The 288358-nt window shown below is 39.6% G+C and overlaps 1 long non-coding RNA gene and 3 pseudogenes across 1 annotated transcript; 3 read left to right on the top strand and 1 right to left on the bottom strand.

Annotated features, from left to right (window-relative positions):
• Positions 1–54237: 54237 nt before the first annotated feature.
• Positions 54238–56071, top strand: LOC149119437 (heterogeneous nuclear ribonucleoprotein Q pseudogene; annotated as a pseudogene).
• Positions 56072–65360: 9289 nt separating this feature from the next.
• On the top strand, positions 65361–279773 carry LOC149119434 (uncharacterized; annotated as a pseudogene).
• On the bottom strand, positions 71271–92875 carry LOC149119436 (uncharacterized). Its single transcript, XR_016228574.1, has 5 exons — positions 92738–92875; positions 90385–90446; positions 77543–77643; positions 74468–74532; positions 71271–74067 (listed from the first exon to the last, which is right to left on the bottom strand). It is a non-coding gene; the product is annotated as an uncharacterized LOC149119436 (long non-coding RNA).
• LOC149119435 (vesicle transport protein GOT1B pseudogene) lies at positions 95288–95698 on the top strand (annotated as a pseudogene).
• Positions 279774–288358: the final 8585 nt, after the last annotated feature.

Raw genomic sequence — 288358 nt, 5'->3', positions numbered from 1 at the left:
GGCCTCATAGATGTAGTTTGGCAGGATTGCTTCCCTTTCAAATGTTTTGAATGGTTTGAGAATTGGAGTTAGTTCCTCTTTAAAAATTTGATAGAATTCAGCAGTAAAGCCATCTGGCACTAGGCTTTCCTTTGTTAGGAGGTTGTTTAATACTGAATTAAACTCCCTCTTGGTTATTGGTCTGTTTAGGAGTTCTAGACCTTTAGGAACCAATTATGCAAATTAAAACAACAGTTGGAGCGACTATTCTCAGGCCATAAGTAAATGCTCATGAGGATGTATAGAAAAAGGAGCCCTTATAAATTGTTAATGAGAATGAACTTTAGTACAGCTATTTTGGAGACCAGTGTGGATGTTCCCCCCAAAATTAAAAAAAAAATCTGACTAATGATGCAACTATTCCATATCTAGTCATATGTTTGAATTAAGTGAAATTAATACATCAAAGAGAACTTGTGCTCTCATGCCTGGCCTTATTCACAGTAATGAGGTATGGAATCAATGTAGGTGTCAATTGATTCATAAACAGGTGAAGAAAATTCAATACATAGAGGCAACAGAATATAAAAAGAATAAAAAGAATGAAATTCTACCATCACCCAAAAAATGGATCCAACTGGAGGCTATTATATTAGGTGAAATCAGCCAATATTTCACAACAGAAAGTTGAATACAACATTTTATCATTCTTATGTGAAAGTTTAGTAAAAGTATATCTGAAATTGGAATAATAAGTACTGAAGCCTTGGCACTATGGTGTCAGGGTAGAGAAAGGTTCGTTAAGGTGTCAAAACATAGAATTAATAAATTTTAATGTTCCACAGTACACTGGGATGACTACAGCTTATAATAATAAAGTTGATGTTTACTTTTTTGAAAACAAATCAATTATATCACAGAATAGATTTATTGCAATAATCATAACGTGGGAAAATGTGGTATATTCCCATATGGGAATATGGCTTAATTCTGTAAAGAACTATTTATATCTATATAAAAATAATGTATTCATGCAATTTTTATACTCTTTCTATATTAATGTCCACAAATAACAGAAGCATAATAATCTCCAGTTGCATCCATTTTGATGCAAATGCCAGGAATTCATTGTTTTGTGCCTGTCATATTCCATCATGTATATGCATATATATATAAAATATTTTATTCTTTTTACATTTTAAGCTTTGATTCAGTACAAAGAATGCATAGGAAAGTGAGGTCTTTATCTATAGGAGGGAGATAGATCTGGGTTCATACCAGCTACCAGGAACCATCCACGTGGAGGAGCATCCAAGTCAGGAAGCATAGGATGGGTGGCACAAAGCCACGTGCCCTGAAGGCACAGGCCTACAACCAGCCCCCTACTGGCAAGAGGCCAGGGTGAAGAGAAAGTAGGAAAGGGCCAGACATACCCTGTCCCAGGCTTTTGATCCACTTTCAAAGGGGAGTGGTTCATTAACCTGATTGGCCAGTGGGCACTCAGGTGTGGCAAGGTAGGGATATGAGGTCACAAAGGGGCATGGTAAAGGCATGATGTTCCAGCTCTCAAACCTAATAAATTTTTAAAATTTATTTATTTGACAGATAGAGTTAGACAGTGAGGGAGGGAAACAGAAAGGTCTTCTGTCGATTGGTTCATCCCCCAAATGGCTGCTAGGATTGGAGCTACACCAATCCGAAGCCAGGAGCCAGGTGCTTCTTCCTGGTCTCCCATGCAGGTTCAGGGGCCCAAGCACTTGGGCCATCCTCTACCGCATTCCCGAGCCACAGCAGAGATCTGGACTGGAAGAGGAACAACCAGGACTAGAGCCTGGTGCCCATATGGGATGCTGGTGCTGCAGGCGGAGGATTAACCAAGTGAGCCATGGCGCTGGCCCCTCAAACCTAATCAATTTTAATCTGTATGTCTGTCTACTTCATTCCCCCCTTCAGAGACTCCATCCCTTAATCCTAAGGGAAGTTGAAGGATGTAGAATCATCTCTTTTGTAACTGCTTCCTGCTTATGAGGGGTGTAGTGCAAGCCTTGCCTATCCAGGGTCTGGAAGTCTGTGTCTATCTAGCAAATTTGTCTCGTGAGCTAGAGCAGTCTCGGTCATTGCCAACATCTGTGTCCCCTGCATGGTCAGTTACTTCCTGAAGTCAAGTTCTGAAACATTTAAGTTTGTTAATTACTATAAGTAAAATTGGAACAAATCCAATTATAAGTGGGGTGCCCCTTAAGATGAAAACAACCTATCTTATACATTTCCAGATAGTGGTTAGTGATAGGCTACCCTTATGTAGATTATAAACCCTTTTAGCTTGAGTATGGAGAATTATATAGAACTCATTAGGTAGCTTTATCCTCAATAACAGTTCCCAGATATAATCAAGAAAGGCAGGTAAAGCATGTTTGCCTTAAGGTGCAGTAGTCTGGATGTGACAAAGGCAAAACTTTACATATCCTTTTTGCTTTGAAGAGGTACTAAGGTTTCTGATTGGCTAATAGGAATAATTAGGCATGTCTTTCACATTCACCTGTGAAGACTTAAGAGGTAGAAGTTAATCCTAATTTCATAGAGGTAGTCATGCTCAGTAGCACCTGGTAAGGTCCCTTTAATTTAAGCTGTTTCTGATCTGAAGAGGTCTTCCTGTGAATGGCTTGCTCAGGAATTTCTAATGTTGGAGTTTTTGTCAAAAACTCCTTGATTCTTTGGAACACCTTCTGTAGCTCCCCTGTCCAGCAGTGCGTCTGTGTCAGGGGCTTTAAGGAAACACAAGGCTTAGAATCCAAATACGGGAATCAATAACTTTTGTAGTTACCCTTTTCCATACAGAGTCTGCATCAGGGCCTCTTTAAAGCTATATACAAAAGCTTGGAAACCAAATTGTATAGAATCCTGTCATCTGCAATTCTCAATACAGGAGCTTTAGTTAGAACCTCCTTAGTTCCCTGGAACAACTTTGGCAGCTACCTTTCAGTACAGAGTCTGCATCAGGATGTCTTTAGAACTATATAGAGGCCGGTGCCATGGCTCATTAGGCTAATCCTCTGCCTGTGGCACCGGTACACCAGGTTCTAATCCCAGTTGGGGTACCGGATTCTGTCCCAGTTGCTCCTCTTCCAGTCCAGCTCTCTGCTGTGGCCCAGGAAGGCAGTGGAGGATGGCCTAGGTGCTTGGGCCCTGTACCTGCATGGGAGACCAGGAGGGGACACCTAGCTCTTGGCTTCGGATTGGCCCTGCTCGCTGGCCGCAACGGCCATTTGGGGGGTGAACCAATGGAAGGAAGACCTTCCTCTCTGTCTCTTTCACTGTATAACTCTACCTGTCAAAAATAAATAAATAAAGCTATATACAAAAACTTGGAATCCAAATTCCACAGAATTTTGTTATTCCCAGAAATCTCCTTGGCTGCCTTTAAATATCTGACCCTATGTTTAAACATACAAGATAGGAATTTCAGAGAGATATGTGTCCAAGATTTTACATTTGAAGCACTTAATAAACTTTGAAGAAATACCTAAGAATACAGGCAATGGAGTTTGACATTTAGAAATAACTAGAACTTAACACATGCAAATAAAGTAAATCTTAGGGATCAAATTTTACCATTGATGTTAATACTGTAGCTCTTTGAGAACAGAGGTCCTGCATGGGAAGTTAGTACACAGTGACTCTTGTTAATTTAACAATTAACACTCTCATGTGTGATGTCAGTGATCACCTGAGGCTCTTGACATGAACTGCCTAGGCCATGGAAGCCTTTTGAGTTCCACAAACTCCATCAATATTCAGGAAAAGCCATAAGCAAAGTGGAAGTTCTCTCCTCCCTCCAGAGAAAAGTACATTCTTCTTTAATGGCCGTTAGTTTCCACTGGGGTCTCACCCAGGGAGGTTCTCCATGTAGGGACACTTTTTGCACAAGGGACCTGGCTTTCTATGCCTGAAATGCTCTTGTGGGCCTTTTTAGCCAGACCAGAATGCCTTTAGAGCTGATTTTGAGGTCACTGAGTGCTACTTAAGGCGTTTGCCACTCTGTACAGTCTGCTGTACAGATCCTTCCCATGTTGGAGTATTTACTTTTTTTAAAATTTTATTATTATTATTAGTTAACACAAAATATTATTGACATGATCACTTTTAATAATCAATGTCACCTATATAATCACTTTAAAATTTAAGATGTTACCATTACCATCTAGTCCGAGGGTATTTGAGATCCCATAGCAAGTTTTAAACTATACCCTTAGAAGTAAGTCCAGGCTGGCACCGCGGCTCACTAGGCTAATCCTCCGCCTTGCGGCACCAGCACACCAGGTTCTAGTCCCGGTCGGGGCGCCGGCTGCAGCGTGCCGGCCACGGTGGCCATTGGAGGGTGAACCAATGGCAAAGGAAGACCTTTTTCTCTCTCGCGCTCTCTCTCACTATCCACTCTGCCTGTCAAAAAAAAAAAAAAAAAAAGAAGTAAGTCCATAGGAATGCATGCAGAGCTACACAGTTTTTACAGGCTCTTTTTAGGTCCAAGTACCAGGAACTAGCCACATGGAAGAGCATCCAGGCCAGGAAGCATAGCACTGGTTGGCCCGAAGGCCATGTGCCCAGAAGGCCCAGGGCTACAGCCAGCACCCTACTGGCAAGAGACCAGGGTGAAGAGAAAGGAGGAAAGGCTATATAATATTTTCTTGTCCAACCTTCAGTTTATGGACAACTAATCTCACTCCATATTATTTCTATTGTGCATTTTGCTGCCATAAACAGTTTTTATATGTTGATTTTATTTCTTTGGATATATCCCCCTGCATCAGACAATTGAATCATAAAGTAAATCCACCTTGAGTTTTTATTTATCTCTATACTGTTTTCCATAACAGTTATTCATTTTCCCACCAATAGTATATTAAGGTATTCTTTTCTCAACAATATTGTCAGTTTTTACATTTTGATTTTGGCATTATAGCCATTCTAACTGGGGTAGGTTGATATCTAATTGTGGTTTTTATTTGCATTTCCCTGAAGGCTAGTGACACTAAGTATTTTTGCATATGTCTGTTGGTCATTTGTATTTCTTTTGTAAAATAACCGTGGATATCCTTTGTTTCTTATGCATATTGTCTTGTTGATTTCTTGAGCTCCTTATATGTTCTGGATATGAATCATTTATCAGATGCATAGTTTGCTAATATTTTTTTCTATTCTGTCATTTTTCTCTTCATTTTTTTTCCTTTGGAGTACAGAAGCATTTTAAGCTTGGTATAATCCCATTTCTCTATTTTTTTCTTTATTCCCTGTGCTTCTGGGATGCAATACAAAAAAAAAAAATCTTTGCTTAGGCCAATGTTGTAACATTTTTGCTATGCTTTCCTCTAATAGTTTGATGGTTTTGGATCTTAAGGTTAGATCCTTGATTCATTTAAAGGAATTTTTTGTATATATTATAATTTACTGGCTTCATTTCAAACTTCTGCATGCATAGATTCAATTTTCCCAATACCTGAAAAATTTTAGCACATTTGTCTAGTATTAATTGATTGTAGATGTGCAGCTATTTCTGCCTTGTATAGTCTGTCCCTTTAGGTTACATGTCTATTTTCACACAGTGCCATACTTTTTAAATAACAATTGTCCTGCAGTGTGTTGAAATCTGATATTTGATGCCTATAGCTTTATTTTTATTGTTTAAACAGCTTTGGCCACTTACTGTCATTTACATTTCTGTATAAATTTCAAGATTTTTTTTTTTCTGTAAGGAATGTCCTTGAAATTTTGATGGGCATTGTACTGAATCTGTAAATTCAGGGAATAATGTGGCCATTTTGGAATAATATCAATTGCTACAATACTTGAACCATTGATTTTTTCATTGTTATACCTTCTGTTTCTTTCATTAATGTTTTACAATTTTCATTGTAGAGTTCTTTCACATCTTTTGTTAAATTTATTTCATTATTTAATATTTCGTAGCTTTTGTGAATGGAAGAGTTCTTATATGTCCTTCAGCCAGATAATTGTTGATATGTATGAGTGATACAGATTTTTGTGTGTTCACTTTGCATCTGCATCCTGAAACTGCTGAATTCTCATATAAGTTTTAATAGTCTGGTTGGGGGGGGGGTGTCTTTTTGTTTCCCAATATACAGAATCATATCAACCATAGTGATACTTTAATTTCCACCTTTCCAATTTTTATCCTTTTTGTTTCTTTTTTCTTGCCTTATGGCTCTAAGTAAAACTTCCAGAATTATATTGTATAAAAGTGGTGACAGTGGAGAGCCTTGTCTAGTTGCAGATCTTTGTCCAAATTGTTCCAGTTTTTCCCCATTCTATATGATATTGGCTGTGGGCTTGACATATATTTCCTTTATTGTGTTGAGGTACATTCCTTCTAAACCCAATTTTTATGACTTTTATCATAAAAGGATATTGTATTTTATCAAATGCTTTTTTGGCATTTACTGAAGAACTTGTATGGATTTAATCCTTATATTATTGATGTTATGTATCACATTTATTGATCTGGGTATGCTATAACAGCCCTGAATCCCTGGTATAAATTCTATTTGGTCAGTGTGGATGTGTCATTGAATTCTGTTTGCTTGCATTTTCTTAAATGTTTTTGCAGCTACATTCATCAGGGATAATGGTTCCTAGTTCTCTTTCATATTGTATCCTTGTTTTGTTTTATCTTTAAGGTAAGTTCAGCCTCATAGAGTAAGTTTTGAATGGTTTTCTCCCTATCCATTCTTTTGAATAGTTTAAGAAGAATTGATGTTAGTTTACCCTTGAAAGTTTGAGAGAATGCATGAATGAAGCCACCAATTTCTGAGCTTAGTATTGTAGCAAGGCTTTACTACTCAATCTCAACCTTTTTTATTGGTCTATCCAAATTTTCTATATCTTCATGCATAAATTTTGGTGTGTGTTTCATAAGGAACTGAAGGGAGGACTAGGGTACTAAATGAAAGTGGTGGAGCGGTAGAGAGGTTGATTACTTTCTTTGATCAGTTCTCACTGTGTTTGTGCATTGAAATATTGCATTGTGACATATAAAAGTGTATAATTCAATAAAATTTTACAAGAAATAGTTTTTATTGTGCTTTTAATGAGAATCAATGAGAATGCCAAGGGTAAGTAGGGTAAAGAGGCTTAGGATTAGCTTCTTTGACTTAGTTCCATGTAAGTCTAGAGTGTAGTAGCTGGGTATCTCTGATTTTCTGTCACTTGGCTTTGGAGTGATTTAGCAGAGGAATGCCAGACTAAAATGTGAAAACCTTATACAGAAGGCAGTTGGTGCTGTGCGATGAATTGTGAAGTTTGCCTAGAAAGCTGCATTCACAAGCCAGTCTTTTACCATCACAAAGAATCAACTAATCAGAACCATTTGTCCCTGGGCAGCCTTCAGTTTATCTATCTCTTGTAAATTCTCATTTTTTGCAGAAATGTGTTATCATATTACCTTATATTATTAATCTACCCATTATATGGATGTTATCTCTTTCACTTCCTGATACTGTTAAATTATGTCAATTATCTATTCTCCTCACAAGTGTTGCTGTACTGTGATGCAATTTACTGATCATCTTTAAAGCATATTTTCATATCATTCATTTTTCTATGCCATGCTTCTGTTTTCTGTTTCATTGGTTTATATGATTCATATTTTTTCCTTCTATTTACATTGTGCTTCATTCATTTTACTCTGTATAGTTTAAGATTGAAAGACACAATTCCATTTTTAAAGACATTTATTTCTTTGAAAGGCAGAGTTACAGAAATGCAAAGGCAGAGAGAGAGTGAAGGGGGAAAATGGAGGGGAGAGAGAGAGAGAGAAAGAGATAGAAAGAGAGAGAGAGAGAGAGAGGTGTTTTCCACTTTTAGGTTCACATTCAAAATGGCCACAGTGGTTGGAGCTGGGCCAATCTGAAACAAGAGCCTGGAGCTTCTTCCAGGTTTCCCACATGGCTGCAGTGGCCCAAATACTTGGGCTATCTGTTGCTGCTTTCCCAGGCACACCATCAGTGAGCCAGGAAGTAGAACAGCTGAGGTTCAAATTGGTACCCACATGGGATGCCAGCACCGCAGGCCATGGCTTTAACTGCTGTGCCACGGAGCCAGCACCATATTTTCAATTTTAAAACATTCATTTTTTTGCAGATGATTGAATTGAAAATTTGATCTTCAATAAAAATCCTTTCATTGATAGTAAAGTATCACATGCTCAGAGATTTAATTTTACAATACGGAATTCCTCAGAATTAAGTTTAGTTATTTTCGATAGCATTCTTGTTGTTAGTGGCAAAGATCCAATGATGCCAGTCTGGTAATTTAATTATGGCAGTGTTTTTCTTGTTCTCTTTCAGATTTTTAAGGAATCTTTTTATCACAGCCACCAAATGGTCAAGTTTTACTTAAGAAAATAAATACAATATTTTTGAAAACATCATTCTCTTCTTTGCATATTAAAAGTTGCATCAATTTTTTATTATGGAAATGTTCTTGTGCTTTAGGAAATATAATGTGCCTTATAGTAAGGCCGTTTTAATACATTTGTTTTTGGTTCTGAAGACTACATGTCATTTTAGGTGAGTATAGATGTCTTTAATTTCTGTTTGTATTGTGCTTTCATTCCCTTCATTCCCAGTACCATTTTCCAAGGTACTCTCTGCATTTTTCAGCATGGCACCTGACCTCAGTCAAAGGAATCAACTTGTGATACTTTAGATCCAAGTATGAACAGCAACTATTTGGAGGAGGATGTATATTCATATTTGAAAAATGTGATTAGTATCCTTCTTAACTCTTTTCTGTGGTATCTTTTATCTTCAACCTGTGCCTCTGTGGCTGAGTGGAATGATTGCTCCCTCACTGAATACAGAGGTGCTTGATAAGGCAAGTCAGCTCTGGTCAGGGCTCAAGTGTGGGACAAGAATCCAAGGTGACACCCATGTTGGGCCTGGTGAATATGTATTGTCAGTAGGATTGAGGGTAGGATCATGCCTGTTGCCATAATCACAACCTCACTCCTCTCTTCCATGTTGATCAATGCTCAGGATTAGCCCATGATGGGTATAAACCTCACCCATGCTGAAGCATGAACTGCAAAACAGGATCTGTGCAGTCCTCAGAGTGAGCATGGGACCCTCTGTAGTGACCTATCTCAGGTAGTTAGGGTGATCTGAGATTCTGATGCCTGACACAGTGATTGCCCAGAAACCCAGTTAGGCCCCGTGCCCTATCTTGCAGTCACAGATTTCCAACAGTCATGGGGTGAAGAGGATATCCTCTGCCCCATGAGCCTGCCTCATCCATGTAGAAAGCAGAGTCGTTTCCAGAGCCAGCTGCTTAGGGGTGATCTGCCTTGGCAATTTGAGCCCCAGAGTCTGTGATATGTTGAGAGGTTGGGGGCACCTCTAAATCCTAAATAGGAGCACAGCTCCCTCTCAACCCTTCCAACCAGACTCAAAGTCAGAGGAGAACACAGCATTTTTCTTCTAGGAATCTCCCCCAGTCATGCACAGGAGAGCCACCGCAGCTTCTGCTGGTGTTGAGATGGTACCTTCTCCCTGTTGTGAGCACCCTTGTGTGGGGATGAGGAGAAAGAAATGTGCTTTTCCTTCACTGGATGATGTGCTTATCCTCCCTCTCCCTCAGGCTCCAGATGGATTCAAACTCAGTGTAGTCTGAGAGGTTCTCCCTCATGCCATATCATCAGTGGTACAGGCTGCCACAGTGTGCCCTCACCTTGATATTAGAACCTTTTGTCTGCTTGAGGATTGTGGGATTCACGTGTAGTGTGACACTTGCTGCTGTGTATCTGCACTCTCCTTGCTGCTCCACAGCATTCCTATTCTTTCTGTAGAATTTCCACTGCAAACTTCTCTCCAACTCTCCCCTGAGAATTTACTTTCTATTTTTTTCTCGTACTTCCTCTTCTCAGAATCAGCACGTGTCTTCCCTATTCAACCATCTTTGAATCCCCTCCAACCTGCACTTTTATAAATAATTTTTGTCAAGAGAAATTCTGCATAAAGCAATTTTAGGTGGCCTTGTCCATTCACAACTTGCATTCTTACATGTGTTGAAGAAACTTTATATGACAGAATGATCAGAGATATTAAAATATATATTAAGGAATGCATAATACAGTAGTGAGAAAGAAAATTGTGAAGTACATGGAAATATCCAAAATAAATTCAGTGAGTAGTTGTAAGAAATGCCTTGGAAAATTTATGAAAGTAAGAAAGAAAATTGGAGCAAAGACAGAGCCCACTATGTCACAATAATACTGAGCTCTATAGCAGAGCAACCTACGAAAGATAGCTCGGTTTTTCTCTCCATAATTTTGATTGAAAATATACAACTTCTTTTCTGAACAAAAACTACAATTTCTACAAGCTTAAGCTACTAATATAGCCCTTATAGAAATTATGTAGTTCATTTTTATTTCCTTAAGAATACCTACACCACTAAATCATCAATCTGGAATATATATTATAAGCACAAAGCTGGTGATTTAACCAAAATCAAAAGAAAAAAAAAAAAAAACAAAGGAAGCATCCTATCTCGGTAGGGCCTTAAGGAAGAGAGCTACTGTAGATTATGTCTATATTGGTATGGAATGTCACAGCTCCTTATTCCAAACCCAGACAATGAGTAGCCCTTGCTGATGCTTCTGTCAGCATAAACTCCAATGCAGGAAGTTACACCCTTATCAGAACAGAATTTGGTGTCATCTGGTTTATCAAGGATATATTCTGTATTTTCTAAGACATTAATCATCCCCATTCCATCCATGTGCACATCTTTATATGGATACCTCCTCTTCTTTTTTAAGAGTTATATTTACTTGGGTGTCAAAATTACAGAGAGTGAGGGAGGCAGAGAGAATTGTTTTCTATCTACTTGTTCACTCTTGAAATGCCTGCAACAGCCAGAGCTGGGCCAGTCAAAATTCAGGAGCATGGACTTTTTTCTAGGTCTCCGACATGGGTGCAAGTGGTACTTGGGCCATCTTACACTGGTTTCCCAGGCCATTAGCAGAGAGCTGGATTGGAAATGGGGCAGGCAGTCCTCTAACCGGAACCCATATGTGATGCCCACACCACAGGCAGAGACTTAGCATACTAAACCACAATTCCAGCCCATACACCTCCTTTTCTTGAGTTTGATCCTTTAGGTCCAATTAACTTCATGACGGAAGAATTCCTAAATCAACAATTCAGATATCAGATCTTAGAGACTGACCATTCCTCCCACCATGGGGCCAATCAGCCCAATGTTGGCTAGCAGAGAAACTCCACCTGATGGTGACATGGACCATAATCTTAATCATTCCTTCCATAAATTGTATCCTTAGTATCTGATGGGTCCCTGGGGCCCATTAAGAGGATCTCAAGGCATGCAGATCCTTGAGCACCATCTCCCAGATATGCCCCACTTGTAGAGCAAGTCCAGGGGATTGGTCTCACACACCTAACTTTGAAGACTGCCTATGAAGATTCCAATTTCTTCTATGCCACCACACTCCTCCACCCAGAACAATGTCCACACTGCCAGGTGATATGTCTCTTCACAGCCCATGAGGATATCACCACTACTCTGCCCAGGTCTTTCTATACCATCCACATAGGCTCCAAAGCACTCTGCACACTCCAATGCACATGTTAATCACTTCTAACTTTCAGCTTCTATAGTAATTGGATGATTATTGAAGAATTTCAAGTTATCTGTGTTATAATTCAGATTAATAAACAGGAATGCTTCTCGATAAAAATATATGTTCTCATGCATATATAGATAAAGATATCTTCCTTCTCAGTTTGAATGTGTTTTCATTCTTGCCTAATTAGTCTCATTAAGTCTCCTAGGGCCATGTAGATTACAAATGGTGAAAGTGTACATTTTACCTTGTACCTGTTCATTGAGAAAGTTAATGGTAACTTTGTTTTTTCTTTCATTATTTATTATGTTGAGATAGTTTTCTAGTACTAATTTTTTGAATCTCTTTATCATGAAAAGGTGTTGTGACTTTTTTTTCTGTATCAGTTTAAATGGTCATATTTTTCCCTTCATTATGATAATGTGACATTATGACAATGATTCATTTTCATAAGTTGAACTAACCTTGCTTTCTAAGAATAAATCCTTTCTGTAAAATCTTTTAAACAAGCAGTTGCATTTATTTTGGTATTATTTTGTACAGATTTATTGTATCAAAATGCATAATAGGAATGAATTTTTGGGATCCCTCTTTTTGTTTTTCTTTTTTTTTTTTTTTTTTTTTGACAGGCAGAGTGGACAGTGAGAGAGAGACAGAGAGAAAGGTCTTCCTTTTCCATTGGTTCACTGCCCAATGGCTGCTGTGGCCGGCACACTGCGGCTGGTGCACCACGCCAATCTGAAGCCAGGAGTCAGGTGCTTCTCCTGGTCTCCCATGTGGGTGCACGGCCCAAGGACTTGGGCCATCCTCCACTGCACTGCTGGGCCACAACAGAGAGCTGGACTGGAAGAGGAGCAACCAGGACAGAATCTGTCGCCTCGACCAGGACTAGAACCTGGGGTGCCTGTGCCGCAGGCCGAGGATTAGCCTATTGAGCTGCATCACAGGCTTGGGCTCCCTCTTTTTCTAGCAGCTTTGCCTGCCATTCTTATTAGAGTATTGTTTTCCTCATATAATAAATTAGAAATGTTTCCTTCCTTAATTTTCTATGTTTGGAAAGAATTGTTATTATTTATTTTGTATTTTTAAAAATTCACCCATGAATGCATTCGTCCTCAGCTTTATCTCCATTCTGGGGTCTCATTATTAATTCATGTCTATCTCATTAATTTTCTCATTAATTATAATTTGATTTAAAATTTTTATAACTTTTTTAAATCTCAAGATATCTATTTCACTCCATTACATTATATTTCAGATACTATGTTAGTTATCCCAGATCTGGGAACACATATGGCATCTGTCATCTCAGGATTGTCTTATTTCACTCAGGATAATGGTTTTCAGTTGTGACCCTCTCGTTACAAAAGACAGGATTTCATCTTTTTCTCAGCTGAGTAGAATTGCATAGTGTAACTATAACAAAATTTCTTGGCCGGCGCCGCGGCTCACTAGGCTAATCCTCTGCCTAGCGGCGCCGGCACACCGGGTTCTAGTCCCGGTCAGGGCACCGGATTCTGTCCCAGTTGCCCCTCTTCCAGGCCAGCCCTCTGCTGTGGCCAGGGAGTGCAGTGGAGGATGGCCCAGGTGCTTGGGCCCTGCACCCCATGGGAGACCAGGAAAAGCACCTGGCTCCTGGCTCCTGCCATCGGATCAGCGCGGTGCGCCGGCCACAGCGCACCGGCCGCGGCGGCCATTGGAGGGTGAACCAACGGCAAAGGAAGACCTTTCTCTCTGTCTCTCTCTCTCACTGTCCACTCTGCCTGTCAAAAAAAAATAAAAAATAAATAAATAAAAAATAAATAAATAAAAAAAAAATTTCTTTAGCCAGTCATCAGTTGATGGGCATCAGCATTGATTCTGTCTTAGCTATTGTCAATTGTGTTGTAATAAACATGGAGGTTCAGGTAACTCATCTACTGTTTTTTTTTGTGTAAATTCCCAGGAGCATGATGGTCTGATGGATAAATTGTATGGTAGGTCTATATTCAGATCTCTGAGATCTCTGTCTTCCATGGTGGTTGCACCAGTTTACATTTCCACCAACAATGTACCAGGGTACCATTTTACCTACATGCTCTTCAGAATTTGTTGTTTGTTGATTTCTGTATGTGGACTGTTCTAACTGGAGTGAGGCAAAACCTCATTGTGGTTTTGATTTGCATTTCCCTAATAGTTAGTGACCCTGAACATTTTCTAAGTGTCTGTTGACCACTTGAATTTACTTTCTTGAAAAATGCCTGTTCAACTACTTTTTCCATTTCTTAACTTAGTTTGTTGTTATTGTCACTGTTGTTGTTGAGTTTCTTGAACTCTTTATAGATTCTGGATGTTAACCCTGTATCAGTTTTGTAGTTTGCAAATAATTTCTTCCATTCTGTCCATGACCTCTTATTTATTTGAACTGGTTCTTTTACAGTGAAGAAGATTCTCAGCTCTATGTAATCCCATTTGTCTTATTTTGATTTAATTGCCTGTGCTTCTGGAGTCTTTTCCAAGAACCCTTTTCCTATGCCAAAATCTTGCCTAGTTTCCCCATTGTTCTTTGAAGATTTCATGGTATCAGCTCATAGAATTTTGTCTTTGATACATTTTTGAGTGGATTTTTGTGTGAAGTGTGAGTAGGGGTCTAATCTCATACTTCTGCACTTGCAGATCTAGTTTCCCCAGAGCCGTTTGTTAAAGAGACTCAGTTCTCCAGTGGTAGATTTTAGCTTCATGATCAAAGATAAATTGGTTGTATGCATGGATTCACTTCTGGAATTTCTATTCTGTTTCATTGGTCTACCAGTCTATTTTTCAGCCAGTACCAGGCTGTTTATATTGTAACTTCCTTGTAGTATGTCTTTTTTTTAACTTTTATTTAATGAATATAAATTTCCAAAGTACAGCTTATGGATTACAATGGCTTCCCCCCATAACGTCCCTCCCACCCGCAACCCTCCCCTTTCCCCTTCCCTCTCCCCTTCCATTCACATGAGGATTCATTTTCAATTCTCTTTATATACAGAAGATCAGCTTAGCATACATTAAGTAAAGATTTCAACAGTTTGCTCCCACACAGAAACATAACGTGAAAAATAATAGATGATTTTTTTAAATGATGATGAAATCAGATCAGACCAATTGTCATGTTTAATCCCAACGAGAGTCAAGTTGGGAATTGCTAATTTCTTCTTTTTTTTTTAACAGAAGATCAGTTTAGTATACATTAAGTAAAGATTTCAACAGTTTGCACCCCCATAGAAACACAAAGCGAAATATACTGTTTGAGTATGCGTTATATCATTAAGCCTCAATGTACAGCACATTAAGGACAGAGATTCTACATGAGGAGTAAGTGCACAGTGACTCCTGTTGTTGACTTTAGAAATTGACTCTCCTGTTTATGGCATCAGTAATCTCCCTATGCACCAGTCATGAGTTTCCAAGGCTATGGAAGCCCCTTGAGTTCTTCAACTCTTATCTTGTTTAGACAAGGTCATAGTAAGAAACAACGAAATCCAGTCATTTGCAACAAAATGGAGGAATCTGGAACACATCATGCTGAGTGAAATAAGCCAGTCCCAAAGGGACAAATAACATATGTTCTCCCTGATCAGTGACAACTGACTGAACACCAAAAAGGAAACCTGTTGAAGTGAAATCGACACTATGAGAAACGGTGACTTGATCAGCATAGCCCTGACTGTCGCTCCCCGTCTTCATGGAGGAATGACACAGGACCCTGTGCTGTTCTTTTGTCTGCTCGGCCCTCCCCAGGTTTGCTGCTGGTTCTTCCCGGGTTGGCTACCGTCCCTTCCACCTCCATGGAACGGCAGTTCCCCCTAGCCACTTTCCCCACTTCCGCGGGGGAGCGGCACACCGCCGGCCGGCTCTCTCGGGGGCTGCACAGGTGTTCCCTTTAGATGTTCCTCTTAGATGTTCCTGGTGCATGTTGTCTCTCTCCTCCTTTATAGTCCTCTTCCACCAATCCCAACTCTGCTACCCACACGCTGAGTACGCTGCTCTCCTCCAATCAGGAGCAGGTCCTACAGTTTATTGGTTGAACTGGAGGCAGCTGTGTAGAAGCTGTTTCTCCCTTCTCAGCGCCATATTGTGGGAGAGCAGATGCATAGAATAAGTCTTAATTCCAGTAACTTAGTCTAGTCCGAGTTGCTCCCAGTTGCTCCCCACACTGACTGTTAATGAACAACTTAATACATTATCCCTCTTAGTAGTTTTTTGTCTGTTCTACTTAATATGACTGGTTTAATTCTGTAATTAATACACAGTTATTCTTAAGTGTTGAAATTTAACTGAAATGTGATCCCTGTTAAACATAAGAGTGGGGATAAGAGAGGGAAGAGATGTGCAATTCGGGACATGCTCAAGCTGACTTGCCCCAAATGGTAGAGTTAGAAGCATACCAGGGGACTCCAATTTAATCCCATCAAGGTGGCATGTACCAATGCCATCTCACTAGTCCAAGTGATCAATTTCAGTTCACAATGGATCATAATGAAAGTTCTAAGAGTCAAAGGGAGCACATAAACAAGTCTAGTACCTGCTAATACTAACCGATGGAATAAATAAAGGGGAGAGTGATCCAACATGGGAAGCGAGATACTCAGCAGACTCATAGAATGGCGGATGTCCTAAACAGCACTCTGGCCTCAGAATCAGCCCTAAAGGCATTCCGATCTGGCTGAAAAGCCCATGAGAGTATTTCAGGCATGGAAAGCCAAGACACTCTGGCACAAAAAAAAAAAAAAAAAAAAAAAAAAACCTAAATGAAAGATCTCTGTGAGTGAGATCCCAGTGGAAAGAACAGGTCTTGAAAGAAGGAGGTACCTTTCTCTGAAGGGAGGAGAGAACTTCCACTTTGACTATGACCTTGTAGTATGTCTTCAAATCAGGTATTGTGATGCCTCTGCCTTTGTTCTTATTACATAAGATTGTTTTAGGTATTCAGGGTCTCTTTTGTTTCCATATGAATTTTAGCATCATTTTTTTCTGGATAGGTGAGGAATGTCTTTAATATTTTCACTAGAAATACATTGAATCTTCAAATTACTTTTTCTAATATGGGCATTTTGATTATATTGATTCTTTCAATCCATAAACATGGATAATTTTTCCATTTATGTGTTTTTCTATTTCTTTGGCATTTTGTTATTTTCATCTTAGATATCTTTGACATCCTTGGTTAAATTTACTCCAAGATACTTGATTATTTTGGAACTATTGTGAATGGAACTGATCTTTCTCAGCCATTACCTTGTCTGTGTTGATCAAAGATTTTGGTTTATAGTTCTCTTTCTCTGTTGGATTTTTTTTCTGGCTTCAGAATTAAGGTGATGCAGGCTTCACAGAAGTAGTTTGGGAGGTTTCAGTCACTTTCAATTGTTTTGAATAGCTTGAGAAGAAATGGAATTAGTTCTTTAAATATCTGGTAGAATTCAGCAGAGACACCCTCTGGTCCTAGGCTTCTCTTTTTTGGGAGTGTCTTTATTACTGATTCAATTTCTGTCTTGGTTATTGGTCTTTTTTGTTTTCTATGTCTTCATGATTCAATTTTGGAGGAGATTGTATGTATCTAGGAATCTATCCATTTCTCCCAGGTTTCCCATTTTGTTGACATACAGTTCTTTGCATTAAATCCTGTTGATTCTTTTTCCATGGCATTGTTACATTTATTTTTCATCTCTAATTCCATTGATTTAGGTCTTTTCCCCCTTTTCTTGGTTTGTTGTGCTAATAGTGTATCAACGTTTATTTTTTCAAAAAGCAGCTCTTCATTTCATGGATTTTCTTTATATTTTTCTGTTTAAATTTTATTTCTTCTCTAATTTTAATTATTTATTTACTCCTAATCATATTGAGTTTGGTTTGTTTTTGTTTTTCTAGGTCCTTAAATGCGTTTATAGCTCAATTATTTGGTATCTCTCCAAATTCTTCATGTAGGCGCCAGTTGCTATAACCTTCTCTCAGTACTGCTTTTGCTGTGCCCTATATGTTTTGGTATGACATATTGTCATCTTCATTTGTTTCCACAATTTTTTTAATTTATCTTTTAATTTCTTCTATGACCCACAGTGCTTTCTGGTGCATGTTGTTAAGCCTTCATGTGTTTGCATATATTCTAGAGATTTTTGAGTTGATTTCCAACTTCATTTCATTGTGGTCCAAGAAGATGTGTGGTACTATTTTGAATTTTTTGAATTTGCTGAAACTGTGGCACAGCACATAAATGCCCTGGCCTGCAGTGCCAGCATCCCATCTGAGCGCTGGTTCAAGGCCCAGCTGCTCCAATTCCAATCAAGCTCTCTGCTGTGGCCTGGGGAAGCAGTTATAAGATTGCCCAAATCCTAGGGGCCCTGTACCCATGTGGGAGACCCAGAAGAAGCTCCTGGCTTCTTCCAGGCTTCAGATCAGTGCAGCTCTGGCTGTTGAATCCATTTGGGAAGTGAACCATCAGATGGATGACCTCTCTGTCTGTCTCTCCTCTCTCTGTGTAACTCTGACTTTCAAATAAATAAATAAATCTTTTAAAAAAAGAAAGAAACAAGGCAGGGAGAAAAATAAAAGAAACACTTTTGAAAATTTAGAAAGAGACTTGCTTTATGTCCTAGCATATGGTCTATCCTAGAGAAAGTTCCATGCACTAATGAGAATAATATGTGTTCTGCCACTGTAGAGTGAAAAGTTCTGTAGATATGGTAATTCATTTGTCTATAATGTTTATTAACTCTGTTTTTTCCTTGCTGATTTTCTTGCTGGTTGATCTGTCCATTGCTGAAAGTGGGGTATTGAAGTCTCCCATTACAATTGTACTGGAATCTATATCTCTATATAAATCCAATAATATTTCTTTTAAGTAGCCAGGCACCCTGTAATTAGTAATTAGGTGCATATGCATTTCTTGTACTCATAGCTTCCTGTTGAGTTGATCCCTTAATCATTACATAGTGCCCTTCTTTGTCTCTTTTAACAGTTTTTATGATAAAGTCTATTTTATCTGATATTAGGATAGCAACAAAAACTCTTTTTTTAGATTCTGTTAGTATGGAATGTTTTCCCATACTTTCACTTTCAGTATGCCTGTTTATTCATTGGGGAGATGTGTTTCTTGTAAGCAGAAAATAGAGGGGTCTTGTTTAATCCATTCAGCCAGTCTATATGATTTAACTGGAGAGTTGAGGTCATTTACATTCAAGATGGCTATTGATAAGTAACAACTTGGCATTGACATTTTTCTGTAAATATTACTGTTTTACTTTGGTTCTTTTGTACACCTGGAGGATTTTCTGCCTTCTCATTCTTTCATAATGATGGCTATTTTTCTGTGTTTCTGTGTGTAGCACCTCCTTAAGTATCTTTTTAAGGCTGGAGACATGGTGACAAATTCTTTCAATTTCTGTTTGTTATGGAAAGAATTTATTTCACCTTCATTTATAAATGATAGTTTTGCATGGTACAGTATTCTGGGTTGACAGTTTTCTTCTTTTAAGACTGATAGTATATCTCACCATTCCCTTCTAGCCTATAAGATTTCTTATGAGAAGTCAGCCATGAGTGTAATTAGAGCTCCTCTGCAAGTAACCTGGTATTTCTGTTGCACAAGTTTTATGATCTTTTCTTTATGTTTTACTGTGGAGTGTTTGCAGTGTGTCTTGGTGAAGATCTTTTCTGGTCATGTCTGTTAAGAGTTCTATGTGCTTCCACTATTGGGTGTCCTTTTCTTTCTCCTAATTGGGAAAGTTTTCTTTAATTTCACTAAATAGGCCTTTGAGTCCATCATCCTTTTCCACAGCTTCTTGAACTCCTGAGATCCATATGTTGGGTCATTCAATGGCATTCCATAAATCTCTGACATTGGTTTTAAGTTTTCTATATTCTTCTTGTGTTTTTTTTGTTGTTGTTCTGACTGTAGGTTTTCCCAAGATTCATCTTCTAATTTGGATATTCTTTCTTCTTCCTCACTGAGTCTGCTTTTGAGGATTCTCATTGCATTTTTATTTGACCTATTGAGTTCTTAGTTTCTAGTATTTCATTTTCTTCATATCTCAATTTCATGGGAAAATTTTTTATTGATGTCATGTATTGTTTTCTTTTTTAATTTGTCAATTTGCTTCTAACTGCTTTTGAGTAATCCTAGGATTAATTTTTTTGAATTCCATTTCAGGCATTCCATCAATCTCTTCATCTTCACATTTAAATGTTGGTGTGTTCCTTTGGGGGGATCATATTCTTTTTTTTAAATTTCTCCCTTTATTTTTAGGCATTTGTGGAGTTAATTGTTTATTTTTTCCCTCTGATGACTTTTATGTTAGAGCTGTACCTCTATGGCTTAACAGAATGTCTATGCTTTCAGTGAATACTGAGAAATGTATGGTTGGTGTGTCCTAAGAGCTTTAGTCAGTCCTCCAGGGTGGAGCAAGTATGCAGGGTAACACCCAAGTTGGAGGTAACAGTTCTCCTCTGATTAACAGAAGTGGGGGGTGGTCACATCTGTTGGTGTGATCACTCCATCACCTCCTCTTCTTCAAGCTGAACAATGTCCTGGTGTTAGTCCTGAGTGTGTTGAACACTCATCTTTGTGAATGATCTGTGTGGCCCTCCCTGTGGGCATGGTTCTAGCTGCAATGTACTATCTTGGCAAGCAAGGAGTTCTGAGAGTTTGGTTCTGCAATCAGAGCTCATCCAGAACCCCAGCTACACCCTGCCCCCACTCAACACCTTCACCATGTTTTCACAGTATCAGCATCCAGGGCTCCTACAGTCAAGTGATGCAAGACAGTCCACTCTGCCCCACTAATCTGTTCTGTCCACAGAGAGAATGAGTGGCTCCCAGAGCTGCTACTCGTTTGTGTTTTGTCCAGTCAGATCAAATTCAGTTCCCCCAGCTAGACTCAGAGTCAGTGCCAAATGCAAATTTTCCCCCTGGTAAAAATCCATATATCACAAGAGTTCACATTACCCACCAGCCAAAGCCCTACTCTTCACAATTGTACTGGGCAGGTACAAGAGTTCCCTTGGGTGGCACTTCTTCTGTGGTGCTGTCTCCTATTCCATGCCCATTGCAGGGTGAGCAGAGTGGATGGTTGTTGTTGTCCCAGTGACTATATGGGGGCAGACCTCAGCAGTGCTCTCAAACTGCTCTATTTGCCCCTGCTGACAGTTCCTTCTAGCTTCTGTATGTGCACATAAGAGCTGGAGCAGCTGATACTGTTTATGTCTGAAATGGCACAACCTTTTCACAGTTAGCCACAGGGCATTGGTGTGGAGGAGAAAGAAATGGAGACAGAGATGCGCTGCTGCCCCCACTCCCCATTTGAGCAGTAATCTATCTAGATCTCCTGAGGGTTCTGGGCCAGACTCAAACATGGTGCTGTCTACTAGGCTGCCCTCCAGCCATATCAACAGTGGAACAGGCCAGTGCAGTCTTACCTCAACTTGCTAGCCAGTGTGGGCTGCTGGGTTCTTTGTTGTGTTCATGTTGTGTGCTCCATGCTGCATGCCTGCATCTTCCACTCAAGTCCAGACCATTTCCAGTACTTTCACATCACCTCCCACTGCAGTTGTCCCTGCAACTTTTTTTTTCACCAATTTCATGGAACCTAGAGCAGACCTACCTGCTACTATTCCATCATCTTGCCTCCCCCATAACATACTGTTGATAGACCGTGCTTTTAGAAATTTTTAGGCATGGAAATATTTGTGAATGTGCCTTATAATAGTTATAGTTATTTAAGGAGTCACTATTTTGTCACATTTTACCTTTCTTTGTGTCTTGTAGTATTTTTGTCATAATTCTATTTATTTATAGTGATACAGCCTCTTCTCTCTTTTGATTACCATTTTCTTTATGAAATAACTTTTCTCCATCCTTTCAGTTTCAAAATAAGAATCTGTTTATATCTGATTTGAATCTCTTATAGACACTAAATAGTTTAACCTCTGTTGGTTTTTATCCATTCAAGCTATCTCTGATTTTCATTGGGAAATATTATCCATATTCTATGTTCTCATTGGGAAATATTAATTATGGACTAGATTACTTAGTTTTGCTATGATGTTCTGTGTTGCCTCTAGGTCTTATATTTTCTTTTTCTGTGACTCCCACTTTTGTTGACTTCTTTTTTTTTTTTTTTGGCAGGCAGAGTTAGACAGTGAGAGAGAGACAGAGAGAAAAGTCTCCTTCCATTGGTTCACCCCCCAAAATGGCCACCATGGCCGGTGTGCTGCACCTATCCGAAGCCAGGAGCCAGCTGCTTCCTCCTGGTCTCCCATGCAGGTGCAGGGCCCAGGACTTGGGCCATCCACTGCCTTCCCGGGCCACAGCAGAGAGCTGGGCTGGAAGAGGAGCAACTGGGACAGAACCAGACACCCCAAATGGGACAGAACCTGGGGTGCTGGTGCCACAGGCAGAGGATTAGCCAAGTGAGCCACAGCACTGGCCTTTGTTGGTTTCCTTTATGGTTACTTTTTGACACATTCTGAACACCTTCTCAAATGTCTTTGTGGGATTATATTATCATTTTGTCTATGGGGATTATAAACGTTGTTCTAAAGTTGTAATGATTCATATCAAGTTGATTCTGACTTAAGTGTATATGCATAAATAATTTTTCCCTGATCCGTGGTAACTAATAAAGTACTGAAATGTAATGTATTGGAGTGAAATTGACATTTTGGGATTCAATGATTGTTTATTGCCCTTGTCTTTTCTGTTGAGGAACAGTGTTTTTTTATTCATGCTATTTGTTGAACTGCTTTCTTAGTGTAGGGTTAATGTAATTAGTATAAAGTAAGCTGAAAATAGATCTTTGTAAAAATTAAGAGTGAGAATAGGGGAGAAAGGAGAAAAAAATGTGGGAGCATGGGCCATAGGGAGGATAAGGTGGGAAGTATCACCATATTACTAAATCTGCGTATATGAAATATATAGCTTAAATAAAATTTTAAAATATATTTCTCATTGGGAAATTTTATTCATGGGCTGATGAATTAATTTTGGCAACAAAGTACATAGTTTTGCCATGTTCGGTGTTGTCTTTAGGTCTTATATTTTCTTTTTTTCTTTTTATTTATTTATTTATTTATTTTTTTCCACAGGAAGAGTGGACAGTGAGAGAGAGACAGAGAGAAAGGTCTTCCTTTTGCCATTGGTTCACCCTCCAATGGCCACCACAGCCTGGCCAGTGCACTGTGGCCGGCACACTGTGCTGATCGGATGGCAGGAGCCAGGTGCTTATCCTGTTCTCCCATGGGGTGTAGGGCCCAAGCACTTGGGCCATCCTCCACTGCACTCCCTGGCCACAGCAGAGAGCTGGCCTGGAAGAAGGGCAACTGGGACAGAATCCAGTACCCCTACTGGGACTAGAACCTGGTGTGCTGGCACCACTAGGCAGAGGATTAGCCTAGTGAGCCGCGGCGCCGGCTAGGTCTTATATTTTCTTTTTTAATGTTTCCTACATCATTGGCTTCCTTTATGTTTAACTGATTTTTTTGTAGTGACTCATCCTGATTACTTTTGCATTTCCTCTTATATATAAAAATGGCTCTGTGGTTATTATGGGGATCATGCATATTGTTCTAAAGTTACAATGACTCATGTTAAATTGATACTACATTAAATGTATATGCATACAAAAATTTTATTCTTTGTAGAATTCATTTATAATAATTAATATTAAGTCTTTAAAGTTTATATTATTGATGACACAAATTATATCTTTCTATACTACAAACCATCAGAAGTGATTCATTTGGAAAATTATTTTATGATTCATTCATTTATTTGAAAACCAGAGTTACAGAGAGAGAGGGAGACACGGAGGGATGCCTTCCATCCATTATTAACTCCCCAGATGGCCACAACATCCAAGGCTGGGCCAAGACAAAGCCAGGAGGAAGGAACTTCATGTGGTCTCCCACGTGAATAGCAGGGACTCAAACTCTTGGTCCATCCCCCACTCCTTTGCCCAAGACATTAGCAGAAACCTGGCCTAGAAGTGGAGCAGTTGAGACATGAACCAGTGCCCCTGTGACATGCTGGCATCACAGGCAGAGGCTTTACACACTACACCACAATACCAGCCACTGGAAAACATTTTAACTATAAAACATTATCATCCTATCCTTTTCCCCAAAAAAAGTCATTGTTATATTTATTACATTTCATTGGATTTGAGGGTTTTTAAGGTAGGTATATTTTAAATATCTTACAGTTAGTCATAAAACTTGTAAAGAAACTTTTCCATTCACTGATGTGGGCTATTGCAATTTTAGGATAAGTATCTGAAAACCTATTTCCACCCATTTGTAAGTGCTGAAAATTAAATTTGCAGCCAGAAAAATAGCCTCATAGTCAAATAATTTAATTATCTCTGCATCTAACAGACACCACAAATAATCCATTAAGAGTTTTTGGAACTTCATTTCCACATATTTTATGTCATAAGGTACATCCTATTTGTTACACTGATAACCAGTTCTGTAAGTCCTGCAATCATCCAGGTCTGTATTAATGCCAGTTTCACAGTAGATCCAGTGAATAGTTTAGTGGAAGCTTTTACTAAGAGCTAACACTTGTTTTCAATTATATTCAATTTGCTAATGCAGTTTTTGAGATGAGAACATCTCTCTCTCTCTCTCTCTCTCTCTCTCTCTCTTTCTCTCTCTTTAAATAAAGGCCTACACATTGTGGTGTAGTAGGTTAAGCCTCTGTCTGAAATGCTGACATCACATACACGTGCCGGTTCAAAACCTGGTGGCTGCACTTCCGATCCACCTCTCTGCTGGTAAAGCAGAGGAAGAAGACCAATGAGCTTGAGCCCCTGGAACAATGAGGAAGACCAGGAGGAAGCTCCTGGCAACTGGATTTGGGCTGGTCCACCCTGGCTTTTGTGGCCATTTGGGGAATGAATCAGCAGATGGAAGATTCTCTTTCTCTCGATCTCTTCCTCTGTGTACCTCTGACTTTGAAATAAATAATTCTTAAAAACAAAGAATTCTGAGCCTGGAGGCTAATTGTTCCTGTTGAGTATCTGATGCATTAGCTTAGAGGTATGAATTCATGTGGCTCAGAAAATGATTATGAAGGCTTTCAGAAGTTTGAGAAGATTATATAGCTTGCATATTAACTCATCAACATCACCAATAACTAACATACATACATCTGTCCAGAAAAAATAATTTGAGACATATTTGACAGTAAGTCATAGAGGGAGGAACATTGAAATTTCCTGTAATAAGAAATTTCTTCATGAGAATCACTGTAAAGAGCACACCAATAGATATTCTAAATACTATCTATAGCAATTACTATTTGAAGCCAATGACATCAGAATGTCACAGCCCCTCTCTGATGTTTTAAAATGGCAGTTTGCTTACCATTAACATTTTCAGTGTCTTGTCACTAATAGTTATATATGATCAACTAGCCTTAACCATCTGTCACTTGCAGCTGCTCCCTTCAGACAAGAAACATTTTAATTGAATTTGTTGTAAAGCAGTTTATATTAATATTACATTTCTAAACATACACTAAAATTTAAGACTCATTCATATGAAAAATGCAGAAACACACTTGATAAAATCTGACATTCATAAAAGCTTTGCATGGAAGTGAACTGTCTCAATGTGATACAGAACACACATGAATACACTGTAGCCAACACCATACTTGGTGTTGTGAACATTTTACCAGGTGGGACACTTTCTCAGCATCAGAAACAAGACCATGAATTCTACCCTTGTTGTTGCTATACAGTATTATACTAGGGGCTCTTTGCTGTGGCATCAGGGACAATTGCACAGTGCTGTCAAGAGCTTTGGGTCTAAAGTGTAGTCTCTGCATCAATGGGACAGGATGCCTGGAGTTCTGGAGGCTGGCCCAGCTCTCACTCCACAGGTTACAGGAGACAGAGGGAAGATATGTCTCAGTGTTGGACTGGGGTGCACAGATTCCAGAGTTTAACACTGAAATGATCCAGTCTCCCAACAGCTAGTTCTAGAAAATCCACCAGCACCACCTACCCCTTCTCAGGACACTTGGCTTCCTGTACTCACCATTTCTGAGTTTCCAAGGCTTCTGACTTCCTGTTCACAGACTGGCAGAGCCTGGCCCAACCGCAGCTTCTCAGCAGCAGATGCTGGATACGACTGTTACATACTGCCCCTGGCATGCCTAATTAGACAGTTTGAAAAGCTCTTGGGCACCTATGATGTCACAAAGCTGTAGCCAATCAGCATCTTCCATAGCACAGCATGTTTGGGCAGTGTAGGATGGGCAAGGACTTGGGGTTTTTGAGATGTGGGCATTGTGAAGGGAGAATCCTGGACTCAGCTCTGTAGCATGGTCTTCTGGCCCCCTGACATTCCAGGCAGATGCAAATGCTTCAACTCTATGTTCCTACAGGGAGCCTCTGTGAGCGGGATTGTACAATAATCTGCTTCAGGCTAGTTACCATTTATTCACTGTTTATTAATTCCTGTAATTCATTTTTCTTCATATTCTCAGATCATTTTTTGTCTAGTCATTCATTTTTATATATTGATTTTGATGATTGCTTAAATATGTTACATAATTTAAATTATTTTTATTCATTGATAAATGTTTCCTAATCTTCCTGTCATATACAACATTTTCTCTTTGTTTCTTGCTGGTATTTAGTAATCAATTTAATTTTTAAATATTTATTTATTTATTTGAAAGACAGAGTTACAGAGAAGCAGAGAGAGAGAGAGAGAGAGGAAGAGGGAGAGAGGTTTTCCATCCTTTGGTTCACTCACCAGATAGCCACAAATGTCATAGCTGCAACAATCTGAAGCCAGGAGCCAGGAGCTTCTTCCAGGTCTCCCACATGGGTGCAGAGGCCCCACTGCTAAATAGTTGATTCTTATACCTTATATTTCTTTTTTGTTATTTTAGTTCTCTGAATGCAGCCCCAGTGTAGTATCAAAGAGATAATGAGAGGAGGCAGCCTTGTCTTTGTGGACCCCCAAGGAAAAAGCCTTCAATAATATTGTATTTAGTTCTTTGTTGTACATTCCTTTAAGACAATCTTGATCTGATTAAGCATATCTCTGTTTTTTTAACTATCTTGCTAACATTTTAGTTTATTTATTACTAGATACTGATGTTGAATTTTATTACATGCTTTGTAATCTAAATGATAATGTAACTCCTTGTATTCTTCACCTACAAGGGTGTTTGAGAATGTTAAATATTCTTGCACTTTTTAGTGTATCATTTTTGTTTGTTATTGATCCATTAGATTTTCATATATGACTTAATTTATATAATAATATTTTGATTAAGATATTTGTATCTCCTTATGAAACAGGTGCTATTTAATTTCATTTTTATTTTATATCCTGCACCAAACTGAATCATATGTGGCTTCACAAAAGAAATTTTAAAATGTTTCATTTATGTTCACTTGGGGCAAGTGTGGGAAATGTGTTTTTTTAATTCCTTGAAAATATGAAATATTCCTTAAGTCTGGGTCTTCAACTTTGTTGCAAAGATTTTTTTCAAATTTTTCAAAACTTGGTTCAACTTTTATAGATTATATAGTATGGTTTCTTCTTAAAAATTTATGATATTTTAGTGTATTGGGAAGTTAGCTTTCAAAATGTACTGAATTTTAGTCTCTGTAGTTCAATTTTCACTCCTAAGGGTGTCATAAAATCCTGTTAGTATCTTTGTAAGTTCTATGAGCTCATAAAGAATGATTCTGTTTTAAATCCTGAAAATGGTTATTAACTGATTAATTTTAATATTTAAGATGTTTTGTCCTTATTTGCCTGTTCCTTTGGTACTTTTGTATTGTCAGCATTTCATTGGTATCTTCTATTTTTTCCAAATTTATGTTATTTTTTTTTCTTTTTATTTCTTGGGAACTGAAAGCACTGATTTTCAGTATTCTGACATTCACTTGAAAATAAAATTTTCTCTAAACACTGATTTATCTGCCTGTCCTTTATTTCCTGATGTATTTCAAATCCTGTCTTGCAGGCTCTGCCTGTACCAGTGGATCCAACCCTGTGTGGCTGCAGCCATGCCAGGCTCCATATGTCTCCATTCTGGTGCCGGAAACTCATTTGTTCTCCACAGTGTCACCATCTCAAACAATTGTAACCCACCTTTGCTCTTACATGTTGTCATTTGTTACGTCTCTGTCATCCATGACAGCTCTCAAAAGTCTCTGGTGTCTGCAGTTCCATCATTTTGTCTACAGCACATCTTTCTTTGAGTATTTCTCCCATGCCTGCATCTTGTGTCAGTCTTCCTGTTCTTCAGCCTATCTTCATGTAGCTGTGACTCTCCTCATATGTCTACATCACTAGTCCAGAGTGACTTTATTCTCTGTGCTTGCAGCTCATGGCTCTCTTTGGATAACTCTCTGACCTTGTCATTCACTTGTCATTCACTTGTCATTCACATGTCATTCATTATCTCCCCTGTGTCTCTAAAACCCCTATGACTGAAACCCATGGTTTTCTCTTGTATCTCCATGACCAGGGCCTGTACTCTAAGTTTCTCATTTGTCTTCATTTCTTCTGCTACTACTGAATGGCAACTGGGTCTCACTCATACAAGGTTTAGTTGTGAATAAAGCTACTTTGTATATTTTTATGTTATATTGTATGTCAGTATAAGATTCATACCAGCTGGGAAAACACATAGAAACCTATGTGCTGCATGGTGTGGTGATGCTATGATCGTCTTCCTAGGAACATGTCATGATGTCTGTTAAGTGTATATTCTACTAATCATTCTCACCAGTAGTGAATGAGATTTCCTGCTATTCTGTATTCTGGGAAAGCATTTGTATTATTTGTATTCTCATGTTTATTTTTTGTTTAAGGGTAATTATCAAAATACATGATGCAATCTATCTTGTTGCTGTTTAAGTGTATTTTTCTTTAATGTTCAATGTGCTACTTTTTTCTATTAATTTCTAATATTAAAGATGTTCTATGTGCTTATTTATTATCTATATTTTATACGTTAATGTGTTTATGCATGCATTTTTAAATTAGAGAATTTGCTTTATGATTGAGTTTTAAGACTTCTTGCTAAATTTGCTTGCAATTCCTTAATTTTTAAAGGATTCATTCATTAATTTGGAAGACATGGTGAAACACACACACACCTACAGAGAGAGAGAGAAAGAGAGAGAGAGAGAGATTTCCCTTCTGCTGAATCACACCTTCAAATGGTTGCAACAACCAGCCTTGTGTCAACCCAAAGCTAGGAGGCAGGAACTCCATCCTAGTTTCTCACATGCGTGGCACAGCCCAAAGTGCTTGGGCCGTTATCTACTACTTTCCCATGTGCATTATCAGGGGGCTGGTTTGGAAGCTGAGAACTCAGGACTGAAACTGTCAATTTGATAAGGAATTCCAGCATTGCAAATGATGACCTAACCTGCTGTGTCACAATTCTAGCCCTCTACAATTCCTTTAAATATGTATTTTTATAATGTAGAAGTGGTTATAGTTGTATGTTATGAATATATTTATTTATATCTTTATAATAAATCAAAACTTATTTAAAAGGCAGAATAACAGAGAGAGAAGAGGGTCCAAGGAAATTCATCTTCCATCTACTTATTTACTCCTAAAATTGACAAAATGTTTGGGAATGGTTCAGACCCAAGCTAGGAGCCTGGAACTGCTTCTTGGTTTCACACACAAGAGAAGGGGCCCAAGCACTTGGGTCATCTACTCTTTTTCCAGGAGAATTACCAGGGAGCTGAATCTGGAGCAGAGCAACTGAGACCCAAACTGTGCTTTTAGGGGATGCCAGTAATGACGGGACAGTTTAACATCCTTTGCCACAAAGCTAGCCCCTATTAGTGTATTTTTAACCCATGAAATGTGCAAGTAAAATTGGATAGTATAGTAACTTTTATGTTACATATATTTTATTGCAATATAAATGGAATAATTAAATAACCTGCTTTCATTCCCAAAAAGTCACATTTTAACCAAACCATATTTTCAGACAAGATCTTATGAACAAGTTTTGTTAATCTTAGAAGTGAATGATTTCTATTTTGTTACCTATTTAAATATGTTATTATAATATCAATATATATGCAATCATGCAATACATTTTCTTGATGGTTGTCAGTAATATTCTTTTCCTAGAAGTTTTTTCCCAGTAGTCATAAGTCATTATTGAAGCAGCTGTTTTTTCTAAGTATTTGTTGAAAAAACATGATACTAGATCTCTTTAGTGCTTCTATTTAACAAAATGATTAAATGTTTGTACTGTTCAATAGCTATATTTTAATATAAGAAATATGAAATAATCTTAGTTGATTACTGATATGGCAATTCTCTTTCACTACAAGAATGCTGTTGTGAGATCCCTTGTCCAAGAAGAAATACCCTTGGATAATCTGGCACAAATCCCCATGGTTCCCCTCATCTGTTACTCACAAACAAGCACTGATTAGTGAAAGAAAAGATAAAGGAAATCTCAATGGATTCTGTCCCACATCATTATACTTGGGCTTCCAGAATTGTGATTTTTTTTAAACTTTTATTTAATGAATATAAATTTCCAAAGTACAGCTTATGGATTACAATGACTTCCCCCCCATAACGTCCCTCCCACCCACAACCTTCCCCTTTCCCACTCCCTCTCCCCTTCCATTCACATCAAGATTCATTTTCCTTTCTCTTTATATACAGAAGATCAGTTTAGCATATGTTAAGTAAATATTTCAACAGTTTGCTCCCACACAGAAACATAAAGTGAAAAATACTGTTTGAGTACTAGTTATAGCATTAAATCTCAATGTACAGCACACTAAGGACAAAGATCCTACATGAGGAGTAAGTGCACAGTGACTCCAGTTGTTTACTTAACAAGTTGACACTCCTGTTTTTGGCATCAGTAATCACCCTAGGCTCTTGTCATGAGCTGCCAAGGCTATGTATGGAAGCCTTTTGAGTTCACCGACTCTTATCTTATTCAGACAAGGTCATAGTCAAAGTGGAAATTCTCTCCTCCCTTCAGAGAAAGGTACCTCCTTCTTTGATGACCCGTTCTTTCCACTGGGATCTCACTCACAGAGATCTTTCATTTAGTTTTTTTTTTTTTTTTTTTTTTTTGCAAGGGTGTCTTGGCTTTCCATGCCTGAAATACTCTCATGGGCTTTTCAGCAAGATCCGCATGTCTTAAGGGCTGATTCTGAGGCCAGAGTACTGTTTAGGACATCTGCCATTCTATGGGTCTGCTGTGTATCTCACTTCCCATGTTGGATCATTCTCTCCCTTTTTCATTCTATCAGCTAGTATTTGCAGACACTAGTCTTGTTTATGTGATCCCTTTGGTTCTTAGTCCATTATGATCAATTGTGAACAGAAATTGATCACTTGGACTAGTGAGATGGCATTGGTACATGCCACCTTGATGGGATGGAATTGGAATCCCCTGGTATGTTTCTAACTCTACCATTTGAGGTAAGTCAGCTTGAGCATGTCCTGAATTGCACATCTCTTCCCTCTCTTATTCCCACTCTTATATTTAACAGTGATCACTTTTCAGTTAAGTTTCAGCACTTAAGAAGAATTGTGTATTGATTACAGTATTCAACCGAAAGTATTAAGTAGAACAAACAAAAAAATACTAAGAGGGATAACATATCAAGTTGCTCATCAACAGTCAGGGTGAGGGCTGATCAAGTCACCGTTTCTCATAGTGTTCCTTTCACTTTAACAGTTTTCCTTTTTGGTGCTCCGTTAGTTGTCAACCATCAAGGAGAACAAGTGGTATTTGTCCCTTTGGGATTGGCTTATTTCACCCAGCATAATGTTTTCCAAATTCCTAACAGGGATCACATTTCAGTTAAAATTTAAACACCTAAGAATAATTGTGTGTTAATTACAGAGTTCAACCAATGGCACTAGAACAAAAAAAATACTAAAATGGATAAAGTATTACATTGTACATCAACCGTCAGGACAAGAGCTGATCAAGTCACTGTTTCTCATAGTGTCCATTTCATTTCAACAAGTTTCCCCTTTGGTGCTCAGTTAGTTGTTGCCGATCAGGGAGAACATATGATATTTGTCCCTTTGGGACTGGCTTAATTCACTCAGCATGATGTTTTCCAAATTCCTCCATCTTGTTGCAGAATTGTGTTTTTTAACATATGTTGTATTATAATGAGCATAAAGTGAAGATTATGTCAAAAACTTGTTCTTCTAATTTAGGCAGTGAACACACTGGGAGTAGTCATGGTGGAAGAAAAGCTGCAAGTGAATACTGTATTTCTATTAATACTTACTAATTTCTTTGAAAATTGGAGTTACAGAGAGAGAGAAGGAAAAGTAGAGATATAAAATTCCATTCACTTATTCACTATTCATCCATTTCCCTAAATGGCTGCAACAGTCAGAGCTGTGACAGACTGAAGACAGGAGCCTGGATTCAGCTCCTTGTTAATGCAGATCCTCATAGGCAACAGTGATGGCTCAAGTAATGGGGTCATGCTTTTGTTTATTTATTTATTTATTTATTTATTTTTTTTGACAGGCAGAGTGGACAGTGAGAGAGAGAGACAGAGAGAAAGGTCTTCCTTTGCCGTTGGTTCACCCTCCAATGGCCGCCGCGGTCGGCGCGCTGCAGCCGGCGCACCGCGCTGATCCGATGGCAGGAGCCAGGAGTCAGGTGCTTTTCCTGGTCTCCCATGGGGTGCAGGGCCCAAGCACCTGGGCCATCCTCCACTGCACTCCCTGACCACAGCAGAGGGCTGGCCTGGAAGAGGGGCAACCGGGACAGAATCCGGTGCCCCGACTGGGACTAGAACCCGGTGTGCCGGCGCCGCTAGGCGGAGGATTAGCCTAGTGAGCCGCGGCGCCGGCCCGGGGTCATGCTTTTGTAATACCTGGATTGAATTTTTGGCTCCCAGCTTTTCACATATTTGGGGAGTAAACAAGTAAGTGAGAGTGCTTGCTGTCACACAAATGATCAATTGATAGATCTATCTATCTATCTATTTATATCTATCTATCTACCTATCTATCTATGCATGAGATTATAAATCCTGAACAGGGCACTAGAGACAATAAGCACCCTGTGGATTTACCTCACTATGTTAATTTTTCTACATTCTCTGTCCTATGACATCACAGATTTGCAAATCAGCCTTGGTTGGAGTAATTATATTGTCATATGTTAAAAGTATCCCGCTCCTTTGGAGAGTTGATTTACCACTTTAAATTGCAAGTTACAACACATTATATGTGTTATCATGAAGCTCTGAAGAGTTTAAAGAAAAAAGTCAGGCAGGTGAACAAGTAGAGCCCAAAGAATCTCTTTCTGTTGTAGCAATATCATGGGTGTTTTGGTAGTTTCACATTTTTTTAATTTTTGTTTTTCAGATTGATTTATGTATTTGAAAGAATTACAGAAGGAAAGAGGAGTGTGGAGAGACAGAGATAGAAAAGGAGGGAGAGAGAGAGAGAGAGAATCCCATCTGCTGCTCCTCTCCCCCAGATAGCCTCGATGACCAGCACTGGGTCAAGAGAAAGCCAGGAGCTGGGAACTGCTTTCAGGTCTATCATATGGGTGGTAGAAGCACAAACACTTGGGCCATCTGCTGCTTTCCCCAGGCCATTAGCAGGAAGTTAGATTGAAAGTCAAACAGCCAGGATTCTAATAGACATCTCTATAGGATACTGGTGTTCCAGAGAGAAGCTTTATCCACTATGCCTCAAGGCATACAGTTTTTTACTGTTTTGAAATTTTAAATAATCTCATTTGCAGATTCCAGACAAATGTTGCATCTCTCAACTTATACATACTGCCTGAATGAGGTGAAGTAATTGATATAATCTCTAAATGCCCGAACCTCCAAATCCATAAAATCATTTCATGGCACAATATACCATCCATTGACTTCATTTTCATGCACCAATTATTAAAATTCTGGAATTTTACAGGAAAACATGGAAATAATGTAGTTCTTTATTTTCATAAACATAATGGGGGAAAACACTGGGGCATAGACCTAGGACATAATGTGTTTTTGTTTAGAGAGAGAATATTAGTGTCAAAATAGTACAATAAAAAATAGTGGTGAGCTGGTGCCTGCTGGCATCCCATACGAATACAAATTAAATTCAAGATGCATTGATTGCAATCTAATTCCTTCCTTATGTGCTTTGTAAAGCAGAAAAAGATGGCCCAAGTATTTGGGCCCTTACCACCCAAATGAGAGACCTGGATGGAGTTCCAGGCTCCTGGCTCCAGAGCCATTTGGGGAGTGAACCTGGGAATGAAAGATCTATTTCTATTTCTTTCTCTGTATCACCCTGTTTTTCAAATTAACTGATTTGAAAATTTTAAATTTTAAATCTTAAAAGAAATGATGGGTAGGGTGGGTGCTGTGGCTTAAAGCCACTGCCTACAGTGCCGGCATCCTATATGGGCAGCTTCATTTCCAATGCAGCTCTCTGGTATGGTCTGGGAAAGGAATAGAAGATGGCCTGAGTCTTTGGACCCCTGCAACTGCGTAGGATACTTTGAAGAAGTTCCTGGCTTCAGATTGGCACAGCTCAGCCATTGTTGCCAATTGAGGAGTGAACCAGCAGATGGAAGATCTCCCCCTCTCTCCCTTTCTTCCTCTCCTTCTCTCTCTGTGTAACTCTTTCAAATAAATAAATCTTTTAAAAAAAGAAAAAAAAGAAATTATGGGCAAGTCAAATAAAAACCATGGATGTCTTTGGGTGCTGATGTGGAGAATTAGTGTATCAAATTCTCTCCAGATTTTTTAGATTGCTTTTTGTGCTTTGTGTGTTAATGTAGAAACATTTTTAAGTCATTCCCTTTATTCTTTGAAAGGAACCTTCCCTTCAAAACCCTGGTGGATTATTGTATGAGCTCCTCAAAGCCTTAGCATGGGAGATTTTTTCCTCACCATTACGCTATTTTCCTTACATTGATTATTCTCTACTTTTTCATTCCAAATAATTGATAAGTTTTCACATACCTAAGAGTTTTCAAAATATTTTAATGAAGCATTTTTACTGGGCTATAGTGTCCTAATTTTTATAGTGTTTTTTTTCCATAAAATTGCCAAAGTTTTCATTATTTTTGATACATTTAGGCAGAAGAAATTCTATTTTGAAATCGTTTTGTAGAATTCTAAATATAAATGTATAATAGATAACTGTTTTAAAATTGAAGAGAACCAACAATGTATTCTTAGGCAAATCAACTACCAACCAAACTCTGTATTTCATTCTCCTCAGGATTGATATTTGAAAAAAAATATTATTATTAGCTAAACGTAAATTTAGTAGTAAAGGAAAACCTAAGACAGAAGTCAAAGTTTCCATTGTATTTATTTGTCATTATATTATTAATTAATTAATATTTGCTTCAACTCTAATCTCGCCAACATATTAATCTCATCGATGTTATTTGAAATATATTTACTAACATATATTTTTAATCATTTTATTGCAATAAAAATTTAGATCAGTTTTTACCATGCCAATGAATGATAGATTAAAGTGGGGTCGGCACCATGGCACAGTAGGTTAATCCTCTGCCTGTGGTGCCGGCATCCCATATGGGCACCAGTTTTAGTCCCGGCAGTTCCACTTCCAATCCAGCTCTCTGCTATGGCCAGGGAAAGCAGTAGAAGATGGCCCAAGTTCTTGGACCCTGCACCCATGTGGGAGACCAGCAAGAAGCACCTGGCTCCTGGCTTCAGATTGGTGCAGCTTTGGCCATTGCAGCCATTTTGGGAGTGAACCAACAGAAGGAAGAACTTTCCATCTCTCTCCCTGTCTGTAACTCTACCTCTCAAATATAAAAATATAATAAAATCTTTAAAAAAGATAGATTAAAGAACTTAGCTTAATCATCCATGAATAACAGCAGCTAATAAATGAAATATCTCACACATCTCATAATGCATGATTTCAAATTTAGTTTAATGGCATTTATTTAATCAATTTAGTAACATTATGAATTTCTATTCATAGGAGTATGAACATTTCATTTAAATGTCTGAATGACATATTACTGAACAGGAAGCATAATATTCATTGAAAAATGGCCAAGATTTGGATAAATATGTGTGCATGTATATATAATACAGTGATCTTAAAAAAATGGAAAATTCATATAATTAACTGTGAATGGACTTAAAATGTATTTTGCATAAAAATAAACTTTTAGAAAAAGTTTTATTCATTTTCAACTACTTGTAAAGAAAAGAGAGGAAGAAAGAGATCTTTCATCATCTAGTTCTTTCACAATTATCTTCAACAACCAGGGGTTGTCCAGGCCAGAGAAGCCATGAACATTATCTTGTCCTCCAACTAGGGACACAAGAGCACAGATACTTGGCATTATTTTCAGCATCCTAGGATTCATTAACAGGGAGATGATCAGAAGTGAAGCAGTCAGGACATGAGCCAGCACTCTAATATGGGTTGCAGGTGTCCTTTGTGGTGAGCTGCAAGATCTGCCCCCAACTTCTTTTAATTCTATTTTTCTATTTTTGCATAGATATTTTGAAGTATCCCCAGATATGTATGTGTGTTTATATGTATACATATATATATGTATATGTTTATATGTATACATATATGTGTATATGTTTATATGTATATATATATGATGGCAAAAGACAGTAAAGCATATAAACAGCATATATTAAAATGGATAATACAAAAACAAGTTATTTCAATGTACAACTTTCAAATTAGGAGGTAGAAAACAACTTTATCCACACTGGGGTAAATAATGTTAAACCTTTCTCGTTACCATATAAACCACATATTCCTTTCTGAAGAGTCATGAGATTTTATTCAAATAATTTTATGAGGAATTTAAATGTAATTCCTTTGATATTATCCACCAGGACTGAAAAAAACTGAGACTTTGAACAGATGCAACAATTTCTTAGGGATATTTTAAGCGACTAATTTAATTTTGAAAATGAGGGTGGCATGAACAGTTAGGGGTCAGGTTGAATGAGGCTTCTCTGATGAACTTACAGGATTATAACTCCTTAACTCCACTCCTCTTCATCTCTATATGTGTGAAATAAAAATTCAAATTTAGCCCTCCAAGCACACCCAGCATAAAATGATAGGAAACGCATGGTAAACTTCTACATGAATCTTGGGTCTGTTCTCTCTCCCACACCCACAATGGAATTAACCTTTTTCATTAACACTGTCAAATATGTACTTTCAACAGAATCTCACAGAGAGAGAATAACTTAATATTTTAATGGTTTCAAATTCCAAATTATGATGTTTCTTTTTCACATTTAAAGATAGGTTGATGCACTTGAGTCAAAGCAGCTCTGTGCAAGCATCTAATAAGGGACTGTCACTCCTTGAATATGTTGACAATATAGAGGTATGACTAAAAAGTTATTGTAATCTAAATTACACATAGAGAAATTAGTAATTTTATAAAAAGTATGCAATATAAATATTGTGTGATCACACTTGAAGATTGAGATTTTATGATTCTGAAGCACACACAGTATTTACCCCTATCTTTATTGAAAAATTTGTAATATGGTGACTAAATATGCTGTAGCTCATTTGGAGTGAACATCACTTTGAGCAAGGATTTCTTTAAAAAAAAATTTCCCTATTTATTTGAAATTCAGAATTTCAGAGAGAGAGAGAGAGATCTTCCATCAGCAGGTGCACTCTTCAAATGGTCACATCAGCCAGGGCTAGGCCAGCCTGAAACCAGGAGCCTGGAGTTTCTTCTGAGTGTTCCAAATGGATGCAGGGGCCCGAGGACTGGGGCCATCCTCTGCTACTCTCCCATACATATTACCAGAGAGTTTGAGTAGAAGTAGGGGAGCCAGGACTCTAAAATAAAAGCACATACATGATGCCTATATCACAGGAGGTGACTTAACCCACTGCACAACAAATCCAGCCATCTCTGCAGCAAGGATTTAAAAATAAAAAAAACTTTGATGTTAAGCTTTTAACTTTCTGCAGTACAATTACATTCACTTAACAACATTATCAGAATTGTATATAAATTTAACAAATGAATTATTACAAAATAAAAATGGCCATACATTATTCATTTTTCTATTATAATTCCCAGTATTTTCAGTCTTTTGTGACTGTGCATTCTCTTCTTCAGTTCCTTCTGATAACTGAGCTACAAAAGAATGCGGCTATGCCTTGCAGACTGAGCTGGGTCATTCTCACTTCTAGTACAGCTCCACATTTCAGCTATGCCACCCCAATGCAGGGGTACAAGCTGTTTCCCTGGTGCTTTAAGAAGAGTACGATTTAGCAGTTTGTCTTCACCACTAGTAGTTTTTAAACTGGTATTTTAAGCCATAAGCAGTAGGAAGAAGCTGGGCATGCAGAATGGCAACAGAAGCAGGCCCTTGCTCACCTGTGTCAGCCAGGCCACCCTGCCCTATGTGGACTTGTAGTTCTGGAAGGTGAATCAGAACCTGATCTCCAGCATGAAGATGTACAGAAACCACAGCATCACGGCATAGCCATGCTTGGCTCTGTGCATCGTGGTGCCCTCATGGCCCCCTAGCTCAGTGCCAGGAGGAAGCTCAAGTCACCCACCCAGCACAGGGTTGCACTTGCTGATCTTGACTGCCTCTGGTTCTGTTCCACCAGGTGTGTGTCCATGACAGCCATGCTGCCTATCATCATCAGTGAGGTCAGACCACTTGTGATGGTGGTTCCAGGGAGACAGTACCATGCTCAGCCTAGGCACACATGATTCCCATGCAAGGCTAGACAAGGCCCTAAGTGGATGGGAGAACTACAGTGCTTAGCAGCTCTCTACCTACAGGGGTGACTTGGTATAGTCAGGCACCCTGTGTCCAGCTGCCTTTAGGGTGTGGCTATTCTGGCCTGGTATGTTTGGAACATGGGGAAGACCAGAAGAGACCAGGTCAGCTTGCAGGCCAGGCAGCCAAACCCATCCCCACATGGTGTCTCCTGCTGCATGAAGCATTTTTCCAAGCTCACCACCTGAGCCCCCTGTCACATGCTGGCACCAGTGCAGGAGAAGAGGGCTGGAGCCATTGGGGCAGAGCCTCCAGGGGGAGCTGCAGGCCCACCTGAGATACTGAGACTTTCCACTCCCCACAACGAAGGAAATGGAACTCACACAGGTGGTTCTACAGGGTTTCATGCATCCCTGAATTCCCAACATTTGTTCCTGCTGCACCTGTACAACTGTCCACCCTGAACTCCCAGCAGAGATCAAATCCTCTGGTTCTGCAGGTGCCATCTGTCCCCACCAGAACAGGTTGGCTCACTTCACTGAACCAGGAGGCCCAGCAGATCTTGTCCAGCATCCTGCATGGGGCTCTGGCTCTAGATTTGAGAGGACCCTTATATCACCACCTCTGCCTTGCAACCCCAGCCACCTCCTCCCTGAAAACACTTCCATTCCCTGCTGTCTGCCTTAGAACAACCTGCTTGGAATACATGTTAGGAGGCTACTGACATTGCCCATGTCAAATATAGTACTAATAGTTTTCTGGTATTCAGTTTAGGCTCCTAGTTTTGTGGTGAAGGTGTTGTCATCCATGCTGTGTAACAAAGTTGCAGCCAGAAGAGGGGGAACTCTGCAAAGCAAGAAGTCAATGACTAAACTGAAGCCATTCTCTGCTGTGTTTAATAGTCTGAATGATGTAGTTATTGGGTTTGGGTGTGGGGATCATGAATATCAATGCTAAGCAAAATTGTTTCTTGTAAAAAAATGAATACAGGAGGTGACTGGAGAAATGAGAGGGGAATGTCCTAAAAACTGTATAGAGAAAAATGTTATTAGGAAAATGTATAATGAGTTTTATGAGAAAATAGAAAGAGCATGCAGGTGCTTGTTCTCACAGACCCTCCCTTGCCTTACACAGGAGTGTATGATGAAACTGGTAAGTACATAGTTAATACTACGGCAAGTGGACTGATGTACAAGCACTGACATTCTTACAAAGGTTAGATGTTATGCCCCTGCTTGGAAATATAGAACAAAGGAACAAGGAACTTTTAACATTAGGCAATGCAATAGGTCCTGTAAGAAACATTTTAAAATAAATCCATTAACCTTAAAAATCTTAGACTTTGAGCCGGCGCCGTGGCTCAATAAGCTAATCCTCCACCTTGCGGCGCCGGCACACCGGGTTCTAGTCCTGGTCGGGGCGCCGGATTCTGTCCCGGTTGCCCCTCTTCCAGGCCAGCTCTCTGCTATGGCCAGGGAGTGCAGTGGAGGATGGCCCAGGTGCTTGGGCCCTGCACCCCATGGGAGACCAGGAAAAGCACCTGGCTCCTGGCTCCTGCCATCGGATCAGCGCGGTGCGCCGGCTGCAGCGGCGGCCATTGGAGGGTGAACCAACGGCAAAGGAAGACCTTTCTCTCTGTCTCTCTCTCACTGTCCACTCTGCCTGTCAAAAAAAAAAAAAAATCTTAGACTTTTTGTCTAGCAACTTTAGATAAGATAAGCAAGTTTCATATAGCTGAGGCATTCACTATGCATAGAGGAAAGATTAATGGGAAGGTTATGATGAGGCCATGAAAGGAAAATGAAACAAAACATGATTAATAGAGAAAGGTTATGCATAGACAATCACTTGTGATGTGCTCTTTCTCTGAAAGAATAGAGGCTTAGAAGGAAGAAGGCTTAATGAAAAATATGTGTAAAAAGAGTATAAGGTAAAGCTGTGAGAAGGAACAGCAGAATGATGCCTCCCCTTGCTAATTAAATCTCATCTCCTTATATTGTCTCTTCACTGGCACCCCCCCTCCTTCGGGAGCCCTTGGACCTGCCACGGCTGGACCATGGCAGTTTTGTCATGGCTGTGTCACAGTTGTTGCTGGTATTTGGGGAAATGAATGCGAAAATAGAAGAGCCCTCACTGTCAACTTTCTGTCTCTCTCTCTAATACTTTTTTAAAAATGTTTAAATATTCAGTGTTCTAATACCTCTTACAGTAACACAGTACCTTCTTGTCATTCTTCATATTCAGGATTCCTTTGGAAGTATTCAATTATTTGAAATGAATTTTGAATACCTATTTAAATTTAAGAAAAAGGTATAGTTAGTTTCAAATAGTAACTGAGAAAACTTTTAACCAAAAAACACGATCCCAAGTTAATCTATCCAGGTACATTTGGGGACTGAGCCAGCAGCTGAAAGATTTCCTCTCTCTCTCTCTTTCTCCTCCCTCCATTCCTATCTGTATGTAGCTCTGCATTTAAAATAAATAAATCATACAAAAATTATTTTCAAGACAAATGCAAAACAGAAACAGTTTGAGACATAATACAAACCTAAATAACTAATCTCCATCAGAGCTGCACTTCAGGAAATGTTCAAAAGTTTCTTCCAGAGGAGGAAAATGATGCCAGATGGAAATACTTGACTACATGGGGTATGTACTCTTTAGAATACTATACCGCAGTAAGAAACAATGAAATCCAGTCAGTTGCAACAAAATGGAGGAATCTGGAACACATCATGCTGAGTGAAATAAGCCAGTCCCAAAGGGACAAATACCATACGTTCTCCCTGATCGGTGACAACTGACTGAACACCAAAAAGAAAACCTGTTGAAGTGAAATCGACACTATGAGAAACAGTGACTTGATCAGCATAGCCCAGACTGTTAATGAACAACTTAATACATTATCCCTCTTAGTAGTTTTTTTTTGTCTGTTCTACTTAATATGACTGGTTTAATTCTGTAATTAATACACAGTTATTCTTAAGTGTTGAAATTTAACTGAAATGTGATCCCTGTTAAACATAAGAGTGGGGATAAGAGAGGGAAGAGATGTACAATTTCGGACATGCTCAAGCTGACTTGCCCCAAATGGTAGAGTTAGAAGCATACCAGGGGACTCCAATTTAATCCCATCAAGGTGGCATGTACCAATGCCATCTCACTAGTCCAAGTGATCAATTTCTGTTCACAATTGATCATAATGAAAGGGCTAATAGTCAAAGGGAGCTCATAAACAATGTAGTACCTGCTAATATTAACTGATAGAATAAATAAAGGGGAGAGTGATCCAACATGGGAAGTGAGATACTCAGCAGACTCATAGAATGGCAGATGTCCTGGGCCGGCGCCACGGCTCACTAGGCTAATCCTGCGCCTAGCGGCGCCGGCACACCGGGTTCTAGTCCCGGTCAGGGCGCCGGATTCTGTCCCGGTTGCCCCTCTTCCAGGCCAGCTCTCTGCTGTGGCCAGGGAGTGCAGTGGAGGATGGCCCAGGTGCTTGGGCCCTGCACCCCATGGGAGACCAGGAAAAGCACCTGGCTCCTGGCTCCTGCCATCGGATCAGAGCGGTGCGCCAGCTGCAGCGCGCCAGCCGTGGCGGCCATTGGAGGGTGAACCAACGGCAAAGGAAGACCTTTCTTTCTCTCTTTCACTGTCCACTCTGCCTGTCAAAAAAAAAAAAAAAAAAAAAAAGAATGGCAGATGTCCTAAACAGCACTCTGGCCTCAGAATCAGCCCTAAAGGCATTCCGATCTGGCTGAAAAGCCCATGAGAGTATTTCAGGCATGGAAAGCCAAGACACGCTTGCAAAAAAAAAAAAAAAAAAAAAAAAACCACCTAAATGAAAGATCTCTGTGAGTGAGATCCCAGTGGAAAGAACAGGTCTTCAAAGAAGGAGGTACCTTTCTCTGAAGGGAGGAGAGAACCTCCACTTTGAATATGACCTTGTCTAAACAAGATAAGAGTCAGAGAACTCAAGGGGCTTCCATAGCCGTGGAAACTCATGACTGGTGCATAGGGAGATTACTGATGCCATAAACAGGAGTGTCAATTTGTAAAGTCAACAACAGGAGTCACTGTGCACTTACTCCTCATGTAGGATCTCTGTCCTTAATGTGCTGTACATTGAGAATTAATGCTATAGTGATTACTCAAACAGTATATTTCGCTTTGTGTTTCTATGGGGGTGCAAACTGTTGAAATCTTTACTTAATGTATACTAAACTGATCTTCTGTAAAAAAAAAAAAAAAAAACAAGAAATTATTAATTCCCAGCTTGACTCTTGCTGGGATTAAACATGAGAATAGGTCTGATCTGATTTCATCATCATTTAAAAAATCATCTATTATTTTTCACTTTATGTTTGTGTGGGAGCTAACTGTTGAAATCTTTACTTAATGTATGCTAAACTGATCTTCTGTATATAAAGAGAATTGAAAATGAATCCTCATGTGAATGGAAGGGGAGAGGGAGTGGGAAAGTGGAGGGATGCGGGTGGGAGAGATGTTATGGGGGAAAAGCCATTGTAATCCATAAGCCGTACTTTGGAAATTTATATTCATTAAATAAAAGTTTAAAAAAAAAACCTAAATGAAATATCTCTGTGAGTGAGATCCCAGTGGAAAGAACAGGTCTTCAAAGAAGGAGGTACCTTTCTCTGAAGGGAGGAGAGAGCCTCCACTTTGAATATGACCTTGTCTAAACAAGATAAGAGTCGGAGAACTCAAGGGGCTTCCATAGCCATGGAAACTCATGACTGGTGCATAGGGAGATTACTGATGCCATAAACAGGAGTGTCAATTTGTAAAGTCAACAACAGGAGTCACTGTGCACTTACTCCTCATGTAGGATCTCTGTCCTTAATGTGCTGTACATTGAGATTTAATGCTCTAACGAGTACTCAAACAGTATATTTCACTTTGTGTTTCTATGGGGGTGCAAACTGTTGAAATCTTTACCTAATGTATACTAAATAAAAATTATTGATCCTGATCCCTGTTGTCTGGAAGCCCAGTCATGATTCTTAATTGACTTATTGATTCGTGTCTCACATTAACCACTCATGAAGTGGTGAAACCCAGGTAATGTGCCAGGTGGGTTAGTAAGAAGGGTAAGTCAGGGCTCTTCAGAGAAGTGATTTTCATTATTAACTAATAGTTTCATGCTTACCCCACTGCTTTGTAATACATACAGTGACATAACTATAGAACAGGTAGACAAATCAGCAGCCATTCTTCTACAGGAAAATTAAATTAGGTCATTTATCAACTGCTGGGTGATTTCAGATAGTTACTTATCTCAAAATGAAGCCTCCACTGCATGTGTCAAATCTGTAGCTCAGCCCCTAAAGTCCCCTCAAGTTTGGGAGCATAACTAGTCAGTTTTGTTTCTCCTGTCTTCCTGATATGCTATTTTAATTTTCAGAAATTTCCAACAAACCGAGAAAATGGCCTTTAGTCAGGTATGGCTCAATAAAATTATTTATTTTTCTTCCTTGGAATAAAGTAGTCACTTGTTCAAAGCAATTAACTTTGATCTTCTGTACATATAGTTAATTGAAAATGAATCTTGATATGAATGGAATTGGAGAGGGAGCAGGAGATGGGAGGGTTGTGGGTGGGAGGGAAGTTTTTTGGGGGTGAGCCACTGTAATCCAAAAACTGTACTTTGGAAATTTATATTTATTAAATAAAATTTAAAAAAAGAAAGCAATTAACTTGACAGAACAGGCTCTAAAACTAATAAAATAAATGTTCTCTAGATTAGTGTGTATATGATCATGGTTCTATAATAATAATAACCAGCAACCATATGTGATTATATGGATAAAGAAAAAAGCACATAAGGACCCACAATAGATGCTAACATTGGTTAACATTGGAGTGAGCATTCAGATGAGTGAAGAGTGCACAAATTTTCATAAGATCTAATACATTATTTATGTAATGCATATAACATTTCAAAAATTACTTTAGCTGTTTTGTAAATATTCACTTGTTTAATCGCAAAATAACTATTTGACATTGGTTCCATTGTTATCTCCACTCTACAGATGAGCAAAATAAGACCTGGGAATTCTATTATCACTTGGGCAATCTGAGTATGTGGCAGTGCTGAAATTTAACACCATTGACTGGGCTCACTTGTGTTATGCTCTGCAGTCAGTATTAAAGGAGATACCAACAAATAAGAGTTTCTCATGGTAGTGAGATTCCAGATAATTTTTTACTCTTTCAGGTATTATTCTGATATCTTATGAAGAACATGAATAATTAATACAATGGGAAAAAATAAAAATACTAGTTTGGTACATCAGATCAGTACAAGGTCTAATTTATTCATTTAGAAAGAATTTGTTGAGTTATTGCTATATTCTAATAAGTATGTTAAGAACTTTACATATATGTGTGTGTGTATATATATATATGACTTTAATTTTTGGTGACAATTTACATGATAATTAGGTATTTCAGTGGGAAGCAAGAGACTTGAATATCTGTGAAAATCTTCTGAAACAGTTATTTTCAATTTTCATTTCCATTTCCATTTATAAGACCCCTTCTGTCCAGATTTTTCCAAAAATTTGTACCACTTCATAAGCATTCCTGGAGTCTATGTAAACATCCCCTCTTGGCCCTCAAGAAGCTTTAGAGTGTGATTGAGGATATACAACTCAGAGGTCTGAGCAGATAGGTTTATAGGTAATCTGTCATTTTCACATATTGAATGACTATTACCATCCATAATTGCATAATCATTATATTTCCCCTCCATGACTCAAATTTAACCATCACAGAGAGCCACATCCCCTCATGTAAAGGACCATCTCTCATATCTGCTTTCATACTCTACAATACCTTAACAGTTATGGTCAGGTATTGTTTTACAGGCTCCCACCTTTTATAAAATTCAGCTAGGTTTGTACAGCATTGATTGTTAAATTAATCTTTTCCAAAAGAATGACCTCCTATTTTAAATTCTGGAATTAGTCAATTATATTTATCTCTTTGGTTTAGATTTTTTTTTTTGAAAGATAGAGTTACAGAGAGAGGTAAAAACAGAGAGAGGTCTTCCATCCGCTGGTTAAATCCCTAGATGGCTGCAACAGCCAGAGCTGCACCAATCCGAAGTCAGGAGCCGGGAGCTTCATCTGAGTCTCCATGTGGGTGCAGGGGCCAAAGCACTTGGGCCATCTTCTACCACTTTCCCAGGCCATAGTAGAGAGCTGGATTAGAAGAGGAGCAGCTGGGACTAGAACCAGCGCTCATATGGGACATTGGCTCTTCAGGCCAGGGCTTTGACCAAATAATTTGGGTGTTTCAGTCAATCATTGAAGCAATGCAGACCACCTATTTTGTTTTCTTCCCCCGTTCGGATTTTCCACTGATAGGCAAAGTGGTTTCTGCTTTCTGTGTCTAGTGCGCAGATCTAGAAATCACATTTTAAGTCAGCATCACTAAAACTTGTGTGGTCATGGGGAATTTTACTGAGAATGGTATAAGAATTGTAAACCACAGTGTGACAAGCCTGTGCAATTTAGTAGATAGCTCTTAATTCCTGTAATAATCTATAAAACACATCAGATTTCTTTACTAGTAAAGCTGTTTCAGCTTAATTTTTAGAGGCATAATTTTAACCTTCCTCTACTTCCCTCTTTTGCCCATACTGAAGAGTCAATATGATGTTGTTGTTGTTCTCTCTGGAAATTTTAGGACTCATAGCTGCCCATTATTTACTGTATCTGTCCTAATTTTAATAATTAGATTTGCTGAAGTGATTGGTTCCCACCTCTGGAATACATAGGAAGGAACTTCACATTTCTCCTGTACCTAATTTAACTTTTTCTTTCAAAAGCAACATTTTTTCTTACATTTGTTGAATATTTAGTGGAGGGTTAAGCTTATGATTTTAAAATAAATGGAATGCATGTCATAGTAAAAATTAAAAAAAGAATAAGAAAGAATGTAGGAGAGAGAGTGGGAGCTTGGGTAGGGTGGATATTATGGTGGGAATTATCAGTATGCTCCTGAATCTGTGCATAAGATTACATGAAATTTGTTCACTATTATAAAAATTATTAAAACTAAAAAAAAATAGGACCTGAAAGTCATCCTTATTTACCCCAGACATTTTTAATTTTTCTTTGTATAATTTTATATCCTATGTTTGGAAAGCAAGGAGAACTAGGCTGACCTGGAATCCACAAGGAATATTTAATCCTCCTCTTTTGGTTCCAACTCTAGATATATTAAGTGCTCCAGGAAGGACCTCTCAAAAAGGAATCACTGACCACCACCACCCCAGTCCTCATCAAAGATCAAGAGGTGAATTATCTTCATTTTTCTAACTCTGAACATTTTTTGGAAATGCCCTGGCTTTCCACAGTGGTAAAATGCCGTGGCTCTAATAGCTTTCACTGACTTTAGAGTCACTCCTTCCCTCTTTGTAGTTTGCTGGCCCCAGTGAGCTTTCATGTCTCTTTGAAGAGGCCTTGTTTTTAACATTTTGTGTATTATTTTTTCCACTGTGGATATGAATTTTTCCATATGCTATTTTTTAATCTTCCTTCCTTCACACAAAGATTTTTTGAGCTTCTGTGTGTCTCTATGTGGCTAACTTTAATTTTGACATATCTAATTTAAAAAACATTGTCTCAGCTGACTCTCAGGGCTGAGCCCAGCATATTTTCTTATTTGATCTCTAAGCCTTTGTAAGAATGCAGAGGGATTTTTCTCTTTCTTTTGATGTTGAAGTTCAAATGTCTTTGATGCATTTTGTGATCTCAAGCTTGATTTTTTAAAATTTTTTTCATCATTACCTCCCTTACGCCTTACAATTTTACTCTGGGGAATTATCACATTAATGATCTTTGGGATGTTGTCCTTAGGTGAGGAGATTCCCAGTCCAGCAATGTCTTCTCTTTCCCAAATTTTCATAGCCTCCCTCCCGATCATCCCATTTTTCTCTCTTGCAGATAATATGTTCATTAAAGGCATCACTGCAACCCAGGTATAGTAGCTGAGTTGCAAGAATTGATCTAAATGTTTTGTCAGACTAAGTGGGTTTTTTGAAATTGGCTTCATTTCTTTCTTGAAGTTTCTGACTTCAATACTTATAAAGGAAGCTTACTAAGACAACATCTCCCTGAAACATTGGGACTTCCTGAGGTAGATGCATAATATATGTCATCTGTTTAAGCAGAATAAGAACGTTTTCTACATTATTTTTTTTTTTACATTTTTGCTTTTTTCAACTTTGTTCATAAATCAGGATGTGCGGTACGTTCAGCCTTTCCATATTTTTTTTTTTTGACAGGCAGAGTGGACAGTGAGAGAGAGAGACAGAGAGAAAGGTCTTCCTTTGCCGTTGGTTCACCCTCCAATGGCCGCCGCGGCCAGCACGCTGCGGCCGGCGCACCGCGCTGATCCGATGGCAGGAGCCAGGAGCCAGGTGCTTTTCCTGGTCTCCCATGGGGTGCAGGGCCCAAGCACCTGGGCCATCCTCCACTGCACTCCCTGGCCACAGCAGAGGGCTGGCCTGGAAGAGGGGCAACTGGGACAGAATCCAGCGCCCTGACCAGGACTAGAACCCGGTGTGCCGGCGCCGCTAGGCGGAGGATTAGCCTAGTGAGCCGCGGCGCCGGCCCTCCATATTTTTAAACCCCTCTTTCCTTGGCTCCTCTTCCCATGATGCTCATTCTGGGCCCCATTTTAAGCTGTGTAAGGAGACAGATATGATAACGGATCCCAGAATTTAGCCCCAGAACCTTTTCCCTCTTCTATTAGAGGAAATATGGGAGTAGGAATTAAAACAACAGGACTTAGAGTTTTCATTACAGCAAAGAGTATAATCTCTCTCCTGGGGAGACAAAGCTTTATCATGTACAGACAAAATGAGACCCTGACATATCTAGACTTCTTGTGAACCAAGTTTAGGACAGAAAAATGAGAGCATTACAATTTTCTTTATTTATTTTTTTGCAAACAAAACACAGATTTCACAAATATAAACATGCATATAGCATGCATAATTGAAAATGCATCCAGAGAGAAATGATTCAAGTTCTGTTATTTAGGACTTACAATTTATGGCCCAAGACTTCAATTTTTGGATAAAGTTTCTTTTTTTGATAAAGTTTCAAGAGGGATGAGACAAAAATAGAAATTTGAGAAGTTCAACCTAACCAAAACTATCTCTTACAAAGATTCTCTGCATCTGTAAGTTGTTTCTTCTATTGATAAAAATTAAACATATTTTAAATAGAAGAATTTTATACAATGGGGAATAAGCTCCAAACAGAAATAATAACATTACGGGACAAAATAATTTATAACAATACAACACACAATCAAATTTAGACCAAGCTTTACAATAGTCATAGCCAAAGGAAAAACAGGATACATGTAGAGTTTGATACAAAGTAAGGAGCCAAGTATAACTTTTTAGTTTTTTGTAGTTGAAAGTTTGTTTATTTGTAGTTGAAAACCAGAGAGACATACAGAGAGATCTACATCTTCTGCCCACTTATTTACTCTCCAGATGCCCACAACAGACAGGGATGATCCAAGTTGAAGCCAGAAGGCAGGAACTCATTCAAGGTTCCCACCATGAATGGCAGGAATTCAAGTCTTTGGACCACAATATGTCTTTCACTGTACATGTTAGCATGAAACTGGACTTGGAAGCAGACCTAGGAATTGAATCCAGACACTCCAGCATTAGGTGCAAATGTCCTAAGTAGTATCTTAGCCACTATACCAAATGCGCAACCTTGAATATGTTTAATGTATTCAATTAGAACAAGTTTTTTTTTATAGATTTATTTTATTTATTTGAAAGGCAGAGTTAGAGGAGAGAGAGGTAGAGCCAGAGAAAGAGAGAGAGAGGTTTTCAATCCATTGGTTCACTCCACAAATGACCACAATGGCCAGAGCTGCGCTGATCTGAAGCCAGCAGCCAGGAGCTTCTTCTGGGTCCCCAACATGGGTGCAGGGGCCCAAGGACTTGGGTCATCTTCTACTGCTTTCCCAGGCCATAGCAGAGAGCTGGATTGGAAGTGGAGCAGCCAGGACTAGAATTGGTGCCCGTATGGGATGCTGGAACTTCAGGCCAGGGCTTTAACCCACCATGCCACAGCGCCAGCCTGAGAACAAGTTTTATGGGTACTTAAATCTATTTGGAAAATAATTCTTATGTGTTTCTCTGCATAAGATCCTAGCGATCTATGGTTTTGTCTTTTTTCATGATTTACTACACAAGCAATACGTGTGATGTGTTAAAATAATTTTAATCCACACAACAAAATTAGGTGAGGTAATATATTATGCATTTATAAAATAAGGCCAATTACTTCCCTAAGCCCAAAATGTTAAAAAGGTAAAATGGTACATTGCGGGGAATATAAGCCAGGGGTAAGTTTCACACAGTGGTGTAAGACACTAGTACTCAAACAGTATTTTTCACTTTGTGTTTCTATGTGGGTGCAAACTGTTGAAATCTTTACTTAATATATGCTAAACTGATCTTCTGTATATAAAGAGAATTGAAAATGAATCTTGATGTGAATGGAAGGGGGGAGGGAGAGGGAAAGAGGAGGGTTGCGGGTGGGAAGGAAGTTATGGGGGGGGAGCCATTGTAATCCATAAGCTGTACTTTGGAAATTTATATTCATTAAATAAACGTTAAAAAAAAAAAAAGACACCATTTAAAATGCACACATTGGTATTGGAGTGCTGCTGATTGCAGTCCTGGCACCTCCACCCCAACCCAGCTCCCTGGTTAAACAATACATTAAAGCTCAAGATGATGCCTCAACAGTTTGTGCTACTGCCACCCACAAGGAGACATATCTGAGCCCTGGATCTTGGATCCTTGCTCCTGGCTATGGCTTTTTCCAACCCTGACAGTTGTGGTAATTTGAGGAGTGAACTAGCAGATGGAAGATCTCTGTTCCTTTCTTTTAGTTCTGTTTTTGTTCTGCCTTTCAATTAGATAAAGTAAATAAATAGCTGTTTTTTTAAAAAGTACAGATAAAAAAATCATGAAAGGTACAGTGGAAAATAACCTTGTCATCAAAGATAATAGCTTTGAAAATTTCATAAAGAAAGTATCATTTTACAATAAATCATTCTTTGAAGAAATTTATATGGCTTTGCTCATATAAAATAATTATCATTTAAGTATATGGTATAACTATTGTTAAAGGACAACAACAAAATGATTGTTACAAATGGCCATGGTGACCTCACTGTCATCTGAAACACCCCAGACTATTATGAGTGGTCTTACTTTAAATTTCTCTGTTGATGCCTGAACCACTTGAAATGCTTTGTGAAGGTAAGAATACTGAATGAATATAAGGCCACTTTTTATATATGCTAGAGTTATAAAATATCTACGCACATTGCTTAGCACTGCACATGGAACACTGATACATTAGTGCTGGCCATTTCAGAAATTTGCTTTATATTAAAATTGAATGAAAATTGTGTATTATAACTCTCATACAAGGAGTTAAGATACTTACCAGTGTATTCTGTGTTCTTCTCAGTGTGAATGTCATTCTCGGCCATTTTTGTTGATTCTGCTTCTCCTGTGTCTTTATCCAAGGTCAAATGTATGCTATATATCACCAGGAATACTGAGGTAACCTTTGAAATGTGTTCTTTGCCACTCTGCCTCCCAAATCCTTGCCCAGACTTGTAGCTGTTCATATATGTTTTTAAAATGTATACCCCATTGCTTAAAAAAACACAACTGTCAGGACCAACATTGTAATACAGCAGAGTAAACCATGATTACGATCCTGACATTCCATTCATAGTGTCAGTTCAAATCTGGGTTGCTGTACTTCCAATCCAACCCCCTGCTAATTCACCTGGAAGAGAAGTGGATGATGGCTCAAGTACTTGGGCCCCGTCACCCATGTGGGAGAACTGGATTGAGTTACAGGCTTCTGTTTTTGTCACTGCTCAACCATCAGCCACCAGAGTTATTTGTAGAGTAAAACAGCAGGTGGAAGATCTTTTTATCTTCCTCACTCTTTAACTCCACCTTTCAAGTCAATTGTTTAAAATCTTTAAAAATCACCATATCATTTGTGAATGAAATACAGTTAAACATTTCAATTTATATCATCATTTTGTAGTATTTTTCTATGTCTAAACCACTGCTTTAGATATTTGTGCAGTAGAATTTTTGTTTTCAGTTAAGAACGTCGTTCCCTTTTTGTGTCTTTCATTTATATTTTATAATTTTTATTGTAGTGATCTTTCACTTTTTTGGGTAAAATTCATTACAAAATATCTGAATGTAGCTGTTATGAATGGCGATTATTCATGATTTTGCTTTCACAGAGTTCATTACTAGTACATGAAAAAACAACTGCCTTTTTCATGTTGTTTTTGTAAAATGCACCTTTACTGAACTGAATTATCAGTTCCAAGAACATTTTTGTGCAGGGTTTAGATTTTTCCATATACAATAACATCATCTGTTAACAAGAATATTTTGAGTTTCTCCATTCCAATTTTGTGGCCTTTCTTTCTCTTCCCTATTTGATCCTCTTTATATTTCTAATATCATACAGAATAACAGTGTTGAAACTAATAACAGTGTTGAAACTAATAATGTTTTGTTCCAGACCTGAGAGGAAATGATTTCAGCATTTCCCCATTCAGTATGATTTTGACAAGATGCCAAAAGGTAGCCTTTATAATTTTGAGGTCAGCTCTTATATTAAATTTTTGATGGGCCATTAGCTTGAAGCGTTCTTGAATTTTGCGAAGTGCTTTTCCTCATATATTTAGATGCTTATATTTCTTGTACATTCTATTGACATGGTTTATGGTGATTTTTATTTGTGAAGGTTGACTCACCTCTGCATCTCTTAGATAAATCACACTTGATCTGATAAACTATCTTGTAGATGTGTTGGATTTGGGTTGCTAGGCTTTGGTTGATAACATCTGCATCTATTTTCACCAAGGACATTGATTTGTAGCTTTGCTTTTATATTGTGTCCTGTTCTGTTTTGGTATCAGAGTGATCTGTAAGAGGTTTGGCAGATTCACATCCTATTCATATTTTTGCATATGATTTAAAAGGTGTTTGAGTTAGTTCTTCTTAAATATTTTGTAGAATTCAGTAGTAAAGGGTACCTGGATATTAAATTATTATTATTAATGAATCTAAAGGGAGACAATCAATTTATTTTTTGACAGGCAGAGTGGACAGTGAGAGAGACAGAGAGAAAGGTCTTCCTTTTGCCATTGGTTCACCCTCCAATGGCTGCTGTGGCCAGCGCACTGTGGCCAGCACACCATGTTGATCCGAAGCCAGGAGCCAGGTGCTTCTCCTGGTGTCCCATGGGGTGCAGGGCCCAAGCACTTGGGCCATCCTCCACTGCACTCCCGGGCCACAGCAGACAGGTGGCCTGGCAGAGGGGCAACTGGGACAGAATCTGGTGCCCTGACTCAGACTAGAACCCAGTGTGCTGGCACTGCAAGGCAGAGGATTAGCCTAGTGAGCCACAGTGCCGGCCAGAGACAATCAATTTAACACAATAGTAAGGGAGGACATCAACAACACCCCACTTTCTTCAATGGACATATCAACTAGACAAAAAATCAGTAAAGAAACAAGAGCTAATCAAAACTCTGGACCAAATGTACCTAGCTGGTATCTACAGAACTTATTTTTTTTAAAGATTTATTTTATTTGGGGTAAGTCCAATAGAGCATGTGCCAAACTGTACAGTTAGAAATGTGCCAGGGGATTCCAATTCAATCCCTTCAAGGTGGCATGTACCAATGCCAACTCACTAGTCAAACTGATCAGTTTCAGTTCATAATTGATCATAATGAGAGAATTAAGTGTCAAAGGGATCACATAAACAAGACTAGTGTCTGCTAATATTAACTGATAGAATTAAAATGAGAAAATTATACAACATGGGAAGTTGGATACACAGCAGACTCATAGAATTTTAGATGTCCTAAACAGCACTCTGGCCTCAGAATCAGCCCTTAAGGCATTCAGATCTGTCTAATAAGCCAATGAGAGTGTTTCAAGCATGGAAAGCCAAGACACTCTGGCAAACAAAAAAAATAGCCTAAATGAAAGATTTCTGTCAGTGAGATCCCAGAGGAAAGAATGGGCCATCAAAGAAGGAGGTACCTTTCTCTGAAGGGAGGAGAGAGCTTCCACTTTGGCTGTGGCCTTGTGTAAATAAGATCAGAGTTGGTGAACTCAAGCGGCATCCATAGCCTTGGCAGCTCATGAGAAGAGCCTCCAGTGTCAACTGGGGGAGAGAGAAAGGAGCAGACTTGGCAGGGACTGGAGGACAGGGTTGAGAGAGCAAGAGAGGGAGGGAGTGAGCAGTGAGCAAGCATGCCAGGAGTCAGCAAGAAGGGGCAAAGCTGCCACTCCTGCCTGAGGCACCACAGATGGGAGTGGGGGCAGCAGGGAAGGAACACAGAGGGAAGAAGAAAGGCCAAGAGGAGAAGGCGGCCGGAGGCAGTGGCGGCTGCTGCTGCTGCTGCTGGTGGTGATAGGGGAGAAGGAGGAGCAGGTGGGGGGCAGGGGTTGAGGGAGTGAATGAGAGAAGCAAATGCTCGAGGGAGGGGAGGGAAGGAGGGGTCATGCGGGGGCACGCATGCGCACAGGAAGCACTCTCAGAGGCGAGTGTAACTGGATCGGGTTTGCTGCCAGCGGTATGAGCTTTGGCCACCATTTTATAACAGCTCCACTTGCAGGGATACAAGGAGCAGGGAGCATGCAACCCGATCCCCTGGGACAGGATTCCTTGGCCATAGCACAAAGGGGAGGGCTAGTTGCACATAGTGATTTAGATGAAAGAGCTATTGAAGCTTTGAAAGAATTCAATGAAGATGGTGCATTGGCAATTTTTCAGCAGTTTAATGACAGTGATCTCTCTCATGTTCAGAACAAAAGTGCCTTTTTATGTGGAGTCATGAAGACTTACAGGCAGAGAGAAAAACAGGGGACCAAAGTAGCGTACTCTAGTAAAGGACCAGATGAGGCAAAAATTAAAGCACTCTTGGGAAGAACAGGCTACACACTTGATGTGACCACTGGACAGAGGAAGTATGGGGGACCGCCTCCAGATTCTGTTTATTCAGGTCAGCAGCCTTCTGTTGGCATTGAGATATTTGTGGGGAAGATCCCAAGCGATCTATTTGAGGATGTGCTTGTTCCTTTATTTGAGAAAGCTGGACCTATTTGGGATCTTCGTCTTATGATGGATCCACTCACTGGTCTCAATAGAGGTTATGCATTTGTCACTTTTTGTACAAAAAAAAAAAGCAGCTCAGGAGGCTTTTAAACTGTATAATAATCATGAAATTCGTTCTGGAAAACATATTGGTGTCTGCATCTCGGTTGCCAACAGTAGGCATTTTGTGGGCTCTATTCCTAAGAGTAAAACCAAGGAACAGATTCTTGAAGAATTTAGCAAAGTAACAGAGGGTCTTACAGACGTCATTTTATACCACCAACCAGATGACAAGAAAAAAAAACAAAACAGAGGCTTTTGCTTTCTTGAATATGAAGATCACAAAACAGCTGCCCAGGCAAGGTGTAGGCTAATGAGTGGTAAAGTCAAGGTCTGGAAAAATGTTGGAACTGTTGAATGGGCTGATCCTATAGAAGATCCTGATCCTGAGGTTATGGCAAAGGTGAAGGTACTTTTTGTATGTAACCTTGCCAATACTGTAACAGAAGAGATTTTAGAAAAGGCATTTAGTCAGTTTTGAAAACTGGAACGAATAAGGAAACTGAGAGATTATGCATTCATTCATTTTGATGAATGAGATGGTGCTGTTAAGGCTATGGAAGAAATGAATGTCAAAGACTTGGAGGGAGAAAACATTGAAATTGTTTTTGCTAAGCCACCAGATCAGAAAAGGAAAGAAAGAAAAGCTCAGAGGCAAGCAACAATCAGATGTATGATGATTACTACTATTACGGTCCAACTCATATGCCCCCTCCAACAAGAGGTCGAGGGCATGGAGGTAGAAGTGGTTATGGATATCCTCCAGATTATTATGGATATGAAGATTTTTATGATTATTTTGGCTATGATTACCATAACTATCATGGTGGATATGAAGATCCATACTATGGTTATGAAGATTTTCAAGTTGGAGCTAGAGGAAGGGGTGGTAGAGGAGTAAGGGGTGCTGCTCCATCCAGAGGTCATGGGGCTGCTCCTCCCTGTGGTAGAGCCGGTTATTCACAGAGAGGAGGTCCTGGATCAGCAAGAGGCATTGGTGGTGTGAGAGGAGGTGTCCAACAACAAAGAGGCCACGGGCAGCGAAAAGGGGTTGAGGCCTGTCCTGACCTGTTACAATGAAGACTGACTTGCTATGTGGGATTACACCAGAAGCTTGCAGTGGAGTAATGGTAAGGAAATCAAGCAACCTTAAATATCTTGGCTGTATAGGAGCATATTCTATTGCAGAAGACCTTCCTATGAAGATCATGGAATCAAATACGGGACATTGAACTAATACTTGGACTTTGATATGAATTTCTTTAACAATTTTCTATGCAGTGCAAGTTATTAAACTAAAGCTACTCTATTTTCCAAATGTGTTCCAACAGAATTCCTTTATAACTTCTAGCATGATCGCTTGATAAAGAATAAAGTTCTTCTCTTTAAAAAATCTGCTCTAAGTAGATTTTTCCCCTGTTTTTTTTTTTTTTTTTTAAATTAAGGATCCCAGCAGTGGTATTCTGAAATATTATCTTGAATTTGTGCATTTAAATTTTATTGCCATGGTATAGATGAATTCCACTATTGGTATCCTTAAATTTTATTTCTACTCACCAAGGTTAATCATGATTGTCTGTATCTTTTTATAGTAATAATCACTTTTGAATTGTGTTCAGATATGCAGTTTCAGGTATAATCATCAGGGCTGGTTAGTCAGGCATTCCAGATAGTGGTTCTTTTCAGAATCTTTTTTAAAGGGTTGGTTAACTATCACAGTAGCAGAAGATTGAACTATACCCTGGCTGTACTGTACATAGAAAAATCTTTGTAGATAAAAGCAAGGCTTGCTAAATATGATATGAGGGTAAGATTTTAATATACCAAATGTAGCATTCTTAGTTGCCTTTAGTTTCAGAGGCTTGTAAGACTTCCTCATGACCATGATAACAGGCCTTGCTTTTGTCATATTTTGTGGCTGAAAAAGCAGCCTTGCTTCTTCATACATTGTAGTTATTTGGATGTATAATAGTTTAGCAATATGTTACTTTTTTAAGACATCAGATGTTCAAAAAAAGTCCATCCAAACTTGTACTAAATACTGCAGTGTCCCTTTATAAAAAGTCAGACTAAAACTGACAATTGTACAGCAAAGCCTGACATTTGGATATTTTGAAGTTTTTTCATAAATCATAGAAATTAGTATATGGCTGTAGTTTAGCTTTTTAGGTAAAAGGTATGTTTCATTAGTGCATTTCTTACTGCTGATCACTGTAAAAATGTGAATCAGCTTTCCATTTCCTATGCAGGTCATGGTAACTTGTAGAGTAGAATACAATCATTTGTGCTATGTTTTTTTAATTTTCTAAAGCACCTTGATGACAGTGAGTATTCAGTGGTGAAGCATCCTCTATTGAATCACCCTCAAAAATTTTTTTGCCAAGTCCTAAGTTGATAGCTTAAAGTCAAAAGTAAAATTATAGTTTAATTAGGACTTTGTGTAAATAAATCCCTTCTCCCCTTCCCGAAAGGGATACTGCAGTTATATCACATAAACCCAATAGGCACCATGATGAAGATCAGAGCTTATACTTAATTAAGGTTTTATACACACCAGTTCCCCAGTAAATGCAAATTTAACAAGAAAATTAGACATGTCATATGTTCAAAATGCTCATGGCAAACAATCATTTTGCATTCCTGCAAATAAAATTGTTTTATACTGTAAGCTGGAGGCGAGTGTAACTTATTTTTGTAATAAAGTTTTTATTTTTATGTGTATTAATATAAATGTGTGTTAGTGTAGAAATCTTCTGGTTTAAAAATTTAGAATTGCACACATTTCAGTATGTTTATTTGTACTTACACAATTTTAGAATAGTGGTTGCCAATAGCCTGTATGTTTTACATTAATTGTTTTTTTGTTATCTTAATAAACCATTTTGGTATGTTGTATGTCAGTTACTGGGATAGCTGGGACATAGAGTGTAATTTAAAAATTTGTCAATAAGTATTCATTGGAACATATGTAAATGTGCTTTGCCGGTTGTTGAAACTTACCTACAAAATGAGTATGGGGTGACAAAATTAGTTCTTGGTGCTTAATGAAACTTTCTGCCACTGATTTTATATATTATTACCCCATGCTTTTTAAAAGTACATCTCTCTCAAATCTTAGTGTGAGATTGAGGGCTACACAAAACATTTACATTTCATTCTACCATAATGAATATGCTAGGTTGTGGAAAGTGGGTAAACTAAATGTAGCCTTCAGTAAAATTGAATCTCAGTGTAATCCTTGGTACTGGTATTTTCCAGTTCCAAGGAGTTAAATGATCCCATCCAAGAGGTCATTGCCATGCCTATGGGCACTTTACTGTCATACCATTTTTAAGGGACACTGTCAAGGTGTTTAAGTTAATTCTCAGATTTATTTGTTGGGATTTTAGAACAGGATTGTTTGACAAACTAAAAACTGCATTTTCAAAGTTGAAAGATGAACACTTTTGTGAGTTCACAAATGTGTTCTTAAGAAAACATTAAAATATGAAGCTATGGACTTCCAAGACTATTTGGCATTCTCAGTTTGGGGACTTGGGAAAGAAAACTGATGTAAAGAAATTGTGAAGAATTGATGGTTATACGTAAAGAAGGGTAATGTAAACACTGATGATGAAATATGTATACACTCAAGTGAAATTACTTGACAGTATTCATTTGAATAACTTTGAATTCAAGCCATTATAATTACTTTTAAATTAAATATCATTTGCACTGTTCTGATAATGGGTGCAGTTTTTGAGCAATATAATCAGGGCTAACTATGCTTGTAGTGATTAGTGATGTGAACAATTAAGTTCTGACAAGAAATACTAACAGGTATTTTCAACCTTAAATTTGTGTAGTAAAATGAGTATCAAACTGTTAACAGACATCAAGGAAAATAGGCAATGCATATAAACATAATTTTGAATGTAGTGTGGCCTATAAAGCAATAATGCAATTTTTATGGAATGTCATGGGATATAAGAAATGGAAATGCAAAAAAATCCTTTAGTAAAAATGTCAACATGTTAAAGGGGGGATGTTAATTAATGTAGGTTATTGTTATTTGTGATTTGTTTATGGGTTCTAGGCTTTGACAGCTTCAAAGAATGGACACATGGCAAGTTAAAGAAATTTTGTACATATTGTCAAGGAAAGGGTCCTAAATCCAAGAGTCAGGTCCCTTTCGTGGGATCTAAAATGTTTCCTTAAAACATTCTGATTGTTAAAAAGAAAACTTGAGTTACCTAACCCAAACATACACAAGATTTTGTTTCTGCAGACTACTTGCAATCAAAAGTGTTCATAAATTTAGTTTTATCAGTTTTCAGAAAGTTACTTTGTGAGAAAACTGTGTTGTCTCTATTCTTCCAAGCATGCTTTTTGTGGAAGATTTTCAGCCTTTGCAACTTAATCAGATGTTTAAAAAGAAGGGAGAATTCACAAACAAGAGCTGTTGCACTCTCATGGTAACATGTGTAACATGACAAACTTTTCTACTGATAACAAATCTTAACAAAAAATGTAAAACATCTTCCTCATAAAATAGGAACAACATAGAAATGGATTAATGGGGTAATCTGGGGCATTCCATTGTATAAGATATTTGAAAAGAATTAGGTTGAACTTCAAGCTAGATGAGCAAAATTGACAAATTCATTACAAGTTTTTTCACGTAGCCAAAAGTTAATCAAAAATGTGGCAAAAGATCACCATGATATGTAGCCTTTATTTTAAGGGGAGAAACAGAAAAGTAGAACGGCTTCATGCATTTAGGAGAGGGAGCGAATCCTACAATAAATGATTGTTCCAGTCTCTAGAACTTTGAACAGTACCCACCATGACAGTTTTTTGTGCATACCATAAAATTTTTACCTGGCCATAGGAACTCAGTGGTGGGTATGAAGTTAATGAATAAGTAGCAATACATAAAAGAAACAGACTGGGATGGTGTTTAAGGTGTAGTTATTACTTACTAACCATACCACTCAATAGGGCATGCCACTAAATATGCTAGTTATAACCAATTCTTGCATTTTTTACCTGGGCAAATTAGTAGACTGACTTTAGAGTCTGTCACTTTTTAAAAAAAAGTACTTGAGACTTAAATTCTGTTAGCACCACAGTCTGCCTTCAGTAATATTAAAATACCTTTGAGGACCAGAAGCATTCAGTTGGAAAAACAATCTTTTTGCAAATGCAAATCAGTATTACTAACACTCTGGGTCAAAGATTAGGTTTTTAATGATATTAACAGTAGTCTGGTAAACATTTAGAGTCTGACATTGAGAAACAAAAGCTTGTTACCTGACTAGTATTTTTGTTTAAAAATATTAGTTCCGTTAGCTTATTTAAATTGTCTGACATTTATTTATCCATAGAATTTATATTTATTTCATTCCTTTCATCTCACTGAAAACTGTCTGCAGGCTCTTTGATTTGGATTAGATGTGTGAAGTACTGTCTTTTGCCAAAAACCTCAAATTAACTGTTCTTTTAAATGTAGTGGATTTGTGTTTGTTTGGAGATCAGTTCAAAACTATCTGTACTATCTGTACTGCCTCTGATGTTAAGATTTTATGTATAGCATAAGAAAGCTAGCTCTGACTATTTTCCTAAGAATAAATACCTATTTTTGTAGCATGTCTTAGGATCTCCAGGAGTCCAAGAATTATTGTGAGTGTCCTCAATTTCATTTTTCACTTAATAGCTTTTAAATAGACATTTGGGAGTCATTAGAGACCTGTCTTGCTTTTGGATTATCTTATACATTCAAAGAATCTAGTCATTGGTAAAAAAAAAAAAATCCCCAAGATATCCTCAATTGCAAGCACATGAATGGGAGGTGTATAGAATAAATATTGGTCTGGTCTTCACTTAATTTGAATTGTTGATGGAAATATCCTGTGGTCATGTACATGTCTTTGGATTTGAAGTTAATGGTAATTTAATTCTGGTTTTCTGGGAACATGGCCCACTGTGCAGTGTTCTTTTCTACCACTGGCAAATGAAATTTCTCTGAAGATTTGGAAAGAAACAAAAAAAAAGAGTGTCAATTGTTAAATAAACAACAGCAGTCACCGTGCACTTACTCCCCATGTAGGATCTCTGTCCTTCATGTGTTGTATTATGTGAAATAATGGTATAACTAGTACTCAAGCAGTACTTTATACTTTGTGTTTCTGTGTGGGTGCAAACTGTTGAAATCTTTACTTAGTATCTACTAAACTCATCTTTGTATATAAAGATAATTGAAAATGAATCTTGATGATGGGAGAGGGAGTGGGAGATGGGATGGTTACAGGAGGAAGGGTGGTTATGGGAGAAAAACCGCTACAATCCAAAAGTTGTACTTTGGAAATTTATATTCATTAAATAAAAGTTAAAAAAATTATTTAATAGCATGTGACCAGTGCAGAAGCAAATACAGCTATAATTAGACTTTAGAGGTTGACTTTTATGTTTTTGTAAGTGCAATGAATTTTAGTAACTAATACTGTGAAAACAAACAGTAAATAAAATTTTTTTCTGGTTATGCTCACCAAAACATATAGTTAATTTTCTAATGATGCAGATAAATGCATGCTTTCTTGATATTTTTATCTCATTTTAAAGTATCTCTTTCTTGAAATCTAAGATATTTTATCAACAATACATTATTGTCTTGATGGCTTATTTTAGTCTACTTATTAATTTTAGTAGTAATGTCTGCTCTTATATTACTGATTGCATAAAGTCATTTAAAATGTTGTTATGGAACATCATTTGAAAAAAGAGTTTGATACAATGTCAAAAAAGTTTTATTTTATTTGAAAGACAGAGAGAGGTAGAGATATATATAGAGAGGTCTTCCATGCCCTAGTTCACTCCTCAGATTGCCACAACAGCTGGATTTATGCCTATCTGAAGCCAGGACCCAGGAACTTCTGGCTCCCCCACATGGTTGTAGGGGCCCAAGGACTTGGGCCATCTTCCACTGCTTTCCCAGGCCATAATAGAGAGCTGGATAAAAAGAGGAGCAGCCATGGTAGAACCAGCTCCCATATGGGATGCCAGTGCTTCAGGCCAGGGCTTTTACATGCTGCACCACAGCACCAGCCCCAACAGAACTTTTTACTTCACAGCAGCAGAATACATATTCTTCTCATCAGTACATGGAACTTTATCTAGGATAGACCATATTCTAGGCCATAAAGCAAGTCTCAGCAAATTAAAAAAAAAAAAATGAAATCATACCATGTACCTTCTGTGACCAGAATGGAATGAAGCTGAAAAACCCCAACTCAGGAATCTCCAGATCATATGGAAACACATGGAGACTGAGCAACATGCTCCTGAATGAACAATGTATCATAGCAGAAATCAACAGGGAAATAAAAAAAATTTCTATAAATGAATGAAGATGATAATTATCCTATCAAAACTTATAGAATACAGCAAAATAAGTATTATGATAGAAGTTTATAGAAATTGTTGTCTGCATAAAAAAATTGGAAAGGTACCAAATAAATGCTCTATCCATGTATATTAAGAACCTAGAACAAAGAAATAATTAAAATTAGAGAAGAAAAATTGAAACAAAAATTCCAAAAGATCAGTAAATGAACAGCTAATTTTTTGGGAAAACAAACAGAATCGACATACCATTGGCTAATGTAGCAAAAAAAGAAGGAGAAGGCCCATATCAATAAAATCAGAGGTGTAAAAGGAAAAGTAACAACAGAAATAAAAATAATCATCAGAAATTACTACATAGAGATGTATGACAGCAAATCAGGAAACCTGGGAGAAATGGAAAAAAGTCCTGAACACATACAAGCTACCAAAATTGAGTCAAGAAGACAGAGAAAACCTAAACAAAGCAACATCCTAGACAAGGATTGAATCAGTGATAAAGACCCTCCCAAAAATGTAAAGCCCTGGACCACAGATTCTCACTGTGGAATTCTTTCAGCTATTTCAAGAAAAGCTAATTCCAGTTTTTCAAACAAGTGAAAGGCCAGGAATCATCCCAAACTCCCTCTATGAAGCCTATATTACCTTAATTCCTAAGGCAGAAAAAAATACACTAGAGAAAGAGAATTATAGATAAATATTCCAGATGGACATAGATACAAAAATCCCCATCCAAATATTAGCCAATCTAATCCAAAACACATCAGAAAGATCACTCACCTAGACAAATTGGGATTTATCCCTGGTATGCAAGGATGAATCAACATTCTCAAGTAAAGAAATGTGATATATCACATTAACAAACTGATGAACAAAATAAACAAAGATGATCTTAATAGATGCAGAGAAAGCATTTTATAAAATACATTATTTTATGAAGAAAGCCGTATGCAAATTGCGTATAGAAAGAATATTCCTATATAAGAATGTTGTTCATATATTGATTGTGATCACATTGAATCTCTAGAATTATTTTGGTTGTATAGAATTTTGATAATATTGAATCTTCTAATCTTGAAAGATTTTCCCATTTTGTATATTCTTACTCTTTGTTTAGCATTTTGTAATTTTCTTAGAGATTTTTGGAATCCTTAGTTAAATTCAATCCAAGAATTTATTTTTGAGTCTATCATGCATGAGATTAATCTTATGAGTAGTTTCTCATCCCTGGTATTGTGTTTATATTTTTAAGAAATGTTATCTTACTGACCACAAACATTATTTTTTAAGATTTATTTATTTTGCTTGAAAGTCACAGTTGCAGAGAGAGGAGAGGCAGGGAGAGAGAGAGAGAGAGATCTTGCATCCACTGGTTCACTCCCCAGATGGCCACAATGGCCAGAGTTGCCTTGATCCAAAGGAAGGAGCCAGGAGCTTCTTCCAGGTATCCCACGTGGGTGCAGGTCCCAAGGACTTGGACCATCTTCTACTGCTTTTTCAGGCCATAGCAGAGAGCTGCATCATAAATGGAACAGCAGGGTCTCAACTGGTGCCAATATGAGATGCCGGCACTGCAGAAAGTGGCTTTACCCGCTTTGCCACAGTACTGGCCCTAGTATTGTGGTTGAATGCAAAGGTTATTGAATTTTGTGTGTTGATTTTATATCCTGCCACTCTACCAAAGTCTCAGTGAAGTCTTTTGGATCCTCTATATATAGAACCATGTCATCAAATAGGGGTAGTTTGGATTCCTCTTTTCTAATTTGTATCAATTTGGTTTCTTTTTATTGCCTAGTGGCTGTGGCTAAAACTAGCAGGACTATGTTAAATAGCAATGGTGAGAGAGGGGATCCACTGTATGGAGGAGAAAAAAGAAACATTATTCTCCTCAAATCAGCTAATTTGGCCCCTTCTAAACAAGAACTAAAAGGTCAAGAACATGCAAGTCTTCTGGAATTAAATCATTTCAATTTAAATTTAGATAATTTAGATGATCGTACAAAGACCCAAGGAACCGCATTGTTTGGAAATATCATGAACATTAGCTATCACTTCGATGGAGCAAAACCAGAACATTTTCCTGAAGCCATATGGTTGTGGTTCAGTATGTTTTTTGAATGACCCAGTTATCTTATTATTAAGGGTCAAACTGATAGTTTTGAGACACAAACACAAAAGCTCTTGTAATTAAAGTGTGACAGTGAGAGAACACTCAATTATTAAGAAGGATTGGATAGGATAAGGTTGTATTTTTGAAAGTTTAACATTGATATCAAGAAACCAGAGTACTGATCTTTTTGAGGGTGGCCAATCCATTTGATGTAAACATGAAGAACTTCTAAAGTAAAACTTCTTGCACCTTTCATTAAGTGCATAAATTGGAAATAAGTCTGGGAAAGCTCTCCAGAAATACATAGGAGTCCCCTATCAGGAGGATGAGTGCCCTGCCAATAGTGTAAGAAAAATTCTGCCCTCATTAAGAAATTTTCTGATACTATATGTAACTTTATTGTTTTTAGTAGAATTAGTGTAAAACAGTGGCATGACTTTGTAGTACTAAGTAATTTTTGGGTTTGGCATTTGTAAAATTCAGGCTTTTTATGTATGATGTATCATAATAGAGCTAATTTATCCACTTGCTGATCTTTGCATGATCAAAATACCAGCTTTTTGCTGCTTTGAAATTAGAAGATTTTTTTAAATGTAACTGTTGATATTTGCATTTGTGTATGAAAAGACTCCTTAATAGATCTTGTTTCTAAAAATTCAAATACAACTACAATAAATTCTAGTTAGTCAAGTGTTACTGCATAAATATTCTGTAATATGTGTATAAAAGTGATGCTTTTGACTTCATATGAAACACTCCATTTGACTTATTCATTGATGACTACTTAAATTAATAAACATCACATTAAATTTTCATAAAGGGTGAAGCTCTTTGGGAAACATTTGAGTGAACTTATAAGAGTACTAGAGACTCAACCAATTTTCTAGTTAACCATTATTATACATTGCATGCTCACTATCCAGACATTCAGGTAAGTGCCAGCTATATGGTGATTAATAATAATTATTATTAATAATAGCTCAAAACTACATTAAATGTACTGGTGGCAGTTATATGACAATTGAATGTAAGATATTTATATAGGCAATAACAATAAGAAAATAATTATTATTCAGCTTTTGTATATTTTAAGAGAAGGTATGGAATGTAATTCAAGCATCATTTCCAAGTAGTTCTACATTGAATTATTGTTTTTATTTATCATACTTAGATTAAAGGTGCACTGAATAAGCAGAATTCTGAGTCAGGTAATCATCTCATTCATACATTTCTTGACTTTTATATTCTCATGGATATTTCATTTCTCCATGTAGCATTTGAAGTAATTAAAAACACATGAAAAATCTTACGGACATTTCATTTTAAAGATGTTTATGTTGAGTGGCCCATGAGAGCGGGAGGAGGTGGCAGTGGCGGGAAGATGCTGCTCTTTGGCATAAATTGCAATCAATTAGGGATAGTTTCTCAGAATTGAGTTAGAAGTGGAAGTTCAGAAAAGCGAGGCCACCATTGCTGCTTTGAGCACCTCAGAAGGGCAGAATGGATTTATCAGGAATGAAAAAGAAGAGCTTGCTAGGAGTCAAAGGAAATAATAAAAAGACTGCTCTGATGAGAAGTCTAAGGACTGCTCTAAAGATAAAAGGGCCACCAAGGAGTCCAGTGAGAAGGACCCCAGCCAGGACCAGGCGCGAAAGCGGCGCAGCGCTTCCAGCGGTAGCAACAGCACCAGGTCTCCTTCCAGCTGCAGCTCCAGCTTGGGCTCCAGCACCAGCAAGGGCTCCAGCTCCTCCTCCTCAGCTTCAAGCCGCTCCTCAGCTCCAGCTCCAGCAGTTCCTCTGGCTCCTGGAGTGCCTCCTGGTGCAGGCACAACAGAAGGCACTTGGGCTCCAAATCCAAACCACCTTAAAGAGATGGAAAGCAAAGGAAAAGACGGAACCCATCCCCTAAACCCACCAAAGTGCACATTGGGAGGCTCACCAGGAACATGACCAAGGACCACATCATGGAGATATTTTCCACCTATGGGAAGATTAAAATGATTGACATGCCTGTCATATATGTGATAACAAAGCGGTGGATGCAGAGAGTGTTCAAGTGACACAAAAGCAGTTGTAGATGGCCCATGTTCTTGAACCCCTGTGCACACGAGAGACCTGGAAGAAGCTCCTGGCTCCTGGCTTCGGATCAGTGCAGCTCCTATCCGTTATAGCCAATTGGGGAATGGATCAGTGGATGGAAGACCTCGCTCTCCCTCTGTGCCTCCCCTCTCCTTGTATCTCTGATTTTCAAATAAATAAATAAGTCTTTTAAAAAAGATGTCACAATGATGTAGCTCCAATAGAACACTGTATTGTTTTCCTTTCAGATTATTTCAGTCATTCCATCAGCAAAACTAATAGCTACTCTGAAAATTCTAGAATCTGAGGAGAAAAGGAGAAATCTAAGTGGGATTACATAGCGGAGTCATTACTTGTTAATATATTATCAAAATAACATTTTTAAATGAAAAAATATCCTTTGTGATGCTTCAGATTAATCCCTGCTAAGGATACTTTGGGAAATAGATGTTGACAGTGTAAGTGAAGAGAACTTAGTTCCCACTGTTGTAAGTGTGCCTGGCAGAACCACAATGTCTGCCACCTAGCAAGAGGGCAGGATAAAAGGCCATCATCACGGTATAGCAGGTTAAACCACCATCCATAATGCCAACATCATGAGTGCCAGTTTGACTTCTAGCTGCCTCGGCAGCATTTCCTTAAAGGGCCAGGTGTCTGTGCCCCGGCTGAGGCTGAGCAGAGCCGGCTGTGGGACTGTGTTCATGGGGGGCCGCCATCCAGAGTGTCCTGAGCCAGGGAGAGAGAGGCCAGCTGCTGGGCCCTGGCCACATCAGCTCCAGCCCCACGCCCTCCTGAGTGCCAAGGAAGCCAATCCCTGCACAACACCACTGGCGCTGCCCTCCCCCGAGAAGCCCTCAGCCGGAGGCGGGGTGGGGAGGAACCCCCTGCCCCCGCTCACTGCCCACCTGTCCCCACCCCGCCCCTGCCCAGTCCTGTCCAGCCGTGGTCACCCCCGACCTCCCTTCGGGCTCCCGGTCTGGGTGGGGCCCTGGTTGGGAGGGAGCTGGGGTCCCGGGACAGCCCCCTCCCCCCACTAAGTGCCACCCACGGCCTCTCCACTTCCCCCAGAAGTTTCTCTCCGGCCTCCGCTGTCCGCATTTCCACAGCTTATGGGGTCTGTGGCTGGGAATTGTTGGCATGATCTGACATTTTAAAGAGTTTTTTTATATTTATTTATTTATTTATTTATTTATTTATTTATTTATTTATTTGACAGGCAGAGTGGACAGTGAGAGAGAGAGACAGAAAGGTCTTCCTTTGCCATTGGTTCACCCTCCAATGGCCGCCGCGGCCGGTGCGCTGCGGCCGGCACACTGCGCTGACATGATCTGACTTTTTAAAGAGTGATTGATTTGAAAGTGGGAATTGAGAGAAAGAGAGAAACAGAGAGACAGAGAGAGAGGTCTTCCACCCTCTGGGTCACTCCCCAGATGGCCGCGCAGATCAGGAGCAAGGAACTCCATCTGGTCTCCCACGCAGGCATAGGGGCCCAAGGACCCGTGCCATCCTACACTACTCTCCCAGGCCACAGCAGAGCTGGATCGGAAATGGAGCGGCCGGGACTCGAACCCGCAACCACTTGGGATGCGGCCCAGCAGGCGTCCCAAGCCATTGCCTCTTTAATCAAACCTCCGCTTGCCCTGCGCTCTGCTCTGGGCCCGCGTTAGGTCAGGGCGCTGTTCAAACCCCAGGACCTGAGTGAGACCCGGAGGCTCCGCCCCCAGTTCGTGGATTCCGCTCCTTGAGGGCTTCAGGCAGCTGAGTCGGGGGCCGCCCGCCTCCCCCGCCAGGGACGCTCCCGGTCTCCCCCCTGCCACTGTGCAGCGCAGCGCAGGCGAGGCCTTGGGCCGGGGTCCTCGCCCTGCCCGGCCCTGCCGCTGGGCCGCGGCCTCCACAGGAGGAAAACGTGCTGAGGGGGAGGTGGGCCGTGGCCTCCGCCTTTCTCCCCTTCCTCTCCCACCCACCGCGTCCGCTTCTCGCCCAGGCCCTGCCTCCCCTGTCCCGCAAAGCCCTGGGGTCATCATGCAGGGACCATGAGGCTCAGAGGCAAATGACGGCTGGGGGCCGGGCCTCCTCAATGGGTCCCGCACGCGCCGCGTCCTGCTGCCACCAGCGCCACGCCCACAGCTTTACTTCGGGGGCCGGGTACGGGGCCAGGTGCGGGGCTAGGTGCTGGCCGGGCGCCTCCTCCCTCTCCAGCCTCCGCTGCCTGCTGGGCCCCCGGGCGGGCTCTGGAGTCCCTGGCCCGAGAGGGAGGAGGTGCCTGTCCTGGGGGAGACGCGTCGCGGGGTGGGCATTGGAGCAGGGGGCGCCCTCCGGCCCCTAGCCCCACCCCAAGCCCCGTGGTCACCCCAGAGCCTCCGGGGTCCCCCGAGGTCCTGCCCTGCAGGCCGGGAGCACCCTTGGCGCCCCATGCATGCACAACCATCCCAGCGCCCGCAGCCTGGGACCCTGGACCCTCCTCCCTGCACGGAGGGCGCCCCCTCCCCCGGCCGCGGCCCCAGCCCTGGGGCTCCAGGAAGGGGCCGCGGGAGGTGGTGGGAGGGGTCCCGCTGCTCCGTGGGCCCTGCGCGCCAGGCCGGGCACAGGAGCTGTGGAGTGGGCGGCGGGGCTGGGAGCAGCTGCTCCTCCCAGGGGCGGGCGCGGGGGGCTGCTCCCAATCGGAGCTGCGGCCGCCCCTGCAGCACAGTGCCATGGGTGGCCACTCGCCTGAGCTCCCATCGCAGCTGCCCTTTCCATCTCTCTTCCTCTCCCCCTCCAGCTCCAATGGTCCCAGGCCATGGGAGTCGCGTGCGCCGAGCCCGTGGTGGGGTGGGGTAGGGTCAGCGGCGCCCCGCGCCAGCATGGAGGTGCCAGGCGCCAAGGTGCCCAGCAGGGCCGGCGAGGACGCGGGCTCCGAAGCTTCCGGAGTGGCAGCTGGGCTAGGACAAGACAGCCAAGATGTGGTGGATGGTGAGTGGGTGCCGGGCCCACGTGGGCCAGCGTCGTGGCCCCGGGGCTGTGTGGCCGGCTCCGCCAGGCCCCTGTGGCATGGGGGGGGGCTGTGGGCAGGTGGCCCCGGGGGCTCCAGGCAGGGCCAGGGGTGGCCGCGTAGGGCAGGGCTGGGGCAGCTCCGCTAAGCTTGGGCGCCCTTCTGGAAGTTTCTAGGGGGCCAGGACGCGGCCCTCGGGGCTGTGATCCCTGCCTTGGGGGAGGGAGAGATTCCAGGCCTGACTTGGGGCCAGAAAAAGCCTGGGCCTCTACCTGGGGATTCAGAGCCTGCGGCCCAGGGCCAGGTCTCCTCCCACTCTGGGAAGTGGCCTGGGTCTCATGGCCGTGGCACCAGGGCCCTGTCCCCTGCAGCTGCCGGGCGGGGGTGGTGGTCCCCAGTCCCTGGTGCCGAGTTCATGGTCAGCTTCAGCTCTCAGTCTCCCCTTGGCCAGCATTTATCATACACCTACTGTATCCCGGCCTGTCTCAGGTGCTCAAGAGAAGGGCAGGTGGTGGTGGCCTGGGGCAGGTGCCTGCGTGGGCCTGCGTAGCCTCAGAGTTGAGACCCGACAGTTGACAAAATGGGCAAAGAGAAAAGCGGGCTGAGGACAGGGCCTGGGTAAAGGCCCTGGGCCAGCACGGAGCCAGGAGGCCGGTGTGGCTGGAGCAGGGGGGTGGGGTGGTGCCCACAGCAGAGGCCCAGGCCTCCCATTCAGGGGGTTATGCCTCCCCCAGGGAGCCCAGGATGCACATTGTCAGCGGGGGGCATTTCCTGCAGAGGTGTGGCCTGGGGGCACCTGTGTGCCTGCCCCTCCCCAGCCCTCAGCAGGAGCCTGGAGCTGCATCACCCTGCCACCAGACCCCCAGCATAGTGTGGTCACATGGCCACCCTGGCACCTGGGAAGGGCCCACATGCCCACCAGGGCCGCGCTGGCCTCGCTGTGCAGGGCTGAGGTCCCTGTCTCTGGAAGCTTCAGAGCCCAGTGGGGCTGAGGTGTCTACAGGAGCAGTGTCTACACTGGGCTGGATGGGTCCAGGCGGGAAAACTGGAACTGCAGGCGGTGTGGCCGTGAGAACCGCTTCCGTGAAGGAAAAAGCGAGGATGTGCGGGGCCAGGACAGGCGCCGGCCACCGCCAGCCTCGGTCTCCCCTGCCCGCTGTCAGGCCACTGCCCAGGCCGGAACTGTGGGCCGGGCACACAGGCAGCCATGTTCGGACCCCAGGAGGCTCTGCTGTGAACTGGCAGTCAGGTGGGGGGGCTTGTGGGCACCGGGCTGGCGCTGAGGAGGGGGTGCTGGCTGAGGGTCTGGGGTCTGGGGGACGAGGTCACGGCTGTGCAAAGGCCCTGGGGCAGGATGGAGCTGTGGGTGGGTGGGTGGGGCCCTAGGGAGCCATGGTGGGGTTTAGGCAGGCAGTCACCCCCCCATGCCCATCTGAGTGCCACCCACCACCTCCCCTGCTGTGTCCTGGCGCTGGGGTGGGGGTCAGGGCACTCCATCTCCTGGCTCTCGGGCACTGCACACTGTGCCCACATCTGAGGCTCCAAGGAGCCGACCAGTCTGCTGCAAACTACAGAATGTGTCCTGAGGCCAGGCCGGACAGGGGCCACGGGGCCATGGGCACCTCCTCACCCCCGCCCCTTACACTGCGCAGATGGGGGCTGGGCCCCTGGGGTGGGTGAGTGAGTGAGTGAATGAATGAATGAGTGGCCCGCCCAAGTAAGGCCCCTCCATCTCCCAGGTCAGTGGCCCAGTATCTGGCCGTCCCCCAGTGCTCAGAGAGGGGCAGGGGCTCCCGGGGGGTCTGAGCTCAGCTGGGCAGGCTTGGCCACCTGCGCAGGGTGGATGTGGCTTGGGGCCAGGTGAGGCTGTGGTGGGGCTGTGACCGGGTGTGAGGAAGTAAGGGAGCCGCGCGAGGCCGCAGACGCTGCACTAGGGGACTTAAAAATGAACACGAAAACACAAATTTTTACAAGAATATGGAATAGCAGTATATCTTATTCATTACTGGAGAGAATGCATAGTGGGACAGAAATTTTACCAGACATCTTGATGTGTTATTAGAAATCCAACCACAGTATAACCATATCATACAGCACACTGGTTCCAATATATTTAAAACAAGAGTAGATAAAAACTGATGTGAAATATATATAGCAATATATATTGGATATATTGGATATATATAGATATAGATATAGATATAGATATAGATATAGATATAGATATAGATATGGCTATATCTATATATGGATAGACCACGGGAGGAAAACAGGAGATGCAGAAACAGGAGGTGCATAGGGTATGGGTATTGGGCATGGGGACATAGAGAAACACCTGGCTGCAGTCAGAGGCATTCTAGAAACCTAAGTATGACAGTGGGTTCAAGCAAAGAGCAGAGAGGTATATAAAGGTTGCCATGAGCTGGAAGCACAGGCAGTGAAGTTACTGCAGGGTAGTAGAAAGATCACTCTGGAGAAGGGAAGCAGACAGTTGAGGGAAGATCTTGGCTTCATGTAAGAGGGGCTGGAGGACATGATGATTGACATGGTGCAGGGAGACACTCAGGAAAATGTGCTGGAGACACAGGGGATGGAGACTCATGCAGCTGGCACGTGCTGCAGGCACAAGGAATAGGGAATGTTGAAAGCTGACATGAATGTCAGAGATGTTATGAATGACAACAAACCAAGGGTGAACAGGCGTCACAGTTAAATGAGAGATAGACACTGGAGAAAATACATGGGTTTCAGACATAGGAATGGAGAGACATGAAGCCTGATATGGCTGCAGGCACATGAGGATGGAGATACTGGGGCAGACAGGACCTGCACACACAGGGTTTGCAAACATATAAGAAAATTAAGGGATTGCAGAAAAATCAGTGCTGAGAGAAAATCTGCATCCTTAAGTGAATACATTAGGACAGCACAAACCAATCATCCCAGCTTCCTTCTTAAGAATTAAAAAAGAAAATGCATGAAGAGTATTTAAATAAAGTCAGGAAAAGGGTAATAACAAGCATCAATAAAATGCTGGTTTCACAAAAGTACTACAGATACATATAAGCAAGGAAGAACATTTTTTAAAATATTAGCAAAATTTATAAGCCAGTAGCCAAGTTTAAGAAATGAAAACAGTGCTATTCTTTACAGGGCTCATAGAACTCACCAAGATATTAAGGTTTTGTGAAATTCTTATGAGTGAAAGTTTGACTCCAAAGAGGCAACTAACAGAATGGGAGAAAATATTTCCAAGCTATGTAACTGATAAAGAAATGCAACAACAACAAAATAAGCAATCCACTTAAGAAATGGTTCAAGGCTGGCACCGTGGCTCAATAGGCTAATCCTCAACCTGCGGCACCGGCACACCGGGTTCTAGTCCTGGTCAGGGTGCCGGATTCTGTCCCTGTCGCTTCTCTTCCAGGCCAGCTCTCTGCTGTGGCTGGGGTGGAACAGTGGAGGACCCAAGTCCTTGGGCCCTGCACTCACATGGGAGACCAGGAAAAGCACCTGGCTCCTGGCCTCAGATCAGCGCAGTGCGCCGGCCACAGTGGCCATTGGGGGATGAACCAACGGTAAAGGGAGACCTTTCTCTCTGTCTCCCTCTCTCTCACTGTCCACTCTGCCTGTCAAATAAATAAATAAATAAATAAATAGAAATGGTTCAAAGGACTCAAACAGATTTTTTATCAAAAGATGAAATTCAAATTGCCAACAGACACATTCAAAAAAGGTTTATGTTCCCTAGCCATCAGGGAACTGAAAATGGAAACCACACTAAGGTTTTTACCTCACCCCAGTTAGAACAGCTTCATAGAGCAACCAAAAAACAATAAATGCTGGTGGAGATTGTGGGGGGAGTACCCTAATACACTGTTGGTGGGAATGTAAACTAGGACAGCTGTTGTGGAAAACAGTATGGAGATTCCTCATACAACAGGAAGCAGGAGGGAGGATGGCAGCATGAGTGGGAGGGAGGGTAGGGTGGGAAGTAGCACTATGCTCCTAAATCTGTATTTATGAAATACATGAAATTATTTACCTTATATAACTAGAAAATTATTTAAAAATTGACTCCAGAGTTAAAAATCTGCTATATTTTTTGAAGTCCAATTTTCAAAAACACAAATATAAGATGAAATAGGAAAATTCCTATATAATTTAATAAGTTGAACAAATTTTTGGAAATCCAAACCAACCAATCAAGAAAAATGTTCCACAAGGAAAAATCTGGGTCCAGACTTATGGAACAATATACACTTCTAAGAGAAAGATAAATAAATAGATAGATAGAAAACCACTGAATTTCCTTGACTTGTTCCAAGTGGACATACACAGAATGTTTTTGAATCTGTTTTGGGAAGCTAGTGTTACACATATGATGCAAATGAGACCAGGGTAAACAATGAAAATGAAATCAAAAAGCATGTCTTTCATAAACTGTGGTACATATATCTGAGCAAAATATGATTATATGAGTTCAATCATCTAGGAAAGCATACCAGATCAAGAACAAATGAGCTACACTAAAAATTGAAGATTTTTAGCATTCTAAAACAAACCCTATCAATCATCCAGAAAGGTGAAAAATAGGAGAAATTACATGACCACTTAAATACTAAAAAGCATTTAATAAAATTCAATATCTGACCAGAAAATAAATCTACTTGTAGCAGAACAGGAAAACACAGACTTCCTTCATGTGATCAAGATAGTCTAAAACGGACACAGCACACTACTTAATACAGGGCCAGTGAAAGCTTTATCCTGGGAAGAGACACGGATGTGACTGTCTTCTCTCCCCATCCCTTCAACTCTGTACTGGAGGAGTGGTCATGAAATCAACAAAAAGAAACATAAACTTTAAATATCAACTTTTAAGCAACTCAATATACATGGATGACACCATTATATGGAGAGAGAATGCACTCTAACCCCAAGCCAAATACAACCGGTAAGTGAATTTAGCAAGACTACCAGGTAGACAATCATTATAAGTCACAGCAAGAAACAGAAAACATTAAAGGACAAAAGGCAAACTAGCAAACACGTATCTACAAGAGGAATTTAAATTATGTAATATCTTCAACATTATTCAAATGCATATTAAACACACATGCACGCACACAAAGGACACAACAGAGAAATGACTCCACAACATGGAGAAAGCAAAGACCCAGACGTCAATGAAGTGCCAGTAGGTCAGGAAATTCTCTCTCACCTGAGTATGGCTTCAGATCACCAGGGCTGTGCAGGAACATGGAGGTGACCCCGCCACTGGGGAATCTGGCAGTAGAGGAGGTGGCTTCAGACCCCAGCCCAGCTCCTCACTCCCCTCACCTGGCAACAGTCCAGCCACACCCACTGTGCCAGGGAGCCTACTGATTGGCTACTGCTTTATGACATCATCCATGCCCACCCGCTTTGCAAACTGTCCAACCAGGCACCCCTTGGGGGAGAGGCAACCAGGTACTCCTGGGAGATTCTCATGTCACAGTCTCTTCTGGGCTGCACTGGGCAAAGTGTCCCTGTGGTGGCTCAGCTTTCTCCCCTCTGCAAAGAGGGAGCTGGAGACTTGAGAAGCAGGAAATGCGGAGAGCTTAGGGCCCGGTGTCTGAGAAGGGGGAGGTGGAATGGGTGGATCCTGCTAGGACTGACTGTCCTGGTCCCTCAACTTGGACTCGCCCATGGGGAGCTCCTGAATTCTGCAGACTCCACCAGGTGAGGGCTGGGCTGGCTCTGGAATATGGGTGACATACCCTGTCCCTACACAGTGACTTAATCCACCAGGGAGGCAACAGGTGATGGCCTAAGTATGTGGGTTCCTACCACTCATGTGGGAGACCAGCATGGAGTTCCTACCCTCAGCTTGGCTGAGCCCCAGCTTTGCAGACATTTGGGGAATGACCCAGTAAATGGATGATCTCTCCTTGTTCTCTGTCACTCTGCCTTTCAAATAAATAAATCTTTAAAAAGTCAAGGAAGAATTTTCTCACCAACCATCTCTTGTTCAATAGCAATGGCTAGAAATATATTCTGAATGAGACATTAACAGACAAATGGGCATTAAGACCATGGGTACATGGCAGGGCTGCTTGGGGCAGACAGTTCTATAACATTTTAGGAGGAATGCTCCCTCTGGACTAAACACTCAGAGATATGCTCTGCCCCTTTCCCTCCCTGCCCTTGCAGTAGCCTTCAGTAATGACTAAATGCCCCTGCCCCAGGATACTGCTTTCAAAACTGTCTGTGGCCACAGAGAAGAGGTGGCCTGGACAGTGGTCACTGAGGAGAGAGAAAAGGCTGGGAACCTTGGGGACTCCTTTCCCTGGCCTGGAGTCCCTGCTTCTATGTCACAAGTCTGCAGCAGAGCATGCCTGTCACCTCCCTCAGCCTGCAACACCTCTATTAACATTGCCCATGACTATGTTAGACTTGGGGAGCACAATGTACTGTCCACTATCTCAAGTCAAACTGCTAGGTTTGCTACAAAGTCATCTTCTCAGTGCATCCCTCCCAGGTCATGAGGTTGGGAAGAAATCTCCCAGCTGGTCAGAGGCTTCTGACATGACCTGTGTTGGGTGGGGGGTGGCCTGTACCCATCTGTGAGTGGGACCTGTTCTCTCAGCTGCAGCTCTACCGGCTCAATCCTTGGTGTCTGGAAGGATTCACCAATGAAGCCTTGGCAGTGTGTGTGTGTGGGGGGGTGTGGGGGTGTGTGTGGGGGTGTGTGTGTGGTGGGGGAGGGTAGTCAGGTGGCTGCTGTCCCCATTAAAATGCAGTAGTGGAAACACTGTCCCTAGGCACTTCTGGGTAAGCTCTGTGCTTGCTCTGCCCTCTTCTCCAAGGACTCATCCAGGATGTACCACTTCTCCATGGGCCCCTCTGACTTTTTCTTTTTTAAAAGATTTTATTCACTTTTTGAGAGGTAGAGCCACAGACAGAGAGAGGGAGAGACAGAGAAGGAGATCTTCCATCTGCTGTTCACTCCCCAAATGGCTGCAATGGCTGGAGCTGTGCCCATCCATAGCCAGGAACCAGGAGCTTCACTCAGACCTCTCATGTGGGTGCTGGGGCCCAAGCACTTGGGCCATCTTCCACTGTTTTCCCAGGCTATAGCAGAGAGCCACATAGGAAGAGGAGCAGCTGGGACTTGCACTGGCACCCATATGCAATGCTAGTGCCACAGATGGAGAGTTAGCCTGCTATGCCACAGTGCCAGCCCCCTGACTTTTTCTTTAAGGGGGGTGAGGGTATGGGTAGAATAAGGCTTCAGGCTCTGCCTGTGTGCTAAGGGAAGGTAATCATAGAGGGCCAAAGAGGCTATACCCTAGAATCCCCAGGTTCTGTGCCTGTTCCTATCTGCTTCTTCTCAGGTAGTTTTCTTTTCTTTCTTTTCTTGCATCTGTCATCTAAAGATTGTGAGTCTTGCATTAGCTGCACACACACTTTTATCTAGGGCTGGCTGGTTCAGGTGTTTTGCATTCTTCTCCTGCAGTCTCCATGCTGCCTCAGGGAGTGCTGGCTTGTGGTCATTACAACTTTTGACTATTGGGGTCTCACCCACAGTATTAGATAAGTACATCTCTAAAGCGATTTAAAATAATTTCTGTGTTTGGAAATGAAGTGGTTGCCATTACTGATTTGACTACATGTCTGTTTAAATGACTAACTCTGGGGCCAGCACTGTGCTGCAGTGGATTAAAGCCCCAGCCTGCAGTGCTGGCATCCCACATGGGTGCCAGTTCCAGTCTCAGCTGCTCCTCTTCTGATCCAGTTCTCTGCTATGTCCTGAGAAAGCAGTAGAAGATGGTCCAACTCCTTGGTCCCCTGCACCCACATGGGAGACCCAGAAGAAGCTCCTGGCTCCTGACTTCAGATGAGCTGGTTGTCGCAGTCATTTGGGGAGTGAACCAGCAGAATGGAAGACCTCTCTCTCTCTCTCTCCCTCTCTCTGTAACTGTCTTTCAACTAAGTAAAATAAATCCTTTAAAAAATGACTAACTCCACCTTGACTTAATTATTGATTTCCCAGTTGGAAGTTAATAGATTTTTTTAGAAAGCTTTTAATAAATAAATTTCATAGGTACTTCTATAATTTAACAATTCTTAACCCCAATCCCACCTTCCCACTCCCAAACTGCCCACCTCCTACTCCCTCTCCCATCGCATTCTTCATTAAGATTCATTTTTAATTATCTTTATATAGAAAAGGTCAACTCTATACTAAGATTTCAACTGTTTGCACCTACATAAACACACAAAGTATAAAGTACTGTTTGAAGACAAGTTTTACCATTAATTGCAGTAGGTTAAGTATGTGATGTTGGCATTCCACATCAGAGTACGGTTGGAGTCCCAGCGCTCCACTTCTAGTCCAGTTTCCTGTTAGTGTACCTGAGAAGACAGAGGAAGTTTCAACTGCTAGAGCTCCTACCACTCACGTGGGATACTCAGATGGAATTCTGATCCCCAGCTTCATCCTGACCAGACCTGGCTATTCTGGCCATTTTGGGAGTGAAACATTAAATGGAATATCTGTATCTTCTCCCTCCCAACCCTCAGTATAATCGCCATTCAAATAGACTAAATTTTTTTTGATATTCATGTACCATTTTTGCATAATATGCATTTTCCATGAAGTTTTTGAAGACTGTTACATGTATGGATTTCAAAGTTGGTTGCACAAAGAAAAGGTCCTTTAATTCAACTCTGCACAAGTTTTTGAAAACCTCTCATTTTTTTCTATTTTCTGTAAATAATATATATTTGCATTTCTTGCAAAATATTGATTGTATTTCCTTCCTCATTTTGTCCCCAATGATATCATTCTAGTTTGATTTTCACTTTTTATCTGCACAACTGTATTCTGTCTTGGAATTTCTTCTCATTTCAGTCTATCCTATGTGAAGTGATTAGATAAAACTTCTTGGAGAACAGTTTTTGTGTTGTTACTCTCCTGTACAAAAGTGGTTAAGAAAACAAAAAGGAATATTCATATTTCATTAAGAATAAAATACAAAATCTTTAGTCAGATGATTACGGATATCATAAATCCAATGGCCTGTTAACTTCTTTTTTAAAAAAAAAAGGCTTATTTATTTGAAAGGCAGAGTGACAGGGAGGGAGATAAAGGGAAGGAAGGAGGGAGGAAAGGAAGGGGAGGGGGAGAGGGAAAAGGGAGAGAGAGAGAGTGAGCATGCAACCAGGGTTTGGGGGGATTAATCTGATGATTCACTCACCAAATGCCCAGAACAGGTGGGATTGGGTCAGGCTGAAGCAAGGAGCCAGGAATTCCATTCAGATCTCCCACATGGGTGTTAGAGACCTAAGTACTTGGACCATCATCTGGTGCCACCCATGCACATTAATAGGAAGCTGGGTGAGAAGCAGAAGCAGGGTTCAGTCCCAGGCATTCTGATATGTGTTGTAGACATCCCAAGTGGGAGTTTAACCCACTGCACCATAATGCCATCACTTGAAGTTTATTTGACATTTCTTTGATATTTTATGCTTCTCTGGCATTTTGAATTGCTTTACCTACTGGTACTATGATACAGCAGGTTACTCTCTCACCAGTGATGCTGGCATCCCATATGAGCACCCTCTTGAGTCTCGGGTGCTACATTTCCCATCCAGCTTCTGGCTAATGCATCTGGAAAGAAGCAGATGATCCACGTCATTGAGTCCCTTCCATCCACATGGGAAACCTGGATGGAGTTCCAGCTCCTGGGTTTGGCCTGACCCAGCCCCAGCCAATGTGACCATTTGGGGAGTAAGCCAGCAGAAGGGAGATGGATCTCTCTCCCTCACTCTGCATTTCAAATAAGTAAGTAAATCTTTAAGAAATAAATTTATTTTTCAATATGTTTCTCCTTAGCTTCTAGAATAGCATTTTCCCTTGGTGCTACTGCTATCTGTTGACTTGTCTTTCTCAGTCTCTTAATGGAGCACAACGCATCTCCCAAATGTTGATATCCTGTCACAGATGTTTGGCCTCTTCTGTTCTCTAAGTTACAGACTCTTGAGCACCTAAATAACTCTCATGCATAACCTTGCCTATACATGCCTGAAGACTCCAAAATCTCAGATTTCAGGTCTGACTTAACTTTCATTTTCAAATGACCGATGAAAAAACATGTCTGGAAGATATCATTTAGCCCTGTGGTTAAGATGCTGGTGTCACACACTGGAGTTAATGGGTGTGATTCCCAGTTCCTGCCTCTGGGAGGCAGCAGTGTGATGACTCAAATGATTGGGTTCCCTGCTCCTTGACCACCTCTGGACATTGTGGGTATTTGAGCAGTGAACCAGAGGGTGAATACCCCTTCTCTTCCTGTCTTTTTGCCTCTCAAATTAAAACACAAAACAAAACAAAAAACCCATGTCTATGTCTTCCAATAAAATGACTTAATGGCTAAAAGCAGTTTCATTGTTAAATTCAGCAAAAATAATTCTTGGTTGTAAATGATATTTGAATAATGAATAATTGTAAATCAAACTTACATAATGGATCGGGAAGAGAGAAAGATGTTGACAATGATTTTTACATTTCACTTTGATACTTCTTTGTCATGTAACCTTAAAAAATCCATGTGAATTCATTGTGCCTAAGTTTGATGTTCTTAAAATTATGGGCTCATCTAGTTGAGGCAGTAGTTTAAAGGGAAGTGGTCAGAATCTTAGAAATCATCTTATTTCTGCCCAAAACAGTTAAGAGACATCGGCAAGTCATTTTATCTCTGTAGTTCTTTCTCCCTTGTAACATAAGAAGACATCTTTCTATTTAAAGGATTTATTCTACACATTCCTATCTTAAGGTAAGGTTCACATGACTGTGAAACATTTTGTGTCTGCCAGGTCTTCAATTCTACTGCATTGTTAGCAGTGTAATATCAAGCTGGCACTGAAGATGAAGTGCTAAACAACATAGGACTGCCAGGGCTTATTAGGAGCTACAAATAATTGAGTTCATGAAAATGTTTAAATTTAAAAATAGAATCACTCTATTATTGTTCAGAATCAGTATAGTTACCAATTTTTTTGTTTATAATAATTGAGTATCAGTAGCTTCATTTCTGATAGTATATCCCTGGTATTATATATTGTAATATTGTACAAAAGTATATATTATATATTGTAGTTATACAATATTTATAGACTAACTAAAATTATAGGTATCAATATTTATTGCTTTTTTCTTTTATTGGATTTTATCATAGCATATGTCAATAAACCTTTCTATTTTAAATTAATGACTAATGAGATTATCCACTGTTCAGCCTCCTGGCTTTGCCTGACCCACTCTGCAATGCTGTAGATATTTGAGAAGTAAACCAGAGGATGAAAGATCTCTTCCTTCTCACTCTCTCTTGCTGTAACTCTGCCTTCGAATAAATAACTAAATTTGTAAAACAAAAATATTATCCACTGCAAATTGAATATAATCAGAAGGAGAAATTCAAATTGGAAAGTATAACAATTTGGTAAAAGATAAAGGCATTTGTTATATAGTAAAGAGATTATTATGCAACCCAGTATTCTCCTAAATTGTATGGAGGAAAAGGAGCACTGGTCATTGACTCTCACCCTTAGAGGTTTACTTGGCATCTCTATCTATTTTTTGGGTTTTTAAGGCACCAATATATTTATAAATCCAAGTTTATATATTTAGTTATTTAGAAGGTGGTTAATCACCTTGCCACCCACCTCCAGTCACACACACACACACACACACACACACACACACACACAATCTGGTTAGGAATGCAATCAATCCATTGAGAAGTTTAATCTCTCTGGGCAACTTAATTTAATACTACAGCTATCAATTTTATGTAGCTTTGCTAATGCTACAGCAAAGCAGGACTGTTTTAAAATTTTATCAGTTACAAAAGGAAACAGTCATGGTTTGTACACATTACATTTATAATTTATCTAAATATTTTTGTATTTTCAATCTTTGTATTTAAAAGTTGTTTTATTTTCATTGAGCTCACAAATACTTTTATTTAAGCACTGATATTAATCTATCTGTCTTTAAACATTCTCTTTCCTTGTCTGTCTGGGTTGTGCAGACAGTATCCCCTCTGAGACCTCAATCTCTTAGTTCCTCAGTGGTTCCTGAATCTTTGATGATGCATTACAGCGGGTTACTCATTCATTATTGTCATCAGCAGCCTCACTGACAGAATCAGCTATCTGATTCACTGTGGACCTTCTTTGCCACAGGCTGGAGGAAGACAAGTGCAGTTTTATCTTATATGACTGTCTATAGGCTATCCTGCAAGCCCTGCACTGAGAGGAGATATGGAATGTCTTTGTTCCAAGCTGGCATACCTGGTGCTATGAACTATTTCCCAATTCTTAGTTATTTCATTTCAATCTCTGGGTAATACTCATTTCATTATTTTAATTCTAATTAGTAACTAGTGAACTCATAGGTAATTTTTTTTAAGTACTTTTAATTGTTTTTCAGGAAGAGTTTGCTGTTGATGAGGGTTACATGGGTTAAGGATTGATGTGACTGATTAAGATTTCTGTCTTTTTTCTGTTTCTAAAATCAGTCATTGCAGGATCACTAAATCAATCTTGTTTTAGTATGCTACTATGCACACTGTTCCAGGATGTACTTCCTCGACTCAGGGTTGAGCTGAGAAGTGGAGCAGGGGAGTAGCATTGTTATTATTTGACTTGGAAGCCTCATGTCATTCATTAGAGCAGTAGGGAGGTAGCAGCATGCATGTCATCTTTGCCAGCTAATGTGTGAAATGGGAAAAGTGTGCATATGTTTTGTTGCCTAAGCTTAGGTTAGTATTCATGGATAAATTAGAAAAGCTTAGTAATGAAAGCCAGGAAGTGATTAATAGTGTTTTAGTAATCCAAGAATATTTTCTCTCTTCTCTCTCTCTCCTATCTCTCTCTGTCTCCTTTTGTCTCTGTACTTATGCCTTCCAAATGAATAAATGAATCTTTATAAAAAGCCACCACCCTATCTCTGGTTATAGTTTCTCCAAGTTGCCTTGCTGAGGTTGGAAGTTAGAAGAGCTAATGTGTGCTCTAAAGAAAGGGCTGAACCAATCATTTACTCTTGGATATAATTATGTGTTGCTCCCTTTGGATCTTCTTTAAATTTTTTTTTCTCTTAGATAGTAGTCCTGAGCCATAGGCTACTATGACTATCTGATGATTCAGATATGCTGAAACGCATAAACAAAAATGCAGGATTGAAAAAGAAACCAATTTGTTGAAATATGGTAATCAAAATATTAAAAAGAAAAAAATGGTAGAGAAGATGTTCACTTCCTGGGAGATGGAATACACACACTTTTCCCTATTTCTTCCCTTTGAATATAACTAAAACATTTGTACATTATGGAGGAAACAAACATAAAAAGTCTGAAATGTAGGAGCCAGCATTGTGTTATAGTGGGTTAAGCTGCTGCCTGCAATGCCAGCATCCCATCTGGAAACAAGTTGGTGTTCCAGCTGCTTCTTCTTTTTTTTTTTTTTGACAGGCAGAGTGGACAGTGAGAGAGAGAGACAGAGAGAAAGGTCTTCCTTTGCCGTTGGTTCACCCTCCAATGGCCGCCGTGGCCGGCGCACTGCGGCCGGCGCACTGCGCTGATCCGATGGCGGGAGCCAGGAGCCAGGTGCTTTTCCTGGTCTCCCATGGGGTGCAGGGCCCAAGCACCTGGGCCATCCTCCACTGCACTCCCTGGCCATAGCAGAGAGCTGGCCTGGAAGAGGGGCAACCGGGACAGAATCCGGTGCCCCGACCGGGACTAGAACCCGGTGTGCCGGCGCCGCTAGGCGGAGGATTAGCCTAGTGAGCCACGGCGCCAGCCATCCAGCTGCTTCTTATCCAGTTCCCTACCAATGTGCCTGGGAGAGCAGCAGAGGATGGTTAAAATGCTTGGTTCCCCACCACATACAAGGGAGACCTTGAAGATGCTTCCATCTCCTGGCTTCAGTCTGGCCCATCCCTGAGTGTTGTGGCCATTTGGAGAGTGACCCAATGGATGGAAGATCTCTCTCTTCCTCTTTCTGTAACCATTTTTCAAATTAAAAAATAAATCTTTAAAAAAAAAGATGAAATGTAGAGAGATGTAGGACAAACAACCAGAGACTAGACCCAAGGAATGAGATGAGATGGTGGAAAGTTCTCTAGCTTGTCCTTTTGCCTAATATATGTCACACTTGGGCCCCAACAACTGGTAACCCAGAAATGCCAGGAGAAAGACAAAAAATGCCCCAACTAAAGCTCTATTTCCTAAGGCAAATGATCAGGAAAGGAGCAGCCTCACAAGACAGATCTGTTTGGGGTTGTCTCTCCTTGTTGGGTGTCAACATAAGCCAGCACAGAACCTGGACTTAGCTCCAATCTGAGAACACAGCAGGACTGCTTCTATAGGAAAAGCACATCCCAAACCAGCTGCAGCATGTTTGGCTAAATAGGATGTAGGTTCTCATCATAATTACTCACTCAGACTCAGAAAAGCACTTGTCATACCAAGAACCAGACAAATCTCAACTTGCATAAACCCAATAAGTAGATACCAACAATGAGAAAGCAGAGATGTTAGAATTATCTGACAGGGCTTAAGGCAACAATTATACATTTGACTGCCTATATTTGCAAAAGAAATGATTGTCTTTATAAAGCAAAACAAATTCAAGAATCAGCAAAAAATCCTGAAACCAATAAATCCAATGAGGTCTTAGAGTTCAAGATAAACAAGCAAATTCAGTAGTATTTGTATAAAATAGCAATGAATTACAGGCAACAAAATGAAAACTCTAATGCAACTGTAACCACTCAAATGAAGGAAAGGGGTCAGCATTATGGCACAGTGGGTTAAGTTGCTGTGCGTGGTACTGACATCTCATATGGTCAACGGTTTGGGTCCCAGCTGCTCTACTTCCAATCTAGCTCCCTAATATGTCTTGGAAAGCAGCAGAAGATGGCCCAAGTCCCTGGGTCCTTGCACCCATGTGGGAGACCCAGATGAAGCTATTGTCTCCTAGTGTTCTTCAACCCAGCTCAGCCCTGGCAGATGTGACCATTTGGAATAAGGAAGAAGGAGATAGGGAAGAAAGGGAGGATGAGATGTATCACTAAGTTCTTAAGATTGTGTATATGAAATACATCAAATATGTTCCTGTTACATATATAAATTCTAAAAAGTAAATAAACCAATGACTCCTAATTTTAAAATATCACATATTATATTTTGGTTAGACTGTTTTTATAGGCAAAAATTGTTTTGGAACTAGAGAGAGAAAGTTGTGACCTAGCTAAAATAACTTTCACATTTATCCTATTCAAAGAGGATTTGTTATTAAAAGGCAGAGCCTGTAGTTTATTCAGTCAATACAAATTCATGGAGCATATAGAATGTGCCTTCCCAGGCAATCAAGTCTCCCATTTGCCTCATCACTTAGTTTGTTTTTCTTGCAAGCATTTGTCATAATCTAGAACTACCTTGTTGCTTTATTAGGTAACTTGTTCTTGACATTTGAACCCACAAGATTGTACATTCCACATGGGTAGGAATTTCTTTTATTCCTCTGGGTGTCAGTAGGGCCTTGTTTGAGTAGGCAGTCGATGAGTATATTTTGAATGCAAGCTTGGGCCAGAGATTAATGAACTATTGTGCCTTAAGAAGATGAGCTGGATCTTGAAGAATGGATCAGATAAGGGAAGATTAAGGGAAAGGGGAACAATCCAGACAGAAGGTCATCAAGAGTAAAATCCTAATGGCTTTTATAGCAGTATTTGCTGCCCTCCCAATTAGAATAAACAGCAAAAACATTGAAGCTATGATTTTACATTAGATACTTTTGGGGAAAAAATAAAGTTGTCAGGGTAGGGACAGACTGTAAGGAACATCCAAAGCCAGACAGGATTTTGGAGCTGGAAGTGTTTTTAGGGATCCAGTCAACTCCCTTAGAGTGAAGTAACTGAGGAACTAAGGGGTGATGGGCACCTGGTTAACCAGAAACTTAATTCTGTACGATCAGAATCTTATTCATTAACTTAAATCCAGTGCTCTAAGGTAATTTGGAAATATTTTAATAGAGAACAATATATGGTAAAATGGTGTTTATGGAAAGAAATCTGGGGCTGGTGCTGTGGTGTAGTGGGGAAAGCTACCACCTGCAGTGCTGGAATCCCATGTAGGCACCAGTTTGAGTTCTAGTTGCTCCACTTCCAATACAGCTTTTTTCTATGGCCTGGGAAAGCAGTAGGAGATGGCTCAAGGGCTTGGGCCCTTGCACCTGTGTGTGAGACCTGGAAGAAGCTTCTGGCTCCTGGCTTCAGATAGGCTCAGCTCCAGCCATTGCAGCCAACTGGGGAGTGAACCAGCAGATGGAAGACCTCTCTCTCTCTCCCTTTTTCTGCCTTTCTTTCTCTGTGAACTCTGACCTTCAAATAAATAAATAAATCTTAAAAAAAGAAATCTTACTCCATATTTAAGGCATATTGGAAGAAAATCTAATTCAAGGGAACACACAAATACTAGGAAGTAAAACTGGCATGACACAAATGAAGCCTTGATGAGGTGGTGAATATATGAAGGGGAAAGAACAAATTCACACTGGAGTGTAAACAAACAGAACAAAATCAATGCTACTGTTTCAATGGCTCTTCTGGAGAAAATAGCTCTTGGCCTGAGGATATTTTTGTTCAGTCCCACCTAGAATATTTACATGATTTGTTTTCAGTTACATGTTTTTTAAAATATTCATTTTGTTATATGAAAGGCAGAGTTACTGAGAGGCAGATTCAGAGAGAGAACAATTGAGGACTTCTATCCACTGGTTCACTCCCAAAAATGGCCACAATGGCCAGAACTGGGCTGATCCAAATCCAGGAGCCAGGAGCTTCTTCCAGGTCTCCTTCCTTTGGAGCAGGGGCCCAAGGACTTGGGCCATCTTCTACTGATTTCTCAGGCCATAGCAGAGAGCTGGATCAGAAGCAGAGCAGCTGGGTCTCAAACTGGTGCCCATATGGGATGCCAGCACTGCAGGTGGCTTTTCTTGCTATGCCACAGCACCGGCCCCTTCAGTTACATTTTGAGAATACATTTTTGATTGGATTATATATTTGAAATGCAGAAATACAGAAAGAGGAGAAAGAGAGACAGAAAGGGAGAGGGAGAGAGAGGTGTTCTACCTGCTGGTTCACTTCTTCAAATGACCACACTGGCTGGGATTGGGCCAAGCCAAAGCCAGGAGCCAGAAGCTTCTTCAAGGTTTCCTATGTGGGTGCAGGGTCCCAAGCACTTGGGCCATCCTCTACTGTTTTACCAGGGATATTGGCAGGAAGCTAGATTGGAAGTGGGGTAGCTAGGACATGAACTTGTGCTCATATGGGATGCTGGTGCTGCAGATGGTGGCTTAACCAGCTACTGCACAGTACTGGCCCCAAGGGCATGCAGTTTTAGTTAAGAGTTTTTGGGGGTTGGCACTGTGGCATAGCATGTAAAGCTGCCACCTGCAGTTCCAGCATCCAATATGGGCTCCGACTCCAGTCCCAGATGTCCACTTCCAATACATCTCTCTACTACAGTTACCTGGAAGAAACTCTAGGCTCTTGGTTTCAGATTGAGCCCAGCTCCAGCCATTGAGTGCACCAGCAGATGGAGGATCTCTCTCTGCCCCACCTCTGTATAACTCTTTCTTTCAAATAAATCTTAAAGAGTCCATGCATCATTCAGCCAATCAATAAATTAATGATATCATCAGTGAGCAATGGGTCCTGACTATCTTGCAAGACATAATAATTATAACTGAATATTATATAATTATATAATATTATAAAAATAATTCCATGAATTATTTTTGTAAACTTTCATTGAGATGGGTTATCTCCAAATATTGTATGGTCTGGTCATGATGGATTATGAGCCAAAAATCAGACCTTTGCTTAATGCCATTTCCTCAGATTACAGTGCATTTCTTAACTCCAGGTGATTCCTCTTTTTATCTGTAAGGCCAAGAAGAGGCTCTTTTGAGTTGTTACAGTCACCTTGAATGACTGCAAACTTCACCTTAACTAAGATGTTAAAAATCAGGTTAAATTTGTGTGGTTGGGCCAGCACTGTTGCACAGTGGATTAATTCTCTGCCTGTGGTGCCAGCATCCCATGTGGACACAAGTTCTAGTCCTGGATGCTCCTCTTCCAATCCAGCTCACTGCTATGGCGTGAGAGAGCAGTGTTAGATGGCTCAAGTGCTTGGGCCCTGTGAGACCCAGAAGACGCTCCTGGTTTCTGGCTTCTGGCTTCAGATCAGCTCAGCTCTGGCTGTTGTGGCCATTTGGAGAGTGAACCAGCAGATGGAGGACCTTTCTCTCTGGCTCTCCCTCTCACTGTCTGTAACTCTACCTCTTAAATAAATGGATAAAATCTTTTAAAAAAAGGAAAAAAATTGTAGTCACCATGTAGTAAATTAATTTCTTATGCTGTCAAAAAGCATCTAAGCCAGAATTGAGGAATCTGTACATGTCAAAGCTTACCAATTCAATGGCAGGGATGCTCTATAAGATCAGGCTAACTCTTTTAGCTGTGATTTTGGGCTTACATAGGAAAACAAAGTTAGAAATACTGTGACACCTGGCACAGGGTAGGCACCTCCCTGTCCCACACCACCCAAATATACATTGTACACTTCCATCTATGATACCTGTCATGTCCCAGAAATTCACTACTGTTTCTCTTCTCTCCAACACAATGATAGAAATTTGAACCATGAATGGTAAAATATTGTGGTTGAATAACAGCACCTGTACAAGAGACATGCTCCAGTGAAAATTTTGGGGATTGTTTCAAGTGATGTCATGATAGATAACACAAACTGTTCTATTTGTTTTTTCAGAGTGCCTGTATGAAATTACTCTATGTTAAAACATTTCTGTTTCAAACAGAGTGACAAAACATTATCAAAATGAAGAAATTGATAGGAACATTATGTAGTGTATACTTGCAGGGTTATGTGATTTCTCATATTAAATCAGTCTCTTAAAAATGTGCTGGATAAACTGGATCTCCACATGTAGAAGCATAAAACTAGACCCCTGCCTTACACCTTACCCAAAAATCCACTCAAAATGGGTCAAACACCTGAAGCTATGACCCAATACTGTCAAATTCTTAGAGAATATTGGGGAAACTCTGCTTGACATTGACATAGATAAAGATCCTTGGAAAGACCCCAGAAACACAGGCAATCAAATCAATATTGACAAATGAGATTACATTAATCTGAGAATCTTCTGCACTGCAAAAGAAACACTCAGCAGTAGCCGGCGCCGTGGCTCAATAGGCTAATCCTCCACCTTGCGGTGCCGGCACACCGGGTTCTAGTCCTGGTCGGGGCGCCGGATTCTGTCCCGGTTGCCCCTCTTCCAGGCCAGCTCTCTGCTGTGGCCAGGGAGTGCAGTGGAGGATGGCCCAGGTGCTTGGGTCCTGCACCCCATGGGAGACCAGGAAAAGCACCTGGCTCCTGGCTCCTGCCATCGGATCAGCACGGTGCACCGGCTGCAGCGGCGGCCATTGGAGGGTGAACCAACGGCAAAGGAAGACCTTTCTCTCTGTCTCTCTCTCTCACTGTCCACTCTGCCTGTCAAAAAAAAAAAAAAAAAAAAAAAAAGAAACAGCAAAGTGAAGGGGGCAACTGACAGAATGGGAAGAAATATTTGCAAACTATGCAACTAATAAAGGGTTAATATCCAGAATCTATAAAGTGCTCAAGAAATTCAATAACAACAAAAAAATCCAGTTAAGAAATGAGCAAAGGACTTTTCAGGCATTTGTCAAGAGAGGAAATTCAAATGGCCAACAGATATTTGAAAACATGCTCAGGATCACTAACCATCAGGGAAATGTAAATCAAAACCACAATATTTCACCTCAACAGGCTCTCATACAGAAATTAAACAACAAATGTTGGGAAGGATGTGGTGAGAAAGGTGCCCTAATCCACAGCTGGTGAAAATGTAAGCTGGTACAACCACTATGGAAGACAATATGGAGAGACCTCAGAAATCTGAATATATACCAATCCTATGATACACCATCCCACTTCTAGAATTTACCCAAACAAAAAGAAATCAGCATATGAAAAACTTATCTGTTCCACCATGTTCACTGCAGCACAATTCACAAGAGCTAAGATATGGAATCAATCAAGTTCTCCATCAACTGGTGACTGGATAAAGAAATTATGGTGTGTGCGTGTGTGTATATGTACACACACCATAATTTCTTTATCCAGTCACCAGTTGATGGATTACTAATAACCTGTAAAAAAATATGTCTTTTGCAACAAAATGGATGCAACCGGAAACCCTTATACTTAGTCAATTAAATCAGTCTTAAAAACACAGATACTATGTTTTCCCTGATCTGAGGTAACTTATAGAGTACCTGAAATGTAATGCATTGGAGTGAAGTGAACATTTTGAGAATCAATAATTACTTACAGCCTGTCTCTTTCATTGAGGAACTGTTTTTTTTTTTTTCATACTATTTGTTGAACTCCTTTACTTAGTGTAGGATTAACTGAATGATCATTAAATACACTGAAATTAGCTTTTTGTAAAAAATTAAGAGAGGGAATGGCAAAGGGAGAAGGAAGAAGAATTGGAGAATGGGTGGGAGGGAGGATAGAGTGGGAAGTATCATGATGTTCCAAAACCTATACATATGAAATACATGAAAGTTACATAACTTACATAAAATTTTAACAAATCTTAAAGACAAAGATGCCAGTAGGCAAAATGCTTAAGTACAAAGACAAATACTTATGTTTGCTGTTGATGCAAAAAAAAAAAAAAAAAAAAAAGTCCACAGGGGAATGACAGATTCTCTCAGAACTAAGCATCTTGTAAACATATGCAATGGAAAAGCAGACTCAAGCTCAACCAAGAACACAGCCACTGTGCTGTTTAAGGCTAATTTGTCTTTCCCACTTGGTGTCAATATACTAAAAAGTAAGGGATTAAAAAGATGTTCTAGGCTTCTGTGACTGTTGAGTCTATTTCTCCTCTTGTGAGCTGCTCATTTGTTGGGGGGACACAACCTTTCTAGACTCTTGCAATATTTGCAGTAGGTCAAATTCAAGGTTAACTCACATTTGCTGGCCCACAGCTCCTCGAATCCTTCTGACCACAGCAGTGCTTCCTCTGGGGGAGGCCTGCAAGAGAAGTTCTGCAATTAAGAGGGCACATATCAGGTCCCCTTTCCAGCTCAGCTGTTCAGGTTTGTGAGCACAGGATTCTCAATTTAAGTAATGAAAGTTTGTTGTTTGCTTTTCTTGCTGGTTTTGGGCTTCCCAGGAGTGGAAGAATTTTTGCAAGAAATAACTCAATCATGTCTTCCAATCTTTTAATCTTAAAAAAAAAATCACTAAGAAGACAGGTTTGAAAGCACAACTACAGCTGAATATATTTTTATCCAATAAAGCTGTCTAGTAGCTACAGACAAACCAAATGAGACAAAAACAAGTAGCAATCTTATCGACCTAATATTTAAACTTAGCATCGAATTACTGAAGTTTCCTCAGTTCCTCAGACTGTAACTACTAATGTTAAGAGTAAAGGTCAGAACTACCTTAAAATCACAAAGATATGATTTTTTTAAAGTTTTATTTGTTTATTTCAAAGTCAGAAGTACACAGGAGAGGAAGAGAAAGAGAGAGAGTGATCTTCCATCCACTGGTTCACTCCCCAATTGGCTGCAATAGATGGAGCTGTGCTGATCCGAAGCAAGGAGCTTCTTCCAGGTTTCCTACATGGGTACAGGGACCCAAGGACTTGGGCCATCTACTACTGCTTTCCCAGGCCATAGCAGAGAGCTGGATTGGAAGAGGAGCAGCCAGGACTTGAACCCACACCCATATGGGAATGTACCACTGCAGGCAGTGGCTTTACCTGTTACACCACAGCACCAGCCCCATCACAAAGATATCTTAATATATTGTACATTCCAAACAGCAGATGATGGGACCTGGCACCATGAATTAAGGCACCCACCCCATATTGGCAATGGTTTGAATCCAGGCTGCTCCACTTTCAATTCAGTTCCCTGCTAATGCAGCTGGGAAAGCAGTGGTGGATGCCCCAAGTCCTTGGACCCCTAAGCCCTAGTCCAAGACCCAGAAGAAACTCCTGTCTCAGCCTCACCCAGCCCCTGGTCCTTGTGGCCATTTAGGGGAGTGAACCAGAGGTTGGAAGACTTCCCTTGTTCTGCCTCTCCCTCTTTGTAACTCTGACTTTCAAATAAACCTAAAAAAAAAAAAAAGATGCTATTTCTGGCCCAGAAATGGTGGCAGTTTATTTGCAAGGTTAATTGCTTTCCACCTTCAGTCCTGGATGCACCAGAGACCATGCATAGGGAGTGATGAGTGACGACTGGCCCACAGCCTCACACCCCTCTGACCCACAACACTCCTTTGAGGAAGACACTGCAGAACTATGATTTGTTCCACAGTCATGACTGTGTGAGAACGGCTTTATCATGAAAAAGTGAGAAAGGACTCAAAAGGAAGTCTTCAGCCAGCAAAAACACGTCCCCTGATATGAGCAGGCATACAAGATTAAGTTAATCAGATTCATGAGCTGGAAAACTATGCCCCCAACCCCTATGTATTCCACCTGTATTCCCAACTTGCCAAGCAGACAACTAATCACGCCCCTTTGGGGAGTGCATAAAAAGCATGGAGCCCTCTGGGCCTGCCCTTGCCCTCCCAAGCCTCCAGGCACACAGCTTTTTAGCAGCCCCTCCGGTGTCTGCCCACACCACATGGTTTTGTGGTCATTCCCACCTGCACGGTTTTTCCTCTCCCCATGGCTCTGGCCTGTGAAGGCTTGTACATGGCCCTTGTTCACCCCACGTCTCTTAGTGTGGGGCCTTCTGGCTGCCTCGGGAGCCTGCTGGCTTGCCCCGCCACTGCTCTTCTGCCCACGTGCTCTCTCTCCCTTGCAGCCTCTGGTCTACTCCCTGGAAAAGCCTGGTGTGCCACAGCCGCTTTCAATTTCTCACCCCCTTCCTCTTGGTAAATCCCTCACCTTCCTGTGTATTTCTCTCACACTCAATGCTAGACTGTACCATGTTTTCTCATTTACAGAAACTCGATATTTAGAATTCTTGTCTAAATAGACAAGGACCCTCAATATATCAATCTTGATTTTAAAATAAAGGTAAACGATGTCCCACCCACCCCCTCCCCCCAGCAGCAGCACAGGATGATCAAGAGCACAGCGTGGCCAGGGTTCCTGGGACGAAACTGTTCTCAGCCACACACAAGGCCGCTCCACCTGCCTCCTTGCAAGCCCTCCCCGAGTGTCCACACTCAGAAAGTGAGCACAGCCCTCGTAGATACAATTTCCCCGGGTAAATTCGTATTGTGCACTTGGCTTTTCTGCAGACGTTCAGGTTACAGGGTATCCCAAAGTGCCGCGTGTGTAGCAAGCCACATGTACTCACGAGGACCAGTTCATCTTCTCCAGCTTTTCCACACTCTTGGTGTCATGCCGTACCAGTCCCCGCACACACAGACTACTAAGCCGCAGCCCTCAGCGGGCCGCAGCCTTTACAGCCGGCCGGCGTGGAGGCGGGTCTCTGGGGGCCAGCCCCGCTCTTCTAGAGCAATGATTGGCTGAAGGCCTACGGCAAGGGCAGAGCCTGAGCCTGCGCTGGGCACTGAAGCCCACTAACTGGCTGGAAGCTGTTGACGTCTGAGCTACCGCTTAGAGCTCCATCTGGCGAGATGCCACAACCTGCAGGCCTGCAGAAGGCGATGAATTTTTCCAGGTCACACAGCTATGGCACAGGCTGGCTCAGGCCCTCCTTTCCCCCAGCCTGGGGAATCTCTGCCCCCTAGCTGAGCAGATTTCTGGAAAGCACAACTGTGCCTCTGCTTCCCTCCTTAGTGGGCAGGAGAACCAGGAACTCCGCCATACGGGGCCGGGTAATCTCCAGCAGCAGGAGACAGTGACTGTCTGAAGGTGACACCTGAGGTGGGCCTGCTTTTGGGTGGGCTCTGGGTGGGCGTCTGTGCTCCTGGGCCTGTGGGGCTACTCATCGCCTCCTGGCAGCACTGGGAGCTGGCGTCCTGGTGGCGAGGAAGGGTGAGTGAGGCGCAGTGAGCTCCGAACTTGGGTGTACTGAGGTCTTTGGAGTCTAGCAGTGCAAAGAGACAAGCTTGCCTCCTGAGTCACTGCTGGCCAGCTTAGAACTCACCAGAACCTTTAATTAACAAAAACAACGTATATAGTGGTGCGGTGGGGTGGGAGCACTTTACTTGAATGAGCTGCATTTGTGAATTCTTCAGAAACCACCACCCCCTCCCTACTCCTGCAGCCTTAAAATGATTGGTAAGTGGGGCATCCCTGTGTCCTAGCGAGTAAAGCCGCTGCTTGCAGTGCTGACATCCCATGTGGGCACTGGTTCAAGTCCCGGTTGCTCCGCTTCCAATCCAGCACTCTGCTACAGCCTGGGGAAGCGGTAGAAGATAGCCCAAGTCCTTGAGCCCCTGCACCCGCATGGGAGGCCCAGAAGAAGATCCTGGATCCTGGTTTCATATGGACACAGCTCCAGCCCTTGCAGCCATTTGGGAGTGAACCAATGGCTAGACCTTTCTGTCTGTCCCTCTCTCTATGTGTAACATTACCTCTCAAAATAAATAAATAAATCTTTTTTTAAAAAATTGTATCTAATGTTGTGAACTAACTGTGCATACACAATTAGTTAAGCAAGAAGAATAACAAAAAATAATAAGGAAGAGGAGAATGAGGAGGGGAATGCTGAGATAATGTGGTACAATAAGAGAATGAAAATGTTTCAGGGCTGGCGCCATGGGATATTGGCTAAAGCCACCTCCTGCAGTGCCAGCATCCCATATGGGCATCAGTTCTAGTCCCGGCTGCTCTTCTTTCAATCAAGCTCCCTGTCATGTCCTGGGAAAGCAGTAGAAGGTGGCCCAGCTCCTTGGTCCCCTGCACCTGTGTGTGAGACCCAGAAGAAGCTCCTGGCTCCTGGCTTCAGATTTGCATAGCTCTGGGTGTTGTGGCCATTTGGGAAGTAAATCAGTGGATGGAAGATTTTCTCTCTCTCTCTCTCTCTCTCTCTCTCAGCCACTGCCTCTGCCTCTGCCTCTCTGTAACTCTGCCTTTCAGGTAAATAAAAAAAATCTTAAAAAAAAGAAAAAGAAAGAAAATGATCCAAGGAGAAGGAAGTAGCAAAACAGCTGAATGCTGTTGCGAGTTTAAGATAAAGGCAGGGAAGTGACATTGACTTAGACAAGATTGAAGTTGTTGGCGATATTGCTTAGCACAGCTTCTATGAAATGATGAGGATAAAGTCCAATTAGAGTAGACTGATGAGATGAGAGGATAAAAAGTGAGGGAATGAAAGAATGACTGTAGAAAGCACTTTAGGGAAAGAAAGGAGAGAATTGAAGTTGTAACTCTAAAGGAGGTGTGATCAAGGAAACATCTTTTTCTCTTCCCTCCCTCCTCCCCCTCTCCTTTTTCCTCCCTCCATTCCTCCCTTTTTTCCTTCTTTCCTTCCTTCTTTTCTGCATAAATACTTAATAGAGAGGGGAATTTTTTGCAGAAGTAGTTGAGGGTGTCATCAAAAACCCAAAGTGAGAAGCCTATAGAATCAGGAACACATCATCTGTTGAAAGAGGAGAGAGAAGGTAGAATTTATATGTGGGGAAGGTGTCTTGCAAGGTAGGAATATTAGAATTCCCAACTCATTCATTATACTTGCTCAATGAAGTATGATCCAGGTCATCAGTAGACAGTAAGGGACAGTCAGGGGTGATACAAATTTCAGGAGGAAAAGGGTTTGGAAAAGTAACATGGATAGTGGAGAAACCAATGTCCTTGGGAAGTATAGTGTAATACTCACCAGTGTTGAGTTCCCATTTGAATCTGAGATTACAAATAAAAATGGGTTCATTTCTCCTGACTCAGCTTCCCACCATTGGCATTCTGAGCTGCTGCCACTGCTGCTCTTACCACCACAGCCATGATCTCCTTAACAGACACCCAGAAAATTGGAATGGGATTACAGGATTTGGAGTGTTTTTCCTATTCTTTGGAATGGTTCTTTTTTGACAAAGTGTTACTTCCTATTGAAATGTTTTGTTTGTGGCTGGCTTGGCTTTTGTAATTGGTTTAGAAAGAACATTCAGATTCTTCTTTCAAACACATAAAATGAAAGCCACTGGATTTTTCCTGGGTGGTGTATTTGTAGTCCTCATCAGTTGGCCTTTGGTAGGTGTGTTTTTCAAAACTTATGGATTCTTTCTCTTGTTCAGGGGCTTTTCCTGTGGTGGTTGACTTTATTAGAAGAGTGCCAGTGCTTGGATATCTCTGAAATTTACCTGGAACTAGATCATTTGTGAATAAAGTTGGAGAAAGCAACAATATGATATAACAAAAAGTGAATTTGAAGAATCATTTAAAATATTATTTATAAAGTTCTTTGAAGAATATTCAGCACAAAATTAAATTTCATGAAGTAGCTTTTAATGTTCTTTACAGAAGTTTAAAATGTATAGCCTACAAAGTACCAACAGCAGTTAGCAAAGAAGCAATGAAAAAACAGGCCTTCTAATCAAGTGACCGGAAGTCAGTAAGCAAACTGAGGGAGAGGAAATCATGTTGCAATGTGTATTGAGACTCCTGAAGGCTGTCTTCATTGTTTCCACCAAGTATGATTTTTTTTTTGCAAGTTCAGAAGCACCCATAGGCATTTGCTTTGTAGAAATGTCCACTACAATGGGAAATATATTTCCAATGCATTGTACCTTTGAAAGTGTTGCATGAGTTAGATTAGATTATATCCTTTTGATGTATTAAAACCAAGGGAAACCCAGTTTTCATGTACGAATTGCTTTTTTTTTTTTTGTAAATATGTGGTTAAAATAAAACTTTTATGGTCTTTCTGAATCTTAATTTTTTACAGCCAGATGTAAATCTGAACTTTGTAATAGTCTTTTTTTCTGGAATAGGCAGAGGTCTATTAGTTCTCTTACTTCCTAAATTACAGCTGACTAAGCACTTTTCTGGTCAACCACACACTCTGGAAGTGTGGATGCTTCTTTGGACTCTGACCTCCTGAGTTTCTGTATCCTTCATTACATGTTAATATTTAATAGAAAGCATTTTTGACCATGAAGAGGTCTGTTATGAAACTTGTCTCATTAAATATTCTTCTACTTAATGATACCAAATGATGCAAACCAAGTAGATTTTTCTACATCATGATGTGGTTTTTCTTCATTCTTTTATTTTTTTAATTTTAGCTGTGGTTTTACTATTTTGTTTTTAATTAATTAAAATTTACTTTTAATAATGTTTACTTTAAGACATATAACATATTAAAATGTTAAACTTATAACTTATTAAAAGCAGTTCATTTAATCTGAATCTTCATTTATTTTCACCTTTTTCATAATATACAAAAATGAGTATATATGATGTATGCTTCATATGATCATTCTTTGGGTTAAGGAAATGGAAAAAAATATTTTAAGTTCACATCCTAAGGTTATTTTATTAGAATTAAACTGGCCATGGTTACCTAAAAATATGACACACAAAAAAAAAGGTGAGAAGTTGCTGATTGACAGCAAGAAACACAGTTGTTTCTTTTATAATAGATGTGGAAACACATTTCAACAGGCACAGTACTATTTGTTTTATCATGAATGTTTGTGCTATTTATTTTTAAACACTTTCAAAGCTTTTTAACACATAAAATCCTAATTGAAATTTGTGGTATTATTTACAAACATGTCTACAAACTATATTACAACTTGTATTATCTTTAGTAAATCTTTTGATGCACGTAGAATTCCTAACCTTGTTCATCTAAAGAAAGAAAGACTTGGTACATAGTCTGATGGTTCAGTTTTGGAGATTTCTGTCTTTTTGGAAACTTTCATTTGACTTAAGATGTATCTGTGAAAATGGCGATGTATGGAGACTCCTACCTCAATCATTCATGGAATAAAAGACCTCAAGTTGTGTTTAATATTCTTCAAAAATTAATATCCTCACTTGGGCAATGTCAAATGTATATACATTGAGTGTTGTCTTATATAGGTGCCCTGTAGGACTCTGTTAAACATATTTTTGACTGATTCATATCATTGACAGTGGGTCAATTATTTTCAGAGTAAGAAGAGTATCTGTTGATGTAAGGCACATCTATATTGTTTCACTTCTTTGTAGACATGTATTTCTTATAAAATGTTGCACTGTAACAGAGATACAAAAAAATAAGAATAGAAATAGTAGAGGGAGGAAGAAGGGTGGGAGTATGGGCAGGAGGGAGGATAGGGTGAAGGGAATCACTGTGCTCCCAAATTTGTATATATGAAATGTATGAAGTTTGTACACCCTAAATTTTTTGAAGTAAGGAAAACACAATGAGCACCCATGCACCTTCACTAAGTTCAACACTTGCTACAGTTTTGTGGGTTTTGCTTCATCTATTTATGTGTGCATTTTCTGTGAACCACTTCAGAGTTGCAGACATCATGACAGTGCATACTCAGAATGCCTGCCTCAGAAATAAAAGCCAACATTTATAGTCTCAATGATCACCATTTAGCCTCCTTGAAATGTGCCTGAGAAGTCAGCAGAAATTGCCCCAAATTCTTGGGTTGCTGCTACCCACATAGGAGACCAGAATAAAGTTCTTGGCTCCTGGCTTATGCTTGGCCCAGACCTGGTTATTGTGGGCATTTGGGTAGTGAACCAGCAGATGAAAGATATTTCCCTATCTCTCCTCTTTCCTCTTTTCTCTCTCTCTCTTGTGCTCTCACTCTCACTTTCTCTCCATGTGTGTTGCTATCCCTTTCAAATGAATGAATGAATAAATGAATGAATGAATATTTGAAAAGATACAGTTCAAAGAGTGGAAGACAAGTGCCATGTGAGGAAACAGTAGAGGAATTGTATTTAAAATTTATCAAAAACTTAATCAACAATAAGAAAATAAACTCTTCAATTTAAACAGTTGAAAAAATGTGAAAAGTCACTTTCTTTTAAACATTTTATTTATTTATTTGAAAGGTAGAGTTACAGACAGTGAGAGGGAGAGTCAGAGAGAAAGGTCTTCCTTCCGTTGGTTCACTCCCAAATGGCCACAATGGCTGGAGCTGTGCCAATCTGAAGCCAGGATCCAGGTGCTTCTTCCTGGTCTCCCATGTGGGTGCAGGGGCCCAAGGACTTGGGTCATGTTCTGCTATCCCAGGCCATAGCAGAGAGCTGGATTGGTCACTCTCACATTAAATATTAGAAATAAGTGAAAGGCTTTCCAATCTGGCTGAAAAGCCCATGAGAGTATTTCAGGCATGGAAAGCCAAGACACTCTGGCAAAAAAAAAAAAAAAAAAAAAAAAAAAAAAAAAACACAAACCCTAAATGAAAGATCTCTGTGAGTGAGATCCCAGTGGAAAGAACAGGTCTTCAAAGAAGGAGGTACCTTTCTCTGAAGGGAGGAGAGAACCTCCACTTTGACTATGACCTTGTGTAAACAAGATAAGAGTCGGAGAACTCAAGGGGCTTCCATAGCCGTGGAAACTCATGACTGGTGCATAGGGAGATTACTGATGCCATAAACAGGAGTGTCAATTTGTAAAGTCAACAACAGGAGTCACTGTGCACTTACTCCTCATGTAGGATCTCTGTCCTTAATGTGCTGTACATTGAGACTTAATGCTATAATGAGTACTCAAACAGTATATTTCACTTTGTGTTTCTTTGGGGGTGCAAACTGCTGAAAGCTTTACTTAATGTATACTAACCTGATCTTCTGAAAAAAAAAAAAAGAAGAAGAAATTATCAATTCCCAACTTGACTCTCACTGGGATTAAACATGACAATAGGTCTGATCTGATTTCATCATCATTAAAAAAAATCATCTATTATTTTTCCCTTTATGTTTCTGTGTGTTAGCAAACTGTTGAAATCTTTACTTAATGTATGCTAAACTGATCTGTATATAAAGAGAATCGAAAATGAATCCTCATGTGAATGGAAGGGGAGAGGGAGTGGGAAAGGGGAGGGTTGCGGGTGGGAGGGGCGTTATGGGGGGGAAGCCATTGTAATCCATAAGCCATACTTTGGAAATTTATATTCATTAAATAAAAGTTAAAAAAAAAGAAATAAGTGAATAGATGCAGTGAACTGGAGCCACTCTTGAGCACTGATTTCCAGCTTTTTTTTTTTTTTTTTTGACAGGCAGAGTGGACAGTGAGAGAGAGAGACAGAGAGAGAAAGGTCTTTCTTTGCCATCGGTTCACCCTCCAATGGCCGCTGCAGCTGGTGCACTGCAGCCGGCACACCACGCTGATCCAATGGCAGGATCCAGGTACTTATCCTGGTCTCCAATGGGGTGCAGGGCCCAAGCACTTGGGCTATCCTCCACTGCACTCCCTGGCCACAGCAGAGAGCTGGCCTGGAAGAGGGGCAACAGGGACAGAATCCGGCACCCCGACTAGGACTAGAACCTGGTGTGCCGGTGCTGCAAGGCAGAGGATTAGCCTAGTGAGCCACGGTGCTGGCCCTCCAGCTTTCTTATAGATTGTCCTCTAAGCATCTCATGAAGACAAAAGAAGTGGACAGTCTCATTTGTCTCTGCTTTGAACAAGGCTTATTCATACTTGCAGACCCTGGGAGGCAGTGGAAATGTCTCAAGTAAGTCTTATGCCTAAGTGTGAGACATGGATTGCATTCTTCACTTCTGGCTTCAGCCTGGTACAGTTCTGGAAATGCACATTTGACAGCAATCTCCTATTAGACAAGATCCCCTCTGATAAATCTTGTCTAGCAGAATACCACCTAGCACTCCCAGAATACTAGCTTTTTTTTTTTTATAAAAAATCTTCAGCAAATGTCCCAGAGAATATTCTGTTGAGACTGATTTATATCACATGCTATAAGTCCATTGTAAAATAATTGCTAAAGAAGTAAATGTTAATCATAACACATTTCAATCTTAAGCATAATGCTCTTTTTAAAAATAATCTTTTCACTCTCATGTCCAGCTGTAGATTAGCTTTTTCCAAAGTCTCATGTTATATGAAGTCAATTTTTTTTAAATGAAAGTTGAAAATTGTTTCTTTTTCAAATTGCTATCATTTTTTTCTATGAGACTCAGGAGTTTAAAATTCTGCCTATGGGGTCCATTGATGTGTTGCAGTAAACTAAATCTCTGCCTGTGGTGCTGGTATCCTATATTGGTGTAGGTTCATGTCCTGCCCCTCTTTTGATCCAGCTCTTTGCTATGGCAAAGAAAAGCAGTGGAAAGTGGCCCAAGCACTTGGACCTCTGCACTTGTATGGGAAACCCCAAAAAAACTCCTGGCTCCTGGATTCAGATCAGCCCAGCTCCAGCCATAGTGGCTGTTTGAGGAATGAATGAATGGATGGAAAATCTTTATCCCTGTGTCTTCCTATCTCTGTCTGTAACTCTACCTCTCAAATAAATAAATAACATCTTTAAAAATTCTTCATTTTGAAATATTGTGATATCATAAGGAAGCCTTTTTATTCTATGATAATAAATTCCAAGAAATTAAACAGCTCTGCCCCTTGAACACAAATAAAAGACTTGAAATTCAACATATTTTAGGGTTAATTCCTAAATGTGACTCTTAATAATAGCACAAAATACAGACTGCATATCATAAGAGGCAGTCAAAATTTGTTTATCAAGTCACATTTAATACTGACTGTAGTTTGAATACTACAAATGTAAAAAATTGTGTATAACTTATAACCACAAAGAAAAGTTACTCTGTTGTGATATAATCCATGTATTACCAAATTTATAAATGATCCAAACTTCAGAACAAATATTGACAGGTAGATTAATTGTAGTGATAGAGCATAGGAGGACATGTCTATTGAAAAGGGAAGTTTCAGTACAAAGAGACTGCTGATGATCAGTGAGATGGTGAAGAAAGAACCAGGAAGATCAGCATGGCTTGGGACAATTACATAAGGAAATGAAGATCTTGAACTAAAAGATTAAAAAGCTAGGGCTGGCACTGTGGTTTAGCAGGCAAAGCTGATGCTTGCAATGCCAGCATCCCATATGGGTGCTGGTTCAAATCCAGCTGCCCATTTCTGATCCAGCTCTCTGATGTGGTCTGGGAAAGCAGTAGAAGATGGCCCAAGTCCTTGGGCCCCTGCACCTGTGTGGGAGACCTGGAAGAAGTTCCTGGCTCCTGGCTTCAGATCCATGCAGCTCCAGGTGTTGTGGCCAATTAGGGAGTGAATCAGCAGATGGAAGACCTTTCTCTCTCTAGCTCACTCTCTCTCTCTCTCTCTCTCTCTGCCTCTCCTTATCTCTCTGTGTGTAACTCTGACTTTCAAATAAATAAGTAAATCCTTTTTAAAAAAAAGAGATTTAAAAGTCTATTTCAGAAGACTATCAAAGACCTGGTGACAGAGAGGGAGTGCTACAAAGAGCAAATTGCTAGAGGAGATCACAGAAGTCAGCTCTACCCTCTTGGAATGAAAGGGCTGAAATTTTGTTGCATCATTCAAAAATGCTTTATATAAATCTCTGAAAGTCTTCTTCACAGGAGACTAGCAGCTCAAAGTCCTTCCACTGAAAGAGGGAGAAGAGAGCAATTGCTATGTAATCTGCTATGCTAGCATTGGGAAACTTTGAAAGTATTGAAATGTCTGTTGTGCACATTACAGGGTAAAAGGGCACACAGGAACACATCCTATGTGAATAAACCCAATGCTAATCAAAATGGGGAAAAACTGTTCTGAGGTACAATCTCAAGGATGGATATTATCTGGTATAGAAAACTCTTGACATGGCAGATTTAGTACAAGAATTTAGCTGAATTTTGAAAGATTATATATAATATACAGTAACTTGTAATTTTGCTTTTCATGAGGTTGCGTGACCCTCAGTGTGAGGTTATAGCATAGATATGAGTCTACTACAGCTATTGAGTGAGGTGATCCCTGAGTATTTATTTGCATGTCACTGCAGTTTTGTATTCTCTTCTCACATTCACAGTTTATAGAACTCCAGTAAAATGCTACAATACCATATTTCTCCATGAAAAATGAGTCTGTGAAGATTCATGATTCATTTGTCAGTGAAGATCCACTCAAAGTGTTAGTAGTTTTATCCATAAATTTACACTTGATAAATTAAAAATGGATTATCAAATTATACAGAGGCATGGAAATTTGAAGTTATCAAGTTCTATATGGAAACAATAAAAAGTGATTTGGGAACCCAACTTAACAAATGTTCTAAATCACCTGAAATTTGCTCTTATTGTGAAAGATAAAACTTTAGTAAAATCTGAATAAAAGAAACAAATACAATATGCTGACCATTAGGGAATTATAATGAGAAAGCATCAACTATACATTAAGTGAATGCAAATTCACATATCAATAAAACAGAGGAAGTACACACCTATAAGGGTGTTAACAATATAAAACATCAATGACAATGACTATGCTTTACAAGTATACAAAACACCAGAAAGTCTTATTCATGGCAGGTGAGAATATATAGTGGTGCTTTACAAGATATCTTGACATGCTCTCATAAAACTACAATAGTATCAACATACAATGCAGCAACCATCTCCCTATTTATTTATCCAATTCCCATGAAAACAAACTTATGCCCACATATAACTCATTGGCTTTATTTACCATGACCTAACTTTTAAGACATAAAGATTCTTTCAGTAGGTTAACAGATAATCAAATTGTCACACTAGGTAAAGACTTGTGAGGCAGAAGATCCTTAATGTGCAGCCGCTTGGCATGGGGACCAACAGAAAAGGAAGAAACATAAAGTGGACACAGATAAATGGCACAGAGCCACCTGAAGGAATGCATGCCCTCTCAGACTAAGGACAGATGTCACCAAATGCTCATATGAGCTGAGACACAGGAATGAAGAGACTGCAGGACAAAAACAAAGTCACCCTGCAGGTCAGAAAGGTTAGAGACACTGAAGTCCTGAAGTGGGCTATATGGACAAGGGAATCAGTCATTCTTGTAAGTGGTAGATTCATTCAGCCAGCACATGCTGCAGGCACAATTGACAGAGTCTTCTAAGAGCTGGGCTGGATGACAGACAAAGATTCTTCAATGACAAGAGCTAAAGGACTGACAGGGTTCACAGTCACATAAAATGGTATACTTCAGAGAATACACTGGTTTCAGGATCATGATTAGAGACACACAGAGTCTGGCATAGTTACAGGCACATGGGGTTGGGGCCATTGGGAGGCAGATGGGGTCTGCAGGTATAGGATGTAGAAGCAAAGGTAGGAGTACCTGGTATTCCATATAAATCAGTTCTTGGAGAAAATTTATATGCTTCAGTGAATATGTTGGAATCAAAGGCAAAATCAATCATTTTGGGTTCATTCTTATAATTAAAATAAGAAACATAGAAAGAAACAGAGGGTAGACTGTGGCATAGCAGGTAAAGCCACTGCCTATAGTGTCAGGATCCCATATGGGTGCCGGTTCAAGTCCTGGCTACTCCACTTCTGATCTAGATCTCTGCTATGGCCTGGGAAAACAGTAGAAGATGGCTGAAGTGCTTGGGCCCCTGCACCCACATGGGAGACCTGGAGGAAGCTCCTGGCTCCTGGTTTCAGATCAGATCAGCACAGCCCTGGCTGTTACTGCCATTTGGGGAGTGAACAAGCTGATGGAAGACCTCTCTCTCTGTCTTTCTCTCTCTCTCTTCTCTCTCTCTGCATCTGCCTCTTTCTCTTTGTAACTCTGCCTTTCAAATAAATAAATAAATAAATCTTTAAAAAAAGACTGTCTTGGGGCTGGCTCCGTGGCACAGTAGGTTAATCCTCTGTGGTGCCAGCATCCCATATGTGCACCAGTTCTAGTCCTGGCTACTCCTCTTCCAATCCAGCTCTCTGTTGTGGCCTAGAAAAGCAGTAAAAGATGGCCCAATTGCTTTCCCCTGCACCCACATGGGAGACCAGGAAGAAGCACTTGGCTCCTGGCTTCAGATCAGTACAGTTCTGGCCATTGCAGCCACCTGGGGAATGAACCAGTGGAAGGAAAGCCTTTCTCTCTCTCTCTCTAACTCTACCTGTAAAATAAATAAATAAAATCTTCTTTAAAACAAAAAACTAACAGCACAATAAACAAAGAACATTGAAACCTTTTCCATGGGCTAGAGATCCTCTCACAGTCTCTCCTCAACAAATGTAGTGGAGATGTGGTCAGGAAAATAAAACATAAAGAAAATGTTAGATATAAGGAAAAATTTTTAAGAAGCTAAATTGTCAATATATGAAGATGACACTATTATCTACAAAGATAATCCAAAATAGTTCAAAAGTAAATCCAAACTGATAAATGAATTAAGCAAAATTACTGGATTAGCAAGCAATATATGCAATCAAGTGGGTCATTATGTGCCAGCAAGAAACAAACAGGAAGCAATTGTAAGTGACCAAATACAGGCCAGGAAAGAAATTCTTAAGGGAAATGAAACAAATGTAATATCTTTAAATATTCTTAATATATATTCAAGTGACCTAAGGGCAGAATAGAACAAGACTATGAAGACAAAGAAAGGCCCTGGATCCAATAGACATTTGTAAGTTGCAACTCATGAGCACTTTGTTGTTGCAGTTTACAGGACCCCAGTGCGTGGGGTCACCAGGGAGGTGACCCAACCCCCTGCTGTCTGCAGAGTAAGGCCATAGGAGGGTGAGATGGCTTCAAACTCTAGTCCAGGCTTCATCCTTCACTGTCCTCACTCTGCATGACCCCCAGTGACTGCCCCCATGCCAAGGACGATTCTGATTGGTTGCATCTCCTCTGATGTCATGTGCGCTTACTGGCTGTGAGAACTGTCTATTCAGCGCACCGGGACAACACTGCATAACCATGGTGATCTTCTTTGCTGGCTCCGCTATACTGGGCTTTCCAACTCTGCTGCTGAGAAAGGCCCCAGGTGGGTGAGGCTTGTCATTCTGTGAACATCTTGCACAACTGCAGTCTTCCGAAATGCAGAGGGAGGCCTTGGAAGCCGGGAAAGGGTAAGTGTGTGGGGCCATTCCACTTGGCCTGCAGGCTGGGAGCTCAGCCTACAGCCGGGACACCGGCCATTTTGTCTCACTCGGCACTCAGAGACTTCCGCTCAGACCTAGAGCTCCTTCCGTGCTGCTTGGGGTCCCCTCAACTTGTGTGGGGAGGATGGAACTGTCCTCAGGGAGAATTCAGAATGCATGTGTGGTGTTCCTGTGAGGAGAAACCATGATCTCTGGGGTCCTCTGTCCCTCCTTTCTGAGGGACAGATTTGAGGGAATCAGGATCTCAAGCCTACAACCTGGTCCTCCGGCATAGCTCTTCTAGGGATCTGGGCCCACTTTCTGTTGCTAGTAACACAGTATCACAGACTGTGAAAGTTACAGAAAACAGTTTTATTTGTCTTACGGTTTTTGTCAAATTTGGAGGGGCAGCATCTGATGATGGCCTTCTTATTGACAGAGCCCTGAGGTGGCTCAGAGACCATGTGGCCAGTAGGGGAGAGGCCAAATGTAAAAAGGCTTCTATAGCAGACACCCTGTTGAAAACCCATTAAACACTTTTTATAAAGTGCCACCTGGTACCACTCATTGATAGCTCATAATTGGATTTATTTTTCTGTGGGTTTCAGATGGGATAAACCATGTTAAGCCATACTATAAAGCCTGGCAGTAAATCCCTAAATGTTCATCTCTCTTCCCCACCTTGCCAAATGCCAAGTTCCTTACTGAAATTTCAACACTACAAAATATTTTCCCCTTGATATATTTAATTAAGCTTAAGCTTCTGTATTTTAATTTATTTTTTCTATAGAATGATCAATAAGTCTTTGAAATGTTTATTTTCTGTTTGTATTTACTAGGAGAGAAAGTAGAAACTCCAGTGTAATATATATATATATATATATATATAATGTGTATGTGTATATTATACACATACATTATATTATGTATAATATGTATAATGTGTATATATAATGTGTACATTATATATATGTGTGTGTGTATATATGTGTATATATATATGAAGTCCTGGAGTGGACATTTGAGCAGATGTTTGATTAAGAGGCTGCTTGGGATAGCCACATCCCATATCAGAGTGTCTGAGGTATTCCCATGGTTCAAATCCAGTTTCCTGCTAATTCATTCTCTAACTGTAGGTGATGATGGCTCAAGTCTTTGGATCTTTGCTGCTCACAGGCAAACTGTAGATTTGGTTTCGGTCCCCTGTCTTCACTCTGGTCTAGTCTGGCCATTTCAGGCATTTGGAGGAGTGAACCAGTAGATGGAAAATCTGTCTTTCTCTGCAATTCAAATTAAAATAAATAAATTTTAAAAAAATCTGGGCACCTCTCCATGTCTCTGTCTACGTGCTGATGTCTTATCAGCATGACATAGAGTTGAGGCTTTTCTTGGAAAATTTAAAGTGATGTCTTCTCAATAAACCCTCTACTCTGCCATTGTCTGGGTTTTAAAACCATCTGTTGGTAATGACCCGAGATGCCCCCAGTGATCAAAGCCCCTAGGAGTGTGGTGTGCATAGCAGCTTCTGTGTCAGTCTACTTGGAGAACAGCAGGAGGAAGAACTTGTCATGGGAGTAGCTGGGTCCCTGAGACTGGGGCCTCTGCTGTATACCCTCCACCTAGATAGCTTACACCTTGGGAAAGTAAAACTTTTTCCTCCTTACTGTGGTTCCTATTCCTCAGAGACACTGTCAGCTAATTTAAAGGCTCATATTCAAGAGACAATGTTACAGTCGAATTTGAGTTGAATTGCTCTTGCCACCCCAAAAACGCTCCAAGAGACCTTCTCTCATGTAATTAACAAAGGGTAAAGTTTATTGATGTTCCGACATGTCGGGGCCCCCGTCCCAGTACAGGTGAGCGGCCTCAAATAGTCTTGGGTTGGGGTTTTTATACACATTGAAACAAAGAAAATCAATCATTGCATAGAGCAGACAGTGGTATAGAGTAAACAATTGATACAAGTTAAGTGATTTTACAACCAGTTGATTTATGAATACAGGGAGTGATACCTAGGAATGCAGCCGAATGGCGACAAGGGACACATGGTGGAGTCAGGGGTCCAGGAGGCAGAGATATATGGTGACTTCTTCTATCTCACTTAGGTGAAACTGAGGTTACTGCTCACATTGGGGTAATTTACTGACTAATGGCTATGCAGAGCAAGTCTAACAAGGTCAGGAAAGTTCACCAGAGGAGGTTGGGGGGGAGCAGCTTTTAACTTTTTAACCCTTCAACAAGATAGAAGTAATTCATGCACTCTGTATTCTCTCAGCTTTGTGAAGGGAAAAAATAAAAATTTGACAAAAGCAGAAGAAAACCATCATAGCTAAGTGATGTGAAACCTAGAAAGCAAATGTGCTTTGGATGCACAGCAGTTTGATTTTACATTTACAGAGTTGATCTTATCAGAGCATGGTTTGTGTAAATGGAGAATAGGAAGATCAGATTCTGTTGGATGAGAAAAATTTGTGAATTTAAAGAGTTTATTTCAGTTCCTGGTATAATAAAATATTTGTTTGGACTTGCCTTAACTTTCTGGCACAGAGATCCAGATCCAGAGACACTGGAAATTTCCTGAGTGATAGAGGTGGCTTTTTTTAAAAAAATTTATTTACTTATTTGAAAGTCAGAGTTACACAAAGAGAGAAGGAATGGCAGAGAAATATAGAGAGAGGTCTTCCATCCACTAATTCACCCCTTGGATGACCACAACAGCAGGTGGAGCTGTGCTCTGATCTGAAGGGGGTGGTTTTGATTCTGCATGACACATACTTTTAAGATAGTAGCTAAGTTTATGCTAATGAGGTGACTGGGCAGGATCCCTAGATAACATCACAATGGAGACCAGTAAACAGAAAAAGCAAACACTGGCTTTTCCACTGGCATATGCGGGAGGACTGTTGTGGCACTGAGCACTTAGCCTTTGAGGCCTCTGCTGACTCTAGATGGTGGTACAACTGAATTGTTTGGCAATTAATAGGTATTGGAGAATTGGTTAGTGTTCAACAAACATCTCATGTTTGATGTTAAAACTAATGTCAAAGACACCCTGGGTCAGAACCTTAAACTCATTTTGGGTGAGTGTTGAGCTGCTACTCTAGTTTTGGATAATTCCGCATTACTGAAAGTGTGCAGCCTCCAGAGTTACATTTTCTGGTTGTTAATGTTTCATTCATTCTCCAGCTGGCATAAGCTTCACATCTCCACAGTCAGAGTGATTGTCAAGGCTTGGAAACCTGTTTAAGCTTCTGCATTTGGGTTCCTTTGTGAACTGTGGATTAAGCAGGCTGCTTCCCAGAGCTATTCTCCTTTATGTGCTTTGTAGAAGCTTGCTGCAATCTAATTATACTTTGCCCAATTATTTAGGAATTATGTACTGTCATTTGAGTGTTAGATTTTTATGTTCTTGCATGGAACCTGAGTTTATTCAATAAGGCATGAAAAGGGAAAGAGAATTTTTTAAAGATTTTTTATGTATTTATTTATTTATTTATTTGAAATGCAAAGTTACAGAGAGAGAGGCAGAGATAGAGAAATCTCCCATCTACTTGGCTCATACCCCAGTGGCTGGAAAGGCTAATGCTGTGTCAGTCCATAGCCAGGAGCCAGAAGCTTCTGGCCATCCCACATGGGAGCAGGGACCCAAGCATTTGGGCCATCTTATGCTGATTTCCAGGTGAATTAGAGAGCTGGATTGGAAATGGAGTGCCCATATGGGACACTAGTACTGCAGTAAGGGGTTTTACCTACTATGTCACAGCGCCAGCCCCAGGGAAAGAGAATGCTTGACATCTTTCTTTTCTGCCAAGTTTCAAGAACAACATAGTGTTGTCCCCAGGATAAATGGGCCTTGGTCAGTTTAGGTGTCTTCCTGATCTTTTCTATTTCTCCCCCCAGAGATGATCAAATCTTGATTCTTTGGGATGTTCTTTGAAGCTTATTGTCAGTTTCTACCTTTTTTAAAAATATTTTTATTTATTTATTTGAAGGTCAGAGTTACACAGAGAGAGGAGAGGCAGAGAGAGAGAGAGAGAGAGAGAGAGAGAGAGAGAGAGAGAGAGAGGTCTTCCATTCACTGGTTCATTCCCCAGTTGGCTGCAATGGCTGGAGCTGAGCCAGTCCAAAGCCAGGAGCCAAGAGCTTCTTCTGGTCTCCCACACAGGTGCAGGGGCCAAGACCTTGGGCCATCTTCTGCTTTCCCAGGCCATAGCAGAGAGCTGGATTGAAAGTGGAGCAGCCGGACTCAAACCAGTGCCCATATGGGATGCTGACACTGCAGGTGGTGGCTTTACCTGCTATGCCATGACACCAGCTCCTCTGCCTTTTGTGAACTGTCCAATTTCATGTTAACCTATTGATACTAAAGTAATGCTGCTTCCCCCAAAATTTTTCACATGCAGCATGCTGCTGTTTGAGGCTGTGGTTCACCAAATTCTCTCATTGCTTCTGTATTTTATGGCATTTGGCTTGTTTTAAGTTTATATTTGATGTTGATGACAGTGTTTGTTTTTTTTTTAATTCTTGAAGAACTAATGCATGGTAAAGCTTTGTACATAATGGGAAAATTTTGTTGTTTTATACATGGTGAATAAGTTCAAATTTAGTAGGAAGTGTTGATAGATTAATATATAACTTTTCATATATGCATTTATTTGTTTTACAATTTGCCAAAACTTAGAGTGGACTTAATTATTGATTTTCCCATCTTGTGTTAATTAGCATCTCTGAATGATTACACTAAATAATAGGAATCACTTGCTTGTTATGTGTACTGTTGTGTTTATACGTTTAACAATGGTGTGTCAATATTTTGCCTTGCAATTCTGTAAGTTTTTGCATTAATTAGTATGATGCTCTGTTACATGTATAGTTATGAAGCATTGTAATTCCTTTTTAGACAACTGCCTGCTGTATCTTATGTAACCTTTGCAAATTTTTTCTGATCTAAATCCTGATTTGTCTGAAATGGATATAGATATTCCAAGTTCGTTTGGACTGGTGTTATAATGCTCTATATTTCTGTATGTATTTAAATTTGTATCTTTATGCTTATATCTTTTTTTAAAGATTGAGAGAGAGAGAGAGAGAGAGAGATTTTCCATATGCTGATTCACTCTCCAGATGGCTACAATGCCTGGGAATGGTTAGGCCCAAGACAGGAACTTCTTTGAGGTCTCTTATGCAGGTGGCATGGCCTAAGCACTTGGGCCATCCTCCTCTGCTTTTTCTAGTCCATTAGCAGAGAGCTGGATTGGAAGTGGAGTAGCTGGGACATGAACTGGCACCCATATCAGATACTGACATCGCAGGTGGTGGCTTTACCCATGATGCCACCATGCCAGCACCTATGCTTACCTTTTAAAATACATATTTATATAACTTAAGTTGACAAACATAAGTTTACCATATAAAATGAAGTTTGGAAATACTTATACATTGTAGAACAGATACATTAAGCTATTTATGATATGTATATTATCACAAACCTATTTTTAAAGGTTTATTATTTATTTAAAAGGCAAAGTTACAGAGAGAGAAAGAAGCAGAGGAGGCAGAGAGAGAAATATTTCTTCTGTTGGTTAACTCCCCAAAGGCCACATGGGCAGGGCTGGACCAGGCCAAAGCCAGCAGACTGGAACTCCATCTGGGTCTCCAACGTGAGTGGCAGGGGCTCAGGGACTTGGGTCATCTTCGCTGCCTTCCCAGTTGAATTAGCAAGAAACCAGATCAGAAGCAGAGCAACTAGGTCCTGAACCAGTCCTCATGGAATGTCAGTATGGCAGATGGTGGCTTAATCCACTATGCCAAAACTAGCCCCACATACCTATATTTCTTATGGTGAAAACACTTAAATTTTAATCTCTTAGTTAATTTCCATAATAGAGTACATTGTTATAATTATTGTCACTGTATTGTACATCAGATCTCTTGAACATATTCCTCTTACACAAATGAAATTGATTCTCCTTGGACCAATGTGATCTCAAATTCCCTCTATATTTAATTTTTTTGTAGACAACATAATGTTGTACTTTTAATTTTCTTGTTACTTTTTTAATATTTATTTATTTATTTTAAAGGTGGAGTTTACAGAGAGAGGCAAAGACAGAGAGAAAGAGATCTTCATCTGCTGGTCCATTCCTCAAATGGCCATAATGGCCAGGGCTGGGCCAGGATGAAACCAGGAGCCAGAAGCTTCCTCTCAGTCTCTCATTGTGGGTACAGGAAACACAAGTACCTGGTTTCATATTTTTCTGCTTTCCCAGGTGCATTAGCAGGGAACTGGATTGGAAGTAGAACAGCTGGACTTGAACCACTGCCCAAAGGGGATGTTGGCATTGACTTAACCACTGTGCCACAGTGCTGGCACCTGCTACTGTATTTTTTGATACATTTAGATAATATACATTTAAGGTTATTGATATAGTTGGATTAATATTTCCCATAATTATTCTTGTTCTAGTTCTTATTTTCCTAAAATATTATTTTTTGTTTATATGAAAGACAGAGAAAAATCTTCCATATGCTATTTCACCCCCCATATCACTCCAACAGTCATGGCTAGGCCAGTAAAGTCAGGAGACAGGAACTCCATCTGGGTTCCTACCTGTATGGAATAACCCAAGTATTTGAGCCATTACCTGGTGCCTTCTAGGATGTGCATTAACAGGAAGTTGAATCAGAAACCATGTAACCAAACTAAATCCAGGAACTTCAATATAGGTTGTGATCATCACAAATGGGCATCTTAACATACCAAACACCCACTACAGTTTTTGTTTTTTAAAAAAATTCTGCCTTTATTTTTATTTTTAAAACACATTTCTGTTTCATTATCTATCATATTTGGAGCATAGAGAGATAGAGAGATGTACCATCTGCTGGGTCACTCCCCAAATGCCTGCAATAGTTTGGGCTGGGCCTGGCCAATGCCTGGATCTTAGAGTAGACAGGGATCAAAGTATTTGAGCCATCTCTTGCTTCTCACAGAGTGTGTATTAGCAGGAAGCTGGAATTGGGAGTAGAACCTGGACTCAAACAGGCACTCTAATATGGGATGAGGGCATTTCAAGTAATTATGCTATGCCTACTCCTCTCTTCTCACTATTTTAAGGTTTATTTAATATATTTGAAAGGCAGAATTAGAGAGAGAAAGAGAGGCATTCCATTTGCTGGTTCACCCCCCAAATGACTGCAATGGCCGGGGGCTGGGCCAGGAGCTTCTTCTGGTTCCCCCATGTGGATGCAGGGGCCCAACCACTTGGCCTATCCTCTGTTGCTTTCCCAGGTCATTAGCAGAGAATAGGACCAGAAGTGGAGCAGCCAAGAATTGGATTGATGCTCATGGGGTTATAAGATCTGGCATTGCAGGCAGGTAAAGCCACTGCCTGTGACACTGGCATCCCTTAGGGGCACCAGTTTGAGTCCCAGCTGCTCTGCTGCCAATCCAGTTCTCTGCTAATGTGCCTGGGAAAGAATTGAAATATGTCCCAAGTCCATGGGCCCCAACATCCACATGGGAGACCAGAAGAATTTCCTGGATCCTGGCATTTGACTGGCCCAGCTTTGACTGTTGAGGTCATTTGGAGAGTGAACCAGCAAATAGAAGATTTCTTTCTCCCTCTCTCTTTCTCTCTCTAAGTCTACCTTTCAAGTGAATGAATAAATCTTAAAAAAAAAAACCTGCTTTATGTGATCTGACATCTAAGATTATGTTTCTCTTTTTCTGGAATTAATTCCTTTTCTGTTTATTTGTTTGAGAGACTTACAGAGACTTCCCATCCACAGAATTACTCCCCAGATGCTCACAACTGCCATGTTAGAGGCAAGACAATACTGGGAGCTGGAAATTAAATCCAGATTTTCCATGTGGGTTTCATGAGCTTAACCACTTGAGCCATCACCATGGCTTCTTAGGATCTGCATTAGGAGGAAGCTGGAGTCATGGGCCATATCCGTATCCAGAAATTGAACCCAGGTACTCCAGTGAAGAACACAGGCTTCTGTACTGTTAGGCAAAATCCCACCCCCATTCTGTGTTTTAACTGTGAGCCACAGATGCAGAGTTGAACATCCTGCCAGTAATTTGACAACTGTATTAACAATGAGTTAAACAGTGTAAAGATCCTTCCATCTGGCTTAAAGGTTAGTTTTACATTACTGGCATTTTCAGAACACCTGACTACTTAGTTGTCAGTCATGTAAGGACTGATTAGAAAATCCAAGGGGGGAGCTGGCATTGTGGGATAGCAGGTCAGGCCACTACCTGCCATGCCAGTATTACATATTGTAATATCATACACCAGTTTGAACCCTGATTCTTCCACTCCTAATCCAGATCTTGCTAATATGCCTGAGAAAGCAGTAAAAGCAGTAGAAGATGGTCCAAGTACTTGGGATCTGGCTCTCATATGGAGACCCAGATGAAGCTGCTTGCTTTAACTTGGCCCAGCCCTTGCTGTTGCAGCCATCTGGGGGATGAACCAGTGGGTGGATGATCTCTCTCTTTTTCTGTCTCTACTTCTCTCTCTAGGGTAGCTTATTGCTTTGGTTTTAAATAATTTTCATCAATTTTAATAACATAAGGCCTGTCAAAGAAATAAGTGTATCTTTCAAAAAAAAAAAAAAAGAAAGAAAGAAACCACACATAAAATAAATGAGTGGCCTGCATTGTGGTACAGCAAGTTAAGCTACTGCTGAGACACTGGCATCCAATATGAGTTCTGGCTGTTCCACTTCCAATCTAGCTACTTCCAGTGTGCCTGGGAAAGCAAGAGAAGATGGCCTCAGTGCTTGGGCTCCTATACCCCACATGGAAGGACCAAGCCAGCCCCAGCTGTTGTGGCCATTTGAGAAATAAATGAGTGGATGGAAAGTATGCTTTCTCCCTCTTTCTGTAAGTCTGCCTTTCAAATAAGTAGATAAATCATTTAAAAAGAGAACATCTAAGGAGAAAGACCACCTTGACATTTTTGTTAAGATTGTATGTTTTATTAAGATTGTTAAGATTGTATGTTTTATTAATCCCTAAGAGTGCTGGAGGACACTGGCTCCTGTTTTTAATGATACTATATCTAGGATTGTTTCCTCATTTCTTTTTTAGATAGTTCATTGTTAGTGTATACAGATGCTTCCAATTTTTAACATTTTATTTAAATAATTTTTGATTATACATTACTGTAGTGTACAATGCATTTTTTTTAAGATTTTCTTTGTTTGAAAGGCAGAGTTATACAAAGACAGGGAGAGACAGCAAGATAAATCTCTATCCAAAGAACTTGAGGCATGTTCTGTTGCTTTCTCAGGCACATTAGCATGAAGGTGAATCAGAAGTGGATCAGCCTGATCTTAAACTGGCACTCATATGGGATGCTGGTGTCACAGGCAGTTGTTTAACCCATAGTTAACAAGGGGATGCCTATTTTGGGATTTAAAATAAAAATTTTACATTATAATGGCATGGATAATAAACATCTGAATGGCCTTCAAAACACATAATTGCATGAATCATTTGTAAGAGACTCACATTCCATTGAATTTAATTCTTTTTAGCTAATTTGTCATTAATATGTGACAGTTGCCAACAGAATTAAGAATTCATGAAGCATACAAACATTAAAGTTGATTCCCAGAGAAAATTCGGAAATGACAGTGAGTAGTTGTATGTACCCTTATGTTATTAAAATTGATGAAAATTATTTAAAACCCAAACAAGAAACTTTCCTAGTAAAATCTCTGGAAATGTTCCAAAAGACATACTGAAGAGCCAAAGTGACTCCATTTTTAAACAATAAAAAAAGCAGCCTCCATTTCCCATAGCAGACCCGAGTCCTTGTAAAAGCAGGCATTCAGGCATTCCGGAGACATCAAAGCTTACCAGGGACAGCTAGCTCAGTAGACCAAGGACAGCACAGTAGAGATTGCTGAACAAAGTAACTCCGTGTGCCCAAAGCTTCCATGCTGTAAGCCCCCTGCTGTAACGCCCTGTACCCAAAGCTTCCATGCTGTATGTAACTCTTTTTTCCTGCTGATGTAGCCCTTTTTTCCTTTAAAAACTCTCCCAAAGAAAGACCGGGGCCTCACTCCTTCCTCCTCTGTGCTGGTTGGTTGGATGGGGTCCCTGTCGCGGCTTGTACTCCCGAATAAACCTTGCTTTTGCAGTTCAGTGTGATCGACTCTCTGGGGGTCTCTGCAGGGATCTAACCATCTGGGCACAACATAAGACATACAATGAATAAAGCAATACGTACTGAAGAAAATGCCTTGTATTGGGCATGAGAACACTTGGATCCTGTCTTCCATTACATGTGATGTACACAGTAAGTACATCTATAGGAACAGCACATTTGTGTTGGCTTTGGTTTGGGAGAATTGAGGATAGGGAGGAGATAGAAAAAAAGTACTACATTTATTTTATTTGTTATTTGTTTATTTGAGAAGCAAAAGGAGAAAGAGGAGAGAGCGAGAACGAGAGCAAGCCGGAGCTGCGGCTCACTAGGCTAATCCTCCCCCTGTGGCGCTGGCACACCAGGTTCTAGTCCCGGTCAGGGTGCCGGATTCTGTCCCGGTTGCCCCTCTTCCAGGCCAGCTCTCTGCTGTGGCCAGGGAGTGCAGTGGAGGATGGCCCAAGTCCTTGGGCCCTGCACCCCATGGGAGACCAGGAATAAAACCTGGCTCCTGCCATCGGATCAGCGCGGTGCGCTGGCTGCAGCGTGCAGGCCATGGCAGCGATTGGAGGGTGAACCAATGGCAAAGGAAAACCTTTCTCTGTCTCTCTCTCTCTCACTGTCCACTCTGCCTGTCAAAAACAAAACAAAACAAAACAAAACAAAACAAAACGAAACAAAACAAAACAAAAAAGACACGAGAGCAAGACCAAGTACTCCCATCTGCTGGTTCACTCATCAAACAGCTAAAACTGAACTATGTCAAAGCTGGGAGCATCAGGACAGTCATTGCAGTACAGCAAGTTAAACTATCAATTTGGATGGTCACATCCCCTTTCAGAGTGCTGAATCCGTTCCTGGATATTCCTTTTGATCCTTCTTCCTGCTGATACATATGGGAGGCAACAGATGATGACCCAGGTACTTGGGTTCCTGCCCCTCACAGGGGAGAATCAGATGAATTTCTGGCTTTGGCCAGTCTGTTGCAGGCATTTGGATGAGTGAACTGGCAGATGAATGATCTCACTCACTATCTCTTTGTTTTTCAAATAAGTAAATTAATTAGTTAATTTTTTAAAGATCGATTTATTTATTTGAAAGGCAGAGTTACAGAGAGGTAGAGGCAGAGACAGAGACAGAGAGAGATCTTCCAACCACTGGTTCACTCCCCAAATGGCTGCAGTGTCTGAAGCTAGGCTGATCTGAAGCCAGGAGCCAGGAGCTTCTTCCAGATCTCCCACGTGGGTGCAAGTGCAGGAGCCCAAGAACTTGGGCCATCCTCTACTGCTTTCTCAGGCCATAGCAGAGAGCTGGATTGGAAGTGAAGCAGCCGGGTCTCAAACTGGTGCCCAATATGTGATGCCGGCACTGCAGATGGCAGCTTTACCCACCACACCACAGCACAGGCCCTGTAAATTCATTAATTTAAAAACAACTAAAATTAGCTCTATCCTGGTCTCCAGCATGGATCAAAGGCTCTCACCTACTTGAACTATTGCTTTCTGGGTGGTAGTCTCCCAGGGTGTGCATTAGCAGGGAACTGAAATTGAATCAGGAAGTCAAGCCCAGGCATTGTGTGATATGGGTGTCTCCAGCAGTATTTTAATAACTTAGCCAAACACGCACCCTCAACTCTTTTTAGGCTAATGAAAATGTCCTATAATTGAATGGTGGTGATGTTTACTTATAATTATAAAATAAGACTTGTATACTTTTAGTGGATGAATTAGGTTCATATCTCAATTACATTATTTGATTTCTGACATTTTTAAAAGAAATAATTCAATTTTTATAATATTTATAATTTTAGTGCTTCAAATTTAAATCCACATAAAATGCAAAACCCTTCTGTAGGCAACATAGCATCTTTATAAGTAGATATGGATAGAAATGCACGAGAAATTGATAACACTATAGAAACAGGGTAATTAACATTGATTGATTCAGGTTGGGATTCTTAGGAAAGGTGATGTTAATGTTACCTGTATATCCTTTACAAATATATTTATAAAATAAATTAATATAAACAAAACATAGTCGGACAGCATTGTAGCATAATAGTTTGGGTTGCCACCTGTGATGCCAACATCCCATATGAGCACCAGTTTGAGTTCCAGCTGCTCCACTTCCAATGCAGCTTCTCATTAATGTGCCTGGGAAAACAGCAGAAGATGGCCCAAGTACTTGGGATCCTACCACCCATGTTGGAGACCTGGATGGTGTTCCAGACTACTGACTTCAGCCTGGCCCAGCATCAACCATTGCAGCTATTTGAGGTCTGAACCAGGAGATGGAGCATGTCTCTACCTATTTCCACCCCCTCCCACCAATTACTCTGCCTTTCAAATAAATAAATCTTAAAAAATTACAAGCATGTTCAGATTCAACATGGACATGACTAATATTGTTAGTGATGAACCAGAAAAGAATGACCTCATGTCTTAGTGCTGCTTGGACCCTAAATTAGTCCAACTCTCTGTTTATTATTCCCTTTATCTTTACCACAGGGACAGTTAATTCTTCTGTATTCAGTACAACTTAAATATTAGAGGGACCAGAGCTGTGGTGTAGCTGGTTAATTTGCTGCCTGTGATGCCAGCATCCCATATGGGTGCTGATTTGAGTCTTGGCTGCTCCTATTCTGCTCCAAATCTGTGCTTATGTGACTGGGACAGTAGTGGAAAATGGCCCATGTACTTGGACCTCTGCAACCATGTGGGAGCTCCTAGCCCTGGCCATTGTGGCCATTTGGTGAGTGAACCAGCAGAGGGATGATATTAATTCTCTCTCTCTCTCTCTCTCTCTCCACATTTCCCTGTGACTTTGCCTTTCAAATAAATATTTCTTTTTTTAAATTAAACATTAGAGGGGCTAGCACTGTGGGCTAAAGCCCTGGCCTGAAGTGCTGGCATCCCATATGAGCACAAGTTCTAGTCCCAGCTGCTCCTCTTCCAATCCAGCTCTCTGCTATGGCCTGGGATAGCAGTAGAAGATGGCCCAAGCCCTTGGGCCCTTACACCTGCATGGGAGACCCAGAAAAAGCTCCTGGCTCCTGGCTTCAGATCAGCACAGCTCCAGCCATTGTGGCCATTTGGGGAGTGAGCCAGAAGATGGAAGACCTCTCTCTCTCTCTCTAGATCTACCTCTCTTTATAACTCTGTATTTCAAGTAAAGAAAATAAATTTTTAAAAAATCAAACATTAGAGTAACTTATGATTGCCAAGTATTACATGGAGCTAAGAGAGAAGTGGTTACTTAAAGTCAGCTAACCATAAGTGAGTATTGTGTTCCCACTTTTACAGCAATCCTCATGGAATCCACATCTCTAACCCTACTATGAACACCCCCTGCTAGTGGAAGTATGTGACCACCAGTATAGGAGCAATGACTCCTAAGAAAAAACAAAAGGATCAACTATTCCATGATGCCAAGCTAGTTCCTTAATCCCTGCACATTTATTTTCTATTTCAAGGAATGTGACTTTGAGACCTTTATGTTCAGGATACAATTGTGTTCTGAGATGGAGGTACCTAGGCTTGAACGTTTGAGACTGGGATTCTTTGATTAGCAGAATAAACTTACTGAAGGACAATGTCAGGATCAGAGAAGACACAGGAATTAGCACAGGGAAAATTGTATCTTAGACATAGAGAAAACTAGACATTGGTTGGGGCCCAATGCCCATATCCCTATCACATCCCCACTCAAGCCCATACCAACACTGACCAATGCTTATCATTTGTAGAGGAGTAGTGATTGCAGTCATATCTCCATGAAACACTTGTGTTGACCTTGCTGGATTTGTGGCAAAAATCAACAAATGGAGGGAAAACTGAAGTCTAGCTTTCAGGACAATAAGTGAGGATTTGTTAGAAGTTTAAATGGACAGTCAATGGGTACACAAATGGATTTCAGGAGTTCCTAGGTAAGTAAATACCAGACATTGGAAGTTTTGCATTTGTACAATGAATTTAGGATGAACCCACGTTAAGACTTGGTATGCCATTCCAATATATGCAGTAGAATATTTTCCCAATGGGGGAACAAGATCCATGCATGGTTCAGGCATTCTTTTAGTAGATGAGAGCAAGCATCTTATTAAAGGATTAGACATGAGTTGCTATAGCAATATTAGTTTTTTGTTTGAGGATATTAAAGTAAAATAGAGTCATTGTGATTTTCCTCATGCTTTAAGCAAGCATCAGTAATAATTAGATGTGTGTTCTATATGTACAATATAATTATCAGAACTAAAAATGAAAATAAAACAGAATGACAGTTATCAACAAATACTCTACCTGTATTTGAATTTCTCAATTGTTTGTTTTGCTTGCTTGCTTGTTTCTTTTCCCTCTTCACCCACCCCATTTCTTTTTTCTTTATTTTTACAGATGTATTTTTTTTATTTGAAAGAGTTACAGAAAGAGCATTTTTAAAAGAGTTACTTATTTGTTTGAAAGGCAGAGTTACAGAGAGGCAGAGGGAGAGAGAGTGAGAGGTCTTCCATCCACTGGTTCACTCTCCAGATGGCCACAATGGCTGGAGCTGCATCAATCCATGCTAGGAGCCAGGAGGTTCTTCCAGGTCTCCCACATGGTTGCAGGGGTCCAAGGACTTGGGCCATCTTCTATTACTTTCCCAGGCTATAGCAGAGAGCTGGATCAAAAGTGGAGCAGCCCGGACTTAAACTGGGACTTAAACTGGGATGATGGCACTGCAAGTTGTGGCTTTATCTGCTACACCACAGTGCCAGCCCCAGGAGATCTTTATCTGCTGGCTCAACCCCCAGATGGCAGCAATGGCCAGGGCTGGGCCAGGCTGAAGCCAGGTGCTTCATATGGGTCTCCAACATAGGTACAGAGGTTCAAACACTTGGGTCATCTTCTGTTTTTCCCAGACCATTAGCAGGGAGCTGGATTGAAAATGGGGCATCCAGGACTTGGAATGCCAGCATCAAAGGCAGCAGCTTTACCTGCTATACCTCAACACTGACACCCCACCATTCTTTCAAATGTGAGTTTCACAAGCCAAGAATTAATCATCAGAATTCCTTATGGCTCGCACATGGATGAGGACCAACTCTGATGCATCATAGCTGGTCTCCAGGCAGTAGGGCTGAATACATGAGATATGCAAATCCTTCTACTTGTTTCCTAATGGAGAGGTACAGAAGCTTGTGTAGTTTCACCCTCCATGACATTTGTAGCACAGAACCATGGGAAGGGCCTTCTCTGATTGGATCTGAGCATGGACTGTTCTGCTTTCATCTCAGAAATTCTGGGCTCTTGTAGCTCTCTGATCCTGCTGCACAGGCTCTGAGTGGATTCTGTATCTTTGAAATTTGGTGTCAGGAAGAAAGATGGACCCAGCTGGCCATAGGGAGCCCTGCTGAGTGGAACATGTGTTCTCCACTTTTAGGGGTAGAAACAACAGTGTCTCAGGTGGGCAGTATTTGACATGGAGTTGTGATTCCCTGCCTGGGCCTATGGGGGAAGTCAGTCTGTCATTGGATCCTCAGACCAGGAACAGTGCAGGGACACCATGTGCTGTACTTTCAGCAATTGCATTTTTTACAATTTTATTCTTATTTTTTCAGTGATTACATTTTAATAGGTGAGTATTCTGTCATAAGCTGATGTGTTTTTTTAGAAATACAGAGCCTGGTTCCAGAAACTCCATAAATGGAGTGGTCAATCCAAGATGTCTTTTTATGGGACATATTATAGCCATACCATATTTCAAGTTCCATGTGTTTTTTGGCCTTTTCCAACCTATTGTTTAGCTTCAGTAGATTTTCATTTTAGTAACTATATTTTACACCTCTAGAATTTAATTATTTTTCTTTTTTGTTTACTTTTCTCCTAGTAAGCCCTATAATTTTTTCAAGTACTTTTATATAATCTTTTAAATACTAGAAGATATTTAGAGGCTTTTAACAATCTTGCCTGCTAATTGCAGCATTTGAATTAACTTGAGTTTTTCCTTTTAATTACTTTTCCCCTTGATTGTGACTGAGATTTTCTTTTTTCACATATATAGTGTTTCTGAATTTTGTCCTGGGTGTTGTAAATCATATGTTTGGGAACAGTGGATACTGTTGAACTCCTTACAAAAATGATTTATATTTTTTACAAGGCAATTAATTAGCTGGATTCAGATTCCAAACTCTATTCCTTTCAGTGATCAATAAATGAACTTAGCTTCTGGTGGTTGTTTTTTATTCTTGCATCTGAAGTCTTCCATTATACATGTGTAGTGTAGTAGTCAACAATTTTGGTGAGTTTTTTTTATGTCAATTTAAGCACTTAAGTTTTTTTGTTCTCTTTCTTGCAGGGCTTATCTTCCTCCATGCTTTTATCTTATCTTATCTATGTTTTTAAAAACATATTTATTTATTTATTTATTTGAAAGAGTGACAGAGAGCAAGATCTTCCATTCAGTGGTTTCCTTTCCAAATAGGTAAACCACACTGAAGACAGAAGCCAGGAACTTCATCAGATTCTCCCATGCAGGAGGCAGTGGCCTGAATACAGTAGGCCATCTGCTGCTGCCTTCCCAGGCAGATCTGAAGGGAGCTGCTTTGGAAGCCAAGCAGTCAGAACCCAAACTGGCACTCTGCTAGGAGATGCCAGCACGGCTAGCAGCAGGTCAACCTGTTGCACCACAATGCCTGCCTTTCTTCCTCCATTGTTCACTTGTCTTCTTTGCCATAGACTTTCTGGTACAATATACCAAGTCATTAAAACTGCAGCTTTTCCTTCCTCATTTTCTATACAAGCAGAATTTCCTGTGATAAAATGTCCCAAATATTTGACTTTTTTCCTTTTGTTTTGGTTCCTAGTCAAATCTCCATATAGCTGTGCATTAAATTTTGGTTGAATTGCATGTTTTTTCTTTCTTCTCAAGGGTTCATCTTGTAAAATATGTTGTCATCAGCATGATAATTTTCAGGTGCTGATAGTATAAAATCTGTCTTCTACAATCTAATCTCATAAGTCATTATTTCCACTCTGGATTATTGCTTTAGATATTGTCCTGTTTTATTTTTTCTGTTCAAATTGTCTTCCTTGCATGACTTATACAAATAAATACACATGTCAGATTTCACTGAATTCATTTTTATACATGGACTATGTGCTCCTCTTTTGGTTTACTGATTGTAACATCTTAAATAGTAGTTTTGTGTTTTTTAGTAGTCATTGTTTTTAATATTTATATGCGTATTTGAAAGGCAGTTAGTAAAAGGACACACACATACACACATAGATATCTGCTGTCTGCATGCTCACTCTCCAAATAGCCTAATGGCCAGTATTGGGCCAGGCTAAAACCAGGAGCCAGGAACTCCATCTGGATCCCCTACATTGGTGACAGGGTCCCAAATACTTGGATCACCTCCACTGCCTTCCCTGGTACATTAGCAAGGAGCTGGATTGAAAGTGGAACAGCCAAGACTTGAACTGGTACCCATATGTTTTGTCAACATCATACATAGTGGCTTAACCCACTGTGTCCCAATGCCAGCCCTGAGTCATCATCTTTTACTTGCAAATCATATTATACATCTTTGGGTATGGTATAATAACTGAATTACTATACATCCAGTTATCTTTGCCTGGTTTCTATATAATGCTTGTCCTACATTTTACCCCTCCATGTTATAAGTCCTTCAATACATTTTTTCTGTCTTGCTTCAAAAGGTCAGTGATTTCTTTTTTAATGGTTCATTTTATATATTTTAAAGGCAGGGTTACAGGGAGAGAGGAAGATAGAGAGAGATCTTTGATCTGATGGTTCACTCCCCCTGCAATGGGCAGGGCTGAGACAGACCAAAGCCAGGAGCCAGGAGCTCCTTCCAGTTCTCTCACGTTGGTGCAGGGGCCCAAGCACTTGGACCATCTTCCACTGCTTTCTCAGGCTATTAGATTGAATCAAAAGTGCAGCAGCCAGGACTTGAATCTGCACTGACATGGGATGCTGGCATTGCAGTTGGTGGCTTTACCTGCTACACCACAAGGCGAGCCCTGTCGATGAATTTTTAAAGAGTTTGAAAATAAAAGGGAAATATATATATTTCTATGATTTGTATTTTATTTTTAATTAATGAATTTTAAGGGATACAAATTTCATAAGTACATCAGAAATGTAGTTATTCTTTCTACCACACCCGCCCTCCCAACCACACTCCCATCCCTCCCCCTCCTCCCTCTCCCATTCCCAGTTGCATTCTCCATTAAGATTCATTTCCAGTTTACTTTGTACATAGCAGACCAACTCTATACTAAGTAAAGATTTCAACAAGCACACACACACACAAAGCTGTTTGAGAACTGGTTTCACAGTTAACTCTCATAATACAACTCATTGAGGAGCTAGGTCTTGCCTCCTAGAAAAGGATTGAATGTGGGGAGAAGAGAGCTGACTCCTTAGAGAGAGAGGGATACCTAAGAAAGAGACATACACAGAGAGGCTACCTGAGAGATGTCTCCCTGACCACAGTGTAGGGTGAGAATCTGGGGGCACAGACAGAAAAGATCTGCTATGCCAAACTTCTCATCAGTGCCCAGCCCTATCAAGAGCCACGTGTATTCACTGTGAAAAAAATATTCCAGGTGAGGTTAGTGGGACAAATGAAGAAGGAAAAGGAGGGAGATGTTTGGCCAAGGTTCAATGTTTGACCCCCGGTTTGACTTACAGGGTGGCAACTAGGAACCTGGAGGGGCCTTAAAGCTCTCTTAACTCCAACTTAATTTGGATTTCATTCATTCCCTAACCAGGACCACACCTCTTTTCCTTTGGTGGCTCTGTCCTCTGATAGCCACAGCCCTTCCCACCCACCGCTGCACTCATGGCTGAGCCTGAGCATCCAAGAACCTCCATGGCCACTCAGACTGCTCTGCTGGCCCACTTACCACCCTCACGAGTGAAACTTGGGCTTTTGGCCTTAGCAACTCTGTCTTAGGCCTACCTCAGCCTCACTCTGCAACTCCTCCTACCCTGTGCCTAGACCTTCCCTGATCTATGTTACAAAGTCCAACTGTGAACACAGCACAGCCCCTGCCTGTTGCCAGGGAAGGCAGACATGGACTTCCAGGCTAGTAACTCTCCACCTCTTTGTCTTTGCTCCTCCTTAGCCCCTCTCTCATCTTCTCCCTGTGCCTCAATGCAGTAGCCCCTGCATGGCCAGATTAATCCTGTGTCTTTCCTCCTAGCCCTCTCACAGATCCTCTTCCTGCCCAACTCCAGGAGGGCATAACCAGCTCCCAGCCATCTTTATGGGCTCCAGTCAGGAATCCCCCTGCCTTGAAGCCAAGGGGGACTAGAAGCTGGAATGGGGCACCCATAGGTCCATTGGTAGCAGCCACTGCATGGACTTGGCCACATTATGGGCCTGAGTATTTTGGCCCTGCCCAAAAGCTGAAAGATGTAGAGTACTGGGATTTCTGGCTTTCATCCCCTACCAGATGGCTGAGAGAATATGTGCTTATTGAGACTTTTGCCATAGAAGGTCTTAGAGAAACACAAAAGCCACTGGCTCTAATCCTCATCAACATGCTGGGCAACACAAACCTGATGTGGCACTCGAATTTCATGCTCATAGCTTGACACTGGGCCAGGCCTGTGCTGCTGTGCTCAGACCCTATGGAGCTCATTGCCTTTCTACCTGCCCTGTCAGCACCTTGTACCTTTTGGCTTCACACCTACTCCTACATTTTTTTTAAATTTTTTTTATCTTTTTTTATTTTTTTGACAGGCAGAGTGGACAGTGAGAGAGAGAGACAGAGAGAAAGGTCTTCCTTTGCCATTGTTTCACCCTCCAATGGCCGCCGCGGCAGGCGCACTGCGGCCGGCACACCGCGCTGATCCGATGACAGGAGCCAGGTACTTATCCTGGTCTCCCATGGGGTGCAGGGCCCAAGCACTTGGGCTATCCTCCACTGCACTCCCTGGCCACAGCAGAGAGCTGGCCTGGAAGAGGGGCAACCAGGACAGAATCTGGCACCCTGACCGGGACTAGAACCTGGTGTGCCGGCACTGCTAGGCAGAGGATTAGCATAGTGAGCCACAGCGCCGGCCACCTACTCCTACTTTTAATGTAGCAACTCTCTCTGCATGCATTGGCCACTCCCTGGAGTACCTGTTGTAGGAGTGCACTAATCTGGCTGTTCTGTGAAACTCATTGTGGTGAGCTGGCCACCTTTCCCATGAAGCCTAGGGAGCCACCAAGCCTGGCCTTGCCAGCTCTTGTTCCCCCTTAGTCAGAGAACTTCACTCCCCTCTTTCTGAATCCCTCTGTACCCTGAAAGTGTCATTCTGTTTAGCCCAGGAAGTTGTTGCCCTCAGCATCTCTTCCCTGACTCCTTTTAGGTAATCAAGCATCTCAGCATGGGCAGTGAAGAAGGCTGGCCCTAGGTCTAGGGGTCGGTCTATGGTTACTCTGCTTTGATGCAGAAGAGCCATGTCTCTCTCTTTCTTTCTTTTTTTTTTTTTTACAATTTTATTTATTTTATTTGAGAGTTAAAGTTACAGTGAGAGAGAGAGAAACAGAGATAAAGGTCTTCTATCAGTTGTTCCACTCCCCAGATGGCTGCAAAGGCCAGAGCTGCACCGATCCAAAGCCAGAAGCCAGGAGCCAGGGATTTCTTCCTGGACTCCCATGTGGGTGCAGGGGTCCAATGACTTGGGCCATCTTCCACTGCTTTACCAGGTCATAGCAGAGAGCTGGTCTGAAAGTAGAGCAGCTGGGACAAGAACCAGCACCCACATGGAATGCTGATGCCGCAGGCAGAGGACCAACCCCACTGTGCCACAGCACCAGCCCAAGCCATGCCTCTTGAAAGTGCTCATAGCCTCCCTTGCAGGTCAGTCATATCCCATTTACTTTTACTTCAATCTCATAAGAAACACCTGCCTATGAGATTGTGTCTTGGGCTTTCATGAGAGTGAAAGAGTTGGAGTGACAGACACCCAAGAGTGTCCAACTCCATGTGCTTGTGTGGAGGTTGGAGTTGGGGCATTGAGATATGGGTGTGAGCATTGACAAAAGAGACTAAGAATGGAGGTGTTCCTGCTAGCATGCTTACCTTGAAAGAAGGAAGTCATCCTGTCTGCATGCAAACTCCCTGATTTTAACCCAATGGGGCATTTAACCCTGGGGAAGAGCTGCTTACCACTCCCAAGGATGGCATTGACAATGAGCTGGAGCTTGGACATGCAGGAGATTACATCCAGGGACTGACTGTTCACACAGGAGAAGGTCCAGTGAAGGACTTTAAGGCCCTGAGTGCAACAGTCATCAAAGACATTTACCTCTGTAGCAGCAGACCTCCATTTGTTTGTGGTGCAAGACGAGGTGGCTGGGCCTTGACTGTTAAGTCTCCTAGAGACAGACCCTACTAGTAAGCATGCAGGCATTGGACTTTGCTTGTTTCTTTAATCTGCTGGCTATGCTGTTTATTTTATTTATTTATTTATTATTTTTTTGACAGGCAGAGTTAGACAGAGAGAGAGAGACAGAGATAAAGTTCTTCCTTTTCCATTGGTTCACCCCCCAAATGGCCGCTGTGGCCGGTGCACTGCAGCTGGTGCACCGCGCCGTTCTGAAACCAGGAGCCAGATGCTTCCTCCTAGTCTCCCATGCAGGTACAGGGCCCAAGCACTTGGGCCATCTTCCACTGCCTTCCCAGGCCACAGCAGAGAGCTGGACTGGAAGAGGAGCAACCAGGACAGAATCTGGTGCCCCGACTGGGACCAGAACCCAGGGTGTCTGCGCCACAGGCAGAGGATTAGCCTAGTGAGCCATGGCCAGCTGGTTATGCTGTTTTGCACTATATTAGGCATGCTAAGAAAAAAAACTTTTGGAATTTGCAGTCTCTCTAAGAGTTTTACATGTCCTGTGTTTTCCAGAGAAGAGTCTTGCAGGTCCCACGGGCCCAGAGCCCCCACAGGACTGAATGTACAACAAACCAATGTCTGCCTGTGTGGATGACATGAATGTGTGGCACATGTGTGAGTGTGGGGAAGTATAGATGTGATTTAAAGGCCTATAGGAAGAACACTAAAGGAGGAGCCAGAGAAAGGCCCCTAAAGTTATCTCCTTTTCTGTGAAAGGCAGAGCTGACTCATCCCAGTCCTGGAAGGAGTTGCAGTGTGAGACCTCAGCTGGACTGGGCAAGAGACCTAACATTGACCCTGAGGTCCCAAAGACTCCTCTCTACAGAGAAGACTCCATTTGTGGTGGGGATCTGAGTACAGATCCATAGCCAGGACGATCGTCACTCATCAACTGATTGGGCTTAGGGTAGCCGCTGGCTAACATGTTTTTGTGTACTGACAGCAGCAGCAAGTACACTAACCTCTAGACACCCTCCTTAAGCCCATAGCACCATAGACTTTAAACTTTCTAGTCCTCCAGATAGAATCAGAAATCCCACCCCAGGGACCTCTCATTTTGTTCCAGAAGCCTCAATAACTGTCTCTCCACAGATGAACTTCCTGAAACCATCTTGTAGCAACTTGTAGTTTCATATCTTTGGACCCAAGCTTTGATTCAAAAGTCCCCTGATTCTCTAGGGGCCCCTAGCCCAAGACCAAACCCCAGCCATAGCTATATCTATAGCCTAATGGAATGCTGCTTGTCCTAGCTGACTGCATTGGCTATGCTGTTAGGAAAGGATGCTATGGAATTACATATATGTCTGCTAAGGGGCTAAAAGCATCCTTGTCCTTGGGGCTTCAGGGGCTCCTAAAGTTGTCTCTCCCACCCCACTTCAGGACTTGTGAGTTTGTCCCCCAGCAGTACTAGGACTGTGCTAAATTTGCCCTGGGTCAGGAGCAACCTTACAACACTCCCTCCACCAGGGAGAGAGAACATCAGTCCACCTTTGTCCCCAAGTCCATGGGCAAGTGGTCCTCACTGTGGATACTGTAATCTTCAGAAGAACATGTCAGTTCACATCTCAATTTAAAAAGGGAAGAATAGCATATGGTGATGGCAGTTAATGTGCTGCTTTTGATGTAAGAATCCATATGGTTATGCCTGTTGGCTACTCTGCTTTAGATCCAGCTTCCTGATTGTGTGCTCCCTGGGAGGCTGCAGATAATGGCTGGAGTATTTGAGTAGCTGTCACCCATTTGTAAGATCTGGAGGGGTTCCAGGCTCCTGGCTTCATCCTGGCACAGCCCTTGCCATTGTGGTCATTTGTGGGAGCAAACCAGTGGGATTTGAGGTCATTCTCTATTTCTTTCTGATATCCAAATAAATAAAAGAAATGAGTCTATGAAATGTATTGAAAAATTAATCATTGGAATTTAATAAAGAACAGGACCATACTGCAGTGACTCTAAGGGAACATACAAATGTTTCACTATGAGTTAAGTTGGACTAAAATATGCTGTAGCAGCAAACATTTCCCACATCTTAGTGAATTCCAAAGGAACTTTCTGTTTGTGTACAATGCACATCTGGCACAAACAAGAAAGTAGCCACTCCATCTAGTCCCTCAGGCAAAAGTGGGCTCCATCACCTAGAAACCAGTTGCCTCAATAGTAACTACAGTTTAGATTTTCATTGTCTTAACCTGGAAGGCATGAACATATTTTTGATTTCTTAAATGTCACAGATTTCATGGACTATTTTAGAGTTTCAGATATAAGAAAAATAAAGCAAAATTTAAAAGTAGTCAACAAAGGGAGACTTAAAATTTTTTGAAAAGTACATGACTACAGGTAAATCTTAATATATACTAAATATGAATTAGGAAGTACATATTTAAACTCCTTGATGAAATAACAGCATGTAGAAATAAAAATGACACCTTTATAATTCAATAAGGTTTATCCAAAATTGTCAAGGAATATTGGGACATATGATAATACAATATTTGACTTTGAAAAGTCAGATAAAATAGTCAGATAAAATAGTTTACTAACCTGATTCTTGAATGGCCAAAATACATCTTACATTAGCCAAAATACATCTTACATTAGACAAAAACACAAGTAAATATCTTAGTGTGATAAAATATATTTACTAGAAACTACTTTTTTTTTGATAGGCAGAGTTAGACAATGAGAGACAGAGAGAAAGGTCTTCCTTCCATTGGTTCATACTCCAAATGGCTGCTACAGCTGGAGCTATGCCAATCTGAAGCCAGGAGCCAGGTGCAGGGCCCAAGCACTTGGGCTATCCTCCACTGCCTTCCCAGGACACAGCAGAGAGCTGGACTGGAAGAGGAGCAACTGACACAGAATCCGGCACCCCAACCTGGATTCGAACACAGGGTGCTGGCACCACAGGTGGAGGATTAGCCTAGTGAGCCATGGCACCTGCCTAGAAACTACTTTTCAATATTGTTATTAACAAATCAATGCATTCTATTTACATTATTATTGTATTTATTCACCTTTCACTAATTTATGAATGCTATGACTCTATTGGTGTTCTATTGTAGGTTAAAGTTTGTTTTCATCTCTAATAGCTACTGTTGTCATAGGTTTTTGCTTTATATTGGAGGGAGAAATATTGAAGCGCTTGAAGATGAAACCCAGTGATAGGAGAGAGTATACATTGGAAAAAGCAATCTCTAGAAGTGATAAGACAAGATACTAGATAATAAGAAATTGATAAAGTGTGCTTACAGCTGATATTTGGGAATAGATCAGGTCAAATTCAGATAACATTTTCAGAAAATAAATGAAAGAAACAATGACCTGTCAATTTGTAGTTTAGTGTTCATAAAAAAAAAAAAATCTGTGCCCAATGAAATTCTATTTGAAACAGAAGCATGGTCTCGATTTTGGAAACAAATAAGCAGGCAGAAAATGCCAAAATGCAATTTTCCAATATGAAAGAACAACTACAATGGAATAACTGAAAAAATTCATTCTAAAAAAACATCCCCAGCCTTCCTCTTCAAAAGTAGGGTAACTGGACACTCAATCAGTAGTTGCAACTGGTTCCTTTACTTTTATAAAAGAACAGACATTTAGTCATTCACCCACATAAGTATATAAATTTTCTTTTATTAACATAGGACTGGACTAGAGACCATGGTGGTAAAATGTCTCATGTTCAACTTTTGTTAAAGTTCAGGCAGCAAGATATATCTATATATAACAGCTTACAAATTCTGAGTTACTCCATATCTGCTATTGTTTCCTTGAATTAGGCCAAATGATTAGAAACCTGGCTACCTTGGTTGCTTCATTTCTCTCTCTACACAACTGTCATAGCACACCTATACTTTTGCATAATCATATTTTATAACATTGAAGGTTGTTGTAAAAGTGAAACAAAGAACTATCTTTTCACATCCTTAATTTTGTTTCAACTTTGAGCTCCATGTCTGAAATTTTTTTAACAAAGGCCCAGCAAATGATTTTTCTTCACTTCTGAGAAATTAGTGTATTTGGATCTATTAGTTAATGTGAATCCCACCTCTGAAAGTGAATCTATTTTATTTCAGTAGAATCAGCAATTCATCTTTAACTCAGTAGGACTTTGGCTGATAAATCTAAATCTTCTGTTGCTCCTTCCTTTTGACTGTTTCTTCTCTTTGTATTTGTCATTTATTTTCTCCTACATTAGTTCATTCAAGACTACTCATATCTTCTGTGAGGTCAGCTGGACTATAATTTAAAGAGATAAGGCAGAAAACTCTCCTAGATTCTTTCATATTTTCCTGGATTAAAGGTGAGTATGTAGATAAAATCTTCAATGGGGAAATGTGAATAAACATTATAAAAATAACATTTCTAGTACCAAGGCTACTTTTGAGGGACCTGAGGTAATATTTAGGGTTCAATAATTACTTTGTGGAGTAGTCTTGAAATATCAAATACTTGTACATTAGGAGAGTGCCTTCTCCCAGATAGCTCAGTATTCAGCAATGTTTGTGCAGAAAGAAGGAAAACTTTCCTTCCACTTGCAAGTTTTCACCATCCAGTCTCTTACAATTTGCATAATATGGAAAAGTATGTAACACGTGACAGCAAGAGTAAGCCTTAGGCTGTGAAATTTGCACCTCACTCACTAATATTCTTGCAGAGCTCTCAGCCTGTATCAATATTTCAAAGTTATATCCAGGTGTCCACCTGCTACTTATGTCGTACCTCAAAAATGTGATGACTCCTGAAATTCTCTAATTTCTTTGTATTGAAATATTTTCAGACATTGATTTACTTATTTTAAAAATAGGAAATAATGAGTTACATAGGTGTGCAGTAATATTTCTCTGGCTTGGAGCAAAATGGAGAAGAGATATTTATCAGGGTGATTTTGAAAATGAATTATTCCTGTTTAAGTGACAAGCCTACATTAGCTCCCTTAATTTGGACTGAAGTCACGCATAAATAAATTTTAGCTGCTATTAATAAATGAACTTAATTCACTCTTTCTGTACATGACAGTTTGTCGTTTGTTTATTTGGAGTTTTACTGTTTTCAGGATTTTTAAAAATTTGTTTTCAAGGGTTCTTTGGGGAGGGGAATGTTTCTTTTATATTTTCAATTTAAAATTTTAATTAATTTTTAACAGATTCAATATAGTTTATAGATAAAATTATGAGAATAAAATGATATTCCCTTCTTCTCTCCCTGTCTACCTCCCTCCCCCTCTCCATCCCACCATCCTTCTCTCTCCCTTTCTTGTTTGCTTTCTCATTTTACACTTGGAGATAACATATTTTAAATTTACATACAATAAAAGGCTTACTTATTCACCAAATGAGAAGTTTAACAAGTAAAAAGCAACCTAGTTTGGCAAGAATATAAGCAATGGCTATACACAGTAATTGAATGGAAAGAAGTGACCATTTCACTCATGTAAAGTGCATTTTAAAGCAATCACAGATCATGAAACTATAGTAGTACAATAGTCCTAACCACTGGTTTGGCAAAGCTAAAAAGCAACATTTTATAAAATTATATTTCCATCAATACTGATACACACAGTTATTTCTTGTTTTGTTTTTATTTTTTTGATGGGCTGGTTTTTTTAGATAGAAACTTCTAGCAAATCCCTCCACCCCACTCCAATCAACCTTTTTGTTTCTGCTTTAAAACATAATGCAAAAAAATCCACAAACCCTGCTCTCTGTACCCAAGCCCTTCTATCAGGAAAGCTAGTCTACCTGTGAAGTCTCACACTGTCTTTGTAGTCAGATAACAGTAACAATTACAACAATAATAAATAGAACAAGACAACTGGAAAGTACTATTGGTGTTTACCAACTGATGTTTTTGTTTTGTGCAAGCTGCATGGAAAGGGCAGGAACCTGTGTATTTCAGGGCAGCACTTGAACCCCAGAACCCACTGTGGTCATGGAACCAGACACCTGGCCCCCCTTCAGAATTCCACTCCAGCCAAGACCTCCACTGCAGTTCACTGGCAATGCTGTGTCTCCTGGATGCTGCTGCCACATCTGTCACACCCACACTTCCCTGCCTCTCCAGACTCTCCTCCCTTAGTGCTCTGGAGTAGAGGAGGAGAGGCACCCCAGGCAGGATGGCTAAGAGTTGGGATATGGAAACTGTGGCCTCATTCTGGCCCCAGGAGCCTTGCCTCCTCATGATCCTGTGTAGGGGCAGGGTGAGCTGGTATTTGTCCTTCCTCTTTTCTTCATCTTTCTTTTGAAAGATGGGCTGTTGACCAGAATTGCTTATCAATGCTTTCAATAGGATGGAAAAACTTGGTCTAGCCATGGAAGTGGAGGGAGACCAGCAACCAAACAGATGTGGTTTCTGCTCTTGTATATTATTTTTGAGTACTCACAAACTCCATGGTGGAGGCTGTCTCTTGCCAGAAAGTGCATGTTGGGGGCCCTCACCTGCCCTCACATTGAAGCCTCTGTGTCCCGGCCTCAAGACCCCCAGATTCCTTGTGTATTCATACTCACTTCTCTGCCCTGACTCATTGCTCCTTGTTTCATCGCCCCTTTCTGATCTGTGTTTACCATATTTTGTGAGCTGGCCTCTGCCTGAGAAAACACCCTGTGCATTGGAAAATACAGGGGAGAACAGAAAAACATATATTGCACTTAAATAAAATTAAAATATTGTGTAACAAGTGATTCTATAAACAAACCAGAAACACAGTTCACAGAATGGAAGAGTACACAGGGATACTTAAGTTCATGGAGAGGATGTGTATTATAAGAATAATGTATGTGGATTTCAAAAAACATGTTTTGTACCAAAATAAATCCACCTTTTAATTCCATCTTCCACACATTTTAAAGTACTGTCTTACCTGGAAATTATATACTGATAAGGAATTAGTACCTAGTACATAAAAAGAACAATCACTACCCAACAACAACAAAAACCCTGAATTTAAAATGGAGAAAGTTTCAGAATAAACTTTTCTCCAAAAAATCATTCACAGGTTGCAAACAAGTACTTGAAAAGATGCTCAGAATCATTCATCACAAGTCTACCTGTGAATTCACATCCATGTAAATTACTATAATAAAAATTAAAAATCATTGACAAAAATCATGGAGAAATCTGATGTTTGTATATTGCTGGTAGTAATGTAGAATAGCACAGCCACTGTGGAAAATAATTTTTCAGATTGTTCTTCAAAGTTCATACACAGAATTAGATTGTTCTTCAAAATCCAAACAGAATTGCCATGCAATCATGTCATCCAACTCCTTAGTATATATTCAAAAGAATGGCAAACATTTTTATGCAGACATTCCTGGGTGTGTGATTCTCAGGAGCCAAAAGTGGAAAACAAGCCAAATGTGAATCAGCTGATGAGCTGATGCAGTGGAAATTGGCAACAAAGAGCAAGTTAGTGCTCATCCATCACAAGCTGTTGAGTGATCCATCCATTGATGAAAGATCACATATTAGATGATTTAATTTATATACCATACCTTGGATAGACTAATACATTCAAATGCATTCATGGTTTCCAGGAGTTAGTGGGAGGGAGAAATAGAGAATGATGGATAGTTGGTATAGTTTCTTTCTGTGCTGATGCAATATTGTAAAATGCAGTAAAATAATAGAACGTTGTTCCCTTATTGTATTAGAGTGGTCCATTTAAGATTTTTTAAATGAGATTATCTAAATAATGCAAATTTAGGTCATATTTATGAATGGAAAATTTTCTGTCATTTGATTTCCAATTAGAAGTATTAACACTTGGCCAAGACCATAATTTCTTCTTTTGTAAACACACACAGATTCTACTTTCCTCAACTCTCATTTTTAAAATGTTGTTAAATGCTTTGAGAATGATTTATCACCAACAATCTTGTCTTTATTTCCTTGATGATAAGATGATTTAATGAGAAAGATGAGTTGTCTTGCATAAAATAGAAAAGGCTTTCTTCATGCTTGCTACAAACTTGGTTTAGAGTCAGATGCTCACATTTACACCAGCTCTTCTGTATCTTTAAATACATGTGCAGATACTTCTTTTTTTATTTTTTGACAGGCAGAGTTAGTGAGAGAGACAGAGACAAAGGTCTTCCTTCCATTGGTTCACCCCTCAAATGGCCACTATGGCCAGTGTGCTGTGCTGATCCAAAACCAGGAGCCAGGTGCTTCCTCCTGGTCTCCCATGTGGGTGCAGGGCCCAAGCACTTGGGCCATCCTCCACTGCATTTCTGGGCCACAGCAGAGAGCTGGACTGCAAGAGGAGCAACTGGGACAGAACCAGTGCCCCAACTGGGCCTAGAACCTGGGGTGCTGGAGCCACAGGTGGAGGATTAGCCTAGCGAGCCACAGCACCAGCCTGCAGATACTTCAATAAGTCATTCAGATACATATATACTGGAACTAATAATCCTGGACAAAGCATTTTTAAAATTTTATATATTTTGAGAGACACAGAGAACACACACACACACACACACACACACACACACACACACACATGAGAGGGAGGGAGGGAGGTGGGTGGAGAGAGAGAGAGGGAGAGAGAGGGAGAGAGAGAGAGAGAAAAGAGGAAGAGGAAAAAGCATGCAGATAGAGAGCACCCATCAGCATGTTCACTACTCCAATGTCAACAGCAGCCAGGTTAGGCCAGGATGAAGCTGGGAGCCATGAACAACTCCCAAATTAGTGGCAAGATCCACCTACATAAACCGTCATCTGCTGAATCCCAAAGTGTGCATTTAGCAGGATGTTGGAATTGGAAGTGGTGCTTTACATGGGTTATGCACATCTCAACAAACTTCTAAAAGTCTGCTTCCATGTAAATGGAATGACATTTTTAAAATTTTTAAATGTAAGACATTTTTAAAAACTTAAGACTCACAAAACATTGTTGAATTATTGATATTAATCCAAGAAGTTGCTAAGCTTTGACCTCATCATGTAACTTGCTTGTGGCCCAGTGATTTTTGCAAAAAAAAAGAAAATATTTGTAGAACAATTTAAAAATATTACTGTTACTAAAAAATGTTACTGTTGAGAATGATATTGATAAATCTTTTTATTTATTTGAAAGGCAGAGAGAGAGAGAGAGACTTCCATCTGCTGATTCACTTCCCAAGTGGCCACAATGGCCAGGGCTGGGCTAAGTCAAAGCCAGGATCCAGGAGCTGCTTCTGGGTCTCCCATGTGGTTGCAGAGGCCCAAGCACTTGGGCCATCCTCCACTGTTCTCCTATGCTATTAGAAGGGAGCTGTATCAGAAGCAGAGCATCTGGGACTCAAAAAGGCACCTATGAAGGATGATGGTGCTGTAGGGAGAGGCTTAATCTGCTATGCCACAGTACTGACCATGAGAAATGATATTGGAAAATAGAAGTTCTAAGGGCAGGCATTTTGGCATACCAATTTAAACCACTGCTTGTGGTGTCTGCATCCAATATATGGAATGCCTGCAATTTAGTTTCACCTCTGCTTCCAGTCAAGGTTCCTCTAAATGCACTTTGGGAAGCACCGAGTGATAACTCAAGTACTTGAAACCCTGCCACCCATGTGTGAGACCTAAATGGAGGTCCCAATGCCTGGCTTCAACCAGGGCCAGTCCTTGATGTTACAGACTGTTGAGGAGTGGACCAGGAGAAAGATCTCTCCTTCTTTCTATATTTTTTTCTTTTGAAATGCAGTTTTAAATTTATGTAATATTTAACAGATTCAATATGAAATACATGCAAATCTAACAACACAATAATATAACCTTCTTCCCTCTTTGTCACCCTCCTTCCTTCTTTTTTTTCAGTTTTTGAGACAACATATTTTAAATTTACATTACAGTAAAAAGGGTTAATACATCACTGAGTAAGAAGTTTAACAAGTAAAAAGCTAAATGTCCCTAGATTAATGGGAATATAAATAATGGCTATGAACAATTATTGAATGGAAAAAATGGCCATTTCACTCCAATATAGTAAATGTTTAAGTGATCATAGATCATTCAAACTACAGTAGCACAACATTCTTAACCACTGGTTTTATAAATGTATAAAACAGTTTTACCAAATTATATTTGCAGTGATACTGATACACACAGACACTTCCTTCTTTTTCATTTGTTTTTAAAATTTTCACTCCCACATGTAAGGTAGAACCTGTGTATTTTTCTTTCTGGGTCCAGCTTATTTCCCTCAACATGATGTCTTCCAGTTGCATCCATTTTGTTGCAAATGGTAGAATTTCATTTTTTTATAGTTAATATTCCATTGTGTATACATACCACATTTTCTTTATCCACTCATCTAATGATGGACAACTTGGTTGGTTCCAAATTTTGGTTACTGTGAACAGTCTTGCAGTTAACATGGTGGTTCAGGTATCTCTTTTATACATTGTGTTCAAGACTTTTGGGTGTATACCCAGTAGTTGGATTGCTGGATCATTTGTCAAGTTTATTTCTAGTATTTCCACACTGTTTTCCTCAGTGGCTTCACTAGTTTACATTCCCACCAACTGTGTTTAAGTATTCCCTTTTATCCACATCCTAACCAACATTTATTAGTCTCTGTTTTTAGAAATTCTAAGAGTGAGGTGATATATCATTGTGGTTTTGATTTGAAATTTCCTGATGGCTAGTGATGTTAAGCCTTTTTTATACATTTGTCGGCCATTGATATTTCTTATTTTGAGAACTGTCCATTGATGTCCTTTAACTACTTCTCAGCTAAATTGGTTTTCTTTTGTTGTTAAATTGCTGATATATTTGGGTTATATTTTGGGTTATTAATTAATTTGGGTTGTAAGTGAAGGACATTTATACATAGACTATGCTCATTATTTTAGCATGTATTTATATATTTAGATGATAATTCTAATTGATTTATCTACTTCACTGACTTTCTAGTTTGCCCTTACAGACACTATCTTGTCTTTCTGTCTTAAATTATTTTCTCCTAGTGCTTTTTCATTTTTGTGTAACTTTCTATTATCTTTTCCTAATTTTTAAAACTTTCTTTACTGGTTTTCTTGTTATTTGTGTTCTACTATATTTTTTTCATTTCTTCCAGTTAATATTCCCCATTTTTCTATAGACAGAATAAGATCACATTGAATTTTAAGATTTTAATCAATCTTGGAGACTAATGAAACAGCATTTATTATTTCCATCTGCATTTAACATATGATTCAAGTGGTTGTTCAAATTAAGCACCCGAAATTTAAAGCCCATAATGATTTACCTGGATACAATAAGTGGCAGAAATTAGGTATAATCCCAAGTTTCTTCTTTCTAAGTCTGCTACTCCTCTTTGTAATTATACAGAAAAGAAATTTGTCTAGTGTTCTCACTAGATGAATAAAAATGGAAGAAGCAGTTGAACCCAATGGAAGGAAGTTTAAGAAGAAAAGGACAGATTTGAAGAGGAACATTATTGGCATGGATAGGAAAAATGCTTTAAAATGTTCTTTCTCCTTTTTTATTTATTGCTATTATTTTTTATTTCTTTTTTGTTGTTCTTTACTTTCTGTGTTCCTTTCCCCTCTTTTCCTTTTATTTTTTCTATTTTCTCATTCTTTCATATCCTCTAAACTTTGTTTTTTATTTTCTCTTCATCTTTACTTTATAAATTTTTTCTTTAATCTTATTTTCTTTCCTCCTTGTTTTCATTCTCCTTTTTCACCTCTCTCTCTCTCTCTCTCTCTCTCTCTCTCTCACACACACACACACACACACACACTTTCATTCACCTCTAGGTAATACAGTCTACTTCCTATGTATTGATCCTTAACTATATCAACCTCAGTAGACTTTCTGACTTTGATGCCGGAGGATATGACAGAATATAAAAAGATCAGAACCCTGAAACCTGATTTTTCTCCTTTGACTTGTATATGACTCAGGCTTACAATCCAAATGAAAGCTCACTTGGGTGGGAAAATGTGCTTTCCGTCTGGATCTCCCAGGACTAAACAAATGTCCCCAGGACCAAGTGCTATCTGCCTTCCCTCTTGCACACATTCCAGGCAGGGCCCTGGTACAAGAAGGAGGCAGAACTACATGAGACTCAGATACACTGCCTTAGTTCACAGTCATGCTCAAGTTTAAATCCAGACTTCTAGGAATAGGACTTGAAGAAAAAATAATGTAAGCAGCCAGCATGAGATGGTCTCAGGGCTCCCCTCCCCACTGCCCTTTCAAAAGGTGTGAATGTTCCCAACTTCAAAGGAAGACCCTGAAGAAATACACAATCTCTTAGCCTGTGGTGCCTTTTCCAGCTCTCCCCTTGCAGCCCATGCCGGTAACCACCTTTGCAGGACCTGGATGTGTCTACATGTAACACAGCAGCAGGCAGTGGGATGGCCTTTTTCTTGGTCAGAAACCCATGTCATGACATTTGGCCTATATGAGCAGAGGGATATGCTCTGGGATACGCTGGTCAATGAACCTGTGTACCATCTCAGTGGAAACATAGTACCTGAGACACAATATTATGATTCTATTTGGGTTGTCATGTACACATCTATAAGCAGCAATTCAGGATGAGGAAAGGTAGCAACTCCTTAAGTCTAAGAAATCTGCTCGTCCACATTTCTTTCCAAATGTGTAACTAACTGTAAAGTAAATCATTAATTTATACATGTATTTGTAAAAACATTGATACCACAAAGACAGTCATACTTTTTTAAAAAAATCACTTCTGCTGATTAAAACACTATTAAATCAAACCTTTATTGCTATTATCCCATATAATTATAATTCCTATACTTTTCTTCATCCTGAATTATTTCCTATAGATGTATACTTGACAACCCAAATAGAATCATATTATTATGTCTCAGTTCCAAGCTATAAAAAATACAATTCAACATATTTTTCTTTAATCCTCATCAAGACATTTACATACATATATACATCCATTTATAATATAAAATAATATTTGGCCATATAATGAATTGAAATAATCTTTGGGTTTTTAATTAGATTTTATTTCTTTGAAAGTCAGAGATACAGTGATGGAGGGAGCTTTAGAGAGAAAGATCTTTCACCGGCTGGTTCACTCTCTAGATGGTCACAATAGCCACAGGTAAGCCAGGCCTGAATCCAGGAGTCAGGAACTTCTTCCAGTTTCAAACATGGGTAGGAGGAGCTTAAACACTTAGCCATTTTCTGTTGCTTTCTTGGGCCATAGGCAGAGACATGGATTGGAAGTGGAGTAGCTGGGACATGAAACAGTGCCCACATGGGCTGTTGGCATTGATGGTCACAGTGCCAGTCCCAATCTTTGGGTTTTAGATACACTTAGTTTTAGAACCCCAAATGATGATTTCACTCTAAGCCTTAGGAAATATTTTATGCTATACTAAACTGACTTAAATAAATGAATCATGCATATTAGTAAAATTTTACTATGCAGAAGCAATACAGTTAGCACATAATTACATTACTAATCATAGATTGATAATTATAAATTTAAGAAAAGTCCTATGGCCATATATGGAGATGAATAAGTCAAGTCTAAGAATCATATTTGTGGGCATCTGGCCAATAGTTAAGAAACCAGTTAGAATGGCTTCATCCCAAATCAGAAAACCTGGATTTGATTCCTGCAAGAGGCTCCTGATGGCAAATTCTTGTTATTGTGCTCTCTGGGAGTGAGCAGGTGATTCTGAGGTGGCTGATTCCTTGCTGCACATATGGCAGACCAAGACTGGTCTACTGGCTCCTGGCTGTATCCTGGGACAGCATTGGCCAGTGAAGTAATTTTGCGAAATAACTGTTAGATGGGATATCTCTCTCCCTCTGTCTCACCAATCTAAAATAATTTTTAAAAAATGAAAGAAGTATGTTTCATGTTTTAACATCAGTAAAAATTATGCTGAAAGATGTAAGTAGCAATGGACAGTTCTCAGAATTCCCAGGTGATTATCTCCCTCTTCTCCTAATCCTAATGCAGATATCATTTCTATAAAATGTAGTTAATCATTCATGAAAAAATGTGAACTGTTCATGTTAACTACATACACATTCATGAATTAAATACATGCTCATGAATATTCAACAACTAAAAGCAATAGCAAGAAAGAATTACAGATGTTTGAAGCAGTTAAAGAAGGATAAGTTGGGGCAGGCATTATGGTGCGGCAGGTTAATCCACCACTAGAGACAACTACTTCCCATCTCAGAGTGTCATTTTGAGTCCTAGAAATTCTGTTTCCAACCCAGCTTCTTGATAATGTAACTGGCAATGAAGTAGGTAATGATTTAAGTACTTGAGTTCCTGCCATCCATGTGGGAGACCTGGATAGAGTTTGAGGTTTTGACTTCAATGTGACTCAAACTCAGCTGTTGGAGGCATCTGGGAGTTAACCAGCAGATAGAAATGAGATCTCTCTCTCTCTCTCAATTCAAATAAATAACTGAGAAAAGAAGAACAAAAATTATAAAATAAGTCTTTCTAGGAATAGTATCAGAAAGAAATGGATATCATATTTGGATCTACCCACTATAGTTTTTCTAATAGCATTTAAGCATAAGGAAAAGTTTTGTATGAACTTTTATAAAGGCATAAGACACAAAATCAACATATGAAAGCAGAAGTATATTTATACACCAGTAATGATCTTAATGAAAGAAAAATCAAGAAAGAAATCATATTCATAATAGCTACAAGGGTTATATACTCAGGAATAAACAACTAAATAATTGAAAGAGTTACACAATGGAAAATATGAATTATTGATGAAAGAAATCATCAAAATCACAAAATGAATTGGAAGAATTAATGTCATTAAAAGTCCATAGTCTCCAAAACAATTTACAGGTTCAATGCAATCCCTGTCAAAATAACAATATTAGAATTAGAAGAATTAATTAGAAGAAACAATCCTAAAATTCATATAGAACCATAGTCATAGGATAGCCAAAGTGATCCTGAGGAAAAAAGTCAATTAGGTGCTGAGGAGCTGCAGAGGGCAAGAAGCCCAGCATCCCAGGTTACTGCAGGCCCTGCAGCTTGTGAATCCCAGAAAGCAAGCACTCTGATCAGCCCCAGCCTTCAGTGGCCCGCCCCTCACACCCAAATTTGTATCCCTGTTACCTGTTCTTGTCTCCAGCCACTACACCACTTTCACCAAGCAAACAGGAGCGACTGCCCTTGGTCTGCTTCACCAGCCTTGGCACCTTTGTGGTAACCAGTGATTTAATCCTATTTGTTGGCCGATGCCATGGCTCAATAGGCTAATCCTCTGCCACTGGTGCCAGCACACCGGGTTCTTGTCCTGGTTGCCCCACTTCCAGGCCAGCTCTCTGCTGTGGCCAGGGAGTGCAGTGGAGGATGGCCCAGGTGCTTGGGCCCTGCACCCCATGGGAGACCAGGAGAAGCACCTGGCTCCTGGCTTCAGATCAGCGTGATGTGCCGGCTGCCATGTGCCAGCCACGGCTGCCATTGGAGGGTGAACCAATGGCAAAAGGAAGACCTTTCTCTCTGTCTCTCTCTCACTGTCCACTCTGCCTGTCAAATAAATAAATAAATAAAATAAAAAATAAAATAATCCTATTTGTCATTTTCACACCTGATGGAGGAGCTGAAGAGAAACTCGCCCTTCTGAAATGGGAAGGTAAAACCTTCATTGCCGAGACTTCTGGCCACTCTCACCACCCCTCAAGCCTAAGAATAACCCTGTAGATGAACGACTGGTTTCCAGTTGACCTCCCAACAGGGCGTTTCCAACCTCTGAGTGCACAATCTCTGTAACCAAGCAACACTCCAGAACACAGGTGCATATGTGCCCTCTAGCGGTCAATGGCTGAGCGTGCGCACAGAAGTTTGGAGACAATGGGTGCTCCATGTGCACTTGCAAGGTTTCTATCTCTCAAATAGGATGGATTTTGTTGCTTGCAAATGTCAGTGGAATTTGACTGAGTGTTGAGGTCATTAGGAAAGTAACACTCGTGCCTGTGGGAAAGCAGTCTGCACTGGACCAGGACTACAGTGGAGTGCAATTTCAGGATGCCAAAGGCCTAATCTAAGTAAACTTTTAAAATCCTTCTCTCAGCCGGCGCCGTGGCTCACTAGGCTAATCCTCCACCTAGCGGTGCCGGCACACCAGGTTCTAGTCCCGGTTGGGGCGCCGGATTCTGTCCCGGTTGCCCCTCTTCCAGGCCAGCTCTCTGCTGTGGCCAGGGAGTGCAGTGGAGGATGGCCCAGGTGCTTGGGCCCTGCACCCCATGGGAGACCAGGAAAAGCACCTGGCTCCTGGCTCCTGCCATCGGATCAGCGCGGTGCGCTGGCCGCAGCGCTTCGGCCGCAGCGGCCATTGGAGGTTGAACCAACGGCAAAGGAAGACCTTTCTCTCTGTCTCTCTCTCTCACTGTCCACTCTGCCTGTCAAAAAAAACAAAATCCTTCTCTCTAAATCCCCTTATTGCTCTTTATTCCCCCTCCACATCCCTTTGAGTCCTAGTTGGTTTCAATGGGACTTTAACAGATGGTAAAATAAAATCATTTTGTGTGATTTCAGAAACTGTGACCATATGTGTCAACAAGTGTGAACGTGGGACAAGAAATCAACACAGATTTTCCAGAAGTAATGAAACCACTGTTCTTTGTGCCTCTTACTCCTCTCATTTTGCCCATTTGAGTTTTTGCTATTATTTCCCTTAACTGAATCTTTAGTGAATCCACACTTGAATTTGGAGCAGCATGTGGTGTTTACAAATTTTTGTAAAGTGGCTGTTCACTTATCCCAAACACTTCATGTTTTGATGGTATGTTACAATGCCACTTTTAACCTGAAATATCTAAGTATGCCTTTTTGGTTTCTGGCTTTTACAGTGTGTTCTATTAAGCGGTCTGCTTCTCTTTTTTTTTTTTTTATTTTATTCCATCACCAACCACTGTGCCCCATCTAAGCAACAGTCCATAAGTCATCAATCAATTACAAGCCAGTTGTAGAATGATCTGAGGCATTTACAGTATTTGTAAGTTTGAGGAAACAGAAATCAAACCAAACAATCTCCAAATCCTTTGCCCCAGTCAATACAAGTAATGCAGCAATTTTATGTGTATTACATGTCCGATACTCCAGAGGGACTCCACAGCTCGGGGACAAAACCCCTACATGACCAGGCTATGAAAGAAGCTGATGACCTCCTCCTCCCCGCTGTGACTGACCCACAAGGGAGAGGAGAGTTCAGATAGGGGAATGCATAGAAGCAGGAAGTGTTTCTGGAATCTGGAAAAGCCTGCTGTAGACTGAACACTTGAGAAGAACAGAGGATGACCGCTGCACGCTGGTACCACCAGGCCAAGTCTACCATGGGCACAGTCCCAGTAGATAGACGCCCACACTGGATAAAGTTCTCAGGACCCAACCCAGTTCACAGAGCCTGCCACGTTATGTCTGCATGGAGGTTCTTCTTGGAGGATTGTCCTGGGCTCAAGTTGTAGCCTGAGTATCCCTAGATGTACCTGGTGTATGAGACAGAGCCATCAGAAAAGCTGCACATCTGGCCCAGTTCCTCTGCGTTACTGTTGGAGAACAGCTGGTAGAGGCTGCAGGGCACACAGTGCATGGACATGCAACCATACCAGTTGTGCCTGGTCGAGTGCTGCTGGTACTCTCAGTCACACACTCACTGATGTGCAGTTTGTGCAAGCACCAGGAGCCTGGCCTGGCCCTCAATGACTACTGGTGGCAGAGGCCAGGGCCACAGCAGCCTCCTGAGCAGGTACCCCGGGGCTTTGCTCCTAGGGAGCAAGCACCGTGTAGGTAGGCTCCGGCTTCAGGAAAGCTATTTTTGTGGTGCTGTGGTTCATCAGGGCAGACAGCAGAAGAGCCAGCACTGCTCTCCTAGTGAGAAATCCACTCATCTTGGACCTGGCTCTTGGTACCCAAGGCCACTGGTCAGGAAAGCAGAGTACAGGGCAAGTGGCCCATGGACAGCCTGAGCACACACTCAGGTGGTGCAGCCTGCTCAGCCTGCCCCAGAAAAAGTGACACCCAGATTATCAGTGCACCTTAACTCATTTACCTCTGAAGTATGCAGGATGTTGGTGTGAGTGTTTGGAACATTGCTTAGGATACCATGTGGGATGTCCACATCCCACATAGGACTGCCTTGGTGCTTGGATCAAGTCTAGGCTCCTATTTTTCCTGGCCCATTCCCAGTTGTTGCTGTCAATTTGGGAATGGACCAGTGACAGGATGATCTGACTCTCTGTCTCTGTCACTCTCTGCAATTAAAATAACATGAAAGGAAATAAAATATTAAAATTTTAAATGGACAGTATTTTAAAATCTGTTACAGTTAGAAAACTCCCACCTTTTTTTTTTCCCTTTCAGGATTCTCTTGGCAATAATTATTATTATTTGATGTGAATTTTTAAACCTGTACAATTTTTTAATCTATATAAATTTAAATAGAATATGCTTTGGGATTTTTATTGTGATTAGGTTAAGAACAGTATTTTAACTGTACACCCAAATGTTGCCTTCCCCCTACTTTTTGTCTTATTTGTTCTTAAAACCTATTTGAGAGACAGAGTGGGTGTTCCTGCATTTTCAGGAAGCAAGCCAGGGAATCTTGTACCTAAAAACAATTTCTCTAACTCCCTTCTCTGATGTTTTTGTTGTCTAAATGTCCATAGTACATGATTTAGCGCATTTAGCACATTACTCTGTGATCTTCTGATACAACATCCTTGGATAGAAGTGAGAACAATGTGAATTGGGCTTAGAAGAGTAGTATTTGAATTATAACTCTTTAAGTGCTAGTAGTGAGCTGCTGAAGCCTGTTTATTCATATATGAAATGGCTGTAGCATCCCTAACTCATGTAGTATGGGATTAACAGTGATTGTGTTTGTCCAAGGGAAATTGGATAATAAAATGATTTTTCTCATTAGTTGACATGAAGATTTGCCTTAATGGGGCCATCATTGTGGCTTAGTGGTTTTGTCACCAGCTATCATTTGGGTGCCATTTTGAGTCCTGATTGTTCCAGCTCCCTACTAGTAGTACTAAAGCCCATCAGTCTGGGTTTGGTTTTCTAGGAAGGTATTTCATTGATCTGATCAGATTTGTTTGCTTCTTAGAGAAACGGATTTCTAACACTCTAACACATATTCCTATGGTTTTTCTGCTCATCTAATGTTTTTATGTTTGTTTATAAGAGGAAAATTCTGTTGGGCTTGGATAGGAATGGGTTCAATAACCTTCTCCCTGAGCTACCACCAGGGATAGATAAGTTTAATAAGTTTATAAGGTCTACTAAGACCAGTGTCCTGACTTCTGAATTCTGTCCTTGTGTCCCTGAGACCTCTTTCTTTCACTTGATCTACCCAGACTCAGAGGGCTTTGGCTTACTCCTGGCCAGATGTTTTCCCTTGGTCAAACTGTGAAGATAGAAAGTTCACCATCTTTACAGATTTTTGACTTCCCATGGGGCTTTTTCAGGCTAGCAACACATGTTTTCCACCCTAAACACCTGCTTCCTTCATGTTTCTCACCACCACAGTAATGTGTGCATCTATCCTCTGGTGCAGTTTCACCAGGGACAACTTAAAATTGCAATGGCCATTTTGAGAGACCTTTGGACATCTCCAAAAGAGGTACTTTGAATCAATAAAGCACTGTGGCCTGGCAGGTAAAGTTGCCACCTGCAGAGCCAGCATCCTATATGGGCACCAGTTCAAGTCCCGGCTGCTCCACTTCTGATCCAGCTCTCTGCTATGGCCTGGGAAAGCAGTAGAAGATGACCCAAGTCTTTGAGACCCTGCACCCATGTGGGAGAGCTGAAAGAAGCCCTTGGCTCCTTGCTTAGGATCGGCACATCTCCAGCCATTGTGGCCATCTGGGCAGTGAACCAGTAGATGGAAGACCTCTCTCTCTCTCTCTGCCTCTGCCTCTCTGTAACTCTTTCAAATAAATAAATAAATCTTTTTTAAAAATTCAGAGGAAACTTCTTCAGCAGACTATCTTGTTTGTCTAAGAGAGATCATTTTGTTTAATGTAGAAGATATAACCTCTTCAGTTTACATATTTGGGGTTTAATAAATACTAGCAGCTATTTAATTATAACTTGATAGAGTTGACAAAGATCCATGTAATGTCAAAAGCAGCTATTTTCCACTCCCTTGTGGGTGCATATGTTTCAAAATCTGTATTTCTACATGTTAACATTCTTTTTTTTTATTTAATTGGGTTGTTTGCTTTGTAGTTGTTTCATGGTATTTTTTTTTTAACTTTTACTTAGTGAATATAAATTTCCAAAGTATGGCTTATGGATTACAATGGCTTCCCCCCATAATGTCCCTCCCACCTGCAACCCTCCCCTTTCCCATTCCCTCTCCCCTTCCATTCACATGAGGATTCATTTTCAATTCTCTTTATATACAGAAGATCAGTTTAGCATACATTAAGTAAAGATTTCAACAGTTTGCTCCCACACAGAAACATAAAGTGAAAAATAATAGATGATTTTTTAAATGATGATGAAATCAGATCAGACCTATTGTCATGTTTAATCCCAGTGAGAGTCAAGTTGGGAATTGCTAATTTCTTCTTCTTTTTTTTTTAACAGAAGATCAGTTTAGTATACATTAAGTAAAGATTTCAACAGTTTGCACCCCCATAGAAACACAAAGTGAAATATACTGTTTGATGTTAACATTCTTTTTGCAAAAGAAACTTAAGTAGCCTTTTACAGTGATAACTGTAAATTTGATTGTAGCTGACTCCCTCTTAATTTTTTCTTCTGTCCACTTCTTTTCTTTTTCTTTCTCATGAACTTTTAAAGATCAATATGTGAAAAATTCATTTTTTGTCATGAATACACTTTGGGAATACAGTCCAGATAAATTTATCTAAAAGCAAAATTTAAAGTAAGTAACATTGAGGGTATGCTGTTTCCTAGGCATCATTGTAGCCATGAAAGAAACAGAAGTTAAAAAAAGAAAAGAAGGTGGAGGCCCTCAGTAAAGTGGTTAAGATGACACCTGAGATGTCTAAATCCCTTATCAGAATACCTGTGTTGGAGTATAACTCCTATCCCACCTCCATCTTCCTGTTAATGCACACCTAGGGAAGGAGCCTGTGATGTCTCCAGCCCCTGAGTCCCTGCCACCTGGATTGAGTGTCAACCTCCTGACTTCAGCCTGGGTCTTGTGGGAATTTGAAAAGTGAACCAGTAGGTGGACGATCGCTCTGTCTTTGTATCTCAAATACATTAATTAAATAAAAATTATTAAATGAAATTTAAAGGATATCTATACAATTGTATTCAACTAATGGAATGATAATAATGGAGATCTTTCAAAGGCTGTAATTTCATGAAATGCAATGCTATGAATCATGACAACTCAGTGATAACCAAGTTGGAATTTCCAAATTCTCAGCTAATTTTAAGAACTTAGTGCTAAGTTAATTAAAAATAATTTTTGGGTGTTTTTACTGTTCCAAAGGAAAAGAAAGTAAATACACTGATTTACACTGACTTTTTAAATGACAGTATGATAAGAAAGCATGCAATTTTTTTGGGAAAATATTATATAGATGTGTATATATATATTATATAGATATATATACTTATATACATATTTATTTTATCATATATACATAATTAAGTTTTCAGAGGAGATATATATCTAATTCTTGCTTGTGAGATGAAGGGAGCTTTGCTTAACAACACTGTAGCTCTGTTTCCTCAATTGTAAATGGAGATACATAGCATCTGACTCCTAAAGCTGTTTTAAAGAATAAATAAATAATTACCTTCAGGGCACCCAGAATGCTGACACCAAGAAGGAGCTCAAAGAATATTTGCTGTTATCATAAGGAGTAGCACTGTGTTTCTGCATTTTCTTGCTGTTTTTCCAGTTATAATAGAAGATTGAATTTCAATTCATCTGGTGTGGTTCATTTAAGCAGGTTAGGAAGCCTCTGGGAATAAATAGGAAGAGATCAGTTCCCCTCGGGAAATTGGAAAATAATCCTGGAACTTGTTAATTAAAATCTTGCTAATTAACCTGCTTATCCATGGTCTATTAAATAATCAATGAAGTTTGCCACACAAGTAAAGGCCTTGCCAAATGCCTCCTTTTCCAATTCTCCTGGCCCAGCTCTAACTGCTAATGGTCTCACCTAAGGGACACAACCTTCCAAATTCCTCCAAATCTGATATAGCCCCTTCATCTCATCATAGTGGTTGAGCACAGAGTACAGCTTTGCTTTCATCCTAGAAAAGATCTCTAGCGCAGAAGATGGTCACATGTTGGTGTGATCAGCCTGTCACCTCCTTTCCTCCAAGCTGAGTAATGCCCAGGTGTTTGTCCCCAGTGTCTTCAACACTCATCTGCACTTCTGGATGAACCACACAAATGATCTGCATAGTCCTCTCTGTGAGCATGATTCCTGCTACAGAGATCTGCCCTGGCAACCAAAGAGTTCTGAGAGTGTGACTCTGCATCCAGAGCTTGCCCAGACCCAGGCCTTGCCTCCTCCTAGGCAGTCACAGTGCTTTCACAGTCTCAGCACCCAGGGCTCCCATGTTCAAGGACTGCTAGAGGGTACACTCTGCCCCACTAGCCTGTTCTGCCCACACAGTGACTGAGGAGTTCCTGGAGCCACAGCCCATGTATTCTACCCTGGCAGATGGAGCCTCTCAGCCAGACTGTAAGTCAGTGGGGAATGTGAATTTTTCCCTCTGGCAAAATCCTTGGGTGACATGCATGTGCAATACCTGCCAGCCACAGCCCCACTCCTTTCACAGTTGTGCTGGGTGTGTACAAGTGTCCCAACTGGCAACATTTCCCTTTGGTTGCAATAGATTCTCCTCCAAGCCTATTGCAGGTTGAGCATGGAGGAGCTGGTGTTTACCTGATGACAAGGTGGAGACAGTAACCACCAATTTACTTAAAGTACTGTGGTTGCCCCTGCCAACAGTCCTTACTAGTTGCTGTGAAACATAGAGTAGTAGAATTCACTAAACTGTACATTAAATTTCTATGAAGCTGCAAATGTTTGAGAAGTCATAATATTGTAAGTTGAAAATGTTATTTAAATCTGAAAATCCTATTATTCTGTACACTTTTGAAAAAGTTTCAAGATTTGGAAATACTTTGAGCAAAAACTGAAAACTTGAAAGTAGTTTACATAAGCGCTTTTTGTGATACTATTTTTGAAACTTATTTCATGTTTTGGTGAATTAAAAAGCAAATATATATTGGCCAGCACCACAGCATGGGAGACCAGGAGGAAACATCTGGCTCCTGGCTTCAGATCGGTGCAGTGCACCGGCCATAGTAACCATTTGGGGAGTGAACAAACAGAAGGAAGAGAAACATGAGAAATCCATAGAGGAATTTTTGTTGGTAATTGTCATGAGACACATATGATGAAAGGCATTTAGTTTAAATTCTCATTTCTAATATTTCTAAGGAAGATCATAATAGAATATTACAAAAATTGTAGCTTTATAAAGCCCTATTTAAAGCATATCAGACATAGACAGTTGTGATAGAGAAGTAGATGTATTTCTAGCAAGCCAGGGTATTTTATGTTATTTGACTTTATATATATGTATATCAGAATATACACGAGAAGGGTGGCATTATCATGGCATTTTAAAAACACATTTCCAGGAGTGCTCCAAGGGGAGTGCATGCCACACAGACAACAGCGGGGAGACTTGGGACGCTCCACACATCGGCGCTGGAAAGGGAGGTGAGCTCAATAACCCGAGACATTGGTGGGGAAACGGGGGTCAGAATCTAGAGGGGGGCCGGAAAGTGCAGCAAACTCACTACCGGAAAGAAGGAAAAAAAAAAGCTTCGGGGTTTCTCTTCCCCCTAACCTTGCAAAGGTTACAAGGCTGCAAGGCTAGAATTCCCAAGAGACAAAGAGCAGGCCTGTGCTCTGGATTTACATATCAATGGGGGAGAGCTAAGGAACTGAGTCACTACAATTCAGTAGCCTAGGCAACCCAGTGGGAGTCCAGAGGAGCCAAAGACTGGAAGCTAAATACCATCAATTCTGCACAGCCATGCCCTGCGGTGTTACTTATCCCCTGAATAAATAAAATAAATAAATAAATAAAAAGAGAGAGATTTACCACGCATAACCTGAGGGTGTCACCTTTGCACACCCTTAACCTGGAAGAACCAGGCAGAGCTCTCAGGCTGCACCCATCTCAAGCCTCCAAGGCTCCTCCAACAGCAGGCAGTCCACTTAACACGGACACAGTATAAATAAAAAAAAAAAAAAAGAAAAAAAAAACGCACAGTGACGCAAGAAGAATTAACTACGCCGAGTAACAAACACAGAAATAGAGGGAGCAAGATCAACGATGACACTATGATGCCTCCAAATAAGCAAAACACCCCAAGCCAAGAGTATGAAGATGATGAGATAGAAGAAATGCAAGATACGGATTGCAAAAAATTTATGATAAGAACATTTAGAAGTTTTCAAAAGCAAATCCTTGAACTACAGAAATCCTTAATGGACAAGATTGAAAATCTCTCTCGTGAAAACGAAATTTTAAGGAAGAGTCAAAATGAAACTCAGAAACTAGTAGAACAGGAAAGTGTTATAGTGAAGAGAAATCAAAATGAAATGAAGAGCTCAATAGATCAAATGACAAACACATTAGAAAGCCTTAAAAACAGAATGGGTGAAGCAGAAGAGAGAATATCGGACTTAGAAGATAGAGCACAGGAAAACATACAGTCAAACCAAAGAAAAGAAGAGGAAATTAGAAACCTAAAAAATATTGTTGGGAATCTACAGGATACTATCAAAAAAACCAACATTCGAGTTCTAGGAGTTCCTGAAGGCATGGAGAGAGAGAAAGGATTGGAAGGCCTTTTTAGTGAGATACTAGCAGAGAACTTTCCAGGTTTGGAGAAGGACAGAGATATCCTAGTACAGGAAGCTCATAGAACCCCCAATAAACATGACCAAAAGAGATCCTCACCACGACACGTGGTAATTAAACTTACCACAGTGAAACATAAAGAAAAGATCCTAAAATGTGCAAGAGAGAAACGTCAGATTACTCTCAGAGGATCTCCAATCAGACTCACAGCTGACTTCTCATCAGAAACCCTACAAGCTAGGAGGGAATGGCGAGACATAGCACAGGTGCTAAGAGAGAAAAATTGCCAGCCCAGAATATTATATCCTGCCAAGCTCTCATTTGTGAATGAAGGTGAAATAAAGACCTTTCATAGCAAACAGAAATTGAAAGACTTTGTGGCCACTCGTCCGGCCCTGCAAAAGATACTTAAAGATGTGCTACACTCAGAAACACAGAAACACGGCCATCAATATGAAAGAAGGGAAAGGAAGAACACCTACCAGTAAAAGAGCATGGGAAGCTCAAAGCATATACTAGAAAATATTTCCGGGAAAATGGCAGGGCAAAGTCACTACGTATCAATAGTCACATTGAACATTAATGGTCTGAATTCTTCAGTTAAAAGACACCGTTTAGCTGACTGGCTCACAGAACACAACCCAACTATTTGTTGCCTACAAGAAACACATCTCTCTAACAAAGAGGCATGCAGACTGAAAGTGAAAGGTTGGAAAAAGATATTCCATGCCAACAGAAACCAAAAAAAAGCAGGTGTAGCCATATTAATATCAGACAAAATAAACTTTAATACAAAAACTGTTCAGAGAGACAAAGAGGGACACTATATAATGATTAAGGGTTCAATTCAACAGGAAGATGTAACTATTATAAATGTATATGCACCTAATTACAGGGCACCGGTCTATTTAAAAGATATGTTAAGGGACTTAAAGGGAGATTTAGATTCCAATACAATAGTACTGGGGGACTTCAATACTCCACTCTCAGAAATAGACAGATCATCCGGACAGAAGATCAACAAGGAAACAGCAGATTTAAATGACACTATAGCCCAAATGGATCTAACAGATATATACAGAACTTTCAACCCTACATCTACAGACTTCACATTGTTCTCAGCAGCGCATGGAACCTTCTCTAGGATTGACCACATACTAGGCCATAAAGCAAGTCTCAGCAAATTTAAAAGAATTAGAATCATACCATGCAGCTTCTCAGACCACAGCGGGATGAAGCTGGAAATTAGCAACTCAGGAAACCCCAGAAAGTATGCAAACACATGGAGACTGAACAACATGCTCCTGAATGAACACTGGGTCATTCAAGAAATCAAAAGAGAAATCAAAAACTTTCTGGAAGTAAATGAAGACAACAACACAACATATCAAAACTTATGGGATACAGCAAAAGCAGTATTGAGAGGCAAATTTATAGCAATAGGTGCCTATACCAAGAAATTGGAAAGGTACCAAATAAATGAGCTTTCAGCACACCTCAAGGACCTAGAAAAACTGCAGCAAACCAAACCCAAATCTAGTAGGAGAAGAGAAATAATTAAAACCAGAGAAGAAATTAACAGGATTGAATCCAAAAAACATTACAAAAAATCAGCCAAGCAAGAAGCTGGTTTTTTGAAAAAGTAAACAAAATTGACACCCCATTGGCCCAACTAACTAAAAAAAGAAGAGAAAAGACCCAAATCAATAAAATCAGAGATGAAAAAGGAAACGTAACAACAGACACCACAGAAATAAAAAGAATCATCAGAAATTACTACAAGGACCTGTACGCCAGCAAACAGGAAAACCTATCAGAAATGGATAGATTCCTGGACACATGCAACCTACCTAAATTGAACCATGAAGACATCGAAAACCTAAATAGACCCATAACTGAAACAGAAATTGAAACAGTAATAAAGGCCCTCCCAACAAAGAAAAGCCCAGGACCAGATGGATTCACCGCTGAATTCTACCAGACATTTAAAGAAGAACTAATCCCATTTCTTCTCAAACTATTCAGAACAATCGAAAAAGAGGGAATCCTCCCAAATTCTTTCTATGAAGCCAGCATCACCTTAATCCCTAAGCCAGAGAAAGATGCAGCACTGAAAGAAAATTACAGACCAATATCCCTGATGAACATAGACGCAAAAATCCTCAATAAAATTCTGGCCAATAGAATACAACAACACCTCAGGAAAATCATCCACCCAGACCAAGTGGGATTCATCCCTGGTATGCAGGGATGGTTCAACATTCGCAAATCAATCAATGTGATTCACCACATTAACAGACTGCAGAAGAAAAACCATATGATTATCTCAATTGATGCAGAGAAAGCATTTGATAAAATTCAACACCCTTTTTTGATGAAAACTCTAAGCAAATTGGGTATAGAAGGAACATTCCTCAATATAATCAAAGCAATTTATAAAAAACCCACAGCCAGCATCCTATTGAATGGGGAAAAGTTGGAAGCATTTCCACTGAAATCTGGCACCAGGCAGGGATGCCCACTCTCACCACTGCTATTTAACATAGTTCTGGAAGTTTTAGCCAGAGCCATCAGACAAGAAAAAGAAATCAAAGGAATACAAATCAAGAAGGAAGAAGTCAAACTATCCCTCTTTGCAGACGATATGATTCTGTACTTAGAGGATCCAAAGAACTCTACTAAGAGACTATTGGAACTCATAGAGGAGTTTGGCAAAGTGGCAGGATATAAAATCAATGCACAAAAATCAACAGCCTTTGTATACACAAGCAATGCCATGACTGAGAAAGAGCTGCTAAGGTCAATCCCATTCACAATAGCTACAAAAACAATCAAATACCTTGGAATAAACTTAACCAAGGACGTTAAAGATCTCTACGATGAAAATTACAAAACCTTAAAGAAAGAAATAGAAGAGGATACCAAAAAATGGAAAAATCTTCCATGCTCATGGATTGGAAGAATCAACATCATCAAAATGTCCATTCTCCCAAAAGCAATTTATAGATTCAAGGCAATCCCAATCAAGATACCAAAGACATTCTTCGCAGATCTAGAAAAAATGATGCTGAAATTCATATGGAGGCACAAGAGACCTCGAATAGCTAAAGCAATCTTGTACAACAAAAACAAAGCCGGAGGCATCACAATACCAGACTTCAGGACATACTACAGGGCAGTTGTAATCAAAACAGCATGGTACTGGTACAGAAACAGATGGATAGACCAATGGAACAGAATTGAAACACCAGAAATCAACCCAAACATCTACAGCCAACTTATATTTGATCAAGGATCTAAAACTAATTCCTGGAGCAAGGACAGTCTATTCAATAAATGGTGCTGGGAAAACTGGATTTCCACGTGCAGAAGCATGAAGCAAGACCCCTACCTTACACCTTACACAAAAATCCACTCAACGTGGATTAAAGACCTAAATCTTTGTCCTGACACCATTAAGTTATTAGAGAACATTGGAGAAACCCTTCAAGATATTGGCACAGGCAAAGAATTTCTGGAAAAGACCCGGGAGGCACAGACAGTCAAAGCCAAAATCAACTATTGGGATTGCATCAAATTGAGAAGTTTCTGTACTGCAAAAGAAACAGTCAGGAGAGTGAAGAGACAACTGACAGAATGGGAAAAAATATTTGCAAACTATGCAACAGATAAAGGGTTAATAACCAGAATCTACAAAGAGATCAAGAAACTCCACAAAAACAAAACCAACAACCCACTTAAGAGATGGGCCAAGGACTTCAATAGACATTTTTCAAAAGAGGAAATCCAAATGGCCAACAGGCACATGAAAAAATGTTCAAGGTCACTAGCAATCAGGGAAATGCAAATCAAAACCACAATGAGGTTTCACCTCACCCCGGTTAGAATGGCTCACATTCAGAAATCTACCAACAACAGATGCTGGCGAGGATGTGGGGAAAAAGGATACTAACCCACTGTTGGTGGGAATGCAAACTGGTCAAGCCACTATGGAAATCAGTCTGGAGATTCCTCAGAAACCTGAATATAACCCTACCGTTCGACACAGCCATCCCACTCCTTGGAATTTACCCAAAGGAGTTTAAATTGATAAACAAAAAAGCGGTCTGCACCCTAATGTTTATTGCAGCACAATTCACAATAGCCAAGACCTGGAACCAACCTAAATGCCCATCAACGGTAGACTGGATAAAGAAATTATGGGATATGTATTCTTTAGAGTACTATACCGCAGTAAGAAACAATGAAATCCAGTCAGTTGCAACAAAATGGAGGAATCTGGAACACATCATGCTGAGTGAAGTAAGCCAGCCCCAAAGGGACAAATAGCATATGTTCTCCCTGATCGGTGACAACTGACTCAACACCAAAAAGGAAACCTCCTGAAGTGAAATGGACACTATGAGAAATGGTGACGTGATCAGCATAGCTCTGACTGCTAATGGACAACTTAATACATTATCCCTCATAGTATTTTTTTTTGTCTGTTCTACTTAATATGACTGGTTTAATTCTGTAATTATCACACAGTTATTCTTAAGTGTTGAAAATTAACTGAAATGTGATCCCTGTTAAACATAAGAGTGGGAATAAGAGAGGGAAGAGATGTATAATTTGGGACATGCTCGGGCTGACTTGCCCCAATTGGTAGAGTTGGAAACATACCAGGGGATTCCAATTCAATCCCATCAAGGTGGCATGTGCCAATGCCATCTCACTACTCCAAGTGATCAATTTCAGTTCACAATTGATCATAATGAAAGGACTAAGAGTCAAAGGGAGCACATAAACAAGTCTAGTATCTGCTAACACCAACCGATAGAATAAATAAAGGGGAGAGTGATCCAACATGGGAAGTGAGATACTCAGCAGACTCATAGAATGGCGGATGTCCTAAATAGCACTCTGGCCTCAGAATCAGCCCTAAAGGCACTCGGATCTGGCTGAAAAGCCCATGAGAGTATTTCAGGCATGGAAAGCCAAGACACTCTGGCAAAAAGATCTCTGTGAGTGAGATCCCAGTGGAAAGAACAGGTCTTCAAAGAGGGAGGTGCCTTTCTCTGAAGGGAGGAGAGAACCTCCACTTTGACTATGACCGTGTCTAAACAAGATAAGAGTCGGAGAACTCAAGGGGCTTCCATAGCCTTGGAAACTCATAACTGGTGCATAGGGAGATTACTGATGCCATAAACAGGAGTGTCAATTTGTAAAGTCAACAACAGGAGTCACTGTGCACTTACTCCTCATGTAGGATCTCGGTCCTTAACGTGCTGTACACTGAGGCTTAATGCTATAACGAGTACTTAAACAGTATATTTCACTTTGTGTTTCTATGGGGGTGCAAACGACTGAAATCTTTACTTAATGTACACTAAACTGATCTTCTGTAAAAAAAAAAAAAAAAAAAAAAAAAGAAAGAAATTTTCAATTCCCAACTTGACTCTCACTGGGATTAAACATGACAATAGGTTTGATCTGATTTCATCATCATTTAAAAAAAATCATCTATTATTTTTCACTTTATGTTTCTGTGTGGGAGCAAACTGTTGAAATCCTTACTTAAGGTATACTAAGCTGATCTTCTGTATATTAAGATAATCGAAAATGAATCTTGATGTGAATGGAAGGGGAGAGGGAGTGGGAAAGGGGAGGGTTGTTGGTGGGAGGGACGGTATGGGGGGGGAAGCCATTGTAACCCATGAGTCGTACTTTGGAAATTTATATTCATTAAATAAAAGATAAAAAAAAAAAGATCAAAAAAAAGTTTATATTCATTAAATGAAAGTTAAAAAAAAAAACACATTTCCAGGAGAAGTCTTATAGATTTATATATATATTTAACTTTTATTTAGTAAATATAAATTTCCAAAGTACAGTTTATGGATTACAATGGCTTTTCCCCCCATAACTTCCCTCCCACCCACCCCTCTCCCATCTCTCACTCCCTCTCTCATTTCATTCACATCAAGATTCATTTTCAATTATCTTTATATACAGAAGATCAATTTATTAGATTTATAATTATTTAAAATACAAAGTGGCGAAATGAAGGGCTGGCATTATGGTGTCATGGGTAAGGCTGCTGCCTGAGATGCCAGCATTCCATATGGGCACCAGTTCTTGAACCAGCTTACTCAACATCCAATCTAATCCCCACTAATGGCCTGGGAAGATCAGCAGAAGATGGACCAAGTGCTTTGCCCCTGCTCTCCATGTGGCAGAGCTGGAAGAAGTTCCTGGCTCCTAGTTTTGGCCTGGACCATAGCTAGCAATAGCCATCTGGGGAGTGAATCAATGCATAGAAGATATCTTTCAATCTCTTCATCTGTCTTTCTGTCTCTCTCTCTGTCTCTCTCCCTCTTCTTTTTTCCCTATCTCCCTGTAACTCCTTCAAATAAATAATTATTTTTTAAAAATAAACACTAAAATGAAATATTCACCAGAACAATAAATTCAAGAAATACAAGAATGGCTTGGTTTCTTGTCTCAGAATTCATTAGTTCTATGCAATTTCCAACTAAGCACAAAAAATAAAAACAGAATAGAAATACAGAAAAATATAATCCATCTATATGACTCTTTAAATGATGCTTGAAGCTCTACATGCACTCTTTAAATACGCAAAAACCCAGTGACAATTATTTTTTTATTTCCTATATTTGGTTCTGCATTCAATTATGACTGCCACCAGAAACTTGGTGTAGACTGAAGGTATTAATAATTATCAATTATTTACCATTATTATTCATCACCATATGCTTTTCACTTACCCTTATATCTGGATAGTGAGCAATCAAAAAATAATGATCAAAAATTGAATGGAAAACTGGTTAATATTTCTAACTCTTTCAGAAGCTAACTAAAACCTTTCTTAAGGAATTTCTCTTGTCCTAGCAGATTCATATCAAAGATGTCAAAAGCCTGCTTTGAATATTATAGGCTTTATTCACTATTTGCTAAGTTGAGATGCAGGAAACCATAATTTAAAATTATATAATAAATTCAAAGAAATAATTCCTTTACCACTTTTTTGCAGAGAAATAATTTCTTCAGTCTGTTGGGGGCTGAGAGTGTAGAGGAATCACTGAGCCATATATTTCAAATAATTATTTAATGTTAGTTTTATTATATTATCATATTTGAGACAAATTCCTATGCCATCATGTGTTCTGAACACAATAATAAAATGAACCACATATGTTCTTCAACACATGCTGGTTGTCATAACAGGAATATCATCACTTCATTACAGTGCAAGTATATGCTGCTTCCCTGAGCTTGCAGAGTGCATCTGTGAGTTACTGGCAGGGTGCCTTTCTCCCCATGGAGGCCCTATGCTGTGAGTATGTCAGAGGCCAACAGGACACTGGAAGTTCAAGCTTGGACTGGTTGAAAAGTTTATCTGTGTGAATGATTGAAGTGCATCTTTTGCAGTAAACAAGAGAGCAGGGAGAGAAGGATTCATATTATATTTGAAACTAATCCTTGGAGCTTGACACATTATCTTACAATATCAACATCCATTTGCTTAAAAAATCCTGGAAGTAAACCTCATCAATTTTCAGAATGTAAATAGAGAGTAATATAGTATGGTTGGTTGTATTTCAATGGTAGAAGCACTAGGAAATGCAGTAAGGAGGAGGTTTGATGTATTTGAAGGTTGTTGGGAGGAGTAACCATCAAAGTAGGATGATATAGGGAAATTTTGTTTATCACTTTCTATTTTTCCCATTGTTTTTATCCCCTAGACAAAGTTCTAGCAAAAAAGCATAAGTAATAACAGAGAGGTGGGAACAGAGAAGGTTCTAGTAGTCTGATTCCTTAATTCTGATGGAGTCAGTTGCCAGAGACTTGTTTGATTTTCAGCCATGCAGCAAAGCAGCTGCGTTGGGAGACCTGGCACTCAATGCATCATGTCATCAGATTTTAGGGCCTGCAGCATTAATCAGGCATTTCAGCCAATGGTGAAGTTTAGGGAGCAGCCAGTTAGGACCTTATCCACAAGTTATGGTCCCAACTGATAAAAATAAGACAACAAATTTTATTTCAACTGTTGTTTCAAGCATTCAAGAAAATATACAATAAAATTATTAAAAAGTATAAAATAGGCATGATTGAAATGTGAATTACAAACAATAAAGATGGTTGCTTATTTTTTGAATTTTTTTCAGTTTATGAGTTTACTCAGTTGGGAGTGCATCACTTCTAGGTTATTATACAATTCTTGGTGATAGGTTTACTCATGTGGTGCCATTGCAAAGAAGGTAATAGTGAATGATTTCAGTCTGGAAAATGTCCTCTGACATTCTGTATTTTGACAGAGGGAACTTGAGTTGGTTGCTTGCATTTACTGTCTAATACACATACATACAATGAAATGCGTGTTCTTTGGAAGTTTTCTGTAAGTCTTATGTGGGTAACTACCAATGTATCTGGGATCATGAAAAATTCCACTTCACCTCTATTTCTATTTCTCCAGACTTATCCTCTAGGGGAAAATAACCAAGGAGTAGAGGAGTGAAGAGAGATGAAAAATTCAATGTCTGTGACTTGAAAAATAAACTACAGATGAATATTTTCTTTAGAAATTCATATGTAATACTTGAAACACTATTTTAAAAATCAGGTTCTTTTTCTGTTAACAATTCCTTCAACAATTCACTTTGCAGACCTTTCATTAATTTATCTAGAAGAAAAAATACTATAAAGCATCCTATTATTATATAAGGCACCATATTTTGAACATCAAAGTTCACACACAGAAACATATGCATATAAAGCACATGTACACTATGAACTTCTGTATAAGCACATGACACCAAATTAATCAGCTATTTAAATTGCTGTGTCATTGTTGCCTTGTAATTAAACTGTAAGATATGTTTATACAATTTAATGTAATTTGTCTAAATACCATGGCTCACAAAGGAACAATATTGTATTTATATGGCTTAGTGTGATGTAGACATTAATGTTCTATTCATAATTTTATTATAAGCTTTAGTACAATTATACAAAGAATGTAGAAAAGCAAATCCGTTGTACACACTACTCCATGACAACAATTTCATCACATTAAAATATTTATTTATTTATTTTAAAGATTTATTTATTTGAAAGGCAAAGTTATAGAGAGGTAGAGGCAGAGAGAGAGAGAGAAAGAAAGAGAGAGGGAGGTCTTCCATCCAATGGTTCACTCCCCAGATGGCCACGATGGCCATGTCTGTGCCGATCCAAATCCAGGAATCAGGATTCTCTTCCAGATCTCTCACATGGGTACAGGGGCCCAAGAACTGGGGCCATCTCCCACTGCTTTTCCAGGCCATAGCAGAGAGCTGGTTCAGAAACAGAACAATCAGGACTTGAACTGGTGCCCATATAGGATACCAGCACTGCAGGAGGAGGCTTTACACTCCATGCCCCAGCGCTCTCCCCACAGTGGAGACTTTCACTGAAAATATGGAGTATTTCACTGAAAATATAACTGAGCAAATCAATTTGTTAATATTGTTAAGATATATTGGCCATATTAGCATATTTTAGAAATTATGTTTAATTAAGATGTCACAGTGATGTGTTGCCAATAGAACAATGTATTTTTTGCTTTCAGATCATTTAGTTGTTCCATTAGCAAGGGTGATAGCAATGATGATACTTCTGGAATCTCAAGGAGAAATTTAAATGGAATTACAGAGGAGAGACATTGCTTGTTATTGTAATATTATCAATATAAAGATCCTTTCAAATGAAAGAAAAAAAAGTCCATTGCTGGCAAGCTTTGCGGCTCATCAGATTTATCCCCACTAAACACAATTTGGAAAATAGATGTTGAAAGGGTAAGAACTGATTCCCACTGTGGTAAGGCTGCCTGGCATGGCCACAGTGGCTGTTGCTCAGGAGAATGGCAGGAGACAGGGCCAGCACCATGGTGTGAGCATCCCCTATGAATAGTGGTTTGAGTTTCAGCTGCTCTATTTCTGATCCAGCTCTCTGAGAATGTACTTAGGAAAACAGCCAAATATGGCCCAATATTAGGGGCCCTCCATCAATGTTGGAGACATGGATGGATTTCCAGGGTTCTGGTTTCATTCTGGTGCAACCCAGGCTATTGCAGCAATTTGGCCAGTAAACCAGTAGATGGAAATGTGTGCTCACTTGTGCTCTCTCTCTCTCTCCTCTCTCCTGTTCTCTCCATCTCCCTCTTCTTTCCGCTTACTCTATTTCTCTGATTTTCAAATAAATGAGATAAAAAACTTAAAAAATATTTTTCTGATTCCTCCAGTTTTGACTAAATGTAGTAAAAAAAAAAGAGAGAGTGGAGACAGGTTGTTCATATCCATGTTTGACAGAGAAGAGCACTGTCATGGAATTGTAGGGAGTTCACCAGTGTGTGGCAGTACATCACAAATACCTCTGGATGATCAACAACAAGCACCACAAAGAAGCACTTGAGGTTTGGGCTATAGGCTCTCTGACATGTCCCATGACATTCTCAGTTGAATGATTAACTAGACATTGGCAGGGTCAGATAGCATTGTGACTTCATCCAATGCTGCATTGTCTTGAGATGGTTGATGGATATATTCAGACACTGCCATATGGATCAGGATGGTAGGATTCAGGTGTATAATCAGCAGTACCTTCTCATGGTCCTCATAATTGTATAACATCAGCCTTCTGTGATTAACCACATAAATATGTAAGAAACACTGAAATGCAAAATATCTTACCTTTAATGAAACAGAACACAATACTAGATTTTATATAGTTAATATCTGAGAACCTGTTAAATATGTGTATAGTTGATTCATGTTTCTGTAGTTCAGCAGTATTATTATAATGCAAATATTGCAGTTGTGATGGTATCATGATGAACACATTGGGTTCGGTAACTCTTTAATTGTGCCATTGTACATACTGCATTGTCAAACTGAAAAGATGTGTCAGGAATTATGCTTGGGCAAAATGATCATCTGATTTTCTAAATCTCTCCAGTCCTACAGTAAAAAAATTTTTCAACCAATAGGGACTTTAAAATAATACAGATGTTCCTGTGTCTTATTTTAAAAGAGGCATATTCATTGGAAAATACAGCAAAAGCAATAAAGCAATATTTACTTACTGAAAAAAATTACTTGAATTCTTCCTAAGACTTACATGGTCATCTAGATTCAAGCAGCTAAAAGACCCAATGTAGTCCACCCCACCGCAAAAAAAAAAAAAAAAAAAAAATCCAGAACACACTTTAGTCAAACTATGAAACATAAAGGAAAATGAGAGAATTCCAAATACAGTAACACACAGTGTCATGTTTGTCATGTTTAATATAAAGGAAAAGAAGCAAGTTTTTCAATAGAAACCATAGAGGCCAGAAGAGATTGGGGTGATATATTCAATATTTGAAAAGAAACCAAAAACACTGAACCATGAATATTATATCCAGCAAAACTATCCTTTAGAAATGGAGGCAAAATAAACTATTTCATAGACATACAATAACAGAGAATTCTATACCACTAGATGAGGCTTATAAGAAATCCTGAAGGGAGGCCTATATTAGAAATAAATGATAAAGACACGTAACACTACCAAAATCACCAACAGTGCTGATACCATCAGCAACCAATCAGCTTAATGGCAGGTGGTAGTTCTTATCAGAACATACTAAACTTGAATGTAAATGGATTCAATTCTCCAGTCAAATACACACTGGTTGGATGAATGGATTAAAATTAAAAAGACCCAACTCTACACTGACTACATGAAACTAACTTCACAAGTAAAGAAACAGATAAACTAAAAGTGAAAGCCTGGAATTTGATAGACCAAGCAAATGGAAACCAAAAGTGAGTGAGAATAGCAATACCCATGTTAAATCAAAATAGCATATTAAATAAAAATAACATATCAAACCAAAAACTTATATTGTCACAAACTATAGAAAGAGACTAAGAAGCACATTTTATACTGATAAAAAGGTTTAAGTCCCAAGAGGGTATAGCAATCATTGATATCTATTCACCTAGCAAAACACCACCAAAAGATATACAATAAATATCATTAGACCTAAAAGGAGAGATGGACTCCAATACAGTAACAATGGGCAACATCAATGCCACACTGTCATCAATGGATAGATAAACCAGACAGAAATTCAATAAAGATATATCAGAATTTAACCATACTGAGCAAATGGATCAGTTACAGATGTAGTTACAGAAGTAACTGAGTGTAGTTTCAGCCAACAGCTGCAGCATGCACATTCTTTACATCAGTACAGGGAGGATTTTTTTGTTTGTTTGTTTTACTATCAATTCACATTTTAAGACTCAAATGAAGTCTCACTAAAATTTAAAAGAGTGAAATAATTCCATGTAGCTTCTCAGACCACAAAGGAATAAAACTAGAAATCAATAAGAACAGTAGAATATTTACAAATTAAACAGCATGCTACTGAATGGCCAGAGTCCTTGAATAAATTTAAAAAGAGATAAAATGCTCTTGAAATAAATAACAATGAAAACACATCATATCAAATCCTGTGGGATACTGCCAAGACAAAACTAAGAGGAAAGTTTGTAACAATAAGTGCTTACATTAAAGAGTTAGAAAGACTGCAAATAAATGATTGCAGCATGCATCCCTGAAACTTAGGAAAACAAGAAAGAGCCAAGAGAGGTGAGGTGAGATGTAATAAAAGTAAGAATAGAGATAAATAAGATTGAAACTAGAAAAACACTGTAAAAAACATAAAATCAAAATCTGGTTTTTAAAGAAGATAAACTTAATACACAAGTTTTAGATAGATTAACAAAATAGAGAAAAATCATAAAATTACAAGTATAGAAGGAGATATTATAGCTGATACCACAGAAGTAAAAGGAAGACATAGAAAACCTACAGGCCCATAACTGAGGCAGAAATTTAAACAGTAATAAAGGCACTCCCAAGAAAGAAAAGCCTAGGATCAGATGGATTCACTGCTGAATTCTAACAGACATTTAAAGAAAAACTAATTCCAATTCTCTTCAAACTATTCAGAACAATTGAAAAAGAGGGAATCCTCCCAAATTCATTCTATGCAGCCAGCATCACCTTAATTCCTAAGCTGGAAAAAGATGCAGCATTGAAAGAGAATTACAGACCAATATCCCTGATGAACATAGGTGCAAAAATCCTCGATAAAATTCTGGCCAATAGAATACAACAACACATCAGAAAGATCATCCACCAAACCAAGTGGGATTTATCCCTGATATGCAGGGATAGTTCAGTGTTCACAAAACAATCAATGTGATACACCACATAAACAGACTGCAGAAGAAAAAACATATGATTATCTCAATAGATGCAGAGAAAGCATTTGATAAAATACAACACCCGTTCATGATGAAAACTCTAAGAAAACTGGGTTTGGAAGGAACATTCCTCAATATAATCAAAGCAATTTATGAAAAACCCACGGCCAACATCCTATTGAATGGGGAAAAGTTGGAAGCATTTCCACTGAGATCTGGTACCAGACAGGGATGCCCACTCTCACCACTGCTATTCAATATAGTTCTGGAAGTTCTAGCCAGAGCTATTAGGCAAGAAAAAGAAATTAAAGGGATACAAATTGGGAAGGAAGAGCTCAAACAATCCCTCTATGCAGATGATATGATTATTTAGGGGATCCCAAGAACTCTACTAAGAGATTATTGGAACTCATAGAAGAGTTTGGCAAAGTAGCAGGATCTAAAATCAATGAACAAAAATCAATAGCCATTGTATACACAGGAAATGCCATGGCTGAGGAAGAACTTCTAAGATCAATCCCATTCATAATAGCTGCAAAAACAATCAAATACCTTGGAATAAACTTAACCAAGGACGTTAAAGATCTCTATGATGAAAATTACAAAGCCTTAAAGAAAGAAATAGAAGAGGATATCAAAAAATGGAAAAATCTCCCATGCTCAGGGATTGGAAGAATCAATATCATCAAAATGTCCATTCTCCCAAAAGCAATTTATAGATTCAATGCAATAACAATCAAAATACCAAAGACATTCTTCTCAGATCTGGAAAAAATGATGCTGAAATTCATATGAAGACATAAGAGACATCGAATAGCTAAAGCAATCTTGTACAACAAAAACAAAGCCGGAGGCATCACAATACCAGATTTCAGGACATACTACAGGGCAGTTGTAATCAAAACAGCATGGTACTGGTACAGAAACAGATGGATAGACCAATGGAACAGAATTGAAACACCAGAAATCAATCCAAACATCTACAGCCAACTCATATTTGATCAAGGACCAAAACCAATCCCTGGAATAAGGACAGTCTATTCAATAAATGGTGCTGGGAAAATTGGACTTCCATGTGCAGAAGCATGAAGCAAGACCGCTACCATTCACCTTACACAAAAATCCACTCAACATAGATTAAATACTTAAATCTATGATCCGACACCATCAAATTATTAGAGAACATCAGGGAAACCCTGCAAGATATAGGTACCGGCAATGACTTCTTGGAAAGCACCCCAGAAGCACAGGCAGTCAAAGCCAAAATTAACATTTGGGATTGCATCAAATTGAGAAGTTTCTGTACTGCAAAAGAAACAGTCAGGAAAGTGAAGAGGCAACTGACAGAATGGGAAAATATATTTGCAAACTATGCAACAGATAAAGGGTTGATCACCAGAATCTACAAAGAAATCAATAAACTCCACAACATCAAAACAAACAACCCACTTAAGAGATGGGCCAAGGACCTCAATAGATATTTTTCAAAAGAGGAAATCCAAATGGCCAACAGGCACATGAAAAAATGTTCAAGATTACTAGCCATCAAGGAAATGCAAATCAAAACCACAATGAGGTTTCACCTCATCCCAGTTAGAATGGATCACATTCAGAAATCTACCAACAATAAATGCTGGCAAGGATGTGGGGAAAAAGGGACACTAACCCACTGTTGGTGGGAATGCAAACTGGTTAAGCCACTATGGAAGTCAAACTGGAGATTCCTCAGAAACCTGAATATAACCATACCATACAACCCAGCCATCCCACTCCTTGGAATTTACCCAAAGGAAATGAAATTGGCAAACAAACAAGCTGTCTGCACATTAATGTTTATTGCAGCTCAATTCACAATAGCTAAGACCTAGAATCACCCCAAATGCCCATCAACAGTAGACTGGATAAAGAAATTATGGGACATTTACTCTATAGAATACTATACAGCAGTCAAAAACAATGAAATCTGGTCATTTGCAACAAGATGGATGAATCTGGAGAAGATTGTGCTGAGTGAATTAATCCAGTCCCAAAGGGACAAATATCATATGTTCTCCCTGATTGGCGACAACTAACTGAGCACCAAAGGGGAAACTTGTTGAAGTGAAATGGACACTATGAGAAACAGTGACTTGATCAGCCCTTGTCCAGACTGTTGATATACAATTTAATACTTTATCCCTTTTGGTATTTTGTTGTTGTTCCAGTAACATTGGTTGAACTCTGTAATTAAAACACAATTATTCTTAGGTGTTTAAATTTAACTGAAAAGTGATCCCTGTTAAATATAAGAGTGGGAATAAGAGAGGGGGAAGATGTACAATTTGGGACATGCTCAATCAGACTTGCCCCAAGTGGTGGAGTTAGAAATGTGCAGGGGATTCCAATACAATCCCATCAAGGTGGCATGTACCAATGCCATCTCACTAGTCCAAGTGATCAATTTCAGTTCACAATTGATCACACTAATAAGTCTAAGAGTCAAAGGGATCACACAAACAAGACTAGTGTCTGCTAATACTAGCTGATAGAATAAAAAAGGGAGAGAATGATCCATCATGGGAAGTGGGATACTCAGCAGACTCATAGAATGGCAGATGTTTTAAACAGCACTCTGGCCTCAGAATCAGCCCTTAAGGCATTTGGATCTGGCTGAAGAGCCCATGAGAGTATTTTAGGCATGGAAAGCCAAGACACCCTGGCAAAAAAACAAACAAACAAACAAACAAACAAACAAACAAAAAAAACAACAACCTAAATTAAAGATTTCTGTGAGTGGGATCCCAGTGGAAAGAATGGGGCATCAAAAAAGGAGGTACCTTTCTCTGAAGGGAGGAGAGAACTTCCACTTTGACTATGACCCTGTCTAAATAAGATCGAAGTCGGCGAACTCGAAACGCTTCCATAGCCTTGGCAACTCATGACTAGAGCCTAGGGAGATTACTGAAGCTATAAACAAGAGTGTTAAATTGTTAAGTCAACAACAGGAGTCACTGTGCACTTACTTCTCATGTGGGATCTGTCCTTAATGTGTTGTCCAATGTGAAGTAATGCTATAACTAGTATTGAAACAGTATTTTACACTTTGTGTTTCTGTGTGAGTGCAAACTGATGAAATATTTACTTAATACATACTGAATCTTCTGTATATAAAGATAATTGAAAATGAATCTTGATGTGAATGGAATGGGAGAGGGAGCAGGAGATGGGAGGGGTGCGAGTGGGAAGGAAATTATGGGGGGGAAGCCATTGTAATCCATAAACTGTGTTTTGGAAATTTATATTCACTAAATAAAAGTTAAGAAATAGAGAAAAATCATAAAATTACAAGTATAGAAGGATATATTATAGCTGATGCCACAGAAATAAAAGAATCATAAAATTCTATGAATAAGTGCATGGTAACAAATTTTAAAATATGAAATAAAGTGATAAATTCCTAGTTACATATATTATAGCAACGACAAGGTTTTTTAAAGCTTTTTAATTTTATTTTTTGGAAGGTAGAATGACAAAGCGAGGTAGAGACAACAAAGTGATCATCAGTCTGCTTGTTCATTCCCCAAAGGACCTCAATTGTCAGGGCTGAGATCGTCAAAAGCCATTAGCCTGGGAATCCATCTGAGTGTCCTGCATGGATGGCAGGGCCCCAGCTACTTGGTCCGTCATTCTCTGCCTTTTCAGGTACATAAGCAGGGAGCTGTGTTGGAAGCAGAATAATGGTGACCTAAACAGGCACTCTAGTATGAAGTGTCAGCATCACAAGCAGTAGCTTAGTCTACTGAGCCACATGCTGCCCTCACAGTTGGTTTTTAACCCAGGGGGTAACATCATTAGGTCTAAATTTTTTAAAATATAAAAAAAATCTGAAAACCTGAACAAGGTTTCAGGAGGCAGGGTTGAAAGGAACACAGTTCAAAGATTACTGCAGTAATCCTGGGGTACATAGTAGTAACCCGAACTTAGGTAAAGACATGGGAGAAGCAGAATCAACAAAGACTAGGAATGACACTCTCACTGAGGAAAGTACCCTGGGAATTATATTAACTCCTTGGCTGAGAGTTACCTTATACAACATTTTTATTCAATTTAAATACAAAGGATATTTCTGAGCTAGACAGCACTATGACATATCAGTGCTTGATGTGCAGTGCTAAGCAGTGTATGTGGATATTCTTAGAATTATAGCATATGTAAAAATTTATTTTTTAAGTATTTTAAAAAAAATTCCTTTATTTATTTGACAGGTAGATTTACAGTGAGAGAGAGAGAGAAAGAGAGAGAGAGAGAGAAAAAGGTCTTCCTTCCATTGATTCACTCCCCAAATGGCTGCAATGGCCAGATTTGCACTGATCCTAAGCCAGGAGCCAGGTGCTTCCTCCCATTCCCCCATGCAGGTGCAGGGGCCCAAGCATTTGGGCCATCCTCCACTGCTATCCCAGGCCACAGCAGGGAGCTGGACTGGAATTGGAGCAACTGGGACTAGAACCCAGTGCCCATATGGTATGCCAGCACCACAGGCAGAGGATTAAACTAGTGTGCCACAGCGCTGGCCCCATAAAAATTTCTTATATTCTTGCACTGGTCTTATGTTTACAATGAATTCCATGTTGTTCAACTAGCAATATTGAAGTTTTAGAATAAGGCCACTCAAAATCCTCTCATGTTGTTTCAGGTGACTGAGTGATAGCCTGGCCATCTGTAAAAATTATATTAGTTGTAATTTTAAAAAATACTTGTACCATATTCTTAAATGTACAGAAGTACTAATTATTTTTATGGGGAAAGCCATAAGTACTTGTTAATAGAACCTATTTCTTGTCAAGTGATGTTTTAATCACACTTTCACACTAAATCCATTTGCAAGATAATTTTTTCATCTTTCCTTTTATATTTTAAATACGTATTTTTGTTGTTTTGAAAACAAAATACTTGTTTTTTTTTTTTCCATCTACTTGAAAAGCAGAGCAAGAAAAAGAAAAGAAATAGACAAATCTTGCTGCTGTTATACTCTCTAAATTACAAGAACTGTCAGGGCTGGACAAACTACAGTCAAGAACAAGGACCCACGAGCTAGAAGCTCCATCTGTGACTCATGTGGGTAGGCAGAAACCCAAATGATCCATCATCTACTGCTTTTCAGGGTGTGCTGACCAAAAGTCGGATTGGAAGGAAGGTTGCCAGGACACACGTCAGCACTCAAATACTATCATGGGAATCACAATTGGTGGCATACTTCACTGTGCCACACTCACCCCTACCTTACTCTCTTGCAATATATCACTTTGACTTTATAATGTGTTTGTCTAGGGAAGTCAGTTCACCATCCTTTATAAGATACAAAATATGTTATGCGAGTCATAGAATTTTGTTATTGTAATTAAAGTGAATTTAACAAATTCATACTGCTTAATAATAATCATTTCATGGGATGTCCTGCAATGAAATTAAATATTTTACAAATAGTTTTCAGTACCCATAAAAGCTTGTTTGAATTGAAAATATCTTTAAGGGTGGGCATTTGGCTTAGTGGCTAAGACACCACTTGGTATTCTTGTATCCCATATTGGAGCACCTGGGTTCAAGTCCTGGGTCCACTTCTGTTTTCTGTTTCCTGAATGACAGATTGTGGTCCAAGTACTTGAATCCCTGCAACTGCTGTGGGAAACTCAGATTGAGCTCTTGGGTTCTGACATTGGCCTAGTTCATAACCGGATGTTGCAGGCATTTTGGTAGTGCACAAGTGGGTGCATGATATATTTTGGTCTCTCTTTCTCTGCCTTATGAATAGAAAATGAATTTAAAAAATATTAAGCTTGGTTTATTTCTATCAAACACAATGGGTAACTTTCTTTTTCCTTTTGCTTTGACAGAAAGCTTAAAGTAAATTTGATTATATATTGAGTTAGTATGAGTGGCGTGATTCTTTGTCCCTTAATATTATTCATTCTGTTTCCAATTTAATCCCCATTGTATAATATTATTGCCCTTTAAGTTACATAGAAACTATCACTAGGAAAAAATAAAATTACAATTTGCATTACAAACACAGATAGTCTATGTAAGAGAATATTTTACCCATTTTAATTTTTAACTTTACCCTACCCATTTTAAATTTTATTTTCACGTTTTTAATTTTTAATTTTATTTAAACATTTTAATTTTTGTCTGTTCGTCCCTGAATCTTTACTCAGAAACAAGTCCTGGAGCCTAAGTTGTGGACACTTTAGTCTGAACCATAAGTTACTTCTCTCCACATGAATTCCCCACAATGCATCAGTGTATAAAATGAAACGTGTACATTAAAAATAAACTATGGAAACAATCAATTTTGTTAAATCACTTATCACCTGCCAGTGAAGCGTACTATAGAGGGGATTATGATTAACTTGGACACAGACTGAGGTTTAGGCTTTGCTTCTGCTGCTCTGAAAGGCAGCCAGGGTGCTTCTCCCTCTCAGGGGAAGAGGGCCTGCGGGAGCTGAGCGCCCAGTGTTCCTGGTCACAGGAGAGCGGCCTCGGCCACTGTTCCTGAGCAGCGGAGCTGCTGCCCTCAGACTTCCTCACTCAGGCTGGCAGCCTTATCCTTGTGGGGAAGAGGTAGCTGGGCTGTGATTTTATCCCATTCACCATCTCTCACCCAGCGGAGGAGCTCAAGAGACACGCACCCCCTTCAATGGGGAGGTAAGACCTCCTTCATGGCTGATCCTTCTAGCGGCTTTTCCCAGCATGGGAATCCTGAGGCAAGCCCAGGATAGGAGCAAGCCCTGGCCTCAACGTCCCAGCACACAGGCTTCCTCTTCCCACAGTCTTAACTCACAGCGACTGTAGCCAAGCAACGAGGTTAAAGGGAAGTGCATGCGCACCTGCAGAGGGCAGTCACTGCACATGCGCACAGAAGACCAGTGGCCGCCAATAATCAGTGCCTATGTTGGGTCCTTGCTTCTGAGCAATGGCCCTCCTTGCTTTCAAAATGGGTGGGCCCTGGGTGCCTGCTGGCAACATTTGAGAAAGAAAGGTTCAGATCTGGAACTTCAGGAGGCTGAAAGCCTTGTACCTAGTAAATTTCCCTAAATTCTCTGCCTCTCTTTGTCACTGAAGTAGACATCCTCGACAGTTTCTTTGGAAACTTACTAGCTGCAGCAAAATTGTGTTTTCATGACGTTAGAAACCGGCCATATGCATTACCAGTTGAAAACTTAGCAACAGAAGTCAGTGCATGTTTGTAGTATTTCAATTTATATATTTTTTGTTTATAGGAACAACCAAATAAAAACTACAGTTTTATGTTATAGATCATGTAAAACATAATAAACATAGATATTTAGGAATACAGAATAAATTTTAAAACTCTTCAAGAAAGCTTCAAAAACAGTATTTTAAAAATGACTTATTTGTATTCAGGCAATTTTTCCAAATATGTTTCTCTCTTTTTTTGTATTTTGATGCTACTCTGATTAATAAATATTTGTTGATATTTCTGATTAGTTTTTGTGCTCTGAAATTGTACAGACTGTATTGAGAGAAGATCTGTCTTGTACAGTACCCTATGTAGTAATGGGAATGGATTTTATTTAATTATCATTATATTGAGCACAATATTGTGATTGCAGTATTGATAATATATTAAGGAGGAAAATAAAAGAAAAACCTGCTAGCATATATATGTATTTTATATATGGAAAGGAAAATTTTATAGTACTTTCTGATTTTAAATCTATTTTTTCTGATCTAGAAAACAAAGTGGATAAGCTAATTACTGAATGAAAAAGAAAAGGAATTTTTACCAAAGTCTCAATGCAGAAATGAATAAGCTTAGGATGGTAACAGAGGGTATAAATTATAGTAAGAGTATGTTGGCTTCTCAAATGTTGTAATTTCAGTCTGGAAAAAAGTTTGATTCAAAGCCTGAAGTACATTATAGAGCTCGAAATAGAATGTTTTGGCAGCTCCTCCTTACAACTCTTTCACAAGTCAGAAAAATAAGTTTAGTTTTCATCTGAAATCATTAAATTTAGAGAAAATTTCTAATATGGGACATCAAGCTAAGAAAAATCCTTTAGGGAAACTGTTTAAAAAACTGTCCAGTAAGAAAGGTAGTAGGTAGGAAAGAGACATTTCATTACAAAACTTGATATTGAAGACCTACAAATTAGATAAATGCAGTTTGAAAATGTTTCCTGTCACCATTTAGAAAACAGCAAGCCTATTGAGAATAACACAATGACAGGAACTTTCTTTGAAAAACAGTAAAGATGAAATGAAGCAGATGAATTAAGATTTGTTTAAAATATTCTTTCAAGTGCTTTATAGGTCTCCGTGAAGAAATGGTGTTGAAATGTTTTTAGTGCAATTTTGAATGTTGGCATTCTGGGTAAAAAGATACTACAACATTTTCTTGCCAAAAATACATCTTTTTGAAAGACCAACCTGCTTTGATAATTAATTAGAAAATTCATTAGAGTTCTCTCAAAGAATAGAAAATACACTAACATTTCATAATGCAATATTTAATCATAATGGTAGAAATGATGTTATAACTAACTTCTATTCAGATAAATGACTATCAAAATGTATGCTAGAATATCATTTTATATACTTAAAATATAGACATATAAAGAGGTATTTACAAAAATGCAATTCAAATATGAATTTAATAAATTAGTAATTTTATAAATTGTAATATAATGCTTGTGTTTTGAGTTAAAGTTTGATGTTTTATGACTATAAAGGCACACAGTATTTCTGCTTTATTTGTATTGAGACACTATGTAAGACACTGGGATTTCTTAAGTTTATTTGGTGTGAACATTAAATTCAGCTGGGATTTTCATTAAAATTTTAATAATTTTTTAAAAAATGAAGTCACATTTAATAATGACATCAGATCTGTATATAAGTTTAACAAATGAATAATTACAAAGTAACAAAAGATGAGCTTATGTTGTTTCTCATTATAGTTCTCTGTATTTTCACCTTATCTGAACTGTAAATTCTCTTCTTCAGCCCTTCTGCTCACTCCGCTGTGGCATGACATGACTCTGTCTTCATGAGACTGAGCTGGCTCATTCTCACTTCTAGCATAGCTCCTCCTGTCAGCTATGTCATCCCACTACAAGATGGAAACTAGCATGAGAGGGATGGTGGCCTAAACTAATATCTAAAGATAGCTCTGAACCCATGGCCTCCTGAGCCCATAACCTCTGTAAGTATGGACTGAGCATGAGAATATCTTATTGTTAAAATTGTCTCTTACCACGGGGCCATCAAAGAAAGAGGTACCTTTCTCTGAAGGGAGGAGAGAACTTCCATTTTGACTATGACCCTGTCTAAATAAGATTGAAGTTGGCGAACTCGAAAGGCTTCCATAAACTTGGCAACTCATGACTAAAGCCTAGGGAGATTACTGACGCCATATATAAGAGTGTCAAATTGTTAAGTCAACAACAGGAGTCACTGTGTACTTACTTCTCATGTGGGATCTGTCCTTACTATGTTGTCCAAAGTGAAGTAATGCTATAACTAGTACTGAAACAGTATTTTACACTTTGTGTTTCTGTGTGAGTGCAAACTGATGAAATATTTACTTAATACATACTAAATCGATCTTCTGTATATAAAGATAATTGAAAATGAATCTTGATGTGAATGGAATGGGAGAGGGAGTGGGAGATGGGAGGGGTGTGAGTGGGAGGGAAAATAAAAAATACACAATTACTCTTAAGTGTTTAATTAATGCTATAACTAGTACTCAAATAGTATTTTACACTTTGTGTTTCTGTGTTGGTGCAAACTGGAAATCTTTAATTAATATATGCTAAATTGGGCCGGCGCCGCGGCTCACTAGGCTAATCCTCCGCCTAGCGGTGCCGGCACACCGGGTTCTAGTCCCGGTCGGGGCGCCGGATTCTGTCCCGGTTGCCCCTCTTCCAGGCCAGCTCTCTGCTTTGGCCAGGGAGTGCAGTGGAGGATGGCCCAGGTGCTTGGGCCCTGCACCCCATGGGAGACCAGGAAAAGCGCCTGGCTCCTGGCTCCTGCCATCGGATCAGCGTGGTGCGCCGGCCGCAGCGCACCGGCCGTGGCGGCCATTGGAGGGTGAACCAACGGCAAAGGAAGACCTTTCTCTCTGTCTCTCTCTCTCACTGTCCACTCTGCCTGTCAAAAAAAATAAAAAAAATATGCTAAATTGATCTTCTGTATATAAAGATAATTGAAAATTAATCTTGATGTGAATGGAAGGGGAGAGGGAGTGGGAGAAGGGAGTGTTGTGGGTGGGAGGGAAGTTATGGGGGGGAAGCTATTGTAATCCATAAGCTGTACTTTGGAAATTTATGTTCATTAAATAAAAAAAATTGTCTCTGACCAAGTTAGCTGAATGGTGACTTTTCACTCTATCACTAAGGTAATGATGTCACATTTACTTCCTTACCTGATCCCTCTCCTCCAATAGGAAAATTCCAAAATCATCCTCCACTTATTTCCCAGAAAAATTAGCAGGGAGTTGGATTGGAAGTGGAGCAGCTAGGACTTGAATTGGTGCCCATAAGGGATGCCAAAACTGCAGGCTGGGACTTTAACCCACTGTGCAACAGTGCTGGCCCCTAATGGTTACTTTTGACTTTTCTATTTTTCATGTTTGCATTAAAATTGTTATATTAGTCTACGCAAAAGCAGAATATTAAAACAATAACATTCTACCACTACCTGTATTATAAACATGTAGCTAAAATTTCTTTTAAAATTATGTATAAAATGCAAAACCTAAACCACATCCCCATGAATCATTCATTCATTAATTAATTTTTTTTTTGTTTTTTTTTTAACTTTTATTTAATGCATATAAATTTCCAAAGTACGACTTATGGATTACAATGGCTTTCCCCCCATACCGTCCCTCCCACCCACAACCCTCCCCTTTCCCACTCCCTCTCCCCTTCCATTCACATCAAGATTCATTTTCGATTATCTTAATATACAGAAGATCAGCTTAGTATACATTAAGTATGGATTTCAACAGTTTGCTCCCACACAGAAACATAAAGTGAAAAATAATAGATGATTTTTTAAAATGATGATGAAATCAGAGCAGACCTATTGTCATGTTTAATCCCAGTGAGAATTTTAAACTATAGTTTGAATACCTCTTTTCTTTCTCATGCTAATAGTTCCTACTTAATAATTGACTCATATAGACTCATTTCATTTACTCTACAGTTGGATTTATTTTAATCGCAGTATTGTGAGAATGTAGCAAGTTAATATGTAGGTAGCAAGTAGGTAATCACTTTGGAAATCTTCAAAATGAACCCCAATAAAATGAAAACCCATTAACCATATGAACAAAATATAATTGGCTAAGCACCTGGACTTCAATATCAGATATACCTATATTCAAATTTTAGTTTTCTTCATAACATCTTGAGTGCTTCCAGGCAATATAATGACACTTTCTAATCTTTATCATCTTCATCAGAAATTCGGATAATGGAAACATATAGAGTGTTAGTGAAAATTCAATGAGATAAGTACCATTTGCCAGCCATAGTGCCTGACACAAATTCATGCCTCATTCATTGAAGATTTTCAGGTGTAATACATTTGAGATTACTTCTGAACTTAATACAGAAGAATGGGAGGTCCAAGATGGCTGAATAGGGATAAGATATGCTGATTTTGACCACAGGAAGATAATAGAAAGAAGGTGAAGTAACTGAATTTCCAGGACAGATTTTAAGAGAAGTTTACAGTGGAAATCCTACAGAAAGTAGGAAGACTCTGGAGCAGCATGGACAGTACAAATACATAGCAGTGAGTGGGAACACCACAGGGGACTCCCACAGCTGGATCTGGAGGAGACACCATCTTCTTGGAGTTGGGTGAGCTCCATCTGTGACATCCTGTGTCACCTGTGATATTACCTGAGGGAGAACAATTTGGACAGCTTTGACTTTGAGTGAAGCCTGGTGGACAGTAAGGGAAAGTTTTCCCACCTTACCCTGTGACAGAAGAGCACAATGATTTCTCTCTATTCCCCCACAAAGGTGACTGGTGACTATCAGGAAGAAAGTGCCATCTTAATAAGGCAAGTAAAGGAATCTGCAGCTCACATGTGCTTGACTAGTTTGTTTATTTATTTATTTATTTATTCATTTATTTATTTATTTATTTATTTTTGTTTAAGGAATACAACTTTATGAATCTAATATATATGGATTCTCCCCCTCCCTCCCTCCCATCCAAACCCCTGCCTTTCTTCTTCCTCCCTCTACTTTTCCCATAATTATTTTAATGATTTATTTATTTATTTATTTGAAAGTCAGAGTTATACGGAGCGAGAAGGAAATGTAGAGAGAAAGAGAGAGGTCTTCCATCCACAGGCTCAATCCTCAATTGGCCACAACAACCCGAGCTGCACCAATCACTTCATCCTTAGCCCCTGGAAATCCACAATATATTCTGTGCTTATGATTGACTTTCTTAGATTCCACAAATAAGTGACATTTATTTTCTCTGTGTTATGTTAAACAGCATAAGGTCCACATTCATACTTTGGGATTCATGTTGTGACAAAACATCAGAATTTCTTTTTTAAGGTTGAATTTGATTCCATCTTGTGTATGTGTCTTCTTCTCTCTTTTCATCTATTGATAGACAATGTGGTTATTTCCATATCTTATACTTGTGAATAATGTTTACATGAACATGGATGTGCAGGTGTATCCTAGATATAGTGATTTTATTTCTTTTGTATACACATCCGTTAGAGGGATTGTTTTGTCATTCATTCCATTTTTAGAGGCACCTCCATAGTGTTTTCCATAGTGGATGTACCAACTTACATTCCTCCAATTTATGTGTTCCCTTCTCTCTTGTCCAAAACTTATCTTTTTTTCTTACTTTTTGATAATACCCATTTTTACATATGTGAGGTGATAACCAGTGTAGTCTTGATGAGCAATGCTGAGCCCCCTCCATTTTAAAGATTTATCTATTTATTTGAAATACAGTGTTATACAGTGTGAGAAGGAGAGGCAGAGCAAGAGAGAGAGGCGGAGAGAGAGAGAGAGAGATTGAGAGATACTTTCCATCTACTGTTCACTCTCCAGATGGCCACAACAGCCAGAGCTGAGCATTTTTATGTCTACATTCATCAGGAATATTAGTCTATACTTCTCTTTCTCTGTCATATCTTTATCTGGCTTAGGAATTAAGTTGATACAGGCTTCATAGAAGGATTTTGGGAGGATTACCACCCTTTCAATTGTTTTGAATAGCTTGATAAGAATGGGAGTTCATTCTTTAAATGTCTGGTAGAATTCTGCCATGAAGCCTTCAGGACCTGGGCTTCTCTTTGTTGGAATGGTCTTTATTACTGATTCTATCTCTGTTTTGATAATTAGTCTGTTTAGATGATTTATGTCTTCATGGCTCAATTTAGGTAGGTTGTATGTGCCATTTCTCCTAGGTGTCCTATTCTATTAGCAAACAGCTCTTTGTAGTATTTCCTGGTGCTTCTTTTTATTTATGTGTTGTTATATTTACTTTTTCATCTCTGATTTTGTTGATTTGCATCTTCTTCCTTTTTATTTTTTGTTAGTTGCACCATTGATGTGTCAATTTTATTTTTTTCAAAAAAACAGCTCTTCATTTCATTGATATTTTATATTGTATTTTGGTTTCAATTGTATTTCTTCCTTAATTTTAATTATTTCCTTTCTCCTACTAATTTGGGGTTTAACTTGTTGTTTTTCTTTTTTCTAGGTCATTGAGATGCATTGACAGCTCATCTATTTTGTTACTTTCCAATTGCTTGATGTAGGCACATATCACTATAAAGTTCCCTCTTAATACTATTTCTGTTGTATTTCATACATTTTGATATGAGGCATTGTCATCTTGAATCATTTCCAGAAATTTTTTAATTTCTCTTTTTATTTATTTCATAATCCACTGTTCATTTAGGAGCATTTTAATCATTCTTCATGTGTTTGCATATGTTCTTGACATTCTTGAGTTTTTTTTTTTTTCAAGATTCAATCCATTGTGGTACATGGTATGATTTTGATTTATTTAAACTTGTTGAGACTTGTTTTATGGCCTAGTATATGGTCTATCCTAAAGAAAGTTCTGTGCACTGTGGAGAAGACTGTATATTCTGCAACTCTAGGGTGAAAAGCTCTATAGTTATCAGTTAGGTCCATTTGGTCTATGATGTCAATTAACTCTGTTGTTTCTTTGTTAATTTTTGTTCTAGTTGATCTGCCTATTGATGAAAATGGGATATTGAAGTGCCTGTTACTATTGTATTGTGGTCTATATCTTCCTTTAAATCCATCAACAGATTTTTTTAAATAGCCAGGCATCCTGTAATTGGGTACATATACATTAATTATAATCACATCTTGCTGTTGTATTGATGCCTTAATCATTGCATAGTATACTTCTCTGTCTCTTTTAATAGTTTTTGTGTTAAAGTCTATTTTGTCTGATACTAGGATGGCTACACCTGCCTTTTTTCTGTTCACGTGAAATATCTTTTTTTCATCTTTTCAATTGCAGTCTATGTGTATCTTTCTGAGTTGTGTCTCTTTTAAGCAGCAAATAGATGGGTCTGTTTTTAATCCATTTAGACAGTCAGTATCTTTTAACTGAAGAGTTGAGGTCATTTACATTCAAGGTAATTATTTTTAAAGGTTTATTTATTTGGAAGAAAGAGTTAGGGAGGTAGATATATAAAGACAGAGAGGTCTTCCATCTGCTGGTTCTCCCCCAAATGACTGCAATGACCAGAGATGAGGTTATCTGAAGCCAGGGGCCAGGAGTTTCTTCCAAGTCTCCCATGCGGTGCAAAGGCCCAAAGACTCGGGCCATCTTCTACTGCTTTCCCAGGTTATTGCAGAGATCTTGATCAGAAGTGGAGCAGCTGGGACATGGACTGGCTCCCATATGGGATGCTAGTGTTTCAGGCTGGGGCTTTAACCTGCTGTGCCACACCACTGGCCTCTCAAGGTAACTATTGATAAGTAACCACTTGACCATGCCATTTTTCAATATTGCTATCAATCACTTTGGGTTTCTTTTGTACTTTTAGTGGGAGATTATCTGTCTTCTCATTCTGTCATTATGGTGGGTTTCATTCTGTATTTCTGTGTGTGGCAAGTCCTTCAGCATCTTTTGTGTAACTGGATGTGTGGTGACAAATTCTTTTCATTTCCATTTATTATGGAAGGTCTTTATTTCACTTCAGTGAATGACCTTGCTGACTGGGTGAGGGTGACTTCAAGAATTTCTGGGTGTGCACACACAATCTGGGGCAGCCACTATGTCCCGAAGTCCAAAAGTGGTGCTAGCCTTTCCACAACTGACTGCAGGTCATTGTTGCTGGTGGGAAGAGGTAGATTCAGACAGACACTCTGCTTTTTTACTTTCCTCTTGCATTCTGGGTGAGAAGTGGCCCTGCTTTTCTGAGAGATCCTGGCTAAACTCAAAAAGGCACAGATCATGAAGCTTTCCCTCTCACAGTATCAATAATGGTACAGGCCCTGCAGTCTTGTCTCACCTGGTTTGCCAGGGTGGGTAGGTGGGGTGACTAGGGATTTTATCACAGCAATAAATCTGAAGTCCCCAATGATTTGAAGTCTGGCCTGCAGGGTTGACATGGGCTGGAGCTTCAACTTAGTCCCATAAGGCACTCCTCTCATCTCATTCCATCATGGACATTGAGACACAAACTTCATTAGTGAAGCACTGACAGACAGCTGATTCTGTGAACACCTTAGCTTTCTGCATGGATGACCACACTCATGGAGGCTGAGTAGAATTCTTGTTCCCTGTGAGAGTGGGAGGCCTGTGTTCTATGACTGTAAAAATTCTGTGACTTCATGATAGGGCATGATGTGTAGCTACATCTATGAGCAATCATTGTGTCTGGATTAAGAGAATCAGAGCTCCCTGTGTGCTTGGGGTGTGTCATTGAAGAGGGATCTGTGCTCACACCAAGGACTGCACAGATCCTTTGTGTGGTTCATATATATGCATGGGAAAGGTATGTACCAACTGTGGGTTCATCTTGGTCATCAGTCACATAAGCAGAGTGAAGGTGAGGCTATCATACCAGCTTGAGGGGATAACACCACCCCCTGCTGACAGCAGAGGAATTCTATCAAACCCAACTTGCATTCTCACCCCATGTTCAAGCACTGATCACTGATCACCCAGCTCCCATGCAGCCCATGTATCTGTATATCCACTGCAGAAGCTGATGCTCTACTAAGACACAGATGCATATTTCAATGACAGATGCCACCAGATGGAAAAAAGTGCTCCCACAAATGCCTAAATATAAACATAGAAATACAAGATATGTCAGCAAATAAAGAAATATGACTTCACAAAAGGAATAAAACACTTCAGTATTAGAATGTAAAGATGGAGGGAATGTTAAAATGCATGAAAAGAAATTTAAAAAATGATTGTAAGATTACTCAAAATCATAGAAAAGCAAATATATGACTTAAAGACATCCATGCATGACACAGTGAACATTTTTCTGGGAGACAGAGATACTTAAAGAGAAATCAAATTGAAATTTCAGAAATGAATGATTCAATAGATGAAATAAAAATACATAGATATCATTAACAGCAGACTTGTTGAGGCAGAACAAAGAATAAAGAATATCTGAGCTAGAAGACAAATATTTGGAAGTATCTCAGACCAAGGAAAAAAAGAAGAAAAATAGAAAAACTGAAAACAGTGTTCACAATTTAGGTGATACTATCAATTGACCAAATATATGTGCCTTAGGACTTTCTGAAGATGTGGAAAGAGAATAGATTTCTAAGGTGTATTTAATTAATTAATAACAGAAATCTTCCATAATTTGCACCAAGCTAGGGACACGCAAGTACAGAAAGCACATAAAACTCTGAATAGACAAGATCAGAAAAGATTTTAACCATGACACATCATAGTGAAATGTTTAAAAGTTAAACCTAGGGGCTGGCACTGTGGTACACTTGGTTAATCCTCTAACTGTGGCACTGGCATCCCATATGGGTGCCAGGTTCTAGTCCCGGTTGCTCCTTTTCCAGTCCAGCTCTCTGCTGTGGCCTGGGAAGGCAGTGGAGCATGGCCCAAGTGCTTGGGCCCCTGCACCCACATGGGAGACCAGGAAGAAGCACCTGGCTCCTGGCTTTGGTTTGGTGAAGTGCCAACCATGACAGCCATTTTGGGGGTGAACCAAAAGAAGGAAGACCTTTCTCTCTGTCTCTCTCTATCGGACTGTCTTACTCTGTCAAATAAATTAAAAAAAAAAAAATAAAATCTAAAGATTCTAAAATATGCATGAGAGAAATGTCAGATTACCTTCATAGATATCCAATTCCACTGAGACTAATTTCTCATTAAAAACTCTATAAACTAGCCGGCGCCGTGGCTCAATAGGCTAATCCTCCGCCTAGCGGCGCCGGCACACCGGGTTCTAGTCCCGGTCGGGGCGCCGGATTCTGTCCCGGTTGCCCCTCTTCCAGGCCAGCTCTCTGCTATGGCCAGGGAGTGCAGTGGAGGATGGCCCAGGTGCTTGGGCCCTGCACTCCATGGGAGATCAGGAAAAGCACCTGGATCCTGGCTCCTGCCATCGGATCAGCGCGGTGCGCCGGCTGCAGCGGCGGCCATTGGAGGGTGAACCAACGGCAAAGGAAGACCTTTCTCTCTCTGTCTCTCTCTCTCACTGTCCACTCTGCCTGTCAAAAAAAAAAAAAAAAAACTCTATAAACTATGAGTGAATGGAAAGACATAGCCTAAGTCCTATAAGAAAAAAAGAAAACTGTCAGCCTAGCATAGTATACTCAGAAAACCTTTAATTTATATATGAAGATGAAATAGATGTTCCAAAGCAAACCAAAATGAAAGAATTTGTTATCACTCATCCAATATTACAAAGATATTTACAGGTGTGCTACACACAGAAACAGAGAAAGATAATCATCATTATGAAAGAACATGAACTCAGAATTTTCCTAGAAAAAGTAAAAAAGAATTCCAAAGCAAACAATAAGAAAATTTATGGAAAATGCCAGGTCAGGTCATTATGTATAAATGAAAGCCTAAATTTAAATGGCCTAAATACTCCAATTAAAATGTACAGACTGGATGAATGGAAAAAAAAAAAAAACAAGACTCATCTATTTTCTGCATAAAAATCAAACTTCATCAACAAAGAAAGAAACAGAATGAAAGAATTAGGATGGAAATGATATTCCATTCAATGGGAAGCAAAAACAAGCAGGAGTAGTGATCCTAATATCAGAGAAAATAGACATTCTATTACTATGTAATGATTAAGGAATTGACTCAACAGAAAGATGTGATTTGAGTGAATGTACCAGCACCCAGTGGCAGGGTGCCTGGTTATTTCAAATTAATATTAATGGATCTACAGGGAAACATAGACTCCAGTAATAATGGAGGACATTTTAAACAACATAAAAAAACAAAGCTAGGTATATCACAGATTTCTGGACATGCTGTAGGGCAGGCATAATCACAACTTCCTACTATAGGCACAAAAATAGAAAGGTAGGTCTAGGGAATTGAATTGGAGACCCAGAAATTATTTCATGCCATTATAACCAGACAATCTTTGACAATTAACTAAGATCAATATCTGGATAAATGAGATTCTCTTCAATAAATAATATTGGAGAAATTGATTCTACATGTGCAAAATACGAAAAAAAAAACAACTTACACTTTCTACAAAAATCAACTTACAGTGGATAAAGATCTAAATCTACAACCTGATGACATCAAATTACTTGAGGAAAACAGACAAAGTCTGCAATACATTGGTATAGGCAGACTTCGTGCACAGGCAAGTAAACCAGAAATAGATATGAAGGCAAGAAGTGTCTCCACTATAAAGCAAACACTCATCAATGTAAAGATGTAACTGACAGAATGGATGAAAACATTTGCAAACCATAAATCTTATAAAAGGATTAATATTCTAGATCCACAAAGAGCTCATGGAACTGAACAACAAAACAAACACTCCAATTAAGAAATGGGCAAGTGACACGTATAGGCATTTTTCAAATGATGGAATACAAATGACCATCAGACATGAAAACATGTTCAGGATCTATAGCCATCAGGGAAATGCAAATAAAAACCAAAATCAGGTTTCAGTTAGATTGACTGTCATACCAAATTCAAAGAAATAATAAATGCAGGTGAGCATGTGGAGTAAAAGTTACCCTAATCCATATTTGGTGATAATGTATACCAGTACAACCATTATGGAGACAGTGTGGAGAATCCTCAGAAATATGAAAACACATTTACCACATAACTAAGCCATGCCACTCTTAGGAATTTACCAAATGGAAATGAAACTGACTTATGAAATAATTTTCTGTATTCCCCCATGTTTGTTGCAGCTCAACTCAAAATAGTTAGGTTATAAACCCAGATGTCCATCAAATGATGAATAGAACACACACACACACACACACACACACACACACACACAGATTTTGGAAAACTACTCAGCCTTGAAAAATGAGGAACCAGATGAACCTCTGTCTTTGTAACAAAATGGATGCAACTGGAAAACATTATTATTACTGAAGCAAGCTAGTCACCCCAAAAAATGCCATGGTTTCTCTGATTTTTTTTTTCTGTTCTAATATATTTTTTTTTCTTTTCTTTTTTTAAACTTTTATTTAATGAATATAAATTTCCAAAGTACAGCTTATGGATTACAAAGGCTTCCCCACATAACGTCCCTCCCACCCGCAACCCTCCTCTTTCCCACTCCCTCTCCCCTTCCATTCACATCAAGATTCATTTTTGATTCTCTTTATATACAGAAGATCAGTTTAGCATACATTAAGTAAAGATTTCAACAGTTTGCTCCCACACAGAAACATAAAGTGAAAAATACTGTTTGAGTACTAGTTATAGCATTATATCTCAATGTACAGCACACTAAGGAAAAAGATCCTACATGAGGAGTAAGTGCACAGTGACTCCTGTTGTTGACTTAACAAATTGACACTGTTTATGGCCTCAGTAATCACCCTAGGCTCTTGTCATGAGCTGCCAAGGTTATGGAAGCCCCCTGAGTTCACTGACTCTGATCATTTTTAGACAAGGCCATGGTCAAAGTGGAAGTTCTCTCCTCCCTTCAGAGAAAGGTACCTCCTTCTTTGATGACCCATTCTTTCCACTGGGATCCCACTCGCGGAGATCTTTCATTTAGTTTTTTTTTTTTTCCCCAGAGTGTCTTAGCTTTCCATGCCTGAAATAGTCTCATGGGCTTTTCAGCCGGGTCCGCATGCCTTAAGGGCTGATTCTGAGGCTAGAGTGCTGTTAGGACATCTGCCATTCTGTGAGTCTGCTGTGTATCTCACTTCCCATGTTGGATCATTCTCTCCCTTTTTGATTCTATCAGCTAGTATTTGCAGACATGATTCTTGTTTATGTGATCCCTTTGGTTCTTAGTCCTATCATTATGATCAATTGTGAACAGAAATTGATCACTAGGACTAGTGAGATGGCATTGGTACATGCCACCTCGATGGGATTGAATTGGAATCCCCTGGTATGTTTCTAACTCTACCGTTTGAGGTAAGTCAGCTTGAGCATGTCCCGAATTGCACATCTCTTCCCTCTCTTATTCCCACTCTTACATTTAACAGTGATCACTTTTCAGTTAAGTTTCAGCACTTAAGAAGAATTGTGTATTGATTACAGTATTCAACCAAAATTATTAAGTAGAACAAACAAAAAAAATACTAAGAGGGATAACATATTAAGCTGCTCATCAACAGTCAGGGTGAGGGCTGATCAAGTCACTGTTTCTCATAGTGTTCATTTCACTTTAACAGGTTTCCTTTTTGGTGCTCAGTTAGTTGTCACTTATCAAGGAGAACAAGTGGTATTTGTCCCTTTGGGATTGGCTTATTTAGCTCAGCATAATGTTTCCAAATTCCTAACAGGGATCACTTTTCAGTTAAAATTTAAACACCTAAGAATAATTGTGTGCTAATTAAAGAGTTCAACCAATGTTACTAGAACAAAAAAATACTAAAATGGATAAAGCATTACATTGTACATCAACAGTCAGGACAAGAGCTGATCAAGTCACTGTTTCTCATAGTGTCCATTTCACTTCAACAATTTTCCCCTTTGATGCTCAGTTGATTGTCGCCAATCAGGGAGAACATATGATATTTGTCCCTTTGGGACTGGATTAATTCACTCAGCATGATGTTTTCCAGATTCCTCCATCTTGTTGCAAATGACCAGATTTCATTGTTTTTGACTGCTGTATAGTATTCTGTAGAGTACATGTCCCATAATTTCTTTATCTAGTCTACTGTTGATGGGCATTTGGGTTGGATCCAGGTCTTAGCTATTGTGAATTGAGCTGCAATAAACATTAATGTGCAGACAGCTTGTTTGTTTGCCAATTTCATTTCCTTTGGGTAAATTCCAAGGAGTGGGATGGCTGGGTTGAATTGTAGGGTTATATTCAGGTTTCTGAGGAATCTCCAGTTTGACTTCCATAGTGGCTTAACCAGTTTGCATTCCCACCAACAGTGGGTTAGTGTCCCTTTTTCCCCACATCCTCGCCAGCACCTATTGTTGGTAGATTTCTGAATGTGATCCATTCTAACTGGGATGAGGTGGAACCTCATTGTGGTTTTGATTTGCATTTCCCTGATTGCTAGTGATCTTGAACATTTTTTCATGTGTCTGTTGGCCATTTGGATTTCCTCTTTTGAAAAATATCTATTGAGGTCCTTGGCCCATCTCTTGAGTGGGTTGTTTGTTTTGATGTTGTGGAGTTTCTTGATTTCTTTGTAGATTCTGGTGATCAACCCTTTATCAGTTGCATAGTTTGCAAATATATTTTCCCATTCTGTCAGTTGTCTCTTCACTTTCCTGACTGTTTCTTTTGCAGTACAGAAACTTCTCAATTTGATGCAATCCCAAATGTTAATTTTGGCTTTGCCGCCTGTGCTTCTGGGGTGTTTTCTAAGAAGTCATTGCCGGTACCTATATCTTGCAGGGTTTTTCCAATGCTCTCTAATAATTTGATGGTGTCAGGTCATAGATTTAAGTCTTTAATCCATGTTGAGTGAATTTTTTTGTAACGTGAAAGGTAGGGGTCTTGCTTCATGCTTCTGCACATGGAAATCCAATTTTCCCAGCACCATTTATTGAATAGACTGTCCTTACTCCAGGGATTGGTTTTGGATCCTTGATCAAATATGAGTTGGCTGTAGATGTTTGGATTGATTTCTGGTGTTTCAATTCTGTTCCATTGGTCTATCCATCTGTTTCTGTACCAGTACCATGCTGTTTTGATTACAACTGCCCTGTAGTATGTCCTGAAATGGGGCAGTTGTAATCAAAACAGCATGGTTTCTCTGATTTGTAATAGTTAATACAGAACACAAATATATATATATATATGTATATATATTTATGAATGAAGCTATTTTAGCCCCTGTGTATAATACTGTGGAACTATGGAATTTATATTCTTACATATTGATTATTATTGTTAGTGGCACATTAAACCTGTGATTATAGAGTAGAGTGAAATTATGTATTTGCAAAAATTAAATAAAGCAAGAAAGGAAGGATAGAAGGGGACTGACGGAGGCAGATTGTGAGCAAGAGCTTTATGGTTATCTTCTTGGATTTGTACCTATGAAATACATGAGATATGTTCTATTATATTCATAAAAATTTGAAAAATAAATGTTTAAATTAAAGTATGTCATGTTTAGTGCTGAAATTTAAAGATGTTTCATTCTGATCCATACAATTGTTTTAAGAGGGAGGAATAATTTAATAGAAGGTCACAAATTAGATAAAATGACAATACATTTGTTGGGAAAAGGACAAGATCACTAACCTAAAACTCCATTTACTGAATTTCTATAGATTAAAATCATGGTTGTCATTGCAAAAATCGAAGATGGCACTGTTTAACACTTATACAGTTACATATAATTCATAATAAATATTTTTGTGCACCTTTTTATTATTGGTATTGAGATCAATTTTTAAAAAAACTCTCAAAAATATATCAACACACAGTGTGTAGTTCCCCCAAAGGAGCAATGGTTAGGATCCACTGTTGTGGCATAGCAAGTTAAGCTGCAGCCTGCAGTGCCATTTTACTATATGGGTGCTATTTCAAGACCCAGCTGCTCCATTTCCAATCCAGCTCTCTGCTATGGCCTGGGAAAATAGAAGTTGGCCTAAGTGCTTGGGCCCCTGCAATGTCATGAGAGACCTGGAAGAAGCTACTGGCTTTTGGAGTCAGATCAGCCAAGCTTTGACCATTTCTGTCATTTTGGGGAGTGAACCAGCAGATGGAATACCTCACTCTCTCTCTCTCTCTGCTGTTGCCTCTACTTCTCTGTAACTCTGCCTTTCAAATAAATAAATTTATTTTTAAGACCAATGGTTAAACACTTGTTAGTATGGTTTATTTTTTATGAGTGAAACTATTTTATTATAGCTTTTATGAACAAATTAAATAAATAATAGATTGTATAATTTTAAAATAATAGCCTATTGGAATACTATGAGCTTTAGCTTAGAACATTACATTTTTCTGATTGATGGGAAGTATCACCAGAGTGTCCCTTAAGATGATTGTTTTATGAATTTTGAGGTAGAGGAGATGTAATGCTATTTGCATCATATATAAAATGCATGAGAAAAGCCTTGTTTTGTACATAATCCTGTTTAATACACCATAATCCAGCAAGGTAGACATTTTTGAATTTCGAAAGATAGGTGAATGGTGAGATCAGTAGTTTGCCAAAACAAGGTCCAGATTCAGGCAACAGTGAAATGATGCTTCCTTACTCTTTATCTGACCTTACCTAAACAGGCACAGATGTGAGCATTGCTATACACACACACACACACACACACACACACACACACACATATGTATGTATATATCAGGTATATACATATATACATATCAGAATTTCTGTGAATTAAATTAAAATGAGAAATGTCTTTGCAGACTCGATGTTCATGAACACCTGATCTATCACCATAGGAACCCACTTAGTCCATCAGACAGGTGCTGGCAAGTTTGAAATTAGAGAAAAATTTGAGATGTTTTGATTTTAGTGTATAAGAGTTTTGTGCTCAAATAAGCTAATAGCCATTCCAACAGCAGGATGAATTTGGTCCTAGTGTATGATGTTCAGCTTATCTGGTGGAATTTTTAAGGTTTGATGATGATGATTATGTTTCATCATGGCTTCCTTTGTGACTGTGTTGTGATAATTTACCTTTTCTTTACTTATAGCAATGCTTTCAATCTTGCTTCCTTGGTTATCCAAAAGAGTAAATGTGTTAAAATATATTTTTCTCTCAAAAAGCAATATGAGCACACTAATTTCAAATTTCTTTATGTTGGGAAGCATACTGTTTCTGCTATACACTAAAGGTACAAATTCTTCCTTTGCTCTGTATCCTCCTTAGAGACTTAGAAACAAAGATATATATATATATATATATATAGTATATGTATATTATGTATATAAATTATGTATATATTATGTATATAAATTATGTATATAAAATAAATAAATTTTGTATATATTATGTATATTTTGTATAAATTATGTATATATTATGTATATAAATTATGTATATAAAACAAAGGTATATATAGAAACAAAGGGGATATATGTATACTTATGTTCGCGGTGACTGTAGTGAACCATCAGTTGAAAGTAGCTGGAAGTATTGGACAAGAACTCACACAGATTGCTTGTATATGATGTGCTGGTGTCTTTGGCATTGTTTCTGTAATACACATACTTTTTATTCACCCTTTTTCATAATTTACAGCTTTTAGGCTATTATTGATGAAAAAAGAAAATTAACAACTTTTTTCATATTACTATGCTCTTGGGAATTTTCTTAAAGTTTGGAGGTTGGCTTTTAGATATTCAAGTTGAAGTTACTATGATAGTTCTGGGAATTCCAAGAAGGTATCAATTAACTTGAAGACAGTGAATCTGATAATCATTAGGTGAAGAAAAGAGATGGTGAATGCTTTAAAAATTTTATTGCCTTTAAATTATGCATGTAACCCCTTTACATCATCTATTTAATTTCATATATGGATACACATGTGTATAAATTTATAAATATTCTTGTACTGCCCCCCAACTCACTCATATACACACATCAGAAGAATTACAGTTCAAAAATATATCTTTCTGTAAATTGGTCTTTAAGGAAAGGCTAAAATTTTAACATTTACAGATACAAATTTTTATAAATAAATTTCATATACTCTAAATATAATTTTCATCAGGCCAATTATTTTTAATTTGCTGATGTGAAGAAAGTATAACTTTGGGTTGTTAGAATTGTGATTATGTATAAGGACATCTACAGAATTCCTGTGGAATTTCTGCTTTTCCCAGGAAACAAAGAACATAATTATTTATATTTCATTATCATCCTAGAGGATAGTCTTAACAGAGAAGTATGTGGAGGTTGTAAGACTAGTGGATTATGTAACATCACCTAGAATCTAAACTTGATTTGGAGTTGAGTTTTAGATTACTGAAATAAGGCCATCAGATATCCAGAGCAGTGACTTCATTCAAAAGATTTGGAGGCAGATAAAAAAGTTAGAATTGTGAAATTGAAGATTATGTGATGATCTTCTGAATTATTTGGATCAACATGAAGCTAAAACAATATTGGAAGGGAATCCTTGGGATTGTGGTGAGCCCTAATCCATTCTAACTGGTGTCCATTTAAGAAGAGACACACAAAAAAGACCCCAGAGGTGTGTGTAGGCAGAGGTACAACCAGGCTGGGATATAGGAAGAAAGCTACTATTCTGGACTGAATGTGTCCCCCTAAAAGTTGCATGTTGAAACCTAACCCCTAATGTGACAGCATTAGGAGTTGGGTCCTAATTGTGCCAAAGGGTGGTGCCCTTGTGCATGAGATTAGTGCCCTGGTGAAAGGGACCCAGAGAGCTCTATCATGGTCTTTCTGGCATATGAAGACACAGGAGAAGGCAGGTGTCTGAAACAGCATAGAGGTCACCACCTGACCACAGTGCAGTCATGCTGGTATTCTTGATCTTGGACACCCCATCTCCAGAACTGTGGGAAATGTACTTCTGCTGTTTATAAAAGCCTGGTCTGTGCTACTTTGTTGTATCAGTGCCATACCAAGACAGTGGTCATCTGCAAGTCAAGGAGAGAGGACTTAGATGACACCAGTCCAGTCTGTGACCATGTCACATTCAACATACCTGTTCTTTGGTCTCAGGAGCCAAGCAAAGTTGTGCCTGGTTCATACTTGGAGGGGAGAAGAAACCAAACTTGAAGACACCTTGTTCTTGAGTTTTCAGCTTCCAGGACTGTGAAGAACAAGTCCCTTTTGTTTAAGCCACCAGACTGTGGTATTTTGTTATGTTAAATGAAATGAAAATCAGATCTTTCTTTCTCACTAGACTCTGAAGGAATGGTTCAATGATCATTCAACCTCATGGCTCCTGGCATGTCCTAGGTATTTGTGGATGTTTATTCAGTAAGTGGATGTGCAAGCGATTGAGTTGCTTGGAGAGGGCCCTTAAGATCATCTGGTTCAATTTAAGTAACCTATTTCCCAGACTCATGCCCTTTCTGCCACTCAGATGGAGGGCTTGCACATTCTCTGCAACTTTAGATGCTCTCATGTGTTGTTTACAGTGCCATTAAATAATTTAAACAGGTGAGTCCCTGCCACTAAACTTTTCTAACATTTTGTTCTTGCTTGACCTCCACTCCCATTTCCAGAAAAAAGCCACAGAATATTAAAGCCAAAGGGAATTTTTGTGATTTCACAGCTGAATCCCTTAACTGATACTTTTCTCCTTCCTAAATATGATCTCAGAATATTGGAGAAAATTTTGAAAATACAAGGAAATAATTATTCTTACTAACTATTGGTATTTTGCATATTTGTTACCTGCATGTTCTTCTCTATATGGTGGTTACTATAGTATGTGAACAGGTTATTTTTTAAAAAACAAAGAATTATTGATTGATTTGCAAGGCAGAGTTACAGAGAGAGAGAGAGGGAGGGAGAGAACATCTTCCATTTGCTGGTTCACTTTCCAAATGTAATGTTCACTTTCCAGCTGTAATGGCTGGAACTGGGCCAATCTGAAACCAGGAGCCAGGAGGTGCTCCCAGGTCTCCCATATAGGTGCATGGGCCCAAAGTCTTGGGTCATCTTCTACTGCTTTCCCTGGCTTCAGCAGAGAGCTGGATCAGAAGTAGGGCAGATGGAACTTGAATGGTGCCCATACGGATGAAGGCACTGCAGAAGACGGTTTTAACACCATATACTACATAGAGTATATTCCATCCTACAGTAATCTATATATAATCTAATATATATAGGAATATATATATAACTAATATACTTTATATTGCTAATATACTATGTATTGTAATATACTATATAATTATATAGTATATTAGTATATAGTTATATATATTACATATTATATACTACATATTATATATTACATATTACTATACTATGTATAGTAATATAATATATATTATTATAGCATATAATTATATTTAGTATATTAGTATATAGCTATATATATTACATATTTAGTAATCACCACATAGAGAAAAACATGCAAGTAACAAATATGCCAAAATACCAATAGTTGGTAAGAATAAATATTTCCAGAGCTGGCCCATGAACAGATCTCTTTTATTTCCCCACTTCATGAGTATGTTGCTGTCATTTCATAGAATTAAAAATTTTTAGTTTCTTAATTTATTTTCATTTTTTTGAAAGAGAGATATAGAGATAGATCCTCCATCTGCTTGTTCCTTCCCCAAATGCTTGCAATAGCCAGGGCTGAGCCCAGCAAAAAAGAGCAACCCAAAACTCAATCACCATCTACTATCTGGGTGTCAGGGACTCAAGTATTTAAGGTATCATCAGCTTCTTCTTTGGGAGTACATTAGCAGGAAGTTATATTAGAAGTAGAGGAGTTGAGACTCAAGCTGACACTCCAATTTGGGATGCAGGTATCTAGTGGTGACTTAACTGCTGCACCAAATGTCCACCTCCATATAGCATTTTTAGTGATTGCATAACACTCCTTCCAAGTATATGTGTTCCATCTTCTTTATGTTCTCCTTTGAACATTTAGATTGTTTTATTTTGAGGCACAATATTCATGAATATCTTTGTTCTTATAAATAAATGTTTTCCATTTTCTTGGGAGAGAGCTCCCAAAGTAGAATTACCAATCAAAGAACAGTTTTGTGGGGCCAGCATTGTGGTATAGTGGGCTAAGCAGCCACCTGGGATATCAGAATTCCACATGGGTGCCAGTTTTAGTCTGAGCTGCTCCACTTACAATCCAGTTTCCTGCTAATGTGCCTGGGAAAGCAGTGGATGAAACTCAGGTCTTCTGGCTTCATCCTGGATCAGCTCTGGTTTTTATGGCCATTTGGGAAGTGAAACAGCAGATGGATGATCTCTCTCTATTTCTCTCTCACAGTCTGCCTTTCAAATAAACAAAAATAAATAAAAATAAATAAATAAAAAGGGGTACAGTTTTGTGTTTCCTGAAACTATTATCAAATTGCTTTCAAAAGAGCTGTCTTAATTAAATTGCTCTGTTTCTCTATATTTTATTTCAGAAATGGATGCCAAAAGAGATCAAATGTAATATCCTAAGTTATAAAGGTAATAATGACACATGTAGAGTTAAAACCCATCTAGGTCCAACATCCTTATTCTGTTGTTTTTTTCTGCAGCCATAGGTGACTCTAATTTCCTGGGCATGCCTGAGAAGGAATCTGCACAATCCTAGAGTATTACATCTCCTAATCCTCAAACACTCATGGGCTGTTTTTATGAATTTTTTCTACTTCCATTATTATATACTTCATACTTTTTATCCAAATTTATTTTACAAAACACCATTACTGTATGCAGTATTATATCTGAAATGAGTTTGAAGTATGCTTAGATTTATTTCTAACGTGCAATTAAAATAAGCATGTAACTATTAAAGTGAAAAAAAGCTAAGTTATATTCCACAGAAAATACAAATTTAGGAAACATGGATATGTAGTATAAGCATGGACTTTATATCCAGATACGTGTGAGGTCAACTATTGGCTCTGTGCCTTAGCTATGTTGTCTTGGACACATCACTTAGCCTCCTTGATCTTTGATTCCCCGATGTCTAATCTGAGGGCAGTAATGTCTCCCTCACAGGGCTTTTGGAGCTCCAGTGGCTACTTAATGCCCAGGCAGGCAATGCGTACATGATGCTTCCTTTGTGGCTATTACTAGGACTGCTGTTTATTCCCAAGAAAAGGTCCATACTGGACTCTAAGGCTGGTGGCTTTCTGCTGACATGTGTATGTGAAGAAGTTACTTCCACTCCTTAGGAATTGCAGTATGGCTGTCTGTATTTTGATTTCCCCCTTCCACTACATGTGCACTCTGTGATTTTTGGAGTAATTGCTTACCTTCTCTGTGCCTCATTTACCGAATTTGTATTCTTTAAATTTACACATGAACATGATACATATTTATAAAGAACTATGTGATGTTTGATATATATATATATATATATATATATATACACACACACAAACACACATATATATAGTCATCTTCAAATCACAGAATGCATGTCCGTCTCTTCAAACCATTATCATTTCTTTCTGATAGCTCATGTTTAAAATTATTTATTTCTTTGAAAGGCAGAGGAAGAGAGAGAGAGAAAGAGAGAGAGAGAGGTTTTGCTATCTACTGGTTCACTCCCTAAATGGCCACAATGACTGGAGCTGTGCTGATATGAAGCCAGGAGCCAGAAGCTCCCTTTAAGTGTCCCATGTGGGTACATGGGCCCAAGCACTTGGGCCATCTTCCACTGCTTTCTTAGGCCATAGCAGAGAGCTGGATCAGAACGGGAACAGCTGGGTCTCCGACTGGCACCCATATGGGATGCTGAAATTGCAGGCAGTGGCTTTTCCCATGTACATCACAGTGCCAGACCCTCTGATAGTTCTTTTTAAATATATAGTCCATCATCCTTGTACCTTACTATACAGTAGGACATATGGATTTATTTCCCAAAATTATAACTTTGTCCTAATTTGTAAAATGTGGCCAATAATAGTATGGTGGACACAATGGTTAAGCATAGCAGTTAAGATACCACTTAGGGGGCTGGTGCTGTGGTGTAGTGGGTAAAGCTTCTGCCTGCAGGGCTGGCATCCCATATAGGCACTGGTTCAACATGCTCCAAACTCATCTTGCACCTCCCTGCCACAGCCCTGCCATTTCTCCAAAGAGCTCTGATCCCTTTCATGGGAGGAGAGTACTGACAAGCCCAGGGTACTAGATATGCTCTTGCTAGCAGGTGACCTTGGTCCTGGACCCTCTAGTGGACAGACCTGTGAAATAATATGGGAGGACACACATATTCCAAAAAAAATTTCATGGAAAAATACACACATAGTTTCTTCTTGATAGGAACTTTTCATGAACTTTTAAAAGATTATTTATCTATTTGGTAGGCAGAGATGACAAAGAGATAAGTTCTCACTCACAGATTCACTTCCTCAAAAGCCTGCAATGGAAGGGATGACCGACTGAAATCAAGATCTAGGATCTCAATCCAGATCTCCCATGTGGGTGGCAGGGACTCCACAACTTGAGCCAGTACCTCTTGCTCCAAGGTTATGAATTAGCAGAAAGCTAGACTCGGGAGCAGAGTTGGGACTAGAACCCAGGCACTCTGATAAGGGATACAGGTGTCCCATATGGTATCTTTAAAATAAAAAGATTTTAAAGATCATAAAGTAAGCAACTGCTTGAAAAATTATTTAAGTATGTCAAAACCTCATAAGAAGCCAACTTGGGGACAATATGGGCAACATATTGAAAAATGGTAGTAACAGATTATTAACTCATAGGTGTCCATGAGCCCATGCTTACATAAATGAATAATTGAACAAGTAAATAAATGAGGGGGTAGGAATATGTTTTCCTTATAGTAAAATTTCAATGAATAAATATAGAAGGAATTATGGAAATAGAAAATCACTAACTGGTTAATACCACAGGCCATAATATTTATGTGTAAGCAAGAATCATCTGTGGATTCTATAAATTAATGGATAAAATTATGATGAAAAGAAATAGATTTTTTGTCTATCAAAGTTTCTCACCACAAGATACTAATTACAGTGGGGGAAATAGTAACTTTAGGGAAACCTGGCAGACACCACCTGAACCAATTGCTCAGAGTCAACCAGTAATGTGAGATTTGGACACCTGGTCCCCTAACATTCTATACTGAGGATATACAAGTTCTGTGGTGTTCTTGCCAAAAATATATCAGACAAGCCCCAACTGCTCGACATTCTACAAAAATCAATGAATTGTAATTATTTAGCATTGAGTAAATGCCCTACAAATGCCCAGGGGCTTAAAGGAAACATTGACAAGGAATTAAGGAAAACATAGGTAAGATATACAGCAAGGAATGTGAACAAAAAGATAATTCTGCAGTGAATGTAGGACTGCAGGGATATCTTCTATATGTCATTGCATATAAACCCACAGGTGGGATGGCTGGGTTACAAAGAGAGAATCTGGAAGGCTCCAAACACAAAAAAATTGATAAAAAAAAAGCTACCGAGTTAATACTGTGGGATTTTATACTTTGCCCCACAAACCTGAACAATTGTTACTTCTTAATAAAAAGTTATAAAATAAATTAATAAAAAATATTCTTAAAACATAAAATCATGAAGAAGGAGGCAAAAGGACATTGAGGAGATGAAGAAACAGCTGAACCAAAAATTACAAAACAAGTTCAGTAACAGGCTTGAAGAGGCATGTGAATCAGTGAACTAGAAGACAAATGAAGCTATGTCTTCTGAGTAGAAGACACATAAATGAAAAAAGTAAACAGATCCCAAGACATTTGTAGCACATCATTGATTGTCCTAAAATTGCCGTCATGGGATGCCCACTAGGAGTGAGGACAGGGATACAGAATACTTGGAAAATTATTGCTGAAATATCCAAATATGACAAGATACATTGATTTACAGATGTGAGATCTAGAGTGAACTCAAGAGGATGGGCTGCAAAAGCACACTGAGATATATTCCTTTTCAAATTACTGACAAAATATGAGCAAATAATCTCAAAAGGAATAAGAGGCAAATGATTTTTGATACAAAAATGATCTTTAAAGTGACTAACAGCTGATTTCCTCTGACAAAAATGGCAGTCAGAGGTAAGTGGGAAGGCACATTTAAATCACTGGAAGGAAAATGACTACAACTGTCAGATATGAGTTCTATATCAGGCAAAATTAAAACATGGTGAGATAAAATTGAAGTGGTTGTGTTAATAGAACAATCCTACCATAGTGAGCAAGTGAGTTTGTCAGGCTGAAATGAAGGACACAATGCGGTAATTAAAACTGATATGAATTAATAAAATCACAGATTTTGATAACAAAATAGACAACTATAACAGCCATTACTCATTCCTTTTGGTGGTTAATTATTTTTTCTATGTGATTTAAAGGCAGATGCACAAAACAATATTTATAAAGCCATGTTGAAGAGAATACAATGTTAAGACTTTGTATTGTTACTTCTCTATTAATAGACACATATTTAGCAATGGAACCATGGGCTTTTGTGCATGGAGGGATTTTTAAATAAATATTTTATTTTTACTTTTTAATGACTTCAGAGTTTAATTCTTGTTATACAAAAGTGATTGAAAAATTTGTGACATTGGAAATAAAAGAAAGTGTATTTTGATGAAAAACTAGGTTGATTTTCATTTTTTTATCATATGCATTTCCACAAATGTTTTCAAGATGATTTTGTAAGTCGTTATGTAATCAGTTTTATGAGTTTCCACTAATAGTATCTACCTCTTAATAAAATTTTTGTAGTAATCCATATAAATAGGTTTTATGGGTACTTGGCATGGAAAACAATTAGAATTTTAATATGGGAGAAAATTTTAGCTCAAAGAATGAAGGACTCAAATTTTCTTTCTTTTTTTTTTTTTTTTTTTTTTTTTTTTTTTTATCTTCCATCAGTTGTTTATTTTTTTTTTTAATTTTTTATTTATTTTTTATTTTTTTTTTAACTTTTATATAATGAATATAAATTTCCAAAGTACGATTTATGGATTACAATGGCTTCCCCCCCATACCGTCCCTCCCACCCACAACCCTCCCCTTTCCCACTCCCTCTCCCCTTCCATTCACATCAAGATTCATTTTCGATTATCTTAATATACAGAAGATCAGCTTAGTATACATTAAGTAAGGCTTTCAACAGTTTGCTCCCACACAGAAACATAAAGTGAAAAATAATAGATGATTTTTTTTAATGATGATGAAATCAGATCAGACCTATTGTCATGTTTAATCCCAGTGAGAGTCAAGTTGGGAGTTGATAGTTTCTTTTCTTTTCTTTTCTTTTCTTTTTTTTTTTTTTTTTTTTTTTTAACAGAGGATCAGTTTAGTATGCATTAAGTAAAGATTTCAACAGTTTGCACCCCCATAGAAACACAAAGTGAAATATATTATTTGAGTACTCATTATAGCATTAAATCTCAATGCACAGCACATTAAGGACAGAGATCCTACATGAGGAGTAAGTGCACAGTGACTCCTGTTGTTGACTTTACCAATTGACACTCCTGTCTATGGCATCAGTAATCTCCCTATGCTCCAGTCATGAGTTTCCAAGGCTATGGAAGCCCCTTGAGTTCTCCGACTCTTATCTTGTTTAGACAAGGTCATAGTCAAAGTGGAGGTTCTCTCCTCCCTTCAGAGAAAGGTACCTCCTTCTTTGAAGACCTGTTCTTTCCACTGAGATCTCACTCACAGAGATCTTTTGCCAGAGTGTCTTGGCTTTCCATGCCTGAAATACTCTCATGGGCTTTTCAGCCAGATCCGAGTGCCTTTAGGGCTGATTCTGAGGCCAGCGTGCTATTTAGGGCATCTGCCATTCTATGAGTCTGCTGAGTATCTCACTTCCCATGTTGGATCACTCTCCCCTTTATTTATTCTATCGGATAGTGTTAGCAGGTACTAGACTTGCTTATGTGCTCCCTTTGACTCTTAGTCCTTTCATTATGATCAATTGCGAACTGAAATTGATCACTTGGACTAGTGAGATGGCATTGGTACATGCCACCTTGATGGGATTAAATTGGAATCCCCTGGTATGTTTCTAACTCTACCATTTGGGGCAAGTCAGCTTGAGCATGTCCCAAATTATATATCTCTTCCCTCTCTTATTCCCACTCTTATGTTTAACAGGGATCACAATTCAGTTAAATTTCAACACTTAAGAATAACTGTGTATTAATTACAGAATTAAAACAGCATGGTACTGGTACAGAAACAGAAGGATAGACCAATGGAACAGAATTGAAATACCAGAAATCAACCCAAACATCTACAGCCAACTTATATTTGATCAAGGATCTAAAACTAATTCCTTGAGCAAGGACAGTCTATTCAATAAATGGTGCTGGGAAAATTGGATTTCCACGTGCAGAATCATGAAGCAAGACCCCTACCTTACACCTTACACAAAAATCCACTCAACATGGATTAAAGACCTAAATCTACGACCTGACACCATCAAGTTACTAGAGAACATTGGAGAAACCCTTCAAGATATTGGCACAGGCAAAGAGTTTCTGGAAAAGACCCGGGAGGCACAGGCAGTCAAAGCCAAAATTAACTATTGGGATTGCATCAAATTGAGAAGTTTCTGTACTGCAAAAGAAACAGTCAGGAGAGTGAAGAGACAACCGTCAGAATGGGAAAAAATATTTGCAAACTATGCAACAGATAAAGGGTTAATAACCAGAATCTACAAAGAGATCAAGAAACTCCACAAAAACAAAACCAACAACCCAATTAAGAGATGGGCCAAGGACCTCAATAGACATTTTTCAAAAGAGGAAATCCAAATGGCCAACAGGCACATGAAAAAATGTTCAAGGTCATTAGCAATCAGAGAAATGCAAATCAAAACCACAATGAGGTTCCACCTCACCCCGGTTAGAATGGCTCACATTCAGAAATCTACCAACAACAGATGCTGGCGAGGATGTGGGGAAAAAGGGACACTAACCCACTGTTGGTGGGAATGCAAACTGGTCAAGCCACTATGGAAATCAGTCTGGAGATTCCTCAGAAACCTGAAGATAACCCTACCGTTCGACCCAGCCATCCCACTCCTTGGAATTTACCCAAAGGAATTTAAATTGGCAAACAAAAAAGCGGTCTGCAGCCTAATGTTTATTGCAGCACAATTCACAATAGCTAAGACCTGGAACCAACCTAAATGCCCATCAACGGTAGACTGGATAAAGAAATTATGGGATATGTACTCTTTAGAATACTATACTGCAGTAAGAAACAACGAAATCCAGTCATTTGCAACAAAATGGAGGAATCTGGAACACATCATGCTGAGTGAAATAAGCCAGTCCCAAAGGGACAAATACCATATGTTCTCCCTGATCGGTGACAACTGACTGAACACCAAATTTTCTTCTCTTGTAGGATGTAAGATGCAAAATGAATATAACTTTAGTACTGCATAGTCACACTTAGTGTGTGATACAGATGGATTACTTAATCTAAAGGAAGCTGGTGATGCTCCATTTTGTCTTTGAAATTTATAAAACAGGTCAGATTAACTATATGGCAGTTTTTTATCAATAATTAATTATGATGGAGTGCATATATAAATATATGTTAAATAAATATATTGAACTAGATGTTAAATATATATACATAGTAGTACATATAATAAGAATGAATATAAAATAAAGTTTTGTTTGAAGATGCTATGAACAAAACTAATTTGATGAATCTAAAGTGTTAATCACTATAGACAATGTTAGGAAATATTATAAGCCATTAGGCATTTATGAGCTTAATAGTTAAAAGCTCCAAATTAGTAACACAAAAATCCTTTAAATAGGAAAAAATATATACATTTTCAATTATATTAACAGAGATAAATCAACAGAGGATTCTTCAGTTTTCATTGATTCATTAAAAGCAATCAATATCAATATGTAAACAACAAAGAATGAAGTACATGAACACATATATAGTTAAGTAATTTATGTAAAAGTTTTTTAATTAAATGGGAACATTTTGACCAGGAAACAAAGGATAATATTTCCAGTTCAGAAACCATAGTTAAGTGCTTAAGTAGGTATAAATTTTAGGTATAAAATTGTCATTGCATCCTTCACAGAAGAAATCCAGCAGATTATATTTTTGGGGCATTGTAATGACAATAGAAATTATCAAGTGAGGTGTAATAACATCAAGTGATACATACCTACATGTTTATTTCATTAAGATCATTTAAGTTAGCCCACAATTTAGACAGAAATTTAAAAAATGATTTTTTTAGATTCATGGGAGTGCTAATGAAGAGGAGTAAATAATCCTGAATCAGATAAATATTCCTACAAATAGTCATTTAATGCTATCATAAAACTGTAATTCTGAACTTGTATATAGGGACTATTAATGGCAAAGAAATGCAATATTTCATAAGTTTGTGAAAAAACATGAAAATATTTGTATGATATTAAAATAATGGTTTTCTACATATTATCATTATGCTCTAGTACATTGAGCAAGAAGAATATTAGGAATATGTTCTAAACAAAAATAAAAAAGGATTTCTCATGAAATATGGTTGTTTAGTACAGGAAATCTATCTGAAATGTTACTTTGTATAATAGTGATAACTGTGATTTTTGGAAAATTTGTTATATATTCTAATAATTTATAATACAGAAAGTTAAAATCCTGAAATGTTATTAGATTCCTTAAAATTCCCAATAATGTGGAAGGAAAATTTGAAGACTCCAAAACTACAAAATTAAACCAAGAAAATGGTCTAGAGAAGAAATTAATGAAGCAAGTTCTCGCTTCATATAAGACCTATTTTAAAAAATGACTAATCTATTTGGGTTGTTCAGTTTGGAGGGGGAAAGGACTTAAAAATAACTAACTGCAAACATTTCAAAGTGAATTATCACTTATATGAAAATCAATTTTTATATTATTTTTTACACAAGAAATAACCAACCAAAATAAAATTCCACATCACATAAGCTTCAGACATAGGGATCATATTGTTATACTGTAAGTGAATAAAATGGCCATAGGAAAATTAAAATAAAATGAAAATGAAAACAACAGGATACTATATGCATAAAAAGGTATATTTGGAAACAGCAAGTACATAACTGAACAGGTAGTGAATCTACTTAATGTGAACCATGTTAAACATGAACTGAGCTGAAGACTGTTGAACTATATTATTAAGCACAGTGAGTACATTCAAACACAGTAAAGAGTAAATGAATGGAATTTAAAATATAAACCTACATATAAAAAGCTTAGACTGAGAAAGAATTAAACTACTAGCTGTTTCTCAGGACTAAGGAAAAGAAATAAAGGGCAGTATTATTAGAATTTTTATGCCATAAATTTCTAAAATTGATCACAAGATACAAACCTGTGATTCAGAAGTTTATTGGGTCAAAAGTGAAAATTTAACAAAAAATACTTCAGTAATATCTATACTTTGTGACATCATAGAGGAAAAAAAAGACTTAAATAAGTGATAAAAGAAGGGTGATGATATAAAAATACAAGAGCAAGGTCCGCACCTTTAATATAGTGTCAGAACAGATATAAATATTAAGACATCATAGAGTAACTGCCTTCAACAAACAAAGGTAAACTTAGATTAATTTCTAAGTAGATCTAGGGATTCGGTACCAAACATAGTTTCATAGAGCACACCACAAAAAGAAATGCAAATGTTCTCTTGCATTAAATTAAGAAAGAACAAGATGAAGAAACTTCAATACATGCAGAACATTGAACTAACAGAGGCAGTGTCCAAGAGAAAAAACATTTAGAGGCTGGTGATGTGGCATAGCAGGTAAAGCTGTTACCTGCAGCACCAGCATTTCATATGTGTGCTAGTTCAATTCCTGACTGCTCCACTTCTGATCCAACTCTCTGGTATGATATAAGAAAGCAGTAGAAGATGACCCAAGTCCTTGGGCCCCTACACTCCTGTGGGAGACATTGAAAAAGCTCCTGGCTCCAGCTTTGGATTGCCCCAGCTCAGGCCTTTGCTGCCATCTGGGGATTGAACCGGCAGATGGAAGACCTCTCTCTATGTCTTTGTCTCTGTCTCTTTGTAGCTCTGCCTTTCCAATAAATATATACATCTTTAAAATATTTAGATACAAGTTAAAAATACAAGTTTTGCATGTTTAAATTAGAATTAAAATTCTGGATTTTTAAATATTGTACTTGATAGAATTTATGTTTTCAGGTGTGTTTTATCAGCTTGTTAAAATTGATGTCATATCACTCATGTTTTGAAGAATTCCAACTATTCATTTATTAGCCATAATAAGCACTAAGGACTGACAGTGGCATAGATATTTCCCACAAGTTTCTGGGCATGCAGAACAACTGGATCATATTTCCATAATATGGTTGAAAAGGATGACATTATGATATCCACACAGTATACATGATCACAAAGAAACTCACCAACAGCAGGACAGTATGGGTGGCTCTTTTCGGGGGGAGATCCTTGGGAAATCCCTCATGCTTTCAAGGTACTAAGACCTCCTTTGATGGCTAGATAAGAAGATCACCATATAAGCACTGGAGAAAAGCATGATTTCTACAAAGATTTTCTGTGACAATGCGAGTGTGAAATATATTTCCATGATGATGGAGTTCATTGAAGAAATTCAGCAGTACTTACTGATATGGAATAGATTGGTTATGTTAGATAGAGCTGCACTGTAGATGATCATTGGACGACAGGTTGAAGGACCAAAAACAGAAGAAAGAATGGATAATATAATTTGTGAGCTTGTGTTTAAATCTTGACAAAGAGAAGGTGTTGGTGCTGATGGTTATGACCTGGATGATGCTAAGGTGGCAGGTGGTACAGACGGAGAGACCCCCTCATCACTCTACTCAAGTAGAACAAAGCCTTACATTTTAAGTCACTTGGCAAATTCAATGACTTGAACATGTCTGGAAATAAAATATACAGTGCAGTGAGTAGCATTATTATGTGGAAAAAGCCAGGTGACAGATGGTCACATTAGTGGGCTTAGGCCTAAGATCTTGGTGGATTGTGAAGATATTGAAGAGAAAGATAAAGACATTGGCTAAGATTCAAATGGCAGCTTGGAAAAAATACATAATTTTTAATGACAACATAAGTGGAAATTTTGTTCATATTAAAAGCATACAAGAAGCCTTTTTGGATACCTGTGAAACAAACAAATAAACAGATCTCACATCACCAGTGGCCTTTCTTTTTGTCATGAAAATTACTACAAGTAATTATTTATATTGTACACACTTATTTTTAAGGAACCCTGATATTGCAAAGATTCTTTTTTCCATTTATGACTTAAGGTATACAAACTTCCTACATTTCATAGATATAAATTTAGGATGAAGATTCTTTTTTAAACTTTTATTTAATGAATATAAATTTCCAAAGTACAGCTTATGGATTACAATGGCTTCTCCCCAATAACTTCCCTCCCACCTGCAACCCTCCCCTTTCCCGCTCCCTCTCCCCTTCCATTCACATCAAGATTCATTTTCAATTCTCTTTATATACAGAAGATCAGTTTAGCGTATATTCAGTAAAGATTTCAACAGTTTGCACCCACATAGAAACACAAAATGAAAAATACTGTTTGAGTACTAGTTATAGCATTAAATCACAATGTACAGCACATTAGACTTCTGCACTACTCTCTACAACAAATTAAGTTTTTTCATTATATCCATTTTCTGACCCTTTTGAAGATTGCTCTATTTGGGGGTTTCAACAATTTCAGAAAATAAAATTATCTTAAATTTAATTTTTCTTTAAACTCTTTGAAGTACTCTTTACATACACACACACACACACACATAATGCAAAAATGACTCATATTCAGGAATGAATGTCTGAAGTGGAAAACTCCAGAACCACATGACTTGCAAGAGTTAACAAATGAAAAATAGCATAGTTGATTGAATGGTGGCCTAACTTTCTTTGAAGACTTACTATAGTAAAATGAAAACACACTTGTGTATTGAAACTGAATAACTGATTGCCGAAAAACATATATGTATTCCCTTAGCATTTCCTGTAGCCAGGGAAAGAACCAGGATTACACTGACTAGAACATTAATTTAATTAACTTAATTCTAATTTAAATATGCAGAACTTGTAATGTCAGATTATATCTAATTTTTTTTTTACTTTTACACTGATGATATTCTGCATGTACTGAAATTTCTTCATCTTGTGCTTTCTTAATTTAATGCAGAAAATCATTTTTTTCCTTTCTGGAGTGTGCATCTGTGAAGCTACTTTGATACGTAATCTCTAGATCTTACTTCAGAAATTAATCTAAATTTACCTTTCTTTATTGAATCAGTTTCTGTATATTGTCTTAATATTTATTTCTGTTCTGACACTAATATGTGGTGAATTTTCTCTTGTCTTTGTAGATCATTATCCTTCATTGTACGAATTATTTAAGTCACTTCTTCCTCTTTGATGTTACAAATTATGGATATTATTTATGCTGTCTGACATTTAGAGGATCTAAACCAATTCAATTTCAATAATATATTTAAGCATGAAATAATATTTCTGGAATACTTTTGGTATACATGCATATATTCACTTTGGGATACTCCGTACATTATGAGACATTCAGCAAAGGAGATAAAATATAATTACATGAAAAAGAGTAGGTAAGAATTTCAATATTTTCTTCTCTCACAACAGGAATAATTAGCTGATTCTCCCTAACCCATGCCCCTCTTTCTATAAATGCCCACCATGCACTGAAACAGACTTGATCTTACTGATCATGAATTGATGTTTTTCCATTGAGTCTCTTGATAATGTAGAGTTGGCGAGAGAAAAATGAGTATAATAGTTGAAGTGCTATCATTTACATAATTTCTTTTGAATCTTTGCCTTAATTTTTAGAATTTAACAATTGATAGTTGTAGACAACATATACATGGACCACAGTATGTAATTCATTGCTTATTTTAATTTTAATGTTAATTTTGTATCCTGTGATTTTATGTGAGTCATCTGACAATCCCATCATGGAAGCATCACTGTTCTGCAATAATATCTGCTGACATGGCAGAAATGGAACATAAGAAAGCTTGAGCATGGTCACCTCTAATTTGGACAGAATGTAAAGGAGAATCGAGTCCTTTTTTAACAAAGTAAATACTTAAAATTCTGAATGTACAGCTCAGTTCTCACTGTAAAATGTGACAATCTGGGGTTTCTGGGCTGATGGTGCAGCCTCTGAGCACTCTCAGGAGACAGAAAGTGTGGACAACATTCACCCTCTTTATTCTGGCTTTCATGTTAATCTCCAAAGTGTTTATGTGATCTTGTATCATGGTGAGGGAAATATCACAATTAAATGGACCAAGAGTAAAAAGACTGATGATGAAATCCCTGGGCTTAGATTAGACATGGACATGAAATAGAAGCAGTGTAATGACAGGGAGAAGCCATCTGCACAAACTCAAGGGCTACTTGATACACAAAGTATGGTGTTAAAAATTATTACTCAAAAGGTGGAAAGGCAGGCATGTATACATAGAATGAAATATCTTGCATTCATTGGTTCATCCCCTAGATGCCCTCAAAAGCTGGGGCCAGGCCTGTTCAAAGGCACTGCTGAAGAGCTCTGCTTCAGCCTCCCATATGTACATCAAAGATCCTCATGCTTGAGCTGGGCCATCGTCTGCTGTTTTCTAGGTGCTTTAGCAGCAGGAGGAAGATGCATCAGAAGCATGCGGTAACCAGGACTTGAAGCAACACCCTGAATTGGGATGTAGGTGTCCCACGTGGCAGCTTATCCCACTGCACCAAATGGTTTCCTCAAGAAAAATAATTTTGATAAAGCCTCTTTTGTCACCTCTTTTGTAGTATCAACTGTTAGTGAATTGGTAAATTAGTGCTAAAATATAGTATTGTTTTATGAATGAATGCACAATGATGTTTACATTATATGCAAATTTAAGAAAATGAGAATATTTGACAGAATATACTATGTTATTATTATGTTAATCTCCCATGTTATTTCCATTATAAGTTTTACCATATTTATTGATCAGCATTTAAAGAACTATGCCATCATTGACAACATTAAAATGGTTATGAGAATTTTAGATGAATTGATATGCAAAAGTAGATTGATAGATTCAATGATGGAATTAATTCAGTTGGCAGATTCAGGTGGATAGACATCTTTTCCACCATGATTAGCTCAATAAAAGGAATTTTTATAAAATCCCCCAATCCCAGAAGAATAAATAGGGAAAGCATCCAATTCCAATGAGTGACTGCAATGTGTCACCCATTCTTTGGAAACTGAATTTAAAGCAAATTCATGTGAAAGCACAGTGTTGATGAGAAGCACAGTCATAATCTGACACATGGAACTCCCAGGACCCTGAGAAAAAGCATGGGTTTTATAGTGTCACCACAGAAGTAGAAGACAGAAACTTTAGCAGGAAAATATAATAAGAATCTTATGCTGTGGATTTGGATACACCTAAAATTGCTCCCTAAAATTGTGTTTATTAAACCACCAGAGTCAAATAGACACCAGGAAGGGATAAATCTATGGGTTTTAGAGCTAATAACATGCTTCCCAGTGCATCACTCTTCTAAGGAGGTGATAGCCATTGCAACCCTGTCAAAAGGCGAATTTAGAAAAAAAAAAAATGACAAATACATCCTGGGCTCCCAGTTCCCTTATCAGGGCCAGGTGGTGCCAGGACACCTGAATATTATCCCCCATAAGGCATGAATGCAAAGTTTTAAAATAAAGACTTTAAGACCTAACACTGCAATTTTTTAACATATCAATAGAGGCATTTTGTCAGTCAGATTTCTTGAAGGGTCAATACCTGTACAGCCACAAATGGAGAATCCCTGTCATTTTATTCCACTATATTCACAACAATATCATGATTACATCCTCCCTTTCTTCCAAGAGTACTAGATATTAGTACTAGAATATAGTACACTATATTCAAGGTACTAGATCAAGTGCTTTACTAGATCAAATTTAATTGAGATAAAAATCATAAGTTAAACTGAGAAATATAATGAGGAAATCAAGTACAAATCCAATTCAAGTGCATCATAAATCACAAATATAATTTTGCAAACCTATTTTGTATGGCCTTACACAATTCACAAAGTTTATCATTTCATGTCTAGAAATATTTGTTGCATTAATTGTGGAGTAATAGCTAAGAGTGATATCATGAGCAGAGAATTCTGCTAATATATCATAGGAAAGAATTCTTTTTTATCTCAGAACCCAGTTGCTCTTGGAGATCACTCTGTACATGAAACAGAAAGACACTCACCCAGCTAAGTCCCTGATATGAATCCATTATTAGCTGAATCCCTAAGGTGTTTTTATAAGGAAAGTATGGCATCAGCTCATCTCCCTTCAGGCCCATAACTGTCATTTCACTTGTGGAAGCAAGACAGCCTGAGACTTGGCATCATGAGAAATAGGAGCCACCTCAGGGATAAATGAACTTTCCTGGTTTCTGGAGAGAGCAGAGGAGAGCAGCTGGGTTTCACTCTTTTCATCTGTGGACTCATTTCTCCAAGGCAGGCCTGCCTGGGCAGGTTGTATGCTCTCAGTCATTGTCAACCAATAAAAATAGAACAGTAGTCTTTACTTCAGAACAAGTACAAGCCACCTCTGATTTGTCAAGCTATCCCCATTGCTCCAGAAGCCACCTGGTGGCATCCCCATAAGTTCTCCTGTGGTTTCAGGTTCTCGGCAAAATAGTAAAGCACCTGTAAATCAGGAAACTGTGCCTGATGAATTCTGAGGAATAGTGATTTTTTTTTCCCCAGGGAACACATGCGTGAGTCAGGGAATCTGCACTGGTAGCAGAATTCAGGCTAAATTTCCTCTATTTAACTCTACTCCAGGCTAAGTGCATTTCTGGAGGACAGAAAGGATACCTGCATTTCACCTACACAGAAAGTCATGGTCTGCACTATCCCCCGGATAACTTATACACATGTGGACCTCCAGTCCCCTTTGCCCTGTCACTTAACCATCAGTCTCCTCCGTCAACTTTACTCACAGGGCTTTACACACTCTGAAGTAGAGGAACTAGATTTTATCAACTAACAAACTTTCTGTTTCTCTGAAACCTAACAGCCATCTCTTTGCTATGACTTATCCATATGTGAACCTTTAAGCTAAGCAGAACTGTTACATCTGTGGTCCCATTTATGAATCCAGTACCATCTGATTTTGATGTTGTGACATTTTTCTTCTCAACAAGTAGATATGCGTTTGGATAAAAACTCTGAGTCTTGCATACATTCTGGTGGACCTTTATGTATCCTCTTCTATCTACTCTGGGACAGTTATCCATCTGCTCTGTGTAAGGCCCACCCATCATCCCAGAGATGAAGAATACTGAGGAACCAGATCAGTGAGGTCTTCACCATCAGGTTCACTGAATAGAGCAGTTGGCTCTCCTCCTTCATTTATACTTGTTCTCACTTGTCCTGGTGCAGTTGTCTTGATCACAGGAAAACTAAGACTGATATAGTGGGAAACAAGTGGGGAATATTACCTTGATTGAAATCCAACACTAATCTCTTCTTTATAGTCATTATTTTTCCATTTACTGAAAAAAACTTTCCCTATTCAATGTCATGAAATTAATGTATGTTCTAAATGTCCATTTTAAGAATATTCCATTTAATGTTATATACTTTCTGGACTTCAAGGATGATAGGGTATGTATCTCATGAGTTACCTTAATATGTAAGGCTATCCAGGGGCTTTTCACTCTTAACATTTTATTTTTTAATTTCATTTTAATTGACAAATAATAATTGTGTATTTATGGAACATGATGTGATGTTTTGACTCATAGGTGCATTATATAAAAATGCAGTCAAGATGATTACCACATCCCTCACTATCCAATTTACTAATTTTAGATAAAATGTGTTTCTCTAAAAATGTATGTCTGCATGCATGTGTGTATGTATGAATGCATGTATGTATCTGAGAGACAGAGAAAGTTACAGAGGTTTTACTTCCTTCTTCACTCCCCAAATATACACAATGGCTGGGGCTGAAGCTGGATGAAGCTGTGATCCAGGAACTCATTACAGGTGTCAGGCATACTCTAACCCAGGCACTTTGATATGAGATGCAGTTATCTCAACCAGGATCTTAACTACCATACCAAATGCCTTACCTTAAATATCAATCATTTTAGCAAATGAGAAATACATCGTACATTATTTTCACATTTATTTTTTCTTTATTTAAGACAGGATTAGAGAGAAAGGGACTGAGGGAGGGGGAGAAAGAGGGAAAAGAAAGGAGGGAGGGAGGGGGAGAGAGAGAGAGAGAGAGAGAGAGAGAGAGAGAGAGAGAGAGAGAGAGAATCTTCCATTCATTTGTTCACTCCCCAAATGGAAACAGTTGTGGCTGGGCCAGGCTGAAGCCTGGAGCCTAGAGCTTCTTTTGGGTCACCTACCTGTGTACAGGGCCCCAAACACTTGTGGCATCTTCCACTATTTTCCCAGGGCATTAGCAAAGATCTGGGTTGGAAGTGGAGTAGCTGCGACTTGAACTGGCACCCATATAGGATGTCAGTGTTTCCAGCAGAGGCTTAACCTGCCAGGCTACAAAACTGACTATGAAAATATATAATATATTACCAATGGTGGTCAACTTGCAGTGTAATAATTCATGAAAATGTTTTCTTTTATACTCAGTTGAACTTTGCATCCTTCAATAAACACCTTTCCTTTCCTCATCCCAACCTCATTCCCCTTGACAACCTGTGGTAGTCTCTATCCTTTTTTATTAGTATCTCCAATGTGTATGTGACAGATTTTTCAGGCTTCATGGGGGTATCTACACAGTTTTGCCATTTCATAGAATCATTGCAAGCAAAAACTTTACTTTGTGAATTTGTTTTCAGTAGCTCAAGAAGCCCAAATAGACTTGCTTCTCAGATCTTATCATCCCCGAGATTATAGTTGGGGATAAAATCACCTCAAGTATTAAAATTATTTATTTTTTAATATTTTATTTTTTAACTTTTATTTAGTAAATACAAATTTCCAAAGTACAGTTTATGGATTACAATGGCTTCCCCCCCATAACTTCCCTCCCACCTGCAACCCTCCCATCTCCCACTCCCTCTCCCATTCTATTTGCATCAAGATTCATTTACAATCATCTTTATATACAGAAGATCAATTTAGTATATATTAAGTAAAGATTTAATCAGTTTGCACCCACACAGAGCATAAAGCATAAAATATCATTTGAGTACTAGTTATAGCATTAATTCAGATTGAACAACACATTAAGGACAGAGAACCTACATGAGGAGTAAGTGCACAGTGACTCCTATTGTTGACATAATGAATTGACACTCTTGTTTATGGCATCAGTAATCTCCCTAGGCTCTAGTCATGAGTTGCCAAGGCTATGGAAGCCTTTTGAGTTTGCCAACTTCGATCTTATTCAGACAGGGTCATAGTCAAAGTGGAAGTTCTCTCCTCCCTTCAGAGAAAGGTACATTATTAGTCACATTGGAAGAGGACATGAAGATGGTGAGAAAGTTTGAGAAGGGGTAACAGAGGAAAGAAGGCTGCTCAAGCAGCAGTGATTTACTAAAACCTACTAAGTCTGTTTATATTTTCTGTAGCAGATGTTATTATCAAGTATACCATATATTTTTGTATTTATTTATAAACTGTTTGTCTTCCTCACTCATAAACTAAAGTGAGAACTCCCTGAATGCATAGATATGTGTCTATTTTTTTCATTGCTGATTCTCTACCACCTACCATTCACAGAGTAGGAAAGCTGTCATATATGCCAAGCCATTGAATGAAAGTGCTATGTTAATCAGTAATGACAGCAGTTACTGTGTAGCAACATGCACTAATCTCTGCCTAAGAAAGTTACATGCATTCTATTCTCTGAAAGCAATTTGCATGCATTTTTCTTTCTTAGTTTCAAAGCATCACCAAGTTACCCCATTATGAGAGCTCCCATAACTATATTGCAGGTTGGAAGAAAAAAGGGAAAGGAAGTGGTCATGTGGAGAAGAGGCTATGCCTGTGGGTCACTTTACTTTATAATGGTATTGTCTTGTGAGAATTAACTCATTCTAGGACACAGGCATGAAGCTTTCCAATAGTAGTGCTCCCCAATATGCTAACACCAGAATCCGTCTGAAAAATATTCAACATGGCACTATTGCCCCCTTGGACAAAACATCCACCTCATGAACTCTCAGGGGCATTCTCAGACCAAATTCAAACCATAGTGTCACATGATCCAGTAATCCAATTTCGGGGTATATATAGTAGGGTATTGAAATCAATATTTTTTTTAATTTTTTTTAAACTTTTATTTAATGCATATAAATTTCCAAAGTACGACTTATGGATTACAATGGCTTCCCCCGCATACCGTCCTTCCCACCCACAACCCTCCCCTTTCCCACTCCCTCTCCCCTTCCATTCACATCAAGATTCATTTTCGATTATCTTAATATACAGAAGATCAGCTTAGTATACATTAAGTATGGATTTCAACAGTTTGCTCCCACACAGAAACATAAAGTGAAAAATAATAGATGATTTTTTTAAATGATGATGAAATCAGAGCAGACCTATTGTCATGTTTAATCCCAGTGAGAGTCAAGTTGGGAATTGATAATTTCTTTTTTTTTTTTTTTTACAGAGGATCAGTTTAGTATGCATTAAGTAAGGATTTCAACAGTTTGCACCCCCATAAAAACACAAAGTGAAATATATTGTTTGAGTACTCGTTATAGCATTAAATCTCAATGTACAGCACATTAAGGATAGAGATCCTACATGAGGAGTAAGTGCACAGTGACTCCTGTTGTTGACTTTACAAATTGACACTCCTGTCTATGGCATCAGTAATCTCCCTATGCTCCAGTCATGAGTTTCCAAGGCTATGTAAGCCCTCTGAGTTCTCCGACTCTTATCTTGTTTAGACAAGGTCATAGTCAAAGTGGAGGTTCTCTCCTCCCTTCAGAGAAAGGTACCTCCTTCTTTGATGACCTGTTCTTTCCACTGGGATCTCACTCGCAGAGATCTTTTGCCAGAATGTCTTAGCTTTCCATGCCTGAAATACTCTCATGAGCTTTTCAGCCAGCTCCGAATGCCTTTAGGGCTGATTCTGAGGCCAGAGTGCTATTTAGGACATCTGCCATTCTATGAGTCTGCTGAGTATCTCACTTCCCATGTTGGATCACTCTCCCCTTTATTTACTCCATCAGTTAGCGTTAGCAGGTACTAGACTTGTCTATGTGCTCCCTTTGACTCCCAGTCCCTTCACCATGACCAACTGTGAACTGAAACTGATCACCTGGAACAGTGAGATGGCATTGGTACATGCCACCTCGATGGGATTGAATTGGAATCCCCTGGTATGCTTCCAACTCCACCACTTGGGGCAAGTCAGCCTGAGCATGTCCCAAATTATACATCTCTTCCTTCTCCCATTCCCACCACCATGTTCAACAGGGATCACATTTCAGTTAATTTTCAACACTTAAGAATAACTGTGCATCAATTACAGATCTAAACCAGTCATATTAAGTAGAACAGATAAAAAAACTACTAAGAGGGATAATGTATTTAGTTGTTCATTAACAGTCAGGGCTATGCTGATCAAGCCACCATTTCCCATAGTGTCCACCTCACTCCAACAGGTTTCCCTCTTGGTGTTCAGTCAGTCATCACCGATCAGGGAGAACATATGGTATTTGTCCCTTTGGGACTGGCTTATGAAATCAATATTTTATGTTTATTGTAGAATTATTAACAACATCCAAAAGATGATCTCAAGTGTCCATTAATAATAGAATGAATAAGAAAATATGGTATATCGATAAAAGGGAATGCCACATGGCCTTTAAATAAAGAAGCTCTGTCGTTCATTACATTAATAGAACTATGAAATGTTATAGAAGTTGAAATAAGTCAAATACAGAAAGAAATACAATGTGAATTCTACTATATGTAGAAATAAATCAAGTTAATAATGAAGACAAAATAATTTTTAATTTATATTCTAAAGTCAAAATAAAAGGATGGAATTAATGAGAAAAAAAATATCAAAATTTTGTGTGAAAGTAGAACCAGTAAAAAATGGGGTGAGGGCTTACACAGGTGTATGAGGTTTCAAATGTATAGAATATAAACAAATGTTTGTTTAAAATATAAATATGCAAGTATAAAATTAAATAAAACAAAGAATACTAATTTGGAAAACAAACACAGATAACAAGTACAAATTTTAAAATGTTGACATTTACCACAAAGATAGATATACAACAAAACTAATTTTGAATTATTTCTCGACTCCCTTATAATGTATTTTACATGGAAACTTTATATTAAGGTTTGTAAAACACTAAATTTTCCTTTTGTAACAACTATAAAAGAGATGTTGTCTGAGGTTTGTGGCTACTCACATAGTATTCATATTTTACTTTTATATATTCTTTTAAAAAATTTATATAAAGGGAAATAATTTCATGTATTTTACACATACAGTTTTTTTTTTTATTTGAAAGAGTTACAGAGAGAGTTAGAGAAAGAAAGAGAGGTCTTCCATCCACTGGTTCACTCTCCAGATGGCCGCAATGGCTGAAGCTGCGCATATCTGAAGCCAGGAGCCAGGAGATTCCTTCAAGTCTCCCATGTGGGTGCAGGGGCACAAAGCCTTGGTCAATCTTCTACTGCTTTGCCATGACATAGCAGAGAGCTGGATCTGAAGTGGAGCAGCCGGGACACAAACCAGCACCCATATGGGATGCCAGCACTGCAGGAAATGGCTTTACCCACTAAGCCACAGTGCCAGCCCCACCAAATCCATTTCTTCCACTCACAAATTCCTTTCATGCCCAATTTGCAGTTCATCCCATTCCCAACTTCAACACTAGGAAACTACAAATATGCTTTCTGCATTTATAGAATATATATTTTTAAAAAAGACATGTAGATTCTGTGTCTAGCTTCTTTCACCTAGCATAATGTTCCAAAAATCCATTTTTGTTTTACATTTTGTTTAATAATTTCACTGAACAGATGCACCATAGTTTATCTATTTGCTCATTGAAAACATTTAGGTTTTTCAGTTTTATTTGAGTGTTAATAAAGCTGTTATGTATATTCAGATTCAGATTCTTTGTGTGAATGTTAAGTTTTCATTCCCCTAAGATAAATAGCTGGGAACACAACTTTTAAATTATACTCATATGGTGATGTGTGTTTATAAAACACAGCCATGATTTTTTTTTTACAGGCAGAGTGGACAGAGAGAGAGAGACAGACAGAGAGAAAGGTCTTCCTTTTGCCTTTGGTTCACCCTCCAATGGCCGCCGCGGCCAGTGCACTGCGGCGGGCGAACCGTGCTGATCCGATGGCAGGAGCCAGGTACTTCTCCTGGTCTCCCATGTGGGTACAGGGCCAAAGCACTTGGGCCATCCTCCACTGCACTCCCTGGCCACAGCAGAGAGCTGGCCTGGAAGAGGGGCAACCAGGACAGATTCTGGCACCCCGACCAGGACTAGAACCCTGTGTACCGGCGCCACAAGGTGGAGGATTAGCCTAGTGAGCCGTGGATGAATTTTTTCAAGAGCTGATATTCCAGCTTACATTCCAACCTGTAATTTGAGAGAGCTCTTGTCACTCCAAATCCTTGCTACCACTTTATATCATCAGCATAAACTTCAGTCAGTACAATAGATTGTGGCAGTATCTCATTCTGTCCTTAATTTGTATTTCCACAAAGGCTAATGAACTTGTTTATTTTTCATGTACTTACTTCCTATATGTGTATACCTACCCCTTTATGAAATGTATGTTCATGTCTTTATCCATTTCTAATTGGACTTCCTATTTTCCTACAAATGAGTTGAGTATGTATATATATATGGTATATATATATATATATATATATATATATATATATATATATATATGGTGTATATAGTGTGTATATGTATATATAGTATCTATATACACACACATACATACTAGATACATGTACTTTTTGAGACATGTGATTTGCAAATGTTTTCACCCAGTTAGTAGGTAGTATTCCTTTTTTTGTAACACTGTAAATGCATACTGAAACATTCAGCTATCATTTATGTACACAATTGTTTCTTACCTCAGTCAGCCGTTTTTATATGTACAAATTTTGAATCTCTATCATTTTGTAGATATATAATTATATATTCCTTGTCAATTGGTCTTTTTGTCATTATGAAATGTTATTTTTTATCCCTAGCAATATGCCATGTCCTGAAATCTATGTTGCTTCTTATCAATATATTCAGTCTAGCTTACTAAGATTAGTGTTTGCAAGGTATTCTATTTTTTAATTTGTCTGTGTAAGGATATTTAATTTAATTTTCATTTATTTTAGAAATATAAATTCTTTAGCATATAGTTGGAATGGCTTTTTTTCTTCAGTATGAAAACTGAGTTAATTGGAACGTTTACAGCCTTTATAGTTTTAACGTAATCACCAGTAAGACTTTTAGTGTTTTATTGTACTGTATATTTGTTGTTTTTGTTCTTGCTTACTAAGTTTTCTTTCTTGATTCAGCTAATTGAGTTTATTTATTCACTGAGGATATGTTTCGTCCTAGCTATTTGTTTATGTGCTTTAGCCCTTTATTCTTTTTAAAATATGATTTTCTATGCATTAATATAACCACATTTACCTTATCTCAGTCTATTTGTTAAGCATTTTTATTTATTTATGGGCATGCAGGGATGGAGATGAGGGTGAGAGCTAGAGTGAGAACAAGAAAATCAGAAATAGTGTGTGTGTGAGAGAGAGAGAGGGAGAGAGAGAGAGAGACATCTCCCATCAGCAGGCTTCTCTCTCAAATACCAAAAATGCTCATGATTGGGCTAATTCCAAAGTGGTAACTGGACTGAAATCCAGATCTCCCACATTGGTGGCAAGGACCCATCAATTTGAGTCATCAGTTGTTGCTGCCCAACTGTGTACACCAGGTGGAAACTGGAATCAGAAATCAAAGTAAGATTCAAACCATTATGTTAAAGGGAGGGAGAGAGAGAGAGAGAGAAGGAAAGGGGAAGGGAGGGGAGGGGAGGGAAAGGAGGGGAGAGAAGGGGAGGAGAGGGGAGTGGAGTGGAGCAGAGGGGAGAGGAAGGAAGGGAAGGGAAGGGAATGGGAGGGGAGGGGAAGGGAGGAGAGGAATACAAGGAGACAGACATTCTATAGGCTAGGTCACTCCACAGATGCTGGATGATGACAAAACCCAGAGCTGGTCCAGGCCAGAAGATGGCAAATCAATCCAAGCCACCTCTGTGGGTGACAGAGATTCAACTATTTGAGCCATCACCTGCTGCCTCCCAGAGTTTGCACCAGCAGGAAACTGCAATCAGGAGTGGAGCTGGGACTCCAATCCAGGCCCTCCCATAAGGGATGCAGCTGTCTCAAGCAGTATCTTAATCGCTGTGACAAAGGCCTGCCCCATATGTATTTTATTAATTCCAAAACTCATTGTTACTATTGTTACATTAAATGGATAAATGTGTATTGAAAGATTTTTAAAAATAAGAGAAACACATTTTATATTTACCTATGTATTTACCATTTCTGGGCTCTTTATTTTTTTTATGGATCTGGATTTCCATTTTGCACAAATTTCTTTCAATTTACAATAAATATTTGTACAATAAAATTTTGTTCAAATGATCAGCATAGCCCTGACTGCTAATGGAAAACTTAATACATTATCCCTCATAGTATTTTTTTTGTCTGTTCTACTTAATATGACTGGTTTAATTCTGTAATTATCACACAGTTATTCTTAAGTGTTGAAAATTAACTGAAATGTGATCCCTGTTAAACATAAGAGTGGGAATAAGAGAGGGAAGAGATGTATAATTTGGGGCATGCTCGGGCTGACTTGCCCCAATTGGTAGAGTTGGAAACATACGAGGGGATTCCAATTCAATCCCATCAAGGTGGCATGTGCCAATGCCATCTCACTATTCCAAGTGATCAATTTCAGTTCACAATTGATCATAATGAAAGGACTAAGAGTCAAAGGGAGCACATAAACAAGTCTAGTATCTGCTAACACTAACCGATAGAATAAATAAAGGAGAGAGTCATCCAACATGGGAAGTGAGATACTCAGCAGACTCATTGAATGGCGGATGTCCTAAATAGCACTCTGGGCTCAGAATCAGCCCTAAAGGCATTCGGAGCTGGCTGAAAAGCCCATGAGAGTATTTCAGGCATGGAAAGCCAAGACACTCTGGCAAAAAGATCTCTGCGAGTGAGATCCCAGTGGAAAGAACAGGTCTTCAAAGAGGGAGGTGCCTTTCTCTTAAGGGAGGAGAGAACCTCCACTTTGACTATGACCGTGTCTAAACAAGATAAGAGTCGGAGAACTCAGAGGGCTTCCATAGCCTTGGAATCTCATGACTGGTGCATAGGGAGATTACTGATGCCATAGACAGGAGTGTCAATTTGTAAAGTCAACAACAGGAGTCACTGTGCACTTACTCCTCATGTAGGATCTCTGTCCTTAATGTGCTGTACACTGAGGCTTAATGCTATAACAAGTACTCAAACAGTATATTTCACTTTGTGTTTCTATGGGGGTGCAAACTGTTGAAATCTTTACTTAATGCATACTAAACTGATCCTCTGTAAAAAAAAAATAAGAGAGAAATTATCAATTCCCAACTTGACTCTCACTGGGATTAAACATGACAATAGGTCTGATCTGATTTCATCATCATTTAAAAAAAATCATCTATTATTTTTCACTTTATGTTTCTGTGTGGGAGCAAACTGTTGAAATCCTTACTTAAGGTATACTAAGCTGATCTTCTGTATATTAAGATAATCGAAAATGAATCTTGATGTGAATGGAAGGGGAGAGGTAGTGGGAAAGGGGAGGGTTGTGGGTGGGAGGGACGGTATGGGGGGGGAAGCCATTGTAACCCATGAGTCGTACTTTGGAAATTTATATTCATTAAATAAAAGATAAAAAAAATCAAAAAAAATCAAATTATTGTGTAATTTGTAGCAGATAATTTTTTCATATTTGTATACCTGAAAAAACATTTCATCATATATATGAAAAATATATATGTGTGTGTGTACACAAATATATTTCTCTATAAAATACATATATATGTTTCATACATGTGTTTCTACTTTTAAACTAAATATAGATGTTATGGTGAGTCTTTCACTCTCATTGTTGGAACTTGGAAACCTCCCAGTTTGGGGAATGTTTTTTTTTTTTAACTTTTATTTAATGAATATAAATTTCCAAAGTACAGCTTATGGATTACAATGACTTCCCCCCCATACCGTCCCTCCCACCCACAACCCTCCCCTTTCCCACTCCCTCTCCCCTTCCATTCACATCAAGATTCATTTTCCACTATCTTAATATACAGAAGATCAGCATAGTATACATTAAGTAAGGATTTGAACAGTTTGCTCCCACACAGAAACATAAAGTGAAAAATAATAGATGATTTTTTTTAAATGATGATGAAATCAGATCAGACCTATTGTCATGTTTAATCCCAGTGAGAGTCAAGTTGGGAGTTGATAATTTCTTTTTTTTTTTTTTTTTTTTTTTTTTTTTTTTTTTTTACAGAGGATCAGTTTAGTATGCATTAAGTAAAGATTTCAACAGTTTGCACCCCCATAGAAACACAAAGTGAAATATATTGTTTGAGTACTCGTTATAGCATTAAATCTCAATGCACAGCACATTAAGGATAGAGATCCTACATGAGGAGTAAGTGCACAGTGACTCCTGTTGTTGACTTTACCAATTGACACTCCTGTCTATGGCATCAATAATCTCCCTATGCTCCAGTCATGAGTTTCCAAGGCTATGGAAGCCCTCTGAGTTCTCCGATTCTTACCTTGTTTAGGCAAGGTCATAGTCAAAGTGGAGGTTCTCTCCTCCCTTAAGAGAAAGGTACCTCCTTCTTTAAAGACCTGTTTTTTCCACTGGGATCTCACTCACAGAGATCTATTGCCAGAGTGTCTTGGCTTTCCATGCCTGAAATACTCTCATGGGCTTTTCTGCCAGATCCGAATGCCTTTAGGGCTGATTCTGAGGCCAGAGTGCTATTTAGGACATCCGCCATTCTATGAGTCTGCTGAGTATCTCACTTCCCATGTTGGATCACTCTCTCCTTTATTTATTCTATCGGTTAGTGTTAGCAGGTACTAGAATTGTTTATGTGCTATCTTGGGCTTCCTAGTTTCACCTGACTCACACACACTTTAATATCCACCAATGCAGAGACCCTTATGCAGATTTATGTAGCTCTTTCTCTGGATATCTTCCTTCTTCCTGATCCACATCTCCCAAATCACACCTGCTTCAGCCTCTGACAACACAAGGTCTACTCAGCCCAGAAGAACCACCTTAGTTTCCATCCTCCTGAGCTACCTTCTTCTAACAGAAATGGGTCCTCTTTTATAGGGGTCTCTTGTTTTCTTGCTCAAGGATTATGGCCCAACACTGCTGTTGCCCAGTATCTGTATGCATTGGTCTCATTTTTCTGTGCTCTTACTGTTTACAGTGGGAAGAAAAATCTGGTACCAATTACTTCAACAAGGCTCAAAATGAAAAAAGGCAGGCTGGCACCATGGCTCACTTGGCTAATCCTCTGCCTGTGATGCCAGCACCCCAGGTTCTAGTTCTGGTTGGGGCACTAGATTCTGTCCTGGTTGCTCCTCTTCCAGTCCAGCTCTCCACTGTGGCCCAGGAAGGCAATGCAGGATAGCCCAAATGCTTGGGTGATGTGCCTGCATGAGAGTCTGGGAGGGGACACCTAGCTCCTTGCTTTGGATTGACACTGTTTGTGGGCCACAGCAGCCATTTGGGGGGGGTGAAGCAATGGAAAAGGAAGACCTTTCTCTCTGTCTCTCTTTCTCTGTCTAAATACCACTTGTTCTCCTTGGTAGGTGACAACTAACAGCACCAAAAGGGAAACCTGTTAAAGTGAAATGAACACTATGAGAAACAGTGACTTGATCAGCCCTCACCCTGACTGTTGATGAGCGGCTTAATATGTTATCCCTCTTAGTATTTTTTTTGTTTGTTCTACGTAATAATTTTGGTTGAATACTGTAATCAATACACAATCCTTCTTAAGTGCTGAAACTTAACTGAAAAGTGATTGCTGTTAAATGTAAGAGTGGGAATAAGAGAGGGAAGAGATGTGCAATTCGGGACATGCTCAAGCTGACTTACCTCAAACGGTAGAGTTAGAAACATACCAGGGAATTCAAATTCAATCCCATCGAGGTGGCATGTACCAATGCCATCTCACTAGTCCTAGTGATCAATTTCTGTTCACAATTGATCGTAATGATAGGTCTAAGAACCAAAGGGATCACATAAACAAGAATAGTGTCTGCAAATACTAGCTGATAGAATCAGAAAGGGAGAGAATGATCCAACATGGGAAGTGAGATACACAGCAGACCCATAGAATGGCAGATGTCCTAACAGCACTCTGACCTCAGAATCAGCCCTTAAGGCATGGAGATCTGGCTGAAAAGCCCATGAGAGTATTTCAGGCATGGAAAGCCAAGATACTCTGGGGAAAAAAAAAACCTAAATGAAAGATCTCTGCGAGTGAGATCCTAGTGGAAAGAATGGGTCATCAAAGAAGGAGGTGCCTTTCTCTGAAGGGAGGAGAGAACTTCCACTTTGACCATGGCCTTGTCTAAATATGATCAAAGTCAGTGAACTCAGGGGGCTTCCATAGCCTTGGCAGCTCATGACAAGAGCCTAGGGTGATTACTGATGCCATAAACAGGAGTGTCAATTTGTTAAGTCAACAACAGGAGTCACTGTGCACTTACTCCTCATGTAGGATCTTTGTCCTTAGTGTGCTGTACATTGAGATCTAATGCTATAACTAGTACTCAAACAGTATTTTTCACTTTATGTTTCTGTGTGGGAGCAAACTGTTGAAATCTTTACTTAATGTATGCTAAACTGATCTTCTGTATATAAAGAGAATCAAAAATGAATCTTGATATGAATGGAAGGGGAGAGGGAGTGGATAAGGGGAGGGTTGCGGGTTGGAGGGACGTTATGGGGGGAAGCCATTGTAATCAATATTCTGTACTTTGGAAATTTATATTCATTAAATAAAAGTTAAAAAATCAACACACACACACACAAAATAAATAAAAAATAGAACGTAATGTCACTTTCCATCTTCCTTTCCCTTCCCTCTATCCTTACTCACTGCCACTTCCCTTGTGTTTCCTTTATTAGTTGTCTTTTGATTTTTATAATGACATACTTTCAATTTACTTTATAAAGACAAGTTCATCCCTCTACTAAGCAAACAAATTGAGAAGAAGTAGAGGTCATTAGGTTGAGAAAGTTCTAGCACCCTGGGCACCTCTATAGACAATGTAAAGTCTAATGTTAACAGCGAAACAAAACCTAAGCTCAAAAGTGGGACTTTCCACTGGATCACATACACATAAGCCAAAGCCTTATTGCCTCTTATCAAGTAATATCTTTTTTTAAAGATTTTTATTTATTTGACAGGTAGAGTTATAGACAGTGAGAGAGACAGAGAGAAAGGTCTTCCTTCCATTGGTCACTCCCCAAATGGCTGCAACGGCACGAGCTACTCCGATCTGAAGCCAGGAGCCAGGTGCTTCCCCCCTGTCTCCTGTGTGGGTGCAGAGGCCCAAGCACTTGGGCCATCCTCCACTGCCTTCCTAGGCCACAGCAGAGAGCTGGATGGGAAGAGGAGCAACCTGTGACTAGAACCTGGCACCCATATTGGATGCCGGCTTGACAGCAGAGGATTAACCTAGTGCACTACCGCACTGGCCCCTCAAGTAATATCTTTATTTTGCATCCATAATCAACCTGCTAAATGGAGTTCTCTGAATGTCTTCTGGTTTTGAGTTTTGTCTGATTCATGAATCTCTTAAATGCTTAAATAAATAAACTCTATTAAATTTATTTTCCTGAATAAGTTTATTTTCACAACAAGATATGAGAAATTTTATTTCTCATGACCACCCCAGCACTATTCTGCAGAAGGAAGCCCCTGCTCAACTCGGAGGATTTTACACAGAGTGTGTCAATCAGGAGACCACATCCTTTGAAGACCTGTCAGAGTTTCTTGCCATGGTGCGATAGAACCAATTTCACATGGCACTGTGCATGCTGGTCTTTCATCCTCCTCATGTTGTTGGTTGAGTAGACATAGTCAGTCATGCGAGCATCCTGGATGTCATTCCAGAACAACCAGAAAACATACTAGATCCTTAGAAACACATACCAAGTGACTGGAGACCACCCAGACAAACACTACTAAATTCACAGAAGACACACCCCCCCTTTTTTCCCAGTGTCTGGATTGTGAATATTCCACTGGACACTCCAACACCACATCACACAAGTGCCCTTAACTGAATGTTCTTTATACTATAACAAAATTAGGACTATGTGGGCATTATCAGAACAAGTCAAAGATGTATTATGTTTCAAGCAAATTTTTTGTAAACTTCTGAGCAGGAGTCATTATTTTTGACCAAGAAGAGGAAAATGCCACAAAGGATGTAAAATTTACAAACTAACTTGAAGACTAGTTTTTCCTGCAACAATTATAGGCCATGAAAAATCACTGTGCCTTAAACTTCAGAAAGCTATAGAGGAGTTTAGGGCATGTTTTCAAAGATGCTTTAGCTCTTAGTATTTAGAAACATCATATAGAGTGTCATGTTATGCTTTATCTCAGATTCCTTGCTGGCTCATTTACCATAAAACAAATGTAATTGTGTTCAGGCACTAATATCATCATTAGAAAAAATTATGCCTTAATTTTGAAGCACAGTCCCAAATACAGTTTTCTCCAGCTCAAAACTGCATTTGGTGGAAAGTTTGATCAACTCTATTATCCTTCTCAGGCCTTAGCATCAACATCTGACAAACAGCACATTTTAAGTCCTTTCTAACTTCAAGATGCATGCATAGGGAAGTGTCAAACAGTCCCCCAAAGCCCTGCTCAGCTTTCACATGAACAAATAATGATACAGTTACCCTGAGAGAGTGGTTAAAATTTTTGTGCAAATATGTAATGTGTAAATTGCTTATCGATGTATAAACTACCTAATGAAACACACAAACTATTTACATAAAGTTTCAGGAATTATTACAAAATGAATATGCTAAGGCAACCAAGAAATAGAACCAATGTTGCTCATTATTCCAAAAGTCATTTTATTCTTCTGTCATTCTCAAGGCAAATCAGGATATGTAGCCAATGTTATAGATCACTTTTTTTCTATTTATAACAGGAAAATATTTAAAGAAAAATTTAAACACATAAAATAAAAACATATATCCAAAAGTTATCAAAAATCTAAGTTACTTCTAATCATGTGCCCTTTTTGTTCTAAATACATTTACATGCACTGTCTCTGTTATTTAAATATTTTTAGGTTTTCTTTTTCTTTAATTTATTTCTTAACATTTTATTTATATAAGGTGAACAAATTTCATGTATTTCATATATACAGATTTGGAAGCCCAGTGATATTTCCCAAACTATCCTCCCTCATGCCCATACTCATACTTTCCCTTTATTATTCTTTTTATGTTTATAATGACATACTTTCAGTTTATTTATAATCATAAAATGAGCCGTCCTCTAAGCAAAGAACTCAAGAAAAAGCAAGAGAAAAACACAGTTTCACAACAGTAGAGAGAAGTGCTATGAACAATAACAAATTCTCAAAATGCCACTTTTGCTAACACTCATTACATTTTTTGTACTCTATTTGTTACTACAGAACATACAAAATAAGATATTTGTTTTTGGTACTTGCTTATTTCACTAAATGTAATTGTTTCTAGTTGCATTCATTTTGTTGTGAAAAACAAGACTTCATTCTTTTATATGGCTGAGTAATATTCCATAGTGTATCTATACCACATTTTCTTTATCCATTCATCAGACAATAGGCATCTGGGTTGATTCATTATTGTTTTTACACTCAGTTACCGTTTATAGCTTTTGTCTATATTCTTACTACACTAGGGTCTTATTGATTTTTACTTCTTAAACTTCTTCCTGGGTGAAGTATTAACCCTTTTTACTGTAAAGTATTTTAAATATGTTGTCTCAAATACTGAAACTAAAAAAGATAAAAAAGGAGGATAAAAGAGCGTGAGAGAGAAGTGGAGGGATAGAGGAAGGGGTAGCATCACATTTTAAAATTGTATCTACAAATTATATTGAATCTGTTAAAAAACTATCAATAAATAAAATTAAAATTATTCAAAACACTTCAAAATTTAAAAAATGCTTTGAACTTGCTTTATAATCATAGGCTTTGTGGTTCACTAAATACTGAGTCCAGCCAGGAAAAAGTAGAACGACTCTGATGGATATCTGGGCTGATTCAATATCTTAGCTATATTGAATTGAGCTGTGAGAGAAATAGCAGTGCAGATAATCTTGTCATATGAAGATTCCATTTCCTTTAGGCATATTCTCAGGAATGGGAAGGCCACGTCATATGGTAGATTTGTTTCAGATTTCTGAAAAATCTCCATACTGCCTTCCATAAAGTTGTACTAGTTTACATTCCCCTAATAGTGTATTAGGGTAATTGTTTTATATATCTTCACCAGAAATTGTTTTTTGGATGATATTCATTTTGATGTGAGGTGATACACTGTGGTTTTTATTTGCTTGCCTCATGTCTAGGCACCCTGAGCATCTTTTTTGTTGTTGTTCATGTGATTGATGACAGTATTTCATTCTTTGAAAAATACCTCTTTGTTTCCACAAAAAAGTGAAGATGCAACTGGCAGAATGAAAGAAAAGATTTTCAAACTACTCAGTGGTAAAGAATTAATATCCAGGGACTGATGCTGTGGCGTAGCAGGTTAATGCCCTGGCCTGAAGTGCCGGCATCCCATATGGGCACTGGTTCTAGTCCTGGCTGCTCCTCTCCTGATCCAGCTCTCTGCTAAGGCCTGGGAGAGCAATGGAGGATGGACCAAGTCCTTGGGCCCCTGCACCCATGTGGGAGACCCAGGGGAAGCTCCTGGCTCCTGGCTTCAGATCAGTGCAGCTCCAGCCATTGCAGCCATCTGGGGAGTGAATCAGTGGATGGAAGACTTCTCTTTCTCTACCTCTCCTCTCTCTGTGTAACTCTGATTTTCAAATAAATAAATAAATCTTAAAAAAGAATTAATATCCAGAATTTATAAAGACCTAAAGAAATTCAATTAAGACAAAATTAACAATCCAGTTAAGAAATGGGCAAAGGCCATGAATAGCCCTGACTCAATTTTTTTTTTTGTATTTTTTATGTTTCTCCTTCATTTGTGTTGCAGTTAATTTATACATTTATCAATTAAAACTTATGTGTTCAAAAGAGATGTGAATTTATTGTTCTTAATAAAGAGATACAGCTGGTGAATATGTAAATGAAATGTGACATTGGAGCTTTATTTTTAATTTTAGATTTTTACTTTTATTAATAAAAATAAAATATTTAAAGTATTTCATAGATACATTTCTTTTTTATGCATGAATTTTATTTATTTATTTATTGTTAAAATATTTTTTAACTTTTATTTAGTAAATATAAATTTCCAAAGTACAGTTTATGGATTACAATGGCTTCCCCCCCCCCATAACTTCCCTCCTACCCACAACCCTCCCATCTCCCACTCCCTCTCCCATTCCATTCACATCAAGATTCATTTTCATTATCTTTATATACAGAAGATTTAGTATATATTAAGTAAAGATTTCATCAGTTTGCACCCACACAGAACATAAAGTGTAAAATACTGTTTGAGTACTAGTTATAGCATTAATTCACACTGAACAACACATTAAGGACAGAGAGCTTACATGAGGAGTAAGTGCACAGTGACTCCTATTGTTGACTTAACAAATTGACATTCTTGTTTATGGCGTCAGTTTATGGCTTGGAAAGCCAAGACACTCTGAAAAAAAAAAACCTTAAATGAGAGATCTCTGCGAGTGAGATCCCAGTAGAAAGAATGGGCCATCAAATAAGGAGTTACCTTTCTCTGAAGGGAGGAGAGAACTTCCACTTTGACTATGATCTTGTCTAAATAAGATCGAAGTCGGTAAACTCAAAAGGCTTCCATAGCCTTGGCAACTCATGACAAGAACCTAGGGTGACTACTGATGCCATACATACACTTCTAAAAATATAGCCATATTTTCTTTCCCCCTTCCCTCAGTCTCCCCTCCTTCCTTCCTATTTTCCTCTAATTTGTGCAAAATTATCTTTACGATCACAGGTTAATGTACCACTAACCACAATCTTCAACAAGTTACACAGTGGAAAGATCAGTGTTCCCTAGGAATATACACAAGTTCTGTAAGCAATAGTCACATCAAAATACGTCAGTTTCATTCTTATATTTTTTGTATTCTGTATTAACTAGTGTATTTCAGAGAAAGCATATATATTATTCATCATTTGGGGGTTGGATTACTTCACTAAGCATTACAGTCTCCAGTTGTATCCATTTTGTTGCAAAATACATGATTTATTTCCCTTTCATGGCTGAATAGTATTCCACTGTGTATAAATACTACCTTTTCTTTATCCAGTCATCCATGGACATCTACAATGCATCAATATCTTAGTTACTGTGAAATGAACTGCTATAAACATGGGGATACAAATAACTCTTTCATATGATGACTTCATTTCCTTTGGGCAAATTCCCAGGAATGTGATGGTTGTTCTACCATTGGGTTGGTTTCCAGATTTCTGAGGAATCTACATTTTTGTCTTCCATAATAGTTGCACTAGTTTATATTCCCACCAAAAGTGTACTATGATACTCGCTTCTACACATCTTTGCAGGCATTTGTGATTTTTATTGTTAGGTGATAGTCATTATAATTGGGTGAGTTGATCTCTCATTGTGGTTTTATTGGTATTACACTAATGATTCATGATTCAGAACATTTTTCATTTGTCTGTCAACCATTTGTATTTCATCCTTTGAAAAATACTTGTTCATGTCCCTTGCCCATTTATTTTTTATTAAAAGTATATTTAATTTAAGTTACAAGTTTCATATGTTTCATAAATTTCTTTATACCACTAAAGAAACATAGTGGACATACCACACCTTCCCTCCCACTCATGCTCCAATCCTTCCTCTCCTTCCCTCTTGAATTCCCACTCTTAATTTTCACAATGATCTTTTTAGTACTCATATAGTTAAAGCTACCCTCAGTAAAAGAGCTCAACAAGTAGTATGAAGAGAAAACAAAGTAAAACAAAATACTGTTCCTCAATGAAAGAGCCTAGGACTATAAATCATCACTGATTCTCAAAATGTCTATTACATTTCAATAAACACAGCTTTCAAAAAAATTGAAATCCTATCTTTTGCAACAAGATGGTTGCAATTGGAAACCATTATGTTTACTGAATTAAGCCAGTCCAAAAAGGCAGATTTCATGTTTTCCCTGATCAAAGGTAATAAATAGAGTACCATGTCCATTTCTTAACTTGATTGTTGTTGAGTTTCTTGAAGTCTTTATATTTTTTAGATATCAATACTTTTATCAGATGCATTGTTTATCATTTTTCTATTCTGTCAGTTGCCTCTTTTATATTTAGCCTCACCCTCCACAATAAAGTTTCTTCTGTGTCTCACAAAAAAAAGTTTCTTAGATGTTTTATCACTATTTTTCATAACTTTCTCTTTTTTTATCCCTTTCTATGTAAGTAGCCTGCATTGGATATTTTCATATATTTAACTGGTTCAATATCCACAAAAATTAAATGAAAAAAATGCTAAATGCCACTAGCCATCAGGGAAATTCAAATCAAACCTGTAGTGAGTTTTCATTTTACTCCTGTCAGAATGGCTGTTATTCAAGAGACAGTGTAACACGCCTGTGAGGATGTGGAGAAAGGGATACATTTACACACTGTTTGTGAACATGTAAATTAGTGCAATCCCTGTAAAAAATAGTATGGAGATTCCTTTAAAAATCTAAAAATAGATTTGCCATATGATCCAATAATTTCACTCCTGGATATATGCAGAATGGACACAAAAATATTATGGAGATTCCTTTAAAAATCTAAAAAATAGATTTGCCATATGATTAAAAAATTTCACTCCTGGATATATGCAGAATAGACACAAAAATATTGGCTTAAATATACCTGCTTTACCATGTGAATAGCATCACTGTTCATAATGCAAAAATGTAGAATCAACTAATCAAATGAAGGGCTAAAAATATTTGTATACACACATCACACACACAAAGCACACACAAATAAAATGTTAATGTAAGGCAAAAGGATGAAAATCCAACAAATGCAGGAAATTGATTGGAATTGGAGGACAAATGTTTAGTGTAATAAATCAGACACAGAATGAATGATACCATATGTTATCTGTTAGGTGGGATATACATTTAAAAAATTATGTCTGAATATGTCAATTGTGCTGCACATCCTGTATTTTTCAACCATTTTTAAAGCATGCATCTAACAAATTGATAGAAATTATTTAATAGTAGTTTTAATTACTTTATGACTACTTTAAATTTACTTCACATCAGTAAAGTTGAATATTTCTTTTATTTTTCCTTCATGATTATGTGATTTTTTTTACTCATTTTTGTGTTGTTTTTCCTTGGTAGTGTCAATTTGTATTTCTCATTTTTGTATATTTTGAATATATTTTACCTTTTTATATATTTAGGTTTTTTTTACATTTACTTTAGTAATTTTAATATTCAAGATGATTTGTAGTTACAAACCTAAGAAGATAAGTATATTCTCTAGTTCCTGCCCTCCCTCACTCTCTCCAACACTCCTTCCTTCTACCTTTCATTTTCTTCTTACTGGTTTTTGAGATAACATATTTTAAATTTACATTACAGAAAATATGTCACAGAATAAGTAGTTTAATGAATAAAAAAAGCCCCTACTTTAGTGGGAATATAGGCAGCAGATATCAATAGTTGAATGTACTATTGACCATCTCACCCATGCACAGTTTTTTTTTTTCCAATTAGTCATACACAATTTCAATTAAATAGAACAAATGCCAATATAACAATTACATATTTCCACTGTGTTTAAAAATAATAATTAAGTTCATTTAGATGCTAAAGTGTTATCTTGCAGCAGTTTATGCACAAAATAATTTTGTGGAATTTGAAATGCAAATAATTATGCATTGCAGATTCTTGTACTCTCTTAGTTACCACAGATTAGAATAAAACCTATGGTATTTGTCTATTAAGGACTGGGTTATTTAACTATGTATAATGTGTTCTAGTAGCATTCATTTTGTTAATATAGGGTTACATTCTTTTTAAGGCTGAATAATATTCCATAGTGTATATGCACCACATTTTCTCTCTCTAGTCATGAATTGATGAGCATCTGGGTTGATTCCATATCTTAGCTATTGTGAATTAAGCTGCAATAAACTTAGAGGTAGAGATAATTCTTTCATGTGCTGTTTTCATTTTTGGGGGGTAAATGCTCAGGAGTAGGCAGGCCAGATCATTTAGTGGATCTACTTTCAGTTTTCTGCAGAATTATCACAGCATTTTCGAAAATGGCAGTTCTAGTCCACATTCCCTTGAACAGTGGATTACAGATTCTTTTCCTCACATCCTTACCACCATTTTTTTTTTCATTTTTGTATAAGAGACATTCTAACTGGGGTGAAGTTAAGCCTCATTGGGGTTTTTCTTTGTATTTTCCTGTTGGTTACCGATCTTGAGCATTCTTTTCTGTATCTTTTGACCAATGGAATTTTCTTTTTAAAGAAATGTTTGTTCAAATCCCTTGAATACTTACTTGATTGTTTTTTGTTGAGTTTCTTGAACTCTTTATAGATTCTGGGCATTAATCCTTAGCAATTTCATAGTTTCCAAATATGTTTTCCATACTATCAATTGACTCTTCAATTTGTTAAATGCTTCCTTTGCAGTGAGTCTTAGCTTGATGTAATCCCATTTGTCTATTTTTGCTTTGATTTTTCTGTGCTTCTGGTGTCTTTTACAATAATTAATTTTATATTCCAATGCTTTGCAAAGTTTCCCAAGAATTCTCCTCTAGTTATTTGATGGTACCAGGTCATAGATTTATATTCTTGATCCATTTTGAGTTGATTTTTGCTTAAGGTCTAGGTACAAGTCTTTTTTCATATTTCTGAAGGTGGAGGTTAAATTTCCTCAACAGCATTGGTTCTATAGACTGTCCTTTCTTCAGGGATTGATTTTAGTCATTATCAAAGAATAATTGTCTACAGATGTGTGAATTGATTTCTGGAAGTTATATTCAGTTCCATTGGTCTGCAAATATATTTTATTGCCAGTAGCAGGCTCTTTTGAATATAACTGCCCTGTAGGGTGTCTTAAAATCTGGTGTTATGATGCCTCTGTCTTTATTTTCTTTTTGGATAAGATTGTGTTATCTATTCTGGATCTCTTTTGTTTATATTTGAAATTTAGCACCATTTTTTTTCTAGGATCACATTGAATCTATAAACTGCTGTCAGTAGTATTTTCATTATGATGGTATTAATTCAATCAATCCACAGACAAGGAAATTGTGTTTCAATTTTTGTTTCCTGTTATTTCTTCATACAAGTTTTGAAATTTTTATTTTAGGGCTCTTTCACCTGCTGCTTCCTAAGGTGTCAGAAAGCTGAACTCAACACCTGAGCTTAAACTTGAATGAAGGCACCCTGATAAGAGATGCAGAAGTTCAAAAAGGCATCTTAACAACTATGGCAAATGCTTATGCTCCGATGACTTATCTCTTTTTTAAAACATTTTAAAATTATTTTTCTTTCTTTGAAAAGTATACTTACAGAGAGGGAAAGACAGAGAGAGAAAAAAATGAGAAAGAGTGAGAAAGAGAGAATGAGCAAGAGAGAGGTCTTCTATTTGCTGGTTCACTCCCCAAATGGCTGCAATGGCCAGGACTAGGCTCAAATAAAGCCCAGTAGCTTTTACTGGGCCTTCCACATGTGTTCAGTGGCCCAAGTACTTGGCTCATCTTTAGCTGTTTTCCCAGGCTCATTACCATGTAGCTAAATGAAAGTGCACAGTCAAGACTCAAACTACTGCCCACAAAAATTCCAGCATCACAGGAAGCAGCCTTACCCACTAAACCACATCAGCTCAAGTGTCATTACTTTTGTACCAATTGTTTTCATGCTGTTTAGAAATATTTTGTAGCATAGTATTGATTTAATTAAATATTATTTCCATTAATTGCCATAGTGTTTATTTAGTAATGTGAATATATGACATTCTTGTTAATCCTATCAATGTGGATAAATGCATTAGTATATTTTCTACTTTGATCCTTTGTGTAAAGTATAAAAACATCATTCATCTCAAATTTAGAACCAGTAATCTTCTTACCCCCTAAACAGATCAATTAGCTAAATGGAGAGTGAATCAATAATAAAAACCCTCCCAATAAAGAAAGTCCAGAAAGGACAGCCTCACTTCTGAATTGTATCTAACAATTAAAGAACTAATTCAAATTCTTCTCAAGCTATTCAAAATAACTGAAATAGAGGGCTTCCTCCCTAACTTCTTCATTGAAGCCAATTTCACCTTAGTTCCTAAACAAGAATAAAAGTTGCAATAGAGAAAGATAATTATAGGGGCTGGTACCATGGTGTATTGGGTAAACTGCCATCTGCAGTGCTGGCTTCCCACTTGGGCACTGGTTTGAGTCCAGTCTGCTCCACTTCTGACCTGCTCTCTTCTGTGACCTGGGAAGGGAGTAGAAGATGGCCCAAGTCCTTGGGCCTCTGCAACTGCATGGGAGAACCTGAAGAATATCCTGTCCCCTGGCTTCAGATCAGTGCAGCTGTGGCCATTACAGCTAATGTGAGGAGTGAATCAGGGAATGCAAGACCTCACTCTTTTTCTTTCTTTCTGTAACACCAACTTTCAAGTAAACAAATAAAAGCTTTTTATTTATAGAGAAAGGGAATTATAGACCAATTTCCCTGATGAACATAGACACAAATATCCTCAACACAATACTAGTGAATCAAATCTAACAACATATTAGAAAGATCATTCATCCCTGGTATTCAGGGATGGTTCAACATTCCTAAGTCAATAAATGTGATGTATCCCATTAACAAATTGACCTACATAAACCATATGATTATCTCAATAGATACAGAGAAAGCTTTTGATAAAATACACATCCTTCCTTGATGAAAACCCTAAGGAAATTGGGTATAAAATGAATCACATCATTTTACCTTGGAAAGTGTGGAAAAGGTAAAGTTTCTGAAAAATTTGATGCAGAGAGGTGAACAAGCACCTCTATTGAGCATGTCTAGGCACAGGCATGGTCAGTGACATGTGGACACCAATAAAGTCCTTAAGTCTATATTATCACAAAGGTTGCTAAGTAAACAATTAAGGCCTGACTACAGAGACACACTGTGGAACTGAGATAGCTAGAATCTTCAGGATTTCAGGCCAGCTGATCAGTCAAGTAAAGCTCACAAATTCCAATAACTAGAAAAATGAGACATTGGATTTCCTATAGCAGCTCACAGCTGTGGCTAGGAGCTTCCTGTGGGTCTCCTACTTGGGTTCAGGGGCCCAAGATTTTGGGTCATCTTGTGCTTCTTTCCCATGGAAAATTAACAGGGAGCTGAATTGGAAGTGGAGCAAAAACTACTCAAACTGGTGCTCTTATGGAATTACAGAACTGCAGACTATGACTACTAGGCCACAGTGCCAGTGACAGATATTGTCCTGACTTCTCTGATTCTCCATTATTTTGATGGAGGTGTCTGAGACACTGGAGAGAAGCAATCCCACAGGTGACTGTGGCAAGAGATTGTTGAACCAGCATGAGGATGTGAACCTGATTCACATAGAAGTCTTTGCTTATAGTCTTTACCCTAGGCTTTGGGCCCACCTGTAAAAGTTTTCCAGAACGCTTGACCCCAGCTAGTATACACCTCTGGATTTGTTGGAAGATACAGGCATCCCACCATACCTAGGGGCAGATTCCTAAGTACAGAGACTTTAGAGGAGATATCAACAAGTGTTTTCTACATACACATGAAATTAAGCATAAAAATACAAGGAACATGAATGAGGGAGACAATATGACTGCAAAAGGAACACAATGATATTTCAGTGTTAGACTGTGCAGATGAGATTGATGAAATGCCTGAAGAGGAAGTTTAAAAATGTAAGGCTCCTCAGAAACACACAGAAGGAATCACAAGAGTTAAAGAAACCTGTGAATGATATGGGTAAGAAATTAGGCTAAGAAAAAAATTAAAGAAAAATCAAACTGAAATATTATGAATAAAAAATTTAAGTAAAAATAAACAGTGGAAAACTTCAAAAACAGACTCAGTAATGTAGAATAAACAATGTCTGAGCTGGAAGAAAAAGGTTTTGAAATTGATAAAAAAGAATGGACATTTTAAAATTTAGAAAAATAAAAAAAAATGCCTCAGGATCTACAGGATACCATTAAAGACAAAATATACTGGTCCTATGCATTCCTGTAGGAGTGGAATAACAGAATGACTTTGAGAACTTATTTGGTGATAGAATAACAGAAAATTTTCCTAATTTTGTTAAATATATGGATATCCAAGTACAAGAACACATGGAACTGCAAAGAGTCACATTCAGAGAAGATCTTTACCATGACACATTATATTCAAATTTTCAAAGGTAAAAACACAAAGAAAACATCCTAAAATGTACAAGGGAAGTATCAGCTATCTTGTAACAGATCTCCAATTAGATTGAAAATAAGACTCTCATCAGAAAACCAACAGGTTAGGAGAGATGGAGAGATATAGTCTACATCTTACACAAAATAAAACCTCACAAGCCCAAAACGCTGCATTGAGTTCTTATTTATAAAAGAAGATAAAATAAGCATCTTCTTAAAAAACTAGAATTTTGCCACCATTTGTCCAGCCTCACAAGTGATACTTAAGTATTTGTTACACAGAAAAACAAAGAAAGATGATCAGCATCCTGAAAGAATGGAAAGGCATAAATTTAATAATCCAAAGGTGATCCAAAAGAAACAATAGGAATATTTATGGAAAAATGTCAGGACTAAGACATTACTTAGTAACAATGACAAAGCATGTAAGTAGACTGAACACTCCAATTTAATGTTACAGACTGGCTGAATGGATTAAAAAGCAAGTCCAATTTATATGCTGTCTACAAGAAAAACATCTCACAAAGAGAAAAACAGATCAAAAGTGAAAGGATTGAAAAAGTTAGTACATGCAAATGGGAATCGAAAATGAGGCATACCTATGTTTTAGGAGTTATTAATTTGAAAGGTGGAGTTACAGAGAGAGGTAGAGAGAGAGATAGAGGGGTCTTCCATCCAATGGTTCACTCCCCAAATGGCCACAATGACCAGAGTTGGGCCAGGAAAAGCCAGGAGCCAAGAGCTTCTTCCAGATCTCCCATATGGGTGTAGGGCCCCAAGGACTTGGGTCATATTCTGCTGCTTTCCCAGACACAGTATCAGGGAGCTGGATCAGAAATGGAGGAGCCAGGGCTGCAAATGGTACCTAAATGAGATACCAGACCTGCAGGCCAGGGCTTTAACTCTCAGTGCCACAGTGCTGGCCCCATACCTATCTGAATATTAGACATAATATACTTTAAGACAAATCTGTTAAAATAGACAAAGAAGATTATCATGTAATTATTAAGGGATCAATTCAACTGGAAGATTTGACTATAGTAAATGTATATGAACAAAATATTAGACCCCCCAGTTAGTTAAAATAAAAATTAATGGATCTAAAGGGAGACATATATGCCAATGCAATCATAATTAGTGATTTCAATACCCCACTTTCGTCAATAGACACATTACCAGACAATATAACCAAGAAAGCAATCAGGTTAATCTACACATTGATTCAAATGGATCTAATTCATATCTACAGAAGAATCCATTTCACAGAAGAAGAATACACAATCAGGGCATGGGGCATTATCTGGAATAGACCACATGTTTGGGAAAAATTTTCAACAGATTAAAAAATTATTTTATATATATTTTCTGACCACAGTTGAAATAAGCTGGTAATTAATTGTGGTGGAATGAAGTGAAAAGTTCATGCCAAGCTGGCCACTGAGGTGAAAAGTCATACCAAGATGGCTGCTGACAACAGAAACTGCCTGGCAACAGGCCGTGATTGGATGGCCTTGGAAACCACATGGCAACAGAGGAAACCACGTGACAAGAACCTGACTGACAGCAGGCTGTGATTGGATGGTTTCAGAAACTGCCTGGTGACAAGAGCCTGACTGGCAACAGGCTGTGATTGGATGGCTTTGGAAACTGCCTGGCAACAGGCTGTGATTGGTTGGGGCATAGACTACCCCTTGACTAGATTGGCTGGCCTTTGCTATATAAGCTGTTGTACTAACTCAAATAAACTAGTCTGCAGGCTGCTTGCCTCAGGCCTGCTTTCACCCAACTCCTGGAGTCTGTGTGGTGACTCCACACCTCTTGCCCCCACTACGCTCCTCTCAGAAACGAATCCACTGCAACATTGTTGAGAAATCAATAGCAACAATTAATAACACAAAAATTCTAGAAAATATACAAAAACATGGAGTCTGAACAAAATGGTTCTAACTGAACAATGTATCATAGAACTCAAAAGGAAATAAAAAAAAATTCTGTGAACTAAACAAAAGATGTCAGCACATCATATCAACGTTTATGGGATATGGCAAAAACCATATTATTAAGAAAGATTAAATAGCAATTAGTGCCTACATCATGGAATTGGTAATACATCTCCAAGACCTAGATGAACAAGAATAAACCAAACCCAAATTAAGAAATAATAAAAATTAGAGAAGAAATATATAACATTGAAGTCAAAAAAGATACAAAAATATCAGTGAAATGAAGAGCTGACTTTTTTAAACAATAATAAAGTTGATTAAAGCTTAAACCACCAAAAAAGAGAAGACCCAAATTAATAAAATCAGAGATGGAAAGGCAGATGTTACAACTGATGCCACTGAAGTGAAAAGAATCATTAGAAATTATTTTATTTAGATTTATGCCAACAAATTGGAAAATATATAAGAAATGGATAGATTTATGGACACATAAGCTATACCAAAATTGAGTATGATGACATTGAAATTCTAAATAGACCAATAGCCAAGATGGAAATTGAACCACTAATAAAGACATTCCCCCCAAAAAAGTGAAAGATTTAATAGCTTTGTAGCTGAATTCTAATAAACTTTTAATTAAACAATTTCAATCCTTCTAGAACTATTCAAAATAGTTGAAAGGGCATGATTTATGTTTAACCCCTTTTACGAAGCCAGTATCACCTTTATACTAAATCCCTAAAAAAGATACAACAAAGAGAACTACAAACTGATATTCCCAAAGAACATCGATGCAAGGATCCTAAACAAGGTACTAGCTAAAGAATTCCAACAACACACCAAAAAGATTACACCAAGACCTGGTGGGATTTATCTCAGGAATGCGGAGATGGTGCACCATATGCAACTAATAAACATTATACATAACATTAACAAATTGATGAGTGAAGTCCAAAAGATTATCTCAATAAATGCAGAGAAAACATTCTGTCATGATAAAATCATTAAGCAAAATCAGTATAGAAAGACTATACAAAACATAATCAAGTCAATATGTGAAAAACTCACAGGCAGCATCATATTGAATAAGGAAAAATTGGGAAGCATTTACACTAAGATGTTGAAGTAGAAATAAGCACACTTTAATCATTGGTATTCAATACAATTCTCAAAGATTTATCAAGAGTCATTCGTCAAGAAAAAGAAATTTAAAATAGTACAAATTAGAAAGAAGAAACTCAAATTATCTGTTTGCAGATGACATCATCTTATATTTATGGGAACCAAAATACTTCATTAAGAAAGTCTTGGAACTCACAAGAGAGTTTGTCAAAGTTGCAACTTATAAAAATCAACACAAATAGTATTTGTATATACAAACAATGCTGTGGCTTAGAAATAACACTAACTGAAACTCTTCAATGCCTTAAAATAAGTTTACGAAGGATGTGAATGATATTTAAAATAAAATTTACAAAACATTAAGTAAATAAATTGAGTAAAACACACAAAAAGTAGTACATTTTTGTGATTTGGAAAAATCAATATAATCACAATGTCCATTCTATGAAAAGCGATCAAAGTTATTCCAATCAAAATACCATCCTCCTCAGATCTAGATAAAAGCAATGTTAAAATTGATATGGAAACATGAATGATCCCAAATAGCAAAGAAAGGCCTTGTTTCATTATCGGTGTGAAAATATCCAATTTTCCCAACCTTTTTTGTTGAGAAGGATGTCCTTTCTACAGACAGTGATTTTAGCTCATTCATCAACAATTCATTGTGGATGCATGTACTAATTTTGGGGATTTCTATTCTGTTTAATTGGTCTTCATGTATATTTTTGTGCTGTGCTAGTAGTAGGCTGTTTTGATTATAACAGCCATGTGGTGTGTCTTGAAGTCTGATATGGTGATGCCTCCAGCTTTGTTGTTTAAGAATCCCTTAAAATCAAGACTCTTCTTTTACATCTTATACAAAAATTAATTCACAATAAATCAAGGATGTAAATCTGTAACTTGATACCATCACATTACAGTATACTTAAATTATTTATGGTAAATTTTAATATCTGATATATGATATATCATGGTTTCTTGTATATTAGAATTTTTGTTTAATATTCCCTACATTGCCTATTTTGATATTTGTTTTTATAAGTAATGACAATAAATACAGCCAATCAAGTTAATTCAAATATTTCAATTTGTAGTTATTTATACCACTGATAAAGTACAGACTTTATTAAAACTAATACTGACAAAAATTATACACATATAGTTAAAGGGTGCTCATTCCCTCTACACAATAAGGTAAAAATATAGAAGGAGAAAAACAGAATGATTGGTCTATATCGGGGCAGATTTTGTCTTAGCAGTTAAGATGCCCATATCCCATGTCAGAGCATCTGAGTTGCATACTGGATTCAGCCTGTGAGTCCAGCTTCCTTGTCATGCAACCCTATGAGAAAGTCTTGGAGATTAATATGGTTTGGTTCATGCCACCTTGATTCAGGGTTTCAGTTGGCCCTAGCCTGAAGCTGTTATAGGAATCTGGGGAGAGACCCAAGGGATGTGAGGACTCTCTCTGTCTCATGGGATCTCATCAATTAATTAAATCATTATTTAAAATGAACAGCCTTACTATGAATAAAAGTTTATAAATACAATGTAAAATTAAAATTCACTGGGTAAGAGGTGAATTGCTCTGTATATTCAGTTGAGAAAATTGGATGGGTATTTGACAATCATTCAACTCTGGTTCACATATAATATTATATTTGAATTTTGATGTGAACAGTCATAATTGTTCCCAAGTGGCAGCTGCTAAGGATTATCAAACTGCCATATTAATTGAGGATGGGTTTGCTTATACCTTTGGCCTGAATGTTTTTTATCAATTGAGAATTATTCTTCCACTTTTCAAGATTTATGTACCCAAATACATAAATTTCCCTTCTAAAACAATAAGATGACTATTTTATATAAAACCTATATGAACAAAAAGTTGCAGTGTTGACAAGGCAACTTATTTTAGCCATTTAACCTAACCTTCAATGTTGTGTGTATGTGTGTGTGCGTGTGTGTGTGTTATTTTTCACTTGATAAATTAAGCATAATGCCAATTACCAATAGTTAGCAGTAAAATGGAAGGCACATATGAAATTAGGCAGTTGAGAAATTAGCCACCAAACCACTCAACATCTAATCAATTATAAAGGAAAGAGAGAGCCAGATTTGGGAATTTTGAAATTGTAAAGTTTTAAGGTAATCTTTAAGAATAATAAAATGTATCAATACAAAATGGGCAATGCAAGGGAAGTGCCAGAAACTGGGATGAGAAAAACTTTACACTATGGTGATAAATGGTGGGCAACTGAGAAAGAAATCATTCATTACTGTGTAAAAGATAAATTAGGTTCTTGAAAGAGATATTTATTTTTGTGTGTTGAAAACTAATTTCTAGATCCTAATGGAGAAAAGTGTGTAACTGCTCTTTATCCGGTCTTTGCTCTTTATTCAATGGACATTGCTCTGTCTTTGGTTGCTGCAAGTTGATGCAAGGGGCCAATTAGCTGTGCTACCATAATAAGATTACTTGTGGTCTATCAGTGCAAAAGGTGGCCACTAGTATGATTTTTTTATTAAAAGCATGATTTTAATAATGTTTCTCTTGTTCAGAAAATACCTGAATGTCACTTTTCTGCTGCACTCTGTACATGTCAAGTGGAAAAAGTTGAATGGGTGCAAATTCAGGATTTTTGTCCTTTGGTGTTCATCTGTAAGTAAAGATTCACTAAATGTAGATTTACTCTATTTTTCATGTGGTTAAGTATGATCTATGTTTTTCGTTCATTTTATATTTTATCCTTTCAATTCAAAGAATTAAACAAATCATAATTATTGGCTATAGCATAATAATCATTGATTTACATGTAGTTTTCTACATTATACACTTATATACTTTAAAAAATAATTTTAGGGTTTCAGGAATGTTCTCTAATAATTTGATGGTGTTGGGTCATAGATTTAGGTCTTTAATCTACGTTCAGTGGATTTTTGTGCAAGATATTGGCACCAACAAAAACTTCCTGGAAAATACCCTGGAAGTGCAGGCAGTCAAAGCCAAAATTAACATTTGGGATTGCATCAAATTGAGAAGGTTCTGTACTGCAAAATAAACAGTCAGGAGAGTGAAGAGAAAACTGACAGAATGGGAAAAATATTCGCAAACTATGCTACAGAAAAAAGATTAATAACCAGAATATACAAAGAGATCAAGAAACTCCACAACAACACAACAAGCAACCCACTTAAGAGATGGGCCAAGGACCTCAATAGACATTTTTCAAAAGAGGAAATCCAAATGGCCAACAGACACATGAAAAAATGTTCAAGATCACTAGCAATCAGGAAAATACAAATCAAAACCACAATGAGGTTCCACCACACCCTGGTTAGAATGGCTTACATTCAGAAATCTACCAACAACAGATGGGACACTAACCCACTGTTGGTGGGAATGCAAACTGGCTAAGCCACTATGGAAGTCAGTCTGGAGATTCCTCAGAAACCTGAAGATAACCCTACTATTCAACCCAGCCATCCCACTCCTTGGAATTTACCCAAAGGAAATTAAATTGGCAAACAAAAAAGCTGTCTCCACATTAATGTTTATTGATGATCAATTCACAATACACAGCACATTAAGGACAGAGATCCTACATGAGGAGTAAGTGCACAGTGACTTCTGTTGTTGACTTAACAAATTGACACTCTTGTTTATGGCCTCAGTAATCACCCTAGGCTCTTGTCATGAGCTGCCAAGGTTATGGAAGCCTTTTGAGTTCACCGACTCTAGTCATATTTAGACAAGGTCGTAGTCAGAGTGGAAGTTCTCTCCTCCATTCAGAGAAAGGTACCTCCTTCTTTGATGACCGGTTCTTTCCACTGGGATCTCACTCGTGGAGATCTTTCATTTCAGTCATTTTTTTTTTTGACAGAGCGTCTTGGCTTTTCATGCCTGAAATACTCTCATTTGCTTTTCAGCCAGATCCACATGCCTTAAGGGCTGATTCTGAGGCCACAGTGCTTTTTAGGACATCCACCTTTCTATGAGTATGCTGTGTATCTCGCTTCCCATGTTGGAGATTCCTCCATCTTGTTGCAAATGACTGGGTTTCATTGTTTTTGACTGCTGTATAGTATTCCATAGAGTACATGTCCCATAATTTCTTTATCCAGTCTACTGTTGATGGGCATTTGGTTTGGTTCCAGGTCTTAGCTATTGTGAATTGAGCTGCAATAAACATTAATGTGCAGACAGCTTGTTTGTTTGCCAATTTCATTTCCTTTGGGTAAATTCCAAGGAGTGGGATGTCTTTTTCAAGAATCAAAAATATTGAGAGAATATTTAATAAAAGCAAGAGAAAAAGATAACGACAGACATCTATGAAATACCATATAAAGTACCACAAAAAAAACAAGGATATAATGTTTTTTTTAATAAAAATGTTAACAATGTTAACAAACCATTAAAAAAGCATTTAAGGAAACAAATGGAACAGTAACACAAACAACTGTCTCCATAAGTTAAACAAGATCATTATTTTCTAGAGATTATAAGCCTTTTCCAAGATATAAGGAGAAAGCTGTTAAAGCTTTAGGGGTAAAAATATGACTACAGAGTTCAAAATTCATTGTATTTTGAAAATCAGTTTCTAAAACAAAAATACAAATTACAAAAAACTCATATAAACCAAGTAAGTTGAATCACATTTAAAAAATCCCAACAAATCAATAATGAAAAAAGTCTCACAAATCTAGATTTCAGATACAGATTTAAAGAATACCTCAGACTTTCAAAGAGGAAAATGCAAATTTACATTTCCCATACATACTCAAAGTGGAAATAAGCAGAGAAAAATTTTTAAAATTTCTTTTGGAAAATCAACATTACATTAAAGATGATGCAATTGGACCAGAACTTACTTTTTTTTAAAGTACCCCTTCAATAAACACAGCTACAAGTATCTTAAGCAAAATATCAATATAATAAATGAACTCACTTCATAAAAACATAACATATCCATAGCAAGCAAGTAGTAATGAAAAATGCAATAGTGGTTACGATTTCCAGACCAGGCATCCAGAAAGTAAACAGTAAAGGGAAATCACACGATCATGTAGATTATGTGTTGAAAAGCATTGGATAAAGTTCAGCATCGAGTACAGAATAAAACTGCTAGGAGAACAAGAGAAAAGTCAGTGATCTCCTTATATGATCAAGAGCAAAAGGAACCTATAAAAAACCACACAGCTAATACAGGATCATTGAAAGTATTTTCCCTGGAAGTAAACTTAGACAATGCCTGCACTTTCTCTCTCCAACTTTCTACTGCAAGAGTGGTCAGGGAAATAAGCAGCAAAAAACAAACAAGTTGTAAAGCTCAATTCCTATGTAATACAATGTGAATGCGTCGGATTATGCTTATATACAGATAATTGATGAAAATCTTTAAAAAAAAAACTGATAAATGAGATTACTAGAAAGATCATAAAATCCAGTCATTACTAAGAATCAGTATGAAACAAATAAAAATAATACTAAAGGACAATAGGCAGACTAGAAAAAATCTGCAAGAGAAATGGAAACAAAAGGATTAAATTACCTGTCTCTAAACGTTCTTTAAAGCAATATAAAAACAACTGTAAAGTGCGTCACACATACGATGAAAAATGCTCAGGAGCTAATAAACAGCCTTTAAAATTTTTTTTTTCTTCTTTTTCTTTCTTTTTGACAGGCAGAGTGGACAGTGAGAGAGAGAGACAGAGAGAAAGGTCTTCCTTTTCCATTGGTTCACTCCGCAATGGCCGCTGTGGCCGGCGCGCTGCGCTGATCCGAAGCCAGGAGCCAGGTGCTTCTCCTGGTCTCCCATGGGGTGCAGGGCCCAAGCATTGGGCCACCCTCCACTGCACTCCCGGGCCATAGCAGAGAGCTGGCCTGGAAGAGGGGCAACCGGGACAGAATCAGGTGTGCCAGCGCCGCAAGGCGGAGGATTAGCCTAGTGAGCCAAGGCGCCGGCCTAACAGCCTTTAAATTGTTACTGATCTGAAGCAGGTTACTGTGAACCCAGGTAGGATCCTCGCAGGAAAGACCCTGGAGGCAGGAGTGGGCCCAGCAGGTGGTGGACCAGGGAGGTGAAAACCCCCCTGGCGGCAGGACACAATTTCAGAATGGAACACAGGACTCACCTCTTATTATTCCTTCCCGCAACATCTGAAGTTGTTTGTCAGCACTGTGGAGGATGCTGATTGATGCGACTTTGGTAACATTGTGCACGCTCACGGATATCCTCGCTGTCCAATCAGACGTGGGGCGTGAATGCTACGTAATCACGCGAGATCGTGACGCCATAACAGTCTTCCAGCGTCACAGCAGAGAGAGGTCCAGGGCGGGGCCTCTGGTGTTTACTGAATTCCGGTGTAACTCAGCGTCAGGACAGCGCTCCCCTCGGAAGCTGTCATGGTGAGTGTGAGAGTCCCGGCATGCAGATGTGGGGAAGGAGGAGTTGGGGAAAGTTGTAGAGAAGGCTGGTCTGAGGTGGGCCTCCCCAGGGTCCTCTCTGGGAGTCTGTGGGCCGCATCTCCTTGCTGGCACAGCCCTTCCCTCGGCCCACTCTGGTCCTCAGTGTCGGGGCTGGGCTGGCAGCTGGGACTCCTGGAGTTCCATCTCCTCACAGCCAGTTGTCGGCTGGGACCAGTTTCTGAGAATCAGTGTTGGTGGCATCCCCGGCCTCCCAGATTGTGCGGTGAGCACGTGATGGACACCAGGGAGAACCCAGACCCTGTGTATGGGGTTCATGCAGGGGAGGAGTTGTTCTTCATGGAGTCCTCGCTTATTTTTTTCAGGGCTGACCTCGTTCCCCTTGTTTTCTGATTATGTCAGAAGCAGGGTCTCAGCACAGCTCTTTCTGAGTCTTGCCCCTGCTTTCTGTTGACAATAACAGTGTCCTAGACTAGGTAAATTATAAACAAAGTTTTATTTGACTCAGGTTTTTGTCCAGGTTATGGGAGGCCAGGAGGACACTGTATATTGATATATGGATGTCATCTTAGCCATCTTACATGGGCAGGCTGTCATCTGTCTCTGAACTTTCAAAATACAAATTTTAGCTGGTCATATTTCTGACTGTTTTAAAAACTGTTTATGTTCGTTGATTATCTTTCCACCTCAAGATATAAACCCAGATTCCTATGTTAGTTTTTTTAATTTTTAGTTTCATAGAGGTGATTTTTTAAAGATTATTTAAGTATAATTGACAGACAAAATTTGTATACACTCAAGGCCTGCAACATGTTTTGCAATGTGGGGGACTTTTACAAGCTTATAGAATAATCATACTATATTTTAAGCCCTTTATCAGAAACCTTTTAGTGTCCCCTTATACATATGTATTGTGAAGTGATTAGGACAATTAACTAACATATCTATCACCTTACATACTTTTTAAGATATTTCAGATGTTAACCTGTTGTATCTAATACTGTATTCATATCATTACTGTGCTCTATTTTACAACTCAACGTTAATTTATCTCCTAACTGCAAATGTGTCATTCAACTAGTATCTTCCAGTTTCTTTCACACTTAGCCCCTCACAACCCTCATTATATTCTGTGCTTATGATTGACTTTCTTAGATTCCACAAATGAGTAGCATTTATTTTTGTGTGTGTGAGTATCATGCTCTATCTTTTGATCTATTGACAGACAATGTGGTTATTTCAATACCTTATTCTTGTAAATAATGCTTCCATGAACATGGATGTGCAGGTGTACCTTTGAGATAGTGATTTTATTTCTTATGGATGCACATAAATTAATGAGATTGTTTTGTCATTTGTTCCATTTTTTAGAGGTAATCTCCATAGTGTTTTTCATGGTGGATGTACCAATTTACATTCCTACAACCAATTTACATGTTCCCATTTCTCCACACCTGGTTCAATACTTGTTACCTTTTTTTGTACTTTTTGATAATATCCATTTTTACATATATGAGATGATAACCATTTTAGTCTTAATGATCCATACTGAGCCCCTATTAGCTGTTTGTGTGTCTTCACTGGAAAAACAGATCAGATCATTTGTCCAAACTGATTAGGTCATTTATCAGTTTTTATTATATTTGCTTTTGATTTCTGTATGTCTTAGTATTCTTTCTTTAATCATACTGTTTGCTAATATTTTCTCCCGTTCTTTGCTTTCTGTTTTTATCTTTTCCTTTAGCATGTAGTTTTTTTTTTTTTTTTACAATCCTATTTCCTTATTTTCAATTTTGTCACCTGTGTTTGGTGTTATATCTAAGTCATTGTTGAATTTTTAAGCATTTGTGAAGTGACAAGTTGAAGAGAGTATTTTTTTCTGTCTTTCTCTTTGTGTGTCTCTTTTTTAAGACTAATTAATTTCACCCCCTCAATGAAACCTTTTATTTGAGGAATGCAAACTTTATGCATTTCATAAGTACAAGTTTAGTAACATAGCTATTCTTCCCATCATACCTGCCCTAATACCCACTCTCTCACTCCTCCTCCTCCCTTTCCCATCCCCAGTTCCATTCACCATGAAGACCTATTATTGACTAACATTATACACAGAAAACCAACTCTATACTAATCAAAGAGTTCAACAATTTGGACATCAATAAAAAAACTGTTCCTCAACACTCAAGACAAAGGCTGTTCAAAATCATTGCATCTACAAGTTAATTTCACTTTTTTGTTAGAACCTTAATTTTTAAGAAGCACCCAAGAATGATACGCCTTTTGGGAGAACTTTGACATGTTTATAATAGAACTCTTTGAGGACAGAGGTCCTGCATGGTAAGTTAATGCACAATGAATCTTTTGGTTAATTTAACAATTAACACTCTTATGTATGACATCAGTGATCACCCGAAGTTCTTGGCGTGAGCTGCCTAGGCTATGGAAGCATTTTGAACCCACAAACTCCATCAGTATTTAGATAAAGCCATAAACAAAGTGGAAGTTCTCTCCTCCCTCATTCTTTGATGACCACTTCTTTCCTCTGAGGTTTCACCCACCGAGTTCCTTCATGTAAGAAATTTATTGCCACAATATTTTGGCTGTCCATTCCTGAAATGCTCTCATGGGTATTTCAGCCAGACTAGAATACCTTAAGGGCTGATTCTGAGGTCATAGTGCTATTTAAAGTGATTGTTATTTTGTGAGTCTGCTGTGTGGAATGCTTCCCATGTTGGAGCATTCACTTCTTTTAATTTCTATTATTATTACCAGAACCTCAATCCTATTCATATGATAACTTTAGCACTTAAGATGGTATTTTTACCCCCAGCTTAAGGGATATGGGACCTCATGGAAAGTTTTTAACCTGTACCCTTAGAAGTAAGACTGTAGGAATGTATGCGGAGCTATAAAGCTTTACAGCCAGAAACTTCATACACTTCATAATTACAACTTTAAGTATATGGTGATCCTTCCCATCATACCCATCCTCTCACCCATACTTCCAAACTACTCTTCCTCCTCCCTCTCTTATTTCCACTCTTTTTACCAAGATCTATTTTCAATTGACTTTATACACAAGAGTTCAAAAAATAGTCTAAAAAATGCTCTTCCACTATCAAGACAAGAGCTATTCAAGTCACTGCTTCTCAAAGTGTCAATTTCACTTCTACAGATAAGCTTTTAGGTGCTCTACTAGTTATCACAGGTTAGGGAGACTATGTGGTATTTGTCTTTTGGGGACTGGCTCATTACACTAAGTATAATGTTTTCCAGATTCTTCCATTTTGTTGGAAATGACTAGATTTCATTTTTAGCACTATGTAGTATTCCATAGTGTACATATCCCATAATTTATTTTCCCAGTCTTCAGTTGATGGGCATTTGGGATGATTCAATGTATCAGTTATTGTGAATTGAGCTGCAATGAACACGGGTGTGAAGATAATTATTTCATATGATGGTTTCATTTTCCTCGGGTACCTTCCAAGAAGTAGAATAACTGGGTCATATGGTAGGCCTATATTTTTCATAGTGGCTGTGCCAGTTTACATTCCCAGCAACAGCAGATTAGGGTACCTTTTTTCCCACATCCTTGCCAGCATTTGTTGTTTGTTGATTTCTGTATGAAAGGCATTCTAACAGGGATGAGGTGAAACCTCCTGGTGGTTTTGATTTGCCTTTCTCTAATGACTAGTGATTGAGCATTTTTTTCCTGTGTCTGTTGGCCATTTGCATTTCCTCTTTAGAAAATGTCTGGGTAAGCCTTTTGCTCATTTCTTCACTGGATTGTTTGTTTTGTTGTTGTTAAGTTTCTTGATCTCTTTATATAGTCTAGTTATTAATCCTTTTTCCATTGCGTAGCTTGCAAATAATCTCTCCCATTCTGTTAGTTGTCTCATCAGTTTCCTGAGTGTTTCTTTTGCAGTACAGGAACTTTTCAACTTGATGAAATCCCACTTATGAATTTTTGCTTTGAATGCTTGTGCCTCCGGGTTTTTTTTTTTTTTTTCAAGAAGTCTTTGCTTATGCCAATGTCTTGCAGAGTTTCCCCAATATTCTCTAATAAGTTGATGTTATCAGGTCATAGATTTAGGTTTTAATCCATTTTGAGTGGATTTTTGTATAAGGTGCAAGATGAGGGTCCTGCTTCATACTTTTGCATGTGGAAATCCAGTTTTCTAAGCACCATTTGTTGAAGAGGCTGTATTTGATCCAGGGATTGATTTTAGTTCCTTTGTCAAATTTAAGTTGGTTATAGATGTTTGGATTGACTTCTGGCATGCCTATTGTGTTCCATTAGTCTATACATCTGTTTTTGTTTAAGTACCAGAATGTTTTGATTATAACCACCGTGTAGTGTGTCTTGAAATGTGGTATGTAAAAGCTATTTAGATAATTGACACCAAATCTGAGTTAGATTAGGGCTGTTAGTTCCTAGTCTTACATAGAATGCTGGGGTGACTGTAGTACACTGTAAAGTATTCTATACTTTATAAGCAAACAGAACAACAGTGTTCCAAGGCTTGATCATGAAGTGCGATTCCAAAGAAGGGATTATGTTGCTTACTCTGATTTGATCAGTAGCCACTGTGAATTTTCAGTGATTAAAATTTCACATTGTAGCCTATATATATGTATAACTATAGACAAAAAAAAAACTCAAAAAGCATCTCACTCAGTGTTTAAAATTAAGGAGTGTTAAAATATTTAAATTAGTATCACAGCTAAAATTATGATGTTTGCAAGCAGCTTATTAAGAGAAACAATCTGGAAATAACTGAATTGCTATTTTGTCATGGTACATGGTTTGGTTAGGAATCAAAAATTTCCTTAAATTTGTGATTAATACATCTTTTACATTGTTTCACATAAGAAAAATGAGATATTTCTCAAGCATAAGTGGAATTAATTTCAATTAGAGCAATTGAAGAATCTCAAGCAATAAATGAGGAATTAAATGGTGTAAGAATTTCTAGAATGATATGCATAGTTCTTTCACACAAAAACATTGTCCATGAATTGTAAGTTCCCTCATATTATAGTTTTATATATTTTTAACCAAATTGAGGGTGTTTTAATTTCATGTTCTACAAAGCATGTGAAACTCTCTCATATTTGTTTTTTTAAGATTTATTTTATTTATTTGAAAGACAGAGCTACATAGAGAGGCAGAGAGAGAGAGAGAGAGAGAGAGAGAGAGAGAGAGAGAGAGAGGTCTTCCATCTGCTGGTTCATTCCCCAGATGTCTGCAACAGCCGGGGCTGTGCCAATTCAAACCAGGAGCAAGGAGCTTCTTCCAGGTCTCCCACTCAGGTGCAGAGGCACAGGATTTGAGCCATCTTCTACTGCTATCCCAGGCCACAGCAGAGAGCTGGATAGGAAGTAGAGCAGCTGGGACTAGAACCAGTGCCCATAGGGGATGCTGCCACTTCAGGCCAGGGCTTTAACCTGCTGTGCCACAGTGCCAGCTCCAACTCCCTCATATTTGTTAATTTTCACTTTATTCTGTGAAGACCAAACTCAGGATGCTATCTGCCTAGACCTAACTGCCCCATGTTTTAAGTGAGTATTCCACGCTTTCTAAAATTTTGGGAATTACATAATGATTACCACAGTCTAATATAAGCACATTTTGTTAATTCCAAATAATCAGTATTATTCACAATAAATCCTCATTCACCATCAGCAACAGAGAGGCACTAATTTAAAATCTGTTTTCAGAGATTGAACTTTTTTGGATGTGTCCTAAAATTGGAATCATAGAGTCTTACAGTATTTGGGGTTTTACTTTTGATTTATTTTTTCTTGTGAATTTCACTAGATCTGTAGTCTGTCATTTCATAATTAATTTTGATTGCCAAATAGCATACCATTATGAAAGATGTACTTCATAACATATTTTCTTATACTTCGGTATTTGTGTTGCTTTTGGGTTTGGCTTTCATGAATATTGCTGCTGTGAGCCTTTGTGTGCATGTGGATTTTGAATATTTTAGTGGCATAGCTGGGAGAGAAACTGCTGAGGCAATAAATTGTCCCTTGTAGAGTTTTTTTTTTTCTTTCTTTATGTGATTTCTTTGGCAGAATCCTCTAGTCAACTGATGAATAGAAGTGTTAACAGTATCTGTGCCTTATTCCCATTTATTGAAGTCTGCTATAGATTTCCTATATGTGCCTTTCTTGTGGAAATGCTCTTCAATTCATAGTTTGTTTATGGTTTTAATGATAAGGTGAATTCAGTCAATTTTTCTTGATTAATGAGATTAATGAACCTTTACTTTCATTTATTAACATAGCTTATTATATATTAATGCTTATCATTAGTAGTAGTAGTATGTTAATTTGAGTGGCAGAGATGGACACAGCTCCTAACTGCTGGTTCACTTGTCAGATGTCTGTGATGACCAGATCTGCACACTGTAACTGGAACCAGAACCAGAAGCCATACTTATAATCCTACCCTCCTAAGTAAGTAGCAGAGACCCAATTATTTGTGACATCATGACTTGTCATATTTAACATTGACAGGAAACTTGAGTCAGGAGCCAGAATTGAACCCAAATACTGTAGTATGAGATGTGGACATCTTTTGTTTATTATTTTTTTAAAGTTTTTTGACAGGCAGAGTGGACAGTGAGAGAGAGACAGAGAGAAAGATCTTCCTTTTTCCGTTGGTTCACCCCGCAATGGCTGCTGTGACTGGCACGGTGCTGCAGCCGGCGCACCACACTGATCCAAAGCCAGGAGCCAGGTGCTTCCTCCTGGTATCCCATGAGGGTGCAGGGCCCAAGGACTTGGGCCATCCTCCACTGCATTCTCGGGTCATAGCAGAGAGCTGGACTGGAAGAGGAGCAATCAGGACAGAATCTGGCACCCTAACCGGGACTAGAACCCGGTATGCCAGCATCACAGGCAGAGGATTAGCCTATTGAGCCACAGCACTGGCAGGGATGCAGGCATCTTAAACAGCATTTTTACTGAGAGACCAAATGCCCACCCTTAGCTTCTCTATTCCATTACTTTGATCTTTGCATCTGTGTTCATGCTACTTCCACAATTTTTGATTACTTTTCCTTTTGAATTAAGGTATCGTGAGACTTCCATCATTATTATTTTTGAGAATATGTTGGGCATTTGGATCCTTTGTCATTCCATATGGATTTTCTGGATTTTTTGTTTTATTTTTAAATACAACTATTGGAGTATTATAAGGAATCATTTGAATCTATAAATCAATGAGATCATTTTTATTATTTTTATTTTCAATTATTTACATAAGGTGAACAAATTGATGTTTCTTATATACAGATTTAGGAGCATTGTGATACATCCTGCCCTAGCCTCTCTCCTACCCATGCTACCAACCTCTCTACAGCCTTCTTTTATTTTTTCTTTTCATAGTTACATTGACATACTTTCAGTTTATGTTACTTAGCCTTCCACTGAGCAAACAATTCAACAAGTAGTAAGTACAAAAAAAAAAAAAAAACTATTCCTCAATAGTATAGACAAGGGTTATAAACAATAGTTAAATCTCAAAATGTCAATTTCATTCATATAATGTACAGTTTTGTACTCTGTATCATAGTTACTACAAATCAAGGAAAATATAGGATATTTGTCATTTTGGGGGACTGACTTATTTTATTAATCATAATGGCTTCCAGGTCCGTTTGTTTTATTACAAAAGGCAGGAATTCATTATTTTAAGGCTGAGTACTATTCCATAGTGTGTGTGTATCACATTTTCTTTATCAAGTCATCAGTTGATTGCCATCTGGGATGATTTCACATCTTAGCTATTGTGAATTGTGTTGCAATAAACATGGGGGTACAGATCACTCTTTCATATGCCAATTTTATATCTTGTGGGTACATCCCCAGGAGTGGGTTGTCTGGGTCATATGGTGAATATATTGTCAGATTACAGAGAAATTATGGTACTGTCACCAATAATGGTTGTACTACTTTATGTCATAGCAAAAGTGTACTAGGGTGCCTTTTATCCCTCATCCTCACCAATATCTATTTATTTATTTATCTATTTACTTATTTAGTTTTGGATGATAGGTATTCTAACTGGAATGTGGTGAAACCTCACTGTAATTTTTTAAGCTTTATTTATTTATTTGAAAGAATTACAGAGAAAGAGAGGCACAGGCAGAGAGAGAATGTTCCATCTACTAGTTCACTTCCCAAGCAACTGTAATGACCAGTTCTGGGCCAGATCAAAAGCATGAGCTAGGGGCTTCATTTGGATCTCCCACATGGTATAGGGGCCCAAGGAGATGGGCCATCTTCCACAACTTTCTAAGGTGAATTAGCAAGAAGCTGGATCAGAAGTGGAACTGGGACTCAAATTGCTGCTCACAACGATGCTGCAGGAGATAGCTTCACATGCTACAAGGACAGTCTGGCCTCTCATTGTGTTATATAGTTGCATTTCCCTGGTGGCTAGTGATTCTGAGAACTTTTTTATTGTTGTCCATTTGAATTTCATCCTTTGAAAAATGTTTGTTCATGTCCTTTGCCCATTTATTAACTGGATTGTTTTGTTTATGTTCAGCTTCTTAAACTCTTAATACATTCTGGATATTAATCCTTTATTTCATAATTTGGAAATAATTTAACCAATTCCATTAATTACATCTTCACTTTGCTGAGTGTTTTCTATGCAGTCTAGGGTCCTTTTAGCTTAAGTTAATTCCATTTGTGTATTTGCTTCTATTACCTGTAATTCTGTGGTCTTTTCCAAAAACACATTTCCAATGCCAATGCCTTGCAATTTCCTTAATGTCTTCTTCTAGTAATTTGATTGTATCAGGACATAGATTTAGATAGACATAGATTTAGATTAGGACATAGATTTTGAGTTGATTGTTGTATGAGATGTAATGTAGGGGTCTTGTTTCATGCTTCTGTATGCGTAGATATAATTTTCTGACATAATTTGTTGAAAAGACTCTTTTTTTACAAGAGATTAATTTTAGCTCATTTGTGAAAGATTAGTTGGTTGTAGATGGGTATTTCGATATATTAATTCTTCCAATCCAATCCACAGACATGGAAGAGTCTTCCATTTTTTTGTGTGTCTTCTTCTATTTCTTTTTTTAATGTTTTTAATTTTTATTATAGAGATTTTTCAAATCCTGGGTTAAATTTATTCAAGGTATTTAAATTTTTAGTAAATATTGGGAATGATACTGATCTTACAAGTTCATTCTCAGCCATGGAGTTTTCTTTGTATACAAATGTTATTAATTTTTGTGTGTTGATTTTATTTTCTGCAACTTTACCAAACACTGTTATGAGTTCCAATAGTCTCTTGGTGGAGTCTTTTGGTTTCATCTGCAAACAAGGATAATTATTCTACTTTCTCCTTTCCTTTAATTTCTTTTTCTTACCTAATGGCTCTGAATAAATCTTTGAAAACTATATTGAATACTAATGATGAGAGTGGACATCCATGTCTGGTTCTGGATCTTAGTGGAAAAGCTGCAAACTTCTCCACATTCAGTATAAGGCTTGCTATGAGTTTGTAATATATTGCCTTGATTGTGTTGAAGAATAAAGACTTTTATCATTAGATGATATATTTTATCAAATGATTTCTCAGCATCTATTAAGATAATCTTATGAATTTTATTGTTCCATTTGTTAATGTGATGTTTAATATTTATTTATTTCCATATGTTGAACCATTCTTGCATACCAGAGATAAATTCAACTTGTCCAGGTGAATGCTCTTGCTGACGTGCCATTGGATTCAGTAAACTGTTATTTTGTTGGGGTTTTTATATCTGTTCATCAGGAATATTCATCTATGAGTATCTTTCTTATATCTTTTTCTGCTTTAGGAATTTAGGTGATGCTGGCCTCATAGATGTAGTTAGGGAGGATTACTTCCTTTTCAAATATTTTGAATAGTTTGAGAATTGGAATTAGTTCCTCTTTAAAAATTTTCTAAAATTCAGCAGTGAAGCCACCTGATGCTGGGCTTTCCTTTATCTGGAGGTTGTTTATTTCTGAGTTAAACTCCCTATTGGTTATTGGTCTGTTTAAGAGTTCTATACCTTCAGGAACCAATTATGCCAATTAAAACAACAGAGTGACTATTCTCAGGCAATAAGTAAATGCTTGTGAGGATGCATAGAAACAGGAGCACATACAATTTGTTAATGAGAATGAACTTCACTACAGCCACTGTGGAGACCAGTATAGATGTTCCCCACAAAATTTTTAAAAAATGATCTGATTTATGATGCAGCTATCCCACATCTAGTCATATGTTTGAATGAAATGAAATTAACACATAAAAGAGAACCTGTGCTCTCATGCCTGGCTTTATACACAGTAATGAGGTATGGAATCAATGTAGATGTCAATTGATTCATGAATAGGAGAAGAAAATTCAATACATAGAGACAACAGAATATTTTTGAGCCATGAATAGAATGAAATTCTAACATTACCCAAATATGGATCCAACTGGAAATTATTATATTAAGTGAAATCAGCCAATATTTCCCAAAAGAAAGTTGAAAACAATGTATTATCACACTTATATGAAAGTTTAATAAAAAAAAGATCTGAAATTGTAATAATAACTACTGAAGACTAGGCATTATGGGGTCAGGGTAGAGAAAGGTTGGATAAAGAGTGTCAAAACATAGAATTAATAAATCTTAATATTCCATAGTACAGTAGGATAACTATAGCTTATAATAATAAAGTTGATGTTTACTTTTTTGAAAACAAATCCATTAATATCACAAAATGGATTTATTTCAATAATCATAGCATGGGAAAAGTGATATATTCTCATATACATGGCATAATTCAATAAAGAATTATATCTATATAAAAATAATATATCCATGCAATTTTTATAATTTTCTATATTAATGTCCACAAATAACAGAAGCATAATAATCTCCAGTTGCATCTATTTTGATGCAAATGCCAGGATTTCATTGTGTTTTGTGGCTGTCATATTCCGTCACATATGTGTGTGTGTGTGTATATATATATATATATTCTATATCCAACCTTCAGTTTATGGACAACTAATCTCATTCCATATCATTTCTATTGTGCATTTGGCTGCCATAAACAGGTTTTATACGTTGATTTTATTTCTTTGGATATATCCCACTGTGTCAAATAATTGGATTATAAAGTAAATCCACCTTGAGTTTTTATGTCCCTCTATACTGTTTTTTCTTCTTCTTTCTCTTATTTTTTAACTTTTATTTAATAAATATAAATTTCCAAAGTACAACTTTTGGATTATAGTAACGTTCCCCCCCTTAACCTCCCTCCACCCGCAACCATCGCATCTCCCACTCCCTCGCCCATCCCATTCTTCATCAAGATTAATTTTCACCAGCACTGTGGTTCAATAGGCTAATCCTCCACCTCTGGCACCGGCACCCTGGGTTTTAGTCCCGGTTGCCCCTCTTCCAGTCCAGCTCTCTGCTATGACCCAGGAGTGCAGTGGAGGATGGCCCAAGTGCTTTGTCCCTGCACCTGCATGGGAGACCAGGAGAAGCACCTGGCTCCTGGCTTCAGATCAGCATGGTGTGCCTGCCTCAGCAGCCATTGTGGGGTGAACCAATGTCAAAAAAGAAGATCTTTCTCTCTATCTCTCACTGTCCACTCTGCCTGTCAGAAAAAATGATTCATTTTTGATTATCTTTATATACAGAAGATCAACTTAATATATATTAAGTAAAGATTTCAACAGTTTGCACCCACACAGATACAAAATCTATACTGTTTTCTATAACAGTTACAGTAATTCTTTTTCCCACCAATAGTATATTAGTGCATTCTTTCCTCTACAATATTTTCAGTATTTTTTACATTTTGATCTTGGCATTGTAGTCATTCTAACTGGGGTAGATTGATATACAACTGAGGTTTTTATTTGCATTTTCCTGAAGGTTAGTGATATTAAGTTTTTTTGCATGTGTCTGTTGGTCATTTGTGTTTCTTTTGAAAAATATACATTGATATCCTTTGTCCATTTTTTAACCATATTGTCTTGTTGATTTCTTGAGCTACTTTATATGTTCTGGATATTAATCATTTATCAGATACATAGTTTGCTGATTCTTTCACTCTCATTTTTCTTTTCATGTTTTTTTCTTTGCAGCGCAGAAGCATCTTAAGCTTGACATAATCCCATTTTTCTATTTTTTTTTCTTTATTGCCTGTGCTTCTGAAATGTTACATATTAAAAAAAATCTTTATTTAGGCCAATGTACTGCAACATTTCCCCTATGCTTTCTTCTAATAATTTGATAGTTTTATATCCTAAAATTAGATTCTTGATTCATTTAAAGGCATTTTTGCATAGAGTATAATGTAATGGTCACATTTAAAACTTCTGCTTGTATAAATCCAATTTTCACAATATTTGAAATTTTTAGCACATTTATCATATATTAATTGATTGTAGATGTACAGCTATTTCTGCTTTTTATATTCTGTTCCTTTGGGTTACATGTCTATTTTTATGCAGTGCCATGCTTTTTTAATATTAATCATCCTGCAGTGTGTATTGTAATCTGATATTTGATGCCTATTTCATTACATTTATTGTTTAAGACAGATTTGGCCATTTAATGACATTTACATTTCTGTATAAATTTTAAGATTTTTTTTTCTGTAAGGAATGTACTGAATCTGTACATTTAGGAGATAATGACATTTGGAATAATATTAATTCTTACAATATTTGAAGCATTGATTTTTTTTCATTGTTTGTACCTTCTGTTTCTTTCATTAATGTTTTATAATTTTCATGGTAGAAATCTTTTACATACTTTGTTAAAATATTCCATTATTTAATTTTTGGTAGCTTTTGTGAATGGAAGAGTTCTTATAAGTCCTTCTTCAGCAAGATAATTGTTGATAAGTATGTGTGATATGGATCTTTGTGTGTTCACGTTGCATCCTGAAACTGCTGAATTCTCATATAAGTCCCAATAGTCTGTTGGTGGGGTCTTTTTGTTTCCCAATATAAAGAATCATATCAACTATAGTGTCACTTTAATTTCCACCTTTCCAATTTTATCCTTTTTGTTTCTTTTTTCTTGCATTATAGCTCTAAATAAAACTTTCAGAACCATATTGAATAAAAGTGGTGATAGTGGAGATCCTTGTCTAGTTGCAGATCTTAGTCCAAATTCTTCCAGTTTTTCCCCATTCTATATGATATTTGCTGTGGGCTTGACATATATTTCCTTTATTTTGTTGAGGTACATTCCTTCTATAACCAATTTTTATGACTTTTATCATAAAAAGGATATTGTATTTTATCGAAAGCATTTTCTGCATCTACTGAAGAACTTGTATGGATTTAATCCTTATTTTATTGATGTTATATATCACATTTATTGATCTGTGTATGCTATAACAGCCCTGAATCCCTGGTATAAATTCATTTGGTCAGTATGGATGTGTCATTGAATTCAGTTTGCTTTTATTTTCTCAAATGTTTTTGCAGCTACATTCATCAAGGATAATGGTTCCTAGTTCTCTTTTGTATTGTATCCTTGTTTGGTTTTATCTTTAAGTTAATTTCAGCCTCATAGAGTAAGTTTTGAGTGGTTCCCTCCCTATCCATTGTTTTGAATAGTTTAAGAAGAATTAATGTTAGTTTATCCTTGAAAGTTTGGTAGAATGCATCAATGAAGCCACCAATTTCTGAGCTTAGTTTTGTAGGAAGACTTTACATTTCAATCTCAACCTTGCTTATTGGTCTATCCAAATTTTCTATGTCTTCATGCATAAATTTTGGTGTATGTTTCATAAGGAACTGAAGGAGAGGACTAAGTTACTAAATAAAAGTGGTGGAGAGGTAGAGAGGTTGATTGCTTTCTTCAATCAGTTCTCACTGTGTTTATGCATTGAAATATTTAATTGTGACCTATAAAAGTGTATAATTTGGCTGGCGCTGTGGCTCAACAGGCTAATCCTCCACCTGCGGTGCTGGCACACTGGGTTCTAGTCCCAGTCGGGGCTCTGGATTCTGTCCCAGTTGCCCCTCTTCCATGGAAGCTCTCTGCTATGGCCTGGGAGTGCAGTGGAGGATGGCCCAAGTGCTTGGGTCCTGCACCCACATGGGAGACCAGGAGAAGCACCTGGCTCCTGCCTTCAAATCAGCATGATGCACTGGCTGTGGCAGCCATTGGAGGGTGAAGCAATGGCAAAAGGAAGACCTTTCTCTCTGTCTCTCTCTCTCACTATCCTCTCTGTCTCTCTCTCTCTCACTATCCACTCTGCCTGTCAAAAAAAAGTGTACAATTCAATAAAATTTTAAAATGAATAGTTTTTATTGTGCTTTTAATGAGAATCAATGAGAATGCCCAGGGTAAACAGGCTTGGGATTAGCTTCTTTGTAAGTCTAGAGTGTAGTAGCTAGGTATCTCTGATTTTCTGTCACTTGGCTTTGGAGTGATTTAGCAGAGGAATGCCAGACTAAAATATGAAAACGTTATACAAAAGGCAGTTGGTGCTGTGTGATGAATTGTGGAGTTTGCCTAGAAAGCTGCATTCACAAGCCAGGCATTTACCATCTCAAAGAATCAACTAACCCTGAGAACAGTTTGTCCCTGGGCAGCCTTCAGTTTATCTATCTCATGTAAATTCTCATTTTTGCAGAAATGTGTTATCATATTACTTTATATTGTTCATCTACCCATTTTATGGATGTTATCTCTTTCACTTCCTGATATTGTTCAATTATGTCAATTATCTATTCTCCTCATAAGTGTTGCTGTACTCTATTGATCATCTTTAAAGCATATTTTCATATCATTCATTTTTCTATGCCATGCTTCTGTTTTCTGTTTCATTGGTTTATATGATTCATATTTTTTCCTTCTATTTACATTGTGCTTCATTCATTTTACTCTGTATAGTTTAAGATTGAAAGACACAATTCCATTTTTAAAGACATTTATTTCTTTGAAAGGCAGAGTTACAGAAATGCAAAGGCAGAGAGAGAGTAAAGGAAGAAGAGAGAGAAAGAGAGAGAGAAATAGATATAAAGAGAGAGAGAGAGAGAGAGAGAGGTGTTTTCCACTTTCAGGTTCACATTCAAAATGGCCACAGTGGTTGGAGCTGGGCCAATCTGAAACAAGAGCCTGGAGCTTCTTCCAGGTTTCCCACTTGGCTACAGTGGCCCAAATACTTGGGCTATCTGCTGTTGGTTTCCCAGGCACACCATCAGTGAGCCAGGAAGTAGGACAGCTGAGGTTCAAATTGGTACCCACATGGGATGCCAGCACTGCAGGCCATGGCTTTAACTGCTGTGCCATAGAGCCAGCACCATATTTTCAATTTTAAAACATTCATTTTTTGCAGATGATTGAATTGGAAATTTGATCTTCAATAAAAATCCTTTCACTGATAGTAAAGTATCACGTGCTTAGAGATTTAATTTTACAATACAGAATTCCTCAGAATAAAGTTTAGTTATTTCTTTTTTTGATAGCATTCTTGTTGTTAGTGGCAAAGATTCAATTAAGCCAGTCTGGTAATTTAATTATGGCAGTATTTTTCTTGTTCTCTTTCAGATTTTTAAGGAATCTTTTTATCACAGCCACCAAATGGTCAAGTTTTACTTAAGGAAGTAAATACAATATTTTTGAAAACATCATTCTCTTCTTTGCATATTAAAAGTTGCATCAATTTTTTTATTATGGAAATGTTCTTATGCTTTAGGAAATATAATGTGCCTTATAGCAAGGCCATTTCAATACATTTGGTTTTGGTTCTGAAGACTACATGTCATTTTAGGTGAGTATAGATGCCTCTAATTTCTGTTTGTATTGTGCTTTCATTCCCTTCATTCCCAGTACCATTTTGCGAGGTACTCTCTGCATTTTTCAGCATGGCACCTGACCTCAATCAAAGGAATCAACTTGTGATATTTTAGATACAAGTATGAACAGCAACTATTTGGAGGAGGATGTACATTCATATTTGAAAAATGTGATTAGTATCCTTCTTAACTCTTCAGTGGTATGTTTTATCTTCAACCTGTGCCTCTGTGGCTGAGTGGAGTGATTGCTCCCTCACTGAATACAGAGGTGCTTCATAAGGCAAGTCAGCTCTGGTCAGGGCTCAAGTGTGGGGCAAGAATCTGGGGTGACACCCACATTGGGTCTGGTGAATATGTATTGTCAGTAAGGTGGAGGGTAGGAGCATGCCTGTTGCTATAATCACAACCTAACTCCTCTCTTCCATGTTGATCAATGCTCAGGATTAGCCCCTGATGGGTATAAACCTCACCCATGCTGAAGCATGAACTGCAAAACAGGATCTGTGCAGTCCTCAGGGTGAGCATGGGACCCTCTGTAGTGACCTATCTCAGGCAGTTAGGGTGATCTGAGATTCTGATGCCAGACACAGTGATTGCCCAGAAACCCAGTTAGGCCCCATGCCATATCTTGCAGTCACAGATTTCCAACAGTCATGGGGTGAAGAAGATACCCTCTGCCCAATGAGCCTGCCTTATCCATGTAGAAAGCAGAGTTGTTTTCAGAGCCAGCTGCTTAGGGGTGATCTGCCTTGGCAATTTGAGCCCCAGAACCTGTGATGTTGAGAGGTTGGGGGTGCCTCTAAATCCTAAATAGGAGCACAGCTCCCTCTCAACCCTTCCAACCAGACTCAAAGTCAGTGGAGAACACAGCATTTTTCTTCTAGGAATCTCCCCCAGTCACGCACAGGAGAGCCACCGCAGCTTCTGCTGGTGTCAAGATGGTACCTTCTCCCTGTTGTGAGCACCCTTGTGTGGGGATGAGGAGAAAGAAATGTGCTTTTCCTTCACTGGATGAGGTGCTTATCCTCCCTCTCCCTTGGGCTCCAGATGGATTCAAACTCAGTGTAGTCTGAGAGGTTCTCCCTCATGCCATATCACCAGTGGTACAGGCTGCCACAGTGTGCCCTCACCTTGATATTAGAACCTTTTGTCTCCTTGAGGATTGTGGGATTCACGTGTAGTGTGACACTTGCTGCTGTGTATCTGCACTCTCCGTGCTGCTCCACAGCATTCCTATTCTTTCTGTAGAATTTCCACTGCAAACTTCTCTCCAACTCTCCCCTGAGAATTTACTTTCTATTTTTTTCTAGTACTTCCTCTTGTCAGAAGCAGCACCTCTCTTTCCTAGTCAACCATCTTTGAATCCCCTCCAACTTGTACTTTTATAAACAATTTTTGTCAAGAGAAATTCTGCATAAAGCAATTTTAGATGGCCTTGTCCATTCACAACTTGCATTCTTACATGTGTTGAAGAAACTTTATATGACAGAATGATCAGAGATATTTAAAATATATATTAAGGAATGTATAACACAATAGTGAGAAATACAATTGTGAAGTATATGGAAATAACCAAAATAAATACAGTGAGTAGTTTTAAGAAACGCCTTGGAAAATTTATGAAAGAAAAAAAATTGGGCAAAGACAGAACCCACTATGTCACAATAATATTTATCTCTATAGCAGAGCAAACTACAAAAGATATAGCTCAGTTTTTCTCTCCATAATTTTGATTGAAAAACATACAACTTATTTTCTGAACAAAAAGTACAATTTCTACAAGTTTAAGCTACTAATATAGCCCTTGTAGAAATTATGTAGTTCATTTTTATTTCCTTAAGAATACCTATGCCACTAAATCATCAATCTAGAATGTACATTATAAGCATAAAGCTGGTGATTTATCCAAAATCAAAAGAAAAAAAAAGGAAAGCATCTTATCTCGGTAGGGCTTTAAGGAAGAGAGCTACTGTAGATTATGTCTATGTTGGTATGGAATCCAAACCCAGACAGTGAGTAGTCCCTGCTGATGCTTCTGTCAGTATAAAATCTGATACAGGAAGTTAGACCCACATCAGAACAGAATTTGGTGTCATCTGGTTTACCAAGGATATATACCATATTTTCTAAGACACTTAATCATCCCCATTCCATCCATGTGCACATCTTTATATGGACACCTCCTCTTCTTTTTTAAGATTTATTTATTAATTTGAAAGTCAGAATTACAGAGAGTGAGAGAGGCAGAGAGAATTGTTTTCTATCTACTTGTTCACTCTTGAAATGCCTGCAACAACCAGAGCTGGGCCAGTCATAATCCAGGAGCATGGACTTTCTTCTAGGTCTCCGACATGGGTGCAGGTGGTACTTGGGCCATCTTACACTGGTTTCCCAGGCCATTAGCAGAGAGCTGGATTGGAAATGGGGCAGGCAGTCCTCAAACCGGAACCTATATGTGATGCCAACACCGCAGGTAGAGACTTAGCATACTAAACCAAAATTCCAGCCCATGCACCTCCTCTTCTTGAGTTTGATCCTTTAGGTCCAATTAATTTCATGGTGGAAGAATTCCTAAATCAACAATTCAGATATCAGATCTTAGAGACTGACCATTCCTCCCACTATGGGGCCAACCAGCCCAATGTTGGTAAGCAGAGTAACTCCACCTGATGGTGACATGGACCATAATCTTAATCATTCCTTCCATAAATTGTACCCTCAGTATCTGATGGGTCCCTGGGGCCCATTAAGAGGGTCTCAAGGCATGCAGATCCTTGAGCACCATCTCCCAGATATGGCCCCTCTTGGAGAGCAAGTCCAGGGTATTGGTCTCACACACCTAACTTTGAAGACTGCCCATGCAGATTCAGTTTTCTTCCATGCCACCACACTCCTCCACCCAGAACAACATCCACACTGCCAGGTGATGTGTCTCTTCACAGCCCATGAGGATATCACCCTTACCTATTCCCAGGTCTTCCTATACCATCCACATAGGCTCCAAAGCACTCTGCACACTCCAATGCACATGTTAATCACTTCTAACTTTCAGCTTCTATAGTAATTGGATGATTATTGAAGAATTTCAAGTTATCTGTGTTATAATTCAGATTAATAAACAGGAATGCTTCTCTATACAAATGTATGTGCTCATGCATATATACATAAAGATATCTTCCTTCTCAGTTTGAATGTGTTTTCATTCTTGCCTAATTAGTCTCATTAAGTCTCCTAGGGCTATGTAGATTACAAATGGTGAAAGTTTTCTTTCATTATTTATTATGTTGAGATAGTTTTCTAGTACTAATTTTTTGAGTCTCTTTATCATGAAAAGGTGTTGTGACTTTTTTTCTGTATCAGTTTAAATGGTCATATTTTCCCCTTCATTCTGATAATGTGGCATTATGACAATGATTCATTTTCATAAGTTGAACTAACCTTGCTTTCTAAGAATAAATCTATTGTGTAAAATCTTTTAAACAAGCAGTTGAATTTATTTTGGAATTGTTTTGTACAGATTAATTGTATAAAAATGCATAATAGGTATGAATTTTTGGGATCCCTCTTTTTCTTTTTCTTTTTCTTTTTTTTTTTGACAGGCAGAATGTACAGTGAGAGAGAGAGAGAGAGAGAGAGAGAGACAAAGAGAAAGTTCTTCCTTTTCTGTTGGTTCACTCCCATTGGCTGCTGCAGCTGCCACACTGCGGCTGGTACACCATGCTGATCCAAAGCCAGGAGCCAGGTGCTTCTCCTGGTCTCCCATGCAGGTGCAGGGCCCAAGGAGTTGGGCCATCCTCCACTGCACTCCCAGGCCACAGAGGAGAGCTGAACTGGAAGAGGAGAAACTGGGGCAGAATCTGGCACCCCGACCAGGACTAGAACCTGGGGTGCCAGCGCCGCAGGCAGAGGATTAGCCTATTGAGCCACAGCGCCATCTTGGGCTCCCTCTTTTTCTAGCAGCTTTGCCTGCCATTCTTATTAGGGTATTGTTTTCTTCTTAAAATAAATTAGAAATCTTTCCTTCCTTAATTTTCTGTTTGGAAAGAATTGTTATTAATTATTTTGTATTTTTTTTAAATTCATCCATGAATGCATTCATCCTCAGCTTTATCTCCATTCTGGGGTTTCATTATTAATTCATGTCTATCTCTTATTAGTTTTCTCATTAATTATAATTCTATTTAAAATTTTTATAACTTTTTAAAATCTCAAGATATCTATTTCACTCCATTACATTATATTTTAGATACTATGTTAGTTATCCCAGATCCAGGAACACATATGGTATCTATCATCTCAGTGTTGTCTTATCTCACTCAGTATAATCACTTTCAGTTGTGACCATCTCGTTACAAAAGACAGGATTTCATCTTTTTCTCAGCTGAGTAGTATTGCATAGTGTAAATATAACAAAATTTCTTCAGCCAGTCATCAGTTGATGGGCAACAGCATTGATTCTGTCTTAGCTATTGTCAATTGTGTTGTAATAAACATGGAGGTTCAGGTAACTCATCTACTGTTTTCTTTTGTTTTGTGTAAATTCCCAGGATCGTGATGGTGTGATGGCTACACTGTATGGTAGGTCTATATTCAGATCTCTGAGATCTCTGTCTTCCACGGTGGTTGCACCAGTTTACATTTCCACCAACAGAGTACCAGGGTACTATTTTACCTACATGCTCTTCAGCATTTGTTGATTTCTGTATGTGGGCTGTTCTAACTGGGGTGAGATGAAACCTCATTGTGGTTTTGATTTGCATTTCCCTAATGGTTACTGACCCTGAACATTTTCTCAGTGTCTGTTGGCCACTTGAATTTCCTTTCTTGAAAAATGCCTGTTCAACTACTTTTCCCATTTCTTAACTTGGTTTGCTGTTATTGTTGCTGTTGTTGTTGAGTTTCTTGAACTCTTCATAGATTCTGGATGTTAACCCTGTATCAGTTTTGTAGTTTGCAAATAATTTCTTCCATTCTGTCCATTACCTCTTACTTATGCTGACTGGTTCTTTTACAGTGAAGAAGATTCTCAGCTCTATGTAATCCCATTTCTCTTATTTGGATTTGATTGCCTGTGCTTCTGAAGTCTTTTCCAAGAACTCTTTTCCTATGCCATGCTATTCATGGTATCAGGTCATAGATTTTTGTCTTTGATACATTTTGAGTGGATTTTTATGTGAAGTGTGAGTAGGAGTCTAATCTCATACTTCTGTACATGGAGATCTAGTTTCCCCAGAGCCATTTGTTAAAGAGACTCATTTCTCCAGTGGTAGATTTTAGCTTCTTGAACAAAGATAAATTGGTTGTATGCATGGATTCACTCCTGCAATTTCTATTCTGTTTCATTGGTCTACCAGTCTATTTTTCAGCCAGTACCAGGCTGTTTTGATTATAACTTCCTTGTAGTATGTCTTGAAATCAGGTATTGTGATGCATCTGCCTTTGTTCTTATTACATAAGATTGTTTTAGGTATCCGGGGTCTCTTTTGTTTCCATATGAATTTTAGCATCATTTTGTTCTGGACAGGTGAAGAATGTCTTTAATATTTTCATTAGAAATACATTGAATCTTCAAATTCCTTTTACTAATATGGGCATTTTGATTATATTGATTCTTTCAATCCATGAACATGGATAATTTTTCAATTTATTATGTCTTTTTCTATTTCTTTGGCATTTTGTAATTTTCACCTTAGATATCTTTGACATCCTTGGTTAAATTTACTCCAAGATATTTGATTATTTTGGAACTATTGTGAATGGAACTGAGCTTTCTCAACCATTACCTTGTCTGTGTATACAAAGACTATTTTTCTGTGTTGGTTTTATGAAACTCAGAGTCAGTGCTGAATGCTAATTTTCCCCATGGTAAAAATCCATATATCACAAGAGTTCACATTACCCACCAGCCACAGCCCTACTCTTCACAATTGTACTGGGCAGGTACAAGAGTTCCCATGGGTGGCACTTTCCTTCTGTGGTGCTGGCTCCCATTCCACACCCATTGCAGGGTAAGCAGAGTGGAAGGTTGCTGTCCCAGTGTCTGTATGGGGGCAGACCCCAGCAGTGCTCTCAAACTGCTCTATTTGCCCCTGCTGACAGTTCCTTCTAGCTTCTGTATGTGCACAGAAGAGCTGGAGCAGCTGGTACTGTTTATGTCTGAAATGGCACAACCTTTTCACAGTTAGCCACAGGGCATTGGTGTGGAGGAGGAAGAAATGGAGACAGAGATGCACCGCTTACCCCACTCCCCATTTGAGCAGTATCCTATCTCTCCTGAGGGTTCTGGGCCAGACTCAAGCATGGTGTTGTCTACTAGGCTGCCTTCCAGCCATATCAACAGTGGAACGGGCCAGTGCAGTCTTACCTCAACTTGCTAGCCAGTGTGGGCTGCTGGGTTCTTTGTTGTGTTCATGCTGTGTGCTCCATGCTGCATGCCTGTATCTTCCACTCAGGTCAAGACCATTTCCACTACTTTCACATCACCTCCAACTGCAGTTGTCCCTGCAACTTTTTTTTTTCACAAATTTCATAGAACCTAGAGCAGACCTACCTGCTACTATTCCATCATCTTGCATTCCCCATAACATACTGTTGATAGACCGTGCTTTTAGAAACTTTTAGGCATGGAAATATTTGTGAATGTGCCTTATAATAGTTATAGCTATTTAAGGAGTCACTATTTTGTCATGTTTTATCTTTCTTTGTGTCTTGTAGTATGTTTGTCTAATTCTACTTATTTATAACAATACAGCCTCTTCTCTCTTTTGATTGCCATTTTCATGAAAAAACTTGTCCATCCTTTCAGTTTCTTTTTTTTTTTTTTTTTGACAGGCAGAGTGGACAGTGAGAGAGAGAGACAGAGAGAAAGGTCTTCCTTTGCCGTTGGTTCACCCTCCAATGGCCGCCGCAGCTGGTGCACCACGCTGATCCAATGGCAGGAGCCAGGAGCCAGGTGCTTTTCCTGGTCTCCCATGGGGTGCAGGGCCCAAGCACCTGGGCCATCCTCCACTGCACTCCCTGGCCACAGCAGAGAGCTGGCCTGGAAGAGGGGCAACCGGGACAGAATCCGGCGCTCCAACTGGGACTAGAACCCAGTGTGCCAGCGCAGCAAGGCGGAGGATTAGCCTAGTGAGCCACGGCGCTGGCCCCTTTCAGTTTCAAAATAAGAATCTGTTTATATCTGATTTGAATCTCTTATAGGCACTATATAGTTTAACTTCTGTTTGTTTTTATCCATTCAAGCTATCTCTGATTTTCATTGGGAAATATTATCCATATTCTATGTTCTCATTGGGAAATATTAAATATGGACTAGATTACTTAGTTTTGCCATGATGTTCCATGTTGTCTCTAGGTCTTATATTTTCTTTTTCAGTGACCCCTACTTTTGTTGGCTTCCTTTCTTTTTTTGACAGGCAGAATTAGACAGTGAGAGAAAGAGAGACAGAGAGAAAGGTCTCCTTCCATTGGTTCACCCCACAAATGGCTGCCACAACTGGTGCACTGCTCCAATCCGAAGCCAGGATCCAGGTGCTTCCTCCTGGTCTCCCATGTGGGTGCAGGGCCCAAGGACTTGGGCCATCCACTGCCTTCCCAGGCCACAGCAGAGAGCTGGACTGTAAGAGGGGCAACCGGGACAGAATCAGACACCCCAAATGGGACTAGAACCCGGGGTGCTGGTGCCACAGGCAGAGGATTAGCCAAGTGAGATGTGGCACCGGCCTTTGTTGGCTTCCTTTATGTTCAGTTTTTGACACATTCTGAACACCTTCTCATTCCTTTTTTATACATAAAATGTCTTTGTGGGATTATATTATTATTTTATCTATGGGGATTATAAATGTTGTTCTAAAGTTGTAATGATTCATGTCAAGTTGATTCTGACTTAAGTGTATATGCATAAATAATTTTTCCCTGATCTGTGGTAACTAATAAATTACCTGAAATTTAATATGTTGGAGTGAAATTGACATTTTGAGATTCAATGATTGTTTATTGCCCTTTTCTTTTCTGTTGAGGAACAGTGTTTTCTTATTCATGCTATTTGTTGAACTGCTTTCTTAGTGTAGGGTTAATATAATTAGTATAAAGTAAACTGAAAATAGATCTTTGTAAAAATTAAGAGTGAAAATAGGGGAGAAAGGAGGATGAGATGTGGGAGCATGGGCCATAGGAATGATGAGGTGGGAAGTATCACCATGTTACTAAATCTGTGTATATGAAATATATACCTTAAGTAAAATTTTAAAATATATTTCTCATTGGAGCCGGCGCCGTGGCTCAATAGGCTAATCCTCCACCTTGCGGCGCCGGCACACCGGGTTCTAGTCCCGGTTGGGGCGCCGGATTCTGTCCCGGTTGCCCCTCTTCCAGGCCAGCTCTCTGCTATGGCCAGGGAGTGCAGTGGAGGATGGCCCAGGTGCTTGGGCCCTGCACCCCATGGGAGACCAGGAAAAGCACCTGGATCCTGGCTCCTGCCATCGGATCAGCGCGGTGCGCCGGCTGCAGCGGCGGCCATTGGAGGGTGAACCAACGGCAAAAGGAAGACCTTTCTCTCTCTGTCTCTCTCTCTCACTGTCCACTCTGCCTGTCAAAAAAAAAAAAAATATATTTCTCATTGGGAAATTTTATTCCTGGACTGATGAATTAATTTTGGCAACAAAGTACATAGTTTTGCCATGTTCTGTGTTGTCTTTAGGTCTTATATTTTCTTTTTTAATGTTTCCTACATCATTGGCTTCCTTTGTGTTTAACTGACTTTTTTGTAGTGACTTATCCTGATTACTTTCTCATTTCCTTTTATATATAAAAATGGCTCTGTGGTTATTATGGGGATCACACATATTGTTCTAAAGTTACAATGACTCATGTTAAATTGATACTACATTAAATGTATATGCATACAAAAATTTTAATTTTGTAGAATTCATTTATAATAATTAATATTAAGTCTTTAAAGTTTATATTATTGATGACACAAATTATATCTTTGTATATTACAAACCATCAGAAGTGATTCATTTGGAAAATTATTTTATGATTCATTCATTTATTTGAAAGCCAGAGTTACAGAGAGAGAGGGAGACACAGAGGGATGCCTTCCATCCACTATTGACTCCCCAGATGGCCACAACATCCAAAGGAGGAAGGAACTTCATGTGGTCTCCCACATGAATAGCAGGGACTCCACAGCTCCAGCTCCTCCTCAGTGACCAGCCACTTGGCAGCTCCAGCTCCTCCTCAGTGACCAGCCGCTCCAGCTCCAGCTCCTCATCAGCATCCAGCCAATCCAGTTCCAGCTCCTCCTTGGTGTCCAGCTGCTCCATAGCTCCAGCTGCTGCTCGGCATCCAGCTGCTCCAGCTCCAGGCCCTCCTCAGCCCTCAGACGCTCCAGCTCCAGCTCTTCTTCAGCATCCAGCTGCTCCACAGCTCGAGCTCTTCCTCAGCCCCCGGCCACTCCGCAGCTCCAGCTCCACCTCAGCCCCCGCTGTTCCACAGCTCCAGTTCCTTCTTGGCATCCAGCTGCTCCATTTCCAGCTCCTCCTTGGTGTCCAGCCACTCCACAGCTCCAGCACCTCCTCGGGTCCAGGCACTCCAGATCCAGCTTCTCCTCAGCATCCAGCTATTCCAATTCCAGCTCCTGTTTGGCATCCAGCTGCACCACAGCTCCAGCTCCTCCTTGGCATCCAGATGCTCCATCTCCAACTCCTCCTTAATATCCAGCCACTCCACAGCTCCAGCTCCTCCCTGGTGTTCAGCCTCTCCAGCTCCAGCTCCTCCTCAGTGTCCAGGCATTCCAGCTCCAGCTCCTCCTCAGAATCCAGCTACTCCAGTTCCAACTGCTGTTCAGTGTCCAGCTGCTCCATAGCTCCAGATCCTCCTCAGCATCTAGCTGCTCCAGATTCAGCTCTTCCTCAGCATCTAGCTGCTCCAGGTTCCGCTCCTCCTCATTGTCCCATTGCTCCAAAACTCCAGCTCCTCCTCAGGTCCTGGCAGCGTGGCAGCTCCAGCTCGTCCTTGGTGTCCAGCCACTCCAGCTCCAGCTCCAGCTCGTCCTTGGTGTCCAGCCATTCCAGCTCCAGCTCGTCCTTGGTGTCCAGCTTCTCTGCATCTCCAGCTCCTCCCCGGTGTCCAGCTGCTTCAGCTCTTGCTCCTCCTTTGCCACCAGTCACTCAGCAGCTCCAGCCCCTCTAGGCCCACAGCCACTCCAGTTCCAGCTCCTCCTCTGCATCCAGCCACTCCGCTGCTCCAGCCATTCCTCAGCCACTGGCTGCTCTTCATTTCCAGCTCCACCTCAGCCCCCGCCACTCCACAGCTCTAGTTCCTCCTCAGCATCCAGCCTCTCCAGCTCCAGCTAATCCTCAGCGTCCAGCCACTCAGCAGCCCCAGCACCTCCTTGATGTCCAGCTGCTCCACAGCTCCAGCTCTTCCTCAGTGTCCAACCACTCCAGCTCCAGCTCTTCCTCAGTGTCCAGCCACTCCAATTCCAGCTCCTCCTTGGCTCCCAGCCACTCCAGCTCCATCTCCTCCTCGGCATACAGCCACACGACAGCTCCAGCTCCTCCTCAGTGTCCAGCTGCTCTGCAGCTCCAGCTCCCCTCCACATCCTGGCAGCTTGGCAGCTCCAGCTCCTCCTCTGCATCCAGCTGCTCCAGCTCTAGCTCCTCCTTGGTCCCTGTCACTCGGAAGCTCCAGCTCCTACTTGGCTCCCAGCCACTCCAGCTCCAGCTCCTCCTCAGTGTCCAGTGGCTCCAGCTCTAGCTCATCCTAGGAGTCCAGCCGCTCTGCAGCTCCAGCTCCTCCTCAGTGTCCAGCTGCTCTGCAGCTCCAGCTCCTCTCAGTGTCCAGCTGCTCAAGCTCCAGCTCTTGCTCAGCATCCAGCCACTCTGCAGCTCCAGCTCCGCCCCACATCCTGGCAGCTAGGCAGCACCAGCTCCTCCTTGGTGTCCACCAGCTCCAACTCTAGCTCCCCCTTGGCCCCCAGTCACTCGGAAACTCCAGCACTTCCTCGGCTCCCAGCTGCTCCAGCTCCAGCTCCTCCTCAGTGTCCAGCGGCTCCAGCTCTAGCTCGTCCTAGGAGTCCAGCTGCTCTGCAGCTCCAGCTACTCCTCAGCCCCTGGTCGCTCCATACCCCCAGCTCCTCCTTGGCATCCAACTGACCAGCTCCAGCTTCTCGGCGTCCAGCCACTCCACAGCTCCAGCTCCACCTTGGCTCCCAGTCACACCAGCTCAAGCTCCTCCTCAGCCCCCAGGAGCTCCAGATCCAGCTTCTTCTCAGCATCAAGCTGTTCCAGATTCAGCTACTCCTCAGCTCCGAGCCGCTCCTCCTTGGCATCCAGCTGCTCCAGCTCCAGCCCCTCCTCGGTGTCCAGCCACTCGGCAGCCCCAGCTCCTCCTCAACATCCAGCCACTCTGCAGCTCCAGCACCAGTTCATCCTTGGTGTCCAGCTGCTCTGCAGCTCCAGCACCTCCTCAGCATCCAGGCGCCCGGCAGCTCCAGCTCCTCCTTGGTGTCCAGCCACTCCATCTCCAGCTCCTAATCGGCTTCAAGCCACTATGCAGCTCCAGCTCCTCCTTGGCTCCCATCCACTTGGCAGCTCCAGCTCCTCCTCAGTTCCTGGCTGCTCCTTGGCTCCAGCTCCTTTTCGGTGTCCAGGTGCTCTGCAGCTCCAGCTCCTCCTCAGCATCCAGCCTCTCAAGCTCCAGCTCCTCCTTGCCTCCCAGAAGCTCAGCAGCTCCAGCTCCTCCTCAGTGTCCAGCTGCTCCAACTCCAGCTCCTCCTTGGCTCCCTACAGCTTGGCAGCTCCAGCTCCTCCTTGGCGTCCAGACACTCCAGCTCCAGCTCCTCCTTGGCATCCAGCTGCTCTGCAGATCCAGCTCCTCCTCACATCCTGGACACTCGGCAGCTCCAGCTCCTCATCAGAGTCCAGCTGCCCCAGCTCCAGCTCCTCCTCAGTGCCCTGTTGTTCCACTGCTCGAGCTCTTCCTCAGCCCCTGACCACTGTGTAGCTCCAGCTGCCCTTCAGCCCCCACCACTCCACAGTTCCAGCTCCTCCTTGGCATCCAGCCGCTCCACCTCCAGCTCCTCCTTGGTGTCCAACTGCTCCAGCTCCAGCTCATCCTTTGTGCCAAGCTGCTCTGCAGCTACAGCACCTCTTCAGCATCCAGGCGCCCAGCAGCTCCAGTTCCTCCTCAGCTCCTGGCTGCTTGGCATCTGCAGCTCCTCCTCGGCATCCAACCCCTCCAGCTTCAGCTCCTCCTCGGCATCCAGCCACTCGGCAGCTCCAGGTCCTCCTCGACATCCACCCCTTCTGCAGCTCCAGCATCTTCTTGGCTCCCGGCAGCTTGGCATCTCCAGCACCTCCTAAGCGTCCAGCCGCTCTAGCTCTAACTCATCATCGGTGTCCAGCCACTCCAGCTCCAGCTCCTCCTTGGTGTCCAGCCGCTCTGCAGCACCAGCTCCTCCCCAGACCCTGGCCACTCCTCAGCTCCAGCTCCACCTCAGTGTCCAGCTACTCGGCAGCCCCAGCTCCTCCTCGACGTCCAGCTGCTTCAGCTGAAGCTCCACCTCAGTGTCCAGGCACTCCAGCACCAGCTCCTCCTCAGCACCCAGCTGCTCTGCAGCTCAAGCTTCTCCTCAGCTCAGGCGCACTCCACAGCTCCAGCTCCTCCTCAGCGTCCAGCTGCTCTGCAGCTCCAGTTCCTCTTCAACCCCCGGCTGCTCCAGTTCTAGCTCCTCCTCAACACCCAGCTGCTACAGCTCCAGCTCCTCCTTAGTGTCCAGCCACTCCACTTCCAGCTTCTCCTCAGTGTCAGCTGCTCCACAGATCCAGCTCCTCCTCGGCATCCAGCTGCTGCAGCTCAGCTCATCCTCCGCATCCAGCCACTCAGCAGCCCCAGCTCCTCCTTGAAGTCCAGCCGCTTGGAATCTCCAGCTTCTCCTAGGCATCCAGCCACTCCAGCTGCAGCTCCTCCTTGGCTCCTGGCAGCTTGGCAACTCCAGCTCCTCCTCGCCATTCAGCCACTCCAGCTCCAACTCCTCCTGAACATCCAGCTGCTCCAGTTTCAGCTCTGCTTGGCTTCCAGTTGCTCCACAGCTCCAGCTCCTCCTCGGTGTCCAGTCGCTCCAGCTCCTGCTCCACCTCAGCATCCAGCCACTGCAGCTCCAGCTCCTCCTTGGTGTCCAGCTGCTCCAGCTCCAGCTCCTCCATGGCATCTAGCCATTCCACAGCTCCAGCTCTTTCTCAGCCTCTGGCTGCTCCACAGCTCCAGGTCCTCCTCAGCATCCAGCCACTCTACAGCTCCAGTTCTTCTCAGCCCCCAGCTGCTCCGCACCTCCAGCTCCTCCTAAGCATCCAGCCACTCCAGCTCCAGCTCCTCCTTGGCATCTAGCCATTCCAGAGCTCCAGCTCTTTCTCAGCCTCTGGCTGCTCCATAGCTCCAGCTCCTCCTCAGCATCCAGCCACTCCAGCTCCAGCTCCTCCTTGGCCTCCAGTCGCTCGGCATCTCCAGCTCTTGTTCGGCCCCCAGGTGCTCCAGGCCCAGCTCCTCCTTGGTGTCCAGCTGCTCCAGTTCTAGCTCCTCCTCAATCCCCAGCTGCTACAGCCCCAGCTCCTCCTCAGTGTCCAGCCACTCCAGGCCCAGCTCCTCCTCGGTGTCCAGCTGCTCTGCAGATCCAGCTCTTCCTCAGCATCCAGCCACTCCAGCTCAGCTCCTCCTCAGCATCCAGCCACCCCAGCTCCAGCTCCTCCTTGGCCTCCAGTCGCTCGGCATCTCCAGCTCTTGTTCGGCCCCCAGGTGCTCCAGGCCCAGCTCCTCCTTGGTGTCCAGCTGCTCCAGTTCTAGCTCCTCCTCAATCCCCAGCTGCTACAGCCCCAGCTCCTCCTCAGTGTCCAGCCACTCCAGGCCCAGCTCCTCCTCGGTGTCCAGCTGCTCTGCAGATCCAGCTCTTCCTCAGCATCCAGCCACTCCAGCTCAGCTCCTCCTCAGCATCCAGCCACTCGGCAGCTCCAGCTCCTCCTTGGCCTCCAGTCGCTCGGCATCTCCAGCTCTTGTTCGGCCCCCAGGTGCTCCAGGCCCAGCTCCTCCTTGGTGTCCAGCTGCTCCAGTTCTAGCTCCTCCTCAATCCCCAGCTGCTACAGCCCCAGCTCTTCCTCAGTGTCCAGCCACTCCAGGCCCAGCTCCTCCTCGGTGTCCAGCTGCTCTGCAGATCCAGCTCTTCCTCAGCATCCAGCCACTCCAGCTCAGCTCCTCCTCAGCATCCAGCCACTCCAGCTCCAGCTCCTCCTTGGCCTCCAGTCGCTCGGCATCTCCAGCTCTTGTTCGGCCCCCAGGTGCTCCAGGCCCAGCTCCTCCTTGGTGTCCAGCTGCTCCAGTTCTAGCTCCTCCTCAATCCCCAGCTGCTACAGCCCCAGCTCCTCCTCAGTGTCCAGCCACTCCAGGCCCAGCTCCTCCTCGGTGTCCAGCTGCTCTGCAGATCCAGCTCTTCCTCAGCATCCAGCCACTCCAGCTCAGCTCCTCCTCAGCATCCAGCCACTCGGCAGCTCCAGCTCCTCCTTGGCCTCCAGTCGCTCGGCATCTCCAGCTCTTGTTCGGCCCCCAGGTGCTCCAGGCCCAGCTCCTCCTTGGTGTCCAGCTGCTCCAGTTCTAGCTCCTCCTCAATCCCCAGCTGCTACAGCCCCAGCTCCTCCTCAGTGTCCAGCCACTCCAGGCCCAGCTCCTCCTCGGTGTCCAGCTGCTCTGCAGATCCAGCTCTTCCTCAGCATCCAGCCACTCCAGCTCAGCTCCTCCTCAGCATCCAGCCACTCGGCAGCTCCAGCTCCTCCTTGGCCTCCAGTCACTCGGCATCTCCAGCTCTTGTTCGGCCCCCAGGTGCTCCAGGCCCAGCTCCTCCTTGGTGTCCAGCTGCTCCAGTTCTAGCTCCTCCTCAATCCCCAGCTGCTACAGCCCCAGCTCTTCCTCAGTGTCCAGCCACTCCAGGCCCAGCTCCTCCTCGGTGTCCAGCTGCTCTGCAGATCCAGCTCTTCCTCAGCATCCAGCCACTCCAGCTCAGCTCCTCCTCAGCATCCAGCCACTCCAGCTCCAGCTCCTCCTTGGCCTCCAGTCGCTCGGCATCTCCAGCTCTTGTTCGGCCCCCAGGTGCTCCAGGCCCAGCTCCTCCTTGGTGTCCAGCTGCTCCAGTTCTAGCTCCTCCTCAATCCCCAGCTGCTACAGCCCCAGCTCCTCCTCAGTGTCCAGCCACTCCAGGCCCAGCTCCTCCTCGGTGTCCAGCTGCTCTGCAGATCCAGCTCTTCCTCAGCATCCAGCCACTCCAGCTCAGCTCCTCCTCAGCATCCAGCCACTCGGCAGCTCCAGCTCCTCCTTGGCCTCCAGTCGCTCGGCATCTCCAGCTCTTGTTCGGCCCCCAGGTGCTCCAGGCCCAGCTCCTCCTTGGTGTCCAGCTGCTCCAGTTCTAGCTCCTCCTCAATCCCCAGCTGCTACAGCCCCAGCTCCTCCTCAGTGTCCAGCCACTCCAGGCCCAGCTCCTCCTCGGTGTCCAGCTGCTCTGCAGATCCAGCTCTTCCTCAGCATCCAGCCACTCCAGCTCAGCTCCTCCTCAGCATCCAGCCACTCGGCAGCCCCAGCTCCTCCTTGAAGTCCAGCCGCTCCAGCTCCAGCTCCTCCTTGGCTCCCGGCTGCTTGGCAACTCCAGCTCCTCCTAGGCTCCCAGCCGCTCCAGCTCCAGCTCCTCCTTGGCTTCCAGCCATTCCAACTCCAGTTCCTTTTTGGCTCCCAGCCACTTGGCAAGTCCAGCTCCTCCTCAGTGTCCAGCCACTCCAGCTCTAGTTCCTTCTTGGCACCAGTCGCTCCCCAGTTCCAGCTCCTCCTTGGCGTCCATCCACTCCACAACTCCTGCTCTCTTCAACCCGTGGCCACTCTGCGGCTCCAGCTCCTCCTCAGCTCCCAGCCACTCCAGCTCTAGCTCCTCCTCAGCCTCCAGCTGCTTGGCAATTCCAGCTCCACCTTGGCATCCAGCTGCTCCACACCTCCACTCCTCCTTAGCTACCGGCCACTCCAGCCCCAACTCCTCCTTGGCATCCAGCCGCTTCAGCTCTAGCTCCTCCATGACCTCCAGTTGCTCCAGCTCCAGTTCCACCTCAGCATCCAGCTGCTGCAGCTCCAGCTCCTCCTAAGTGTCCAGCTGCTCTGTGGCTATAACTCCTCCTCAGCCCCTGGTGCTCTGCAGCTCCAGCTAATCCTCAGCACCCACTGCTCTGCTGCTCCATCTCTTCCTCGGCTCCCAGCTGCTCCACAGCTCCAGCTTCTCCTTGGCATCCAGCTGCTCCAGCTGCAGCTCCTCCTCGGTGTCCAGCCACTCTGCAGCTCCATCTCCTCCTTGGCTCCCAGCTGCTCAGCAGCTCCAGCTCCTCCTCAGTGTCCAGTCACTCCAACTCTAGCTCCTCCTTGGCCACCAGTCGATCCTCAGCTCCATCTCTTTCTTGGCATCCAGATACTCCACAGCTCCAGCTCCTCCTCGGCTCCCGGCTGCTCCAGCTCTGGCTCCTCCTTGGCCTCCAGCTGCTCGGCAGCTCCATCTCTTCCTTGGCATCCAGATACTCCGCAGCTCCAGCTCCTACTCGGCGTCCAGCTGCTCCAGCTCCAACTCCTCCTTGGCTCCCAGCCACTCAGCAGCTCCAGCTCTTCAGTGCCCAGCCACTCCAGATCTAGCTCCTCCTTGGACACCAGTCACTCGGCAGCCACAGCTCCTCTTTGGCATCCAGCTGCTCCAGCTCTAGCTCCTTCTCAGCCCTCAGCCCCTCCAGCTCCAGCCCCTCATTATCCAGCCATTCCAGTTCCAGCTGCTCCTCAGCATCCTGCTGCTCTGCATCTCCAGCTCTCCCTCATCTCCTGGCCACTTGGCAGCTCCAGCTCCTCTTTGGCATCCAGCTGCTTCAGCTCTAGCTCCTCCATGACCTCTAGCCACTCCAGGTCCAGCTCCACCTCCACATTCAGCTGCTCCAGCCCCAGGTCCTCCTCAGTGTCCAGCTGCTCTGCATCTCCATCTCTTACTCAGCCCCCAACAACTCCACAGCTCCAGCTCCTCCTCGGCATCCAGCCATTCTGCAGCTCCAGCTCCTCCTCAGATCCTGGATGCTCAGCAGCTCTAGCTCCTCCTCATGGTCCAGCTGGTCCAGCTCTAGCACCTCCTTGGCACCAGTCACTCGGCAGCTGCAGCTCATCCTCAGCCCCCAGCCTCTCCAGCTTCAGCACCTCCTCGGTGTCCAGCTGTTCCAGCTCTATCTCCTCTTTGGACCCAGTTGCTCTGCAGTTCTAGCTCCCACTTGGCCCTAGCCACTCCACTTCTAGCACCTCCTCAGTGTCCAGCCGTTCCGCAGATCCAGCTCCTCCTCAGTGTCCAGCTATTCCAGCTCCAGCTCCTCTTCAGCAACTAGCTGCTCCAGCTCCAGCTCCTCCTTGGCTGTTGGCTGCTCAGCAGCTCCAGCTCCTCCTCAGAGTCCAGCCACTCATCTCCAGCTCCTCATTGGCCCCCAGCCACTCCAGCTCCAGTTCCTCCTTGGCCCTCAGCTGCTCCAGCTCCAGCTACTCCTCAGCATCCAGCTGCTCAAGCTCCATCTCTTTCTTGGCATTCTGCCACTCCACAGGTCAGGCTCCTCCTCAGCCCCCAGCTGCTCCACAGCTCCAGCTCCTCCTCGGCCCCCAGCCGCTCCATCTCCATTTCCTCCTCAGTATCCAGCCACTCTGAAGCTCCAGCTCCTCCTTGGCTCCCATCCGCTCAGCAGCTCCACCTCTTCTTCGGTGCCCAGCCACTCCAGCTGCAGCTCCTCCTCGGCCCCAAGCTGTTCCACAGTTCCAGCTCCTCTTTGGCTCCTAGCCACTCAGTATCTTCAGCTCCTCCTCGGTGTTCATCCCCTCCAGAGCTCCAGCTCCTCCTTGGTGTCCAGCAGCTCCTCAGCTCCAGCTCTTCCTCAGCATCCAGCTGCTCCACAGCTCCAACTCCTTGGAGTCCAGCCACTCCAGCTCTAGCTCCTCCTCAGCCCCCAGCTGCTCCACAGCTCCAACTCCTCCTCAGTGTCCAGGCAATTAGCATCTCCATCTTCTCCTCAGCATCCAGCCGCTCCAGCTCCAGCTCCTTGGCCCCCAGCCAATCGGCAGCTCCAGCTCCTCCTCGGTGTCCAGCTGCTCCAGCTCTAGCTCCTCAGCATCCAGCCACTCAAGCTGCAGCTCCTCCTAAGCGTCCAGCCACTTCAGCTCCAGCTCTTCCTCAACCCCCAGCCGCTCTGCAGCTCCAGTTCTTCCTCAGCCCCCGGCTGCTCCACAGCTTCAGCTTCTCCTCGGTCTCCAGCTGCTCCAGCTCCAGCTCCTCCTCAGTGTCCAGCTGCTCAGCTCCTCTTTGGTGTCCAGTTGCTCCACAGCTCCAGCTCCAGTAGCTCCTCTGGCTCCCCGAATGCCTCCTGTCACAGGCAGGACAACAAACGGTACCTGTGCTCCAAATCCAAACCACCTAAAATGGAGAGGAAAAGATGGAGCACATCTCCTAAACCCACCAAAGTGCACATTTGGAGGCTCACCAGGAACGTGACCAAGGACCACATCATGGAGATATTTTCCACTATGGGAAGAGTAAAATGATTGACATGCCTGTCGACAGGATGCACCCATCTGTCTAAAGGCTATGCCTGTGTGGGGTTTGAGGAGGCCAAGAAGGCACTGAAGCACATGGATGAAGCACAAATTGATGGCCAGGAAATCACTGCTACTGCTGTGCTGGCCTCCTGGCCCAGGCCACCCCCTTGGGGATTCAATCCTCCCAGGAGAATGCTTCTGCCACCTCCTATGTGGCGCAGGTCACCCCCCATGGATGAGAAGGTCTCCTCCCTGAGGTCAGGTCTCCCGTGCACCGGCAATCTCGCTCTCCTGGCTGCCACCACCACAGGAGCCCCTCCAGCTCCAACTCTTCCCACCGAAACTTGTTCCTCTGTAACTTATATCCCAGCCACCTAAGTTCTGTTGCTTTTCTGGCTGGAAAAGAATCAGTAGGAAAGGGAATTCCTCACGTAGGCAGGCTTCAGTGTCCACAGTGGAGTCATTTCCTCTGCAGGTCAAGTTCTGGCTGCAGAGTCTTGAGGGTGTGGGGTTGTGCCTGGGAAGATGCCCTCCAGTTTCAGAGCCATAAAGCTCACCCATTCCTGGTTCCCAAGAGTCCCTTCAGCAGGGACAAGTGAGGCTTCTGGTACAACGAAGCTCCGCCTGGCAGTGCAGTGACCCTTCCACAGGTGGCCTGGGCCAGGCTGTAGCCTTCTCACACCCTTGCTGGGCACTGCTGTCCTACAACCAGCTGCTGTTGGCCCAGAGGGGTGGCCACAAATGGCTCTGTCTCTACACATACTCCTCACACCCCTCTCCAGTTCCCATCACTCATTGATGTTGTTGAGTGAGCTGCGAGCCCACTCTGCAGTGTCATCATGGAAACTCCCCATTGGCACCTACCACTCACGGTGGGCTTGCTGGTTACCTTGGTATTGCTCTTGTTGGCTTTTATTGTACAGTCAGTACTATCAAATTCTTGTTTTGAGTTTTGTAACTTTACAACATTTTAGATAACTGTTGTGTGTGTTCTTTGTTGTGTATAGCGAAAGAATTGTGTTGAATAAACCTATGGTTAGAATGCAAAAAAAAAGGATGTTTATGTTAATACTATATTTTCTAATTTAATTGTGACACCAACATTTAGAAATTCCAATTACATAAAAATGGTTTGTTACAAATTCATTACTCTTCTACCACATTGGAGCACACAATAAAAGAAAGATTGTTTCCTTAAATTTTTCTTCTGAATTTTCTTCATATGCCTTGACCTAATTGATTTGGATTTGAGCAAGCTGACTTATGCTTATATCCTTGTTTCATTCCCAAGCTATTGACTGGAACACAACTGGTACTTAAATTTGTAAAAATGTCACCAACTCAATAACTGGAATTGATCTGTGTCTTAGTTAAGGCATACTTCCATATCTAATTTTTATCTCTGCTAATTTTGACCACTCAGATATAATTTAACAGATTTTTCTTCAATTTTTTGCTAAAATATATGTACCTGAAATTTTGTGGGAAAAATGTGTATAAAGCAATTTCTATTCTTATTAGTGATTCACAGTGTCTTGATTTATGATGGAACTGAAAAATTTGGCAGCACTTAGAACTGAAATGATATTTTGAGGTTAGAACTTGGATCCAATGGATTTCACATTTTGAGCGTTAAATACCTTTGTGTCCTTGGAAGAAAACTCTGAGACATTTGTATCCTGTTTTTAAAATTCATCAAAACGTGAAAGAAATTTCAAAACTAACCTCACAGAAAGTGCTTATGTAAACTACTCTCAAATTTAAAGTTGGTGCTCAAAATATTTCCAAATCTTGAAACTTTTTCAACAGTTCATGAAAATGACACTATAGTAGCATTTTCAACTTTAAATAGTATTTTCCATTTCCAATCATATGTGACTTCATAGAACTTTAATCTGTAGCTGAAATTAAAAACATACAAATGAAACAGAGATCTATAAAGTTTATTTAGGTGTAAAATATAAATTATCCCAGAGTTCATATATACATACATATTTATGAAGGCCATCATTTAATTCAATCATCCACAAAGAACAGATATTCAAATAAATTAAGTCGCACTGTTAATAACATGTAATATTTAGTTAGGCTTACAACGGTTACATCTGTTTTGAATAGGTACAGAAGTTTTTCGTCTTGTCAGTATGCCATGAACAATACAGTTTGAAAAGTATTTACAAAGAATGTACTTGGTATTCCATACCATAATATATTTAGAGATTAAAGTATGTAAAAGAGTGTGCATAGATTATTTGCAAAAACTCTGATATTTTATGTTGGGTACTTGAGCATGCATGTAATTTGGCGTGTATACCAAGTGGAAATGTATTTCATAACTAGTATGGTAACAATCATTCTAACCAGAAACTCAGCTACTCAAAAGAGAGGCTAGTCAATGGGTACTGACTGAATATCAGTTTTTCTCTAAGATAGACAGAAGATACCAACAAATATATATGTGTACACAATGTAAAATAATTCCATATTAATCATCTTGAATCATACAGAAGGCAATTTATTGTCTCCTAAGCTTGGTTTAACTGGGGCCTTCCTGTAACCTATTGTATCCTGTCAGGGAGTCTACTATGCCGTGCTTGCCTATTTTCTTAACTGTGTAGCTTACTAAACTGAAGCTTTGGGTCAGAGATTCTCCTCATTCAGCAATGGATTTTCTTTGATAGCACACTATCCTTTACATATTGCTTTATAAAATCAAACATAATTCAAAGGAAGTATAAAATAGCATCTGACTTCAAGAGCCACAGATGACTACTGAAACCACAGTAAGTTAAAGGTATCTCCCAAGTGAATTGTATAGATTTTGAAGGTATTGCCCTCCAGACCTTATTAAGTAAACCATAGTATCTCAAAGGGTTATGAAAGATGAAACTTACTGACTCTTTATGCCTGGAAGAACAGGAGCCCTATGAAAGCCTGGAGCCCCTAGGGTCAAATAGATAAGGCATCTGAGTGACCAACATCAGCAGAGATGGAAATTAGAGGTGGAAATATGACTTAACTAAGTCACACATTAATGACAGCTTTTGATTTGATGACATTATCGAAAGCTTAGCTGATACCACTATGTTACAGTTTGTAGCCAGGGGAACAAAGCAAGAACATAAGCAAAAGTCAAGTTCTTCAGTAGTCAATTCAATGAGGTCAAGGTATAAGAAGAAAATCCAAGAGAGGGTTTTATGGGAAAGCATGCTGTCCACCCTTTATCTTGTGCTTCAATTGTAATAGAAGAGTAATTATACTTTATATTTATTCATTTCTAAATACTGGTATCAGAATGTAAGTGGGAAGCATGATTTTACCATGGTATTTTAAAAAAGAAATGTCCAGGAGAAATATTGTAAATTTATAATAGTTTAAAATACTAAATGGTGAAATTAAATATGCACCCAAATAAAAAGTTCAAGAAATGTAAGAATGGCTTGGTTTCTTGACCCACAAATCAGCTAATTCTATGCAACTTTCAGCTAACCACAATAAAAAAGTACAAAATAAATACAGCAAAATTTTATTCAATGGTATGATTTGGCACTTACACTTATGTCTAGGTAGTGAGCATTCAATGAATGATGATAAAACAATTGACCGCAAGACTAGTTAAGTATTTCCAAGTCTCTCAAAATCCCATTAAAACCTTTCTAAAATGTTTCTTAATAAATTCTATAGTCTGAGTACAATCATATCAAATATGTCAAAATCCTGCTATACACATCTCAGACTTTATTCTCTATTTGGTAAATGATTGAGCAGAAAATTTCATAAATGAAACTTATAAAATTAATAGAAATACATAGTTTCCTTGCAAATATTCACAGCGGAATCACTTCTCCAGTGTATTGGGAATGAAATTATAGACTGAACACTGAGTATGTCATTTCAAATAATTAGTTAACATCAATTTTATCACATGTGAGGTAAATCCCTATGTCATTATGTGTCACCAACACAATGAGAAAATTAGCCATGTATGCTCTTCAAGAAATTTTTTTTGACAGGCAGAGTGTACAGTGAGAGAGACAGAGAGAAAGGTCTTCCTTTGCCATTGGTTCACCCTTCAATGGCCACCATGGCCGGTGCTCTGTGGCTGGTGCATCACGCTGATCTGAAGCCAGGATCCAGGTGCCTCTCCTGGTCTCCCATGGGGTGCAGGACCCAAGCACCTGGGCCATCCTCCACTGCAGTCCCGGGCCATAGCAGAAAGCTGGCCAGGAAGAGGGGCAACCAGGACAGAATCCGGCACCCCAACCAGGACTAGAACCCGGTGTGCCAGCACTGCAGGTGGAGGATTAGCCTACTGAGCTGTGGTGCCAGCCTCTTCAAGAAATTTTGATAATGCTGAATAGCATCACATCACCACAGAGCAACTATGTGCTGTCACCTTGAGCTTGCAGAGTGCACCTGTGAGGTGCTGGTAGGATGACTTTCTTCCTTCCCCATTGTGGACATATACTATGAGTATGTCAGAGTCCAGCTGTACACTGGAGGTTCAAGTTTGGATTGAATGAAAAAGGCATCTTTGCAAATGACTTAAAGACACTTTCGTATTTACTTCCCAGGATGATGGAGGAGCAAAGAAAAGAGAACAACTAATTGTTGGACCCAATAAATCATCTTATAGTATAAACAAATAATTGATTAAAAAAATCCTGGCAGTTACCATCATCAATTTTCAGAATCTAAACAGTAAAACAGTGTGGTTGGTTTTATTTAATGCTAAGAACCTTAGGAAATACAGGAAGTGGAACACTAGGTCGGTTTGGATACTGCAGGGCATCAGTGCCTATCAGAGTTGTAATGGTAAAGGAAAATTTTTGCTTATCACTCATATTCTCATTTTCTCCCCTGCCTCAGTATCATCCAGTAGAGAAAGTTCTAGCAAAGCCATATATGTGATAACAAAGCAGTGGATGTAGCGAGTGTTCAAGTGACATAAATCCTAAATTCTTATGGAATCTGTTACTAGGAACTTGTTCATTTTTGAACCAAGGAGTGAGGAAAGCAGTTTTAGTATAATTGGCCTTAGTGTATCATGTTATTAGATTTTAGGGCCTGGACTATTAATCAGGAAGTTCAGCAAATGGTAGAATTTGGGGTGCAGCCAAAAAGGACACTATCTATAAGTCATTGTCACAGGTCATTAAAATAAGACAATTACCTCTATTTCAACTACTGTTCAAACATGCAAGAAAATGAAGAAAAAATTAAAAGGTTTAAAATCAAGATGGCAATGTTAATTATAAGCAATGGGTGTGGTTACTTATTATTTCTGATTTTTCTTCTCAGTTTGAAAGTTTGATTCTCAGTTGGGAGGAAATCTCTGTTAGGCTATAATAGAATTCTCTGGTGCTATGAGGGTTACCCATCTGTTGCCACTAGAAAGAAGGTAATAGCAACTAGCTTTCACCTGGAAAATGTCCTCTGACATTTAAGATTTTCATAGAAAGGAACATGAGTTGATGCCTATATTGAGAACCTAATACACATGCATACAATGAAATGCATGTTCTTTATTTTTGGAAAATTTTCTGTATGCCTATGTGTATAATACCCATATACATGAGATCCTCAAAACCCCACTTCACCAATATCTCTGTTTCTCCAGGTTCATCCTCAAAGGGGAGAAAAATATGTAGAGAAGTGAAAAGAGATGAAAACTTTAATGAATGAGACTTGATGAAAATAAGATACAGATGAATGACTTCTCTCAACTGTTCATATGTAAAATCACAAACATTTTTAAAACTAGATTCTGTGTCTGGTGGTGTGGTATAGTGGGTAAAGGCACTATCCATAGTGCTGACATCAAGTCCTGGCTGATCAAATTCTGAGCAGGGACTTGATAATGTGCCTGGGAAAACAGCAGATGTCCTAAGTCCATGGGACCCTACACCATGAGGGAGACTTGAATGAGGCTCCTGGCTTTGACCTAGCCCAGCCCTGAATGTTGCAGCTGTCTGGGGGTGTCCCAGCAGTTGGAAGCTTGCTCTCTCTCTCTCTCTCACCCCTTCTGCCTTTGACTTTCTCTGTGATTTTGTCTTTAAAATCAGTAAATAAACCTTTAATAAATAGTCTCTGTAAATGCAATTCCTTTTACATGTAGAGCTTCTGATAATTTATCCAGAAGAGAAAAATGCATATTAATCATCTTAGTATTATCTAGGGTACCATATTATGAATATTAAAATTTACACACAGAAACCCACCCATGTATATAGAGAAATACTATGAAATCTTGTATGATTACATGACACTGAATTAAGTAACTGCTTCTTAAAATGCTATGTACCATTGTTTCATTGTGATTGAAAAAATGAAACGTGACTCACAAAGGAACAATAGTGCATTTACATGGCTTAGTGTAACATACACATTCATGGTCTATCTATAATTTTATCATAAGCTTTGGTACAACTACACAAAGACAGAAGGAAGGCAAATATATTGTTAACCTTATTCTGATTCATATACTTAACATTAAAATCTACAGTTGAGCTTTTGATTAGAAATATCATTAAAATTACGTTTTCTGTGATGTTAAACAATATCAGCTATATTGGCATCATACTACCAGTTTTTTTTCTTTCAATATTACATTTAATTAAGTTGTCAGAGGGGCCAGCCCTGTGGCGTAGCAAGTAAAGCCACCTCCTGGAGTGCTGGCATCTTATATGGGTGCCTGTTCAAGTCCCAGCTGCTCTATTTCTGATCCAGCTCTCTACTATGGCCTGGGAAAGCAATAGAGGATGGCCCAAGTCCTTGGGCCCCTGCGCCCACATGAGAGACCTGGAGGAAGCTCCTGGCTTTGGATCAGAGCCAATCTGTTGTGGCCAATTGTGGAATGAATCAGTGGATGGAAGACCTTTCTCTCTCTTACTCTCTCTTTCTGCCTCCCCTCTCTCTGTGTAACTCGGATTTTTGAATAAATAAATAAATCTTTTAAAAAATATGTCACAATGATGTAGATCCAATAGAACAATGTATTGTTTTTCTTTCTTTCTTTCTTTTTTTTTTTTTGACAGGCAGAGTGGACAGTGAGAGAGAAAGACAGAGAGAAAGGTCTTCCTTTGCCTTGGTTCACCCTCCAATGGCCGCCGTGGCCAGCGCGCTGCGGCCGGCGCACCGCGCTGATCTGATGGCAGGAGCCAGGAGCCAGGTGCTTTTTCCTGGTCTCCCATGGGGTGCAGGGCCCAAGCACCTGGGCCATCCTCCACTGCACTCCCTGGCCACAGCAGAGAGCTGGCCTGGAAGAGGGGCAACCGGGACAGAATCCGGCACCCCTACTGGGACTAGAACCCGGTGTGCCAGCGCCGCTAGGCGGAGGATTAGCCTAGTGAGCTGCGGCGCCGGCAACAATGTATTGTTTTTTTTTTTCAGATCATTTCAGCAATTCTATCAGCAAAACTAATACCAACTCCAAAAATTCTAGAATATGAGAAGAAATCTAAGTGGGATTGCATATCGGAGCCATTACTTGTTAATATATTATCAAAATAACATTTTTAAATGAAAAAAAATCTTTTGCCATTAGGCTTTGTGATGCTTCAGGTTAATCCCTGTTAAGGATTCTTTGGGAAATAGATGTTGACAGTGTAAGTAAAGAGAACTGAGTTCCCACTGTTGTAAGTGTGCCTGGCAGAACCACAATATCTGTCACCTAGTAAGAGGGCAGGATAAAGGGCCAACATCGTGGTGTAGCAGGTTAAGCCACCACCCATGATGCAAACATCATAATGAGTGCCAGTTTGACTTCTAGTTGGTCTACTTTGGATGCAGCTCCCTGTGAATGTGTTGAGGAAAGCAGAAGAAGACTGGCCAGTATTTGGGCCTTAGACATACAAATAGGAGACCTAGATGGATACTGAGGGCTGGCTAGTCCTTGAACCAACCCAAGATATTACAGCCATATGGGATGCAAACCAGTAGAATTCTTTCCCTTCCTTCCTTCCTTCCTTCCTTCCTTCCTTCCTTCCTTCCTTCCTTCCTCCCTCCCTCCCTCCCTCCCTCCCTCTTTCTCTTTCTTTCTCTTTCTCTCTCTCTCTCTCTCTCTTTCTCTCTCTCTCTCTCTTTCTCTTTCTTTCCTTCTCTCTCTCTCTCTCTCTCTCCCTCTCACTCTCTCACTTTCTCTCTCCCTCCCTCCCTCCCTCCCTATTTCCTTCCCTCTCCCTGTCATTTCCACGATCTCAGTAACCCTGAGGTTATAAGGGTGGAGAAAATGAAGTGCGGATTAAGGCATAAACTTTTTTTCTTGACATTTTGAGTCCTTATTAAAAACCAAAACTTCAAAGCAAGATGAAGAATGAGATCTTACATTTTTACCAGGATTTCCAGAAGGACACTCTGAACCACATGTACCAATACAATTCCAATAACAACAACAAAAAAAGAAAAAGATGCTCATATCTGCTAACATAATACATTTATTGAAATAAATGAAAAAATGTCACAGATAATTATGTCAATACTCTGTGATAGTATGAAGTATCCCTCACATCCTGTGTTCAGCAAGAAAATAAAATTATCTGCACAAGTACAAATATCTAAGAACCATAGACCAAGTACATTCAGAGTATTTTAATTCAGGTACTCTACCAAAAGGAACATATTGCTTAAGCCACTCAATAGGACAGAACTCCCAAACTAGATTGTCATTTCTTGTTACATTAGGACAGACCTAGAAAAATAAATAATGGGAGAATCCTGTATAACTGAGTCTCCATGCTTCCTTGACATGTCCAATTGGTACAAGTTCACAAGGAGTCCCTGTAGGTCTACTACAGCCATCATCTTGTTGTTCATCACTGACATCAATTACATTTTTTAATCATTTTATTGGCAGTCAAACTCCATGAACATACTGATGATAGTGTGGCAACTTCATTAAAGTTTTTCTAAAAAATTTTCCTAATGTTTATTAAATGACTATAAACATAAAATACCCCTGTGCCAATATTTTATTGGTATTCAATAGGCACAGTGGAATAAGTTGTTCTATTTTGTTTTTAAAAAGATTTCATTGATCTATAATCCTGACCATTATTTCTGGTAATATCATAAGGTAATGACTTTTTGTGAGGCAATTTCATATCCTCACAGTTGGCATAGAGTCCATTATGTGAGTTTTCAATATGGCATGAAATAAAGATCTCTTATTTTAGAAGTCAGGGCA

Source organism: Oryctolagus cuniculus, chromosome Y (assembly GCF_051225735.1).
Source record: "Oryctolagus cuniculus isolate XC-2025 breed Fujian yellow rabbit chromosome Y, ASM5122573v1, whole genome shotgun sequence".
Classification (NCBI taxonomy): domain Eukaryota; kingdom Metazoa; phylum Chordata; class Mammalia; order Lagomorpha; family Leporidae; genus Oryctolagus; species Oryctolagus cuniculus.
This window is presented reverse-complemented; position numbering and strand designations above follow the sequence as displayed.